The sequence below is a fragment of the Podarcis cretensis genome, assembly GCF_951804945.1.
Source record: "Podarcis cretensis genome assembly, chromosome: 11".
Lineage (NCBI taxonomy): Eukaryota > Metazoa > Chordata > Lepidosauria > Squamata > Lacertidae > Podarcis > Podarcis cretensis.
Genome location: NC_137180.1, coordinates 26,407,743 through 26,696,100, shown reverse-complemented (window position 1 = coordinate 26,696,100; position 288,358 = coordinate 26,407,743). Strand labels below are relative to the sequence as shown.

Genomic DNA, 288,358 nt, shown 5'->3' with positions numbered 1-288,358 from the left:
TGAGCTAAATACAATACAATTAGTCTTGGAAATTAGCTATACATGACACTGGCAAATGTTGTTCAGAAATACCCAGTCATGTTATACTCATTAAACTCACCACTTCTTCAGCTCTTACATTCATTATCTATACTGTAGTTTTCTGTGCAGGTCTGGAAACCTCATGAGACGATGCCCATGAAAAATTTAAGTTCCTCCGATTAGTATCTTAAATTTTAAAATAATTTCTCTCTTTTTATCTCTCATAATGCCTAATGGAATAAACATGATTTTTAAGAAGTGACTTTAATAGGTCTATTGCTTTCATAAAGTGATCATAATACTGCAAAAGAGCAAATAAATTTGAGAAAAATATAAACATTAACATTTCATTTACTAAATTTAAAGTGAATGGCCTAGCATAAATACAGCTAAGGACTGAACTGAACTGAAAATTCATTTAGAGATTCTGTTTATATATTATTTCACTGCTTCAATACCACAAGAAATCTAGGAACCAATTTCTTTACATACATTATTCATTATGTTCGAAGTATGGAATCCTGCCAATAACACTAATAATTATCTCAGGGAAAATGTGTTTTAATGATATTTCAAACATAGCTACTTGAACTTCACATAAATCAGAGCAGTGTTAGGATTTTTGGGGGTTGGGGAGCGGTAGATAAAATGAATAAAATCTTTCAGATGCTATGACTTTAAATTAATTTATGTTGAACACAGTGGGTACCAGATTCAGTTCTGGTTGCCATGGCAACAGACACTGAAAATTTAAACATCCAGGCAGGCTGAATTCTCCACAAAGAGAGTTCTTTCACATTAAAATTATATACTGGTGAGCATTAAACATATCTACATGCAAACTACTTTTTAAAAAGAATGGACTGTTCAATCATTTCTTCTAGAGAGTGAGCGTTCAGATAATGTGCTCATTTGAGCTTTAGTTTCTATTAGATTTAAAGAGCAAAGAAAAACTACCTTATAAAAAGATCAAGCAGCTAATTATCAAAAGGTAATGGAGAAGAGAATCAAAATACATAAAATGACAGCGCGTTTGTAATTGTAGTTTGATCATCAGTCTAGTTTGATGGATGAGAAAGATGCTGAGCTATGAATTATTCCATGCAAAATGAAACCAATACATTTATAGGACGTAGGTTAAATGCACAGTGCTAATCTTCTCTGAATTCTGAAGCCCGATGATGCATACTAATTCCTCAAATGGTTCTTTAACAAGCTATAAAATTACTGGATTTGTGAGTGAGTGTGTTTTGACTCTATCCATGCAATTTTTGTCTCCATGCCTCGTCTGTTTCCTCAGATGCACATCTCCATTTACTCCCAGACTTGGAAATTAGAAGTAATGGATACAAGCCAAATGGTGAAGTAAGTGTGTTAGTAATTGCTATTCAAACAGTTATCAACAGATTTGGGTGCTGGGCCCGTGCTATGCTGTGTTGCGGGAATTTTCTTTGCATGCTCAACACAGGAGATGACTGGGAGGAGGAAAGCTGTTTCAAATGTGGGAGATGGGATTCCGTTAACATTTGGACATGTTAATTTAAGCACTTGCCCAAATGTAAGGAGGGTCGCATTAGCATAAAACAACCTCTTTGTCTGTTTCCTTTGAAAGACCACCTCTCTGACAGCTAAAAAGCAGAGGAAGATTTGATTACGTGGATTCACGGCTGCCATTTCTGCTGCAGAAATTTCTTTTCAGGTAACAGTACCTCGGGTTACATATGCTTCAGGTTATGAGGCATCTAATCATAAGCCTGCATTTTTATTAAAGCTTATATGTTTAATCAGGGCCTGTATCTTAAAAGACCAGTCTTAGAAGACCAGTTGCCTAAAAACCTTGACAAGATATTTTTACTCCTAGACAAGGGGCCCCCCTGATTTATAGCAGAAAACAATTCTCAAAGTCGTAAAAAGGGAATTACAGGCTGACAGCCAAGGTTACACTGACCCTACAAATTAAGGGTGGATAAATAGTAAAATGAGCCATATCTTCTTCCTAAGGTTAAAGAATGTCAAGAGCAGTGAAAAAGCATCTAGCTGGCAGAAACAGAACATTTTCTGGGAAGACTTTTCAAAAGCTGTTTGTTTCTTAAACTAAGATCCTTTTAAGATTTCTTTTCCTTTTAAAAGGTTGTTTATGTATTAAATATATTAGTTTAAATATAATTATGCAAAGGATTTAAGAAATGCTAGATTCTTATTTCATATAGTTGGAAGAGATCACAGGGGCCATCAGGCACCAGCCCCCCCTTGCCAGACAGGAGACGCCATCGAGCACTCCTGATATATGGTTGTCAGGCCTTTTGTTTAGAAACCTTCAAATGAAGGAGATCTCTCAATGTTGATGTGAACTCAATCCTTGACATGCATAAGATAAAAATTCAAGATTAATTATCTGTTTTGGAAGGCAATAGGGCAAGGAGGGCAAGAGGTGAGCTGGTAATTAAGATTCCTTGTTGAGACACATGTAAGATATATTACTACTTATTTGTCATTTATAGATAGAAGAATATATAGCTTTTTATTTTCCATAAAAGGGCAAGAAGGAAATGGGTGTATCTTTTGTGATTGGCTCTAGCAAACAGCCAATAGGAATTTCAACCAGGCTGATTGGACAGAGGCAGCCACAGGAGGAGCAAGGGGGCTGGATTAAGGAAATATAAGTGCTGGCCAGAATGGCAAGAGGCCAGGCCAGAGCTTGGTAACCATATACCACTGTGCCTCATATTTATTTGTCTGACAAATAAATTACTATTTTAATTTCTCTATTGCTGCGTTGAATATTTCATTCCAGCTAAGCGTTAACCACAAGCAGGGTGCTACAGTTACATACACTTCAGGTTACAGACTCCGCTAACCCAGAAATAGTACCTCAAGTTGAGAACTTTGCTTCAGGATGAGAACAGAAATCGTGCTCCGGAGGCGCGGCGGCAGCAGGAGGCCCCATTAGCTAAAGTGGTGCTTCAGGTTAAGAACAGTTTCAGGTTAAGAACGGACCTCCGGAACAAATTAAGTACTTAACCTGAGGTACCACTGTATTTCCATGTATCCTTCTCTATTTGGTCCACTGAGCAGGCTATTTGTGCCAGCAAGCCAAGCAAAGTACACAGCCGCCAAGCACAGGCTTGGTTTCTGATACTTTCCTGAAACAAGCTATGATTTTAAGAGCACTTAAACTATGGTTAGCCAACGTGTCTTATGGGTGCTAGGGAGGATTGGCTGAGGAGTTTTAGCAAAGGAGTCTGAAGGCCTGGCTGTGACAAAATCAGGCCTTCTCTCTTCCTTGTGTCCCTTCTTCCTTATGCAGTAGTCTGAGCCACAAGCCACACAGGACTGGGCAATATCTGGTTTTCAACATCATGATATATCACCAGCTAAACATCATGATATAAAGATATATCACGATGTCTGAGATAAGAATGGAGCTATGTAGAGACACTGGCTGGCTTCACGGTTTCCCCCACATTGTGATTTTTGCATAGCGCGCACGCACACACACACACACACACACACACACACACACCATGATTTGTGATATATTGCCAGGTCAAAATTTATAAAACCAGTATCACGATCTGGACTTCAACCCGGTTTTGGGCGATATAGCTATATACTTCCCAGCCTGACCACTGAGACATGGATTGGGGAGCAGGGGGTGCTACTTTTGTGTGGTAGAGGGCACTAGGCTACCATTATATTGCACTTTGCTTCCTTACTATGATTACTCATATCCCATCTTGAATGGTACAAAATCCTTCCAAGGTGGCATATGTATAAATTAAAAATACTGTAATCAAACCACAGAAAGAAAATACTGAAACGTAACTCATCTAGACACTTCTTACATGGCAGTTGTCAGTCAATGCTGTCAGGGTGGTAAACAGACCAGCTAGACTAGGCGTAAGTGCTTATTAATAGAATATTTTTGCCTGCCTGCCTGCCTGCCTTTCTTGTCTCTACCCACAGGTCAGTTGGTGGCACATGGTCATCCAGAGGGAGGAGGATGGACAATGGAGCTGGAGAAAGCTCTGATGTCTTCTTTACCTGCCTGCCTCACTCTCCCTCCTGTCTATCTAAGACTTCAGTTGTGGACTTACCATGGGGGGAAACCAGGCACTGCTCATTTAAATTGTTAGTGGGTCCCCCCCCCCCCGAATTAGGGGTCAAATCGAACCCAAAGCTGGCTACAAGGGTGCCAGAGCAGAAGCAGGGGGAGGGAAAAATATCCTTCCACTGCACCCAATCCAGAATGGACGTGGTTTACATTGCAATAAGTTGACAGCAGGGTTGGCACAGGAGTAGAGTGTGTGGCAGCCTAGCCCCCAAACCTTACAGTTTTAGGGGTTTTATCTGGCTAACAGAGGCCAACAGAACTAAGTAGGCTTGGCCAGGGGTGTCCAACCTTTCTCCAGTGTGTTGGATCAGGAGTTTGGATCGCTCTGCCCACTGCTGTGGATCGCAAAGAACCAGAAGCCAAGAAACAAACCTTTATGCCACATTGTTCTGTATTTTGAAGTGTTGACTGCTCTTTCACAGAACGCAAAGGTGAAAAAACCCAGAGCAGATGGAGGCTGCTAGAGTAAAGATGGTGGGCATGTGGCTCTCTAGATATTGTTAGACTCCAATCTTCATCAGCCTCAGGCTGCACAGACAGTAGTAGTAGTAGTAGTAGTAATAATAATAATAATAATAATAATATATTATTTATACCCCGCCCATCTGGCTGGGCCTCCCCAGCCACTCTGGGCGGCTTCCATAGAAACCAAAAATACACTAAAATATCACACGTTAAAAACGTCCCTGAACAGGGCTGCCTTAAGATGTCTTCTGAATGTCAGGTAGTTGTTTATCGCTTTGACATCTCGTGGTAGGGCGTTCCACAGGGCGGGCGCCACTACCGAGAAGGCCCTCTGCCTGGTTCCCTGTAGCTTTGCTTCTCGCAATGAGGGAACCGCCAGAAAGCCCTCAGTGCTGGACCTCAGCGTCCGGGCAGAACGATGGGGGTGGAGACGCTCCTTCGGGTATACTGGACTGAGGCCGATTAGGGCTTTAAAGGTCAGCACCAACACTTTGAATTGTGCTCGGAAACGTACTGGGAGCCAGTGTAGGTCTTTTAAGACCGGTGTTATATGTAGTTAGGAATTATGGGAGCTGTGATTATGGGATGTGGGACGTGGGTGGCGCTGTGGGTTAGACCACAGAGCATAGGACTTGCCCATCAGAAGGTCGACGGTTCAAATCCCCACAACAGGGTGAGCTCCCGTTGTTCGGTCCCTGCTCCTGCCAACCTAGCAGTTCAAAAGCATGTCAAAGTGCAAGTAAATAGGTACCACTCCGGTGGGAAGGTAAACGGTTTTTCCATGCACTGCTCTGGTTTGCCAGAAGCAGCTTAGTCATGCTGGCCACATGACCCAGAAGCTGTATGCCAGATCCCTTGGCCAATAAAGCAAGATGAGCGGCGCAAGCCCAAAGTCGGTAACGACTGGACCTAATGGTCACGAGTCCCTTTACCTTTACCTATGGGAGCTGTAGTCCAACAATATTGGGAGGGCCATATCCCTGTGCTAGAGTCAAAGCTGAGGTACAAGATCACAGTGTTTTATTTAAAAAAAAACAAGAGTAGAGGACAAAATGGCCCAGAAATTATGTTTTCCATGGCTTTTCATTTATTGAATATATGTAAATTTGTTTCCCATGACAGTGTGTTCATTTCCCCCAACACACACATGGATGTAATATATATCACCAAAAATCATTGGCGTTCCCTGAAATATATTGCATATGATCAGAATATACACCAATATGAGTTTCACATATTTATCCTCTTGAAGATCTAAATACCATCCATTTTATTCTCATTATTATGCTTGCCAAAAATAAATTGTTGCTTTTCTTTTTAGTTCTACCTGATTTAGTCCCCACAACACCACACTTCTTCACCTCTCTACCTTGCCCCCTTCTCCATTGTAGTATGACAGCTAGCTTAGACCTCTGTTGCCAAATATATATGATTTGTGTTTTTCTTGTAGATAATTTACTGTTTATCTGTCTTTACAACTCATCTCAAAAGGGCCTTTCTGCATCAAGGTAATACACTTCTCAGAATCCAGTCACAATTAAGTCCCCCCAAAAGGATAATTCAGGCTTAACTCATCAAACATGGTTGCCATCTTCACGGCCTCCTGGTTTTTGATTAATTGATCCCAAAGTTCATTTTAAGCAAAATTTCCTTTCCCTTTTCAACAGTCGAATCAGAACTTATAAAGTGCTTACACAAAAGCAGCCCCAACTCTTGCTGAAGATACAAAACCCATAGGTAGGCTTGTGGTGTTTGCAATTGCCCCTGAATAAACAGAATAAACAGTGCTGGATCTGGGTATAGAGTAGATCTACTGAAAGCAATAGGGCTTAAATTAGCCATGACCAATCTAAATTCCACTCATTTCAATGGGCATAACTAAATCTGGCCTGGTACATGTCAGTCCATCTCTAACAGTATCACATAGTAATGAAAAGCTACTGTTTTAAGAGATCATAAAATATAAAATCTAATGCTGAAACCCATTTGGGTAGTTCCAAAAAAAACACTCTCATCTTTGACTTACACATCTTTGTTCAGGTTCTGATGATCAGAGCCAGCATATATTTGGACACAATGGTGATTTTTGGTTTCCACATATTCAGGATTCAGGCATTCTCAGAGGATAGGCAATCACAGGAATACAAGAATCCCATAACCAAGCGTACCAAAGAGGTCAGAAGACTGAGCTGAGCAAGCTTATTATGACAATGGGATGAGGACTCTGAGATAAAACAAGAAGGTCAAAGCTGGTAAATCAATCTGAGAGCATGTCGGAAACAGGGAGCCAGCTAGAAACAGAACCAAGAGTAAAGAAGCATCTCCAGGGACAGGGAAGTCGAGGCAAGAGCGCTCAGGAAACTGAGGCAACCATTATTATTTATTTAATTTAAAATCTATACCTCATGATGTTTCCAAATAGGAACTCAAGGCAGCTAGCAAAAACAAAAGACAACATACAATACAATTTAAATAGCACATACCAGCATTTCTAATAACAACAATTGAACCCATCTGTCCCCCAAATGTTAATGCAGCCATGGTGTGTTGTGTATTCAACATCTGATAATGAGAGTCTTGTATTCATAGGGAGAGAGGCCCAGAAAGAAGGCAATGAGTTGTTTCTGACCTGGCAGACTTTACCCTTTTCTGTAGCTAAGAGAGACAGAGAAAAGAGTGCCTGAACAGCATCAGCACAGGGAATGGGAACAGCCCTTTTAATGGGTGCCCTGTTGAAGTCTGGGGAATTTGTGTAGAAACTCAAAAGCTCCAAGTATGTTTTGTACGGAACAGAGTGGTCAGCAGCTTGTGTGGAAGCCTAAGGCTGGATCTAGAAACACCAAAAAAAGCAGTTCAGGAAACGTGTTGTAAACCTCATAGTGGGAAATCCCATTGGCAAAAGAAGGGACTCCACAGCGCCATCTGGTGTCACAGTGTTATAACACCTATAAAACGCTTTTTCATTACTAGTATAGCTGAGTCCAACTCCCGCCCCTTGGCACCTTAATATACTTTGACATCCAGGGCTTCTGGGGCGGTGTTAAGTTGAGTGATTTGATGAGACCTAATGCAATTAAAGGCCTCTGTTTGCTGCAGAGATGCAAGTTGTTGCAACTGTTGTTTTAACTGGTTGTATTAATTTGTTTTTGCTACAATTGTAACCTCACCTACCTGGGATAGATTTCTTTGAATAGTGAGACGTGGTTAGGACTACAGCCTTGATTATTATTTTGCAACTGTTTATATTTCTGTTTAAATATGAATATTGTAATACATCCTGCACTCCGTATCGATGAAAGGCAGACAAGAAATTTAATAAACAAAAAACAAAAAATGGGATAATTATTTTTAAAAAATAATCATAAAGCGATAACAAATACACAAAAATTAAACACAGAGACATTTCATGACAGAGGAACTGCAGCAACAGAAAAGCTCTTAATTATTTTCCTCCGATAGAATGACATAATTAGATAAATACTAGAGAGATCAGGTACCCCTATGATTTACTGGGCTTTTTAAGCAAATGATTTCATAAGGGACTTGTACAAAGACAGTGATGTGCTACAGGGTGTCAACATACCAGCGTATCATTGTTCAAATCATTATTTTTAAAAGCATAATGCAAAACCTTTTGAATTAGCCTTACATCAGAATGTACTTTCAAAGTGCTGGGATAATTTTTTATAATACCTGTCATTGAAAAACAACAATCCGCATGAGTCATGCAGCCCTCATGACAAAGTGACCATTCTGAGATGAGTGCCAGCCTTGGCATATTTTCATGCTGTTGAAGCAAAGAAATGGTGTACATTTGGAAATGTGCAAAGAAAATCCAGCCATTTCCAACAAATCTTTTATTGCAGAAATTACATCAGACCCTCAAAGCGTCCCTATTTTCCAGGGATGTCCCTGATTTAGAGAAGCCGTCCTGGTTTCTGATTTGATCCCGGAATGTCCACCTTTTCCTTAGGATGTTCCTATTTTCACTGGAGAAATGTTGGAGGGTGTGAAGTTATCCAATCCCCGTGCTGTCTGAAGGCAATCCTGTATAGGGAGGTTTAATGTTTTATTATATTTTTATATATGTTTGAAGCTGCCCAGAGTGGCTGGGGCAACCCAGTAAGATGTGTGGGGTATAAACAGTAAAATTAACATTATGGAATGGGATGTTGGAGGGTATGTTGCAGCTGTATGTAAGGAAGAAGCTGCTGTTTCTACAGTACTTTTGGTGAATGAAGTTTAGTCAAGTCTTGGGCAGCCAATGCACAGTAAGATTATTTTAAGGAGATCATTGATACTAGGAACACAGTGACTCTGTTTTTGATTTTGAAATCTATCACCTATTAACTCTCCTCATCTTTCACGATCCCATTTACCTAATGCAGTTTACATGAGTCACCAACTGACGCTCAATTTCCAAGATTTTGGGCTAGGAGTCATGGTGTGTCAGAGGGATATTGTCCTTCACATCAGTTGTGGAGTGGGGTTACAACAGAGCACACTGCTTCCGTTTGGGTGAAAAACAAAATGCTTTTATTTATTACAAAATAGAAAAGTATTGGCCCAGATCAATTCTCTCCCAGTGATACTGGGCAGAGAAGTTTCTGCTTGCTGTTAATTTCCATGTTTTAAATGTTTTAAAATTAGTTCAAACATGTGCAAGAACTCACAACAGATTCATAAAGTGGAAATTCCAAGCATTACACACGCACTATTATTTTTCGTATGATGAATCAGCAGACTCTATCTATCAGCAAGCTCAATTGATTTCTCCTCTCTATAATGCACTTTTCTATAAGCATTTAATTTTGCCATGGCATGCCAAACAGTTTCTTACCATGCCTCCTTTGATGGACATTTTGTAGATTTTCAATATCTACTGAACATGATCCTAGCTTATATAATGAGATTCACTGTCGATACATGAAGTTGTTTTGAACTCTAGTCCAATATATAATTAAGCAAGTATATGCATGGAGTAAATTCTAACTCACAACATATTGTTTCATATTTTGACATCATTTGTCAGTAGCATAGTACAATTGATGTCCTCTTTCTGTTAATGATTCTAATTATTTCATTAATTCATACACACACACACACACACACACACACAATTTTTATGGATACTCAAAATTTTATCAGGACAGTGTTGTTTACTGTTGTAACAACTGTTTTCTCAAAATTTATCTTATGAACCATGAAAATAAATCAAAACAGTATTATTATTATTATTATTATTATTATTAAAAAAATCTTTTTCCTTCTCTTGAAATCTACCAGTGATCTGAAAAAGCCAATATAGATAAGAAACTTAAAAATAAATAAATGATGGGGTGAATTTATTAACTCATACACCCATACACCCAGATGCACAATTTTTGAGTGGGCACAAATCAAGCGTTCACATGCAGGTGCCCTCAGCACAGCCTAGCCCGGTGATCCTCTCCATCTGCCAAGGGACACATCATCAAGTACACTGCTACATAGGCTAGACAAAAGCTGAACCATCCACAAGACCAGTACATCATCTGCAAATCCACTGAGAAATATATTTTTAAAAAATTATCTTAAGAACTTGACCAAATTCTTCCATATTAAAAGCTGAAAAAGTATCACTAATATGATATCAGGTGCCATGGGTCTTTTGCTGGGATGCCGGCAGGTCACCTAAGGCACCAATTTTCACCAGGGACATTGGTTAGCAGAGAAAACTGTAGGCTAGCAGAACATTGTCCCATGAATTAGGTGGTCCCAGATAACCAATCTCTTGCTACTGCTTGCTATGAAGCTCCTGCATCTGAGGAGCAGCATGATGCTTGAGGAAAGCCAACAGGTTATTTCTCTGTGCCCATCTGTTCTAGGCACCCAGAGCACTTGAACCAGATATCTGACCTTTGGTAATCTCTCATCTCCCAGTCTGCATAGCAACCCTAGCTTAGGTAATGCTTTCCTGTCAGTTTTATTCTAGATAAGGTAAAGGTAAAGGTACCCCTGCCCGTACGGGCCAGTCTTGACAGACTCTGGGGTTGTGCGCCCATCTCACTTAAGAGGCCAGGGGCCAGCGCTGTCTGGAGACACTTCCGGGTCACGTGGCCAGCATGACATCGCTGCTCTGGCCAGAGCCAGAGCCGCACACGGAAACGCCATTTACCTTCCCGCTGGTAAGCGGTCCCTATTTATCTACTTGCACCCGGAGGTGCTTTCGAACTGCTAGGTTGGCAGGCGCTGGGACCGAGCAGCGGGAGCGCACCCCGCCGCGGGGATTCGAACCGCCGACCTTTCGATCGGCAAGCCCTAGGCGCTGAGGCTTTAACCCACAGCGCCACCTGCGTATTCTAGATACATACCACCAATTGAAAAGATATGAGCAAATAAAAATACAGGGGCAAAAATAGCAATGAAGGGCATCTGCATGTGTTGAAATGTAAGTACACATTCAGTTTTGAAGATACATGGAAGAAAATCACTCATTTTTTTTTCCTTTTGCCTCTATCAGTTCTCCCTGCTTTGGCAGCCACAGTATCATCCGACTTCCCCTGCCACATATTTAGAGTATTTTGTATAACTCCCAGGAAGCACAATATCTTAAGCGCATTTAGAATGCATGACACGGCCCTTGTTGAAAAGAAATATGCCTTACTGCTGGCTCCAGAAGCGAGTCTGGGAGCAGAAGGCTTCTGGAATAATTGTCAAGTCTTTTTGACTGTGTCAAATACAAATTTTATCATTTGGCCTTTTTTAATTTCACTTGTCAGAATGAAAGAGAACAGTACCTGAAGTGATCTCCCAGTATGTCAGGAGTAATGGGAAGTTTGGGACCACATGTTAGCTGCTCAAAAGAAAAAAGAAGAAGAAAGCAGAAAGAGAAATTGACGTGGGACGAATGCAAATCTGCCCTCATTTATTCTCTTTCTGCGGCGCAGGAAAGTGCAGGAAAGGCACTTCCAGTTATTTTCGCCGAGGAAAATAAAACATGTATTACAACAGGGAAAGCAGGGAGGTTAAGAAGCTGTAAGAAAAGTCGCTGCCACTGTGTCAACCCCTATCAAAAATCACTTGTGTTAAACAATTGCCTGTGATGGCGTTGGAAGGAATTTTAACTTTAGCACAGGGGAGGGAGACGTCTGCCAGTTAAGTAAAAGGTTTACTTTTTCAGGTTGGCAACTCTATCACTCTGTTCGTACTACCACTCAAAAGGTGATGCCATGTTAGCCTAAGAATCATTCCAACCAAAGATATATGGAAGAGAGGATTCTCGGGCATTCAGCCACCCCATTATCTTCCACTTTGTGATAAAACACAATGGCGGCCAATATTCAGTGCAACTGCTGTATCGAGAACAGGAGTAGTCAACATGGTGCCCTTCAGATGCTATGCACTGCAATTTCCAATATCCCTGGCTGGGGCTGATGGGAGTTGTAGGTCCCTAACGCCTGGTGACCCCTATGTTGACTACACTGTACTCTACTTTGGATTATTATTATCATCGTCATCATTATTACCACATACCACCAGCAAAGGGAACTGCAACAGGAAATGGTGAGTGCCTCTCCCCGCTTCCAAGCAAGACTTGCAAACCATGAACAAGCAAAGGAGTAATCAGAGAATGGGAAATAGAAACATGATAAGAAAACAGCATGTTGACATGGTTAAATATATGATGTGCTATGGAACGAGCAAGGGACGCAGGTGGCACTGTGGGTTAAACTACAGAGCCTAGGACTTGCCAATCAGAAGGTCGGCGGTTCGAATCCCCGCGATGGGGTGAGCTCCCATTGCTCGGTCCCAGCTCCTGCCAACCTAGCAGTTCAAAAGCACGTCAAAGTGCAAGTAGATAAATAGGTACCGCTCCGGCAGGAAGGAAACGGCATTTCCGTGCGCTGCTCTGGTTTGCCAGAAGTGGCTTAGTCATGCTGGCCACATAACCCGGAAGCTGTACGCAGGCTCCCTCAGCCAATAAAGTGAGATGAGCGCCGCAACCCCAGAGTCGGTCACGACTGGACCTAATGGTCAGGAGTCCCTTTACCTTTACTTATGGAATGAGCAAGAACATAGGATAAATATTCTGGGTTACCTGACTGCTTGTAAAGTATTATACAGTGGTGCCTCGCAAGACGAAAAGAATCCGTTCCGCGATTCTCTTCGTCTAGCGGTTTTTTCGTCTTGCGAAGCAAGCCCATTGACGGCTTAGCGGATTAGCACTATTAGCGGCTTAGCGGCTTTTAGCGGCTTTTAGTGGCTTATCAGCTTAGCGGATAAGCAGATAAGCGGCTTAGTGGCTTAGAAAAAGGGGGGAAGGGAAAAAAGTCGGAAAAACTCGCAAGACATTTCGTCTTGCGAAGCAAGCCCATAGGGAAATTCATTTTGTGAAGCGCCTCCAAAACGGAAAACCCTTTCGTCTAGCGGGTTTTTCATCTTGCGAGGCATTCGTCTTGCGGGGCACCACTGTAGTCATAACTGATTAGATTCAAGAGGTTGTAAGAGCAGCTGGGGGCACCATTCACATTCACACAGAGAGCAGTGCAAGCTCCACTTATCCGTAGTGTGATCCCATGTTGTTGCAATATGTGTGTGAATGCCAGAATTTACTGAGTGGGGGAACCTGATGACATATATTTCAGAACCCTCAGTTGCTTAGATCATGGTGACAATAATGCCAAGGTTGCAGGTTCATTCCTGTATGGAACAACTGCATACTCCTGCATTGCAAGGGGTTGGACTAAATGACCCATGGGGCCCCACACAATTCTAGAGAGCCTGGATAGCTCAACTGGTTAGAGCATGGGGCTGATAATGCCAAGGTTGGTGGTTTGTTCCCTGTATGGAACAACTGCATATTCCTGCATTGCAAGGGGTCGGACGAAATGACCCTCGGGGTCCCACACAATTCTAGAGAGCCTGGATAGCTCAACTGGTCGAGCATAGTGCTGAATATGAAGTAGGAAGCATCTTTATATATATTTATATATATATATATATATATATATATAGTAATATATAACACACGCATGTCGCACATACTAATTGGATAAACAATTGAACATTTAACCAAATACTTGGAAAAATCGTTATTTATTATAAGTAAATCAATCGTTAATTAGTAAATTCGTTTCAGAATCTATAACATGTGCCTATAACAACCGCTTATAAACAGTAGCAGGTGTTTGTGGCAGTAACTTTAGCGCGTTTTCCATGGCTCCTAAGAGGAAGTGCTCTGCGGCGGAATCAGCTCACACCTCAGGTTGCATGGGTGCCACATGGACGGGATAATAACCCCAAACCTACGTCACACTACCTGAATGCCTTTAGATCGTTCATTGATGATTATGAGCAGCTTTTTCCCAATCAATCCCCTAACCCCATGCCCTCCGCTGCTACCCCTGATATGATATCAGATACCCAGGTGGTCCCGGAGAGCCTGCCTCTCACCCAGGTTGATGACCTTCCAGGTACCTCTGCCGACCTCTTCAACGATTCTCAGTTCTCAGGTGTAGGCCCAAGCTCTTGGACAGTAACTGCAGCAGTGCAAACTGGGTCTCGGGCTCACTCAGCATCATCTGGTCCTCAGAACTGCATTGGGTCCCCTTGCGAGGAGGCCACCGGCCTGTGTCAATAACCCTGTTGTGTCCAGTTCTTCCAGTCCTTCGCAGAATAAGCAGCCCTGGGTCCAGCTTCCAGAATTGGGCACCTCTTCAGCCAGTGAGGAGGAACAGCAGCTGGAGGGGGAACTTCAGACAGCTGAGGGGGACAAACCGTCAGGCAAAAGACGCACCAAGAAGAAGCACGTGTGTAAGAAGAGCAAGTTGGAAACGGGCAACACGGAAGAAGAGTCAGAACAGCCTATGTGCCTTATGGGGGGCCACCACCGTTAGCTATGATAAAAGTTCTGAAGGAAGGCTTCCAGGATCCCGCTAGCACGCTTGGATCAATTTGAAAAGGGCATCTGGTTGGTGGCGGTCATCCCGTATGTTGAGAAGAACCATTAGATTCTCATCGCATGGGTAAGCCGGACTTAAGAAGGGAGCCAAAGCACAAGGTGTGCTGGAAATTCAATAAGGGGTCATGCCAAGGCAGTCTGGTAAGTATCCGCATGAATGCGAGAGGTGTGCAGGGGTACACCCAGCCGCAGCGTGTTACAAAGAGAAGCAGCCCTTTCGGGGAGGTCGGGGGTTCCACCATTCTAGCTCCAGAGGAGCCCCCGCAGCAGGGAACAGGCGATAGGGACCCTCCGGGTCTAGCATTTTCACTGATCCAGCTCCCTCCTCTCCGCAACTTCTTGTCTAGCTATCCAGACGGAAGCGCAGCATCCTTTTGTTGGAAGGGTTTTGTCAGAGGGTTTCAGAATACCAGTAACTGACTCTTTAATTGCAAAGGATTTCCCCTAACCAGATGTCAGTAAGGGAAAGGCTTGAGGTTGCAGAAAAAGAAAATAACTAAGGAAGTGGCCGCAGGGAGGGTGGCTGGTCCATTCGTACACCCCCCTATCCCAAACCTGCATATCTTGCCCCTTGGTATTGTACCCAAAAAGACCCATGGTGAGTTTAGATGAATCCACAACCTTTCTTACCCTAAGGGTCTCGCTCTCAGATGTCTCGCTTCCGGTTGCTAGCACCTGGAACTCATGGGCTTCAGGTCAGGGATATTGGGGCTTTTGCCTAGCGTGCCACCCACCACAGACGACATTCTGCAATACCTTTTCCATCTTGACGTTTTGGGACGGGACCCCAAAACTTTAAAGATACACATAGTCGCCATCAGCTTCTTTGCTAAAGCCATGTTTTCCTCTGTCCCGTGTAGTGACTTCCTGATCCGCAGAGCTATTGAGGTTTGGGGCAGGCTACAACCCCCCTAGAGCCGTAAGCCAATTTCTTACGGGCTGCTATCTCAGATACGCACAAAGCTTAGGTCAATCTGCTGGGCCAAGTTCGAGGCCCGCCTCTTTTCCGCAGCATATGCGATCGCCTTCTTTGGTGCCTTGAGGGTTGGTGAAGTGGTAGCCGAGGTTAACGCAAGTGGGAGGAAGTGCAGTTGACCGAAGCTAGCATGACTGTGCGCATACGTCAATCCAAAACAGACCAGGCAGGTATGGGTTCCCTCATAAAAACTTACAGCTTCAGTGCAGCGGGGCCCATGCCCGGTCAAAAGACACTAGATGGTACCTTTACCTCAGACTGCCCGGTCCTGGCCCACTCCTGGTTCACGAGGATGGGTCACCTTTGTTGAGACACCAATTCACAAGGGCACTCCGCAAAGTTATTGATGCCTGTGGTTTATCTTCCCAGGATTATGCGGCACACTCATTCAGGATTGGCACCACCACAACAGCTGCACGCTTGGGCCTGCCAGCGGATGAGATTAAGGAAATGGGCCGGTGGAATCCGACGCTTATAAAGGTTACATTCGTTAGAATGCGCCTTGCTCCTTTACCTCTACTTATCCGTAATTTTTTCTTTTCTTTTTCTTCTCTTTTAACCTCGGATTGCCACCTGGAGTGCGAGTTTCCTGGTTTTCGTGACGAGGCATTGCTTATGCCATTGCTGAGAGGGAGAGCTGCCACGTTTGGCCCTCCTGATAGCCACCTGGAGTGCGAGTTTCCTGGTTTTCGTGACGAGGCATTGCTTATGCCATTGCTGAGAGGGAGAGTTGCCACGTTTGGCCCTCCTGACAGCCACCTGGAGTGCGAGTTTCCTGGTTTTCGTGACGAGGCATTGCTTATGCCATTGCTGAGAGGGAGAGTTGCCACGTTTGGCCCTCCTGACATACTTATCCTTCAATTAGGGGGAAATGACCTTGTTAACAGAAGAAGTGTGGACTTGTCGTGGCACATAAAGAGATTTGAATGAGGTGGCTGCCTTGTGTCCCGGAACAATGGTGTTCTGGTCCTCCTTCCTGAAGAGAATTGTGTGGCACGGTGTGCAGAACTGTATGGCCATTGAAAAATCCAGGAAACTCTTAAATCGTGCAATAGCCCGTTGGGTGCACTTTTTGTATGGCCGAGTCATTTATCATGACCGTATCCGGATCGGCGACCAAGCTTTATACCGGAATGACGGTGTCCACTTATCGAATCTGGGGAACGACATTTGGTTAGCTAGTGTCAGCAAAGCATCTGGGATTGGTTACAGCTTTGAGGGTATTGGCGGCGAGCCTTTCGGCTCGGGTGGCGGTTAGTCATTGGAATAATGTGTTGTGGTGTGTCGAAGTGCTAGGTGTGGCCATCGCCTATGCCTTCAATGTTTAGGGGTATTCCGTTAAAGGAATCTGGCGGTCGTGTATTCTGTCCGATGCCTGCTTGGCGGGAGGCCATGGCACGACCCTCGGTGACAGCAGGAGGTGAGCCTATAGTTGGATCAGCATCAACAGGCTCCACCTACTGGTGAATAAACCCACTTGTTTCGATCCAATGCCTAAGCCAATACCTTTTCATTGCTGTAATCAATAAAGTTGTGGCCTTTTCTAGCCCATTAACCTTATATCACGTGTCCTTGTGTCTTCATTTCACTTCACGGGGTCGGGTCCTCGAACCACAACCCCAGAGTCGGTCACGACTGGACCTAATGGTCAGGAGTCCCTTTACCTTTACTTATGGAATGAGCAAGAACATAGGATAAATATTCTGGGTTACCTGACTGCTTGTAAAGTATTATACAGTGGTGCCTCGCAAGACGAAAAGAATCCGTTCCGCGATTCTCTTCGTCTAGCGGTTTTTTCGTCTTGCGAAGCAAGCCCATTGACGGCTTAGCGGATTAGCACTATTAGCACCTTAGCGGCTTTTAGCGGCTTTTAGTGGCTTATCAGCTTAGCGGATAAGCAGATAAGCGGCTTAGCGGCTTAGAAAAAGGGGGGAAGGGAAAAAAGTCGGAAAAACTCGCAAGACATTTCGTCTTGCGAAGCAAGCCCATAGGGAAATTCATTTTGTGAAGCGCCTCCAAAACGGAAAACCCTTTCGTCTAGCGGGTTTTTCATCTTGCGAGGCATTCGTCTTGCGGGGCACCACTGTAGTCATAACTGATTAGATTCAAGAGGTTGTAAGAGCAGCTGGGGGCACCATTCACATTCACACAGAGAGCAGTGCAAGCTCCACTTATCCGTAGTGTGATCCCATGTTGTTGCAATATGTGTGTGAATGCCAGAATTTACTGAGTGGGGGAACCTGATCATTGCTCTCCCCTCCCAGCCATGTGACTGAGTTGAAAGGCACACCTGATTGGCTCTGACCCAGGGGCGGAGGAAGGGGGGTGCGGTGGGGGCGGCACTCACTGTGAGGCCTGCAGCATGCCCAAACCACGCCCAAATAGTCCACCCGCTGCCTCCCCCCGCCCCCGTTGTAGTGTGGCTGAGTGGGAGGAGGCAGGCAGATTCCTCAGAGGCCCCGCGGAGCGTCCTTCCCCAGCTAGCCCCACCCCTGGGTGCAGGGCACGCACGCCGTCCCAGGCGCCCAATCAGCTTGCTCCATTGCTGCTCTGGCCACGTAGCTTTAACATCCAAATTCGTACCACAGCAGCAGAGGGCAGTAGCTTCAAAGCTGCTGTGAGCTGTACATATGGGGCCAGCATCAACCTCTAACTTTTGCAACGGGCCACCTTAGAATGGTTGTAGTACAGATCGTGTCATGTTTCAACAACCCTAATTAGTCTGATTGTAGACATGAATGGATTATTGATGCCACCCACGTCCCAGTGATGTGCTGACCCACAAATGAAATATTTTATTTTTCAGCACTTTTTGCACCACATTTTGTAGGCCATATAAATAGCACATAATTAAATAGCAATTTATGCAGGACTGCCAAGTATAAGGACAGCTGGGATTATTAATAGAATGCTTAGCAAATAACCCAAAACTGAGACACACTACATCTAGCTTTATGTCTACATTCTGACTGCCAGGCTTGCCAAAGCTGATGTCACTTCCAAAATACTGTGATTTATTCCTAAAGCTATATATAGCTTATAATATTTACTGGCAATGCAGCCAGAAATCTGGAGCCAGTTGGATGGGAAACAATAATGATAAATGATTTGAGAGCTGAGAGTTTATGCCAGGCATCCCCAATCTTCGGCCCTCCAGATGTTTTGGACTACAATTCCCATCATCCCTGACCACCGGTCCTGTTAGCTAGGGATCATGGGAGTTGTAGGCCAAAACATCTGGAGGGCCTCAGGTTGGGGATGCCTGGTTTATGCTGATTGCTCCTCCCAGCTCCACCTGCTTGTGATCCAAACCATGCCTAATTTGGATCCAAGTGCTGGAATAGGATGTCCACAAGGTGGCTAACAGTGCAATCATATTAAGTGGTAAGCCCCATTGAGATCAATAAAACTAAGACAAACTCTATACACACTTATCTGAGAGTAGCATTGAATTCAGTGGGGCTTATTTCTAATTAGACACACATAGGAGTGCACTGTAACTCACAAGTAAGTGTGCGATCACTTCCATTCTGGGTGGCAAATAAAGAAACTAATTACTAATGGACTTAAGTGCTCCCTGGAATTTTTCTCGCAGTCTTGGGGTGCTTCTGAATCTCTTACTGTGACTGAAACTCAGACATCAATGGTAGTTATGGGCATTGCTTCCTGCTAACTGATCTAGATGTAGCAATATAAATGGCTGCATGATTTTCATTTTTGAAGCTTGGCCATTGCAATGTATTATATGCAGGCCCAGCATACTGGGGCTGGGGCCAATTCCTCAAGCCCCAGTAGGACTCATCACTCTTTGTCCGGTGCTCCAATGAAGGCCAGGCAGCTGGGTGTGGGAACTACCACCATTTTATTTTCCCACTATGTGCCCAAAGTAGCATCTATCTGGGGCATTTGTGTGGAATTTAAATGACAGCAACCCAGTCACTCAGCACTCATTAGAGTAGAGCGCCCTTCCAACTTACGTGGGGGTTACATTCTGGGCCCCCACAGACATAAGTGAGAATTGCGTAAGTGGGGGGAACCCTCTAAAAAGCCTCTGCACACCCATTTTTTCCTGCTCTCCAGCTATCTCTTTACATAATTCTCTTTTTAACTAGAGTTGAAGTTCTGGTCTGGCTGGATGATGTGTGGGGAAAGTGGCAGTGACAGCAGCTGCACTACAACGCGTGTCAGCTGCTAGGCAGGGAGGCTGAGCAACCTAAATAAAGCCCTGCTGCAAAGACAGGCAGCACGAGGACAATGGATAGGCCTGGTCTGATATATATATATGCTTGAAGCCTAGTCTTCTGATTTTGCTTGGTGAAGCAGGCAGTATCATCTCTGCTTGCTCCTCTTCAGCTCAAATCCCGATTTCAGCTGTAGCAACTGACCTTAGGGAACCTGAACTAAAACAATTAACTCTCTAGATTTAGATTTGGTTACAGCTCCCCACATCCACCATTTGCCCCTGACAATGTACTTGGCACAATACATACTGAAGCTGCCTTTTATTGGTCCATCTAGCTCAGCATCACCAACACTGACTGACAACGTCTCTCCAGGGTTTCAGGAAGAGGTCCCCTACCTGGAGATGTCAGCAGTTGAACCTGAGACCTTCTACAAGTAAAACAAACACTCTGCCACTGAGTCTTTCCCCTATCTGCTGTGGAGGTTTTAAAGGTAAAGGGACCCCTGACCATTAGGTCCAGTTGCGGATGACCCTGGGATTGTGGCGCTCATCTCGCTTTATTGGCTGAGGGAGCTGGCGTTCAGCTTCCGGGTCATGTGGCCAGCATGACTAAGCCGCTTCTGGCAAAGCAGAGCAGCACACGGAAACGCCATTTACCTTCCCATCGGAGCGGTACCGATTTATCTACTTGCACTTTGACATACTTTTGAACTGCTAGGTGGGCAGGAGCTGGGACCAAGCAACGGGAGCTCACCCCACCACGGGGATTTGAACTGCCTACCTTCTGACTGGCAAGCCCTAGGCTCAGTGGTTTAACCCACAGCGCCACCTGCTCCAACGCTAAAACTTCTTACAAAATCAATATAATGCGTTTTTTTAGGCTGCTCTTTAGCCTTGGCTCAATCTAATTGTATAATATCATTTATTTCAAATGTGGTTACCTTTGGGGAAAGAAACGGCTCCAGATCTAAATATAAAAATGAGGATTAGCCAACCTGGTCTTTGAATTTCTGCCAGTATCCAGTATTATTCTGTAGCCTCTCTTTTGTTTAGGAAGAGACACACGCAGAGATCTAAACCACTCCACTAATTTTTTTTTTAAAAAAATGCAATGGGCAAAGATGAAAGGGGGAAAACATTTTTTAAAAGAAGACTAATCATTCCTCTTAAAAGTCTAAAAATAAAATGAAGTACTGTCATAGAATGACAAAATTTGAATAGATGCTATTAAAAATAATAATCATGCTACTTGCACATGGAAAGAAAGTTTAAAAGAAGAATGGGGGCATGGGAGCAAACAGTACTGATTAAGAAGTGGGCCATTTAATTTCTTCAGGAGTATAAAACTCCAGCATGAATTAATTTACTTCACGCAGAGACCTGCTGTTTGCTCTCCTTTCCTCAATCACTGTTTACTTCATAAAATCACCACTCACCTATCTTTTTTGATTATTTAATTTCAGCAGGATTTTCCTACTGCAAGGTTGTTAGTACAGCTAAGCCTTATTCTGCACTTAATATAGAAACACGTTACTTGGGGTTGCTGCGGGAGCACCGGGAATCGTTTCAGTGTGAGACGCTGCTGTTTTAATAGTCTACCTTCTTCTTGAGCAAAGCATTGCCCTGACTTCTAATAAGGGTCTCTGACACCTGATTTCTCTCCCTCATTCTCTCTCATCGAAACCTCCACTGCCTTCTCTTGGATTGCAACAACGTCTTCCTTCCCTCAAGTGCTCTGAATGCCATATCCCCAGCAAAATTCTTCCTAACAGCTGCAGCCTAAGGATGTACAATCTGGCTTCCTTAGCCTTATTCCTCTAAATTGCTAAACCTCGCACAGCTTCTGTGTTTGTCTTTAATTTCAGGTGCACACTGCTGAATCTGCAACTCCTGGACTGTTCATGGGCACTGAGCACAAAATTGAATCTTCTCTGGGTTTTTCCCCCCTTCAGGTTATCAGCCTGGGACAGCAAACTAGTTGTCACTGGAGTCCTCCAACTCAGTCTCCACTGGTCTTCCTTATCCTTATTTTTGACGTCTAAATTAGCTACAGAAGATGTTCGCAAAAGTAGGCTTCATCTGGCAAACCTGAACACAGCAGCCATGCTCCCCATGTAAAAAAGCAGACACAGTATTTTAGAATTTGCTCTTTTTCTGGCCATTGGCTTTGAAGAGCATCATGGGCTAGATCATATTGTGCTCCCTTGTTAATTTATCTTGATTAGGAAAGAACATTTAGGATCTAAATGTCTGCCAAAAACACAAGGAACGGGCTCGGAAGCAGGTGAATGATTTACTATTGTGTTGTGAACTGAACAAGATGGGATCTTTTTATTGCCAACATCTACCTCAGAGCAGAGGATTTATGCATGGAATTGAAGATGAGCTCTGAACAGGTGATTGGGAAATAATATGACTAGGGATGCTTCCAGGTGAGGCATTGATTATGGAATGTAGTGCTCTTTGTTTACTCACTTTTTATGGTACGTGTACACAACACTGAACTTGAGGGTGCTATTGCACCCAGGTCCTGCTGGCAGGTTTCTCATAGAAACTTGGTGGGTTGGCCAATGTGAGAGCAGGATATTGGTCAAGATGGTCCTTTGGCCTGATAACTTATATTAAGAAATTGTGGTTCGAGGACCCGATTCCCCCAAAGTGGAATGAATACACAAGGACACGTGATACAGTGGTGCCCCACAAGACAAACGCCTCACAAGACGGAAAACCCGCTAGACGAAAGGGTTTTCCATTTTGGAGGCGCTTCGCTAAACGAATTTCTCTATGGGGTTGCTTCGCAAGACGAAAAAATCTTGCAAGTTCCCGCGGGTTTTTTTCGCTTCCCCCCCCCTTTCCTAAGCCGCTAAGCCACTTATCAGCTGTTCTGCTGATAAGCCGCCTCTCAGCTGATCGCTAAAAGCCGCTAGACCGCTAATAGCGCTAATCCGCTAACCCGTCAATGGGCTTGCTTCGCAAGACAAAAAAACCGCTAGATGAAGAGAATCGCGGAACGGATTAATTTCGTCTTGCGAGGCACCACTGTATAAGGTTAATGGGCAAGAAAAGGCCACAACTTTATTGATTACAGCAAGTGAAAGGTATTGGCTTAGGCATTGGATTACGTCAGCTGACTGACTCCACCCCCTCAGAGAGGGGTGAGTCAGAAACAAGGGGGGTTTATTCACCAGTAGGTGGAGCCTGTTGATGCTAATCCAACTATAGGCTCTCCCCTGATGTCACCGAGAGTTGTGCCATGGCCTCCCGCCAAGCAAGCATCGGACTGAATACACTACTGCCAGATTTCTTTAACGGAGTACCCCCCAAAAAAATTGAAGGCATAGGCGATGGCCACACCTAGCTCTTCAACACCACAACACATTATTCCAGTGCCTAACCTACCCACCAATACCACGAAAGTTGTGACGATTGCTACGAGGTAGGCGAAAAAACCAAAAGGCTTAATGCCAAATGGAAAAAATTCCTACCAGGCCCCCCGGACAACCAGGGCGACCAACCTAAGGTCCATAGCAAGGCCAAGGAAAACTAAGACCCTGAGCTAAAAGGGAGTGGAGGGTGGGTGACTTGCGACGGGACGACGAAGAGTGAGGCCGAGGAGGGGCTGGCGCCGCAGCATATAGGCTGCTGTACACGCCCCCTCGGAGACACCTGGTTGGGTGCCTGCCGATGGGCGTGGGTGCCAGCCAGGTGAGTGGAAGCTCACTCGCTCGGGTTCCCACCCACAACCACTCCCCTCTCTTCCAGGAGGAGAGTCTTTAGCATCTAATTGTACATGTATTAAAGACAGTCCCTGCCCATAGGCTCACCATCCAATGGAGACAGCAAAAAAAGGAAAACAAGTTTTCGGTCAACTTCACTTTCCTTGGTGGATAGGTACACTACATGTTGAAAATAACTAACTAAATAAATAAACCTGGAGCTGGTTCCATGTGCACATATTGAATTTATCAGAATTCAGTCCTATCCATGCTTTTTCAAAAAAAATACCACTGAATTGAGTGAGGCTTGGGAGTGTTTAGTTTGTCATTTTTTGAGTCTGCATAGAATTATTTCCATCCAGATCCATGACTGTCTCATTGATATCATAAGCCATTTTGGAGGGAGGGACAGGAAAGAGAAAGCTGTCTTCCTTGAGCATAATTGCTGGAACCCACCTAGCATAAGACAGATGTATAAATCAAAAGAAATACAAATATTTAAAGCACTAGGCTGACACATAATGGTAAATTGTTTCCAGAAGCACTCATTACTAATGAGATTTTAGCAGCCTGATATGAGAAATTGTAGATATAGTTATATACTACTGAGATTTTATAGGAGGGTGATGCTTTGGGGGGAGAAAGAAACATTGCTGATGTATTATCTGTCTTTTCTATTGGTAATTCTCAGTGAGAACATTTGTTCTTGAACTTTAGAGATGCTTTTCCAGCAAACAACCAAAGCAATTATGATGGATGCATCTGCTTCTCTCAGAAGATGAGACTTATGAATCAAACGCCCACTTGCAAGTCATGGCATCTATACAGGAGTGTTGCTATTTGCCGGTCACTTTCCTTGGCTTATTTTCAAAAGGGAAAAATGATTTGCATAGATGTTTAAGTGACCTTAACCTCTCGTATGAAGTTACAAAGAATCTATGCAAGGAAAGCCAAACAGGAACAATACAATATATTGAAAGCTTGTTGAAAGCTTGTTCCGAAGACTAGGTAGACATCTTTTTCTTGCCATCTGTTAGCTTCCACAACTCAGGAAGCTCTTGAGGAAGCTGGTATAAAAATGGGGGGGGGGGGCATCCAATGAATAATTATGTGGATTAAAAGGAGCTTATGGAGGGGTTGGGGGAATGAAATATAACTGCTTAAGTTCCATTGTGCTGTTGCTTCAGATATTTCAACCCCTAGGTTGCACTTTCTGTAAAGAATCTTAGGTAACTGTCTCTTTTAGGTAACTTTTGGTTTTTCAGTTTGCTGCAAGATTGCCACAGCACTCACATTTCCTAATGCACACTTTAAGACAGATGGTGAGCTAAAGCAGTTTATTCAAGGGGAAGTGGTGAGGGGAAATGTTACACCCAATATTGCAATCATTTACCTAGTGGAAAGCAAATTAAAATTGGTAGGTACAGTTTCTTACCATGTTGGTTTCTTTCTATATTTTCAGACAAAGGATGCTATTTCTCCACCACTAAATTCACAGAAAACAGTATGTTTATCATAACTATCAAATACTCCTTTATAGGGTTTTGGTTTTTTTGTCAGTGGGAGAAGTGAGAAAGCTCTATGGGAGCTACTGAAAGGAAAGGTATGAAAAAATCCAGACTGAATGCAAACATTCTTCTGAATGGACAGCCCTTCAAACTCCCAGAACTGCAAAATGCAATTGCATCTTGAAAATTACATGAGTGCATGCAATGGCAAAGTGCATCAACATTTTTGAAGGTTTGCAAGGAACACAAGTCTGTCTCTTGGTTGTTCTTATATATTTGCAAGGGGCACAGTCTAACTCTCTATTGAGACCTTTCCCCCCTGCTTTTATCTTCTTGCTGAAGGAGCTGTAGTTGCATACTATGCACAACATCAAAGCCTTTTTGCTTCTTGGCTGCTCCCCATTGGTGGGAGAGGACCCAAAGGGCTGAATAAAATGGGCCTACCATTGGGCTATAGGATTGCAACTTTAAAGAGCTTGGAACAAGGAAGCTTCTCATATGAACATACCTGACCTTTGATATCTTCTTCAGAGGTCCTTCTCAGACCTCACCTTCTGAAGGGTACCAGTGAGGAACACTGCCTTTTTACTGTAGCACCTCACATGAAGAAAACCCCTCCCCTGTCCCTCCATCAATATCCCTCCTTACTGTCTTGTTATAAAAAGAATCTGAAACCTTTTCTGCTACTTTGAACACAGTCTGGTGCTGCTATTAATAGTTGGTTTCTGTTGCCAATTAGTTTCATTTGCTGTTTATGTTCTTAAAATTTTGTTGTGGTTTTCTATTAGCTGCCTCATGAATCCCTATGATTAAGAGGTGGGGAGTAAATAAATTAAAATATTGTGCTCCATTCAATTATAGTGTAATAGGGACACAACGTAATGCAATTAAACTTCCTCTTCCTCTTTTCCTTCTTCCCCATGTTTCTGGACCCTATGCCCCCAATCAGCCTCTCCAAAGTGTGGAGTTCATGAGTGGTGTGAGCCATGCCATGTTGTTGTTGTTGTTGTTGTTGTTGTTGTTGTTGTTTAGTCGTTTAGTCGTGTCCGACTCTTCGTGACCCCATGGACCAGAGCACGCCAGGCACTCCTGTCTTCCACTGCCTCCCACAATTTGGTCAAACTCATGCTGTTAGCACCATCTCATGCTGGTCCAACCATCTGGACACTGTCCAGCCATGCCATAGAAGCCTGCAATTGAAAGGGGGTAATCACCTGGAATTGTGGGGAGCACCAGCACAACTCCACTTGTGCAAGATTTGTGAGCCCAATTTCAAGTGATTGCTCCCTCCCACTGCCTCCCCATGTTTAAAGCATGGGGCTTCCCCCAAAGTATCCTGGGAACTGTAGTTACCCCTCACAAAACTACAATTCCCAGCACCCTTAACAAGCTAGAGTTCCCAGGATTGCTTGGGGGAAGACATGTTATTTAAATATTTGGTGTGGATGTGACCACAGCCCACACTGTTCAGGAACTATCTGCCCTCAAGCCCTCTGGAGAGGCTTTTTTGAGTATGCAGAGGGGGAGGAATAGAAGAGAAAGATCAGTTATGGAAGCTGCCTTCTGTTTGCCAAACCATTGGGTACAACCCAAAGGAAAATATATTGGAGACAGACTTCATTCTTGCAGCGTTTGGTAGTTTTTGCTTTAAAAAAGTGCTAGAGAAAGGCCTGATGTTAATTTAAAGCAACTTAGTTTGTCAGCTAGGGACGCAGGTGGCGCTGTGGGTTAAAGCCTCAGCGCCTAGGGCTTGCCGATTGAAAGGTCAGCCATTCGAATCCCTGCGGCGGGGTGCGCTCCTGCTGCTCGGTCCCAGCGCCTGCCAACCTAGCAGTTCGAAAGCACCTCCGGGTGCAAATAGATAAATAGGGACCGCTTACCAGTGGGAAGGTAAACGGCGTTTCTGTGTGCGGCTCTGGCTCGCCAGAGCAGCGATGTCACGCTGGCCACGTGACCCGGAAGTGTCTTCGGACAGCGCTGGCCCCCGGCCTCTTAAGTGAGATGGGCGCACAACCCCAGAGTCTGTCAAGACTGGCCCGTACAGGCAGGGGTACCTTTACCTTTACCTTTTTAGTTTGTCAGCTAAAAGTACTGTGTATTCCTCCTAGTATGAGTGTGTTCGTGCGCATTCATTTTGCCTGATAGACATCATCTTATGTTTCATTACCATTTACAAACTAAAATGAAACTGATTCTCAAACAGTTCTTGGATTCCCTGCAGCTTTGGTTAGAAGCCAAAGAAACATATTTTTGTTTCCTCTTCCATTTGTCTTTGCCAATTGACTGAATATCTTAAACTAGATTGCTTAGGGTTTCAGGAAAGAGGTTTATAGAAATGCATATGCTGTTTATTTGTTCTGCTTAAACAGATTGTCAGTGGACATTTATCCCCTCGCTGAACAGAGGAAGGAATGTGTTGTCTAAATGTAATTCTCTTGTAATGGAATGGATGCGATTCTGCACATTGCATTTTATTGAAGCATAAATGCACTGGCTTCAATCCAGCATCAGATATATAGCAATGGGTTGCTGCCTACATATTTTCCTGGGCTGGAAAACCCCATCTAAGGCTGTGGACCCGCATCCATTTGCTCTGGCTCCAGGGCCCTCTCGCCACCGGTGTTTGAAGCCATGTACACAGGATGTTAGCCACAATCCATGACTGTGGTGCTGTGATGTTTGAGAGCTGTCAAAACTCTCACATCTATGGAAAAGGTGCAATGTGCACCATGGCATTAAATCCCTAACTGTGGCTCAGCTGAAGATACACTGGTGTAACTCGCTCATCCTGGATAAGCTGAACCTGTGGGTTATACAGCCTCATATACCAACATACTTAGGTCTAATTAATGCATGAAGGGGTTAATACCATAGAATAAGCTGTCCTGCCAGGCTTAACTATGTCCACTTCCCCTCACCTTGGGAGGAACTAGGTAATCAAGCCTTTGTTCTTCCCAGTCTACCTGAGAAGCTCCATGTGTGAAGAGGTTTCAGCTGGTTGCTCCAGCTCAGACCGCATGGCTCTCACAAGCCACTCTTGAGTTCCTATACCAAAAATTTAGGAACTTTCTCCACTTTTTTTACTAAGCCAGGTTTTACTGCCTGTGGAGCTTTCTGAAGCTGACCTTTGGAGAGTTTGTAAGGAAACCATTTTTTAAACTTTTTAACATGTGGTCTTTTCCTATGCTAGGAGAAGAAGGAAACTTTGGAACTCACTTTAAAACACATATTTTAAAGATCTAACAGCCTATATTTTCACACTTTACCTTGCTGCATATTTTATGACTTTAAATCTCTGCTGGGTTTTTCTCACCAAAGAGTACTTGCCCCAAACTTGGATCTTGGCATCCAGGAATTCTCCTTTCTATATTTTCTTTTTTCCCTTGAATGAGCCAAGGCTAGTTCAAGTCATCAAAAAAGGGGTGTGGCAGGGCAGGACCAGAAAGTGGGGCACTTAGGCTGGATCTTAGCCTATTTAGCTTGGTCACATGACCTGGCAAACTGACATAGAACACCATTTCCCCTCTGTCAGGATTAGGCAGAGTACAGCAGCCCTGCTACTGAACAGGGTTTGGATTGTGTATAATTTTACATCGGCTTAATTTACACCAGCATGCTTTCTGCCATGTTCTTGTGCAGAGGATTGCTCCCTCCGATTACAGTGATGCTCCAAGTTGCTAAGCATTAATGCTGGAGATACATGTCTTTGTAATACTGCTGATTTACAAATATACAGGAATAGCATAAGTGGAAGCAAACTGTCTGTGCTCCTACTGCGTAGCAGATTCACTGCTTCACATAGGATCCCCATGTGACACCACCCCCAGCTCCAGCCTTCTGCTCATCTCTCACCCGCCACCATCTGTTCCCAGGCTACCAAGCAACTGTTTCTTTGTACACCCACCTACACAACTGCCCCCTTTCCTTAGCTTGGAAGTCATTTCCCTATCCCCTGGTGGCTCCCCCACTGAAAAACAAGAGATCTCTCTAGATTAATATAAATTAAAAAAAAAATTAATTACTATCTCCTCCTACAAAGAAACATTGGCTGACCATTAAGGCTGATTTAACAAGCAACCTCCCCAATAAAGCAATGGTGTGTAACTAGCTGCACCGTTCATAACATGAAGGTTAAATGTCTAACAAATGCTTTAACTGAACTGTAAAGCCATCTAATGCAATTTCGGGGTCTTCTTTTTCCTTCTCCCCCACCCCCCTCAAAAATGATCAGCAACTCATATTAGTCAGGGCTGTGAGCAAATGTGCTCGGAGACTGTCATGACTGTTTTCAAGGAGTGCCCCATTATGTTCCAGAACACTTGCACGCCCTTAAAAGCCAATGGAGCCGCCTTAATCATTTATTAAGGCAAGGGAAAGGGAATAAACAATAAACAATTTATAAATGAGGTTTGCTGTAATCAGCAAAATTAGCTTTTCTTAAAAGACAACTTGGTGCCTGTCTTACAGAGGAACCTAGGGTAACTTAGGCCTAATCTAACTGGTGAGATCCTGAATTATTGATCGCCAGATGGTTGGAGACTGTGGCTTTTTGATTCTCACTCAGCATATTTAAATACAAGAAAGCTTTGGAGCTGCCTAGCCATAGACCTCCTCCCGTTCAGGTGGCTTTCAGAGCAGCTGTAGGTTAAGATACGGTGTACGTTTTGTGGATAACATGGGAAGAAATGGGGGAGGGAGTCAGTGGATAAGCTGGCAGTCAATACTGTTAGAGGAATTACAGTCGGGTACCAGGCTTCCATTGCCTTCATCTTGTTACATAACCGACTCCCTACGCGGCTGTCCTCTGATACGACTTCCCTTATGCAACCTGACAGCACTGATAGGCTTGGAGTAGTAAATACATGCTGCCGAATGCTTAAGGAAATTTTATTCATATTATCATCATGTTTATTAGACTAAACGTGATGCCAGATACGTTCTCTTTCCCGGGCTGATGGGTATTAGAAGAGCGGCACAAATGTTATTCCTTCTGCCCCAAGGGACTATCCTGCAGCACACATTTGGCATCTCAGAAATTTGTTTCACATGGCTGAATGAATCCAGGCGTATTCTATAATGTGAAGCAGCAACTTGGATAACCGTTTCATTATCACGAGTCACAAACAGAAGTGGTGCTTTTCTGCTGCTCCTCACATATGGAACTGGGAGATAAAAGCAGCATTTTCCTCCATCTCCCTGGTCAAGAAAACGGACTGTTGCAGTTGCTTTGCCTAGACATGATGCCCTCTGCAGTTCAGGAGAGTCCAGGGCCTGTAGTGCCAATGTGTTGCCCTTCAGATGTTCTGGACTTCAATCTCCCATCAGCCCATCCAGGAATTCGGAGTACCAAAACCTCTGGAGGGCATCACATTCACTACCCCTTAACAAGAGCATAATGATTAAGAGCATAGGTTTCATGCTGAAGGTCTCTGTTTGGGCATGAACTGATGGAGAATCCTTTTGACTAAGGATTCTCAGGTCACTTCCAAACATCCTGCTTCTTGAGCATTCATCTTGATTTGTTTTCACAAAGCTTGCAGGGGAATTAGATGCTGTTGGCAATTTGATGAGCAAATTTTGAGGTTTTATATCTTGATTTTGTTCTGTGAACTGCCCTGAGACCTCTGGGTATAGGGCGGTATATAAATTCAGTAAAAAATAAAAAGATAATAATTTTTTTGAGGGGTGGTTATACAACATTACATCAAGTAAGTGTTATACTACACTTTCCAGTGTATGCCCCCCACCACTTTCCAGATTGCAAAAATAAATAAATCATGGGGGGGGGGGGCAGGTTCCTTTCACAAAAGCTCTCTGTCACTATTAATTATGCAACCTGCATAATTCCTGTATGTTACTGAATCTTACCTGAAAATAGCAAAAGTCTGGAAGTGCCCCTTGTCTCACTTCAAAGTCTTTACGAAATACACTCTTTTGGCTTCATTTGTTGGCTGAAAGCTTTCCCCTCCCCAAGCTGTCATTCCTTTCCTGGAGTTGAACACTGAAAGAACTTGGGATACCCCAGCAAACAACAGTCAGTACCTAGAAATACGTTGGCCCTGTTTATGAGATTCCATAAACTTAGATAATAGAATTGTAGAGTCAGAAGGGACCCTGAGGATCATCTAGTCCAACTCCCTGCAATGCAGGAATATACACCTGTCAGGGACTCAGCGGGAGCGCAGGGAGGAGAGGAGATGGAGAGCGAGGGGGAGCAATCCGAGGGCAGCGTAGGAGAAGATGACAGCAGCCCGATAGATTCCATGAGCCTCTCCAGCGAATCGGAAGATTCACAGAAGGGGGCGCCGATGGGCAGGGCAAGGGGCGACCCAAGGGGGACACCCCAGAAGCAAGGGGCCAGCGGGGACTCCCAGAGCAGCAGTTGGAAATCAGGACCAGCTTCCCCACCAGAGCGTAGTGGGGGGGAGGAGTCCCAGGTGTCAGAGCCCACATATGCACCACCAGCGAGAGAAGATGAGTCAGGGTTGACCACGCCTCCATCGGAGAGCGAGTTAACGGTCAAGAGGAAAGTTGCAGGCTGGGCACGCGCGCCAAGTTCAAATGTACAGGCGAGCGGCACAGAAGGTAGCCCGGATAGGGGACCAGGTCCTAAAGCCCGCCGGAAGGAGGGGCAAGAATCATCAGGGTCAGCGTCAGAGGAGTCCAGGAAGGATGAAACCCTAGCGGGCAGGAGGGCCCAGAGGAGAAAGGAACTTAGGAAGAGGTGGAGCAAGGCGAGAGTCTTAAACTGGTGTGGAAGGGGAGGAGACTCAGACGGGACTTCGCCGGTCTAAGGTCGAGACGTAGAGCTGCACGCTGCGGCTTTAAAATGGAAACTGAACCTCAATAAAGACTTTTGTACATAACTACAGCCTAGCGTTGGTCCTCTGTGAGCTGGGACCTGGAGGCAGCTCTGACAACACCTATCCCATAAGGGAATCAAACCTGCAGCCTTGACATTATCAGCACCATGCTCACCAACTGAGATACCCATGCACATCCTAACATCTCAGAATCTGATGGTGAAAGGGAGTTTGGCTGATGGCTGTTGTTCTATGCAGTTCCTCTCTCTCATCCAGTCACTACACCCGTGGAAAGTGGGTTGGTACTTCCTCCGGCTGGGCCAGGGTGCACGTAAACAGGCGTTGCAGAACATGCACCAGTTGCCCACAGCAGACATGTTTCATAAGTGAAACACCAACATAGCTGCAGAAACAATATTCCAGTATAAAATGAGGTGCTGTTCTTAACTCTGGTCTAATCAATTCCAGACAGTCTCTCTGTTACTGGTTTTCTGGTACTAATAAAAGAGGTTCTCCCCCAAGTGATGACGCTTTAGACATCTGCAGGAACTCAAGACTCTTAATGATCTCCACCCTATCAGGTCCTATGCAGGGCTATGTGATACAATTTTGCCTCTTCAACTATGTTGTCCTTGTCCCAGCATCGTTCCTGCCCTCCCAGACCTGGTCCTGAAAAGATTGTGGGCATTTTCAGCACATGAAACTTAAAACATTTAAAGCACTGTATTATGTGACCATAAAACCTAATCACAGAGAAAACACAGGAGAACAATGATCGGGCTGATGCCCCATAAAAAGTGAGTGAGCAAATCCTGGCTACTGCAAAGTAAATGTCTCATGTGGAATCACACCTGCACTGCCCAAATTGTGCACCTTCTGTTTCCTATTCATATTAACAGCCCAGGAGATGCTCAAAGTCCATTTAAAGCTCATTGGTGGGAAAAAAAACCCTTCACACACCTTTAAGCCCTATGAGTTCCTGGCTTTCTCAGACGTTGTTCCTTGCATCGTTGTTGTTACCGTGCTTTCTTCTAGAAGGTCCTAGCACATCAACATCCAGTTTCTACAACTGATTCTTAGGCACACGCTCACATTTTACAACCTTCTGGAAGCTTTACTGTGTCTTTTAACCAGGGGGTGGGGAAGCTGTGACCCTCCAGATGTGGGCATCCAGCTCCTACAATCGTGATAGGAGGTGCAGTTCAACAACATCTGGAGAGCCACAGGTTTCCAAACATGTTCTAACCCTTTCAAGTATGTGTGTAATTACCATAACCACACACACACAACATCTGCTCCCTCCACAACAAACCAATACATCATAAGTATTGGAATAGGTTGACTCGTCAATCAAAATCCTATTGCTTTCTGTGACTTTTCTGCTCTTTGTGTTTGCTATAGTTAGGTAATCCGAGTCCTGTCAGCTGCTGAGATGCTACCCTGCTGAGGGAACAATGCCCTTAGACCTGTTTTTCTGAGTCATGAAGAAGACTGATTGGCTGTTTCTGAACATAAAAGGGCTTTCTGAGCATCTGGAGGCAGCCTTCATATTGATAAACATCCACAGAGTTGGATGGTGAGGCTGGCAGCTGGGATGTGACACAGATTGTTGGGCAGGAAGATGGGAGGACTTTTTATCTGATCCGGAATGAAAAAGGGATGAGATTGGGATGATTTAAAGATCAGGGAGGAAAGAAAAAGAAATGATCTGGAGTTAAGTTTCAATATGAACAAGAATTTGTAAAATAATAATAATGCGGGACTCTGCATTACTGTTGTCTTCCTGAAGATCAAACAGTGTTTGCAAATCCTATTGATTTTGATGGAATATATTTTCACATAATTTATTTTGGATTATGATCTAGGAATAGAAAAACAAAAGTATTGTGAGCTGCATTGTGCTTTCCTTCAAAGCTTTCTTTCAGCTTTAGATTGGCTACTAACAATGAATACAAATTAACAAGTAATCAGCGCAACAGATTTTCTTGGCCATTTCGATGATCAGCCCATACCCAGCTGCAAATAAAGAGAATTTAAAACAAAAAACCTTCAGTTTATTGTACTTTTCCCTTAAACAGGAAAATGCAAAACTATCCAGGAACCTCTTAATGCTTTGCGAAGTGCAAAGCAATATAAATACAAACTGCATTCAGTATTATCTCCTAACTGCTCATAGCAAATGGGCTTTTTTAAAAAATAGATCTGTTACCTATTACACTTGCAAGCAAGTTTGCTTACTCACTATAAAGTCCTATTGAACTCAGGGTGACCTACTTTGGAGCGAACATGCTTAGGCTCAGATTGTAATATGCTCTTAAAAATGAATTAGCTTTCCCTTGCCATTAACTGCTGTGTATCAACTAGAGATTCAGTGCTTGAATTGGTGGAAGCAGCTGGAGTTGCTCAACTTTACAATAAAGAAACCTGGGGCCATCCAATGAAGATGAGTGAAGACTCAGGACAGACAAAAGGAATCAGTTCCTCATGCTGCTCATAGTTAAAACTGCGTGCTTTGCTGCCACAAGTTGTAGTAAAGCTTCTCCTCTTACCTGAGGGAAGGTGTTGTGAGCGGGAGCCGTCCCCACATCCTGTCCAATGCCCTGCTGGTGGCTAAGGCCATGGCATGACCCCCGGTGACAACAGGGGAAGCTTTCAGTTGTATTTACATCAACAAGCTCCTCCCACTGGTTGTTAACCTTCAAATGACTCCCCGCTGTGCAGGGTGGAGTCATCTATACGTTATTTGATCCAGTGCCTAAGCCAATACCACTCACATGCTGTAACCAATAAAGTTGTGGCCGTATTTAGCCCATTAACCTAAATACTTGTGTCCTTGTGTCTTATTTATCCCTAAGCAGGTAGTGTGTCCTCAACTCACAATGGCTGTTAACTTGAATAGCTTTAAAAGCAGATTAGGGACAGATCTATGAAAAATAAGGTTATCAATGGCTACTAGCCATGATGGTTGTGAACCACCTCCATCCAGTACAGGATATATAAAAAAAAATCTCTAAACACCACTGTTTGTTGGGGAACATGAATGGACTATTGTAATCGCATCCTGTTTGCAGGCTTCCCATAAACATGTAGCTTAAAACAGGGTGCTGGAATACATGGCCTGATCCAGTCCATTGCATTCCAGTGTATTGTCTTTCTGTGCCCTAATTTAGAGAGACTCCCCCCCCCCATAAAATACAGTTGTACCCGTCTATCATGTGTAGAAGACTCACAAGGAGCTATTAGGCTTCTCAGGACTCTTGTGCCTTTAATCAGAAGCTTCCTCCTCCAGAAGAAATAGCTTCTTTCTCTAATTGTTGGTAATTAACTGCCGAATTGCCTCTTAATTGTCCTGCAATTAGTCAGTGGTGCTGCACTAAACAGAAAAACGATAACAGGGAAAGAAGCGGCAAGGCAGACAATACTCATTAAAGTTGCAGGTGTCCTTTGGTAAATAGGACGTTATTGTAAGATCTTGGCCAAAAAATTAGCTTTGCCTAATAATATAGCACTGTGTGGAATTCTGCTTTTTTTCCAACTGGGGAAAAGCAATGCTCTGGCAATGCTAAAAAGGCCTCCATTGGAATTTATACCATATACTGGGTCTCTAAACTGAATTAAGGAACAAAACACTATAAACCTCTACTTATTTTCTGAACTGAAATCTTGTGTTTATCATTTTCTACATATATATATTTTTACAAGCACTATTATTATTCTGATAGATCATTGATTTTTATGGTACCAGTTCAAAATAATTCCTTTAACTTCAACAGCCATTTGTGTTCTGTTCAACCACAGGTGCATTTTTATTTTATTTTTTACTGGGCTCTTGCACTTTCTGCAGTTGCCTTGCAGACAGAAATCTCACATCTCCATTGCTTCAGCCTGGGAACAAAGGAGGCTGCTTCATACTGAGTCAAACCATTGCTCTATCAGCCACTGACTGGCAGGAGCTCTCCGGGTTTCCAACTGGAGACATTTGCAGCCTTACCTGGAATTGCCAGGGATTGAACCTGTATTCAAAGCCAATGTTCTGCCACAGAGCTACATCCCTGTGGGAGTCATCATCTAATGACAGCAGGACTCCGTCACATCCCTTCCTCTCCATTCCAGGAAATGCACCAGAAAGCCAACTTCTGGCTGCTAGGTCCAAGGGCTATACCAGAATAATGTTGTCACAGTCCTCCAAGAGAACACTTTTTCTGATTCCTTCCTAGAGCCAGCATGATAGGTTGGCATTTGAGGAGACAATGGAGCAGTGTGCCTTTGGGGGTGAGGTCAAGCTTGTTGGACAGTTGCAAAACAACAAGAAACCTCTGGTTACGTGAAACATATTCAATACACACACAAGGCGTAACCGGCTGCATGTTTGAAAAACTAATATATACTATTCATTGTACTGAATTGTAGATTTCAACAGAAGTAGCTCATAAAGTTCAAAGAAAAAAGTAGAAGACCCAGTGGATCAGTTCATTCTCTAATCAGTTTATGCATAAGGTCCATATATGTGAAAGTGTCTATTCCACCTGTCTGTTCATAGAGTCCAACAATCCACACAAAAGGTTGTTGCAATTCCACAGAATCCTTTCTATGCTATGCTACTACTATGCTATAAGATCCACTGTCCTGTGATATCATATATGTGCTTGTACTACTGATGAAGCCTAGGATGGCGAAACAAGGCTAATATTCTGGAAATCCTTGTCTTAGACTCAGTTGCAGCACCTGCTGTGGCTGTAGAGACCGATGAGAGAGAGACATGTTTTGTTGCAGCTAGGGCAAATGAAGGCATCCAGTTGTGCTGCTGCAGATGCACCATGGCGTGTCTTCTCACTGCATTCCTCCCTGAGGTCATTTCTCTCTGGTCACTGCTATGGATACACAACTTGACTGCCTGTCTCCAGGCACTGTGATCATCTGCAAGGGATTCCCACACGGCAGGGTTGTTGTTGCCAGCCTTCATGTCACATTCACAGACACCTTTGTAACACAGAGTTGCTCTGCCAATGGGCCTGGTGCCAGCTCCCCATAGAGCACATCCTTAGGGATCGCAGCCCACCTGCAGGACTGTTCTGAGGATAAAATGTGAAGGAGCTTATAAGTCACTCTGAGCTCCTTGGAGAAAGTGGGATAGTAATAAATAATTGACTGCATGTCTATTCAGGTTTAAATAAACAGAAACGAACAAGGTAATAGCTGCCGTAAAAGAACATAGCAGCTCTTGGTCATCTACTCCCGTTATTAAAAATGTGACTACATACTGTAGCAGCAAACTATTAGAAAACCAGGCACAGTGTTTGGAACAAAGCATGAAGTGTAATGTGTTGCTGTTAAGCTGAGAGACAGAGAGAACAAAAGCTAGAAAATAATTCAGGCAAAAGAAAAATCCTGAACCTATGCTTTCTTTATGCCCCTTTCACCTCAGCCATCCCCGAAGACCCATTCAAACAGATAAGCTGTGCACCATGCACTGAAGCTCGACTGATTCAGGCTATTTGAGACCAAGGGAGAAAATTAATTCCAGTATTGAGGGCCCTTGAATATCATCCTGCTTTAATTTAACTGTATTCCACAGAAACTAATTACGGTTCCCCAAAACTCTCTGCTGAGGCGAAAGCGTTAGGTCTGGGCGAGCCTTACTATTAAAGCAGTCTATAAGGAAAACCCAGGTAATTTAACCTTTTATGTTCCTACCAGCATCTGACAGCCAATTCCTCAGGTAAGTCATTTGCAGCCTGGTCCTCTGAGCTTCCTGGAACAAGAAAATTTCCGTACCTGCCGCCTTTGGAGCAGGGAGAGCCACAACACAATGCTCTGTCCTTAAGCTACATTGTTACCTAAAGTCTGCGGCACTTACAGGTGGTAAGGACATGCATAGGGTTAGCCCAGCATTTAGGAAGCTGTTTCGGTCTCTCAGCCTAACCCACTTCTCAGGGTTATTGTGAGAGGGATAAAATCATAGAACGGTAGAGTTGGAAGGGACTATGAGGTTCATCTAGTCCAACCCTCTGAAATGCAGGAATATTTTGCCCAACATGGACTCAAACCCACAACTCTTGAGATTAAGAGTCTCAGGGAGGAGAAAAACCATATACTGTATGTCACCTTGAGCTCCTTAGAGGAAAAGTGGGATATAAATGTAATATAATAATAAAATATAATGGTTGTCATCTTCTCTCCCTACCAGCACCCTGTCCTTGTGCCACAGCTGTAGATATTATACGCCATCACAGAATCATAGAGGTGGAAGGGACACCAAGGGTCATCTAGTCCATCCCCCTGCAATGCAGGGCAAGAGGCAGAGAAGAGGCAGTCTGTATGGGAGATGGTTACAGGTATGGGATCTCAGGGCTGCTCTGTGTTAAGGAAGGAGGGGAAACCTAGCTGAAACAGATGGAAATTAAAATTACAGCTCTTTCCCTTTCTTTGCGTCGGTTTGATATATCATCACAGAAACTCTCACTCCTAAACATCCTTCATGGATCAGGATGAAGGTGATTATCCTGTTATTATTTGTCCGGTGCCATTTCATTATATGGCACTGTACAGAAGGTAAATTGAGCAGTGCAAATGATTCCACACTCTTACGAATGCACATTATGATATTATTATTCATGCACACGCCTCTGTGACTGACTCAGATCTCCTGCTGGGAGGCTAAGGCAATAACAGACAATGACCCGCACCTTTTGTTCGTGCACAGTCCATTGTTGATAAATCTATCGCTTGTCACGACTAGGTTCACTCAGACCTGTCTGAGTGAATCAGCTGGCACTGCAGTCTATTGATTTCCATTTGTTCGAAGGCTCCTTGACCCATAATAATCCTGGCGGGGGCCATGGGGTGACGAGAAAGAAGGAGGCAAACTTCTTACATCTGGCCTTGTCTAAAACATGGGAAGTTATTTCGCTGGCATGTCCAATAAGTTTATTTCCTTGGGACATTCTGAATGCAGAATACTATTACTCTGTGAGATTCTTGGGTCCAGGCACTTACCCAGGGTTTGTGTTTCCTTTGGAAAGGAGGCACAGCAGAGACTATGGTGTCTTTAGGATATATGGTTTATTTGCACAAATATACTACCTGAGCCTATGGGATGCAGGTGGCGCTGTGGGTTAAAGCCTCAGCGCCTAGGGCTTGCCGATCGAAAGGTCGGCGGTTCGAATCCCTGCGGCGGGGTGCGCTCCCGCTGCTCGGTCCCAGCGCCTGCCAACCTAGCAGTTTGAAAGCACCTCCGGGTGCAAGTAGGGACCGCTTACCAGCGGGAAGGTAAACGGCGTTTCCGTGTGCGGCTCTGGCTCTGGCTCTGGCCAGAGCAGCGATGTCACGCTGGCCACGTGACCCGGAAGTGTCCCCGGACAGCCTCTTAAGTGAGATGGGCGCACAACCCCAGAGTCTGTCAAGACTGGCCCGCACGGGCAGGGGTACCTTTACCTTTACCTTTACTACCTGAGCCTACGATGGAGGGGCTTCCAGCATTACACTCCAATAGGGTTTCATTTCTCCCTCTGCTTCAAAAATGGTTAGCCCCATTATGCCCTGATCCACCCCCTCTTTAGCTTTCCTCCACTTCCCATCTGCAACTATTCCTCCTGCGGCTTACATCACCCCCAGCTGCAATCCTGAATGTTCCTCCTTCTCAAAAACTCTGGCATTACCTTCTACAAACTACCCAGAGCCCAGGGTAGGTGGGGCTCCACCCATTTGCTGGCTAGCACAGAGTCTCTGCTTGGTTAATTGCCCATCTCACTGCCCCCTTTGTTTGAATCATAGAATTGTAGAGTTGGAAGGGACACAAGGGTCATCTAGTCCACACACACACAATGCAGGAATCTCAGCTAAAGCATCCATGACAGATGACATGGATCATTAAAAACTCTGCCATTATCAGCCTGGCCTGGACACAGGAAGCTGCTATTAAGGGTCTGCCTTCCAGTTTAATTCTCCAAGCATTGATCAAATGCTAGCACTTACTAAATCCAGGCACCCCCAGACTCTGGCACCCCAAAACCCATAACAATACTATTAAATAGCATTTGCCTTCTATGATGATGATGATAATGAACACTGAGTTAACACACATCCACGCCATATGTTTAAAGCATTATAATGCCACATTAACAGTCATGGCTTCCCCCAAAGAATCCTGGGAACTGAAGTTTGTTAAGCGGGCTTAGAGTTGTTAGGAGACCCCTTCTCCCCTCACAGAGCTACAGTTCTCCTAAAGGTTTATAAATCAGTCTCTCTTTTCCCAGGAAACTATAGAGATTGTTAATTGCAATTCCCTTCACAAAGCTACAAACTACAGTTCCCAGAATTCTTTGTAGGAGTCCATGACTGTTAAAGGGGCATAGTAGTGCTTTAAGCACATGGCACAGATGTGGTTTGAGTTCAGAGCAAGTCCAGTAATTCTTAAGATGCACCTTTCTGTGTATCTGTGAGCCTATCACAAAACCATGCCTTGGGCATATAATTTCCAATGGCTAGAAGATAGTTCAATCAGATTTTATCTTCCAACACAAAATTCATCCATCTTTTTTGCTGATTCTCATATATTTTCAAAGGCAGATCCAATGAGAGTTGCTCTTTACAGGCTCCTCTGCTTATGCTCTTAACAGTCGATTGGAAAAGAGACATTAGCTTACCTGCATTCAATGAAATGCTTCACCTGCTGATTTCTATCTGGGTGAGGAATATAAAATCTCCAATTGATGCATAAAAACAGAGGGCATCATAGAAATCCTAGATCCCTTACTACATAGCCATGATCTGCTGAGTGATTTTGGACAAGGTATCCATTCCTTTCCCACTTATTCATACAGCTTAAAGCCAGTCTGTCTACTTGTGCCTTAAATGAAGAGAGAGAGGGAAAGAAAGAGGGGCGGGGGAGGAGATTGTCTGCAAGGTGCAATCCAGTTTGGGACCCTAGTTTGAAGAGATGGGTCTTCAATCCTTTGTCCACCACTATGGTCTTGATGTGGATCAGGGGCTCTGCACCTGCACTGGAGGAGGAAATCTTCCACTGGAATGAATGGGAGTTTTTCACCAGTGCAAACTGCAGGGACAGCAGTCCAATTTGGATAAAGTCCACAGCAAGGGTTAAGAGTCCTGATTCAGATTGGGATCTGGATAGCCCAACAACTGCCACCCCCACCCCCACTGCACTGGCAATATGTGCTTTTAAAAGTTGGCTTCAAAAGAAAAAGAAAACAAAAAAACTGCAGTTAAGGGCACAGATAACATAGCTAGCATAACATGCTGTCTGGCTCTTATTAAATGTGGGGTTGCCTGACAGCCTAGTTTCATTGACAAAGCAATGAAGTAAAGAGGAGTCTTCCTTTTGAATAAGGATACTTTCATGCATAAAAGTAAATGGGTTGAATTTATTGGCAGGAGGACACACCGGCTGTTTATTGCTGGAAGAACACTGGATAGAACCTGAAAGAAAAGTCTGAAGATGGAGCTTGTTCTACTCATAATGGTCAGATTGCTGTACCACTGTGTAGCCACATTTCATTTCATATATGTTCTTAATAAGATCCACATAGGTAAAGGTAAAGGGACCCCTATTCATTAAGTCCAGTTGCGGACGATTCTAGGGTTGCGGCGCTCATCTTGCTTTACTGGCCAAGGGAGCCGGTGTACAGCTTCCGGGTCATGTGTCCAGTATGACTAAGCCACTTTCTGGTGAACCAGAGCAGTGCACGGAAACGCTGTTTACCTTCCCACCGGAGCAGTACCTATTTATCTACTTACACTTTTACATGCTTTTGAACTGCTAGGTTGGCAGGAGCATGGACTGAGCAACAGGAGCTCACCCCGTCGTGGGGATTCGAACCCCCAACCTTCTGATCGGCAAGTCCTAGGCTCTGTGGTTTAGACCACAGTGCCACCAGCGTCCATACTGTGGATCAAAAATCCTGGAATATTCGCGAGAAATCCTCAGGATGTGAATTGTTGCACACACACTTCTTAGTTTATTTTACATGCCATAGAATGCAGCATTATTTTACATGCTGTACAAGCCGTGCTGCAGAAAGCAAGATGGGGATTACAGTGTACACCTTTTGTGTCATTAACAACTGAATTGCTAGAAGTGAGTCTTTTGACTACAAAATCCCTTTTCCAACTTGAAAAGAATCTATTACAGCCTCTTCTCCTTCTTAATCCAAATGTCTTAACAATTTCCTCCTCCCCCCATCCCTTCTCCACCTGGTATCTGATACTGTGCCAGCTATATTGGTTGTGGGTCTGTTTCCAAACCCACTTTGAAGTGCTGGTGTTGACATTTAAAGCAGCGGTGAGGGATCTTTTTCAAGTCAAAGGGCTACATTCCTTAGAGGGCAGCCTTCTGGTGGGTGCCAGAGGCAAAAGTGGGTGGGGCCAGAAGAGGAAAAGGGATGCAACTTACCTTTGTACAATATACCATTTCAACCATGCAAAAGTAAATGTTTCTACACAGACATCTCTATAAGCACCATCCAGGCAAGCAAGTAAGTGGATTTCTCTGCACATTTCAGTCATTCAGAAGCACCTGAGAAGGATGCACATTGAGGGGAGTGGCCTGAGGAGAGGGGGTGTGGCGTGAGGAGCAGGCATGGCTCAGAGAGAGTCCCGATGATGAGATGCAGAGGCCCAGAGGGTTCTCCTCCTAGACCAGTGTGACGATGGATAAGAAGGTGGGGGCTGGTGACAGCTTGGTGGGCCTGATTTGCCCTGTAGACTTCAGATTCATCTTCCTTGGTGTGTATTTTAAGTTAAAGAAATAAAAGGGGGGAGACAGGTGGACATTGTGGGGGTTCTTGGCAGGCCAACATAAGCTGTGACGTGACAAGGATCCCCACACACCAGCTATATATGACAGCTCATCACAGCCTTGATAAACTGGATTTTGGTGGTCCTACAGGGTCACTTGTCAACCCCCTGAAAGGTTACGCTTCCTGGTAAGTGGGCTGTATTCAGCTTGTACCAACCCTGGTATATAAGGTGTCCTTGAGATCTCCCTTTGCCTAAAGAGCAGAAGCCATGCTGCGGAAGGCCCTGTTTGTCTCTGCCACAAAGCAGGTAATATGAGGTAGGTAGTGGGACTTCTTTCCATTGTGACACTTGATGCCACAAAATAAAATCTGGGTTTCTTCCACACTGGACATGTCCTCTAGATTAGCCATGCTTTGTTCGCTCCCTTTGTTTCAGGCCTCTGCATGATGACATGAACAGTTTCCTCCCATGTCTTCCCTGTTCAGCTTCCTTTTTTTGGGGGGGGGGGAGCTCAGAAATTTTGATTTACTTCACACAACGCAACAGCTGCACAATTTCCCCAGGTGCATCTGACAGATCACGCAGCTATTCTGGCCTATACAGACAGTTAATAGTTTATATATAGTGCTCCAGCAATTTCCTTCTCTATGCTCCTTTTCTCCTCTCTAGGAATCAACATCATCCTTTCAAAAATGGCTTTTTTATTCCATTTCTTTTCTTTCTCTCCTTCAGTTGCTGCAGGGAGTGGGGAATCGTGATTGGAAGTGCGGTAGCCTTTCTCAATATGCACCATGGTCCCCATGAAAATTGTGCTACACAATATCTGGTACTAGGGAAAGGGAGGCTGGTCATTTAGCTACAGAATACTATTTGGATTCCAGAAGCCTAGAAGCAGATGTGCTAATCCACTTCCAGTTTAAAGCAGAACAGTAATGATTAGGTGTTGCTAAATCGTCTATGTCTAGAAGCCAGCGGCTATGCAGTGAATATGAACTTGAAAGGTTGCCTAAATGGGGGAAAGGGCTTTCCTCCACTGACTTTTCCTATGTGTCTGCCGCGCTCCTGTGTAGCCTTAAACAAATATCAGTGGAAACTGCAATAGAGACATGCCCTGCCTGTGGGAATCACTTTTTATCTCCTGCTGAGGTAGAAATTAAGTTCAGGGTGGCAAGCCATACTACTGTATATAATCAATGCTAGAACTTCCTTATCTATAATTGCAATGCGATAATAACAATAATAATAAAACCCTCAATTTTATTTTTGCATAGAATATTTCATACCAGCTAAATCCCCAATTGCCTTTACAAAAAATAAAAAATAAAATAAAAATCCCACGTTGCACTCACATATTGGGAGACGCTGAGTAGGTCAAGATGCTACTTTTTATTGGATTAGCTTCCTGGCAGAAATGTGAAAGCAAGCTAATTGGATCACTATCTAAGCATCTCAAACTAACATCCTTTCTATGTCTTTGGCTTTGATATGCTAATGAATTAGCCCTCTAGCACAGTCTAACCCACCTCCCCCTCTTCAGGGTTTTGAATATTAGCATGCAGAGGAATAATAACGAGAACAATAATAATAGTAAGCAGACTCTTGAAATTTCCTCCAAGTTTAGTCAATAATAGCTCAATGTATTTTAAGCATTATTAGGTGGGTGCACGCTATTTGAAATGTGGCTTTCATTCCTACCATACAGATACCTGGCCGGCACTAGCTATTTCTTTGTTTGTAGACCACCCCATGACAAAAAGCTATCTGGTTGGCTCAAAGCATTGAAAGATTATACAACAATACAGTAAGATACAGTGCAGCATCAAAGCAATGCAAGTTTATGAAGGAATCCAAGAAAACAAAATCAGCAAAGGTACAGCATGTTTTAAGCAACCTGGGAAAGTTGGCATCCAGTGAACTAAGGGTCATGATTTTGAGTTAATGCTCATCCTTGGACAGTGCTAGGGTGCAAGAAGGAAAGCTTGAGGTCCTGTTGACCAACAGCACTGTGATTTGTGTCGTCATTACCTTGCCCACACCATACCATCTCTCTCCCACAAAGCAATTCTTTCCACCATTTTTCTCTCAGTGCGGGATGGCTTCCAGTCTTAGGTCCTAATTGGGAGGAGGAAAATTTCAAAGAAAAATGTAGGATGGTTCAGCTTCCCCCTTTAATATTTGGGAAAGAAGCTGACAGGGCTGATGTTGTAATGGGAAATTTGGTCCTCTGTGCTTAGGCACCCTCTGTGGGTGAGGATCAGAGACACCTGTTCTGCACCATCTTTCAGATTCCTGAAGCTGTAACATTGCATGAGCTAGTTTTTCATTTTGCACAGCAAAAACATAAGCAAAGTTTCTTAGACTTATATAATTGTGCACAATTTCATTCGTTACATTTCAATTAACTTCAGAAAATTAAAGACAAACTATATATTTTTATTGTCATTATTTACTTTAAATATAGACAATAGTAGTACACAACACTGGATTGACATGGTAATCATAAAACATTTTCCATTTAAAGAACCTTCAATTGATAAGTAAATAGCAGCCATGGAAGGCTGTTTTTGCATTGAAAGTCAATCTTCCATTCACATCAAGGGGAACTTCATTTAGAGTACAAATAATATAACTCAGTCCCCAGATCTAGACACTTAACAAGGACTGATGGACGGAGCAAACAGTTAAGGACCTCCTTAAATCTATCCTGCTATGGTCCAGACTAGGGTCTTACATAATGGTTTAAGAAAAGCATTCATACAATTGCTTATTGCATGAATAATGTCATGCTAACCCATGGTATCAGTTTTTATCATTTTGTTGGGTCTCCAAATGTTCCCCACCATCAGAGTTTAACAAAACTAGGAAAGGCATTGGACATGCATGACCACATCTTGCATCTGTTTAAGGCATTTTTTTGAAGCCACCTACAGGGTTCTGAATTACATTTGGACCCTGACACTGGGTAAGCAGATTTAACCCTTTCACTCCTGCTCTTTTCCCAATGCAAATGCCTCCTCCAATATGCTACCTGACCCGTGAAAGCCTCTGGGTCTTTTAAAGAAGTATTTTTGTCTCCTGCCTTCAACTTTGAGCCTTCTAAATTCCTGAACCAAGTGAATGCAAAAAAAGAAAGCACACTGTAAAGCTACAGCTTTGCTTCCTTCCCTTATTGTGGCCTGCAGTTCATGGATTCTTTCCACCTTGGCTAGATGCTGCTTTGTCTGTGTTAAGTTGTTTTAAGCTCTTAAGAACCAATTCTTTAATCTTTATGTGGGTTTTTCCACATCTCTGTCAACATTACCAGTAAACTGATTCCCGATTCACATCAGTGTTTATCGTACGACATTGTAACGAGGGACAAAAGGCAACAGTTGAACAGCTCACTGGTGAGATTCTCACTGAAGTATAAGCCATTCCCTTTTGATTCAAATGGTCTAGTGAATTCTTTAATCTTTGATATAAATCCTGGAGGGATGAGATTTCAAAGCAGAAAATGCACCTGCTTGCATTCATCACAAAAACACAAAAGGGGAAATATCCTATTCATTTACAAATGGAGGTGTAAAACATTTCTTGATTTACTTGCTTGATGGATTCTAAATGTACCTAAGTTTGCTGAAAACCTTTTACACACACACACACACACACACACACAACCTTTAAAATGTGATACATTAGGTCAGAGCCGGCCAATACATCTTTCTGCCTGAGGATAAGGGCAACACAGTCTTCCCACATCTGACACAAGCAAGGTGTGACATCAGTTGATGGGTGGGTGTGGTTTGAGCCAAATTGGTCCCCCTTCCGGGCCAAGATTGGCCCACGAATGAGTGCAGGAAATGTGTGTGTGCATGCATACTGAAGTCTAGAAAGTACTGATTCAACTTGACAGTGGGAAAATGTAGTGACATCAGGAGCCCTTTAGTGCCACTGAGGCACTGATTTTCTGCAGTAGACTGGAAGTGGGCCAGCCACTGTGGTTTCACTTGGCACTGTAGAGAGCCTATTTCAATCCCAAAATGCCCATTGCCACAGCCAAGGCAGTACTTTACTGTGCCAGCCATAGCAATCCCCAAGAAAATAATATGAATAGTTTCTCACAGGTTTTTTAAAAATCATCTTTCATTAATACACACATTTTAGAGGGAGGGACATTTTGTATGAATGCACTTGCACTGTAGCACGTGCACACACACACAAAAAAAAACACTGCATGAGACTGTGGGGAATGTCAAGACCAAGGCAACCACAGCAGCTGAAACAGAATGGAAGTTCGAAGCCATGTTGACATATGATGAAGTGTAAGCAGTCAACGCAGATTAAAATACCACCATTCAGTGAGGAGGGGGGTGAGCGAGGCTGAATCTCTTCCACAATTCCCTGAACGGTTGACCTATGGAATTTTTAAAACATTGAAAGGACTCCATTAGTGCAGGGAAGTAATGGTGGCAGTGCAACCAAGAAACACAGGGCAAGAAATGCAGGAAAGCTGAGCCTTCCTCAGCCACATGAGCATCTGCCTCATAGGTCACTATACTGCCTATAGTGCTTTGCCAGTTCTTCTGTGAAAAGCTACCACCAGAAATGGTGTTGGAAGTAAGAGAAAATGCTACCACTAATAGAAAAGTCAGGACAGACAATAACCCTGCTGGATCAGGCCAGCGGTGCATCTGGACCAGAATCCTGTTCTCACAGGGGCCAACCAGATGCCTATGGGAAGACCACAATCCGGACCTGAGCACAACAGCACTTTTTTTCAATGCATCTGTGAGGGGAATAGGGGTATCCTAACAGTACCCTTATCAAACTACAGTTCCCATAATTCTTTGTGGGAAGCCAGGACTGTTTAAATTGCCATCACGGTGCTTTAAATGTGCGGTACGAATGCAGCCCCAAATATTATTTCCTAAGGATTCTTCGGCAGAGGCAGTATTGTATCTGAAAACTGGGCTATGATTCAATCCCTCTGATCAGCGAGGGGGGAAAAAACAGGTTTTAAATGGCTGGGGCGAGTGCTATTCTGCTCTGAAGTGAGTGGATGTTTTATGTACAAAATAAATCAGCTGCTTTACTCTTTCACTCATGAAAGAGTCTATCTGTCACATTGAAGTAAAGCTGCTTCCCTTGATCCAAAGTTTGAGAATACTTTTAAAATCGAGAGGGGGGGGGGCCAAGCCGCATGCATTTAAAGAAAAGCCGTAGAATAAATTGGAAGCGCAATGTTTGCTAAAAGTGCAGAGCAAAGTAGCAAGAGAATGGAGGCAATTAGGAGCAGAAAAGCCAAGGCAGGTGGTATAACCTGCTCCTTGCACAGTATTTGAACACTTTGCCTATAAATTTGGAGCTCAAACCTGGAAGAACAAAAGGGGAAGCTTATAAAGAGAGGCTCCGTGGTTCAGGAAATCCTCAAGCTGGGAGGCCTATACCACACTAGAGCCAGGTGGGATGAGAAGGGAAGAGAAGCACTTTCATCTCTTCCAGCATCCCCTTCCATTCATTCCTCCAGAGTCTGTCATCCCAAGGTAGCAAGGGAGTTGTTGTTGTTGTTGTTGTTGTTGTTGTTGTTGTTGTTGTTTATTGAATTTATATACCACCCTCTATCTGGAGGTCTCAGGGAGGTTCACATAAAAAGATCACGGTATATAAAATAAAAATAAAAGCAATACCCCTCCCTGAAAGAGCCATATTTTATCAAGTCAACCAAAGGCCTGTTTAAAAAGGAACGCTTTTGCCTGGCACCTAAAGGTATATAATGAAGGCGCCAGGCGAACTTCCCTGGGGAGAGCATTCCATAGATGGGGAGCCACTGCAGAGAAGGCCCATTCTCGTGTTGCCACCCTCCTGACTTCTCAGGGAGGAGGCACATGAAGAAGGGCCTCAGAAGACGATCTCAGGTAGGTTCATATGGAAAGAGGCGGTCCTTGAGGTACTGCGGTCCTGAGCCATTTAAGGCTTTGTAGGTCAAAACCAGCACTTTGAATTGGGCCTGGAAACTAATCGGTAGCCAGTGCAGTTGGACCAGGATCGGTGTAATATGCTCAGACCATCTTGCTCCGGTGAGTCATTACATCTCCATTGGTGAAAAATAATACAAAATGCACCCTCCATGAAAAGATTGTTTTAAGTGATGAATTTTAAGTTTCAGTCATTTAACTGTGATCAACTTTCTAGCTGCATTATTAGAATGCATCACATCAACATGAGCTTTTTTTTATGGGGGGGGGGGTGTTCCTCTGGACGTAATGTACTGCTGTGCCATGCTTCTCTTTGAAAAAAGTTTGCCAGAGAGGGTTTTCTTGTTTCTCATTCCATAGCTTGTGCCTGAGTGGATTTCAAAGCCTTTCATGTCATGGGGGAAGGAGTGTCTCTCTGGTCAGAAACACTTGCCACAAGTGCAAACCTTGATCATCCTTGTAAATATCACTGGGGTTTTTCTCGGTTGCCTTGAAAGATTTGTATTAAATCCTGAGCTGATGCCGGTCACATCTTGTGCAAGCTGCTATAGGCAGAATTCAAGAGGATAAGTGAGGTGAGAATTCCTTCCCTTCCTTTGATGATGGGGGAAACATGAGGCCTATTTCTAAATCAGCGACGGTGTGACTCAATATTACGTTAATTAAACACAGAGCGATTTTCTTGAAGATTATAAACGAAATGCTTCAGAAGGGGAAATGGGAATTCACAGAGTTCTAGAAAACTGAGCTCCGAGCGCCTTCTCTCTCTCTCCCTTCCTTAAATCCTCAGATTCCATAAAATTATGCAAGCATGGAAGGGAGCCCCTGACATTATACAATGCTACTTTTTATTCTGAAGTCACTCCAGCTGTGAATAAAGAAGGAAGCCCCGGAGAGGTTTTTCTTTCTCATTTTTAACCTTGGCCTCCTGGTGTGCTGCCTTGAACTTTCCACAGAGTCCCCTGTTTTGTTGGATTTATTTTGTTAGATGGAATTATTTTGCTTATGTTGAAACTCCCAGTCCTTGCAGTAAGGCTTTTTGCCTACCCCCTGGCTAACGGCCAGTTCTGGCATCCTCTTTCTTGCTTACATTATACATTTTCGAAGTGTTCCCCCACGGTGTACACTTGCACAAAATTACATTTGAATGAATTACCAGTGCAGTTTAATCCCATAAGAATCCTGTATGCTTGGATGGTTCCCCTAATTTTCCTGTTGGTTCCTGCTTACAGAATTGCCTGGGGAAACTTCACATCCCTTTTACACTGTCTCTTCCATATGTATATACCCCCTTTGTTGTTGTTGTTGGCATCTGTCTGTATTGAGAGACAATGGGGTGTCTCACGCCTCAGGGGTGAAGTCAAGCTGCTGGAGAATCACAGCACCTGCTGTGGCTGAAGAGACTAGTAGCTCATAACTGCTTCCTCCTGCATTGTTTTTGCTACGTTAGCAGCCTAAGAATTACAATTTTTCCAAGTTGCTGCCACCCCCCTTTTTTCCAACCTAAGGCTGCAATCTTATACACACTTAGAAAGGTAAAGGACCCCTGATAGTTAAGTCAAGTCGCTTTACTGGCCGAGGGAGCAGATGTTTATCCTCAGACAGTTTTTCCAGTTCATGTGGCCAGCATGACTAAGCCGCTTCTAGCGAAACCAGAGCAGCGCACGTAAACACTGTTTACCTTCCTGCTGGAGCAGTACCTATTTATCTACTTGCACTTTGATGTGCTTTCGAACTGCTAGGTTGGCAGGAGCAGGGACCGAGCAACGGGAGCTCACCCCATCACAGGGATTCGAATCACCGACCTTCCAATCGGCAAGCCCTAGGCAAGCCCGCGTCCCTTCACACACACTTACCTGGGAATTAATCTCGGTGGGCCTTAATTCTGTGGGCCTTAATTCTGCTTTGGAATACACAGTTAATTTGGTTGCGGACTAAGCAAGGAACTGTCTTCCTAACACATTAGGAAACCTACAGATTTAACTTCCACCTTCCCTGGCAACTGCTACTGAGCAGGCAAGCTCAACCTTTCAATTTCAGAACACGGGAGAACATACTAAGGGTAATTCAATGTAATTACTGAAGTGGATAGAAAAAGACAGCCAAGCTTGGAAACGATAACTAAACAGCTCTCTTGTGTTTTGTTTGTTTTTGAGAATCCATGCAAGCGATTGATTTTCAAGTACTGGGTGCACATTTTGAGTATTCAGTCATTAACTTTCCAAAGTGTTGCAAATCAGAACGATCAATAACTTCTGTGAGCACTACTGGAAAATTTGATGAGGCAGGATAAGACTTTGTGGAGCACAGACTAAGCTCTGTGACAGATTTTATTGTAACCGTTAATATGAAACTGGACATAGAGGAAATAAGGCATTTTGTTAAATCTGAATGGTTTAATACTACTGGTTTAGAGAGTAGTATGGTTGCATCTGAATGAAAATACACTTACATTGCAATATATGAACATCTCACAGATTTACTAATTTAGGAGATTGGTTCATTTAAGAGATTAGGCAGCAACTCAAGGGTTTTTAGTGAAATACAAAAACTGGTTTTTTATGGTGTTTGTTTTAACAGTCTTTTCTAGAGATGCATAATTTAAATTGGATATAAAAATCGTTTCTGTAAATACTGCAATTTTGTATCAAGTCATTATTATACTCACCATCTCAAGAGCCAGGTCTCTTATACTGCAGTAGCTTCCAGTCTATTCATCTGTTTTCTTTGGATCCAGATCTGATCCGACTTCTCCAGAAATTCTTCAAGCATCTCAGAAATGGAATCAGCTGCCATCAGCTGCTGCCACAACTTTGCTAATAGGAAGCAAGTGAAGCAGACAAATGATAAAAGTCATACTCATGTCATTACTCAATTCAGAGCTGATTTCATAAATGTATGTACATGAGTTGGTTGACTCTCCGCTGAAGGTGTGATCCGCCTTCCGTGGGAAAAAGCATTCTGCCTGAGCATTATGCACCTGATGCAAAACATATTGTGAGCCATGCTTGGTCTGTGATGGCTGTTTCTCACAATCAGGTTGCTACACAATATGGCAGACATCAACTGATTTCTGAGCCCACTTAGCTGACCATTTCACCCCAGTTTTGTTTCATCTGCATTTCCTTCCACTTTGTTTTAAGGGACAATCTAAAGTGCTGATTCTTACCTACAAAAACCTGCATTGTTTGGAAACAGGATATGTTCTTGCCCACCCATTGTACTCAGCATTGGAGACCTTTTGGTATGCCCTACCACTTTCACAGCAATTGTTTGGGATGTGCTATAGGGCCATTTCTGTTTAGGTTATGGAGATTCTGCCCTAGATAAGTTGGTCTGGCTTCCTTTCTTTTCCATGTCAGAACTTTTTGTTTCACCAAGCTTTTAGTGTGCATGAAGGTTTTGTCTCCCCATTTTTAGGCTAACTTCCACATGTTATTCTCAGGAGGGTAGGAATTAGGTTTATTGATTGGGGTTTTTTTGTGTTGTTCTACTGGGAAAGATAGCATTAAGCAAGCTTTTTTTCTGTTTCCCACCAAAGCTACATCATACTCATTGTGTGGATGGAACATAGTGGAATGAACATATGGGAAAAGTGCAATATTCCTGATAGTGTGGATACTCAATTCCGCTTGTGGCTGACAGCAGAAGAGCAATGAGTTATAATCATTTGGGAGTTACCTGTCTGGAAGCAGCCTCAGTGTATGGTGACTTTTAAAGACAAGCATCTGACAAAATACTGGCAGGCAGAGCAAAAAGGCAAGTTCTTTCCATTAAGCTTGCACCGTATTTATGAGCAGATAACATTTCACCCCCAAACCAAATTAAATCATTACATTAACAATAAAATGTTCACCTGCAGGCATTCAAAGCCCATTAAGCAAGACTGAATGGGAAACGGGGCTGCCCTTCAGAGCATTTCAAACACTGTTGATACACCACTCTGCTTGTGTGCAGTATTGATTGCTTGAGTAATGAAGGGTCTTTCCGCCTATGGAAAATTCACTGAGAATCATCCTGGTACTTTGCTCCTAGGGATAATTCTGAGCCATATGCCACTAAAGAACAAAGGAAGTGCATCACATGTGGAACAAGGAGGAGGGAAAATATTAAAAATTAAATTAAGCTTTAAAATAGAAGACTGCTCACATTGCATATGCAAAAGAGATGAGGAGAGGATTTCAAAACACAGTGTTATAAAGAACTGGATATCTTTCTTCAGATATTTGTTCTGTAATCAGGACTGCTCTTGCACACATGTTTCGCACAGTGTTGGCCATTGTAAGCATCAAAATGCCACATCATTTCTCCTTGTCATTTAATACAGGATTTTTCCTTACTGCACAAAAAAAAAGAAAAAGATGCCAGTGACATACATCAAAACACGTTGCAAGTGGTTGTTCATAATCGCAGGGGGGCAGGGAATGTAATTAGAGTACAGTGGTACCTCGGGTTACATACGCTTCAGGTTACATACGCTTCAGGTTACAGACTCTGCTAACCCAGAAATATTACCTCGGGTTAAGAACTTTGCTTCAGGATGAGAAAAGAAATCATGCTCTGGCGGCGTGGCAGCAGCAGGAGGCCCCATTAGCTAAAGTGGTGCTTCAGGTTAAGAACAGTTTCAGGTTAAGAACGGACCTCTGGAATGAATTAAGTACTTAACCTGAGGTACCACTGTACTATGAACATGCATTATTTCCACAACAAAAATGCAACCTTGAAAAATGTTTATAATTTGCTCTCAACTGAGTAACATCTACGAAAAAACATAAGAAGACCCCTGCTGGATCAGGCCAAAGGGTCATCTTCTCCAGCATCCTGTTCTCACAGTGGCCAACAAGATGCCTATCTACAAGTAGGACCTGAGTGCAACTGTGTTCTCCCAGCTTGTGTTTCCCAGCAACTGCTATTCAGAAGCATAGTCTAGCAACAGAAGTAGAGCACAGCCATTGTGATTTGCAGTCACTATCATCTATCAATCTGTGCAACCCTGTCTTAAAGCCATCCAAGTTGATGGCCACTACCACATCTTGCAGGAGCAAAATCCATTATTTATTCCATTGCACTCTGTGCAATGACAGCGCTAGTTGCTGATCCATTTGTGGTATTCACCAGATATGTGCAAACAGGAACATCACCAGTCAAGAATGATCACGCAATCAGTTATTACAGAGGGGGCTCTACACTGTTTTTCACATGATGGCCCCTATTTCTACAACATAGTGGCCTGACCCTTTCAAATTCCCATCATGCAAAACCTTCTTCTCAGCCATCTTCTCATCAATAAGAACAGGAAGGCTATCAAGCAATTACTCTCACGGGAGATATAGGTACACAAGCCAACCCTGAATCAAACATAGTTCTGGCTAGAAAAAAAGCCCTGGAACCTTAGAACCACCCTCACCTTTTTAATTAATCATAATAGTAAAAGAAAACCCTACTACTCTGCAAAATTGAAGTCAATGGAGAATTTCACAGCCCAGTCATAAACTGTAGGAGCAGATACTAATTATGAAGATAGTCAAAAAGAAGTCAAATGGCTTTTAATCCTGGTCCAGATACAGTATGAAGAAATGAGTGGGTGATAAGGACTTTCAATAAGACAACATCTGATTATTTCATTACCATACGTCATTCAAAATGTAGGGGGTTTTTGTCACAACCTTCGGTATATTGTCTTTCTAATAACCTTATGGTGTTGAACTCTGTAATATATTTTGATTAATAAATATTAATAAAAGGATAAATTGGACTATAGGGATTTTTGAATGGCTGTTGTTGTTTTTAATTTGATGTTGTATTTGTATGGCGTTTTTGAATTCAAGGTGGCTCCCAGGAACAACACAGCATTTGAAATATGATCAGGTTAATTTCAAACAATAGCAACAGCAGCAGCAACAAGCCAATCATATACGGAAAACCCTCAATGCCACCCAAAAGCCTGCTGCCATCCAGGAAATCACTTCTTCTAAGCTTTCAACCACATGGCAGGCTGATCAGCCAGCCTCGCTCAACCTTGGATAGAATACATTTTTTCTTCCCCTACAAATCCCATCACTCTTCTCCATTGACCATGGCTTCCAGGGATTGATGGAGAGCTTCAGGTTCCTCACACCTGAACTTCAGGATAACTGTTTTTTCACTCAAGACTGTAGATGAGGAAATATCAGCTGCAGTGAAGAAAAGTCCTAAACTGATAATGTAATAGTCTCAGCGACTATTCGTTCAGTAGGCTGCATGACAGGTATGTAGATTGTGTCTCTTGTCTCTGGTGGGGATGATCATTACTGCAGTGGCCTAAAGGCCCTGACGAAAGAAGCATCTTTTATGTAATGCTGCAAAGCTAGGCACCAATTTTGCCCCAGGCTCATTACTTAACAAATTCAAGGGGCCTGTTAACTGGACGTTCAAATAGTATAGCACGCAATTTTCAGTCGGCTCTACCCAAAGGCAAACACACCAATGCAGGAATATATTTCTCTCTGCTCATCACTACTTGTACGTGTGTGTGTGTGTGTGTGTGTGTGTGACAAAGATTATTTTCAGTTTGGGAGATTGTGCTGGAAACTACAATGCTGCTGGTCGCAATCTGAGTTCCGACAGCCAATTTTATAAATCACTTTAGCACAGAGAACATTATGACATTAAGCTAGAAATGTCACCAATTAAGCTGAGTATATGGAATGGAACTTTTTACAGTGTGATGGGAAGAGAATTGATTCTGCACCACACTAGTGGGCTGAGTATCAAGACATGACTGGTAGAGGCACATGTTGTCCAATTAAATTGAGGCAATTCATTATGCAGTCAATCGTGACCCCCACCCATTTCACGCTGGGATTCCTGTTAAAGTACATTGTCTGCTTTTCATCTTACCTTTTCAGTATCTGAAACTACTACTATCTTAAACTATCTTTTTCAGGATCTAAAAACAGGATGTAAAAACTACTGGAAGCATTTCTAAAGAAGACGGGCATATCTATTTAACAGCAAGTACATGTATTCAACTATAATGTGTAGGCCACTTTAACATGAAGTGTAGCAAAAGCCCTCAGCACTCTTTAACATCTGTGCTATTCACACCGAGGACCCATTCACAAGTTCCATTCCATTAGGCTAACTCTCCTGGTAAGCTGAATACATGTATATTGAATAGTTCACTGAATAGAGCCATGCAGTAGGATTTTTCAGTGTCCTTGATGCAGAGTAAGTAACGTTTTCAATGGGTTGAGTCGTAACCAGTGCCTGCTAGTGGAAGAGAGAGAAGTTCTTTCTGATCCATCCTCTTTCCTGCATCCCCCCCCTTCTCTCCCCCAAAATACATCTCTGCACAATTTAGGGAAGGAGCAGGAGGCAGTGGTGTAGTGTAGGTTGCCAGTGCCCGGGGCAAGGCGGGGGCAGGTGGAAGGGAATGAAACAGAATGCGCATGTTCATTCAACTGCCTAACAGCATCCGTGTCACCCAGGAAATCGCAGTCACAGAGTTAAGATGAGTCGTTCTGTTGTCTGGAAAGGTCACTTCCTGGTTTGCATGGAGAAGACATTTTAAATGGAGTCCAACAACAGGAGTATGCAGCTGTACTGAGGCAGCACTGGGTATTGAACTTTTGTGCCCCTAAGAATTTTGTGCCTGGGGCAACTGTCCCTGTGCCCCCCCCCCACTACACCACTGGCAGGAGGTGATATAGGAGCCTGCAGTATAGCAGGGAAATTGGCAAGTGTCTGCTCTCACCAGGAGTCTCTGATGGATCATTGGCCTTCCATATTCCACAGAATATGTTTCTATGAATGGAAGGGCACCTTGGATCCAACACAATGGGCCCGGGAAAGAGATGTAAAATTACTAAGACATAGAAGTATAGGATCTTTCACTGTGCAGGTATTATATGACTTCTGTCAGGAATTTTTTATATACTCCAGACCTCGACAGAGAGTATAGCAGCTTCAGGCATCCGAGCCAAAAATAATTTTGGCTTATCCCCACCTGATTTAACTGGATGTAGTTCTCCTGGGGGATAGCCAATACAGTACTGTCTGTTTCTGTTCTTAAAATGTATGTGAACAATAAAAGCAAGATATGGCCTCATAAACAATCGACACACATCTACAAAACATTGTTTTGCTTATGTTCCTGTGAAGGTATCCATAAGCCATGTGATATCACTGCAGTAAAATGTGACACATAGAACCTTTCTTAAGTGAAGTTTGCCCATGTTGTAAGAAAATAGGCTTCAGATGGACACTGCTTACAGTAAGCATGGATCTTCAGCTCCTCATTCATAAAGAAAGCACATAATCAAATAGAAAGAGCCTGTACACCGCCATGCATTCATTAAACGTTTGCAAGAGAAATGTATATTGGTTAGCAGAGGTGTTTGAGGAGGGTAAAGGCTGGCAGAAGTACAGAACCACAAATGTCTCCCTGCCACATTGCTAAATGCATTGTATAAAACCTTCATTTTAAACATCTGTAGCAGGTCCAGCAATTTTGTCTTGCACATCAAACCTAGTGAGTTAATCACAGCACATTTCTGTACACACACACACACACACACACACATACATACATACATATATATATGGGACATGGGTGGCGCTGTGGGTTAAACCACAGAGCCTAGGACTTGCCAATAAGAAGGTCGGCGGTTCAAATCCCTGTGATGGGGTGAGCTCCCATTGCTCGGTCCCTGCTCCTGCCAACCTAGCAGTTCGAAAGCACGTCAAAGTGCAAGTAGATAAATAGGTACCACTCCGGTGGGAAGGTAAACGGTGTTTCCATGCGCTGCTCTGGTTCACCAGAAGCAGCTTAGTCATGCTGGCCACATGACCTAGAAGCTGTACACCGGCTCCCACAGCCAATAAAGCGAGATGAGCACCGCAATCCCAGAGTCGGTCACGACCGGACCTAATGGTCAGGGATCCCTTTACATATATATATATATTCTGTGATGGTCTGTTTTAGATATCATAGTTAAGAGATTCAGGCTCCTTATATGTCTAATAGATTTCTTAAAATTTTACTTTACTGCTTGTATGTGAGGGAATTCTCTCCAAATATTTTGCTCTCCTACAGTCCCCACCTGAAAATCCTCTTATTCTTTCAGTTATTACAACACAGCACAAATGAAAGATTCAAACCGTTTTAGAAACACGTCTGGAAGAATTGGGGATTTGGGAAGGAACAGAAAAGGGGTGTTTTAAGACAGGAAGTATGAACGCCTGGAATTTTGTAAATCTCATAGACGGAGCATTGGGATTGGGCTGGGGCTCTGTTTGCTTAATACAGATCCTTTGGTGCCAAGCTCTATCTTAGTACCTTCCTCGGGAACTTTTCCAGATCAAGGTTTGCATTCCCTTCTGGGCAAATTTTCAGAGATCACATGCCAGTGATTGGTGGGGCCAGAAGCAAAAGTGGGCAGAGCAACAAATGTAAATTTCCCCTTTGTAAAACAGGCTTATTTTACATACACTCACATAGCTCTCTATCCTCCATCCAGGCAACCTAAGAATATAAGAAGATCCCAATGGCCCATCTTGTCCAGCGTCCTCTTCTCACTGTGGCCAACCAGATGCCTGTAGGAATCCCACAAGCAGGACCCAAGTCCAAGAAAACTGTTGCCTCCTGCAGTTTCCAGCAACTGATATTCAGAAGGTTACTGTCTCTCACCATGGAGGCAGAGCACAGCCATCATGGCTGGTAGCCAATGTTATATTTTTCTTCTTTGCATTTGTAGAATCCTGTTTTAAAGCAACCCACTACTATGAGTTCCATAGCTTAACTATGCAACCAAGAGAGATTATAAGAACTGAAGAACACATTCCAGCCAGGCAAACGAACCCTGAAGGTGTATGCAAAGTAGAGTCATGGAGGTAGGGAATGAATATAGGGTCCCTTTTGCTAACGTTTTCATATAGCATAATGCTGCAGATGACTTAGCGTGCTTTGTATTCAGAACAATTATAAATTCCTGTTCAAAAAAGGAATGAACACTGCTGTGCTGTGTGCATGTGTAGATAGATGAGCTTTGCCTACTGAAATTTGGAAGGGCACAAACCTGACTTTCAAGGTCATAACTAAGTAAGTTTTGATGGAGGAAAGGTATAATATGTCGACTAATCAACCAATCAAAGAACAAGGGAATTATTTTGGCATAATCATACATTTGATTGAGATATCAATTAGTGAAATCCCTGTGGGTCTTATTACACTCAGAATCAGCTCTGTTGTCAAAAAGTGGATCTTGGCTGGAACTTCTGCGAATGGGGTTCCTAGGAGACTGATTTAGCGGGGAGAATAAAGATGAGTCACAGAACACCCCACACCATCTCTCAGCCAGCCTATGTCTGTGTTGGTTACTGAAAACCATGGGTCTGGTCCAAGGCTAGCCCTGACACTTTGGGTGGTATTTAACTTAGCTTTGCTTAGAGTAGACCCACTGAAATTAATGGACCTAACTTAGTCATGTTCATTAATTTCAATGGGCCTGCTCTGAGTAAAACTTAGTTGAATTTGGATCCACATCTTCCTGCCCATCTCTTAATTTGCATTACCATGGTATGCCCTGCTTCAGAGAGGTGCCAACAGACATTATAGTTAGGGGTGGGAAACACAGCCATCCTTCAAAGTTCGTGCTTCTCTGAATTTTGCAGTATGGTTCGCCAACAAAAAAATGCACATACTAGTGTAAAGTATGCATTTAAATGCATGTGTTAGTGTAAATAATGTACGAAAATACATATATGAGGGGAAATGGCTTGCAGAAATGTGTATAGTGGGAAAAACTACATACAGTACATTATGCATTTTAGGAGAAATTCACTCTAGAGTGCTGATCAGTTTTCATAAGGACTTTAAATAACAACAACAACAATAACAATACTAGATTCAGGTAGGTAGCCGTGTTGGTCTGACGCAGTCGAAATAAATAAATAAAAATTAAAAAGTCCAGGAGCACCTTAGATACCAACTAAGTTTGTTCTGGATGTAAGCTTTCGTGTGCATGCACGAATGCATGTATCTGAAGAAGTGTGCATGCACACGAAAGCTTATACCCAGAACAAACTTAGTTGGTTTCTAAGGTGCTCCTGGACAATTTTTTAATAATAATACTGATCTGGAAATGTGGAGAACTGAACTTAAGATTGGAAAAATAAGAAACTGAGAGAAACTGAAACTGCCAGTTCCCCCATCCTTGCTTATAATACTGATAAGAACTTAACATGGACATATGCATGAAGTAAAACTGGGTCTCTCTTCTTCTCTTCCCTCCCTCCAACAGCCTCTTTTTCATAAGTTTACTGTACTAATTGATTACAATGAATAATACCGTCTATTACAATATCTCCCACTGCCCCTCCCCTGCTGTTAAAATTGAAGCTTTAATGAAAGTTTGCTTTAATTATATTACCCTACCCCTGCTGTTAACCGACTGTATAATATCTTAACTGCAGCCCTCAAAATGCTCTGCATGTGCAACTCCTGGGGAACATTCCAGGGCAGCCATTGGAAATCAACTCCCCTGCATTTAGAGCTGCTGCCAAGGAGTCCTTGTAGCTCCAATGATATGAATGGGAGTTGCATGAACCAATGCACAACTCTGGGGTGATTTGTAAGTTACTGGCTCCCCACTTTCATCCCCAAGATAAATATGTGTTTGAAAACATTCATATGCTGTTAGACACATTGCTTGTCTTATCTAGTGTGGCCTTGTGTCCTGTTTTACGGAGGACAGGTCTCTGTTAGAAGGGCTGTCTGGCCCAAGTCTGGTCTAGAGATAAAGAATACTATGGGATGCCGCATATATGGGCTCCATGATCACTGCAGATGGTGACAGCATTCACGAAATTAAAAGACGCCTGCTCCTTGGGAGAAAGGTGATGGCAAACCTAGAGAGCATCTTAAAAAGCAGAGACATCACCTTGCCAACAAAGGTCCGTATAGTTAAAGCCATGGTTTTCCCAGTAGTGATGTATGGAAGTGAGAGCTGGACCATAAAGAAGGCTGATCGCCGAAGAATTGATGCTTTTGAATTATGGTGCTGGAGGAGACTCTTGAGAGTCCCATGGACTGCAAGAAGATCAAACACATCCATTCTTAAGGAAATTAGCCCTGAGTGCTCACTGGAAGGACAGATTGTGAAGCTGAGGCTCCAATACTTTGGCCATCTCATGAGAAGAGAAGTCTCCCTGGAAAAGACCCTGATGCTGGGAAAGATTGAGGGCACAAGGAGAAGGGGACAACAGAGGACGAGATGGTTGGACAGTGTTCTCGAAGCTACAAACATGAGTCTGACCAAACTGCGGGAGACAGTGGAAGACAGAAGTGCCTGGCGTGCTCTGGTCCATGGGGTCACGAAGAGTCGGACACGACTAAACGACTAAACAACAACAATGGGATGCCCATCTCTCTGGCATATGTAAAGCAACATCTATCACTTGTTTCAGACATCTTGCTAAGACATAGATTTGTTTAGACTTTCCCTGAACCAGAAGATCAGACTCTTGTCTTTATTTGTTTTAATTCCCAGACTTTCTGTTTTTTTATGCTGTTACACTACTGTTGTTATTTTCGTATGGATGATATTGCTTTATTTATTTTTTGTTGCTTGGAGATTTTTAAAAGATACTTAGAAATGCTTTTAAATAAAAGAAATGAAAAAAGAAAGATTGAACAGGCCAAACATATAGGATGGCATCCAACTTCCTCATCCTGTCAACACAAGGATTTCTGCTTGTGCAGTGTGGCTGTTACCCCTCTCCTTTCTGTAGGTTCCCCCAGCCTCCTGGAGTAGATTTGTGGAGGGTAGGAGAGGAGAGGGGTAACAGCCACAAATCTACTCCAGGAGAGGAGATGGGTAACAGCCACAAATCTACCCTCCACAAATCTACTCCAGGAGGCTGGGGGAACCTACAGAATATACTTAGGGGTGGAGGGCTGATGGAGAGTGGGTGAAAGTCCCCTTCTGCAAGGGGAAAACCTTGCACTTATGGGATTAAAAAAGTGTCCAGTAGCACCTTAGAGACCAACTAAGTTCGTTCTTGGTATAAGCTTTCGTGTGCATGCACACTTCTTCAGATACACTGAAACAGAAGTCACCAGACCCTTATATATAGTGGGAGGGTGGGGTGGGGTTTTTCTCAGGAAGGTAGTAGGAGATGGGTGATTGACTCAATGGGTATGGTAAACCTGTTAACGACTGCAATTAGTCCTACAGAAAAAAGCAAGGGATAGTATGCAGATGATTAGCATATGTAATGAGACTGGAATCCAATATCTCTATTAAGACCAGGTCTCTCCATAGTTTTCAGTTTAGTGTTAAGTTGTAATTCAGCAACTTCTCTTTCAAGTCTGCTTCTGAAATTCTGGGATGGTTATTGAGCACTATGTTGGATACAAATCATATGGTGCTTCCACAGGGGAAATTGGGTGTCTGGGACAAGGGGGTAGACTTACTGGATTTTTTTCTGGAAAGGAAAAGTCTAGATTAGATGAGGAAAATTTATGGGCTGTAATTACCAAGAACACTATGTAGACGTTGCAAAAAAGAAAAAGGAAACAAAAAGAAAAAAGGGCTTAATGAGGAGCACCAACCACACAATAACATCCATTTAAAAGCACCCAATGTCTGTTGTTGCAGACCTCTACAACACTGCAAACCTTCTAATGAATTCCACTTGCCTGTACTTAATATTTCACTACCTTGGCTTTGTGTGCATCCAATTATCAGCAACAGTTGATTCATGCATTTTATATAATCACTCTGGAGGCATAACTGGAAAAATACATTACTTCCTAAAACTGGCAGAAAGAGGTAGGATATTTATTTACCTACCTCATAGGGATGTTGTGCTGATTAATTAGTGAATATTTGCTCAGTATTACACATCATTTAAGGGATAAGGCTCCCCCTCCTGTCCGCTAATGTTGTTCCTTGTTCATTTTAATTGCTTTTTAAATCTGTGTGCACAGATTTAATTGTCAGGATCTCATTGCAACTGAGCTACGTTTATTTTATTTTTTAAAAAAAACATGCTTTTAGCACTGGAAAGTGCATCGCTCTGAAAACTGAACAAAAAAAACCTTGCAAAAATGCAAGAAGCAGGTGATGTAACCCATGGAGCTACACAACTGACAAACATGACCACTGAAGTTTGCAGAGTGCATGGGAAGAGAGCAACTGGAATCATCTGTGTTCCTTTCCTGGCAAGTAAGTATAGCACCAAAAAAATGTCAGGTTCTTCTCAAATTTGACACAAGACCGCATCCAAAAACCTGGGAATCTAGCTAACTAGATTCCCAACTTAACTTCCCAGCCAAACCTTAAGTAGCATTAACTTGGGTTGATACAGGTTTACTTGGGTGCAAGTCCCACAGACTCCAATGGGACTTATTCCTGATAAGTATGCTTAGGATTGAAACCATAAAGAGGGGCAAGCTTATTTGCATCAACCTGAGAATCAACCACAACTGTGGATTAACCATATGCTTGACACCTGGAGACATTGGGCCCTTTGTGTCTTTGCTCTCAATTTAAAAGGAATAAAATCAAGAATATGGAGAACCCGGAACGTTTCAGTCTAAAAAACAAAAGGGGAGAAACTGAGACATGAGGGAAGAACTTCCAGATCAAAATGATAATTGCACTGGGACATGTGAGTAATAGAACTGACATTTGATTTTAAGTTTAAGCATTAATTCAATGTTTAATTTATTACTTTGTGCATCTAAGCCAAACAGGTTTGCCAGGTTGTAACTGGAGATTCCCTGTGCACCTTTAAACCGTCTGCTGAATCAAGGTTTGAGGTAGCCCTGGTTTCTCTCTCTTATAGTCCCCCTGCAATTCCATCTCCCACCCCCTGCCTGCTCTGTAGCACACTTGAAACTCTGTAAGAGCAGGATAACAACCAGGAATTGAATCAGACAGGAAATCCTTATCATTCATTCATCAGGAGGTTTAAAGTTGCAGCACCATTCTCCAGGTTGTAACATAGCAGCCCTAAGTAAGGGTCAGATTCTATTTGCATTTAATGCACAATATGGACTGCATTGACTTTTGGTTTGCTTCCAGTACTTTGAGGGTGTCCAGATGTTAAGGGTATATTAATAGCTGTGTAGAAAAGGTGCACCTGCTCAAATGTGCTCTTCTGCACAAAATGGAGGAAACGTCCCTGTTTTGCATTTGGCTCCATAAATTGTTAACAATTTGATAACTTATATGGATTTGCATATCTACAGGTTGAAGCTCGTTGGCTCTCTTAAAAATAGCAAAAATAAAAATAAAAATTGCCTGATAACCGGGGGGTGGAGCTTGGAAACAGCAGTGTACAGTGCTGAAGCCTCAAGAAATTCAGGAGCATCCTCAAAGACTTCCATTCTTTATGCTGCTAGCATGTTCTCCCCCTTTATAGAGTGAAAGTTCTCCATATCTCCCCAGAGTCATCTTATGCAGATAAGATGCTCTATATAAACCGAAGGAAAAGATGAGGTTGGCAGCCTACTTAATCTTGAGAAAAGGCAATAGCTGTCAGAAATCCTATAGCGTAAAAAGTCCCTAATTTCAGATGTGCAAGGAGCCAAGGTCTGATAGCCACGTTGTTATACAGTGCAAAGTAGATAGATGGCTCCTTCCTTATGCTTGATGTGGTCTTGTCATTAATGGAAGACAATGGGCTTCATGTGTAGCTGGCTATTTCAAGAATCTGAAACCTGTATGTACTAGTGGGAGCTGGGTCACCTAACCTTACAGAAAATGTGCAAGAAGAGAGTGGAATTAAAAGGGATGTGATATCTACAAGACTATGCATTTCCTAATAATATGGGTGGAGTAATAGGCAAGTCAACCACAGGCTTGCTTTTGCAACCCTGCAGTAGTTGTTCAATCTGTAAATTTGAATTTATTGTAACCGTCTTTTACAACGCTCTCTCATCCAAAGGAAAACTGATCTGCATCTGTTCTATTCAGGGAAGGGAAAATATAAAATAGTAATTTTTTTTTTAGAATTAGAGATGAAAAGGACACAATGATCACTTGGTCTAATGTTCTACTTTAAGGTATGATGCTGCCTTATACAACAATAAGCCAATTTTCAAATTCAAAGCCCAGCATGAACTGTGGTGCCAACACTGAACGTTCATGTACATGCAGGATTCCATGCTTACTTCAGTGGAAGGCAGATATACCTGCTGTCATCCCTTGTACATGCAGAGCTACTCTCTCTGCTGGAATGAATAAATCTGAATATGCTCATTGCAGCCTCTATGCATTGCATGGTTGGACAATTACACATTAACCTGTATCTACCCAACCGTACTGTGCAACCACAAACATGAATATGTAAAATGACCAGGTGAAGAGGTTTATAACAGGAGTTTGTTCATGTTTCAAGGAACAAGCCAATAATTTACAAGTCTTGCATTGACTTGTAAAGGTTTTCACTTAAAACATAAGGTCTTCTTTCATGGCCAGCCTTTGTATTAAAAGAAGTGTCTCAATTAAAGGTAAAGGTAAAGGTACCCCTGCCCGTACGGGCCAGTCTTGACAGACTCTGGGGTTGTGCGCCCATCTCACTTAAGAGGCCAGGGGCCAGCGCTGTCCGGAGACACTTCCGGGTCACGTGGCCAGCGTGACATCGCTGCTCTGGCCAGAGCCAGAGCCAGAGCCACACACGGAAACGCCGTTTACCTTCCCGCTGGTAAGCGGTCCCTATTTATCTACTTGCACCCGGAGGTGCTTTCGAACTGCTAGGTTGGCAGGCGCTGGGACCGAGCAGCGGGAGCGCACCCCGTCGCAGGGATTCGAACCGCCGACCTTTCGATCGGCAAGCCCTAGGCGCTGAGGCTTTAACCCACAGCGCCACCTGCGTCCCCGCGTGTCTCAATTACGACACTATTATTAACTAATTTCAGAATAGAAACCTGATGCTGTGTGCTGCTCAGTCTGCCTGACCCTCAATTAAACATGCCCTGCACAGGATATTTGGGAAACCTAGATAACAGAATCAACATTGTTATAAAATGTACTTTTCCACTTGCAATGCCAAAAAACTATCCCTTGAGGTAGAAAGTGTGTTTTCTCTTGCCTCGACTGCTCAAGGAAATAGCATGTAAAAGGAACACATGCAATCCAATTCTGTGCACATTTGCTTAGAAGTAGATTCCGCATATTTCAGTGTGGCTTATTCTCAATTTAGTGTCCTTAAAATTTCAGTAGTAGGTTCTAATCCCTTACTTGGAAGTAAACCCCATTGAACTCAATGGGGTGTACTTCTGAATAGACCTAAATAGGATTGCATTGCTATTTTCCAGCTCTAATAGTATCTGTTTTCAGTGTCACCAGGCAAGCAGTTGTGAAATGAATTGAATTAAAATGAAGCCCTAGAGCTTGGAATTATGAAAACACTTAAATAAAAACTACAGTAAAATGTAGTGATTAGCTACCAAAGGCAAAATAATTCCATGTGTGTCATCATAATACTTTTTTAAAAATTTAAAAATTAAAGAGTCTGTTTTGAGAGAACTCCCTTAGATTCATGACTTCTATAGCACTCAACATTTAAAACCATTTTTCTTCTTTTAATGACACTGAGATACTTGAGGTCTAAATATAATTTCTTACACTGACACAGGAACTGTCACAGACCCCAATTATGACAGACAATTGCTTGTATCTCTTGATTCAAAGGTGACTTGTGCTTTGTATTTACATACACATGTTCCACTGTCTACCGCAACCAACCCTTCAAAACTGCACGGCGCAGCAAGCAAGGAGTCGAGAACAAAGCAGAACCACTGTCCTTTGATTGCTGCTCTCCTCCTTCGCCTTCCACTTTGAAATAGAAAAGATTCTGGCAGCAGCCCAGACCCCTGGCTCCTCCTGAGCTCCAGTGGTTTGCTTTGCTGCAGCTGAAGTAGCATCTGCGATGGCAGTACACAGTGCTCATCCACACATACCTTTTGCCCCACACTGTCTAGACACAGGCCCACGCTTTCAAGCTCTGTGTTTGAACGCTTTGCATTTTTTGCCCTGTCACTTTCCCCAGGAAAACCTGCTCTTTATGCTGAATCAGAACAAACAGCAATTTGAGTTTTCCACTGGTGGCAGTGAGTGGCAAATTCAGTGGCAATGAGTGGGTTTTTGCAGAAAAAAACACCGGTACAAAAGGGGGGGGGGTAGTACCCTGACATGGAGCTTTAAAGTTCCTAGAAATGTGGCACAAAAGGAAGTCTGGATGAGTCCTCAGAAACCTCCAGCTTCTATGGGATCCTAACTACAGTGGTACCTCAGGTTACATACGCTTCAGGTTACATACGCTTCAGGTTACAGACTCCGCTAACTCAGAAATGGTGCTTCAGGTTAAGAACTTTGCTTCAGGATGAGAACAGAAATTGGGCTCCGGCGGCGTGGCAGCAGCAGGAGGCCCCATTAGCTAAAGTGGTGCTTCAGGTTAAGAACAGTTTCAGGTTTAGTACGGACCTGCAGAACGAATTAAGTACTTAACCCGAGGTACCACTGTACAGGGAATATATTGACTGAAATTGACAACTCCCTTTCCACCCACTGCAGTGTAGAAAAATTGCTGTACCACATTGAGGGCTGTAAGTAGCTGTCAACAACAGGCCCCATGGCTACCACATCTAGGTCCCAGCACAAGGGCTGCCAGTTGCACCCATTGCAATCAGCGGTAATTGGAGCCCTTAAACCAGATTCTGTGAGCTGTTGTGACTCCACACCAGCCTTTGGCAACCTGCTGCCTTCCAAGTGTTTTGGACTATAACTCCCACAGGTAATAGCTGGGGAGGCAGCAGGTTGCTCTACACACAGTACCTTACATGATTAGGCCTTACATGTTCCATTTCCTAATTTTATAAAATATCAACAGACAATATGGTGACTGGAATGAGAGGGGAAGCCAGTAGCAGCAGCCCAAATTTGAAACCAAGGAAATGGAGCTGTCATGGGAGGAATATGACTGGCTCCAGACTCCAGCTTCAACTGCTTCTTTACTATTTGCATAAAACAACAGCTATATACTCAATTACAAGTGTGGCAAACTTTCTACCTTTGTAGATAGGAAAACCTGATGCCAAGCTGTTGGGAAAGTTGATTCGAAATTTGCAGGTGACATTTATTTTAATTGAAACTAACCTTTATATAGGGATTGATTAGCCAATCATGGCGTCAATGTATTGTTATCAGTTTGTGGGTGCTAGATACCCTAGATTCCTGGATTCAGTAAGTATTAGAATTTAATTGATGTTTGGAGTGTTAAAACTGGATGCCAGACATTGGATTTAGCAATTATTAGAACAGAAGCCAGGCCAGCTTCCTGTGTCAGGAAATCACCTGGGAGACAAGTCATTAAGAAATAATAATAATAAATTTATTATTTATACCCAGCCTATCTGGCTGGGCGGTTGTGGGCGGCTTCCAACAAAATATTAAAATACCGTAATACATCAAACAAAGAAAGACAAAGGGAACGAGTCATTAGGAATGAAAAAGGAAGACTTCCGGAGGCGGCGCGAATGGCAATGGCGGTCCTCTTCCTTTCGTGAGGAGGAAGCTCCGTGGAAACTGGGTCGTCCGCTACGGCGAAGCGGAGACCCACATCGGAAACCCACAGGCAGCAAGAGCCTGTGGTCTTGAGACTCGGCGGGCGCCAGAAGTGGCTCCCGAAACGCTGAAGGAACCCCGTAAGGGGCTCCGGAACGTGGAGGGGGTAGCGGCGCTGTGAGTCGTTTCGCAATCTACGGAGTGAAGCCGCGCTGCTGCTGCCGGTGAGCGCTGACCTCTTTTCCTGGAAACTTTTGATTCGGGAAAGCAACAACCCGTGAGTAAAGAAGGACTTTAAAAAATTTGAGACTAAATTATTGAATTTGGCTGAAAGCAGAGCGACGCAAAACAGGAAGTCCGTCTTCCGCTGTTACTGAACTTCAAAGCAAAGAGCTGGAGGAGTGGAGGCTTAAAAAGAATCTTTAGCCTAACTGATCTGAGCACCCACTGAACTTTCCCTTAAACAAAATAAGGACTTTAAGCATTTGATTCTCTGATTTTTATTTGTACTGTGATACCTTTCTTCTATTGGAACTACAACTTGAATGAGAAACCCAGGTGCTGGAGCTGCCTGAGCAACTTGAGCTGTCAGTTCTGCAGATCTGGCTATTGTGTATTAGAACTTGCAACAATCTGAGGGGGTTTGGACTTGTTACTTTGAAACATCATTTGAAGCACCAGTATGCACTGTCTGAAACAATGTGGCTGTTAATACTAACTCTGCTTAAAACCTGCTATTGAAGGTTCTTGGACATTAAATTTGATTTTAGTAAATTTACTAGAATTGGATTCTTCCCTTAAGACACTTCAAGCTCCCCCTAGAGGATTTGGGATTTACAGCAGTGACATCATTTCACTTTCCTTTTCCCCGACCTCCTGTTTGACTGTTTTCCTCTGGGCCGCTGTTTTCTCATGGGAACAACTCAGCTTGACCTTGACTTTTAGATAACTCTGGAATGAGTGGCGCAAGAAGGAGGGGAAGAACTAGACAAGCAACTTTGACAACTTTAACCTCAGTCTCGCAGACACGTAGATCATCTGTACCTACTTTGCCTTCAGAGGAAGAAGCTGCTTCTCTGCCAAGGACAGGAGAGGGAGAAACTGAACAGTTACAATTGGAAGATATGGCCTCAGGAGCAACTGCTTCTATTCTAGAGAAAATCTATGAAAAATTGGAATCTCTGGACAAGAGAGTGGAATCTCTGGACAAGAAAGCCGATGAACAAACAGCCAAAATTGATCAAAACACAGAATGTCTAAATAGATTAACTGGACAAGTATCACAGAACGCACAGGCAATTGGGCAGTTGACGGAGGCCACAGTAGAAAATCGGAAATTGGCTGAGGACACTAGTCAAAAATTAGAAAATTTAGAACAAGAGGTAAGACCACTCTGCAAACAAGTAGGTGAACATCAGACCTATCTATCTATGATAGAACTGCGGAACCGGGAGAGTAACTTAAGGATAAGGTCGATACCAGAAGTGGAAGAAGGCAACTTAGCTGAGCTTCTGACTAAAGAATTTTCCAAGTTCTGGAATTTAGAGGAAAAGGACTTTAAAATTGTGTCTGCTTTCAGGCTTGGAAGACTTGTAAAGAAAGAAAAGCCCAGAGACTGTTTGATAACATTGAGATCAAAGGAGGAAAGGGATAAGATTTTGGGCTTACATTACGAAAAGTCACTGGACATTCTGGATAGAAGAATTGAAATTTATAAAGATATTCCTAAACAACTGTTGGACCTTAGATCCGCCTATCTTGAATTGGTTAAACTGCTTAGGAGCAATTCAATTATCTTTAGGTGGGAATTTCCCCAAGGACTATCTTTTACCTTCAGAGGGAAGAAGGTTAAGATTAGAACACTGGAAGATAGAGACAAATTTCTGACCACATACGGAGAGGACCTTCAAAAAGGAAGTGAACTACTTTTTGGGCCTGGAGCACCGGCGGTACCGGCACCCTTGGAATCTGAAGACTTAGAGAACAAGATACCACCCCTGGAAAAATAACCAGATTACTTCAGGATGTCTCTGCAACTTCTGAGCTGGAATATAAATGGTTGTAATATTCCGGAAAAAAGGAGGAAAATATTTCATATACTAAAAAAAGAACAATTGGACATTATTTGCCTGCAAGAAACACATGTGACTAGGCTCCACAGAAAAGTGTTAATAAACAAAAGACTGGGCCAGGAATTTATATCTTCGGACAGAGTAAAGAAGAGAGGTGTGGTCATATATGCAAAAGAGAGCCTGTCACCCAAATTCCTATTTAAAGACGAACATGGAAGAATTTTGGCAATTGAGATACAACATCAAGGAGAGAAACTTTTGATATTAGGAATCTATGCGCCAAATGAGGGGAAATCGGAATTTTACAAGAAGTTGCGTGAGCCCATGCTGGATTATCTGGACTACAACAACACCATTTTGATGGGAGATATGAACGGGGTCGTATCAACCAACATGGATAAGTCACAAAGCCAAAATGTTACAAAAGATGGCAGACTACCAAAGACCTTTTTTGAAATGACAGACAATATGGATTTGATTGATATTTGGAGGACAAAGAACCCCTTGGGAAGAGAGGGAACATTTTTCTCTGAAGCCCAACTGACCTGGACAAGAATCGACCAAATATGGATATCTAGAGGTCTGGCACCCAAGGTCAAAAAGGTGGAAATCTGCCCAAAGACCTGCTCCGACCATAATGCAGTAAAGATGGACATGACACTAACACCAACCGGCTCCTTTAGATGGAAGATGAATGACAATTTGTTTAGAGATCAGGAGATTATTAAGAAGGCCCAAAAAGCTCTAAAGGATTATTTTGAGATAAACATGAACACTACGGTGGAAAAAAGAACCATCTGGGACGCAAGCAAGGCAGTGATGAGGGGGTTCTTGATACAACAGAATGCTGTAAAGAAAAGGACACAAAATGAGAGGAAAGATAAAATCTTGGAGAAAATTAAAGAATTAGAAAAGAAGCTAAGATTAAACCTGAAGTCACAGCCGACGCTGAGAGAAATTAAACTTCATCAAGCACAATATTCTAAATTGATAAACCAGGAAATAGAGTGGAAGATTAAATTAATGAAACAAAAAACTTTTGAATCGGCGAATAAATGTGGAAAACTGCTAGCTTGGCAGTTGAAGAGGAGACAAAAACTAAATACAGTTACAAATTTAGAGATTGAAGGAAGAAACATTCAGAACCCTGTGGATATTAGAAAGTGCTTCCAGAGATATTTCAAAAAATTATATACCCAAGGGCCGCAAGATGAGAGTGAGATTAAACAATTTTTGGAAAAAAATGGATTACCAAAATTGTCACAAGAAAATAGATCAATCCTGAACTGTAAAATAACACGACAAGAGATTGAACAAGCCATTCAGAATATGAAATTGGGCAAATCTCCAGGACCAGATGGGCTGACCTCCAAGTATTATAAGACACTAAAAGACTATCTGATACAACCACTGATGGAGGTCAGCAATGAAATTATGGAGGGGAGGAGGGCGCCAGAATCGTGGAAAGAAGCCTTCATCACATTGATACCAAAATCGGAAGCTGAAAAGACACAACTTAAGAACTATCGTCCCATCTCTCTTTTAAACATGGATTACAAAATATTTGCAGATATTCTGGCAAGTAGATTTAAAAAAGTTTTAAACGAGGTAATTCATAAGGACCAGGCGGGCTTTCTCCCAGGTAGACACTTGTTTGCTAACACAAGGAACATTATTGACATTTTGGAACTTTTGCAAACAGACATAAATACAAAAGCAGTGTTAATTTTTATATACGCGGAGAAGGCCTTTGACAATATCTCCTGGAAATTTATGAAGGGAAATTTAAAAGAAATGGGAGTGGGACGGGGTTTTGAGAATGGGATTGATGCAATATATTCAGAACAAAAGGCTAAATTGATAGTTAACAATGTGGTTACAGAAGAGTTTAAAATTGAAAAAGGAACACGACAAGGCTGCCCTATTTCCCCTTTGCTATTTATTTCGGTTCTGGAAGTGCTCCTGAATATGATTAGAGGGGACCGGTTGGTGGAAGGAATTCAGGTCGGAGCGAAACAATATAAACTCAAAGCTTTTGCAGATGACCTAGTTTTGACCCTGCAGGAGCCAGAATCTAGTACGAAAAGAGTACTACAATTGATCCAAGACTTTGGTCGGGTGGCAGGATTTAAACTAAACAAACAGAAAACCAAGGTATTGGGAAAAAATTTGACAGATACAGAGTCAGAACGGTTTCAGAGAAAGACAGAATTAAATGTGGTTAAAAAAGTAAAGTACCTAGGGGTAAATATAACAGCAAAAAATCTGAGTCTATTTAAGGATAATTATGAAAAATGTTGGTCAGAAATTAAGAGAGACTTAGATAGTTGGACAAAATTGAAACTTTCTTTGTTAGGCCGAATTGCTGCTATTAAGATGAATGTATTGCCAAAAATGTTGTTTTTGTTTCAAACACTACAGATTGTGGACAAGACGGAGTGCTTCCGGAAGTGGCAGAGAGATATCTCTAAGTTTGTCTGGCAGGGCAAAAAGCCCAGAATTAAGTTTAAGATATTAACCGACGCGAAAGAGAGAGGGGGCTTTGCCCTGCCAGACTTAAAGTTGTATTATGAGGCCGCAGCTTTCTGCTGGCTAAAAGATTGGCTACTTCTCGAAGACACTGATGTATTGGATTTGGAAGGTTTTAACAATGCTTTTGGTTGGCATGCATACTTATGGTATGATAAGGTTAAAATCAATAAGGCCTTTAAAAACCATATTGTCAGAAAAGCAGTGTTCAATGTCTGGACAAAATATAAAGACTTATTGGAAAACAAAACTCCAAGGTGGCTATCACCTCTGGAAGCTAAGGCCCGAAAAAGACCCACTATGGAGGCCAAATGGCCAAAATATTGGGAAATTTTAGAAAAAGATGGAGACAATTGGAAATTGCAGAGTTTGGAGAAAATGAAGGATAAAGTGCGAGACTGGTTACACTACGCTCAGATTAAAGAAGTTTTCAAAAATGACAAAAAGTTAGGGTTCCAGGTGGAGAAATCGAAATTGGAATCAGAACTGCTAGAACCTAAGACTAAGGTACTTTCAAGAATGTATAACTTGCTGTTAAAATGGAACACACAAGATGAAATGGTTAAATCGGCTATGATAAAGTGGGCACAGGACATTGGGTATAATATCATGTTCGAGGACTGGGAAAGGTTGTGGACCACTGGGTTGAACTTCACTGCATGTAATGCTTTGAAGGAAAATGTAATGAAAATGATATATAGATGGTACATGACCCCAGCTAAACTTGCCAAAATATACCATTTGTCTGATAACAAATGCTGGAAATGTAAAGGGAATGAAGGAACATTCTTTCACCTCTGGTGGACATGCCCTAGAGTGAAGACCTTCTGGGAAATGATATATAATGAGTTGAAAAAGGTATTTAAGTATACTTTCCCCAAGAAACCAGAGGCCTTTCTCCTGGGTATTGTCGGCCAGAGGGTGATAAAGAAGGACAGAACTTTTTTCCTGTATGCAACAACAGCAGCAAGGATACTCATCGCCAAGCACTGGAAAACTCGAGATCTACCCACACTGGAAGAATGGCAGATGCAACTGATAGACTATATGGAATTGGCTGAAATGACCGGCAGAATCCGAGACCTGGGAGAGGAGAGGGTTGAAGAAGACTGGAAGAAATTTAGGATTTATTTACAAAAATACTGTAATTTGGTTGAATGTTAAGAAGGATGCCAGACCATAAATAATTGAGCACCACTAAATTAGACGTAATCTGGATGATAAGTGAGATTGAGGAAAATATAAACCTTTTGGAGAATTATTAAACTAAATTAAATGAACGGGACTTAAGAATGTAAACAAGATGATAAATTGCTGGAAAAAGTTTACAATGATGCAAGTGGGAGCGGGAGACGTGAGGGAGTCCAAAGAAGCTTTGAAAATATGTTATGATACATGTCATATTGTTTATTATTTTTGCACTTTGTATTTTAAAAAATCTCAATAAATATTTATTAAAAAAAAATAGGAAAGAAAAAGGAAAAACTCTGTGCTAGATGGCAAATGGGAGGGGAGAGGCCCCTCCCTCAACTTAGAGTTTAGTTTGGAAAACAAAGTGGAGTTCAAAAGTAGAGTTTTAGAGTTGGTTGTGAGATGACCTGGGGACGGGGGAAATGTTGCAGTTTGTAAAAGTCAGCAAGTTACCAAGAGTCAGAGCCATGGCAGGTGTCTATTTTGAATCCAAGGATGTGTCTATAGAAGAAGCAAGACCCTCTTGGAATATCAGTTCTGTGAGCCCCTCCATCATAGACTCAGGTTGTACATGCATGTGTAAATAATCCACTTACCATAAAGACAAACACAGTCCCTGCTGTGCCTCATTTTCTGAAAGGAAACACATACCTTGGGTAACTGTGCCTGCCGCCTCTAGAATCTTGCACCCCTTGGAGATTGGGGTGGTGTGCAACAGTATATTTGCGTATTTTATTAGGATTCAGCATCCAGTTACAATCTGTTCTTTCGTTTTCCTTGTAGACATAGGTAATAGCCAAGAATGTTTTAAGCTGCAAGACAGTAACAAAAAGATGAAGTCACCCAAATGACAATAAAACAGAAGTGATTTTTGAAATATAAATATGTAAACATATGGAAATATGTATATAGAACACAAAAGACAAGTTATCCTAGTTGGGACCACTGTATAAATAACAATGAAGTTATTCAGATAATACAGATAATGATTGATGAGCTCTGCAGGATTTTATCATACTTCAGAAACAAATCAGAGAATGATTCATAGATGACAGTCATTAATCCCCTTATTACCTCTTTTTTTCTTTTAAGCTTTTTCTTTCTTTCAGGAATATGTTATTATGATTCTGCTTCATGCAACTAGGGATTTGAGTTCTACCAAGATGGTTGTTAATCCAAGAGCTGTGATCCCAAAGTGAGTAGTTTTCAGTTCATAGGCAAGAAGCAAACACATTGAAATGCATGAGCAGCAGCCATACATCTTTTTGTTTACAACTCAAGCATAACATCTAGGAGCAAACCTGATGTTGGTGTTGGGTGATAGTCAACATCAGTCATTTTCAGAATAGACACATTGAAATCAATTGCTCTAAATAGCTCAACCCCATTAATTTCAATGTGCCTATGTTGAATATGAGTTACCATAGTTGGATACACACTGTGTTTAACTGAAGCATCTATGGTCTTTGAACAGAGTTTTTCCTAAAGGAATATTGCTCAAATTAATCTCAAATTTCCTCCAAGGTAACACTCCTAACCAGCACATTCTAAATATTTTTAGACTAAACCTTGCATTGTTATGCAGTGGACGAGCATTCAATCACATTTGAGGAATATATCAAAACATGGTTTTCAAAGCTCACTCACAATGTAATCCGTTTACACTAATGAAAGGATGAATTGCCTCAGCAAGTTACTGAGAGCTGCTGGGTGCTCAGCATTTTTTAAGACTCAGTCCACTTATTTAGAAGCTTAAATGTGGATTTATGAGTTTAGATAGTGATTCATTTTCATTTTTTAAAAAAGTGTCACAGAAACCTAACTTCTGCTGCTCTACTGATACAAGTTTGTATGAACAGAACTATGTGGGTTCCTTGTGTCTAGTAAAGAACAGAACCTATAATAAAATATTTGTATTTAAAATACATAATAATCCACAACATAAACTAAATCTGAAACTCTGGCTTTGGCAGAAATGATTATCTCATGAAATGAATATAATTTCACCCTATGCAATGCATACTTTAAGAGATACTCTGAAAGAATACTGTAGATTGGTTCCATACTATACTTTGGAGACATCACTGCTGTAGGTACACCAGCATTACAATGGAGTTTCCTGCACCAAACATGAAAAGTACGAATGAGATACATTTGTCTTTGAAGAGCTGCATACACAACCCCAAGAAGTCCAACTGGGCTTGGCCTGGGTACAGTGTTTTTAAAAGGATGTTCACACTGCATGCATTTGCTGCAGGCAAGACAAGTGCAGGACTAGCACACCATTACAATTATGCTTGCCTTATTGAGTGTGAAGCCACCTTAATATATGGCAACATACAAATGAAATTAGGTTTTTTGAGCTGTTGTGATACCACTTGTCTTGCTACTGATCTTTGTGAGAGCTTCTGGAAGCCTCTTTAAAATCACGTACAAATTTTGCATTTCCATAATCTGCACCATGAAAAACTCACGATTTCTGACTGATTTAAGCAGAAATTTCTGACTGATTTAAGCACTCTTTGGGATTGGCTAACTTGATAATTATGTGGAGCTGCTTTCCTCGCAAAGCATGAAAAACAGGAAAACCCATTCTTGTCTTCCTGTTGCATGGGAGATTGATGATCTCAGCCCCTGGCATCAGTCGCAGCTGGGGCCTACTGGGACTGGTAGGGTGGAAGACTGAGAGATCAACAATAAGTAAAGCCAAAACTCATGACAGACAAATCCAACTAATTTTAGATTTCTCTCCATCCTCCTGCTGAGTTCTACTGGGGCAAAACTGAGAGATGAGGATAAGGATGACCCTTGGGCGAGTTGTAAGTTTGAAGGCAAAGAGGTGGGGACTGGTGAAGGACAGTGAGGCTGGTGGGTCAGTTCCCCATTTACATTATGGGCTAGTGTCCACTGTGTGGCATCAAAAAAACTAAAAAATTTTTATCCTCTAGTGTGAGTTAGATAGTTACTTATTCAGTAGATTTGTATCCAGCTTTTGAACTGGAGTCCCCGCACAGCTTTCCTAAAATATATTAGATTAATTTAATAACTGTAGACATTAAACAAATGGGAGATGGGAGTAAGCAGCCCAACAAGTGACAGTGTCTTTGCCTACTTCCCTTTCTTTTCTGTTTCATTCTAAGAGGGCTCATATTTGTAACAACACTAGTGTGGTCTACAATATGATCTAGTTGACGTTCTCCCATGAACCTCAATATAGCTCCTTGCGTCTCTCAACAGGGCAGTTGATCTTAGGTCGTCCTTCATGTCCAAATATACTAGAAGCATAATGTGATGAATGTGATAAAAAATGAACTGAACTGTAGCTGTCGAGAAACGTGGCATGTTCCCATTGCCAACTCTGAATAGCCACAGCATGTTCCACGGAAACCACTGAGCATGAAGATACTAGAAGTGCAAATAATAAATTGAATGTGGACGTTACAGTATCTGAAATTGCTTTTGTGGGTCTCCAAAACTAGGAAGATAGAAGAACTACCTCTTGGTACTGAAAAACATGTATTTTTCTTTAAGACAGTGAAGCAGCTCCTAGGGTTTTCCAGGCGTTGTTGGAATATAGCTCGCATCATTTCTTACTGTTGGCCATGCAGACTGGATCTGATGAGAGTTGGTCCAACATCATCTGGAACGCTGCAGATTCTTTAGAAGCTTTGAACATAGGAAAATAATAATGGAGCAGCTTTTTATAAAGTCAGACTGCCTTGGCCAATGCTATCTGTTTGGACTGGTAGCACCTCGCTGGAATCTTGGGTGCGTTTTTAACTCAAGATTCCAATAATTAAACCAACAATTGTATATAACAGCATGCCATGTACCACGAAGTTGTAACCTACCTTAGGGCCAAGCTAGACCTCATAGCAATAGTGTGTGAATTAATTTACTTCTAATTTTTTGTAGATAGAAGCTGGTGGTGGGTGGGGAAGAAAACAAAGTCAGATAATGACCACTGAGCAGATGAACATGAGCTTTCACCTTTCCCTGGTGAAATCACTTCCATGCCAGAGGAAGTAGCCTGAATATTGTCGTCATTTAAGACCTTACCTGAAGACTGTAAGGTCACTGGTTCATGGGTCATGCCACTACCTGTCTACATTTCTCCCTCAAGTTGCAAAGTGAAATAATCACTATCATAATTAAATATCTGTAAAAGTGCCTGAAATAAAAGTGAACAGGCTTGCCTGCAGGCTCACTTTTTTTTTTTAAGGAAGCACAAGGGAAGAGGACTTAGGGGAGGAAAGAAAAACTTTGAACTTGCTTGGTGAAGCTAAAAACAACCTAGAAAGCAATTAGAGTAAAAATAAATCTATAAAATAGGCAAGATGAAGATAAGGGTTAAAAAAAAACAGATAAAGAAAAAAACATCAAGAAGGTAATGCAAAGGGGAGAAATTGGTTTTTTAGTAAGTTCTTAAAAGAGAGAGGCCTGGTAAATATATGTTTTAAAAAGTGTGTGCCACACATAAAGAGCCACACAAGAGAATGCATGAAGATAAGAAATGGCACAACAGAACGGAGATTTAGAAACTAACTTAGTATTTGATAAGTAAATGAACCAATAACATAATAAAAAGGAACAAAGAGGCATAGGTAGATCAGGTATGTAGAACCTGTGGCTTTCCAGAAATTGTTGGACTCCCACTCACGTTAGCACCAGACAGCATGGCCAATGGCCAGGAATTATGGGAGGTGTCGTCCAACAACCTCTGGAGGACCCCAGAGTCACCACCCCCCAGAGTAGAAAGAAACACATGGTCATCAACTCTGCACTAACAATGCAGGAAAAACTGTATCTGCAAAAGCTCTTTCAATCCTGCTCTTAAGGAAATAGATTCTGGTCTATATGCTGCAATCCAAATCAGAGGACACAATTAGAAGGGTATTCAAGTAAATAAGTATTTATTGCCTTGTAGCGCAATCCCAAAAATATTATTGCTTATATCGTCCTGTTTTACCCTATACTTTCCTGTCAGTCTCAATAAAAAACCCTATATTTTACTTGCTCAGAACCTAGAAGTACTGGAAAAGCCTAATAAATTTAGAGCACAATCTCATACAGTGGTACCTCAGGTTACATATGCTTCAGGTTACAGACTCCGCTAAGCCAGAAATAGTGCTTCAGGTTAAGAACTTTGCTTCAGGATGAGAAAAGAAATCATGCTCTGGCGGCGTGGCAGCAGCAGGAGGCCCCATTAGCTAAAGTGGTGCTTCAGGTTAAGAACAGTTTCAGGTTAAGTACGGACCTCCGGAACGAATTAAGTACTTAACCTGAGGTACCACTGTATATGTTTTCTGAGAAGTGAGGCCCGCTGAGTTCTATGGAGCTCAATGTCTGCTTAATGAGTGTAGAACTGCTGCAGCCATACATGAAAAGGGAGCAATTGACACAACAACATAGGACATGAGATGCATGGATAGTAGACTAAGAAACAAATTTGCATCAACTCTGAAGAATGGGTAAGTTAGAATAGGTTTATAACCTGTGGCCAAATGAACAAAATGTAGGATTACTAACATGATGGGGACTATTGAGTGGGAGTGTGTAATCCTACAAAAAAAGGACACTGTTGGTGTATTTCATGTCATTTCATGTCAGTTTGATTTCCTTGTGCAGCATAGATTGCAAGATCCCACTTGCAATATTCTTATTGCTTAAAATATGCTGCAACCTAATGTGTGAAGGTTGCTTGTCAGTATTTTCCCAATTTTGCGGTAAGTCAAACTGACTTCAGCCCTCAATATTTCTCAAAAAACCATAAAGATAACAGACAGCGGGAGGGGCGGGGGAGATATCCCCCATGGGTTTGGTACTGTTGCAGGACACTGGAAGTAGAGTGTTAGAAGTGGGCCATAATTTTTCAGCCACTACCTCCTAAACTGCTTTTCACAGCAAAATTCATTTGTGAACATCACCATTTTCTTTAATGGAAAATGTATACAGAATGAGTGACCCTGGTGGTCTTTTGAATTGTTTTATTTTTAAACCACAGTCTTATAACAAGGAATTAATTAGTATGCATCATTAACTGCTGTGTTGGGTAATGGTTTAATAGCTCAGGCATACTGCTTATAGGAATCTCTGCCTCTCTGCAGCTCAGTTCTTTTAGATTCTATTCTGCAGTGATCCATGTCCTTACAGACTGTACAGGACCACACAAACTGTGACAAGTTAATAGGTCATGGTTCCAAACCAGATCCGTTCAAAAGCCAAGATACAAAAAGCCAAGTTACAATGGTCCCGTCCTTAAGAGCTGCAGCAGATTTATTATACATATACCTTCCAACATAGGATACGTTCATGCTATCTCCACCTCATCAACACTCCACCTGATTAATTATAGTCAGAATCTATAATTCATGACAACTTGATTTCTGTGTCATTGTACATCAAAGCGCTTGTTTATGTTAGCACTCCCGCTGCGTCTTTCATCTTTCTAAATCAGAATGTGGGTTGTTGTTGTTGTTTTAATTAGAAATATGAATTATAACAATTTACACTCTACCAGTGTTAGTCCATGTTGTTCAAAAAAGGAATCTCCTAAAAAGCCAGGAACTTCAATTTAATAACTCCTTAGTGATGTTACTATTTTCACTCTGTAAGCTACTAATAAAGTTACTGTGGCCATCTATTTATCTTTTCCAGTTAATGAAATTACTTGCAGAAATACTGTGCAGAGAAATGGCAGGTGGTACGTGGCAAAATATAAGCAACCTTTCAGCAAGTGTGAAAATTAAAACTGGAAACAGTCAACATGCAACATCTCAATGATAGGGTTAGTCCATAGATTATCAGAGGATCACACCAAGCTTTGCATGTTTCCAGTTAGGGATAGTTTTCAATTAATACTCACTATACAGAGAACAATAAAGTGTGGGGATGCATGCAGGATCATTCTTATACAAATGGATCCTTGTAATCCTGGAAACTAATCCTTAGCCATAGACATTAGATGAGTGCTATGTAAATAGCTGGTTTCCCATTTCAGGACAGAACCACAAAGAAACAGTACCTGATACTTAATCCTACCAGGAGGCAAGTCACAGTAAGATACGTGTATTGATATTCACAGAATCATAGAATCATAGAGTTGGAAGAGACCACAAGGGCCATCGAGTCCAACTCCCTGCCAAGCAGGAAACACAATCAGAGCATTCCTGACATATGGTTGTCAAGCCTCTGCTTAAAGACCTCCAAAGAATGAGACTCCACCACACTCCTTGGCAGCAGCAAATTCCACTGCCGAACAGCTCTTACTGTCAGGAAGTTCTTCCTAATATTTAGGTAGAATCTTCTTTCTTGTAGTTTGGAACCATTGCTCTGTGTCCGCTTCTCTGGAGCAGCAGAAAACAACCTTTCTCCCTCCTCTATGTGACATCCTTTTATATATTTGAACATGGCTATCATATCACCCCTTAACCTCCTCTTCTCCAGGCTAAACATGCCCAGCTCCCTTAGCCGTTCCTCATAAGGCATCGTTTCCAGGCCTTTGACCATTTTGGTTGCCGTCCTCTGGACACGTTCCAGTTTGTCAGTGTCCTTCTTGAACTGTGGTGCCCAGAACTGGACACAGTACTCCAGGTGAGGTCTGACCAGAGCAGAATACAGTGGCACTATTACTTCCCTTGATCTAGATGCTATACTCCTATTGATGCAACCCAGAATTGCATTGGCTTTTTTAGCTGCCGCGTCACACTGATGGCTCATGTCAAGTTTGTGGTCAACCAAGACTCCTAGATCCTTTTCACATGTACTGCTCTCAAGCCAGGTATCACCCATCTTGTATTTGTGCCTCTCATTTTTTTTGCCCAAGTGCAATACTTTACATTTCTCCCTGTTAAAATTCATCTTGTTTGTTTTGGCCCAGTTCTCTAATCTGTCAAGGTCGTTTTGAAGTGTGATCCTGTCCTCTGGGATGTTAGCCACCCCTCCCAGTTTGGTGTCATCACGTATGAGACAAAGCCCAACTAAGGCTACAGATTATCTTTCAGATATGTGAGCTATACAAAACAAGGCGGCTTACCTTGAGCCTTGGCTGCCCCAAGTCAGGGATCAGCCATGAAATCTGCAGAAACAATATCATGTATTTACATAAGGATATCCACAAAGCCTGCTCTAATATTTTCCCCAGACACAGATATTTTTATACTGAAGTCTAGAACCTAACATGATTTACTCTACAAATCAGGCCCTGTAGGGTATTGTAACACTTGCTGAAGATGTAGATCCAGTGTGCAGCAGATGTGAAAAAGATGAATTCCATGCTAGGGATTATTAGGAAAGGAATTGAAAATAAAACTGCCACTGTCATCATGCTATTATTCAAATCTATGGTGCGACTGCATTTGGAATATTGTGTACAGTCCAGGTTGCCTCCATTCAAAAAGGATATTGTAGAGCTGGAAAAGGTTAAGAGAAGGGAAGCTAAAATGATCAGCAACTCCCCTATGAAGAAAGGTCACAATATTGGGGGCTTTTTCGAGAAAGGGAGACTATGAGGGGACATGTTACAAGTCTATAAAATTATGGAGAAAGTGAATTGAAAAAAGTTCTCCCCTCATTCTCGTAGCACTAGAATTTGGAGACATGTAATGCAGCTGAATGTTTAAAGATTTAGGACAGACAAAAGCAAATACTCTTTCATGCAGCTTGCATGGACCTTGGCCTTCAGGAGGCAGTGATGATCATCAACTTGGATGGCTTAAAAAAGGATTCCACAAATTCATGGAGGGTATCAATGGCTACTAGCCATGATGGTTATGCTGTGCTTTCATGGTTATAGACAGTAATGCTTCTGAATACCAGTTGCTGGAAACCACAGGTTGGGGGAGTGCTCTTGTGCTTGGTCCTGCTTTTAGGTTCCCCACAGGTGTCTGGTTGGCCACTGTGAGAATGCGACATTGGGCTAGATGGGCCATTAGCTTGACCCAGAAGCCTCTTCTTATGTTTTTTTATGTATGTTATGCAGCCAAGTAACCCACTGCCTTGCAGGACATCTTCAGGAGGAGAAAAGGCTAAGGAGCAAACCTTCAAAAATCCAAAGTGGAGTCTCTAAGATGGTTGGATGGCATCTTGCATGTCTTCTTTCAGCAACTCCTGCAGCCAAGCTGGTGCCAAATGTATTGCTTTGTTGTCCTTTGGACCACATCAGAAAGGCCGAGAAGGGGCTCGGCTCTTGTTGTCTGGGCAGCCCAGGACTTCCATACACACTGCCCAGCCTTGCACCCCGGAGAGGTCACTTTGGTGCTGCTAACACAGCAAAAACAACGCAGGAGGCAGCAGTTATGAATTACCGGTCTCTGCAGCCACAGCAGGTGCTGTGATTCTACAGCAGTTTGACTTCACACACCCACACCTCGAGGTGCACTCCATTGTTTCTCAAGACAGATAGATGCCAACATGTGGGCAAGTCACTTTCACAGATAAAACTGCAGATAATACCTCAGGATTGGATACTGTGATTCATGTTAGAAACCCCTGCTAGATCCTTAGAGCTTACCATAAATTAGCTAGTACTGTATGCTTCTTTTCTTCACCTGCAGGCAACTGGGTGGAAGTGCAGTTAGGTGCCGCCGATTTTCACGTTTGAGTATTCCTAGTTGCCTCCTGGACTTAGCACATGGGGCTTCTAAATCTCCCTCTGAGAGAGATTAACCACTGGGATTCTAACTGCGTTCGCATGTATTATCAGAGAAAGAGGCTACAGGCTTATTTCTTCTGAAACTGCACCTGTGCAAATGTCAAAAGAACTGGGACTGACAGAATGTTTTCAGGATCCCTGCCCTCACTGCTTCATTACATTGGGTTTAACGTCAGTGAGCAATTGTTCCTATGACATTTCTCAGTGAGTGCTTACCAACGTGCAAGATGGCAATCTAGATGTTATTAATTTTAAATCCATTTTTAAAAAAATCCTCTTGTTAGATGAGATTTTGAATCCAGTTTCTCTGCACTTGAGTAGCATGTCACAGCAACAATAATCTCTTCACTGAGTGGCAGGGTAGTATTCCTTAGCAAGTAGCTTGTCAGTAAGAAGAAAAGCTGTTGTTTCGCCTTGTTAAAATTTAAAAACTTGAAAGAGATTTAAAAAAAAAACACACCGTTAATTTTATTCCAAGGACACAACAACAGAGCTAACATCTAGAGCATCCCGAGCTCCTCTTCCCTTCATGTTGTCACAACAAATCTTCTGCCAGTGATTGATGTTGTTGCCTGCCAAGGAGCTTTTCCACTGAGAGCAATGTTCTCGCCTAGCCTCTGGTGGAGTTCATCCCCCTTCCTGGAGGCTCTCTGCAGTTGCATGGTTCAACAACAAAAAAATCTTGCCTGGAGACGAATACACCAAACTGGGATATGTTTATTTCAAGGCTTTCCCAGTGGAGAATGCCCTGAGCCCCCTAAAATGTTTAGCCTTCAACTTCCAAGTATACTACCCACAATAACTCAGCCATCACCATAATATCCCAAAAGGATATTACATTCATAAAACAAGAGGAGAAACGATTACCCTGAAGTACTAATCTTTTCAATGTATTGCCTACAACACAAAACGACAATACCTTTGAAATTTCATTCAAAAGACAAAACTGCACCCTGTCCCCAATCCTCAAGTTCCTTTGCATGAACACCCAAGAGAGAAACCCAAAAGTCAATTTTCTTCTCGCAGCCCCTCTTTAATCCAATAGATTCACTTTTGTCGTTTTCCTTGCAATACTGAGCACTACTGGCATTATCTGTGACACCTATGGGTTGAATTCTTTTAACCAGTTATTCTTCATTTATTTTCACAAAAGGAGATGAAACAATATACAAGAGTGCACAAACTCCCTTTCTGTCTACTTGCAGGTACATCTGCTCCAGTACAGCAATTAAATATTAATTCCAGAGCAATTCCCAAAAAAGTAATTAACTTTGCTTACGCAAACACTGTTTGCACACACACATATCACCAGTTTTTATAGTGTAGACCCAGAGGGCCTAAACCTTGCTAGATATCTCTAGGTATTGCTTATTTATTTCTTCTTTATTTTATAGCCCCACACACTCTGCCTCACTTTTCAAGCTGTATATAATACTGCAGTTGGCAAGCCAGCCAAAACTTAGAAGTAAAAACATGTACACATTACTGGCTTAAAATGCAGCAAGGCCATTCTTTTCTTTAGTTTGGATGAAAGCTAGCTTGGGGGTAAACAAACACATCAAAACACAGTATTTCATAAGAAACAGCACAGACACTGTATATATATGAACGGCGGCGAACTTGTGTACATCACTTCCCAAACCAGCAGTGGGAGCGCACTGCTGGTTTGGGAAGAGCAGGCATCCCCAAACTTGGCCCTCCAGATGTTTTGGGACTACAGTTCCCATCATCCCTAACCACTGGTCCTGTTAGCTAGGGATGATGGGAGTTGTAGTCCCAAAACACCTGGAGGGCTGAGTTTGGGGATGCCTGATGTAGAGTAACCAAGACCTAGGACAGCTCAGTTGGTAGACAGGGTCCTGGGCTTGGGCGAAAGATTCCTGCATTGCAGGAGGTTGAACCCATGGCTCCTTCCAACTCTACAGTAATATGATTCTATGAATATAAGGAGCATCTTCTGGTAAGACTGAGAGAATGTTGACTGAGATAATGCCCAGCAGTTTTGAGATGCCTTAAGAAAAACCAGGTCATTATCACTGGCATCGGCTACTACAGAGATATTTACGAAATGATGAGGCTGCGGAGGCTCAGCTCACCTTTACACATCTGATAATAATTTGTTGTTGTTGTTGTTTAATCGTTTAGTCGTGTCCGACTCTTCGTGACCCCATGGACCAGAGCACGCCAGGCACTTCTGTCTTCTCTGATAATATTTGGGGCCAACTACATAGGAGCGCAAACACCTCTTAAGAGAGGTCCAGCATGCAGAGGGGCACTCCCACAAGAAAATACTAGCTTCAGAAGAGGGATTTTCATAGAACCATAGAGTTGGAAGCGAGCCTGAGCATCATAACACACCTGTAACACAGGAACGGGCAGCTGTTCATCACGAGGATCGAACCTGCAACCTTGGCGTTGGCGCTGCTCTCTAACCAACCAAGCTCTCCTCCATTTGCACTTTGGGCCAGGTTTACCAATGCCGACATTACATCTGGCGATGTGGCAAAGGGCCAAGGACCACCTGAAACTTGGCAACATTCCTGCAAGGGAAGAATCTACCTGGTAAAAAGGAAGCAGCAATATTAGCACGACCCCAGTCAAGCACACTAGTTGGTTACACAGTGCGATAAGCCACGGTTTGGCACTGCCACACAGTTTTACACGAGGGCACCATGCTATACACCCTCACTTTCTATGTAGGGAATTCTGTCATTGTGTGTGTGGGGGGGGGTGCATTTTTGTCATGGGGCGTGTGTGGCGGATTTGTCGTCACCTTTGAAAAGAGGCCCTAGGCTATACGGAGCAGTTCCTTCTTAATAGTAACAAAGGCCGGTCTTCTTCCCCCTCCTTGTCCTTATCCTTGGGAAGAGCAGGGACACTCAGCGCACGCCGACGCCGCAGCCTTTGCCCTACTGTGTGCACTTATCTCCCTCCACCGCAAAAAAATAAAATAAAAGGAGGGGGGAAAGGCCTCCTCGGAGCTCGCCGCCTTTCTGCCGCCCACGGGGGCTTTTTTCCTGTCAGGCTTCCAAGCCTGGCGCGCCTGAGCAAAACAGAAGCTTCCTCCGCTCGCGGCGGCTGGGCCGCCCCGCGTTTTGGGTGGTTTGTTTTTTTCCTTCGCGAGGCGGAGCTTCGCGCGCGGGCTGTGGGAGGGCGCGAGGGCGGGCCTGGCGGGCTCCGAGGGAGGGACGGGGGCGGGCCGAGGCTCCTCTAGCTCCTCTCGGCGTCAGCAAGGCAGCCGCGGCCGCTTGGGCGAGTCGGTGAGGGGGGGAAAAGAGCCTCAGCCGTGGTCGCCGGACAACACTTGAGGCGAGCGGCCTTCGGAGTGCGGGTGAGTAGCCGGGGTGGAGTGGGGGGAAAGGGCACGGGGGGGAAATGGGGGCTTCGACCTCCCTCGCCGTCGGAGTCGCTGAGGGGAGGAGGAGGAGGAGGAGGAGGAGGAAGGCAAGTTGTTTCCGTCGCCTGGCCAGGGCGGACGGGCGGACGCTCCCGCCGCCCCCGTCGGGGCACATTTCTCCTCAGCGAGGGGTCGCCCCGCGCTGTCCGCTCGCCAGCAACTCCTCCGACTTCGTTTCCCCTCTTCCCTCCTGGACTCCCGCCGGGTGTGTGGGGGTCCCAGCTGGGCACCTGCCTCTGCCCGCCTTCCCTCCGCTTTCGGCGGCGGCGTGCGCGCTGCTGCGTGTGCTTTTCCTCGCCCGCTTTTCCCCGGCAGGGAGGGAGGGATCTCGGCGGTTGCTGCTGCTGCTGCTGCTCCCGCTGCTGTAGCTGCAGCTTCTTCTTGTTTTGCTGTTGAGCAACTTTTTCCCCTTCCTCTCCCCGCCGCTTTCCCGCCCCGCGGTGCCTTCCTTGGACGGTGCCCGTCCGGAGGTGGCAGGCTGGAGCCCAACTTGGGCGCTGCCGCCGTCAGTGGGCACGTCAGGATCAGGTCTGGGCGAAAAGAGGGGCGACCCGCTCGGAGGCCGCCAAAGAGCTGGCAGCTTCCTCGGAGATTCAAGGCGGGTTTATTTGTTTTGCCCATGTTGCTGCTCCATTTCCTCCTCCTGTCCTGTCTGGTGGTTATGGTTGTTTCGGGAGATGCTTTTAAAGATATTGTGTCTGGACCAGGAGGAGAGAGCGTCTGCGGCATCATCGGGCAAAGAAAAGCGGTTTCCCTGGGGAAATAATAATCCTTTTTTTGGTAGCGGCTGGCGAGGGAGTTGAAGATCGTTCAGTAGACAACAACCCCCCTCTTTTTCTTCTTCTTCTTCGTAGGGGTTTATCGCTTGCATACACTCAGCTGTCCCTTTTCTCTATCCTTCCCCTACGCGATCTTCTATGTTTTCTTTATTTTTTTGAAGTTTCTGACTTCACGCATTAAGATTTAATCCGTTATTTCCGACCCACTGAAGAGACAGGAGGACCAGCGTTATTGCTCACAGTATGAGTGTTTCTCTCCTTTCCCCCACAATTTGGTAAGGAAGCCGGGAAGTGAAAGGCTGTGCTTTTCTTTTCAAAGTTTCCCATGCCGCCTCCGATTAATCCTAAAACCGCTGCTGCTGCTCAAAAGACTAAAAGCCTGCTGGACGCTTTGGAGTGTATTTCATTATACACAGGGCATGCTTGTTAGTTTTTGCAAAGAATGCTATAGGAAGAGAGCCTTCAATCTACAAATGCACCATAACAGCTATCTTAACTAAATTGCACAAATATTATCAACTTGTGGGGAAGTAATGCATGTGACTTTCATCATCTACCTCAGTAGTCTTCATAAACTATCACTCCTATTATTTATTGAAGTGCACTATTGTTGTGTATGGTGCTTTATGGCAGGGGCAGATTGCCTCTGGTCCTCCAGTTGTTACAGCTTGCATTATTTCTGACCATTGGCCATGCTGGCTACAGTCATTGTAGTTCAGCAACATTGGGGAGGGCATGGGTCAACCGCTCCTGCTTTACAGGATACAAGAAAACTGCTTTCTGCCCCAAGGAGCTTGCAGTCTAAAAGTCACAACAGCAGAAGCAGGGGAGTGGAAGCAGGGGTGCTGACAGTCTAAAAGTCACAACAGCAGAAGCAGGGGAGTGGAAGCAGGGGTGCTGACAGTAATAATGTGCAGTTATTTCAGTTACATGTATTTAGGCTTAAATACAATAGGGTGTGGTAACTTGAGGGTTAAATCTTTCCAGAGCAGAACAGCAGAAGCAGGGGAGTGGAAGCAGGGGTGCTGGCAGTCTAAAAGTCACAACAGCAGAAGCAGGGGAGTGGAAGCAGGGGTGCTGACAGTAATAATGTGCAGTTATTTCAGTTACATGTATTTAGGCTTAAATACAATAGGGTGTGGTAACTTGAGGGTTAAATCTTTCCAGAGCCAGAACATGATTTTACTCCAGCTTCTAACATGGTACCACTTTGCTTTATTTTTGCTAAGTACATCCCTCCTTTTTCTCTCCATCGCCCTCACCTACTTGTTACTCTGTTCTTGTCACCTCACTTTTCTTAATCTTTCTTTCTCTGTCTCTTAAGTACAGCTGAACTCTAAACAAAATAAATGAGAGTGGGTGCTGCAGACCCACCTTTGTTGGGGGTACAATTGAATTTGGATGCTGACCCCAGTAGTGTCAGACTCAGTGATCTATGATAAAATGCTTCTTAATATGCCACTTTCAATTTATCAGAACTGCAGTGTGTTTGGTTTCAGGCCACGCTGGGGACTACTTTTGCAATTAATGTTCATTGAAACCTTGACAAGTATAAGCTGCTGAGGGGTAGGTGTGTGGGAGGGAGAGAGAGCTTGGCCTCAAGGCAAATATACAAAATCCCTTTAAATCTATTGCCTTCATGTGTATACAAATAACTGTGGTCTTAATTCTGCAAACATGCAGACTCTTTTTCCATTTTTGATCGGTGTGCTACTAACCACATCAAGGTTGAAAAATTGGAAATGAAGAGCAACTGAAACCATGCTAGCACTGAACAATTAGTTTCTAATTTTAAAATGTTTGATCAAGCCAAGCTTTTGTGTTTAAGAGACTCACAGCACAAATCTACCCAAAAGTTAGTCCCATTGAAGTCAAAGAGGCTTACTCATACTGAAGGGTTAGGATTGAGGCCTAAGCAATATTGACTCATATTAATCTCCTGGACTGAACATTACCTACTCCTAGGCTAATTGAACTTAAAAGTGTTTTAGAATTGGAGAATAACAGGAATTTATACTACCTTCAAAATTAGCTTCTTTCTCACACAAGGTGCTAGTCTCTTCTCTCTCTCTCTCTCTCTCTCTCTCTCTCTCTCTCCGCCCCCCCCCCCATTTTAACAGGTTGCAGAAGAGTAGAGAAGTCACAGGCTTGCTAACAGTTACTGATAATAGGGCAAGATTTTACTTATTTTTATCAAAGTTCTATGGAATGTTTTAGAATTCAACTTCACAAATTTCACTGCACTACTGAAATAGTAACTTCTCAATATAAGTTATGGTTTCAGGAAGAATGGTGAATATATGGTTCCTCTTTGATAAGTAGTGCTCATCAATATTAAGCATATATATTAGTGTTTAGTGTTCGTGTTGACCTCTTGGAACACTTAAGATTAGGGTGATTTGTTCTGGTTTTATATGACCCACAGATTTATTTATTTTTAATCTCAGAGATTATAAATCTTTGAGTAAGATTAAATAGGTACCATAAAATAAATCTGGCTAATTAGTGGGAAACTGTAGTAGAATTGGATAGTATCTGGAACTGGAATAAACATGTATTCTCTGTTCACTCGTACTTCCATTTTCCTCTTTACCTGTGTTTTCTCCTGTATTGAATTATACACTGTAAACTCATTGGGCAGGAACCTATTCTCTTACACTTTCCAAAGCACTGTAGAGTACATCACTATAGAATATAGACAGATGAAAATTCTGGTAGTGGTAAAACTTACATTACTTCCAAAATGTCAAAACTTCCCACAAAACCTGAACCATATTCCATATGGGTAGCTGCTTTGTATGAAGCAATTATCAGAATGGTTATGAATGTGATTGATTGCCTTACCACTGATTGGGCTGCTTTGATGTCCAGTTTGCCAGCATTGACTTAGTACTGAGGGGAATGGAAGGAGATTCACAGGAAAGCTGATGATATTTCAGAATTTATTATGAGTCAGGTGTGAACCTATGAGCCTATCAGTTGGGACAGTGGACTGGTAGAGAGTAAGGTACCTGGGAATTATAAGTCTTAAATGTGGAATATTGGAATTGGTCAGCTGGCTGCACTAAAAGGAGTAAAGCAATAGTCTTTTGTGGTTTTTGGATCCTAAATAAGTGTTTGGGGAGAAAGGTATTCAGAAGGCTTGAATAAGGTGCTCAGCACAGCTTTGCTGTGGACTGGGCATTTTCTGTCTTTCTTGAGACATTTCCAAATCCAAGTTGTCTTTATTGTTCATTCATGCTGGGACATTATTTCGCTCAGTTCATGTAGAGCAAAAAAGAGGCAACAGCGCTAGCATACAACAGGAAATAATAATCCAGGATTGCCGAAAATGGCAACATGTTATTCTTAAATCTGTGCACACCTTTTGCAAAAATAAACTCTTTCTCAGGGAGAGTATAACAACAAATCTATCTATTCTCTTTTGCAAACTAAAGCATTTTAACATGAAATTACTGGCCATATAATGCTGCTCCTCCATTAACTATGAATCTGTTTGGCAGACCATGATTCATCTTTCAGATAGCAACTGTATTTGGTGGGCAATTTGCCTAAATAATCTGGGTCTTGTGTGTTTTATGTGCCTGTTTGCCTTCTCCTCTGAACCGTTGCTCTGGCATGAGCAGGAGAAGTACAGTTAGTAAGCTGCAAGGCAGAGGGAGTAATAGACTGCTTGGAAAGCCTGCAGCCTTTCACTGAGAAGAAATGTTATCTGACTCATTAGCTGATTCTGGCAGATCTACTTTTGAATTTACAATGCTTTCCTGAACTCCGGTGGGTGCTGTCCACCAAGAATTGCCATAGCTCAACTTCTCTTCCTTTCTTTGGAAACAGTACATTTGAAGTATTTCAGAGTTCTCCTATTCTGAGTAATGCCATATGTTTCATAAAGGTTTAATTATCTGTATATTAAATTTGTTACTAACCAGCATAAAGTCACGGAGAGTATCTTACCACCCTTGTGTGAGCATTACAAGTAACTGGTCTTTTTGCCAAGTTGGAAGCTGTAGAGGTTGGAGGGGGAGCCTCATCCTCCCAATGTTTGGACATCAGTCCCTGTCTTCTCTCAGCTCCAAGATTGGGAGGAAAACTGAGAGTTCATTATCCAGTATGTCATGCCATAGCTTGGACTAGCAAATGCCCCGCAATGCTTTCCTGTGGGAAAGACTGACTGGGCAATTATTTGGCTACGTGGAGAAGAGGTGGCTAGTGCACTGTACTTCAGAGCAACCAAACTAACTAGAGCATACAGATCTTTTTCTACATCCGTACTAATAGGAAGGTGGGTGGGAGGGTGTTCTTGGCTATTGCATCTGAGCACTCCCTACCTGTTTCTCATAAGGGGTTTCCTGGGATGTGGGGGTAGGAACCCACTGATTGCCCTTCTTGATTTTATTAGAAGCACAGACAACCATTTTGGACCCCTTGATATGTAACTTATTCTCTATGAATACTCTTTCTTTGACAAAGATTTTGTGTCCATTGGTGGTGGTTGGCATAAAATTGCATCAAATTCAATTAGTTTTACTATTGTCTGCTACAGTTTTTCTAATACTTGGGTGTTTTTTGTTTTGGGCTTGGCATTTTAAACTGGAATCCTAGCTTCTTATCTATGACTTTTTTTAAGCTGATAGTTTGCATAATATAATATACACCCTTACCATTGACTTTGGCTAGCATTATTAGCATCCCTGTTAATCAAGATGATGAATTTGACCTATTGGCTAAGCAGGTCATCTTGAGTTTAAGCAGATTCTCTTAGGCCATGCTAGTATTTTCATAAATATGTGCTAATAGGTCTATGAGACTTCTGTTTAGTATTAAACGCTTAGAACTGAGTGCCACAGTGTTATAAAATCTGCATTCCACAACACACACTTTAAAATAGTCTGTGTTAAGGAACTTTAGTTTGAAAGCAAATGTAATATAGATATTACAAAGTTATATACCTTAACTGTGGCCAGTTCTGCAAGACCCCTCTGACATCAGAGCAAAACTAAGAATGAAGTGCCTAATTCTGAGTTCATTAAATCTTCATTTGCTGCACATTTTCTGTCTGGAAGTTTTGGCTCTGAAGGCTTCTGTATTCTGAGCAATTAGTTACTCATTTTTGAAAGGTTTATTTCAGGTATTTGGAACCTGTGGCCTTCCAGATGTTGGACTACAGCTGCATTCATACCTGTTTGGCACAGATGGGATTGGAGTTTTAATAGCATATGGAGGGCTGCAAGTTCCACATGCCTGGTTTAATTATTGTAAAGTAATTTAATCTCAGGATGGCCAAGCATTACTGTGATTGTCTCACAATCCCATTGGGATTTGGTGAGTATAGCCTAAGAGTATTCAGAAAACATTGAGGGAAGTTTTTGGTTGCTAGGCATGTTCAGAAAATCCTCATGGTTTTGTGAGCTTTACCAATTTACTCCACCACCATCCGGGATGCAAAGAGAGACTAACTAGGATAGGGAGAGAGTGCAGCTTCCTTTCCTGCTATCCCCTCCCTCTCTTAAGCCTTAAGAAAGTCAAAATAGGCTCATATTGGGGAGCAGGGGAATATAGCAGCGGGGGGGGGGGGAGGGAAATTGAAACAGCCAAATGCAAGTGACATGAAGAGTATAATTTTCTTTTTCTTTCTAAGGCTTGTGGGTTGGGATACAATCCAGATGGGTCCATTGCAGGAACTGAAGCACATTTGCAGCCATAACATCTGCCAGCTACTTCCAGACTTTAGGGAGGCCTTTTCTGCCTGCTCATCCTCTTTCCCCCTAACTTTGAGTCCTTGAGGAAATGAAGATGCCTTAATAGATTGAGGAGGGTTGAATTGCGAGCCGGTGCAGGGCCAGTCAAGGAGGCCCTACTGTACCCGCCTCAGTTGAGCTCATCCTTTAACAATGAACAGGTGCTTGTATTGTTATGCATCCCTGACTGAATTATTGTGACACCCTAATTTAACCTGCTCTGTTATGTGAACAGTTAGATCTGCTCAGAACAGTATGTAACTAGAAAGGCAGCAATATTTCAAACAACTCATTCCTTAGTCATCAGCTAGTTTTGCTGGAAGGAGACTTTAAGGAGGCACCAGCCTTTCCTCTTAAGATCCTGCCAGAAAGCTCTGTTATAACAGCTGCTTCCTCCATTCCCCTTCTTCCTCAGTACAGTGGTACCTCGGGTTACAAACGCTTGGGGTTACAAACTCTGCTAACCCAGAAATAGTACCTTGGGTTGAGAACTTTGCCCCAGGATGAGAATGGAAATCACGTGGCGATGGTGCGGCAGCAGTGGGAGGCCCCGTTAACGAAAGCACACCTCAGGTTAAGAACAGTTTTGGGTTAAGAACAGACCTCCAGAATGAATTAAGTTCATAACCTGAGGTACCACTGTATTAGCATTTGGGACTAGTTTTGGCCCAAGGCTGTCAGTTGCTGATTGTTAGGCTTTTAGGTCTCATAAAAAGTGTTTTACCATATTTCGCTGTTTCTCATCCTATGGAACAAATGTGACTGCTAAGTGCTTTATGCACAATAAGTATGATTTGGTTTTCTTCAGTTTACTGAATATTTTACTGTCTCTAAAACAAAAGGTAAGGCAATAATTAGAGAGTGGAGTGATCTGTGTAGGTATCCAGCTGTGTAAATCTGTTGCTGGCCTGGCATTGTTGCTAGTCTTTGCTTGCCCTGGGGTAGTGTTCTTGCTTCTGATGTGCAAGGGTGTACAACTTCAGTCAGCTGTCAGCCTTGCAGCATCTGATTATTTCTGCCAATCTGATGTCAGTTTGAGGACGGGGAAAGTACTTACAAGAAGAAATGCTGTGACTTAAATATTACATGCTCCAGACAGGTGGAGAGGCAGTTATCTTTCAACCCCTGGAGCTCTTGTCAGGTTCCATTTTATATGGCTAACGGAGTTGCTCAACATGCATCCAGTACCTTAAAATATGCATGGGATGAATGTGTGTGAAGCTATGTTCTACAAAGGAACTCCCCTCACATGTTATATTGACATACTAGGAGGTCAAGTGGTAACAAAACTAGACTGGTCTCATATTTTAAAAATCTAGTATATTGAACATCTGAATCCTTTGAGAGTTTGAAGTTTGACTTTTTAAAAAACCTCCAAAGTTGCAAGTATTAGTGTTTAATACAGAATATGTGCCGTATGTGGTTCTGTATCAAAATCTCACTTGACTCTGCAATTCTGGTGCTGAGACTATGGAAAGCAGCACCAGATATGGATTTCTCAAAAATCTTACTAGCTTTGTTCTAAAGTGCATCAGACTTCTTTATCCTTTCCCAAATTTTAGATTAGATTTTTAAATCTTCAGCTCACCCTACCTTTTTATCAAACCTTTGTTGCTTGTGTACCAGTCTGCTGTCATGTGGAAGCAAATCCCTGAACCCGTTAGTCGCCCCTCCTCTTTTTAGTCGCCCCTCTCTTTCTTGCAGCTATTACCATGTTAGGCTAATCATTGCTTTGCATGAAATCACAACTTTATGGTAAGAATATCCTTGCTGTTGTTAGGTTTAATGATATGATATATTTATATATTGCTTTTTTAGGCCTCCTAGGCCTCCAAAGCAGTGAGCAGCCTATTGAACAGCATGTTAATACAACATGTTAATACAACGAAAGATGGAATAAAAGTAAAGCAAACCAACCATTGAAACAATATATGGATATTATTATTATTATTATTATTATTATTATAAACTACTTATAATAAAACTTTTTTTACTATAAACTCTTTAGTATAAGATAGATGGCATTTCTTGCTGGAAGCAGTTTCTGTGCATAGTTTGTTTTCCAATACATGTTTAAAACTTTACAGGACTATTTGTAAAAGCAGCTATTGTGTTCTCTTGCCAGTTTACACAACAACTTTATTTGTACTGCTTTTCCTTGAAGAAATTTATAACCCTCTGGATGTTGCTGGACTACGACTCCAGCCATCCCTGACAGGGCGGTTTACAGTATAAAAATACATAACACGATAAACAAAACAATCTCCCCCAACTCCCAGTTTAAAAGGCCATAGGTTGGCTAATTAAACAAAGGCCTGGGAGAAGAGGAATGGTTTTGCCTGGCACCTAAAGCTATGTAACACATCAGACAAGCGTTCCTGGGGAGACCATTTCACAAATGGAGAGCCTACACAGAAAAGGCCAATTCTTGTGTTGCCACGCTTTGAACCTCTTGTGGAAGAGGCACATGAAGAAGGACCTCAAATAATGAGTACAGGGTCCGGGTCAGTTAATATTGGGAGATGTGGTCCTTCAAGGCAGGGGTGCACAGTACAGGCCTGTGGCTTAAGGTTTACTCCTACAAAGGTATAACCCTGTCAGTTGAATATTTCGTGATATCCAGCAAATAAAAAAAATCAAGTAGGGGATCTCCCACATCTCTTGAACCTGTCTTGATATTTGTCTGGATGCTTCAATGGTGGACCATATTGCCTTATGACCAAGTAAATCTGTAATTGTACATTTCTTTTTTCTTAACTATGAATGCTTAGTATTTGTTAGATATTATATCTCAAGTCAGCTTCAAAATGGAAGGCTGGTTCTTGACAAGGAAAAATTACTTGTGTGTTACTGGGACCAGTGTTTACAAGCAATAAAATTCATGTGGGTATTGTGCTATATTCAGGTGCAGACACTAATCTTCAGAATTTTGCTTTAACTGCAGTATTTGTCTATTGAGATTATATATCTCTTCTGCTAATATTGGGATGTGATCATAATGGCTAAGCACATACTTGTTGGCCTTGTAGGATAAGTATTTTGCTGTTTCTCAACTGTTTTTCAACTCTGGCTATCCTTCTAAATTTTCTCTACAGTTTGTGTTTCCCAAACAAATACTAATAACCTGTTTCATGATCCTTGTACACAGTGATGCATATATAGACTGTTGCTGCACTCTGTACTCTGTACTCCCATCAGAATCACTATTGGGTAGGCTGGAGGGATCATGGTTTTACATGGTGGTGCATGTGTATGGCCATTCTCACTGTCAATTCTGGTTAAACCACCTGCATGTGGCCTGCTTCCCACTGATCTCTGCATGTTGCTCTGAGGAAGAAAATGACTGTCTGCATTTGTATTAAATTCTGGAAGTTGCTAAGTATAGAACATGAATGCCCAACCTTTGGTTCCACAGATGTTGTTGGACTTCAGCCCTTGGCATCCCTCACCGTCAGCTGTGCTGGCTGGGTTGGTTGGGAGTTGGAAGTCCAGCAATAACTGCAGCGTCACAGGTGAGAAACCCTAGTCTAGAGTGAGGAGCTTTTTGTTTTCCATTCCAGTTAAGAAACTTTTGGAAAGGTCAGATCCCTTGAGCAGGCTGCTTACGTCATCACCGTTTTGGGTAACGTTTGAAATTTGCCAGGCGCCAGGGGCATTTTGTACCTGGTTATCAGCCACTTGTAACTAAGTGAAGATGCCTGGGTGCCAGGATGACACCTGGCATCTCCACCATCTAGGGGTGCATGCCTGGGGATCCTTGGATCTTGCCTGATTTTGGACACTAGAAACACAGCCTGTAGAACTTTATCTGTTATATTTTATCTGCACAATCAGAATGAATTTCAGGAACCAAAAAGTTGTATTGAAAAATACGACTTTTGAGCTGCCTGGCCCCAAAATGGCAACTAGGCATTTTGTTTTGGCAACTTTAACTCTGGTTGAAGGAGCCATTTGGCACCTAGCTTCTATATCATGAGTTTCTAACAATAGGGGCAGGGTCTTCCAAGCAGTTGCATAAAAAAACCTGACCATCTAGTCATTTGCCATTTTCTGTTAACACGGGGGTGGAATAAATTTTGAAATTCTATTGTGAAAAATGCTAGTTTCCTTTGGTAGAGGGAGCAGACAAAATGGTCTCTACTTTAGGGAAGAACAACAACAACGAAATAATAATGACAGTAGCATAATAAAGCATTTCAGCTGTTAAACCTGTTTGTGGATAATTGAGATTCTCCAACCTAGACAATTGCTGGGCAGGTGGCTGTTCCAGTACTGTTTGATCAGATACGTACGTTATATATTTTGTTCCACCCTTTATTCAAATAACTCAAGAGTAGTGACAGAATTTCCCCCCATTGTATCTTCTATCTTTTTATCTGTACCTGTAGAGAAGTAGTAGCTAACACAGTGTGGGTCAGATCCAGTCCCTACAAACCTTTATTGGGCTCAAGAAGTTTCTGACAAATTTGAATCAATATACAGTGGTGCCACAGGTTACATACCCTTCAGGTTACATACGCTTCAGGTTACGGCCTCAGCTAACCCAGAAATCATGCTTCAGGTTAAGAACTTTGCTTCAGGATGAGAACAGAAATCGTGCTCTGGCGGCGCAGCAGCAGCAGGAGGCCCCATTAGCTAAAGTGGTGCTTCAGGTTAAGAACAGTTTCAAGTTAAGAACGGACCTCCGGAACGAATTAAGTATTTAACCCGAGGTACCACTGTATCTAGGGACGCAGGTGGCGCAGGGACGCAGGTGGCGCTGTGGGTTAAAGCCTCAGCGCCTAGGGCTTGCCGATCGAAAGGTCGCGGTTCGAATCCCTGCGGCGGGGTGCGCTCCCGCTGCTCGGTCCCAGCGCCTGCCAACCTAGCAATTCGAAAGCACCTCCGGGTGCAAGTAGATATATAGGGACCGCTTACCAGCGGGAAGGTAAACGGCGTTTCCGTGTGCGGCTCTGGCTCTGGCTCTGGCTCTGGCTCTGGCTCTGGCTCTGGCTCTGGCCAGAGCAGCGATGTCACGCTGGCCACGTGACCCGGAAGTGTCTCCGGACAGCGCTGGCCCCTGGCCTCTTAAGTGAGATGGGCGCACAACCCCAGAGTCTGTCAAGACTGTCCCGTACGGGCAGGGGTACCTTTACCTTTACCTTTACCACTGTATCTTTAAATTTGCTCATTTTCATGTATAAGGATGAGATTGTGTATATTTCCTAATACATTTTAGTGGAAAGGGACCTTTTTATTTTCACAAACTTTATAAAGAGTCCACTCATTTCTAGTGTGTTATATATTTATTTCAAAATGCCTCAGGCATTATTGAATTGAAGGGCGGTGTATTCTTAGTTGCAATAATCGCATTTCTCATATTAACATAGTTTGTTGTAATATATTGTGCATCAAAAAAATCAAGCAGGGTTACAACAGATTAAAACCACACACTTACCCCCAGGCATTTGTTTAATTGTGATGAGTTATCATCACCCATATATGGCTGATGTTTTGCTGTTGTTGATGCAATTCTTGAGGTTACTGTTTCATTAATGTAGGCTGGGGGTCCATTTTTTGGACCAAATGCTGCATTTCCTAGTGAGCAACCTTCTGGGGACCAAGTGATGAGTGATGTGTACAGTGGGCTGCATCCCACCCCCACAAAAGCCAGAGATTTCTGCAACATTTCCTCACACCTTGCAAAGTAAAAATAAAAATAAAATGAATTACTATGAAAATAAGAAATATATAGGCGGTGTGTGTGAGTGCCAAATATCCTCACTCAGGGTGCCATATTACTAAAATCTGCCCCCGTGGTTATATTCCAACCTGGCAACAGTACTGGAGGATGTTGTAGATTGGGGCCAGCAAGGAACATGATGTGGGGTGCATATGGAGGTCTAGTGTCAGGAAGGCGAACTGGACCTGGCCAGCAGACCTGATCTTTATCTTCTGCATACATGGATCCTCCTTCCCCTCAGGACTGCCCACCTATAACTCACGTAACATGACAATGATGTTGGATTACCCAGTTTTGCCTACATGCTTGGAAGTCAAACTGTGTAGGCAATGGCATCCCATTTTACAAACCGTGATGAGCAGCTGATTGTCAGGGCTTGCAAAGTACTGTGCAAGGGGCTTTGGGGGTGCTTGCAAAACCCCTTTTGGCCTGGCCATGTCTTTATCAGCCTCACACCTGACATCATGCACAGCATCGGTTGAAGGGTTGTTGGGTGTGGTTTGGCCAAAAGGTTCTGGACAGAAGTGTGCTGGCTTAGAGATTCTTCACCTCTGGCCTAATGTGAAGAAGTGCCTGAAAATTGCATTTGAGCAGCCATTTGGGGCTTGCTGACAGTTAGTTGGCTTCAGGAGGAATGTAACTCTTACCTCATGGCTGTAATTAAAAGTAGGGTCGTGATCTTAACATTCATAGTTTGCATTTGATGAATGTTTAAAGAGACCTTTCATGTAAATAGAGTAATTTCTTCCCAGTCCTAAAGTCTGAATAATTTCGCTTGTTTTCTATTCTTAATAACAATGGGCATGTATGGGAGAATGCTGTTTTGAATGCTTACTTCCATACTGGAGTGCCAAATCTGTTAGAGCAACTTCAAAGCTCAGTCCTGGAAACTGCTGGAGATGGAAAGAAAGACAGGGCACATACATTATGCTTGCATTCCTACTGAGTAAAATTGAGAATTGGCACTTTGGCTTAATTTTAACTATGTGCAACAGGGCATAGAATGCCTGCCAGATACAGCATATGCAGATTATACTGACTTTGTGGGTATTAATAGAGAAAAGTTGAGATAAGGTTTTGCCTGAAGCCTTCTTCCTGCTGTTTCTGAAATTCACTCCAAGAAAATTCACTCCAAATGTCAGAAAACACTTCTGGGTTGATACCAATGCTGTGCAGCAATGTTGCTTCTTTATTCAAATATCCTTAGCTGCTTAGAAAATATCTGAGACTAGTTAGTACTGTTGCCTCTGCAGCAGTTTACTTATTTTAGTAAAACTGAAGTGGATATATCTGTGCATTTGTTCTTAGAATCATAAAATCATCAAATGGTAGAATTTAGAGTTGGAAGGGACTCTGAGGCTCATCTGGTCCAAACCCCTGCAATGCAGGAATCTCAACTAGATCATACATGACAGATGGCCATCCAACCTCTGTTTAAAAACTTCTAAGAAAGGAGAGACCACCACCTCTTATGGGAGTCTCTTCCACTGCCAAACAGTTCTTACTGTCAGAAAGGGCTTCCTGATGTTTAGTCGGAATCTCCTTTCTTGTAACTTGAATTCATTGGTTTAAGTCCTAGCCTCCGGAGCAGGAGAAAAAAAGCTTGCTCCATTCTCCATGTGACAGCTCTTAAGATATTTGAAGTTGACTTTCATATCTTCTCTCAGTCCCCTCTGTACTAGGCTAAGCATACCACATTTCCTCAACTGCTCCTCATAAGGCTTGGTTTCTAGACCTTTATCATCTTGGTCTCCTTCCTTTGCACACATTCTAGCATGTCAATATTCTTCTTAGATTGTGGTGCCCAGAACTGGACGTAGTACTCCAGGTGTGGTCTGACCAAAGCCAAATAGAATGGGACTTCCCTGATTTGAACACTGTACTTCTGTTGATGCAACTTAGAATAGCATTAGCTTTTTTGTTGTTGCTGCTGCACCACACTATCACACTCATGTTAAGCTTGTAGTCTACTAAGGCCCCTAGATCCTTTTCACGCCTACGACTGGCAAGCCAGCTGCCCTTCATCTTATATTTGTGCAGCTGGTTCTTCCTGCCTGTCCCTGTTGAAATTCATTTTGTTAGTTTTGGCCAGTTCTGCACCTATACTTGAATAACCTGATTTGCAGTTTCCATTTTAAAAGAAACAGAAATATAAACAGCATCGCAACAAGAGTTGAGAATATGTTCAGATGTCCTTAGAGGTTCTGCCCTAGAATTTATCCCGGGACATTTAAGGAACACGTGGTACAGTCTGCACCTCATCTTCGGTGATAATCTAGTTACAGTTCTATTTCTGGATTGTGTTACGAGCAAGTTGGTACCTCATTAAAGAGGTGTGACTTCCTCACAGTATATTACTTGTGCTGCTTGAACAGACACTTGAGCAGCACTGTCCCCTGCAATCTTGCTATTATCAAACTCTAGTAGGTGCCCTCTAGAGCAAAGTTCTCAGTCTTCAGATATATAACCCTCTTATAAAAATACTCTCCAGCTGTGGCAGGTTTACAGGTGCAACACAGTCCAAATAAACAAAAATAAAGCACAGATAAACATTCTAGGTCCAAAATGTGAGCCATAGACAAGGTCAGGCAACAGAGGTTAGTCAGTGTGACCTAGGAAGTTCTGTTTAGATACTGCACAGCAAGGAGGAGGAGGCCCTAGCATCAGGAGCCAGAAACTGGTATGGTTTCCACCAACTGAAAGTTCAAGAAGGATACCTTATACTCTGGCCTTCTAGACCATCCCTTGACCCAGCTGCTGGGTTTCAGATTCCTTACTCATCAGGTGATCTCTTACTCATGAGCTGTGCAACTACTCTGGATCCATCAATGCATGCTATGTTGTTGCTCTTTAGCATTGACCTTGGGGACAGGGTGGCTCTACCTGCTCCTCTGACAGCTCCAAGGGTTCTTCACCAGACCTCTCCCTAGAGGGCTCTTGAAGGGGATCCTCAGCATGGGTTCCCTGCTTGCTCCTCAAAGTCCTTGACCTCTGCGATAACTGTTTCATCCTCAGAGGACTCCTTGTCTGGTCCCAGGTTAGAGCTAGGCAAGATACCTGCTTGAAATTGCAGATTTGGATAAGTAAATTCTACTTAGTATGATGCTGTTTGGACCTAAGTATATGATTTTTGGGGGGAGGACTTTCATGAATTTTGGATATTGGAGGCTTCTAGAGAACCATGTTGTTGTTCTAGGCTGGTAGTGTTGAGGGGCGAAACTGTCTGCATGCATTTTGAAAGGCTGAAATAAAGCTTGTGAATTACATGTCTTAAAGAGTTTGTAAGTTGTAAAATAAATGGTAACTTTGCCCGCCTTTTAAAGCTCGGGATAAAGACAATGCTGTAAGACTGGTAACATTTTACACAGGTCTATGTTAATGTAAAGGGACGCAGGTGGCGCTGTGGGTAAAAGCCTCAGCGCCTAGGGCTTGCCGATCGAAAGGTCGGCGGTTCGAATCCCTGCGGCGGGGTGTGCTCCCGTCGTTCGGTCCCAGCGCCTGCCAACCTAGCAGTTCGAAAGCACCCCTGGGTGCAAGTAGATAAATAGGGACCGCTTACTAGCGGGAAGGTAAACGGCGTTTCCGTGTGCGGCTCTGGCTCTGGCTCTGGCCAGAGCAGCGATGTCACGCTGGCCACGTGACCCGGAAGTGTCTCCGGACAGCGCTGGCCCCCGGCCTCTTGAGTGAGATGGGCGCACCAACCCCAAAGTCTGGCAAGACTGGCCCGTACGGGCAGGGGTACCTTTACCTTTACCTTTATGTTAATGTAGCTGCCTTGAAAAGCCTATATAGTCTTGAAGGCACTATAGGAAAATAGATGGAATAAATACATGTTTTAAGGGACTTGCATATGATACAGCAGCTTCCTAAACCTTTGGCCAATAGCTTGTTCAGCAAGTACTTTTTGTCACAAGTGTTTTATACTCGTTGGCTTTCTTGGTCTAGTGGTTGTAGCTCTTAGTGTTCTTAGGAATACCTATTTGGCTGCATAGAGGGTAGAAAAATAAAGTCTTGTATACTCTGTTTTGTGTAGCATGCTAATTAATTATATGCAATTTTTAAAAGAGTGAGTCGTAAGTTAATTCATATCTCTGTACCAAACCAATGTACCGTATTTGCTCTTACTTATGAAAAGCATGCATATTCATCTTTCCAGTTGGCTACCAAAACAGGAATATATAATTTTCCCAATTAAAGTTAATTGCACAATACTGAAAACTCATTAATTCCTATCTATGGTAATACGTATTGTTAATTTATATCAGAGAATCATAAAACAAGCTGGGCTGGGGGAAAGTGTGCGCATACACATGCTTGAGCACACAACTCTTTCTTTATTCTGGTTTATGCATTTGGGACTATTAATGCAATAACAATACTGTCACTGCTTGCCAACCTGTCTTCTAATAGCATGTGATTAGCATTTAGTTTTTAGATTAGCTCATACGTAAAGCTAGAACTTTTATTCTTTGTTCTTGCGTCAAAGCATTATCTATGTGCTCCTTGGAAGGTACTGTTCTTTAAGAATGAAACTGCTTTATTTATATCTGAGGACTTAATAAGAACAGCTTGTTACTTTTGAGGACTTAGAATATTCATTTGCAGGGTACCATTTATGGCCACTTCTGGTCTGAAATTCATAATGTTGGAAGAATCCATGCCCATGTTTATGCGCAACTGGGGATGATTTGCATGTTAGCTTTATGAAGCACTGTAATCAACCACCCCTTCCCCTCCACATTCCCCTCTAAAAGAAAGGAGCAAGCACTTTTTGCTGGTGACCTATGACTGGACATCACTTCCAAGTGCAAGTTCTCTCATCTCTCAACTAGATTGGTGTTTGCAAGCAAATTGCCCAGCCACTGCTTCAGTTGCTCTCTCACCCTGCAATGGAACAGTTCATTTTCGATCTGTTGTCTCCAAAGCTGCTTTTGCCCAAGGCAAGTAAGAGGACACCTCTTTGCAGTAGCTTGTGAGAAACTGTCATAATGTGCATCCCAGTCATTTGGATCCGTATCAAAACCTGCAGCGCAATGTTTGAAAGACATTAGTCACCAAATGGCAATAGTCTTAGTAATTCTGACTGGGGTAGTCAATGGGGTGTTTTCTGTTTGTATAATTTTGACCATTGGTATAGTATTAAAGATTACTTCTCTGTGTGGTTTAGTTGCTTTAATGTTTTATAGTTTGGAGGAAATTATAGCCGTTTTTCATTATCAAACAGAAGTTTGATAGGAAGTTAAAGGAAGAGAAGACACACTTTGATCTGTAGCTTTTATCAGTACCAAAGGGTCAACTCAAAACTAACATGAGCATGCAGATGACAGCTAGTTTTCCTATCAGTGCAAAGTATATACGTATATCAGAAGCAACTGTAATGAAAGACACACATTCCAAAAAACACCAATTTCCTTTCTCCCAAATGTTGCCTTATTCTGTTGAAGGTTTAACATTCAAAGTCTAACCAACCAGTTGTCAATAAGCCTGTTCTTGCATATCCCTTAAGGTTCAAAATAATAAAACAATGACAATGACTATTGTAGCACCTTCTGATTTTACACTTCTCCACGAAGAGTTGTTGAGATATATGTTCTAAACACAAGTTTGGGTGACTTATGATTGCTATTGAAATGGATAGATTCTTTAAAAAAATCATTCCCTGCGTTAGTTTGATGTAATCTTTCCACTTAAAATTCTTTTTGGAGAAAGAAAAAGTAGCTAATTATTGGTAATATATATAGAGAGAGCTGCTTATTACAGTAACTATTGTAGTCAATTTATAGAGAGCATAATTGATCCAATTAAACAGCCGTGCTACTGACTTGTGGCTGAAGTTATGGAATGCTGCTGCAGCAGCTATAGAGTTGGATCTAAATAGGTACTTAGAGTCTCTGACTACTACACAATTTTATTTGTATGGCACCTTTCTATAGTTCAAACCATGCTCAAGGCATTTTTCAACATGGAAAAAATACATAATTACAACGTAACAAAAGTAGTCATAATAAATAAAACATCAAAAAGTACACAACAAAATATAAAACTAAAGATCAAAAATAAAGATACAAAAAATAACAACAGCAGCAGCAAATGCGTGCCCCCCACTGCCCCCCCCAATACCCCAGCCCAAGCGTTTGTTCAGCAGCCTCAGCTTTTGTAACTGGAGTCAGGCAGGGACCTGCCCCCTCAGGTGGTGGGAAAAGCCTGCAAGGCAGAGAGCAGGTTTTCCAGGACTCACAGCCCAGATGGTCATCTCTCTATATAAGATTCTATTGTCTAACATCTTGTAAGATGAAAGAAAATGTACTCTTTGCTGGTCATGAAAAAGAATTTGTTTAATAAATAACATATGTGTTTGCATCTGTTGTTTCTTCTGGTTAATGTATAATATATATTTAAGTTTCAAAAGCTTTGATAAATCTGTTGCTTACGTAAAATGACAGCAGTATTTGTATCAATGTAAAATGTTGGTCATGCAATAGTGGACAGTTTTTCTACTCAAGGAAGAAGAATCCTCCATGACCACTGGCTAATTTTAGTGTTTCTAACACAGAACTGATGCGGGTGGCGCTGTGGGTTAAACCACAGAGCCTAGGACTTGCCGATCAGAAGGTCGGCAGTTCGAATCCCCGCAATGGGGTGAGCTCCCGTTGCTCGGTCCCTGCTCCTGTCAACCTAGCAGTTCGAAAGCACGTCAAAGTGCAAGTAGATAAATAGGTACTGCTCTGGCGGGAAGGTAAACGGCGTTTCCGTGTGCTGCTCTGGTTCGCCAGAAGCGGCTTAGTCATGGTGGCCACATGACCCGGAAGCTGTACGCCGGCTCCCTCAGCCAATAAAGCGAGATGAGCGCCGCAACCCCAGAGTCCACCACAACTGGACCTAATGGTCAGGGGTCCCTGTACCTTTACCTAACAAGGAACGAACTTGCTGATTTTGTATTTTAGTTTAACTTTATCAAATCTGAACTGATATATGAAGTCCTGGCATGGTTGCAAATTTTAGGAATCATTATTGATCCAGTAATTGTGTGAGCTAGCAGGGAGAGGAACTATACAAAGACCATTTTCAAAAATCTGTTAGTAGATGGAACTACTTATTCCATCTCTTTAATGATGAATCTGAGGCCCTTTCCTAAACTGGGAATTAAGTCTGGGAACAGATGGACAAGTTCATCCCACTTCTCAACTGTTCATTCAATATCTGACTTTTCATAAGTATGAGAGGCAGAGGAGGTATTATGAACCAGAAGACCAGTTCTGTCAGCTTTTGTGTGTTTCCATTTGTTACACATTTTTAATGAAGACTTATTTGTCTTGCCGGTCCAAAGTCTATAAAGATCTCTCTCTCATATACCCATAATGAACACATCAATCATTCTCTTAGTCTTAACGGAAGATGCTCCATACTTTTGACCATCTTTTCCAAGCTTGCCACACCATATCCTATATCTGTTCCAAAAAGTGTTGCATCTTTACCACTAATGAACTGCATTTCAGATAACCCAGCCTCCAGGTTGTGTTCCTGTTCATATATTCAGCCTTTATCTAATTCTGTCTTGGGTGTGTATGTATTCCTTTTCCAGCCTCTCTCAAACTGCTTGCCAGATGGTTGGTATCCTTAAGCACAGTATCTGAGCAGTCACCAAGAGGTTAAACTGCAGAGCATCTACCGTATATGATAGGTATGCTGTTTGCAGCCAGACTGGGTGGTAAACTTTAGTTACTGTTTGCATGCATTTATACATGAGTAATCATAACACAGAGCAGTTTCGGCACCAGAGGAATGGTTCATAAAATAGTGTTTGGTTTTTTTATGCTCTGAATATGACTTTGATTTGAAATCATGCTCCTGCATGTTAAAAATCAGCTGCAGAATATACCTTTTCCAAAAGAACTGGGCATACCTGTGCATGTTTTCTTAAAGAAGACATGCTGGTATCTCCAGATATAATTCCCGAAATACTCTATGGCTCAAATCTTGGCATAACAAAGGAAGTCTCGACATAAGAAAAATCCTTTGTTGTGGTACATGACTGACAGGAGATCTTGTAGAAATTTTTGCTTCATAAATCTTACTATACAGGTTCCTCTTGATCATGTTACTATGTCATTTCACATTTCTCCCTCATTACCTTGAGCTTTGTCCTTTAAGTGATGTATTGCCATACACACAAGGCAACAGTTAGGTGGAAAGATAAATAATAATGTAGCAAATACAGTCTTTTGCATCCTAATTTACTAACATGTGACCTCTGAATTAATGATAATAAAGCAAATAAATAACATTTTGCAGTCTGCTTTACAACGCACAACCTCTAAATGAGTTTTTCTTTTTCGTGTTGTTCACGAATCAGTGTCCAGTTCATTTTTGTTTTTGAAGCCCTCCACATAGTAACAACTCCCCCTTCCCTTGTTTGCGTGCAAACAACAACACAGATTGGCCTAATAGAAAACGCAATTTAGGAACCCTTACAACATTTCTGCCCCCAACAGTATCATTATTTGGCTTGCATGTTACACAGAACTTGAAGATGTCAGGAGGATATCAGCAATGGATTTGGGCGATGACACTTGTTGTTGTTAAAAGTCACATCTGAATTAATAGATTCAGGATTCATTGAGCTCTCTCAAATTGGTGTCGCATTCACTGCATTTCTGACAACCTTCATTTCCTACTTAGCAAATCGAAACCCAGTAGCCAGAGCCCTGGGAAGTTGTTAAAGCAATTAAAGGCTTCTGTCCCTCAGCACATTGCTTGGTTACCATGGTATCCTCTGCCTCCAAGCCTTTCCTGATGATGTCAGTATGCATAACAGGGGTTATTCACAGCATCTACGTGAAGATGATTCACCCTTTCGGAAAAATCATAAGCCCTTTCCAAAACGCTCTTCTGCTTACTGTTGTGTGAAACGTATAGGTGCAACAGGTAAGTGCTTTACTTCATATCAAATGACTTTAAAATCACAATGTGCTCTGAAGGAAAGGGCTTACCCTATCTTTCAAAAGCCTTGTACAAGCAAATAAAAAATCAGTAGGAGAGTAAGCCTAAAACAAAGGTCTGGGAAGTCCAGTGTGGCTTTTTTCCTTTCGGTAGAAAAATAAATGAGCATTCTCTGTATGAACTATTCACTTTAAGACAGTAGGTGTCGCCTTGAGTAATGTACTGTACTCCCTAAATCAAGGGCTTCATCTTATATGAAAATGAAATATAACATCCCTTTCTATAGAATATATTGTGTATAAATAAAAGTATATTAGTATCCTAACTTCAAATGTACTTTGCTGATATTTACAGATGTGCAGAATTCATTGTGGGAGGGGTGGGAAGCTGATGCAGCACAGCAGCCAAGAGGTATTAATTATGAGCCACAAGTCACTGGTTTAAATCTCAATTCAATTTCAGGGAAAGCTCTCTCGCTCAACCTTCTCTCATTGGCCTACTTTAGATGATGGTCATTTTACTGAAAATTATGTCTAAATTGTTTTTAGAACTTTGGGTGGTGGTGGAGGAATAATGAATGAAGACACACAAATATGACACAGTACTGATGATTATGTAGTGACAGTAAACGGTGGCTTCATATTTGAATCTCAGAAAATTGCAGCAAGAGTTTATGAAGCAGATTCAGTCATATTCATATTGAACTTAGTTGGAACTCTGGGGTTTTTTTTCTCCCATTAAAGGTGCTTACAGTAATTAGTATGTTTTGGCTAGAAAGAGAACATTATCAGAGTGACTGTTGTAGGAGAAGTTGGTTATTATCTTGTAGATGTTTGGGTTCAGGGTAAAAATGTTCCGGGCCTACTAATACTCTTACCATTTCATGGTCGTCTTGATCACATTGTTTACCCTCTGTGTTTTTATATATCTGAAAATAATCCTTGGGGCATCTGAGCAAGTGGGCTCTAGTTTGTGAAAACTTATCCCCCAATAATGTTAAGTTGGACTTAAAGTGTCATAAGACTCTTTGTTTCAAAACTTTATATTTTGCCACAGCTCAAACGATGAAAGAAACTTGCTCAGAAAAAATAATATAATGTGACTAATATAATGCTAAAATCAGACATTTCCCCAGGTATTTTTAATACTGATTACCAAGGTTGTATCAATTAAGTGATAAAGTCAGAAAGGGAAGCCTTTGCAGCTTATGCTTCAAATACTGTGGCTTTAACATTAGCTTCAGCGTTATTCATCTTTCAAAACAAAGCACACAGATGGGTTAGGGTTGCTTTTCATTCTAGAGCTTGTTAGCGTGGACATAGATTAAATCTTCGACTGCCTCATTAAAAATAAAAAAACCTTTCACAGCATCTGTCTTATTTCTAATAGATTTATTACTAAGAGGGAGATGTTTAGTCTTTAAAATCAATTAAGGTTCCTCGCTCATCTGCCTACTGATTCTTTAGCTCTGTGGAAAAAGGTCTTTCTCAAATTATCTTTGAAAGACTTAAGGAACTGATTCTTAACCTACAACAGATTTTAAGCTTTAAATGTCACACAAATGCCAGGAAGTCTACACATACTGTAAGGGAGGTGGTTGCACACCAAATAAGTTGCTACATCAGTTCTTACATATGCATGTATTTAAGGTATTTGTGTAGTGCACTTCATACAAATAAATCTCAGAAAGTTTAAAAAAAATAAAAAAATACTTTTTTTCTTAAACCATTCCCTGCTTGAAGTGTCAGTTTTCATCAGTTCTGCACATTATGTTGACTATGTGTAAGTGTTCATAATGGTGACTGGCAGGGGTAGAGAATTAAATACGTAGGCATCAGAGCTGGCACGTAATACCAGGTGCTATGGGTAAAACTGAAAGAACTTACATTTGTCAGCTTGTACACATATCCAATGTTAGTTATACTTGGAGTAGACCCAATGAAATCAGCGGAGTTAAGTAACTTAAATTCATTCATTTCAATGGCTCTACTCTCTGTGACATGTGAGCAGCGTTCAAAATTCACCAGGTGCCAGGCGCATTCTGCACCTGGCTATTGGCCATTTGTGACCAAGCAAAGATACCTGGGCATCAGGATAGCACCTCCACTATCTGGAGATATTGGAGGTATGTGCTTGGAGATCCTTGGATCTTGACTGTTTTCACACACTAGAAACACATACTGTAGAATTCTGTTATATTTTATCTGCACAGTCAGAATGAATTTCAGGAACCAAAACGTATTGAAAAATACGACTTTTGAGCTGTCTGGCCTCAAAATGGCAACTAGGCATTTTGTTTTGGCAACTGTAACCCTGGTTGAAGGAGCCATTTGGCACCTAGCTTATATATCTGAGTTTCAAACACTACATTTGAGTGACGTTCAGCTAAGTTGTATTTTGCTTGGTATGTGCCAACTTAAAACACTAAGGCTGAAGAACTTTGATGGAGCAGAAGAGCAGGATATTGCTGGTACCTAGAGGCAGGGGAAATTGCAATTATCTCTGCTCCCCCCCCCCCCTTTTATATGGGTTATATCTGTGTGGTCCCCTCCCCTTTTATATAGGTTAATAAATAGATGCTAATACTGTTGAGCAGCTGCTCTTAATTATAATGTGTAGAAATGAATCCAAAGTTTACTCATGACTAAGTTTTTCAAGTTTAACAGGTTTCTATCTTTGGTGAAATATTTTTAGTGAAATTAAATTTTAATGAAATAGAAGCTGAAAGCTGATGTCGGGCATCTTGCAGCATAGCTTGAGACCACCTTAAATTATATATTTTCTTAAAATTTGTGCTTGCTGCCCCTTTTATCTGAAAGGTATTTGGATGTATCTATTTCTCCTGGAACAAATGTTTTTCATTCTCACAAATAGTACATGTATCAGTTTAATAGCACACATTTTACAGGTGATGGGAACCTCTCCAGTTCTTTATGAGAATGTGGAGTAGTGGCAGTTAAAGTGAATGGATTTATTTAAAGTAATTAAAACACAGATGGCGCTCATCCCTTCACCAAGTATTTGATTGGCAGATACACTGTGGTCAGTGTTTACTCTAGCTGAATACATAGGCACCATCTGCCTTCACTCTGCTTCCAGGAGGCGATGTTGGAAGAATCGTTGTGATTATCACATGAGTTAATTTTAACCTCCCATCTGAGCTTACCTCCAGCCAAGCATTCTTGACTAAGACAAAAATAGAGATGTCAAGGTTTCCACTTTAATGAAAGATCTGCGGTTTAAAGGGATGACACCAGCATGAATTCCAGAGGGGTAGCCACGCTGGTATGGAACAACATAAATCGAGTTCTGTGGCACTTTTTAAAGAGTAACAAATATATCATTCTATAAGCTTTCATGGCCCAGTAGTCATCCTTTATAAGATGCATAAGTCATTGCCTAAATAGGTAGGTTTCTATACCCTGAGGACAGAGATCCAAGAGGAAAATATATGAGGCCAAATGCCCAAGCAATGCAAGTGATAAGAATAGGTGTTGCTTCTATCACTACTAGTCAGAGCACAAATGAAGACAAGGCTCAGTCAAGTTAATACAAGCTTCTGTACTAATTTGATTGTACTATGCATAGTAATGCGACAACAGACACTATTATCACAGACATCCTACTTTATCAAGATACAGGTTCTGGCTCAAAATCAGGTTCTCACCTCTCTTGAGAAGAGAACTAGCGAGACCTTGCTTAAAATCATTTCAATGAATATAATTATAAAATTGCTACTTGACTAGATCCTTAGTTGCAGTGGGTGTTTTAACTGTTTTTAGCATTGTCCCAAGTATCAGTGCTCTTCCTGGATGCACCAAGAATGTGTGTGTGCTTGTAAGCTATTAAAAGAAGTATGGTAGTGGGAAGAATGGAATGAGATTCCTCCGAAAAGTTCTATGAATGATGTAATGAGAATCCTGTTTAGCCTTGTCACTCCTATGTGAAATGTGCTTTGTTCTTTATAAGTGAGTGTAAGGTTCGTCTTTCCACTGTTTAGGGGATTCTCATATTTCCATACTAAGAAAAGAAAGAAGTTATTGTCAAATGGTAAGTTGACTCCCTTTGATGGAGATTAAAGTTGAGTTGGCTGCAATTGATATTGATAGTTTGGTGGCATTTTACTGACTGACCCTGGTCCATGGATTAATGGTAGGAAGAACCAGCTGCTTTTGCCTCATTTCCATCCTGGATGGTGAAATCCGTTGAGCAGATATGGATTTTGTATGATGCATTTAAAATACATTGGTGCCAGATGGTCTCAAGGAGTTGTCAGTAACTAAGAAACAATTGGATTAACAATTGTTCTCTGCTTTCTGAAATGTAGCAGTGCTAGTGCATTCAACTAAAATGTATCAACTAACACATTAGAAGTAATAGTACATTGAAAAGCACATTTTCTTCTGAAGATAAAAGCTAGCAGCTGACGTTGTGATATTGCTGATTGGTTGAATTCTCCCTTCCCGTTGTTTAATCCTACGTGTTCCATAGATGTTTGCATAGTTCGGTGCAATAACAATATTTTATTATGTACTTAAAAATGTGAATAACTTAAAAGTAGTAAATAGAACTTTCTTCAAAAGTCCAAGTATGTAGGAAATTCATAATTTTATTTTATATTGAATGCTAATTTATAGCAAAGAGCAGCCCATAAATTAACTTTCAATATAAATTGGCAAAACGGGACACTACCTAATGAATTGTATTTGTGTGTGAAGGTGGCAACAGCAACCTGTCCCTTGCTCCTTATTTTCTGTTTGCTTACATTTCTTCTTTCTTTCGTTCTTGTCTTGATGCCACAGTAGTTGCTTGAGTTGCAGATTAGGGCTTTATAAAATGTATGCCTTAGGAGTAAAGTTTAGGGCTAAATACAGATCACTTGGCAGCAAGCGGGTTGATTTTGGCAGGCATGTGTAGGGAAACTGCTGCTATAGGAAGGAACTTTGCCAGCAGACAGGGTGCACACGCTCCTTAGGCATATAATCCTTTCTCAGTTGTCAAACTGGCATATTTACAGTCAGTGAAAAGAAAACCATCACACCCATACAACACCATGCCCAGCCAGTCCAGAAAGTCATTCGAATGACAGTGTGTTTTGCACACAGCCACCTATTAAATGTTTTATTTCTTAAAGAGATGCTGCAGAGGAGGCTGAGCGATGAGCAGAGCTCAATTCCAGGTGTGGTAGTTATGATTTCTCATCAACTCTGCTCAGGAGAGGCAGGTGGATCTTCCCTGGAGTGTCCCTCTTCTCCAGCAGAAGCTGTGTAAATAATTTACAGCACAGTAAATAGTGATCACTGGAAAATAGGCTGTAGATTTGGATAAGCTGGGTGGGGAGCAGAGCTTGGTTCCTTGACAGATGAAGTGCCAGCTAGAAATGTGGCCCACTGCATTCAGAGATTTATCTGCATAGGGCTTTATATACCACACCATTTGAGTGCCTACACAGTGCCCAGGCTGCCCTCTAACTATTAAAACCAATTATAAAATGCAATTATAACATTCCATAAAAATAACAATGCTAAAAGAGGCAGGTTCAATTGATGAAACAGACATCAGATATAAAACCATCTACCCAGTAACAATAGTCTTTGTTATCTGGTGAAACACAGCGAAGGACAGAGCCAACCAAGACTCAGGGGAGCAAAAGATTTCCATTGTTTGGGTGGAACCACCAAGGAGGCTTTTTCTCTTTTCCTGATCAGCTGAACCTCCACACAGTCTGAACACAGGGAACCAGATCTTACAGCATGCACTATAAAGTTGACAAGTAACATTATTTGTTACTATAGAAAAAGAAGCGGCAAGCCTTTCTTTTTGCTGTTGATTGGGAAGGTGGGTTTCTCAGCATCCTAAAAAGACAAAGGAACATTTGTTTCTATACACAGTCAAAATTCCTCACTTCATATTAAAATGCAGGCAATGTTTATACATTTCTAGCTGAGAGATGTGTTGTGACGGGAAGAACCCATGGGGAGTAGATTTAAATGCAGCAGTTCTGTTTACTCTTTGAAATCTTCTTTCTAAAATGCTCTGTGTTCTGCATTTGGATTGGTGGAGGTGGATGAGGACAGTTTTATCTGAGAACAAAGGGTTGATAGCTGACCTCAGCCAACATCTGAGGGAAGCCTTCTTCTGAATTGCTTCTCTAGGCACCTTGCAATTCTTTTGAGATGAACAAGGGCAGCCCAACTTGCATACCAACATATAAACTATGTGCCGGTTCTGTGCAATGTTAAGGGAGTGAGCAGAATGTCAATAACATTTGTGAGCAAATATATACTTAGTCTCTAGACCAATTGCTCCAAACTTGGTTCTGTCCAAATGTTGTTGGACTACAAATTCTGCAATCCCTGACTATTGGCCATGTTGACAGGGGCTGATGGGAGACGGGACGACATCTAGAGGGCATCAGGTAGCGAAGCCTGATTTGGACTCTCCAGATGGGAGGTTTGATGTCCCTCTCTTACATAGTACGGAAACTCCAGATTCAAATATTCAGCACTTTGCATGGGGCCTGTCTATGAAGACTGTTGAGAAGCTTTATTTGGTTTAAAATGCAGTGACTAGACTTTAGTCTGTTGCACATAGGTCAGAACATAAAATTTTGTGTTTTGTTTTTTGGTAAGCCCCATTGCTTCCCATTTGTGCCTGGGCTCAAGTCAAAGTGCTGGTTCTAGCCTTTAAAACTCTAAATTGTTTAGTTCCTGTTTACATTGAAGATTGCTTGGGAACCGAGATCAACATTGGAGGTCAGTTAACCAAAGAGACTACCTTATCTGTGGCGGTTTTACTGTGTTATAAAACTCTTCCAGTTAAAATTAGTCAGGTTTCCCCCTTGAATTGAATTGAAATTGAAGACTCTCTTATTTGAATTTGAATGTGTGGTGCTTAGTTTTATTGCTGCAAGTTTTAATGTGCAGGGCTTTTTTAGTCTTGCTTATGTAAGGTTGGTTGCACTATGTTCATTGCTGCTTTTAGAAACAGTCTGTTAACCTAGCAGTCCTTTGGCCGCTGAGATGCTCTTGCCCTTCTGGCACCAGTTGATAGGGCCACAAAAAGGGTGTGTGCCAGCGAAAAGGAGTAGGGGGAGTTGTTGGACCCAAAGGATCCAACACCACCAAGTCACCATGCCTCCATACTGGAGATTAAACTGCACCAAGGATCAGTGGGTACCTTCTGTGCCAACTTTTAAATGCCCACTGAAAATGTTTCCATTGTGTAGTCAGGCAATTTAGAACACACTCTCTACTGCTGATTACAGATAGGTAGCCGTGTTGGTCTGCCATAGTCAAAACAAAATAAAAAAATTCCTTCCAGTAGCACCTTAAAGACCAACTAAGTTAGTTCTTGGTATGAGCTTTCGTGTGCATGCACACTTCTTCAGATACACTGAAACAGAAGTCACCAGACCCTTCTATATAGTGAGAAGGTGGGGAGGGGTATTACTCAGAAGGGTGGTGGGATTGGGTGATTGGCAGATAGCTGTGATGAGCCTGTTGACGACTCTTAACGACTGCAATAGGTCTTACAGGAAAAAGCAAGGGGTGAGAAGGTGAAAAATGGCTTTGTCATGTATAATGAGATAAGAATCCAATGTCTTTGTTCAGACCAGGTCTCTCCATGGTTTTAAGTTTGGTGATAAGTTGCAATTCAGCATCTACTGCTGATGTTTGTTTTTAACTTTTTAATTACAGTGGTACCTCAGGTTAAGTACTTAATTCGTTCTGGAGGTCTGTTCTTAATCTGAAACTGTTCTTAACCTGAGGTACCACTTTAGCTAATGGGGCCTCCTGCTGTTGCCACGCCACCGGAGCACAATTTCTTTTCTCATCCTGAAGCAAAGTTCTTAACCCAAGGTACTATTTCTGGGTTAGCAGAGTCTGTAACCTGAAGCATATGTAACGCGAGGTACCACTGCATTTTTTGTTTGATTTTGTTTTTATACCTATTGTAAATCACTGCAGTATATTTTTATATGAAGGAAATACTCATTTGCCCTCATTTTGTCCTGTTGGTGAGAACCCAGCAAAGATTTGGATTCTTCAGCCTCTGTCTCTTCTCCTCCCCCTCCCAAATTTACGATTATTCTGTGCACTCTGCTGGATACAGTTAGTAAAAGATTGTATAGTTACTTATCTCCTTGGCTCAGGGGTCGCATAACTCTATACCCTCCAACATATCTCCGATGAAAATAGGGATGTCCTAAGGAAAAGCGGGACATTCTGGGATCAAATCAGAAACTGGGACAGCTTTTGTAAATCCGGGACCGTCCTTGGAAAATATGGACACTTGGAGGGTCAGTTGTTCATGTGATTTTAAATCCGAGAATGAATACATTACTGTGGAAACATTCAGTGCAAATACTTAGCTAAGTGTGAAGAACTGTCCTACTAACTCGCTATTCCCACAAGCACATAGAGAGACATGCTTTGAAGTAGGGTTGTCAAAGAAGCTCTCTTTTTGGATGGCTTGGTCAGTAGGCTATCTGTGGGTTCTTAAGAAAGGGATATTATCCAGAAATTGTTTATAGCCTGGTGGCTCATTCCTGTTGTTGTGCCCCTTTTTTGCGGTGGGGAGGAATTGCTGTAAAATTTAGCTTTTGCACTTGGATTCAGTTTCATAAAGCTTTAGAGCTTTTGTTCCTTTCTGCAGGAAGCTTGGTAGCTCTTCATTAGCACCAGTGAGAAATGTTTTCATCTTAGATTCAAGTGTTAAATGGTCTGAATGTAAACTGTAAGACAAATGGAGCTCCTACAGCTCCAGCTGTGGTATAAATAGCATTTTTCTCTCTCACTTTCAGTTTTGATTTTTAGGCCTTGTAAGTTCACACAAGCAGTTTTCCGGAGAAATTCTGCCTTTATACATGGTGCTTCAGTGAGGAATAAAATGTTTTGTCCTTGTTCAAAAGGACTACTGTATGTGGTATTTTTTTTCAAATAAAACACATAAGCGTGCCTTTTCTCTTCCTTTTGAGTACAGCTCTTGTGGGAATGAAACAATGTGAGAAAACAAAGCAAAATGTGTAACATGCTTTTTTTTTTTTTAACCAATATGCCTCTACTGAATGGATCCAACCAGGATTTTCTACGTCCAGTACACTGTATGTGTATTAGGCCCTATGATCTACTCAGAAAATAGTACACAGATTTGCATATGTTTTGTCATATGCAAATTTGTGTCCTCATTTGCAGGTGGAGTGGAAGACCCCAAAATAAAAGTGTGCCAAAGGAAGGGGTAAACAGCAATTTAGAACCTTAGGCAGACCTGTTCAGAGCTTGTCTGAGGCCCGGGGCAAGTGTATGCCCCATGGGACTGGTGTCCAAACAACTGTTTGTCAATCACAACTCTTGATTTCGCCTACTGGTTACAAGGTGGGAGCAGCCAGGCCAGTTCATGTCACAGAAATTCCTTAGATGGATACCAACATATTTTGCTTCATAAAGGAATGATCAAGGACTTCTTTTTTATAGGCTGAAAATGGGAAATATTAATTCATGGATGTCTTGTGCCATCATTATATTATTATTAGAGTGTGCTGTTAAGCATTGTGTGCTGCTGAAACACATAATCAAATCAAGCAAACAACATTTAAAGTTAACACATGCACCTTGTGGATGAACTATATAGATTTTGTCTTCCTAAACTGAGTTTTCAAGTTTAAGTTATTGTGAATAAGTTGCTTTTCAAATAGTGAAACGAGACAGATTAGAAAAAACCTAAAAATTTCTAATCATGTTTACAACATACTTGAAATTCTTATAAAGTTTTTTTATATATAGCAAAAATCCCCAAACAATAAACTACCTTATCTGCAGCAAACCTTGTGAGAAATCTTGAGTGCAAACTTTGCACTGGCACTGGATGAAGAGTCTTCTTTTTATAGTAAGAAAATGCTTTGAATCCACCTAGAAGCAGATTTTTAAAAACTTACAATAAATTTTATTGGTGAGAAATTCCAGTGCATGGTGTGATCTGTATCTACATTTTCCAAGGAAAGCAGAAACCTTGGCATTATTGCTTGGGAAGGAACTGTTGCTCTAGCCCAGGCAGCCCCAAACTCGGCCCTCCAGCTGTTTTGGGACTACAACTCCCATCATCCCTAGCTAACAGGACCAGTGGTCAGGGATGATGGGAGTTGTAGTCCCCAAACAGCTGGAGGGCCAAGTTTGGGGATGCCTGCTCTAGCCTGTGTACAGCGGCAACTTGCTGATGTATGAAGGATGGTATTCATTATAGCTCAGTTCTGCTGTATGAACCTGCCTAGAGCAGCTGAGCCACAGCTGAAATCATGTTTAAAGGAAACACTGAGTAGGCTTGAAAATGTGTGTGTGTGTGTGTGTGTGTGTGTATGTATGCATGCCCCTAAACCACAACAATAGCATATCTGAAGGATCTCTTTATTGTGATCGAATATAATACAACTGAAGACAGTAAAAACGTCTGCATTATGTCTGCTTGTTTGCATTATCTTCAAGGACACCTTGTAATCTCAATAAGCTTCCCTTTATTGCATCCACGGATTTATGTTATGGAAGAGCAGAGGTATTGGCCCCATGGTGTAATAAAACTATGCAGTTAATTTAATCAAGGTGCTGAAAAGTCACAGTTCTCAGGATTATATTTTGTTATGTCTTTTTACTATGGAATATTCCATCAAAATCCTGCCATTACGTATCTATAACATCTCTGTATGGCATGGAAGTGATCATCAATAAGTTCCAAGCTTGCAGTCAATGACCTTAAGGCATTGCAATAGCTGTAAGAGAATAAATTATTCCTTAAACGAGAGTAATAAGTGCTAGGTGGTGGTAGAAGATTGCTTTCTGCAAAGGAAATCATGGGCAGAATACAGTAATGTCATCAGCAACCTAAAATGCAGAATGAAACAGCCATGCAAAGGGCTAGGTATGCTGAGCAAGGCAAGTTGTACAGTAAAATGTACAAGAGTATAAACTGCTGAGTAATACACCTAGAAAGTGCAGGTCATCTCTGGCAATCCTGTTCATGTCTACTCAGGAGTAGACATCAAGGGGCCTCTCTCTCTCTCAAGGATGTATGCGTAGGATTGCAGCTGCAGAGGCCACTTTCCATGTTCAAGATTAGGAAATGCAATGCATCTGAAAACATTAGAAAGCCCCCCAATGTAAAATATGGTATTAAGACTTTATGCAGGCACGGCCAAACTTGGCCTTCCAGCTGTTTTGGGACTACAATTCCCATCATCACTGACCTCTGGTCCTGTTAGCTAGGGATGATGAGAATTGTAGTCCCAAAACAGCTGGAGGGCAGGTTTGGCCATGCCTGCTTTATAGTGTTAGAAACTGTTGGAAACAGAATATAACCAAAGTCGTGCTTCTTCCTGGCTCTTGCCTTGCTAGCTCATCCTCTTGTTTTGTCTTTCCTTGTCCTCTCCCTTGTTGCCTCTTGCAAGGATTCTTTAACAGAAACCATGCATACAGACAGGACTGACGATATAAATCTGCTGTATGATCCCTAGTGAAGACAGATGATTTGATGAGGCAAAGTACCACATAAATCATATCTGTCCAACACAAAGCCAACTGTTTTAATTTTAAACTGTGTTATACCTTAGGAATATAGGAAAATTCTTTGTAATGTGGTCAGGCCATTGGTACATCTAGTTCAATACTGTCAACCCAGACTGGCAGACTAGCTTTCCAGGGTTTCATACAGAAGTCTTTCTAGCTCTATCTGGATATGCTGCAAATTAAACCTAGGACCTTCTGAATACAAAGCAAATTGTCTACCCCTGAGCTGCAACCCGTTTCTGTGGTGTGAATAATGTTCTGTAAAATCTAGAGGGCCAGTGTGGTTACAGCAGCCTTTCTCAGCCTTGGGCCCCCAGATGTTGTTGGACTACAACTCCCATCATCCCTAGCTGGCTGGGCCAGTGGTTAGGGATGATGGGAGTTGTATTCCAACAACATTCAGGGACACAAGGTTGAGAAAGGCTGGCTTAGAGTGTGGGACTAGGAGCTGGGAGACCAGGGTTCAAATCCCCACTGGGCCATGAAACTCATTGGGTGACCTTGGGCCGGTTGTTGCCTCTCATCCTAACCTACCATATAGGGTTGTTGTGGGGGTTAAATGAGGAGGGTCAGAACTGTGTACATCACATTGAGCTCCTTGGAGAAAAAAGTGGGATGAAGGTGTAAGTAATAATTAAATAAACTGTATTCTATAGAATGTGAACCAGTTGGAGTAGGGAAACTTTGTTATGCATTACTTACCATGGTAAAATATTATGGAAATATGACAATTTGTAAATGTATCCATGCTACTCTTATAGCTTCATTTCAGGATATGAATTATAAATTTAGGATTATATGGATTTATTTATTTTTAATAAAAACCCTAATCAGGGTTTATTATTAGCAGTATAAAGAATGCATTGAAAGAAGAAGATGAATGGAATTTCTTTGATAATTTCCTTGGAATGTAACGTCTTCTTAACAAGTTTATTTTTGTTGCTTTTGGAAGAGATTTCAGGTTTGAGTAATCACTGTTTACCGATTGGCAGTGCTTGTGCAGACTTTTGACAGCTTTTCGGATAATTTCAATATTGCTGTCATGCTGGAATTCTTTGCCTACACTATGTGAAACATTGCAAATATTAAACAAGATGATCCTAAATATAGACAATGAACAGCATGCCTATAATAAAAAACTGAATATAATAGTTTTACTTGCATAAAAAATTTATATACCTATTAGCAATATTGCCTAATGCAACTGTAGACACAACTAAATATTTCTGTTATGGGATTGTGCTAGTTATTCACAATTTTTAAAATGTACTTGCTTTTTAATTAACTGTGCATGGTTACAAGGTCAGAAATTAAATTCATGAGGATTTAAACACTAAAACTATTTCACTTGGATCCTTAAATAATTCTATTTAAGGAAATTCACAGAAGAAATTTTCCCCATCCTCTATTTCCCCCTGCAACCTTCTACACCACCACCACACTGCAAAAAAATTAAAACCTCTCTCAGAATTGTGAGGGACCCTTCTGAATACTTTGGGATGGGGTAGAGAGGGAGAAAGAGCGAATTGGAACAGTGGTGCAGTTAGGTAATTTTTGACTGGATTTAATTACCCTACAGGTGCACTTTTCAATGAGGTAATGTCCTCCTGCTCATTCCCCTGGAATTCTTCTCCAAAGTACTGTACAGATGGCACCACTGAATGAGAAACATTCCACCCTGAGAAGTTATTGAAGCTTAGGATCTAAGCCATTGAATCCATTGCTCTTTGCAGGCCTATTTTTTTAGATTTTAGATGGAAGAATAGTTCTGTACTGAGACATCAAAATCATGACAAGTGCTCTTAACCTGTGTACCCACTGTCTAGGCAAAGGATAAAGTGAAATTCAGGATTTGTGAGAATTGTGAGTCATTGAGAGATGATGACTTGAGTTGTATAAATATAAAACTAGGTAATCCTGTTGTGGAAGATTACCAGACTAAAGTACTAAAGGTTGCACGATTTTCAGCCTTTGGGGCTTAACCTGGAGAAAATTAGACTTCAGTAAAGTGGTTGTTCATATGCACTTAGAGAATGCTGCTGTAATTTTGTGGTTGTGTTTTCCTTCATATTTTTTTTTGAGTTAAATATCAGCAATGTTGGCATGTGCCACTTAAATGTCATTATCCAGATACATGCATTAAACTATTGTGGTACATTTATGCCTCTTACATTCCAGGTACTGTACTTCATTGTGACCTTTGTTCCTTTGTTGCATCCTGTTCTCTGACTTATTACAGCCAGCTCTTCAGCGAGTATGCTTCTCGGACTTTTGATAGCAGAGGCATGCTCATTTTCTAAATGGAAAATGCTCTTAAAAGGCAAACATTTCGTGTTAACAATATTGTCTCGTTAGTGGAACCCACCTGTGGTGCTATTGAACGTGTTGCAGTTCTGGACATGGCTCCTGGATGGAAAGGGGAACAGCCAAGAACAGCAACTTATGCAAAGGGCAGGTCATTTGAGGACTTTCTCCTTCTGAATAATCCTGTCTGTCCACTAAGGGTGCAGATGTCTTGCTATCATCTTAAATAGATGGGAATACAGGAAAGGGTGTATCTTTTGTTATGGTGTCCAGTGTGTGAAAGTATCTACCTAGCTCTTTTTCTAAAGATTGTCAGTTGATACTTAGAAAAATGAGAGAAAGCTCTCTTCTAGGCTGGGTCTTGTGTATTGCCATTCAGCGGTGTAGCATGGGTTGCCAGTGCCTAGGGCAAGTGTTGCACCCTCCCCTCTCCCCCAGGCAGCTGGGGTGGAGGAACATGTTTTATTTAATGGAATTTGTATACTCCAATATTGGGGGGGGGGGGCAACAACCACTAAGCACTAAAATTTCCATCAACATTATCAATAACTTGTTTTTAACTCTGAGTTTTAACTTTTAAAAAATCAAAATATAAATAAAATCAGCAGTTCAGGATATGCATAATAAGAAAAAAAAATGTATGCTAACCATGCATATCGGGGTAAACACAAAAAATTATTAGTAGCTGCAGCAAAGTTGCCTGCCTAATGTCAATGGGCGGGCAGTTCTAGAGCATAGGTGCTGTTGCACTAAAAGATTGATTCCTTACAAGTGCAGAACGAACACAATGTGGCAACAGAAAATAGGGATGCTAAGCATTATCCTGTATCTTCACCTTAACATATGAAAGTGACCTCCCGCCCCATTGTCAATGCCCTTTCATTCCCTCTAGTGACTGACTGCTTTCCCCTTTCTGTCTGGGTTACCATACCACCTCTTTCAACCTCTTGTTTTGATCGCTGCTAAATTGGTTAATCCTATTTTCCAGACACTTTCATAGTTTAGTCTAAGCAACATGTAATCAGCTTTTCAGAAGCAAACAGCTGGCTGTGTCTCAGGAATAGAAACCAGGGTGCCCTGTTAAAAGTAAGCTGTTTTTCTCTTGTTGCCGATTTAGTTCTACACATTGTGTCTTAGTAGTATGGGGAGTTAATGTATCTTACCGAAGTGTGAGATGCTTATCAAATAACTTTGTTACACTATAAATGTTTTCATACAAAACTTACACAAAAGTAAAAATAAAGCTCTTCCTCTCCTCACAAAAACTACTGTTAAAATTTACTGTGGTGCGTACCTTATGAGTTGTGTAGTATAAAGCCAGTGTTGCTTGAGAAGGTACCGTATTTTTTGCACCATAACACTCACTTTTTTCCTCCTAAAAAGTAAGGGGAAATGTCTGTGCGTGTTATGGAGCGAATGCCTACAGATGGTGGGGGGATCTGCTGCAGTCGTGAGCAGAGGATCCATGGTTCCCCTTCCTTCCCTCCTCCGTGGCTTGCTTTGAAACAGCAAAGCGGGAGAAGAGCCGCTGAGTGGGGAGGAGAGAGGGACAGAGAGCCTGCTTGCTTTAAAGGAGCAAAGCGGGAGAGGAGAGGAGCCTTCTCCTCTTATACCCCTCTTCTGCATTATTAACAGCATCCTTCTCCACCCACCCCATGCATGTTCCTTGTCCCTTGAGTGCTTTTCCTTCCCTCCCCACTTAAAACGTGGTTACAAAGCACGGATCCACATGGATCCTCAGAAATTTTGCCCCGGGGCACCTCAAATTCACCATCAGATCACATAGCATGTCCATGGCTACAGCTTGCACCAAAAAAAATCACACACCCACTGTTGCCTGGGGCCGCAGTGGTGCAAAAATGTGGTTACAAAGCATGGATCCACATGGATCCTCAGGATTTTTGCATTGGGCTACCCCAAACTCACCGTCAGATCACATGTCTGTGGCCACAGCATGAATCACAAAAATCATACACCCGCTGTTTTGTTTAGAATATTTTTTTTCTTCTTTTCCTCCTCTAAAAACTATGTGCGTGTTATGGCCGGGTGCGTGTTATAGAGCAAAAAATACGGGTAATTAATCAAGCTCTTGGTTCTGTAAGGTGAAGCAGATGACATATTTGTACAGGCTTCAGTAAATGAGTTGAAAAGCTCTGAAAAATCAAAAATTATGTGACTCAGTTGCAACATAATATATAATGGAATTATTGCTCTGGCTGCTGAATGTCTCTTACTCTGCCTTCCCTGGGTTTTATTTCATTGATTTTAAATTTTTCTGAAAGTTGTATTTTAAATCTTCTAAGCCACCTGTTTGCATCCCCCATTGACAGTTTTAAACACACTTCTTGTGGGAGGGAGTTCTGCATGCTCACCACTGCCATGTGGTTCGTCTTATATGCCTGCCAATCTGATGTGCTGTACAGTCGTACCTTGGAAGTCGAACGGAATCCGTTCCGGAAGTCCATTTGTCTTCCAAAATGTTTGGAAACCAAAATGTGGCTTCTCATTGGCTGCAGCCAATCGGAAGCCGCTGAAGCCCCGTCGGACGTTCGGGTTCCAAACAATGTTTGCAAACTGGAACACTCACTTCTGGATTTCTGGCGTTCAGGAGCCAAAATGTCTGGGTACCAAGGCGTTCGGGATCCAAGGTACAACTGTGCTCTGATTAGGACCTCCATGGCCAGTCTTAAAGCATGAGTTGGCTCTTATAGGTCTGAGCTGTCTTTCAAATGATCTGCTTGGTCCATTTAGGGTTTTAGATAGAGAGCACTTTAAACTGGCCTTGGAACACACTTTCAGTCAGTGCAGCTGGTACAGAACCAGTGTTTATATGCTCTGATTTCTTGTACACACACCCCTCCAAGCAATTGGGAAGCTTCTTTATGCATTTCCAAGCAGTCTCCAAAGGTCATCTTCAAAGATGAACCTTCTAGAGGAAATGCATAGACCTGCTATTATCTCATTTGTCTGACCACTTCTTTCAAAGCCTTATTATTTTATTTATTATACCACCCTTCATCCAAGGATCACAGGGCGGTTTACAGTATAAAAACACAGCTTAATTTTTTTTAAAAAAGGAAAATGATAGTTTGACTACGCCGGGAAATTTGTTTTGGCTTCTGTTTAAAGAAATGTTTCCAATAGTAGCATCTGACAGTACTGCAGATTAGTAACGAGAAAGTATATGTGGTATTAGCATTCATAGTTGTGCCTTCATGTTCTGTCTTTCCCCTTATCTTAGTCAGGGATCATTGTGTCAGACCAGCGGTTTCTTTCCCATTAGCTTTGCAGTTTGCTTTTGTGTGGCTGGTTTATTCTAATTTCTGGCGCATATTTTTATATAGAGAATTCAAAGAATACAACTTAAGCACAGCCCCTCTGCAAACAAGTGCTGTGAATGTATTTCAGCATGGCAGGAATGATTCTAAAAAAATGTTTGTTCTGTTCTTAACCACTTTTACTCTAGTGAAAATCTTTCCTAGCCCGTGCTTTCATTGTATTATAAATGTTCACATTGGCAGTGCATTTTTATTATTTGAAATTATAGCCTACTTTTCAACAATTGCTCCAAAAGGGCGTTGCATTTAAAGAAAAAATAAAATGGCAATAAAGTTTCAGGAACAGCAGTTGTAGATTAAAAACTGACATTCAGCATTTAAACAATACCCGAATTATTAAAAGCTTGTCTGAAGAGAAAGGCCTTAACAATTCATTTGAAGGAGCCAGTCTCTGGGCAGTTGCATCATAACTATTTTAGAGCTTGGGGGCCACCACAAAAAAGGACTTCTTTTGATCAGTTTTGTAATGCAAATGTAAGTCTTGTATTAAAGAAGTATACATGCATATTTATTTACTGTCAACAGAAGGTTAACCATGAGACAAGCTTAAAAAATACAGGAAAGTAGTTTGATACTAATAATAGATGATTAATCTAAGATTAGTGTTTTGTAAGTATGCTAGCAGTCTTTGCAGTTGTCCATGCTGATAGTAGATGTGCTATTTTAGAAAACTTTAAATATGCAAAGATAAAGCATAGCAGACATCTAGACTGCATTTCTTTTCCTGTGCAAAAGTGTGTGACCCTTTAGAAGCACTTTGCCTGTAGAAAAAGTACATTTCCCTTTATTTTTTTGCTTCCCTTTATTATTCTCTATTTGTGTAATTTCATTGATGGTTTTTTTCTTTTTATTATGGACATCTGGAGGTGTAATATCTCATGGGGATCTTGCTGCCTTGTTAATCATTATTGTGCTCTTTGTTAAATGGAGCATTTCCTGAATATTTCCTGCTGGGAAAATGGAGTAGCTTTAGCATAAGACATGGCAGGATACTTTGACTAGCTGAGCAGTCTACTACATTATCCATAACCATTTAAATGCTTTCTGTGCACTCTGGAATTCTCTGGAGGAAGGAAGTCTACAGATTTACAGCGTTCCAGTAGGTGGGAGGCATGCTTTCAAAAGCAATGTTTGTTTCATCTTCATGAATGAAACATGCATTAAATTTCAGTATGTATGTTTTGAAATGGGTAAGTAGAGATGGAAACTACTGCACACACAAAGACGTACAGTAGTCGTCCTGAAAAGAGCATTATGTGAGAAATGAGAAGACTGGTTAAAAGACTGTTCAGGGGCAATGTCGTATTCCTGTTACATGGATATGCAAAGCTGTTAAAATGTTAAGAGCTGATACAACTTGTTGAAAAGATTGCAGGTGGATGGCATCTGGGATGTTTAATTTCTTTGGGAGGTTAATGAACTTCATGCTTCAGGATGGTAATGGTATAGACATTATAGGTCCAAACTAGTCAAAATTAAGCATTTTATGTCCACACCATTGCTACCTCTGAAGTGTGAAGTTGCTTAACTTCTGGAAGCCCCAGTTTCAGGTGGGGAGTGAAATAATCTAAAATAGAGAATAAAAACAGATGGGACTCTGCTGTTAACCTCTCGTGGGTTATATCCATACAGTGGTGCCCTGCAAGACGAATGCCTCGCAAGACGGAAAACTCGCTAGATGAAAGAGTTTTCCGTTTTGGAGGTGCTTCGCAAAACGAATTTCCTATGGGCTTGCTTCGCAAGACGAAAAAACCGCTAAATGAAGAGACTCGCGGAACGGATTCTTTTCGTCTTGCGAGGCACCACTGTATTTTGTCAAGGTAATCAATTGGGAAAAGTCACTTAATTATTGTAAGTGGTGGGGATGTGTCTATACAGTGGTACCTCAGGTTAAGAACTTAATTCGTTCCAGAGATCCGTTCTTAACCTGAAACCGTTCTTAACCTGAGGTACCACTTTAGCTAATGGGGCCTCCCACTGCCACCGCACGATTTCTGTTCTCATCCTGAAGCAAAGTTCTTAACTCAAGGTACTATTTCTGGGTTAGCGGAGTCTGTAACCTGAAGCATCTGTAACCCGAGGTACCACTTTACTGAAATTCTTCACAGTAAATAAATGAAGGCTTTCTGGTTTAGCTATTCAGTGTTGGATGCTGGGCATGTTTCAAGTGCCAAGAACGGAGTTTAAATTGAGACAATGGATGTTTGTTAAATCATTTGTTGACTTGGTCCAGAAGCACAGAATGAAATCTGTAGTCGTAAACCGATACTGTAATGCTGAGACTATTGTTATAATTGGAATTGAGCATGATGTGCCACTCATATTCCATTGTCTTAATGTTCTACATGCCTTTGGGTGTTGCTGGAGTGCTTAATCCTCAAATAAATTCTCATTTTCATTATGTGTGCATATTGACACAATCTACAAGACAATTCCCTTCTTTAAGACAAAGTACGTATGTATTTTTCAAACAAATGAAAGTCCAAGCAGTTCACCTATTGCCTACAGTTAAGACAGTCACACAAATTCCCCTTTTCTAGAAGAGTCACATATGGTTTTACAAGCTTACCTAAGCAAATTCTGTCCCATGACACAGGGGATACATGCTTCACTAACCCATCATCCTCCTGTTTTAAGCTGTCTTCATGCCAGGTTCAACAAAATATTGATGGGCTTCAGATGTTTAAATAGGTAGAATAGGAAGCACACAGGAGTTCTATGCAATCTGCTTGTGCACTGTATATGTAATATTTAAAAAGTGTTTGTGAATTTTCTATTGGACACATAGGCTGCTTTCCTGTCAATTGTTTAGAATCTAAGGAAATAAGAGGATGACATGTAAAAAAATCTCCCATAGAAGAAACATCTAAAGCCACTTGTTGAGTCAATCCAGTCAAATCCGTAGTGTTTTACCTCGCCTGCTCCTCCACTCATCTGCAGCAAATGTTTAGGTTTTTTGATCAAGCTATCAACCAACAGCTTAAGATGTGGAAAAACACAATTCTGCAAAGTAGGAATAAATTGCAAATTGGTCCAAGCTAAACTTTGACGATGGAAAAGAAATGTGCAGCCGCTATAAAAGTGAGGTTGACTTCCAATAGGTCAAAACATTTCCGCAGCCTTTCTACTTGACCTTTTTTTCTGTCTCCCCTACTTATTTGCTGTCTTCCTGTGGAGCATCTATTCTAACCCAAAGCAAAGCTGCCGTATCAAGATGCACACATAATGAATCTAAGCAACCGTGTAATCTTGTTGTTGTATCCTTTATCCTCACTTGTTCCCATTTTATTCTATTGTTCCTCAGTTTTCATTTCTAGACTGAAAGCTCTCTCTAAACAGTGCTTCCCTTAGTTGTTCAGCATAGTGCCCAAAATACTTGAGGCAATTCATAAATAATAAACAGAAATCTCTTGATGAAACTTGACCTTGCTGAGATCTGGGTGTGTTTTTTTAACACTTCTGCATTTTATGTTTGTCAATATGTTACTTTTAAATTTAGGATATCATCTTAATCACCACACATTCTGCATGTTCACTTTTCCATATTCGCAGTATTAGCTTACAAGACAAATAGTGCTGTGATTCTGATCAGCAGGCATATAATTATCAAATGTAATGTAAAACTATGATGCTATTCATCACAGTCTTAAAAACGTTGAACATTTCTTGGACCACAAAATGGTGGTAGGTAGAGGCAGAGTTTGGCATAACCCGTTGGCAATTACTGACATCATTTTCTATTGAGATCTAATTGGCTCAGCATGTTCCTTGGGGCAAGGTGTTTCATAGCTCAACTTTCTTCAAGCTACCATATTTTTCACCCTATAGGACACATATTTCCCCTCCAAAAATGAAGGAGAAATCTGGGTGCATCCTATGGGGCGAATGCAGGCTTTCGCTGAAGCTTGGAGAGCGAGAGGGGTCGCTGCGCACCGACCCCTCTCGCTTTCCAGGCTTCGGGAACACATCCGCACACATCTAGGCTGCGGATAGCAGCTTGCTTCCCGGAGCGCCGGGCGTGCTGAAAACAGAGCGCCCGGCGCTTTGGGAACACATCCGCAGCCTAGGCAGCCCTGCGGGAGTTCCCGCAGGGCTGTCTAGGCTGCGGATAGCAGCCTGCCACCCGGCGTGAACGGCGCCCTGAAGCAGAGCGCTCCGCCCATCAGACAGACATCCGCAGCATGTTGGAGCCCTGGGGAGTTCCCTGCAGGGCTCCCCACGCTGCGGATAGCAGCCTGCCACCGGACAGACATCGGCCAGCCCCACAAGCTCGGGGGACAGCAAGGAGGCGCAGCGCCGCCATCCTGCTGTTCCTCGACCTGGTTCGGTTTCCCCGACCTGGTTTTGGAGGGAAAATAAAGGGGAAAAAAATTTCCTTTATTTCCCCCCCCAAAAAAACTAGGTGCGTCCTATGGGACGGAGCGTCCTATGGGACGAAAAATACGGTAAATATTAATATTTGCTCTGGAGGCATTGCGATAGCCTACCACACTTCAGGCAGAATATACCTCAGAGGCGTAAGACCTTCCTTCTCCTGCTGAACATCTCTGTCGCCTACCCATGACTTCTCAGCATGTAAGATCCCAGCATGCTGGTGCTGGCAGTGGTCCAACCAAAAGGCTATATGACATGGCTAGAGGATGGGACTGGCAAGTGGGATACCCTGGGCAGACTGTGGTATTGAGGCCCCCTGAAAGTGTCCCATGGTGCACTGGTGGGTCCTAGCATACTGTTTGAGGAACACGGTTCTAGTTCATTGAAATTTGAACTACTATTTATTTATTTATTTATTTAATATTCACATTTATTTATATGCCGTTTGTTCTATAGCTGGAAGGTCAGACACTGTGTGTTTCATATACACAAAGACATTTGAATTTTCTTCTAGCAAACTTTGCACTTGCTCTAAATTTTATGGAAAAAGTGGACTTTACTTAATTCTTGGTAAAAGAATATTGTGTATGATACTCAGCACTGAATACTGCCTTCTCTGAAGTAGAGGAAGAAAAGCTAGGTAATGGCTAAATGCACTTAAGCTTTCTAAGTCCTGTCACTTGAAGGCATTAGGGAGTTTGATAAACTACTTTTGATAGCATCACCTCTAGCATTCACAGTTCATGTTACAAAGAATATGTACCATACTTGTTGCATGGAGTTGTGAGGACGGCGGAGGGGAGAGGGTCAACAAAGTTTACAATACCTTTTCTGAGTTGAGCTAGAGCTTGTGAAACTCCTAATGTGCGAAAAAGCTTTAGCAAGTATTTGCTGAGAACTAATGCTGTAATGTGTTAGTCACCCATTATCTGTTTCTATTTTTGCAGGTCCTGAATGACGAGCGACATGGGCTTCTGCAGTGCCACTTGGAATCTCTTGCACTGTGGAATGGATTGATTTTTTTTCCAAAATGGAGATTTTACAGTAGGCTGGAATAAAGCACCACGGCTGTGAATTCTGCTTCTGCTCTGTCCCTGGACATAGCAAAGGAAAGACTCTCTCCCCTGCCCTCCTCCCTTTCCTACTCCCCCCCCCCCCCCCGCTTCCAATGAAGAAAGCACAGTATCATCTCACCTTACTGATTTAGAGCACACCACCGTCCAGGACAGATGGTCTGTCAAAAGCTGTAGGATGCCTGTGGAGAACATCATAATGAAGTAGCAAACTGATAGCAGTGCTGCTGCCTAATTGTCAGGATCACAGCCGACAGAGCTGCATTGCCCTTTCCCTGCTTCCTTAATCGGGTCAGGAACAGCAGGGTGAACATGGCTGGCCTCGTTAACAACCTGCTAATATTGTTCCTTATTTTTCAAAACAGCTGTTTGGCTTTCAGAAGCCCACTTTCTGTCTTTAAGAGGTGGGTTGTTTATCAGTGTGCGCTGCTTAGTGTTGCCGTCTGCTTTTCCTTGATTTGTGTTGTGGGCTTTAAAAGTGAAGCTTCCAGCAAAGTAAACAAAAACATTCTAAAAATATAACTGGCTTATTTTTTTAAAATGTGATTATAATTGGTTTTGGTTAATACTGAAATATTCAGTATGTTACGTCATCGTTCTTATACTGTTTTGCAATAACTTTTTTATCTAAATTCAATGTGCGCTTGACAGGCTCTGTAGTAAGTAAGTAACTTTTTTATATACAATGTCCTTCCCATTAGTCCTTTGAAATCTCTTTTTAAAGTGCATCAGGTAACTTATCAGTTGTTTGATTAGCCTTCTGGAAGATGTCTCCTTGCATTTATGGATACCTTCTTAAGCGGAAGTCTGCCTTATTTGCTCACAAGACAATATGGTTGTATGTACAGCATAGTCCCCGTAATTGCCACATCAAATATTTATCCATGGATATATTTAGTATTCACATTGCATCAAAGGCTGCTTATATCTAGCTGTCCTGAAACTAGGAGGCATGTCTAGGGTTCCCCCACTATATTTTACAGGAGGGTTTTTTTTTCTGGATTCTCTTCCTATACAAATAATAGGGAACAAAATTTTCCGTGACTTCTTTCGTATCCATACAAAAGATGCAAATACGTGTGATTAGACAATTGTTTTCAATCACAGTTCAAGAAGAGAAATGCAGGAAGTCCCCCCCCCCCCCGGCTTATTCAGCTATGCATTGGTAGTTCTGCTGTATATTTGCATATTAAGGATTTCCCCATCTATTAATTCATTCCATAGTTTGCATGTTGCAGCTAACTGAAGCAATCATGAAGTGTTATCCATGAAGTGACTTCTTGGTAGTCTCATTGTAAAGAGATCTGCATGGGCTTTTTTGTTGTAAATTGGGGGCAGCCCTGCAGATTTCCTTGGATACATGTGTGAATCGGCATGTTAGTTTGGATGCTTAGTTGGCTGAAACATATCAAAGAACTTGTTTCATCAATACAACTTTCCTTCCTATCAGTACACGGTAAACTTGGGACATGTTAGCCACCATTTGACCTGGTGTATGAAATGATTGTTAACATTTTGCCAGTTCTTAATATTTCAAACTGTATTATGTAATCCACACATGGATTTCTCAAATTATTCTAGCTGCAGCGAAAGTTTTTGGAGCACCTGTATGAATTATACAAGTTGTGAAATGCTTTTAAATAAAAGGTACATATTTAATATTTCTTCTTAATTTTAGGTATAAAGATTCTGCCAAGTCACATTCTAATGAATGCCTGGGCAGCAACAGGCAGCTGGTTCCTCTAAGTTTATCAGATTTTGCATTGGACATTCGCATGCCGGGGGTAACTCCTAAGCAGGTGAGAACAGAAGTCTGTATGTAGATCCGCTTATAGCTTTGCTTGTAGCAGTAGGAACAAAGGTAGTCATGTCACTTTATTAACAGGTGGAGATTTACAATCGGTACATCTGTCTTGTGATGACTTCAGAATGACCCTGAGTTAAGAGTCCATGGAGAGCTGGATTGTCCTGCTTGTTCTCGCTGTTACTTAGAATGCTTGATGGCTTCTCAGATGTCCATATGCTAGGCCCCTGTAGAATAAATGCTTTCCTGTGATTCTCACTAACAGAATCTGTAAAGACCCAGTGACTGTTTCGAGGGAATATTAATATGAATTCTCCAGTGAAGACTTGTTAGAATTGGAGCAATGTCAACTTCATGCAGATTCGTTTTTGTGGTATCCTATCCTTAGGTTTTACACAAGTGTAGAACAACCTAAGAATGTTCTAGAAGTCTAGTCAGGGAACTGGCCTAAACTAGCCAGAGGCAATCAGATTAAAATAAGTTGATCTTTTAAAGGTAGATCTGAAATAATTTTAGTTGCATAAACTAAATTAGTTGTGCGGAATTTTTCCTTTTGTTCTTTGTAGAACAGTCTAAAGCTGGAGTGGCTAAACCAGTTACCATGGGTGTCTGTGCACTTGCCAGTATCTCCCATGGTGCTTAAAACATCCATGTACAGGGCTGCCTTCAGATGTCTTTTAAAAATCACATAGCTTTTTATTTGTTTGACATCTGTGAGGGCATTTCACAGGGTAGGTGCTACTACTGAAAACGCCCTCCACCTGGTTCTCTGTAACTTCATCTCTTGCAATGAGGAAACCACCAGAAGGCCCTCGGAGTTAGATCTCAGAGTCTGGGTTGGACGATGTGGTTGGAGCCCCTCCTTCCGGTATACAGGGCCAAAGCTGTTTAGGGCTTTAAAGGTCATATAAGATACGTCCTATAAGATACGTCCTGAAACATTTCTCCACCTGTAAAACAGTCTGTGGGATTTTTGCAATTTGGTGTAAATGCCAGAATATTTATATGGGTAAAACTTTTTAGGATTCTTTAGAAGTCTGTAGGTGAATGTCTTAGTAACATTAGAAACAAACAACTGGGAATCCCTCTGATTAACCATTTTATAAAACTGAACTACTCTCTATTATATTTAAAGTTTTGGGGGAAATTGCACACAGATGACAATAGGATTTTACTGAGGACAAAGATTTGGCCCCCTGTAAGCTAAATAAGGAACTAGAGTTTTTTCTTCTTTTTTAAGACAAAAGATTTAGAGGTAATCCCTTGTTCTTTCCCTATTGCCATGTGTATTAGTGAAATACCTTGATGCCTTACCCTAGATTAATGACACCTGATCATATATAGTCTGCATTTGAGGATAATATTTTAGGGATCTAGTGAAATAGGCTTTGGTAAAGCTCATGCCATAATAAATATGTTGGTCTTTAAGGTACCACAAGGCACTTGGCTGTGTTTTTACTTACCAGGTCAGGCCGTTTAAATAGTTCTCTTCTTTCAGTGATGCAGTTTCAGGTGCTTCTCTACCCTAAACTTATTAGGCACTCTACCCCAAATCCTTGAATCTCTCCTCTACAATGTTGGCAAACATCCAGCAGTCAATCTTGGAGCCTAATAACCATTTAATTGCTAACCCAGAAAGGCCAATATAAGAGTTTGTGTTTTTAAGAAAATTCACTGTGAAGATGATTTAAAAAAAACCAACCACTTAGAAAAGCTAAATTGTGTATACACAATGGCAATTACATGTACATAATTTCTCTTACTTTGCATATGTTTTCCTAGTCATCACGGAGATGGGCAAAAAGCTCTACAGGATTTCAGAGTCCCTGCTAAAAAGAGATTAAATAATGTTTAGATAGAACTGCCAGTCATGAAATTAGTAGCAGCGTTAAGAGCTTCAGAAGCATTACAAGAATAGGATGTTTTGCAGCCGATGAGATGACTCATTGTTGCAGATAGCACTTGCACAAATAGAAGCTGAAACAAGTGATTTAGCTATTGGGGAGCATTTCCTGGAACTTATGATTGGAACCATCTGTTTCAATTTCTTGGCTGTAGAGAAAGAACGCTTTAAGTAGGACTCAAGTAAAAATATTCTGTAAAAAACCTTTTCTGGAAATTAAGCCACACAAATACTTGGAATCTGCAGGTGTAGAAAAATCCATGTGCTGTCCAACTGAAAGTATCTATGGTATAGCAGGTGGGGATCCTAGCCACTAGGCTATAAAGTCAAAAAGTATTGTACCATGGAACAGCAGCTTGGAAAGACTGTGATTTAGCTCTAGTTCGGATGTATGTTCTGCTCTACTGGCATTGATTTGTTTGTGTGTCCATAGTGGCAGCCTCAGAGGGTTAGAATAAATTCCAACGAGACTCTTGTGCTTGTGTAAAAACTGTGTGTGCAGCTCATTTCAATGAGTTTCCATTAATTTCACGTGATATCACCCATCATGGTGATCATCTTGCACAATAAGAGAAGTAAAATAGTTTGCAGCATGCTCACATGCTTGGAGTGGATTGTAATAGCACAGTTCAAATGTCATGTTTCTGATCCTCCAAACCAGCCCTTAGGAACAAATGATTGCTAAATCAAGCCAGCAAACAAAGGAGAATGTGCAAACCCTTAGCTTGTGCTCAGTCCTCCAGACCATGTTTTGGAATGTGATATCTGAACTGGGCCAGTGACTTGAACTGCGGCTTCTGAAAAGTTAAAATAGCAGTAGACTAAAAGCAGATTAAAACCCACATCAACTTTCTTATTGCAGGAGTGGAGAAAAACATTCGCTGAGAAGCATCTGTGGGAAGGCAATAGCTTTAACACTTTCCTCTCACCTGTGCATAGGATGCTCTCCTATTCTTTTGTTCACAGATCAGTATAACCTGATTCCTAACACATGTATGTCCTAAAGTTTGGTATGGTAAACACTTTCTTTCATGCTAGGATTAATGTGCGTGGAAACCTTTGTAGTGTATAGGCATTCTCAGCACCACACGGCTGTCATAGTTTACATGCCCCTTTTTAATAAAAAGAAGCAGCATCCTGTCATGGAGGTTTTTCCCTACCTGCTATCATGTTCAGGCTGTCTTTGGTGATGGCATTTGTTAGGTTAATTATTCTAAAGGAATAAAATAAGACTTCCAGGAATCTACCTTGCATAAATTGTTTGAGAATAGCAGAGCTCTCTATGTGTGGGCAAAAAAATACTTGCACTACAGCGTGAAATAATGTAGCATTCATCTGGAATAATTCTAAGCACTGTTGGCAGGGTTCATTGTAGTATGAATACAGATGGCATATGTGCAAAAATCAGTCCTTGAAAAATTCTTCATCTGGGTTGGCTAATTAGAACAATGGGCTTTTTACATAAAGGCTTGTGATATCATAAAGAACAAGGGCAGCCTTAAGTAATGCTTACTGGTAAGAATGGAAAAAAATATATTCTTGCATCAACCTCCTATCGCTAATTGTGCTTCAGATCTTTGCTGTTCAAAGCTCGGCATTTGCATTTTACATTTTGAATCTTGCTCAAATGTATAATACAGAGGCTATCTTTTACCCTCTGTACAGAGCTACTCAAAGTGATATCAAGGAAATGGGATGGTGAATAACAGAAGAACATGCATCACTGGAAAATGAATCCTTTCATAACTATTTAATTTATATGGAGGCAGTACATGAAAATGGCTGCTGTCATTTAAATTGTTCATAAGCGTGACTTGCTATTCAGGACTTATGAAAAAAAGCAGACTCGACTGGCTGCAGCCTCTAAGTGACAGGATAAATCTGTACAGGATAAATGCTGCCTACTTCTGCTAAGCCACAAAAATCATGCCCAAATTAATCCTCTTTATCCCCAAACCTGTAACCTCTCATTGACCAAAGATCAATATAAAATTGCAAATTTATCAGCTTTCACATGCATAAGCAACCAGAAGACCAGAAGCTTTGAACTTGGAAAGGTTTAATCTTTTTATTAGTTTTAATGCATATAGTATGGGGGGAAATGAATGAACAACACTTTCACACAGAATGCTTGGGAATGAAAGTAGGAGAAAGGCAATTTAAGTAGTTCATTATTTTCTTTCAGTGTTTGGAAAGTATTTAGGAACTCATCAGGCAAGTGTGTTAAAGAATAAGGTGGTTCACTTTGTGTGTTTGCAAGTGCTGCCAAACCATTAATGTCTGAGCTTGCATATGTTTGCTTGCAGACTAATATATGAAATAATGACAGAAGATTGCAGAGCAATTGACATTTTCAGTGCTCGTCTATTTTTGTTTATTAATAGAAGTATAGCCATTAGTGTAGATGACTATCAAACACTGACAGCTTGAAAGATAAAGAGCAATGGGTCTTGTACAGTCATTCAAGTTATTTCTCTGTGTGAATTATTTACTTTGAAGTGATGAAGTCGGCAGAATTAGAGTGCCCTGTATTATTAGGAAATTATCCCATTATTTGGGGATTTGTAACTTGCTTCAGAATCCTCTGCAGATCTAGAGAGTGGAAATTTTAAAATCTTTTGATTAAATGTCTTGTTTTTGAGGGGGAAATAGTGCTACACACCGCCCCAATCTCTGAGCCGTGTGAGATTCCAGGTTTCCTCGCGCTTACTTAGGGTTTGTGTTTCCTTTGGAAATGAGGCACAGTGGAGACCAGCAAGGTGTTCGAGGGCATATATAATATGTTTCATTTTAGTGCTAGTCATTTAAGCAAATCTCAAGTCCACCATAAGTGTATTTTTGTTTAATCAATGATCCAGTTTGAATGTAATGATAAACATTGGGTTATAGATACACGCATGTGCCTAAGGTTTGTGTGTTTTTCCTTCTCCTTGCCTCGTCCAATGCAGTCACAAAGAAGAGATTGGAACTTACCAGTTAATGACTGTCTATTGTTGCATCCCATCCCTGCCTACTCTGCGATTAATCCTAAATATAGATAGAGAAAACAAGGGAACTTCGTAAATTATGGTTTAAAGTTGGCTTATTTCAACAAGCCACAAGACTTATCACTGTCTGTCTGGGTTCAGACATAACATTTCACTGTGGTTAGCTTAAAACAGAAATAGAAGCTTCCAAACTCTTCCTCAGGACTTCAAAACTCTCACTAGAGGGGGAGAGGGCTATAGTTCCTGAGCTCACTGTGATTGGTCTCATAACAATGAACCATGATCTGTCATTGTATCCAGATTGTCTGACACTGGCGTCAAAGAAATTTTAGGAAACTTGTTTAATATGTTAAATTTCTGGGGGGGGGGGATGGCAAGTGTATCTGCTGCTGCTAATAATAATAATAATAATAATAATACTCTTGCACATTTCCCACTTTGTTCAAAACTTTATTAAAGGTAAAGGTAAAGGTACCCCTGCCCGTACGGGCCAGTCTTGACAGACTCTGGGGTTGTGCGCCCATCTCACTTAAGAGGCCAGGGGCCAGCGCTGTCCGGAGACACTTCCGGGTCACGTGGCCAGCGTGACATCGCTGCTCTGGCGAGCCAGAGCCGCACACGGAAACGCCGTTTACCTTCCCGCTGATAAGCGGTCCCTATTTATCTACTTGCACCCAGAGGTGCTTTCGAACTGCTAGGTTGGCAGGCGCTGGGACCGAGCAGCGGGAGTGCACCCCGCCGCAGGGATTCGAACCGCCGACCTTTCGATCGGCAAGTCCTAGGCGCTGAGGCTTTAACCCACAGCGCCACCTGCGTCCCTCAAAACTTTATTAATTCTTTATTAATAACTTTTTTAATTCAACTCCATGGGTAGTTGAAAGGGACTTGACATTATGGTGCAAGGGAAAGAGGCAAGTTGTAACATATGTAGAAGATAAGCTTGCTGTGGTAATAAAGTACCAGAATATAGAACTGAAACCTGCAGAACAAATAAGAACTTCATTTTGGGGAAGCATTGAGATCCTTTGGCCTTCCACATGTTGTTGAGCTACAACTCCCACCAGCCTTAGCAAGCACAGATGAAGGGAATTACAGTTTAGCAACATCTGGAGGGCCAAAGGTTTAAGGGAAAATTTTCTCTGATTTATTCTCTTTCACATATATAGTTCCTCAGTTACAAATGCCTTGTATTGTATATAGGATGACCTACACAAACAGTTGTCTTGCTTCATGTTTAATATTTCTGCAAAAATTTGGAAGGCTAAATACATATGGCTGGAATTCAATTATTTTGTGTCTTCTTAAAAAAAAAGGCATTTGAATTATGGACTTCAGCTCCATTGTCTCTTAAAAAGCTTTGGCTTTTGAAACAGTAGCAACTTGCAGCCACGAAATTAGCACAGGCACTTGTAAAACGTGGGTCATGCTGGCCCTACACATCTTGCATTTCACGGCATTGTGTGACTGCTGGGACTTGTGAAGTAACTGATGTCTGTACAGGGTTGTCATGTTCCAATTTGCGCTGAAGACGATTACAAATGTGTGTCTTAGCCGACTTTCCATTGCTTACTTCTAAGGGAAACATTCTCTTGATTAACTTTCATTAATGTTAATTGAAGTGAGGAGCATACAGACACAGTTATGGATTTCCATTCTTGGTATTCTCAATACCCAGAGTGAACTACTTAATTATGTTTAATATTGTATGAGAACAAGAGTATGGTATGGGGAGGATGTGTGACTTGGGAATATGTCCTCTACCTTGAAGTAATATTGATTTGATTATTCCCCCCGCCCCCCCCCCCCGGTATTATCCAAGTGCATATCTGTAGAGAGGTTTAGCAAGGGCTTAGAAGTGCATTTGGGGCAAAATCCAGAATGGCTTTGTCTTGCTCCCGTTCATTTCCAGGGAAATGCTTACACGAGGAACTTCCTTGTTAATTAGTCACTTTTAATGTACTTCTCTGCTGCCCCCTGTCCCCAGCAGCCCACACAATAATATCAGAATGTGCTGTATAGTATCCTTGATTTGCTTGCCACTAGAGGATACAGTTCCTGTGTTCCATTGCAATAGCCCCAGAGTACAGCTATAGCACAAAATGACTACTGCAGGCTGTACATTTGTCTCTTAGCCTGGAAGCTGTTGTCGAGTGTGTGTATTAATTCCTCAGTAGCTGACTCACCAATGTGCTCCTGGTATCAAAGAACAATATGTAGAAGAGCGTTGAGGACTCAGCTTACCTATTTTAGCTATTTTCTGATTAATATAGTTGGTTTGCTTTGTGTAAATTCTTATCCTAGCCAGAAATGCATACCCTCTAGAAATACTGATTATCTAATATACGATCTAATATAGAAGTAAAAAGTATGTTATAGCTAGTTTATCATTAGTTTATCATATAGGCATACTTCTACTCTAAAAGTTATTTTAGCTGTTTTCAAGGTCACCTGTTGCCAGAAATTTATACATATATGGAAGGTGAACTGTTTGTGAAATTAGCAAATTTTGACTTTTTTTGGGGGAAATATGCCTGATGTCTTTTCCCCTGTTGTGTCATTCCAGTCTGATACCTACCTTTGCATGTCTGTCCGTTTACCAGTGGAGGAGGAAGCCTACGTAGGTGAGTACCACCTGAGTGTCAGAAAATCATGAACAGAATTGGTGAAAGGCTTGTGTTGCTTCCCCTGTAGCTTAATTCCCCCCCCATCAGAATTCCTGTAATACATTCATCATGTCTAATGCAGAAGCAAAACTAGAGGGAACCACTTAAGGTGGGGATAACAAACTGTATCTGGAGAGACTCGTGAGTAATAGTACTTAAGAAGCTTCATGTAGATGCCTCTGGCAGCTGGGCTGTAGCGCTCCCATTTGTAAAGTATTGGCTTTCTGTCTGTGGCTGGATACTTAATTCCACTCCATTGCACAAGCTGTTTATTTACCTGCTGGTACGGGCTGTAAATCTCTTTGCACTTACAATAAGCGCTAGGTACAGTAAGATCTTACCTGTTTGCAAAATATACTTGCTTTATGTTGAGGCGTGGATGAGATGACAGGCAAATGACAGGCCCTACCACAACACTATATCAATGTTTAATTTAAGTAAGTAGGCCACTGAAGTAAGCACCATCTGTTTAGTGTGTTCGCTCCGTAATGTTCATTTTTTATTCCATTCTGCTTGCCAATGGTTACCTTCACTAGTAAGTGTAAATAGTAGAATGGAAATTTACAATGAAAGGGTGGAACCTAGAAAATCGTCACTTGTTTTCAACGAGATTAGTTAGCTCTTAACACATTTTAACTGTGTATATGTATTAGGTAGCTGATGAGTGATAAAGGTTTGGCTTTTTCCATATGTGTTGAAAATTCGATTAGGAAACCACTATCATTGTATCACTGTCGTATTGCCATTGGCTTAAGGCAGCCTTGCCCACCCTGGTGCCCCCTAGAACTTGGGGACTACATCTCCCATGAGCCCCAGCCAGCATGATCATTAGGTAGAGATCATAGTCTTTGTAGTCCCAAAACATCTGGAGGACACCAGGTTGGAAAAGGCTGAGTTAAGGTAAGGAGAGTGCAATTTTCAAAGGACATGACATCTCTACTTTCAGCCGACATGATTTGGGGACATCTTTATTTGGTGTGATATTTAGTAATTATATTACTGTGTTCTGGTTTGGGGGCTCTGAAGAGCGTAATTTAGGTCATAGGCAGCCTTTAGAATTTATGCTTTGTAAATCAAAGGTTCAGTTTGAGTTCCCATAGTAAGACACTGAAGGATTAAAGAAAATTAGAGATGCCAGCAAAATGTAGTGAGCATGCACCTGGAAATTACCTTTGAGGCTCATGAAGCTCACTGCAAGGAATAGGCAGGCTATAAAAGGTCCCGAATTATTTTCTGGCTTTGATTTAAGAATTTCCAGCCCTTCCCTTGTCCAACACTCAAATCCCCTTCCCAAACTTTTCCCTTTTTATTTAAGAGCCTCACCTATATTGGCCAACATGCAGTGCATTGTCTGTGAAATAAGAGGAGAAAATCTGCCTCTTCTTCTTGTCCTTGTCCAAGGTGCTGCTGAACACATCAGTATGGCAAATCCCAGCAGTTCCTTGGAGCTGTAGTTTATGCTAGGGCTACCACCTTTGCAGAATTGATTTTGGGATTATGCTTGTATCCAAAACTACTTCCTTTCGGCTCATGTAAACCCCTGAGGACTTCCCCCCAGGTATAGGGTGGTATAATAATAATAATAATAATAATAATAATAATAGGCAGTTTCTTGTGAGTATAGGTAGTTTTCCTGTGTCTTGTATTAGGGATGATTTAATATTATCCAATCATGATTGATGCAGATATGGGGCAGAATTAGCAATTCTATTTCCAGTTGGAAGGACGGAATTTCAGAGTATTATTTTATTTAGAGATATAGTGAGTAGCAGCTGTGGGTGGCTGCTTTGGGCCCCTGGGAGCCTTTAATGATCTGATTTTAATCATTATTTTCATGACACAGAAGCAGTTCTCTCATAGCACATAATTTGGGACTTCTGCACCAGTTGATTTTTTTTATTATTACTTGGATCTTGTAAGATAATTTATTCCATCCAAGTATTTAAGCAATTGTGTGTTTAGAGTTTCTGTTAATTAAAACACTGCAGCAATTATTCTTTCGGGTATATATTGTGTTTAATTTATGATATGTCTACTGTTCTGTGAACTGCTATTTATAAAGACAAAATCGGCATGAAATACATTGTACAGTATTGTTCTTTGGGGTTATTTATAGGCTGGAAACACTCCTATTAAGATCTAGTTAGGGCTAAGCAAATGGTTCCTTGAGGACAACTACTGTTCTTAACATCTTTTGTAAGCGGTGCACTATCTGAACATTACAAATTAAAATTACTGAAGAATTTAGAGAGAAAAGAAAAATACAAAACGTTCATATCATAGTAAATAGTTACTTGCAAATATATAGAGAATGCTGGCAGTAAGAAATTTCAGATTGTACAATGGTGGGACTCTCTATATTTTTCATGCCACCTGGTCCAAACCAGAAGCTACAGTAGAATAGGCCCTTCGGTGTTGCAGCTCACAATCTCTTCCAAATAACCCTGTGGTTTTTAAGGCATTCATTATTATTTTTAAATGACTAGTTTTAGAATCCAAAGCACACTTAGTAAAAAGTAAGCCTGTTAAAATTAATGGGATTTATTTCTCAGTGAATGTATTTATGATCAGGTTAGATGTATGTTGCTTATTAATATAATTTTAAAATACTGTAGAAGAAACTATTTTAAATGCCTTCATGCTTGTTGAATCATAATGTATAATTGCTTCTGTCCAGAAATGTCTCATCAGAGGTAAACTGAGCTGGACTAAAGTTAAAGTAGTAGACTTTCCTCACATAAGCAGGCATTAAGCTTTGAGCATGTGAATGCAGAAGTCTTTTGAGTGGTGTATAAGATATCAAACTTTCTGGTTAACCTTAGAATATATTACATAACCTTAGAAGGTATTACTTTATTAGTGTGACAAATAGACATGAAAAGTTATCTAAAGAGAAGGTGATTTCCCAGCAAAGCAAAAACTGAAATAAAAGTACACAAAGGATGCACCAGAACGCCAGTATGTGCCATTGAAATTGGGTATCTCCAACATGTTTTGAATCCAGTGTGTAACATCCAATAGTCACATCCTGCCACTGGAAGGAACCTCTGGTCCAACATGGCTCTCTTTTTCTATCTTTCCCTTCGCTCCCCCTATGAAGTGTGTGGGGTTGATGAGGAAGTCCCATTGTACAAGCTGAAGTCCCACTTGTACGACATTGGATTTTGTCTGTACATTTTGCTAACCAGATGCATTTTGTTGGTTGCTACGGGTAGGCTGTAACTTCACATACTTACTAATGAAATAAATGTAGTTGCTAATCGTAACAAGATATGTCTAGCATCTGATTGTCCAGTGTATAGCCTTTCACTTAGAGCCCATTTTATTAGATGTGTAATACTGTCCATTCCAAGCTTGGAAGATAGCCATACATCTAACTAGCAATAGTATGCTCCTTGGTAGGATTTTTTTAAAAAAGCATAATACAGTATTTGACCTTTCCCCTCAAAGTTTTTCTGCTGCACAGTGAGACTGAATATGTGTAAAATATATAGAGGTGAGCAGCGGGGAGATATAAGTGTCGTCCCCCCCTTTTGTGCTTCTGAAAAATTAATATTTTCCCATCTAGTCTTTTAAATGTTTGATTATATGGGCAAATAGCAAAGCAAGAGAAGTATTTGCTGTATTGTGCAGGGTTTGATACAATCTGCTCTTTACTATTGAACTCTGCTGATAGCTAAAGGGTATACTACCGACACTTAGAAGAATTGTGTCTGACAGCAAGCCACTCAGCCAGGAAATTTATCTGTCATTCTCCTTCCCTTATTTTCACGCATATGGCCAACCAGTAAATAAATGTGGTTTCCCCCCCTTACTGACTGATGGTAAGCCACCATTTGTCAAACAGTTTCATACAAACAAGATAGGACCTATTATAATCTGAAAAGAGGATGGAAATAATTTGATGATATATTGCATTTTTATTGCTTTACTTGACTCCATAGCTGCAGGATTGTTACAATAGAAATCTTTATTGCTTGGTGATACTACCTTTTGAGGAAAACCCATCTAAGTTAGTAAGTGTTTATACATTTATGCCTTTGGTGGCTAATGATATATGGTCAATTTTGTAACTTGTGAAAATGATTCAAGTTGCCTGATCTGCAGTGTGTGATTTGCAGAAAAATAGGACTCAAATAAATGAACAATAGTTGGAAAGAATTTGCCTTATCGATGGAAGTAGACAAGCTTTTTTTACTACTCCACTGTGTATCAGAGAGAGAAAGAAAGAAAGAAAGAAAGAGAGAGAGAGTCCCATTTTGTATCCTGTGTACAAATAACTAAACTATTAATGTACTGTGAGCCTTAAGATTTGCCAATCTTAATGGCAAAGCAAAAAAGCATTGTGGCATCAAGTTGCAAGAAAGGAGATTCCATCTAAACATCAGGAAGAACTTTCTGACGGTAAGAGCTGTTCATCTGTGAAATGGACTCCCTTGGAAGGTGGTGGACTCTCCTTCATTGGAAGTTGTTAAGCAGAGTTGGATGGCCATCTGTCATGGATGTTTTAGTAGAGGGTCCTGCACTGCAGGGTGTTGGACTAGATGACCCTTGGGATCGCTTCCAACTCTACAGCTCTACAATTCAATTATTCTGTAAGATATGAAACCAAATTTCCAGCTCCTCCACCCCACCCTTCCACAATTTTTCAATGCTTCCTTTCCTAGTAGCTAGAAAATGCGTATGAAATTTCACCAGTACAGTGGTACCTCGGGTTAAGAACTTAATTCATTCTGGAGGTCTGTTCTTAACCTGAAACTGTTCTTAACCTGAAGCACCACTTTAGCTAATGGGGCCTCCTGCTGCCGCTGCTGCGCCACTGGAGCACGATTTCTGTCCTCATCCTGAAACAAAGTTCTTAACCTGAAGTACTATTTCTGGGTTAGCAGAGTCTGTAACCTGAAGCGTCTGTAACCTGAAGCATATGTAACCCGAGGTACCACTGTATAGTGGTTTCTAGAATAGTGAGTAGGTTTGGGTGTAGTTTAAGAGAAAGAGAGAGAGGGATGAAGGGAGGGTTGTTGTTGTTTTTTTTAAAAAAAACTCTGTAGAAGAGGACACCGAATTAGTCACATTATATTTCACTACATCGGGAGATATGTAGAACACTGATAAATAAATACATATAGGGTGAAATCCAGCGGTATGTGAGAGTTTCACTTGTACCTTGGGACTTTCCTTGCCTATTCCCCCACCCCTGCTGGCAGCCCCCCGGTCACCCCGAAAATCTGACTTGTATTAAAATAATCCATCAAATTATACTGTCTGGAAGATGGTCTTTTAAAAGGCAGTGGGAATACAAATGTATCCCTGTAATGGACTAATCTAAAGTTGAGGGAGCCTATGACAGGAGTGGCTCAACATTGTCCTTGCACATAATGCTAATATATAATTTCTCTTGTGGATGAAATACATTTTAATATTTAACATTCTTTGCCACCCTTTGAAGTCTTTTGGTCTTATAGTGCTGTCAGTAAACATCACAGTTAGTGAGAGCAATTGGAAAATGATTTTGTAGCATCTTCAGTGGATTGTAAAACTCCAGCTGTCATCGTAGAATTGAGTCTACCCTATTAATGTATTCATCTCTTTTCTTCCCCCCACCCCTGGAATATTCCTTTGTTCTGTTAAACTTCAAAATGCAAAACCGGGGGCGCAATTGTAAAGTACCAGATCTCCTGTGGTCCTGCTCCTACTGTGCCATTAGAATTAAAATGATACACCTCAAGAATCTGCCCTGCTGCTTCCTAGTTAAAGAAACTTAAAATGCTCTCTGTCACTGAAGAGTAAAACTATTGATAAAGCTACTCTTGTTTACCACCTTCAAATGTACTCCTCCCCTCTTCTTTCCTCTCTTTTTTTGGGTTGGAGGATCATCTGTGAGACTTGAGTTTCATCTACAGTAGAAACTAAAAACATATTCCTTGGAGTTATGTTGTTTACAGTAGTCATTAAAATGTCTTTGTGTATTTCTTATTCCCCTTTTATATTTAATTATTGGTTAAATGTACACATTAATCTACATTTTTGGACTTCATTGTTTAGTAAGATCCAGAAAATCTTACTAATTCATTGTTTAGTAAGATCCAGAAAATTATTAAACAGTCCCTGGACAGGACCTCACAACTCTCTCTCCTAAATTTCTTTTTATATTAGAATAAAGACGTACCATATTTTTCGCTCTATAAGATGCACCAGGCCACAAGACGCACCTAGTTTTTGGAGGAGGAAAACAAGTAAAAAAATATTCTGAATCTCAGAAGCCAGAACAGCAAGAGGGATCGCTGTGCAGTGAAAGCAGCGATCCCTCTTTCTGTTCTGGCTTCTGGGATAGCTGTGCAGCCTGCATTCGCTCCATAAGACGCACACACATTTCCCCTTACTTTTTAGGAGGGAAAAAGTGAGTCCTATAGAGCAAAAAATATGGTAAGTGGAGACCCCCCAAAAGGCCTTAATTGGACATTTATTAATGGCAGCGTACTTCACAATCCCCAAATAATGGAAGGATATGCATGGTGTTTCAATTACTTTTTCTTATCAAAATGTTTGGTACATAGCTTATAAGGAAATGCTTGCACACAAACTCAGAGCCTTACATGGTGTTTCTAAAATCGATAAGTTCATTAAAATTTTGTTTGCTTTTATAAAACACACACACAGAGAGAAAGAAAATGATGTTAATCTCCTCAATCCCAATATATTTCCATTTAGAATTTGGAATCATTATTAGACTTACTAGCTTCCTTTTTGCCTTTGAAATATTATTTTGATATAATGATCTTTTTGCCTCATTACTGAAAAGTTACTTTTATATGAGAATTGCATATGAGTACTGCCATCTCTTGGAGCAGTGAATGTTTGGAGAGGAGGAACTTGAGTAGGGTATTCTGGTATGTTATCATAGTTGTATATTTTACCTGCAATGAAAAACAGTAATGATTTCTTTAAAATGTACATCTTAATTAGTGTGTAACAAAAGCATAAGAAAAACTTAAACAATTTTTTTTTTAAAGTATCATGGCCAATAAGGCATATTTGCCTGCTTTAGAAGTAAAATTGAGAGAGCTGAAACACAACTTGAGATATTAGCACTTCATCCTTGCTGCGATTTTTGATTTCTATTCCTGCTGTGTCGTTATAATGAGCGCAGCATCCCATAGTGTATCTCCATTTGCTGTTGTATGAGTGAAAGAGAACAAATAAGTGTCCTCGTGCAACTTAATGTAGAACCATAAAATGTACTGAGAAAAAAGACATTCTGGGCTGCATCAATAGGAGTATTGCATCTAGATCAAGGGAAGTAATAGTGCCACTGTATTCTGCTCTGGTCAGACCTCACCTGGAGTACTGTGTCCAGTTCTGGGCACCACAGTTCAAGAAGGACACTGACAAACTGGAACGTGTCCAGAGGAGGGCAACCAAAATGGTCAAAGGCCTGGAAACGATGCCTTATGAAGAACGGCTAAGGGAGCTGGGCATGTTTAGCCTGGAGAAGAGGAGGTTAAGGGGTGATATGATAGCCATGTTCAAATATATAAAAGGATGTCACATAGAGGAGGGAGAAAGGTTGTTTTCTGCTGCTCCAGAGAAGCGGACACGGAGCAATGATTCCAAACTACAAGAAAAAAGATTCCACCTAAACATTAGGAAGAACTTCCTGACAGTAAGAGCTGTTCGGCAGTGGAATTTGCTGCCAAGGAGTGTGGTGGAGTCTCCTCCTTTGGAGGTCTTTAAGCAGAGGCTTGACAACCATATGTCAGGAGTGCTCTGATGGTGTTTCCTGCTTGGCAGGGAGTTGGACTCGATGGCCCTTGTGGTCTCTTCCAACTCTATGATTCTATGATTCTATGACATACGTAAGTATCACTTTTGTCTTTCAGTTGACTTCAAACCTCATGCTAGCATGGACACTGTCCATCATATGCTGCTCTTTGGATGCAACAATCCATCTTCAGATGAAGATTACTGGTAAGGAGCACAGGGTTGTTTTCATGGCATTGGTTTAATTTCCTACCTGTGTCAGGAGGGAAAGACGTGTGGTTGGGAGGGGGTGTAGAAGGCTTGAGGAATGCATGGTGGGTATGGTGTTTTCAAAAACGTTCATTATGTCGTTTCTGCAATTTGGGTTGCAGATTTTAATCAATAGATGTATCAAACCAGGCCTAGTTGATCTGTGACTTCTTTGATAAATTGAAGGAAACATGAAAATGTATAATTAAAAAAGCAAAACTACCAGTCTTTGCTTAGAGGGATGCCCATTTGGTTCCTCCCCACACATATTACTGTAGTACACTAGAGTAAAAACAGCCATAGTAAAGCTGATGTTGATTGCGATTTGTCCTCACACATTTTAAATTTTCCCCTATGGATTCATTCACTAAAACTTAGTTGATTGATTTACTGTTCAAACTGATGAAAGGTTGTAGCCCCCAATAAAAACTGTAACCTCAGTGCTTCATAATGGGAAGCAAGTTGCAAATTTCTACGTCTTCATACTCATCAATAAGATGTTGCTATTAATAAATCAGAAGCAGCTCTGAAATACCTTTTAAATTTTGATTGGGCCATTAATATTTGAAAAGGACAGTCTATAAAACAAGTAACCAGAAATGCTAACTTGGCCCCAAAGAGTTATGAAATTGGAAAGGTGTTCTGTTCATCTATTACTGAAAAATAGTTCATGTTTAATTGAATTTTATACTGGAATCCATGTGCTCATTTAAATATTCTTACACAATCTTACACAATCCTACTATTTTGTAAATAATAATAATAATAATAATAATAATAATAATAATAATAATTTATTATTTGTACCCCGCCCATCTGGCTGGGTTTCCCCAGCCACTCTGGGCGGCTTCCATAGAAACCAAAAATACACTAAAATATCACAGATTAAAAACTTCCCTGAACAGGGCTGCCTTAAGATGTCTTCTGAATGTCAGGTAGTTATTTATCGCTTTGACATCTGATGGGAGGGCGTTCCACAGGGCAGGCGCCACTACCGAGAAGGCCCTCTGCCTGGTTCCCTGTAGCTTTGCTTCTCACAATGAGGGAACCGCCAGAAGACCCTCGGCGCTGGACCTCAGCATCCGGGCAGAACGATGGGGGTGGAGACACTCCTTCAGGTATACTGGACCGAGGCCGTTTAGGGCTTTAAAGGTCAACACCAGCACTTTGAATTGTGCTCGGAAACGTACTGGGATAGGTAAGTTTACCAGTTTACCAGTAAGTTTACGCATAGCCTTGATTTTTGCTTTGTCCGTTTCACAGGTTTATTTCCTCCATATAGGTTTATTTGCAGCATAGAGGTTGTATGATTTGCACATCATGGAAAGCTTGGATTCCTGGCTTATTGTAAGAGAAGAATCCTTGTGTGCACAGCCCATATCTGTGAGCAAGTTATCTAGGAGGGTGGCATATGAACCCAGCATCCTGGTTTGTGCTCTCAAAGCTAACTTCTAACCCTGGCTTATGAACCTGGCTTGCTGGGAGCAACAAACCAGGATGCCAGGTTTGCACATCATGGGAAGCCAAGCTAAATTCAGACATCCTGGTTTGTTTTTACCTGCTTGCAGAAAAGGAGGAGGTGAAGCAGGAGTGAACAGGCTGCATTGTTAATTCACAGTAGAAAACTGTGACATTCATGGGCTTCACAATTACTATTAGTTTTTGCCAGTTGCAATCACCCCACCTCTTTCCCTTCCCTATCTCTTGCCTTCACACTCCATGTGTTTTCTACTACACCAAGGTTATGCCAAGTTTTCCCTTCTCACATAGTGCACTCTTTTGCCCCAGTGGACACCAGACATTTATAGTCATGCTAGCAACTACTGGTAGCACTCTGGAAACCACTATGAAATTACTAAAATTCATTTTGTTCAGTCCCAGAATACAAAGATCGGTCTGCTTCACAGTTTGAAAGCATCTGCTCTAAACAAAAGGGGAGACTTATACAATCCTATCCATATCTACTCAGTAGTAAGCCCTGTTGAAATCAATGAGACTTGCTCCCAGGTAAATTGAATCAGGATTACAGCTTTAATCTCTCTGATTTTAAAGACTAAAGTCTGTTTCATACACTACTGAAGTGTAAAGTTGATTCTTCCACATGGCTGGATCCCCAAACTTTCCAAAAGCATTTGAATGAAAGACTTTATGGTGAACATAACTGTGTCCGTGTCTACTGTACCATGGGACAGTATCTCTGAGATGAGCTTTCCAGCTGATCTATTTATCTAATGTGATTCCTTCACCCAAACATGACTGGAACAGTGTGGGGACGAGGAAATAACTGCATTTTATTAATGAAGAACTCTATTCCTTATTGTAAATGACATTAGGAAAGTAGCATCTTCAACATTTCCTTGACATTGCAGATAGGTTTTCTCCTTCCATTTTATCTGTGGAGGTCTGTTGCTGTTAAATTGAGATCCAAAATGTGCTGCTTCTTTTTTAGTTTGTTGTGAATGTTCCTAAGAAAAAGCGTGAAAAAGGAGCTATAGTAGTTCTGCTAGACATTCTACCTATGTGGAAAAATAAAAACACATTTGATGAATGACTGTGATTACTGAATCTCATTTAAATGCAACTCTACCTAATTCACACTTTCTCATTCATACACACACACACACACACACACACACACAGAGAGAGCGAGAGAGAGAGAGAGAGAGAGAGAGAGAGAGAAACATGATGTGTAAAAATGTGTATGGGGGAAATTGCATACAAATGTCAATGTTGAATAGATTTCTATTAGACACTCTATATCAAAGAAAATTCTACTTCTGCATCTCAGCTGCTTCTGATGGAGGAGTAGTAGCAGGGCAGGACCTATGGGAGGAGATGGCCCTTTTACACAGATCCTAAGGCTTATAGGTCTTCCAATGTCGTTGAAATATTTATTTATTTTCTTGCCTTTATATCACTCCTTTATTTTGACATGAAAACCAAGGCGAGTGGGATATGTTGCAATGGAAAACACTTCAGATTAGGACCAGAAATGCACCAACAGCTATTGAAGCTGAAATAGTAGCGGGGTGATGTGCTCCCCCAAAAAACTCACTCTGTTTAACTAAAGCTCATTAAAGGAAAATCCTACCATTATCTCTCTCTTGGCAGACAGGGCATGGTATAAGTGAGCCCACTGTGACTGGCAGCATTATGTAGGGTTCAAAATACTTCTGATGACAACATGGTTTATCCTATGGGGATTATCCAGTTTGGTTGGTTAACTGTGATTTAGATAATACTAAACCTGATAAACCAATGATTTGACTTGGTATAAAATCGCTTCCTATGTTGCATGTGGATAGGTTTTTTTTTATTTTTAAAATTGAATTGCTAGAACAGAAGTTAATTACTTTCATTATTTGGAGGCATAGCATTGTAACTCATTTTGGAAATTTCTTTCCAAAGAACTTCACTATAAATATATTGGAAGCAGCTACTGACATAGCTGAAAAAGTTAAGTCTCTTTCCCCTACTAACTAAGAATGTATTTATTACTTTCTGAAAAGAGATAAAATCAAGGTTATCATCTGTATGGTCAGCCCAAGGGGAAATGCCAAGCTTTTTCTAGTGGGAAGAAGCAATGTTCAGTCTAATTAACCTTGTGATTCTAAGGGCTAAATTCTTGTGGTGTCAAAAATAGATCTTCAACCATGCTCATTATGCCATGGTATATATGAAGAAGAGAATAGTTGATGCAAATGTCACATGGAATGATAGATATTTCATAGTGTGGGGATTAGTTTAAATATTAAGAATTATACTTGAATACAGGAACATATATCATATTATAATAAATCCTGCATAGTCTTCAAGTCAAAATACAGGGTCTCTAAGGGTTTTTCTTTGTTTCTTTTCTTCTGCGGGTGACTTTTGAAATCTAAATTAAGACACAAGCTCCCAGGACCATTTTCTGTGCAAAAACCACTGTAATGGTTCTCGAGTCCCCGTGGATGGGCACAAAATTTCAGGACGACAAAATTCTAAGCCAGGGAATTTCATGTTTGCAGCAGATTTTAACATTCAGCTACCCGAGAAACTATTCCACCCACAGTAGGTGCTCATTTGTATGGGAGCTCCTGAACAGAGCCCTCAGCATCGTCGTTCGACATGGGGTGGTAGACTAGGACTCAGGAGGAGGACAGGACTGAATGGTGGGAACCTGAGTTGGAGAAGGAGGGATCTCCCCTTCCCACCACAGCTTCAGTCCCTTTGGAAGGGGATCAGGGTTGCTAGCTCTCCCCTCCAACCTTCCTGAAGAGCAAAGAGCCTCAATACAGGTTGGGAAGGGCTTTGATCAGCTGAGGAAGAGGCTGAAACAGAGGCAGCAGCGACTGAACAGAAGAGTGTAGCCTTGTCACCTAGAATTAAATGCCACCTTCACAGGTGGAAGCTCACATACTCATGGAGTGCATGCTTGCAATCTTGGTATTCCTGTAAGGCAAGGGAATATTGTGATTGAGCACTCCATGCCTTGTCTTTAAAAGCTGGTGGGAGGTGCAGGGAAACTTGTTGGTGCATCTTCATTGCTTGAACATCTGAATTGTGACTTCTGAGCACTGTGTCTGCTGCTGACCCTATACTGTTAGTTCCCTGAATAAATAACTTTTCTTTATGTACAAGTATGAGCCTCTGTCTATGCGTGTTGGGCAGGAGCCAGGATAGTGGCTGGTTTAGGGGGACATCTGATATGTGCTGTTACATTCCATTTTTAACACCAGTATTGGACTGTACTGCCTAAGCCCTTAATCAAACAGCAGCAGGTTGCACACACAGAGAGAGCTATGTGTGGAGATTCTGTGTGCTTGCCTGTAAGTTAGCATGGCATAGTGGTTGGAATATCCTGCTAGGGCCAAGGAGATCTAGATTCCAATTCCATAAAGCTCCCTGGATAATATTAGGCTGAATACAAACTCTCAGGCTAACCTACCTTAGATAGTGGTTGTGAAGATAAAATGGAACCATGTACACCGCCTTAATGGATGTAAATGCAATAAGTAAAATATTGACTGCCAAAGAGATGAGTGCTGGTAAAATGCTGGAGGCAGCAGGCTCAAAAAGGTAGTGTAAATTTTAGAAGAGGGAGTTAAAAACACATTGAGAAGCATGATAACAAAGGGCATTCTCAGCCTGAATGTAGTGTTTGTGGAGGAGAATAATGTTAACTGCTTAATGTTCCTAAAATGAAAGAGATGCTCAAGCCAAAATAAAAAAACTTCCCACTGTGTGTTTGTTTCAGGGACTGTGATGGAGGAACATGCACGGACACATCTAATATTTTGTATGCTTGGGCAAGAAATGCACCACCAACAAGACTACCAAAAGGTATGAGATATTTCACACTATGACATTCCAAATGAGCATGTGGTAGTAAGGATGGACATAAAATGTTTTCTTTGTGTGCGTAAATGTGTGTGTGTCTGTGTGTTAACTTGTAGTGACTTAAGTGCAATGCTCTGTATGTCTCTACTCATGGTTATTATTACTTTCCTTGGGAAGAATGGTGTTGTTCCTCTGGGTGAACTACTGCAAAAGGCTGTGCGTGTTTTGGTAGCTTCCCCACCTTTTTAATATGGAACTGAACAAATGTAATTCCACAGCGAACTTGTCTGCTGCCTTCTTATTACGGAGGAAACTTTTATGGTTTGTGAATGATGGATTGTTGGTGAAATCTATTTGGTTTGCAGCAGGATTCTGTCAAGATGATTCTTTTATCTTGTATTACACCAAGTAAAGTTCTGTGTTCCATATTCCCACCAACAGTAAACTAGGCCACTGTTGTAAAAAAAGAAAAAAAGAAAAGGAAAGACATAAAACTTGAGATATCTGGTCTGTCTGCTTCTATTTGCTCTTCTAGCTTTTCATAGCCAGAATGAATGCATAACTCTCAGTTCCAGTGTTATATATCCCTTGAAGGGTACTTGAGGAATGATTCCCCTAGCAGAATACATGTGAGAAACGTTGCTTGTGCTCTCTCTGTTTTAAAGTTATCACGGATAATAACTTGTCAACTTCAGTTCTTAATATGAACATTGTGGGATTTCAATTTAAGTTAAATATTACCCACTGTTATTATTTTACTATACTATTGAAAATACACAAGCATACAATTTATTGAATTTCCACTTGTTGCTTTTTGTTTCATGTTAAGGTGTTGGATTCAAAGTGGGAGGAGAAGAGGGCAGCAAATATTTTGTACTCCAAGTACATTATGGAGATGTTAGTGCATTCAAAGGTATGTATGGTCTTTGGATATGTTAATGAGATTATATGTGTACTAGCTATACTATAATAAGCCTGCAACCTACATGATGTCTATGTTCCGGGGATCACACCTTAAGTCAAAATCATATATAGTCCAAACACATTGGGTGCATTGGGATTGCCAAAGTATTTTTTTCTTGGATGCCCGCCCCTTCCACCCCCTTTTTAATTAGTTTTTTTGCTAAGTGTGTAAAGCTGTGCACAAGTCAAATGCATGTGAGTTGTGGGCTTATGTATATTTATATATTTGCACTGAACGCTGCCATATTCTTGTGGCTGCAGACAGATGGTGCTGCAAACTATAGGATGATGAGAGGCAGCCCAGGTAAGCTATAGAGCGTCATCCAGAACAGACTGCAGCAGCAGCAGGCACCCTGCTCCACTGGCTGCACTGACTACCAGCCTGGGACCCATTGCCCCATGATCCAGATTCTCAGGCTGACCACATTCGCCCCTCCCCACCAGCTTGCCTGGGTATTTGCTGTTGGCCCTGCCAATTAAGATGAAAAGCTGGCCCAGGTGAGGCGTTGGCAGGAGAAGTATTAGCACGAAGTGGAGGAAGGCACTTACTGCCTGGAGATTGTCCGCTGCTGCCAATTAGGATGAAGAGTCAGACTTGGTAAGCAAATGGATTGATCCCTAGGCCAGTTGCCAAATCTGATCACCTTACTCCTCCCAGGCTGAAGGGTCATCCTCTTGGTTGTAACAGTTGCATGGGGTGGAAAGCAGAAGGTCTAAGCAGTTAGAATGAGGCAGGAAGGGGTTGTTGAGCAGCGTGACCCCCCACCCCAGTGAAAAAAATAAAACTAAAGTAAGAAAATGGCTAATTATTGAGACAAGTTACAATAACAGTGGCAGCTTAAGTGTGTTCTAATGCAGACCCTCCTGTATTTTAAATAATTTGGAGGTCATCTGATTTGAAATTGGTGGTATTTCTGACTATGTAATCAGGAAATTCAAATAGTGTAAACATCTTTGTCACTACCTCCTCCTTCTCTGAATTTACTGTTATGGAAGGTAGTATGCATGGTTCCCAGTAGGTCAATGGCAGCATCTCTTTGAGTGTGCAGAAGCTGTTTCTTGAGTTTGGCATATATTGTGCATTAAAATTCCCAGCAGTTTATTAATGTAAAACTCATAGGTGTGACACCATGCCGTTTGTACTCATTTCATTAGCGATTTGTCTTGTGTTCTGACCTTTTAATTTTTAGCAAGTAAAAATAGTTTCCGATTTAAGAATTCCAAGGCCCCCTGTCTGATAATGGCAGCAACCTACCAAACCCTGTTGCTGGCCAGTGGAGGCCCCCATCAAAAGGAAGTTAAATTGCATTGTAATAGAGCTTGGTAGATTTCCCTCTCCCCATCAAGCTTCTGTCTAAAGGCCAAGTTTGCACTGGCATGGCTACAGCATAACCTTTTAACATTTTGTTTCTTGGCCCATTATTCTTTGCTGCAAAGTCTGTGAACCTTGTGCATTACATCCCATTTACAGTACATAAGATTTCTTCCTTCCACCATAATCAACATAATAATTCCAGTTTGGAAGATATACATTGCTTTATTTTTGAACTGCCCCAAGTGCACAAGCAGTGAAGGGAGGGGGGAATATTCTCTGGCAAGTGATTTCAGCAAGCTGTCTTCATGGAATTATCCTTATTGCTCTATTTAGCAATATTCCTACCCAGCATCAATTACACTATTTTCTAGAAATCTGACAAAATTTAAATTCCTGATGCATAACAAATTATTTTGTGTTCATCAGTCTTTTTAATATAACTTACATTGGTTCCAATGGTTTAAAAAAATTAAGCTGCAAAAAAGAATATGTTATTTTGTATAAGGATATCTTTTGACCATATTAAATTGGTAGTTTCTATTTTCTAGTTACATTCATGGCTTTATAGTCATCCTTTTTTCCAAAAAAAGTTAAGATGCTCATCTACACATGGTTTTTGCATAGCATTTCATGTAGTGGAATGCAAAGTTTAAGATTATTTTTTTATCTAGCCAGCTTTCATTTTCATAGTTGTAAAATATACTTAAGAGAATTTATGCAAGTACTTGCACTGCATTTCAATCATAGCAATCATATTCCCTAGTTTCAAAATTATTTGATTATATTTCTTAACGCTGGACAAATTTATAGTAATTTTCATTTGTACTACTTTACAAACTAGGCAAAAGTGGAAACTTTGTGTTTCATGCTTCCATATTTTTGAGCTATACTCCTGGAACAATAAGCCTTATCTTAGGGTATTTCCACTTCGTAAACCTTTTAATGTATCTTCTGAGTGGCAGTTACCATTTATTTTTCTCACTGATCAAAGAATTAGAAGCTGATATGCATATCACAGTGGATTTTGCTATATACACTCTGCAATCCAGAAGTGCTATTAAACCACACTAGTAAGCACAGCTTCTTGTTTGATCTCTGTTGGAAGCTCTGCATAGAAAATCAGCTTTGAAAGAAACCTCCTTCTGAGGTGGGATGAATGCATTTTCCTCTCATTGCTACAGGGCAAATGGAAGCTAATAATTTATTTGTCCTGGAGCAATGTGTACTTGCTCTCTAGCTGAAATGCAAAATCAAAGGAATTATCCTAGGCTGAGTGGCAAATAGGGAAGATGATTTTTAAGATGGGATGTAAGGATTGCATTGTGTCTTTGCAATCTGCTTAGCTGATGCAGCACTTGCCAAAAAAAGCAAATGTTATGATCCCATTTCTTCCAGCTTATCAAACCTGCTGAGTAGAGAGCTCGTTAGACATGACCATTTTGGGAAGTGGGTGTCTAAAGTGATGAAAAGTAGGCCCTTACGTTGGGAGATTCTGCCAGTGTGAAAGGGGGTTCTTGTTGATACATCATAAATATTTAACACAGGGACAACTGTGGTGTTCGCAAAAATGAAAGACATGGCAGTTGATCTCATATGCAAGGCTGAAGCCTAGCCCAGATTTTGCTTTTGCTTTAGCACAGCAAGCAAATTTTCTGAAGTTCACAATGATGTGTGAGTTTAGAGAGAGCACAATTTTCCTTGAATTTTTGCTTGTGATGTCTAGCTTATTCATAGAGTGCTTTTTAGTAACTCCAGATATAAAGGCAGCCATACTAGCCCACTTGCCCTGAATGCTACAGCATAGGAGTCTAATGACTTTGAATAAAGTAGAAACTGCTTGACCCTATTTTGAGCGAAATGAGTCTGCCCCAAATGGGTTGAAACAGTTGTTCAAGCAAATATTTTCTGCATTCAGCTTCAACTTTGCCATATTTGTTAGTTCTCAGTAATTCTGCTATGTATATAAACACAAGTAGCTCTTTGCATTTCATTTAACATAAAAATATGTACAGCACGTCTTCATGATTTTTTCTTTTTTCCTTTGCATGTATACCCATTTTTAGAAAAATCCTCCTGTTTGGTTGGGTGTGGATTTCATAAAAGCCCTAATATCCTAAAGGACACATAAAAAAACAAATAGCTGAAATATACAATAGTGAGTTACAAAAATGTTGAATCTGAGGAAGTGACATTCAAGTCTTCTTCAGTCTAAAGTTTCTTCTCTGACTAGTGACATTTGCTGCTTCTGGTGACCACCATCCATGGTTGATTGGAACTGGAAGTTGTTGTTGTTGCTGCTGCTGCTGCTGCTGCTGCTGCTGCTGCTACTGCTACTGTTGTTGATGATGACTATGCCCCATCTTTTTCCTTGACAGGGACTCAAGGCTGCTTACAAATAAAATAAAATAAAATAGAAACACAGCTAGAATAATAGGGGGGAAACAATCACTTGTTACCTTCCACAGATTGCAAACAGTTGGTGTGACATCTCTGACTGGGTGTAAAATGAAAGCCATCCACAAGATTATTTGAGAAAGAACAAGAGATTGTAAAGTTCTCAACATTGTGTTTTTTTTTTAAGAGCACTGCTTTTCCACATATCTCTGTAGTGAATGAAACTCCTTAGTGATTCATCTTCCCTCCTGATATGTTTCCCTGTACTTTCCCCCAAGTCACCTCACAACTCTCCCAGTGTTGGGTGAAACATCTTTCAGCATTCAATATGAAATGAGAAAGGAAATTTAAAAACAGGGGGTCCACAGTACTTAGCAAACTTGGAACCATTGGGCTAGATGATTTATTTATTTAGCAGAAAACTACTGACCTGTTATACAGTAGTAATGTCCAAAAACAAGAAGTATTGGATGCAAAAGAAAAATGTTCAACATTTGTTGTTGGCTGCTTTGAATGTCTAACATAGACACTATGGGCTGTATCCAGAGTTCTTTGCGTGCCAGTTGCAATGACTTTTGCGCTAGCAGACAGGTGAGTTTTAATGTTGCTTAGCAGAGGAATCCATTGCAACTGTTGTGCTAGCAGAAACCTGTTTGCTCAGCAGATCAAAGTTACCAGCAACCAACTTAAGTGCTCTCTTGCGCAACAGTGTTCCAGCTGATGCAAAACGTTTTTGCCAGCAGAACAAATATACTTTAGCTTAGCACTGCATTGGATATAGGCCTTTGTGGCAATAAAAATATTTTGCACCAGGAAGAAATATGTCTTCTAATGTCTTAGTTTTGCTTCCCTGCTTAAAATTTATTACTTGATTTTCATCACAAAAAATAATAAGCCTATTTGGTTTTCAAAATATAATTACCAACTTTCAAGCTTCTGTAGTACAGTATATAACATGCATTCTTCATTTTATTTCAACACTGAAAGAGAATTTGATGCAAATGTGTCACTGGCACAGCAGAGTGACTTTGTTATGTGTATAGCTTGTCTAATAAGAAAATGTTATGCAGAAAGCATTTAATAATCACACTCATGTATTAACTGGAAAAATGCTAATGCTTCTACTTAACATCCATTTATATGTTTTGTGCAGATAAACACAAAGACTGTTCTGGTGTAACTTTACATCTGACTAATCAAAAGTAAGTATATTTCCAACATCTTTCATGTCAGTTCCCCGCCCCCCTAAAATCTTCTTTTGAAGAGATCAATGTGAACTTTGTCAGAAAATTTATGAGAAGAACAAAACCTTATGTTGACCCTGGTGTATGCTGAAGCATATTGTTTAGGGGTTTGAGTGTGTGTGTGTGTGTGTGTGTGTGTGTGTGTGTGTGTGCGCGCTTAAAGAGACTAATTAACATAATCACATATACTTCAGAATATATTCGATTCTTAAAATTGAGAAAAGGCAAGTTGGACTAAGTGAGATAAACAACTAGTTGACTTTCATGTCTTGGTAAATCAAATGTTTCATATATAATGTGTAGCTGCCCAGAATATTTCCAGAAAGTTTTGTATATCACTCCTTTTTTCCTCTTCATATTTGATTTTTAAATGTTTGGATCTATTCATCTCTGTTTTTCCCTTGACAAACCCAACTTCATACTGGTGTTGTTTATTTCATTCCTCAGATCCCAATTTCTTTGAAGTTGAAAGTTAGCTTGCTTCCCTTTCCTTCCCCCCACTAAATTTCACATCATATGAACCTTTTATGTGCTCATCTCATCTCCTTTGCCCAACTGATTACTTCAACTACTCAAAGGATCACTCTGACCTGAATCATGCATTCAACCAAGGGTGGAACTGCAATAGCTTTGGTGAAGAATCAGCTGAAACCTTTCCCTCTGGTATGCACTGAGCCCTCTCACTAGTGCCTTTTTGAGATCTTTCTCCACCCCCCCCCCCAGAAAAATCTGTGAAGCAGCCCTCCACATACCTGTAGATGGGTACTGAGAAAGAAGCTTGGAGCTAAAACAGATTATAAATGTGTGGTCATATTTAAGATCTTTTTAAAAAGATAAGCTTTTCAATTGTTGGGGATGTGCCCAATCAGCATCAAAAATGTTGCATCTCACCCTTTCAAAGTTTTGGAGATCCACATTTTGCACGCTAAAGGAGAAACAGGAGTGACTATGTCTGTTTTTCTGTGCAACATCTCTTAGTGCAGAGGTTTTCAACCTTTTTGAGTCTACAGCTCCGTTGACCAACTACATTTTTTCTGTGGCTCCCCTGTGGGGTCAGAAGCCTAGTTATGCCACCGCTTGCCTGCAGAGCCAGCAGCCCCTTTTTGAACACCCTCCCTTGTGGAGTATTCCCTCAGTCTCCTTTCCTCACCCCTCCCCGTGGGAGTCCTCCAGGCAGCAGCTGCCGCCACCCCTAGTCTCTGTGCCGCCACCCTGACCTTCCTGGACTCCTACTTGTCCATCCACTCCCAACAGGCTGGTGGGCTGGCTGGCTGGCTGGGCTCCCTCACTTTCTTGCTTACTCCAAGGCCACCACAGCTCCTGGCAACCAGCACCTGCTGGCCAGCCCCAGAGACACCATTCACCTAGGGAGCTTGTAGCCAGGGCTGCTGCAACAAACAGCCACAGAAGTCTTTGGGGGGCAGAGATGTGAGAGGGCATCAGAGGAGGGAGGGATGGAAAGAGGGACAGAGGCCAGTGTTGCCCACAGCGTCCTTAACTATCATTCAAGGCACCCCAGGATGCCATGGCACACTGTATGAAAACCACTGTCTCACTGTAACATTTCTTTTATTTAACATAATTTATATTATGCATGATTGTAAGAAAAGCTCTATATAAGTCTCCATACAATGGATAAATATTTAGTATTCTACTAATCTGCATGGTGGGACGCAGGTGGCGCTGTGGGTTAAAGCCTCAGCGCCTAGGGCTTGCCGATCGAAAGGTCGGCGGTTCGAATCCCTGCGGCGGGGTGCGCTCCCGCTGCTCGGTCCCAGCGCCTGCCAACCTAGCAGTTCGAAAGCACCTCCGGGTGCAAGTAGATAAATAGGGACCGCTTACCAGCGGGAAGGTAAACGGCGTTTCCGTGTGCGGCTCTGGCTCTGGCTCTGGCTCTGGCCAGAGCAGCGATGTCACGCTGGCCACGTGACCCGGAAGTGTCTCCGGACAGCGCTGGCCCCTGGCCTCTTAAGTGAGATGGGCGCACAACCCCAGAGTCTGTCAAGACTGGCCCGTACGGGCAGGGGTACCTTTACCTTTAATCTGCATGGTGTGTGTGTGTGTGTGTGTGTGTGTGTGTATTTGAATTCGAAAAGTGCTGTTTCAGTTCAGCTATTTTATTTTAGAAGGAGCCATATAATAAGTGATTCAATGTATTTGATTTGAATTTCTCTCTCCTTCCCACCCCACTTTCTTTTTTTAAGGCAGCCTATGATTGCTGGCATGTATCTTATGATGTCCATGGATACTGTTATACCACCAGGGGAGAAAGGTGATTACAACAACTCCCTCCTCCCACTAATATGTGCAACACTTTCACTGTAGGATATAATTTCCTAGGAAATGTGTTATAAAACCTTTGATTAATACTGGAAGTAGTAATGTAACTTATATATCCATTTCAATATGTAGCATATTATAAACATATTTTATTATTAGACACACCAGCAGTACAATTTAGAAAAACAGATATCAATTCATTTAGACTAATAAATTTTGAAAGCATTTCTTTTGATTTTTATTAAGCACAAACTCCTTTTAAACCAGTAGTAAGTCTACTTTTTCCAAAGTTTGAAATGAAGTGTGTATAGAGGAACTGCATGTTTCAATATTTAGATAAATATATATTTCTGTTTTTGTTTCTGAATTTAATGTGTCCTGGAATGTATATTGCTGATGGAAGTTTTTGCTTGAATACTTTTTGTATGTGTTGTTTGTGCATGTGATAAAGCTGTTCCAAGATGGCGTAACATGCATCTTTAATTATTACTGAAACATGATCAGCATTTTAATATAGCAAATGAATAACAGCTTGGAACATCTTTTTTTCAACTACTCTTAGATTAGTATCCAAATTCCACTTATACTTGGGAATTTGAAAATTATGCTTTATTGTTTATGTGGATGGGCCTTGGGTAGCATTCTCTCTCTTCCCCCTGCCCCACACCCTTGTAGGTATGAGTAGGAGACTGGAAGCTTTGCTTCTTTTAATGGACCACAGTTCAATGTTATATCTGAACCCAAAACTCTGCTTAGTCTTTGCTGTGTTTTATTATTGAAATGAGCTGGTTCGTAAACCAAGTAATAAAATAAGTTTAAGACTACGCCTTTCTGAATTCTACTGTTAGCTAAAACTAGAAGTGAAAGCTTCTGATTTCATCATGGACACACCTAAGGGGAAGAGAGGTGAACACAAGCCTCAAGTTCATTCATGTAATGTAGCCATTGTGGTCTTTCATGATCCCAGTGTTAGACCGTTAACTAATTAAGAAGTTTCTCATAAAATTGTTGGGGAACACTTGTTTGGTGTTTTCTTATTTGTTTGAAATGATCTGTTGTGCCCCACTCAGATTTCCCTGTATACTCCAGTACACATGGGAATCTGCCACATGTTTCGTATATAAGGAAACGGCTGTACCATGTATGTAATTGATGCACGCACAACATTCTTAAGAGCAATGTGTCAGTGAAAGATATGCCCATACTAATTTTTAGATGAATGAGTAGAGTCAGTAATTTCGCACACTACATTTCACATAGATGTACTTCTAATTAGATGGTTTGAGTTTTTAATTGCAACAATAGTTCCAACTAGCTGCTTCAACTTCAGTATGTGCATGCCCTTTCCCCTGATTTCCTTATTTATCTCTTATGACAGCGGTTAATGCAGATATTGCTTGCAGTTATAAAATGTATCCAATGCACGTGTTTGCCTACAGAGTACACACACATCATTTAGGTAAGCCTTTTCATTTATTGATGATTGTCTTTTCAATCTGGTTTTGCTGTAATCCATATTAACTCATAATGTCTGAATTGAATTATATAGTGTCAAAACTTGTCAATCAATTTAAATCTGAAGAACAATAGAAAAGCCTGGTATAAGCATGTTTTATACATCCAGTTCCAAGCTTATACAACACATAAAGTGGCTAAGGCAAGGTTGGGAAATGTGGCTGTTGAAATGTGTTGTTGCTCTCCAACTGGCATCCAGTCTGTATGCCCAGTGGTCCGGAATGATGAGAGCTGTAGTTCAACAAAAACTGAAAGGTTGTAAATTCCCCATCCCTGGCCTAAAGGCATGTGATTTAAAGGTGATTGGGGGTGGGGGTTGGAGGGGAGGGGGGATAAACTGAGAATTTGGGGCAGAGGAAAACAGCACACTCAAAACAGTTTTTAAGAAACTAATGTCAGCTCACAGCTAGCCATTAAGAATAGTATCAACTGTTTTTGCAAGATTTTGCGCTTCTTTGAGAGAATTGAGTCGGACAGTTGTTGAGCACCTTCTTAAAAACAGTTATAAAGTGAGGCTCATAGAATCATAGAATCATAGAGTTGGAAGAGACACAAGGGCCATCGAGTCCAACCCCCTGCCAAGCAGGAAACACCATCAGAGCACTCCTGACATATGGTTGTCAAGCCTCTGCTTAAAGACCTCCAAAGAAGGAGACTCCACCACACTAAATTTAATCCTTGTCATTCATTCATACACACACACACACACACACACACACACACACACACACCCCTACCTTCATGATGTCCATTTATATATAGACAAAAACAATTTTTTCCAAAGGAAGGAGCATTGTTAACACACATTATGAATAAATGTGTGTCACACCACATCACATGATGTCAGCTATGTTTTCAGCAGTTTGAAAGCTGGGCGTGCTTTGGGGGAAAATGGTTTGGCAGGCTGAACTAAACCCCTTGGTAGAGTTGCCCATGTCTGACATGTGTTTGGGTGATAAATAACAGACAGCACTCAAGCGTCTTAAAGTTTTTAATTGTTTAAAAACACAACCAGCAAACCAACTTTTTATACAATCTTTGAATTTATTTTATGAAATGAAAGTAGCATAACTGTAACAATCTGGAAAAAAATAATTATCTTGCTAAACATATGATACTTATACTCTTATAATTTTATATTTCAGGAAAAGTAGTAAGTGGATACAGAGTTAGAGATGGTCAGTGGACGCTGATTGGCAGGCAGAGTCCTCAGTTGCCACAGGTATGTTGGGCTGATGTTTGGGTGGCTAGGGTTAATATGGAGAAGCTGGAAGGTCTAAATCCCTTTCTTTGTGTTTCTGATACTATGTACTTGAAATTTAAATGGATACCTTGAATTTGCAGGTTAAGCTTGGAAAGACTGAAATTTCACATGTTACATGAATTACTTGGAGTTGAGGAAGCTTTAAGATTTTTTAAATGGACAAAAGCTGTACTTGTGTGGGGCCAGTTCAGCAATCGGTAGCCCATCTAGTTATTGGCCAGAGTCTGGCAGCTGGACTGAGTAGTCAGAACATATCTTTTTGTTTATAATTTTTAGACTGCTTAATATAATCACAATCCAAAATGCGGTTTATGTAAAAAAAGAATAAAAAGAAAGCAACAAAATAGAGATGCATATGATTTACTGCAACAACTTAAGCATTGCAAAACACTCTGCGGCAAAATAAAACTTGTGACCTATTGAAAGTCATAGAATTGAAGAGTTGGAAGGTTATCCAGCTAACCCAACTCCTGCAATGCAGGAATATTTCACCCAACATGGGGCTTGAGCCCACAGCCATGAGATTAACTATACAAGGCATTCAAGTATTTTTATCCAAAAAAGGTGTAGAGGTTATAATTATTAGATTTGTCATCAGATTCCTCTAATACAGGATTATGTTACTTGTAGGTCGAGTTGTTGCAATCAATCATATGCATCTCTAGTGAACGAGATCATGGTTTGCTGTATTGTTTTGGTGCAAACGTATGTCAGATCAGCTACTAAAATTAGCGTGACATGACCATTTTTCATGCTTGCAGTATCCCTTTTCCTTTTGCAATATAGAAAGGAATGTGATGAGAGACCCAAGATTATTCTTAAAATGAAAGCCCATTGTTGAAGGCAGAGAAACTTCAGTCAGTTGCCACAGAATCCAACCCTGACAATAACATTACAGTGTTTCTGTTTATCATAATTTTAATAGTTTGTCATATTGTTATCAAATGCAGATGCGATGAGATGATTTCTTAATCTAGGTTTCTCTTGCAAGATGCCTGGATGCCTGCATGAGTTTCACCCTTGCTTGAAAGAAGAACAGTCTCACCTCTCTGAGCTGCTGTGTGTCTCATAAGGAAGATTTGTGTTTTAAATGTGTTGCATGCTAGGCATTGTAGAACTCTCCTGCATTGTAAAACAATAACCAGTGGCTATTTATCTTGCCAGTAAGTCAGGCTTATGAAGTTCAGCAGACTCCATAGCAACCAAGATGACCACTATGATTCATCGTGTCATCAAATGAAAATCAGTGAATCAGATGAAAATCAGTGGAAATATAGAGAGTGCATCTCTAGGCAAGCTCAAAATACAAAATGGCATCTCTCATTGCTGGAAAGAGCACTGGATATTTTACCCGATTGTAAATGCTTAATGTAGCCACCTTGATTTCATGGCTGCAGTCTGCAGTGAAGTGTGCATATTTTCAGGGGGGTGCACTTTACTATCATTTTTTAATTTCCTATTTGAAGATGTTCTCTCAGAACCCTCCAACTGAACCCTTATTTTAAAAGTAGCATTGCTTAATGAAGCATTTATAAAGGGACATCAAGAAAAATAATTGTGTGTACACAGGAACTCTTGAAAGATCTCTTGAGACACTTAAGTAAGTAAAATTAAATGAGTAAACTGAGTGGTTAAACTGTGACCTCAAGATGTTGTTTGATGATGATGATGATGATGATGATGAAAGTGACACCTCCCTTCATCCCTGACCATTGGCAATGCTGGCTGGGGCTGCTGGGAACCTGAGGTTAGCCACACCTGAAGCAAGCAAGCAAACAGCACACATGCAGCCATGATTCCCAAAAAGATGAATGAGAGGAAACACACTTACTGCTAATCTGAAATACTTGACCTATTTTGTTTTCTTTCTCAGGCATTCTATCCTGTAGAAAACCCTGTTGAAATTAAGTACGGAGATACTCTAGCAGCAAGATGCCTGTTTACTGGGGAAGGCAGATCTTCAAAAACATTCATAGGGTATGTGTGTCTATACTTTAAAGATCTCAGTGTTTTTTTAGTGGCACTCCAGAATGACCTGCGGAGTATATTGTGTTAGTGTGTTCTTCTTATTATAAACTGGAAAGAGAAGGTTGCTCTCTTCCATTTCTAAGGAAAATGGCATGTAATATAATAAAAAGTCCATAAATATCCATAAAGCATAATTTAAAGCATCAATAAAATATCAGTAGATAGTAGCTGGTTAAAAAGAGAAAACTGTATTGTGAAGTCATGCCTAAACAGTACAGTTTTCAGAACACAGCTGAAAGAAGGCAGAGACTGTTCCTGCCAAACCTCTGCTGTCAGGGAATTCCATAGGGCAGGGCCTGCCACACCAAGGGCTTGGTCCCTAGTAAAGGGCAACCAAACATCAGGGGTGACGGGAACCACCAGAAGTGATCCATGAGAGAATCTCAGCGATCAAGGTGGAGCAGATGGCTTTTTAAGGTACTTTGGACCCAAGCCGTGTAAGGCTTTGTGAGTTAAGCCCAGCAGCAAATTGGCAAGTGGTGGAGAGCATTCTGTTAGAAAGACAGCCAGACTGCTGCAGGCAACTAAGCTGCTGCTTGATATCCCCCATTTTTTTTTAAGAGAGAAACCCCTCAGCCACACCTTGTATTTAAAAGACAACCCCTTGGAAACATTATTTCCCCCTTCCCCACATTTCATGTTCCCTTATGGTTTCATGTCTCCTCAAGATTGACTTGATATCCAGGGGCGTTTTCACCCACCCTTACAAAATGCTGAAAAAGCGCTACACTCCTTCCTGAAGTGTAAAACTAGTGTCATAAGAATCATAGAGTTGGAAGGAACCACAATGGTCATCTAATCCAATTCCCTGCAATGCAGGAGTATGCATCTCTCCCATACAGGAATCAAACCTTGGTGTCATCAACACCACGGCCTTATTCATGTCTAAATTGTCTGCTTCATTTTCTGGGTATTCCTGTAGATACAGAGTAAGGAGCTTTCCCTCCCTCCCAGCCCGGGGGGCTGTATTTTCTTCAGGGTCATCCTTCTGTGGGCCAAGGCAAAAAGTGGGTGGAGCAGTCGATGTGACTTTTCCAATCTCATACAATAATCTCCATTCCAGCTATGTAAAAATTGGAGCTTTCTGCATATGCACATCTCGTTCAAGTAAACATTCCAGCTGTGCAAAATCACTCAAAGAGGTCATGGAGCAGGGCCTGGAGAGAGTCATAAGGGCCAGATAGAGAGATGTGGAGGGCCACATCCAGTTCATGGCCCTAAGAGAGCCAGTGTCGACTTGTAATCTGATGAACTGGGTTCGCATCCCTGCTCCTCCACATGCAGCTGCTGGGTGACCTTGGGCTAGTCACGCTTCTTTGAAGTCTCTCAGCCCCACTCACCTCACAGAGTGTTTGTTGTGGGGGAGGAAGGGAAAGGAGAATGTTAGCCCCGTTGAGACTCCTTTGGGTAGTGATAAAGCGGGATATCAAATCCAAACTCTTCTTCTCTTATTCTTCTAAGGTTCCCCCACCCCTGCTAGATTAAACAAGCCATTGTGACCCATTCCTTTCTCACCCAAAGAAAAGGAATTAAATGCTTCTCGGAGGCAGGGGAAAGACTTGTTGCTCCACTAATTCCTGTCATCTTACTAACAACAAAAACAAACTAAACAGATTAATCTTCCAGAGGTGTGCTATGTCAAAAACCTTGACAGTGTTTTGATACTATTGAGATATGTAGATGGGTTAGATCACTCCTCTATTGCACTTGAGTGCTTTGCTTATATACTAAAGAGGTGGGTATCTAAATCACGTGTTGACGGGTTACACTCAATAAAAGAAAAAGAAGCTTTAAGCAATTTTTTTCAAGCAGCTTTCTGTGGTGGGCAAGAGATTCCACATTTTCAAAGGCTGAAATATCCATTCACATTTGGGAAGGTCTGGTCTCTTTCATTCCCTCCCCCCCCCCCCCGGCAACAAACTGATGCCGTTATTGTTGCCATGGTGAATAAATGAATGCTGCATGATGCCATGAAGAAAAGTCATCATTGACGTCTTTGCTGCTTCCACCTAGTCCACCCCCACACCGGCTTGATGGTGAAAGCTAATTAAAAGAGCGGGAGACACCTTATTGCAGGCCACTTGCTGTTTTTTGAGTCTGTCTGTCAGGAGCCTGGCACTGCCCAGTGAATTGATAAGAACTGCTGGAGGATATTGCAATTGTCTCTCAAAATAGAACATATCGACATACCAAATGTTAGAGAACTTTATTGTATTACCTAGATTTTAAATAGGTTACTACTATCGCTTTCAAGTCTATAGATAACTCTTACTTGTTAGGTTTCTGCCTAAAGTAAGTCCGCCCTGACGCTTTTCTGAAAAGCAGCATTTAAGTTATGTCAGTTTGTATGTGTGTGTGTATCTTTTTGTTTTGTATTCTGGGGTCTGCAGCATCTTTTAATCTAAATGGAAGATGCTGCACTTAGTGTCCCATGACATAATGAAGCTAAATTTTTAACTTGGATGTATACTCTGTGGCCTGGCAGGCAGGGAAGAGGGGGGCAATGAGGAGCATTAAATAGAAGAGTCCTAAATTAAAACGCTAAATTATTGATGACTTGTAAATGGAATACATCATCTGGGCAGAGGGTGTGTGTGTGTTTTTGTGTTCGGAATCTTCAGGAAGGAAAGAAATACTTTATTCTGCTGTGTTCCCTGTTAGTGATTCTCTTGCATGCAGTCCACCAAGCACTGCGGGAGTTCATGAAATGCGCTCACAAAAAAAGCCATTGAAGTCAATAAGGTTTTGCAGCAGTGCAGGGGTGGGGGCTTGGGGGTCTGTGTTCACACCTGAGGAGCTGGGAGGTAAACTAGGGAGCTAATAAACCAGCTCATTGCAGGTTCAACATTCTAACTGTTCTTAATTTCTAGCATGGTTGATGAAAACTATGCAGACTGGTGTATATAAATGCTAAGCAATCAGCTGGAGATAATGGCCTTTATGTCAGAGGTCTTAATGCATTTTTTATGTGAAATGTTTAAAGTGTACTGTGGTCTAACCTTTTATCATTTGGGCAGTGGCGGTGGTAATTTTCTGTCTCTCCCATGCGATTTAATACCAGCCTCTACAAGTGTGTTTCATCTTGTGGCTGAAACTACTCGTATGTCTTTCTCCGTTGTATTTTGCTATAGGGGCACAGCTAGTGATGAAATGTGCAATTTCTACATTATGTATTACATGGAAGCCAAACATGCAGTCTCATACAAGACTTGTACAAGGAACATAGACCCAGAGATGTTCAAAAACATACCACAGGAGGCAAACATTCCCATTCCAGTCAAGCCTGATATGACCATGGTCCATGGGCATCATGAAGGTATGTTTTTTGTTTTTTAAAATTAATTGATAATATTAATTGAGAAAGAATGGTACGGTTGAGCGAAAGGGTACTTGCATGGAAACTGACCAAACAAATAGACATAGATTTAAGTATTGCATTCTTGAGAGCCGGATTGGTGAATCTTGTTCAGCCCGAGGGTCACACCCCCTTCTAGGCCATCTTCCAAGGTGAGTGGAGCCTGAGGCCAGAGTGGGTGGAGCAACAGATGCAATTTTTACCTTTGTATAATAGACTAGTTTCTATCCACACACCTCTCTATCCATCCAAACAAGGTGTGAAGCTGACAAGTTAAGGGGTGTGGCCTGGAAAAAATCTCCTAAGGGGGCTGTTTCCTAAGTGGACCTTGATCCCAGCACACATGCCCTGCTTTGCGTTACATTGAATTCCACCCATAGTCCCTTGAGGCATATGCTACCAAAGCAATTTCCATGCTCCTTCTGGGGAACTTTCTCTTAATTTTTTAAGACTAAACTAAACTATGTTTTATTGAAACAGGCCGGTATCAGAAACCATAGCTTGAGCTTGGCTTGTTGCAATAAACTATGATTTAAACTAAACCTGGTGGCCCAGTTCATATAAAGCTGTGGTTCATTTATCCAGGAAATGGATGCTTCCAATGTCCTCCTTGCAGTCATGTCAGAGGGTCAGGGATCAGAAAATAACTAATATCCTGCTCCAGCCTATTGCTGTAAGGAAGATTTTTGCTTGGTGAATCTGGTCGTCTTGCACTTCGTTCCTTTGGCCAGAATTGGGTGTTAAAAGCAACTGCAAAATTTTCACATTAGTTCCCTCAGTTCACTACTGTTGGCTTGTGTGCTCACAAACTTCCCCCTGTGAATCATAAAATACTAAATGATCAAGCAGCCTATGTGCATGTGTAGACTGAACAGTACATAGGAGCAAACACGGTCTAGGGGCCATGGGGGCTTCAGCCACCCATAAAATATTTGAGGGGGCCGGGGGACCCAAGAGTTGATGGGCACTGCCATGTAAATGGTTTGTGCACACATCATGTGATTGGTTATGTGGAGCAGGGCTTACCTGGGCCCCCACAATATTTTATTCAATTTGGAACTGCTGGAGCAGTAGACCATGTTAGATGAAGCTGTGCATTTATATCAGAAAATAAATTGTTGGATTGTTCTGACTCCTTGCAATTAATCTGAGTTACAAAAGCCAGCATGTATATGTGCAGGTATCTGAATTCTATTAACTTCTCTTTTAGCTTTTCGATTTCTTTCTTAGATCATTAGATTTCCTCCTTTCTATTTTTCAGAAGCCAAAAGTGGAGATACAGTTTCTGTTATGCAACAGCCAAAAAGAGATGAGGAGGAGGTTTTAGACCAGGGTACGTATAGTACTGGTTTCATAAAATAGATTTCAAAAATGTTTCAAATAGTAGTGATAATTGCATTCTTTGTATTGAGATTTATCAAAATAGTGGTAGCTGTTCAACAACTAGCATTTAAATCATCCCTACCATTGCATTGCTGCTCCTTGCATAATCATTCAAGAGGAAATAGTCAATTACTGGTCCCTAACCTTGCAGGTAAACTCATTAGTACAGTTTAATCTCATTTGATTTTCTTGTTCACAGATAAATTTGCTTAATACAATTGTCATTTATTTGTGTGCTGTATTGGGCTAGTAGGGTTTAGAAATGCAGATGATTAATTAAATGGTGTATAAATGTCTTCAATAAATAAAGAGTGTTCTTCCTGGAAGAAGAAAAAAAGAGAGGTTTTTAGTTTTAATTCTTGATTATATATGAAAATTATTAAATACTTATTTTGTTGGAGTTTTGTAACATAATGACCATTTTCAGTTTGACCTACTCATGTACAGAAGGAAGCATCTTAATGTGCAAAGAATTATCCCTGTGCTTTAATATTAACATGTAAGGAGATGTGGAATGGATGCTAGTCCTACTTTGTTGCATTTTAATACTGTATATATACAAAATGTGTGTAACTGTATGCATACAGGCCTACAAACACTTTATTATGTCTCACAAGCCCAATGGGATGTTCTTATGGCTGAATCTTTCAGGATAACATTACCTAAGGTTGTATCCAACAAAGTGATCCTGTTAGCACAAATATTTTTGTTTGACTTTTTAAAGGACTCATTCTAAAGCTGCAGTCTCAAGCCTTCTGTTTTACTGTCTTTGCACATGCACCACTTTGTAAGCCAAATAGTGAAGTTAAATAATTGAAAGAGCCTTGCATCTAAATTAGTAGTCTTACCAGCATTGCTGTTAAGCGGGGTGTATTTAATTCATCCAATTTTTGCAGATAGAGAATGACTGCCCTGAGTCTGATTCCATGGTTGAGCTGCATTTTGAATCGCAACATTTCCACATATCCAAATATGTGGAAGAATTGCTAGGTTTAATCTTGCAATTCAAATATTTAATATTGATTTAAATTTTGCACACCTATTCCTCTGAAGCGACTTCTGTGGATTTGAAGAGGATCTTGCATGACAATTGTCAAGCTTAGCGATCCCTGATTAATCTGGATGGTACTCATTCTGGGTTAACTAGTGAGATATGTAATGATTTAACACGGTGGTTCGGAAGCATTTTTTAATCACTGAAACACTTATTCTGCTTTGCCGATTGTAACTTGTCTTGTAAAAACATCCTCCAAACAGAAGGTGCAGTACAGCTTTGTTTAATAACAAATCTCTACTTGGTGTGTATGTGTGAGCGTGTGTGTGTATATATCTCAAACATGTTTCTATGGAAACAGGTTCTTTAGCTTTTGTTGGTCAAGAAAGAAATCAAACCTGTTTAAGAATGAGTGGGAGTTTCTGTAATTTTAACAGGTTCATTTAAATTCTCATACACCATTTTTTTCTTGCTGACTTTAATTGCAGTAGTTCCAGCTAATACAAGTTTTAATTGCTGAAAGAATTAAAACCAATTCTAGGACTGGTTCTGGGTGGTTAATCATTAAGGTGTGCTTTTAAAGTTATTAATGTCTCTGTGTACCAATACATTTTCCTAAATTATGAGTGAAGTGCTGGATAATGGATTGCTTTTATATTTTGTATTGACAATGAATCTCCTTAGTTTCCAGCTTTTATTTCTTCCTCCTTATTGTCCTGTTGGGCTACATTCTTGTATTCATTCTCCTTCAAAAATTGTGTGAGGTAGGTCATTGATGTTCTTCTCCATGATGGGGGACTGAAATGAATCTTTGTTTATAGTCATAAAAGGAGTGTTGTGACTAAGCTGGGAGTCGGAATGAGGTCTAAACTGTTTTGTGCCATGTGGAGCTTGAAAAATGTATTTGTATTAAACAATATAGCTACTTACATATAACTGAAACACTGGTTCTGGAAGACAAATGGCCTTGGACACAATGGTGATGTGAAGTTGTATTCTTTATGAAAACTGAGAAAACATATCCGAACTTAGTTGGATTAAGTGGGAATTGTAGCATTAGTTTGGGGGCTATGGGTTTCTGAAAGCTTGTGTAACCACCTTATTCTGAAAGAAATACTTAAGAAATGGTTATCTTATTAATACAGTGGTACCTCAGGTTAAGTACTTAATTCGTTCCGGAGGTCCGTACTTAACCTGAAACTGTTCTTAACCTGAAGCACCACTTTAGCTAATGGGGCCTCCTGCTGCCACCGCGCCGCTGGAGCATGATTTCTGTTCTCATCCTGAAGCAAAGTTCTTAACTTGAGGTAATATTTCTGGGTTAGCAGAGTCTGTAACCTGAAGCGTATGTAACCTGAAGCGTATGTAACCTGAAGTACCACTGTATGTTAAACACCCCATTTTCCTCTCCTCACTGTACAGCTTTGGTCTGTTTTTTGCATTACTGAAGTAAAGTTGTCTGCATTTAGTGTACAAGCCTTTGAGCTGCTGTTTTATCACCCAGGAATCTACTTCATCATCCCTGGATGAGACTTCATATTCTATCTTTTCAGTGTAGGAGGAGTGGGTTGTATATGTAGTTCTCGATGAGAAGTTGAGATTGCCACAGTGCCAGAGTGCCTAAGGCTTCAAGCAATGCAGAATCAGCTGTTTTAAAGTGCCCATATGAAAAACAGTGTGATATCTAAATAAATGAAATGTTTTCCTCTTGAGATATTTCTGTTCTGCCATTTGGACGAGTTCAGTGACAGAACTGAGAAAATATAGCAATAATATCAGAAAGGTGTTGAAGGATATAAATAAATGAGAGGGTTGTTTAATTCATCTCATTTGGTATTATTTATCATTTAAATTTATTATCAGTCACAAGCCTTCTTTAGGCAGCAAATAATAACATTTTTTTAAAAAACTCTCTGTGGAAAAGTTATAGATAACAGCAGTTGGCAAACCCACTTCAGTAGCAACATCAAATTCCATTAAAAGCTGGGGGGGGGGGTTTGCTGGGAGAGGCATGTTTCGTTGTTTCCTAAAAATCTGAAATGCAGGAATTTTTTACCCAAAGTGGGGCTCGAACCAATGACTCATGTTCTACTGACTGAGTTATCGCTCAGGTAATGGAAGTTCCTGAGATGAAACATCCTGACCAGAACAACCCTGTCTTTTGCTGCTGCCCATTTCACCATTTGGGCTTCAGACTTGGCCTTCTTCAGTGGAAGCTGCATGTCACCCCTATTAGCTGTAGAGTACAATAGCGGATAGCAGTCGCTCATACTTGGTTTATACCCTAAATGAGTGTAAGCCCTCAATATGCCTTCACAGTAGGGAACTTGGCTCTGTTTGGGGATGGATAGGGGCCATTTAAAATTAATAAATTTTGATGTATTTGAACCAGGGGTTAGACAGATTCGTGAAGGATAAAAGTATCCGTGGCTGCTAGTAATGTGAATGCATGTGCATACTAGTTGCTACAAATCAGGAGTGGCACAGAGTTATTGCACTTACATCCTGTTCATGGGCTTACCATAGGCATCATATTATTGCTCTTTGGGAGACAGGAATAATAATAATAATAATAATAATAATAATAATAATAATAATATATTTATTTATTTATAGGCCACCCATCTGGCTGGGTTTCCCCAGCCACTCTGGGCAGTTCCCAACCCTTTATCTCAGAGTCGTGGCTCTCACTTGCACAAAACAGCTTTGAAATAACAGGAATGTGAGGTAGATTATCATTTTTGCTCGCTTTTGCAATAATGATGCCAGAAGGGAAGTTTGCATACATACCACATGATATGTTGACAGCTGTTTGATTTTCTCCCCCCCCCCCATGCTACACCCTTCATACTTGAGCTTTTTTGGGAGGCAATTTCTCATGGATGTTTGATCGGGTACCCAAGTAGAAGATATAGGCACATCACTTACAAAGGGTGTTTAGGCATACAGGAATTGGATTAATCCCTTGTATGAGGAAAGGTATATGTCATAACTGATTTTAAAATGCAGCTGGGACGATGGCGACGGTGGTTGTGCTGTGGTTTTTTGTAACGGTAGAAAGCATCTGATAAGAGTTGGCCATAAATGCAGTAGTATGTGGTTGAAAGAAAGCAACATTAAGGATGTTTTATCAAGCATGTTAGTGGGGATGGCTTAACACATTATGTTCAGCTCCAATTTGCTTTGTTCATTTCACCAAAATTGGCCCTATTAACTCTGATAATTATTTTCTGACAGGGGATTTCACTGGGGACATTCCCCTTCCAAAGGCTGAAATTGGAAATTTAGCTGGAACCGTTGAGCCAGGACTGTTTATAAACATGACAGACTCTCTTAGGGTCATTTTGAAAAGACTTAATTTCCCCCCTTGCTGAGTTCTTAAAATTGCATTTTCGTGAGAGTCCTGAAGCCTTAGCTTACCATTTACGTTTATTATTGCTTTAATGTGAAACTTTTAAGAAGATTTTATGACATGGTTCCATAAAAGTATTTTTAAAAGAAGTCTAAATAATTGAAATCCTTAACCTTTTAATTCATTATCCTCTCAGTCTAATGGAAATACTTGTGAGCCAGCATATTTGCGGAAGTTAATGGTTGTGTCACCAAGGCGGGGATATTTATTTACGGACTGTTTACAGCCACCAATCCAAAACAGAAAGAAAGAAGCATAAAGTGATAAAGGACTAAGCCATTTCCTCCAGTGAAGAGGTTGAATAGATCATTTGAAGTATTTATATTCCGGGAAAGCATTGTATAACGTTTGGACTAGATACAAAGATTTGTTGGAAAGCAAAACCCCTAGGTGGGTGTCACCAATGGAAGCTAGGGAAGTAAAAAAGCTTAATATGGATTCTAAATGGCCAAAATATCATGAGATTATAGAATACGATGGTGAAAGGGTGAAACTTCAGAGTTATGAGAAACTAAAACCTAAGGTTCGAGATTGGTTGCATTACCATCAGATAAATGAGACGTTTAAACAGGACAGGAAAATAGGATTTCAGAAAGAGAAGTCAAAATTAGAAACAGAATTGTTGGAACCCAATACTAAGAATTTATCAAGAATGTATAACTTGCTGTTAAAATGGAATACACAGGATGAAACGGTGAAATCAGCTATGATTAAATGGGCACAAGATATAGGTCATGATATTATGTTTGCTGACTGGGAACAGCTATGGACCACCGGTATTAAATTTACTGCATGCAATGCTTTAAAAGAAAATATTATGAAAATGATCTACCGGTGGTACATGACCCCAGTCAAGCTAGCAAAAATTTATCATTTGCCTAATAATAAGTGTTGGAAATGTAATGAGACTGAAGGCACTTTCTACCACCTTTGGTGGACCTGCCCAAAGGTTAAAGCTTTCTGGGAAATGATCTATAATGAAATTAAGAAGGTCCTTAAGTGGACTTTTCCTAAGAAACCAGAGGCTTTCCTCTTGGGTATGGTGGGCCAAGTGGTGTTAAGGAAGGATAGGACATTCTTTATGTATGCCACTACAGCAGCAAGAATTCTACTGGCAAAGTATTGGAAGACACAAGAACTACCTACTCTGGAAGAATGGCAAACAAAGGTGATTGACTTTATGGGACTGGCTGAGATGACGGGCAGAATCCGGGACCAGGGGAAAGAGACAGTGGAAGAGGACTGGAAGAATTTCAAAATATATCTTAAAAATAATTGTAAAATTGAGGAATGTTAAGATGTCAGGGGGTAAGAAGTAAAGAATTGCAGCAGTAAACAAAAAAACTTAAGAAATATTTACGAAAAGGAACTAAGACAATGGACTTAAGGGTTGCTAAAGAATTTTAAACAAGGATGCAGGGATAGGGAGGTATGGGGAAGTCAAAGAAAAAAGGCTATGAACCGATGAGTATGAAGTTATATTGTGTTACATTGTTCTTTATCTTATGTGTGGAAAATTAATAAAAATTATTATAAAAAAAAAAATGAAGTATTTATATTCCTCCTGCTAACCGAAGAGCTCAAGGCGATTTAGGTTATCTTTAATATACAACAGAACAGAGAAGAGTTGTTAGGAACAGGCACAGATGTGTACAAGTCCCCCTTCTCAACACTGGATATTCCAGCTGCTGCTGCAGCACTGAGCCACAGCAGATCTTCAAGGAAGCAATTGCTTCCTCACCCAGGATGCTTCTTCTGATGTCTCTTGTTGTTTTGGCTCATGGTGGCTGACACCAGAGGCACCGGAGGAAGCAAATGCAAGTCTCCCTTAGTCCTTAGATAAGCCTTTCCCAACTTGATGCCTTCCTGTTTGTTTTGGACTACAGTTCTCATCAGCCCCAGCCAGCATAGCCAGTGGTCAAGAATGATGGGAGTTGTAGTCCAACACAGCTGAAGGGCACCAGATTGGGAAGGTTGCTTTAGTCAGGCTTCCTCAACCTCAGCCCTCCAGATGTTTTTGGCCTACAACTCCCATGATCCCTAGCTAGCAGGACCAGTGGTCAGGGATGATGGGAATTGTAGTCTCAAAACATCTGGATGGCCGAGGTTGAGGAAGCCTGCTTTAGGTGTTCAAGCTGCCACTTGCCTTCTGAGTCTCTGCTCTACAGGGACTCTATAAGAAGAAATTATCTGGTCTGGAAATGGCTGCCAGAGGAGCCAGATATCAGTCCCTTGCAGGGCAGGTCTCCCTCCCTCAGGCCGCCACTGCCTTGCAGTTTTGGCTCTTGGTGGCAAAATGCAAATTACAATAAGATGTAGCACAACTGAACACATGTCCAGCTGCCGACAATTGCTGGCTCTTAACAAAATTGTTGAGTAGAACAATATGTTCTTGATGGCTTGCGCTGACGCTGGCCGCACATAAAACCTGCAGATGGCGAAGAGCTTGTTGCTGCTGCTTTGTAAGCAAGTGCGTTTACATCAGCAACAAATTGGATCCCGTTCAAATCTACCCAGCTAGTTTTAAGTGATGTGTAATGAGTGAATGAATAACTCCCTTTCCTCCTTTCTTTTGAATTTTCTTCTTTCAGGCTTCTACCAGACCTTGCTTTCTTATTTTATTTATGTGTCATATACTCTAGTGTGCTTCAGCAGTTGTAAGCTGCCCTGCTTTGATAACAGCAATCTTCAGATTGCAAGTAGAAGAGTGTGTGGTGCACATCTGGAGTGTTCTAGTGAAGTATTCTACTGCATATTCTTTAGTTACGATTGTACTCAAATGGAATAAAAGGGCCTAGATCTAGCAAACCTTGAGCTTGCATCACAGTAGGTGCATATTAGCTATTTCCCCCTGAATTCTGGATGCACATTCTGAATATGTTTGATATGCTTATCATTTCTGAAATAGTTGAATTAACAAAGTTGTCGATCTTCTGACTTTTTTAATTAAAAAAACACTTGATATTCATATTCAACACACAGGAAACAGACTCAAGTGAAACCAGGCAGCATGGGAAATGGGGGGTGGGGGGAATCCTTCCTGGCAATCTTCATATAAACATGATGCAATTTTCTAGCACAGACAATCTAGCTAACAACACTGGTTGGGGGGAAAGGATATTGGCTAGGTATGGAACTTTAAATAACACAGATAATGTATAAACCAGAATGTTAGGAATCTGATATACCTAAAGATATTTAAAAAGATATGTCAGTTTGATAATCTATCAAACATTTCTGTGGGAGAATTTACCAATCTGTAATTTTTCCTCCATTTCCTGGCTAATGCAGTTCCAAAAAGCATACAGTAGGGGAAAAAACACAACCACAATTGCAACTGGTTCACTTCCAGATTGTATTAACATTCTGTAGAATCTAGTAAAAAATTGAATATATTTCCTTTCAAACTGGTTTCACTTCGGAATTTCTGCTTCCTGTAAATGGAAGGCTATTAGTAGCAAATTTCAGAGGAGGTAAGTACACCACTTTTCCAATGCTAAATAATGCTAAAATAATCCTTCCTAAAGTTATGCTTCCACCCCCCCATGGACAGCCTTCCAGAGGCAAGGGGCCTCATTTGCCTGGGTTCTGAAATGCCTTGTCAAAAAAAGGCATTGTTGTGTAAATTTAAGGACTGCAACAGCCTGTGATTTATGTCAAGAGTTCCTGAGCAGCCAGAAGTTTTGAACCAAGTTGGCTTTTAGGAATAACTTCCTATTTCTGCTCTTTGTCAAGCTCACAACAAAATCTTGCAGTCTGTCTGCCTCCTCTGCCTCTTTCTCTTATCTGTTTTTTTTCTCTCTTTCTCTCTCTTTTTCTCTGTGCAGGTGATTTCTATTCACTCATTTCCAAGCTGCTAGGAGAAAGGGAAGATGTTGTTCATGTGCACAAGTATAACCCTACAGAAAAGGCAGAATCAGATCTTGTAGCAGAGATTGCTAATGTAGTCCAGAAGAAGGATCTTGGTTGGCCTGATGCCAGAGAGTTTTCCAGTAAAGATGAAAGGGCCAATGCCATTCTTGTCAGAGACAGAATCCACAAATTCCACAGATTAGAATCCACCCTGAGGCCACCAGAGAACAGGCACCTTGCTTTGCAGCCACCTAAACCTGGCAGTGGGAACTGGGAAAAAGAACGTACAGGAGGTGGGTTAGGGTTGTGTCTTTTTATTTGAAAATGTTACCATACCCAATACTATAAACTACTCTGTACATTAGCAAAATTGGAAGAGAACATCAAATGATTTTTTTTAAAAAAAAATGAAGTTGTACATCACGTTCCTCTCTTACATCAGCTGTTCCGATGAAAAATTCATTTTGTTCAACATAAGAGTCAGTAATCACTGAAGCAATGCTCACATTATCCTTCCCATTTGTGGCAAAGGTTTAGTAAGTTTTGTTTCATGTGTATGTTAGTTGTCTGCTGTACAGTTTAGTGCTATGTATTATGTGACAGATTTATTTGATACATTATTGTATTTCATACTTTATTTCTAAAAGAAAAGACTACGGTAATTTAGTATCAGAAGTTTTATTTTTGGTATATAAACAGAAAACCTGAGCTGGAATTATTTGTTACATTTTTCTAAACTGAGTAATCCAACTTGAACATGGTAAATTCAATTATTTGACTTTGTTTTTCTTACTGTGCAGCTGGCTTTATTACACACTCTCCTGTGAGGGTAGTTATGCCCTCTGTATTTTTCAGCTTGAATGCCTTGTTGACTAGTAACAATATGTTATGTGCATTTGTATTATATTTTCATTGTACTTCTCTCTTTCTAAATATGAAACATTATAGTTACTTCTTAAGTAATTTTCTAGAAACATAGAGCTGGGATAGGCAATGATGGCATGGAAATAACTACTCATGCGGTAGTTGTATGAGTCATGCAACATCAGTGGAAGGAATTTAATGACATTGCAGCTCTTCTTTCCTAATAATAAGATTTGTACTGATTCTTTCCCTTTCCCCGAATAAGGGACAAAGAGCTGCAATTCATGCAAATACCTTTGTCCAAGGATATGCTGTTTGTATAATTAGACCACCCTTATGAGCAATTATTTGGATAAGTAATTGCAATGGCGCAATTCAGACATCATACCTAATAACAGTTTGTACTAACCATAGCTGAAAACCCAAACCATGGTTCAGAACTGTTTGTCTGCACCAGCTCTGCCATTTTCATACTGCTCACCTTAACACATTCACTCTGTGTTGTAACAGCTTATGAAGGCAGAGAGGTGGATGTAATTGTGGTTTATCGATTCAGACACCATGCCAAGCACACAGCTTGCAAACCATTATGAAACCATGATTTTTTTAGCCAGCAAACCAGAATATGGTTTTCCAATCCATGCATCATGCCAAACTATAGCTTAAGCTTTTTAAACCATGGTTTGGCATAATGTCTTGAGTTGAGCCAATATCTGTGTTGTCTTTTTTAGTTTGAGAGAATTTCAGCCAAGATTCATGGTACAGAACAGTGACACTTGCAAATTTGCAGCTTTAAATGATGAACAATCTTCCTGGTTCTGATTTTCTATTTGAAACATTAGTGTGGAATGCTTCCTGTTAACCTGGTGTTAATGTATGCTGTTTTAAATGACCACCAAGCCTTTGGTACACTGTGGAAGTTTAATAAGGTATCTGTGAAACTGCTTGCCTGTTTTTGCTGCTGTTGACAGAGGAGAAAAGAGGGGCAGTGCTTTCGATTTCAAATTTCTACACACTTATCTGAGAATAAGTCTCATTGAACTCAGTGGGGCTGACCTCTGGGTTAATAGGCATAGGATGGTGCAGACAATTCTTATTTACTATGGGCTGTTTTCTCTGTTCTACCAACAAGCAGCCAACAGAATACTTGATAAATATAATTTGAAACTGAACTCGACTGAATTTAAGTCACAGTGGGTATGTTCCACTTCCACTATCAGAGACAGTATGCCTCTGAATACCAGTTGCTTGGAATTGCAGTTGGCCAGAGTGCTCTTGTGCCCCTGTCCTGCTTGCAAGCTCCCCACAGGTATCTGCTGGCCACCGAGAGAACAGGAAGGTAGACTAGATGGGCCATTGGCCTGATCCAGGAGGCTGTTCTTGTGTTCTTGTGGGAAAAGTGGTTTTCAGATTTAATTATGCTGGTGAATGCTAGTGGAGTGAACAAAATACTGGCTTTTCTGTCGTATTATTGAAGAATGCTGATTACAGTAAGATATCTCCTCTGTGTGTCTGGAGAGGGGAATATTTCATTGGAAGCTATAAAAGCAATATTTGTGCTAGGACTATTAGAGTAATTCCATAATAGATTTTGCTTTTGGTTTGGAATGTTTTTTCCTTACTTATGATTATCATCAATCCACCTATCTATTATTTATACCTTTTGCTGTACAAATCCACAGGGCTGAGCAGTAAAGGGTTTATCAAATAATACAGGACTAGAGTTGTGCAAACCCCCCCAAAAAACCCCTAAGAATTATACAGTATTTAGAAGCTTTATGCAAATTTATATGAAATTATGGCAATTCAAATCAGCCTAATTGTCTAGGTTGATGGACTAGATTCTTTATTAGCCGTTATCACCCCACAAATATAGTGTGAAATGATTTTTTAAAAAAGGTATATATGACAAATGGTGTTAATACTATGAATATGCTGAGGTCTCTTGTGTGTGCTTTTCCCCCACCTCTCAGAGAGAAGATGGCCAGACTAGATACTAAACAGTAAACAATTACAAGGATGATTTATGCTAAATTTGCTTACTTGGCAATAACCCATTCAAATCAGTGGGGCTTACTTCCAAGTAAACATTCATAGATCACGTGTTTGGTCCTTACAGTAATCCTACATTTTATTGGAACTGTATGTCCCAAGAGTAGCAGCTTCAAGCAAGTCAGTAATTTAAAATCTCTTACAGTATCCTAAAATATCCTGCATTAGGCGTTTCATTAAATAAATAAAATGTGACAACGATGACTACTACTACTACTACTACTACTACTACTAATAATAATAATAATTGTGGATAAATATACGTGGGCCACTGCACTCACTTCTGACTACATGCTTGGAATTGGCTTGTAGGTTACATAATATTAATGCATGTAAATATATGTTTTATAAAGCACCTGCTGTTTACCAGGTGTTGTACACAGATTAAAGACAAGACACACTATTACAATCTAAAATAGATTATACAAAAGGGAAAAGGTATGAGGGGGGGAGAGAAAAGCAGAAAACTCAAGCACTAATTATTAAAATTGCAAAGTTCTTATAATGCCCTACATGGATTGAGTTCAGGGGCAGGAGGCGCCAAATGACAGCTGATCATTCAGCCAAGCTCATGAAATTGCCTTTCTTGGTCCACCTCTCACTCTGCTTCAGCCAGGAGTATTATAAATGACAAATTTGAAGGCTGGAAATACTGGTATTCATAGCATAAGCCACAAAACAGGAGCTTCTGTATTGGAAGCTACATGCATATTTACGCTTCTAAAGGGAGAAAGTGTTTCATGGTTCTAGATGCTGCTGCTGATCATAAATATCTTTTTTTCTAAGGCTTCTTTTTCGTACAGTCGTACCTTGGATCCCGAACACCTTGGTACTCAGACGTTTTAGCTCCCAAACGCCGCAAACCCGGAAGTGACTGTTCCAGTTTGCGAACGTTTTTTGGAACCCAAACGTCCAACGTGGCTTCTGCAGCTTCCGATTGGCTGTAGCAGCTTCCTGCAGCCAATCAGAAACCACACTTTGGTTTCCAAATGTTTTGGAAGTTGAACGGACTGTATTGTTATATGAACACATTGTAACTATTATATTGCATGCAAATATGTTGGTTGGAGCTTGTTTGATTCTATCTTTAGCCATTGAATTATTTACTTACCTAATATTTTTATATCTGCGTGTAAACCTTATTCTCCTTTTTCAGATTTAAACATAGAAGAAGTAGTTGATTGGCCTGGAGTAAACCTCAGACTCGGGCAGGTTTCTGGGCTGGCCTTGGATTCTAACAGTAACCTGGTCATCTTCCACAGGGGCGATCATGTATGGGATGCAAAGTAAGCAAGCAAGCACTTGTAAGCCAAAAAGTATATGTTCTTCAGCGGCTCTGTATGTGTCTCTTATCTCCCCGCTCTGTGCTGGCTCCCTTTGTGAGGCAAGCAACATAGCAGTTTTTCCATATAGGCTGGACTATAGTGTCTTGCACATGGGACGCGGATGGCACTGTGGTCTAAACCACTGAGCCACTTGGGCTTGCCGATCAGAAGGTTGGCGGTTCGAATCCCCGCGACGGGGTGAGCTCCCGTTGCTCTGTCCCAGCTCCTGACAACCTAGCAGATCGAAAGCACGCCAGTGCAAGTAGATAAATAGGTATTGTTGAAGCAGGAAGGTAAAGAGTGTTTCCGTGTGCTCTGGTTTCCGTCACAGTGTTCCATTGCACCAGAAGTGGTTTAGTCATGCTGACCACATGACCCGGAAAGCTATATGTGGACAAACGCCGGCTCCTGAAAGTGAAATGAGCACCACAACATCATAGTCACCTTTGACTGGACTTAACCGTCCAGGGGTCCTTTACCTTTACTTTGTGTTTTGCATTTCCTGGTTGATGTTAAATTGTATATCAGTAAACTAATTCCAAATTAAGCTTAATCATTCCTTACAGCATTAATATAATGAAGAATCATGAAAAGTTGCTCCAGGAACCTGTGTGTTTGGTATAAGGGTGATTTGACTCAGGGTTACAAGCCTCCCCTAGCTTCTCGAAGAATGGAGGAGCGGCCATTTATCCTAGATTCTCTAAGCTAGAATCCTAGTGGGTAGTATTCAGCTGTTTTATCCAAAGGAGAACCATTGAAATGAATGGACCTAGCTTAGTCACATTCATTCATTTCAGCGGGTCTATCCTTAGAGATATTTAGTTGAATGCCACTCTACTAGTGTAACTTGGTATTGGTAGCAACTGGATGGGACTTATTTAGCCTGCAGTCTCCCATCTTGAAGCCAATCTCCTGACTACAATATCCCATCTATTTTTGCTCATCCTGTTATTTTCTTCATGTACCATCTTGCCTGATGAAGAGTTCTGAAAGTTGAAAGTTTGCTACAATTTTTATTTCCTTGCTTATAAAACATTTATGCTGCTTTATGTAATAAAACTCTAAACAGTTTACACAGAAAACAATAAAAAGCAACCTCGATATCAGTTCGTATAAAATGACAAACAGTAGCATCCCTAAAAACTAAGGCAAAAACTTTATATCACAGATAAAACTGAGCAGTGTACAAAACAATTTAAAATGGATAGAATTAAAATGAATTACTTGAGGGAATACAATTTGTGGAGATTTGGTTGGTCCTAATAATGGTATAGCTCAATTGTGAATTTTGGAGTTTTCCCCCATTATTAACCCTTATGGGTACCTTTGCTTTATTTTATATTTAAGTTACTGAAGAAAATTTGAATAAGGCATCTGCATACGAGTACACATTACTAATAACAGGAAGCTTTTAGAATCAGGAAAATGTTAATTATTTAAAGGAGCGGATTTCACCAAATATTTCCTTTTATTTTGTGATAATAGGCCTCTATTATCAAGCTTGCCTAAATATATGCACATAACCATAAAATTAATGCAAAGTTATTAATTGGGTGTAATGTTCTTTACCCATCATAAATGTGCTCAATTATCAGCCTTAGGAACTCTCTTCATTCTTTCTGGTTGATTGCTTCCCCATCATACAACAAGGAAAGAGGCAAACAAATTATCAGGGCTTCAGGCACTGCACAGAATGCTAGCAGTGTATTAATAATACATGCACATAAAAGCTGCATATCCCTACAAGCAAATGCAGCAGACTGCTTGGGAACTTTAGGCAGTTTAATCTTGTGCTGTAGAACACTTAAGTGCAAGATCTAGAGATGTGTGTCTGTTTCCTGTACTCCCCCAGCTTTCCCAAATTTGCAGAGAACATGAGGTTTGGCAGAAGGGGTGCTTAAATCACCATCTTAGAGTGTGTATGATTTTTTTGGGATGGTCTCTGCTTGGGTGTGAAGAAGCAGATTCAAGGGAGTTATGCCAAATAACTCTGGCAGGTGTTCAGATGTCTCAAGTCTGATTTTAGTCTGGAAATTACCTTTGCATTTATGTTATCTATCTTGAAAACCATCTGGAAGCTTTGTTCTTGCAAGTTCCAGTGTAAGATTTTCATTTCCCCTTATTGAATACAGTGTCTCTTGAACTTCTCTATGGTTCATTTTGCACATGATGCTAAGCCAAAACATGGCCAAGTGTGAGCTCATGTGTGTGGGTTCTTGGAGCAAAAATTGCAACCACTTGCTGCCCTTCCTGGAGCTAAGACATGGTTTGGCTTAGCATTAAACTGTGAGTCTAGGTTTGGACATATCTCACCCCAAACAAACCACAAGCCGTCAGTCATCCTTTTCTTTCCTCACCCACCCCATTCCAGAGAGGTATCAGCTCTTCAAAATATATGCTAATATTGTTAATCCGTTCACACACAGCTTCAGTAGAGAAGCTGAATTAGATTTAGGATTCTTGAGATTAGTTCCTGTCTTTGCTATGGACTCTTCATTCTTATTCCCAGGCCTCACTCCTTATAGTAAAAATGGGAATGTGGCCTGGCTCCTATGGGAGAGAGAGAAAGAGGAATTGCAAAACCTTCAAAATAAGTAGTAGCTTGATTGTGTGTAAAAACTGCCATAGGTCAGTACTTAAGGACCTTATGGGTTTATATGAATATGATAGTCATCAAAGAAGATGAGTTTATTATCATTTAATTGCCACTGTTACTGCTTGCTCCTGCCTACTGCTTCATTTCTTCATGGAAAATAGCTATATTTTTAAGAGCCTACCATGCTAGGGAAATAAGATTGCAGAGCATAAGCAATAAATATTGCAGCACTTTATAATCTTCTTTAAATCTGCATTGTTAGCTATCCTTTGTTGTGTGTGAATACTCAGGTTTTGGATATTTGAAAGTAATCCTGAAAACTGCTATTAAATCACAGGAGTAGTTCCTAAAGCATATTGTCCAAGAGTAGTCTAACTTTTTAAGATGCACCTGCTACTGTTGCTCACCCTTGTGATCATTCCCCATGCTCATTGCTGGTGGCCTGACCATGAAATCACAAGACTCCAAAACAGGGGTCAGCAAACTTTTTCAGCAGGGGGCCAGTCCACTGTCCCTCAGACCTTGTGGGGGGCCAGACTATATTTTGAAAATAAAAGAAAAATGAATGAATTCCTATGCCCCACAAATAACCCAGAGATGCATTTTAAATGAAAGCACATCTTCTACTCATGTAAAAACACCAGGCAGGCCCTACAAATAACCCAGAGATGCATTTTAAATAAAAGGGCACATGTAAAACCATGCTGATTCCCGAACCATCCGCAGGCTGGATTGAGAAGGCGATTGGGCCGGATCCGAGCCCTGGGCCTTAGTTTGCTACCCATGTGAGTCTAAAACAATCACTTGTTTTTAACTGCATTTCTGTGCAATATTAATAAATGGTAACTGTTCTGGAAAGCCTGAGGTTACAAAAAACCAGATAAAAGGTATTTGCAACAATATTCACTAAGTGCATGATGGATATTTTTAATTAAAAAGTGCTGCAGATTTCATGTGCAAATAATTTTAATAAAGAAATCAATGTATTAATCAATGAAGTACAACCAGTTGAGTGGCCTGCCACTTTTCTTAATTGAAAGCTATAGCATAAATATTTTATGTGGGGCTTATTCTTTTTGTTGTTGCAATGTACAGGGTTAATAATTTGGTTTGCAGACTCATCTAAAGTCATAAAGCAAGCCTCCTGTTTTTAAAAAATCAATCCCTATAAGCACTTAGAAGCCAGTTAAATAAATAAACGAGCAGAAAAAATATATAGCTCCCAGATTTTGGATGAGAATTGAATTACAATTTTACATGTAATTAGATTAAATGCTATTTACTTTCATGGGCATAGTCAGTTAACACTGTTTCAATCAATGCTAAGCACTTATGCTGGAATGCTTATAAAGGCTTCTTGCACTGATGGAGAAGTATAGCTAATAATTTCTCATTGGGATAACAGTATGAGTGCCTTATACTTATGTAAATGGATCACAATGAGCCTACTGTGAATTTCAAAATTATTGATACTTTAATTCTCAGTGTAAAATAGACTGGGGGGGGGGGGCAAAAACTAGAGCTCATTTTGTTGTGTCAACTGTCTGTATAAAATAATCAAGTACAGCAGCAGTGGCAGACCACTCTCCCTTCCCTTGCATTTTTCCTCCTTCCAACATATACACCTGTTTTCGGTGGTGGCATTTGCAGTGGTTTGCTTATTTATTTTAAAGCCAGATATATGTAAGCAGCAGTGCTTAGAGAGATCACTGAGAGTGGGGATATTCTCCCAAGTGCTCAGGAAGCATTACATTTCCTCAGATTTGGTTTTAGGAAACACTGGAGCATGTAGGAAAACTTCCTGTTTCATGAGCACCTTAGATCTGCAGCCTGCTCTGGAGCCACTCAGAGCTCACTATTATCCAATCTTACAACATCTTTCCTGTTCCTACTTGCTATGTTAATGGTGCACTTGAGGCTGCAGCAGTGAGCTCATGTGAGCATACCTCCTGGAAATGAAATGCACAGTCCAGAAGAAGAGGCAGTGTGCAGTAAGATTCTTGCTTCTCTGTTTGGGAAAGGAGGAGAAGGAGGGAAAACCTTTTTTAATGTGCTACACCCTGGGAGAATTGCTGTTTCTTTGTTTTTAGATAGCAAGCTATATTATTAAGACACGCATATGGTATGGCAATGTGTGCGCGCCTGTGTGAGTGGAGAACCCACATTTGTGCCACACCTGTTACTGGCATCCACCCAAAGATTCTGAAACGTCTTTACCTTGTATATTGATCAGTTTTTCTTTTCTCTGTAGTTCATTTGACAGTGGATACATTTATCAACAAAAAGGACTTGGGCCCATTAAAGAGAGCACTATTCTTGTACTAGATCCCAATAGTTCAGCAGTTCTTCATTCCACGGGAAGAAATCTGTAAGTCTTTCTTATTTTTAAAATTCTTATGTTTGCCTTCCTTGTGCTGAATAAGTTCCCCACTTCATAGCATTATATCTATATCTATATCTATATCTAATCTATCTATATCTATATCTATATCTATATCTATATCTATATCATCTATATCTATATCATCTATATCTATATCTATATCTATATCTATATCTATATCTATATCTATATCTATATCTATATCTATATCTATATCTACTGTTTTCAAACATTATTAACTTTTCCAGTGTCTGGAAATAATTTATGTCCCTTCCTATCTGCTCACTGTTTAATGACCCAAATGAACCCAACTCAGATAGAAAGCAAATATTCTGTCCTCAAGAGGCAGAAAGACTAAAAAGGTGTGTTGTGCTTTCCTATTAGAATGGTAGGATAAATGGGAGAAAATAATACCTGCCCCAAGCTGGAAAGTAAGATACTAAACACCTACTCGCTGGTTTGGCTATAAAGTGTTTGTATGGAGAGTTCTGCTTTTATCATGAAATGAAGCGTGGGGTTGAAACCCTCCCAACAATCTGTTGCTTGAAGACCTTTTTCCATAACTGCTTTACTTCTGGTAACATAAAAGCAGTAGAACATGGGGCTCTCGTCAACCCCACCCCATCTCATGGTCTCATTTAGAGATAAAAATTGATGCTGTCCCCACTTTGTAGCCAGACTAGTGAGTACATATTTAGTAGACACTTGATCCAAGTTTTCCTTCCTTGGGCAAATGCAGATACATCTAACTGAGGTTGGTGTCTTCATGATCACTCAAAACTAGCCTTAACTGAATTTTTAGCCATGTTGGCATTACAGCAAAAATAGTGTCATATTTTCCATGGAATAACTGTGGACATGTAGGTGGCATTTATCTTCTGGAGCCGAATAGTCTTGGTGTTTGCCACTTTTGTTTACTCTTTCTAAATGTGTGCTTGCATGTCTGGATTTTGTGTGCTTCTCATCTGCAGAAAAACATTTTTGAAAAGTCTGGAGGAGTGCTGCCTGCTGAGCAACTAATATGAAATGTACTTGGGTGGGAATAATTTGTTGGGATGAGGAGCTTGAGATGTGTCACTAACTTCCTCCTCTGTGTGTCAAAAAGGGTCTCAGAATATCAGATCCTCAGCGTTAAAATCCAAGAAGACTGCTTCATTATTATTATTTTTACTATTTATAAACAAGCATATTATAATAAAGATGGAATTATTGGTATGCAATAGAATGCCAAAGAAAACTGAGCTTTGATCCTACATAGTGCAAACATGGAGATTTTCCTGTCTCCCTTCCTGCTCTTCCCAAAGAAGCCTTTTTGAAGAGTTAACAGCACAGAATACATACAGTGGGAAATGATCCCAAATCTAGCAAAACCACCTTGAGAAAAGGCTACCCTTCACTGACAGCACACTCCATTTTCTGTTCAGTTCTGAGGAGAAGCAAGAAAGTCTAGTGCAGCAGCTATCCCAACAATGCCCCCGACCCCTCATGAGCCACACAAAATGTGCCTGTCTGTATGTTATCTAAGTGTATATGTAGTATCAATTTTCTGCAAAGTTTGGGTAATATGTCTATTAATGTTAATATGCTGTTTACCTTAATTATGAAACTATGATGCTATGCGAAACTGCTTTTCCTTACTAACATTTCAACCTTGATTGTTTTTGAGACCCACGTCTTTCCTCCCAGCAAGGTAACACATAAAATGACCACTAAACCTGAAATAATGCCCAGGCGAGATTATATCACTCATCACAAATTACACAGCACATTTAATCCAGTAGGTGCCCAAGGCGCCCACGCAGCCATGTTTCTCACTGTCGTTAGAATGGCTGTGAATGTACTGAAGTGTTGTGTTTTCCTGAGTGCAGCACTTATGTTTTACTGTTAAAAAATTTGATACCCCCAAACAACAGTGCTACCATGTGGGAAGATGCATGGTATGGAGTACAAATACAAAATCAGCACAAAATAATATCCTTTTAAAAGAACTTATTCTTTCCTTTAAGGACACAACAGTGGCTTTTAAAAATTTGGACCAGGAAACATTGGACAGGGGGATTGAAAGCTGTCTGTCTCTTCCCATGCTCATGTTGAGTGTTCTTCACTCTTCAACAGGAGAAGAGAACAAAATTTAGGGTGTGTACACACAAATAACAACATAGAGTATTTCAAAACTGGCCACTGGGTGAAGGTTAGGATGAAAGTCAATAGTAGCACCAAATTAAACCATTTACTCAGGAATGACAGGATAATGCAGCCCAAAAAATAACAGGCATTCAGGGTTCCAGTAAATTAGGATAAGAAGATTTCCTTTATATAAACATCAATCCAGGTGTTTGTATGGTAACTAAACAGAACAAATTATCCTACCTTGTTTCCCTGTTGCTTAATGTAGTTTTCCTTTATTTTGTTTTCAGGTTTTATTTACCACATGGCTTGAGCATAGATCATAATGGTAACTATTGGGTGACAGATGTAGCTCTTCATCAGGTATGCACAACTAGCTTCCAGAAGTACCGTACTAACTGTGTGACTGAATTTAGCTAGCTTCTCTTGTTAACAACTTGACAGCATGATTCTTCTCAGACTTGGAGGGATATTTGCCAAATGTTCCACTGCTTCATTTAGCACAACGACCATGGATTGACATGCAGAAACGCTACTGAATTAACGTTGTTACATGTCTGATGATGGATTTCTTTATTGGGTTCATGAATATTAATGTATACGCAACTGTTCTCTGGAGAAAGACATTTTCTAGAGGACAGGCCTACGATGTGATCTGCAGCGGGTTGTGCAGGTCTACCTATAATATATGATTAAATGACCTGGAACTTTTTGCCCTTTTATATTGCTAGGTATTCAAACTGGCATCGAATGGTGCGGAATCTCCTCTGTTGTCTTTTGGGAGGGCTTTGCAACCTGGGAGTGACAAAAACCACTTCTGCCAACCCACGGATGTGGCCGTGGATCCAGTTACTGGCAATATTTATGTATCGGATGGCTACTGCAATAGTCGTATCGTCCAGTTCTCTCCAGATGGAATGTTTGTCATGCAGTGGGGAGAAGGTACTGAATAGAAAGCTGTTGATTCAATTAGTAAACCCACCCTTTCCCTAAATAGCTTATGGTGCCCCACAAATAATACTGTCTAGAAGTTTGGGTACACCTTAAGTCTCTATGAAAACAATTAGACTTAAGTGCCTATGAATAGGCCTAATGTTACCGTGTACAGTGGTACCTTGGTTCTCAAAATTAATCTGTTCCGGGAGTCCTTTCGACTCCCAGAACCAAGACACAGCTTCCGATTGGCTGCAAGAGCTTCCTGCACCCAATCAGAAGCTACACTGGACGTTTGGCTTCCAAAAAATGTTCGCAAACCAGAACTCTCACTTCCGGGTTTGCAGCGTTTGGGAGCTGATTTGTTTGGGAGCCAAGACGTTTGACTACCAAGGTACCATTGTACATCTATTTAGCTTCTTGTGGAGAAATTTCAAAGTCCTCCTCTTACCAGGTTTTGTTGCATGAAATTCAGTTATTAACACCTGGCATTGTGGATAGGATGCTTAATGCTTTCAGTGCACAGTTTGAAATCTAATATGTTTGGACCATAAACCATTTCAGTGTACAGTTTCTTGTTAGCTTAAAATATCAGGATTTCTCATTGTAAGTAGTGAGCAGTTGGACTTTAACCGGATGTTTTCTCCTTTCAGAGAGTTCTCTTGGACAAACTAAACCTGGCCAGTTCAGCATCCCCCACAGCTTAACACTGGTGTCTGATTTTGGTCAACTCTGCGTAGCAGACAGAGAAAATGGTCGGATCCAGTGTTTTAAGCCAGAAACAGGAGAATTTATTAAAGAAATCAAGCACCCACTGTTTGGAAGAGAAGTATTTGCAGTTTCATATGCCCCAGGTAATAACTTAAAAAACAACAACACCTAATGTCATGTATGAGAGACCTGCTTTGTTTCCTTAAGTGATTGTAGAAATAGTATTCTTAACATAGCATATTATTAAAATAATAAATGTACTTAATTTGAAGGATTGAAAGTTCCATCAGCTCCTTTTTAAGCCTCTGTGGCAATCTTTTTGTGGTCCCAGGCTGCAGTTTGAAAGCAGCAGTTATCTAACTTAACCACGGTTTTATAAAAACTGGAGCTAGGGTAGGAAACTTGAGCCTTCTCATGTTTAAATTTAAATTAAACTTTTCTCAGGTTTAATTACAGAGATGCCTTAGCCTACTTGTACAATAGAAATCCACTTGCACACCGCAAGTTCCAGTTTCTTTCCCCTCCTTCCTGTCCATGTCTACCCTTAGAGAAGATTTTGGGGGTGTGCAAGAGGGATAATTTTAGAAGTTTTAAAATTATATTGTTTTAAGATCTGTTTTCCACCCTGGGCTCCTTTGAGAGGAAGAGCAGGATATAAATTGAATAAACAGTGGTGCTGGTGGTCATGGTAATTGTTGCATATGCCAACTCGATCTCACTGTTTTTATATGAGATTTTTAAACCTGTTCTCTGTCTCACTATCATAAACAGTAATAGCTGCCAATATCTAAATGTTAAAGGCCTCCTCTGAGACAAATGTTTTTTAAATACATACCACCTTCTTCACTGGCGGCTGCAGATTCAAAAAGCTATTTCAAGTGTCATTAGAGAGAACACAAAAATATTTCTACACCAGTAGAGGAAGAAATTAGAAATTTTAACGTGAGAACAAGAATGCTGGGTAATAAACCTCTTAATTAAAAATTGAAGCATAAAGGAAGAGAGAAAATTAAAAGGGCAAATATTACAATACAAAAGTACAATATTGCCTAGAGAATATTTGGTACTGAAAAGTTTGCAATAATTTAATGAGCAGTGTGAACATAATTGCAGTATTTGAGAAACAGAAATATATACTAAAACTGTTTTTTAGAATCATATTTCAGCTTTGTAAATATGTGCTGAGGTGGTAATTCTGCTGCATCTTGTTCAGCCATATTGCATTGCTTAATTTCCCCAAAAGGAGAAACCTACTAGCAAACCATTCACTGTGGGAAGGGGGTACCCCAAAATTTATTCACAGAGGAAGCTCAGTGTGACTTGGAAATATCACGATTTGCACTCTTGACACCTTTTTCTACTTCAAAATGCATCTATGGGGTAAATAACTGCTTTGAGGTGTGTTTTGGATCAGACCTACTGTGTGGGAACGAAGAATTAGATCCTGTTCCCCCAGAGTATCACCCCTCCTCTAAATGGGTCTCCCGTCCCACAGCTGCTGTTTGTACTAGGAAAGGATGCTGGGAATTCCGTGACAGGTGTAGTTGGTCTCTGTAGTTTGTAACAGAGAAAAGCACGCCTTTCCTGGAGCCAGTTCTCAGCCCAGAAGACTGTAATTACAAGACTGTCATTGCGTACGAAAACAGAATAGAGTCTGCCTAAATATGCCAGTAGTGGCAATGTTTTCTCTTTAGGGAGAACTTTTTCAATTGAGGAAAATATCTCTGTTGGAGAGGCAAGTAGAAATCTAGTAATTAGAAGATAGCTGTAAATGAATGTTCAAAGGTGTGAAAAGGCTAGGAACAAGAGTCACAGCTTCTGGTACATTACACGAAATACATTACAGACAGGTGGGCCCATATAAGTCCTTGTTCACAAATCATGTATAACTAAACCATAGTCTAAAATTGTTATTGTTGCTTTAATTGACTTATTCGTTGCACACTACAAAAAGGTTGAAAGCCAGAAAGGCACAGTATGTAAAACAATACATTTCAGTAAAACCATTCTGATAACAAATTCAGCGGAAAAACAGCAAAAACATCAGCAGAAGGAATATATCATCAAATGCCTAGAAGAATATATGGTTTACAATAGTTTATTGTGCCATATAAACCTAACGATAGAAAACTAAAACAAGAACATTAGCAAGTGAACCTCTTGGTTATTGTAAGATGCACTAGAGAGAAATGATAACTACTGAATGTCTGGAAGAATCTGTAACAAGTCTTTAAATATATGCTATAGTTTTTTTCTGGACTGATCTTTAAAAAATGGCCTATCAATCATTTTACTGGAAAACTGCACTGTGATCATTCTAATCCTCTTAATGTTCAGTGGTGTGTCTTTAATTATTATTGCTCAAACTCAGGTCATGTCTGCATAGGTTCTCTGGTTCCCCGCTTGGAGCAGGAGAAATGGTTTCTTGTGCTCCTATTTTTAGTGCTGAAAACTTTTCAAGGCTGACTGCCCTGAACCAAATACCATGACTATACTAGATATGGATTATGGCCTGGATCCTCAGTAGCATAGAATTGGCAAGAGAACTTTTCCATCCACTTACATAAGGCGCCTCTGATTTTTTGTGTCCCCCCCCCCCCCCGCTCTCAGCAGTTTTCTGCACCCCATCGTTCACACTTATTGTGTGTTCCCCAACCTCATACAGTTGTACCTCAGAAGTCAAACGGAATCAATTCCGGAAGTCTATTCGACTTCCAAAATGTTCGGAAACCAAGGCATGGCTTCCAGTTGGCTGCAGGAAGCTCTCGCAGCCAATCAGAAGCTGTGGAAGCTGTGTTGGACATTTGTGTTCGAAAGAATGTTCGTAAACTGGAACACTCACTTACGTGTTTGTGGTGTTCCGGAGGCAAAACGTTTGACTAGCAAGGAGTTTGGGATTCAAGGTACAACTGTATAGAGCAAACTTCTTCAACCTCGGCCCTCCAGATGTTTTGAGACTACAATTCCCATCATCCCTGACCACTGGTCCTGCTAGCTAGGGATCATGGGAGTTGTAGGCCAAAAACATCTGGAGGGCTGAGGTTAAGGAAGCCTGGTATAGAGAGTATTGAAGGGAGTGCAGAGGGCTGGAGAGGGAAGGAGGAAACAGGAAAGTTGCCTTGTGGAAATTCTCTTCTCATGCTATTTATGACCCGTAGCAAAGTGACTGACGGGTGGGGTATATATTTGAATAATGGTCAATGAAAATATTCCAAGAGTCAGCTTAAAAGACAAGAGAGAGTCTGGAGTGCTAACTTCATTTGATTTCTCATGCATTTATTTCTCATTATATTTCCCTTTTCCCAATTGATTCTAATTCAGAGGACTGCCAGTTGCTTCCTAGCAGTCATGGCTGAAAAGTTGCATCTGTTGTTTTGGGGAAGGTCTTGAGTCCATCCTCACTATTAGAACCACTATTTCCAAAGTCTACACGAGCTGCTGCATGCTTGCAAATAAACCACTAACTGGCTCGTTGAGTCAGCCTTTTCCTAACCTGCATTGTTGTGCTTAAGACTGGGTTGTAATAAAAAGGAAGATTATAAGCCCCAAACAGATCACGGGAGAACAAATGTGTCTTTGCAGGTGGTCTGCTGTTTGCAGTTAATGGAAAGCCGTACCCTGGAGACACGGTGCCCGTGCAAGCATTCGTGATGAACTTTTCAACTGGAGAAATCATTGACACTTTCATTCCACTTAGAAAGGTAACACGTCGTGAAGCATCACTTGGTTTTATTAAAAATGCATGAACACTCGTTTCTTTTTCTTCCCCTTCAACGTCTTCTGCACATTTCAAACTTCAGCATGATTTTTTTTTTTTCAAATTACCTAGCAGGTGAAACAAAATTATTCTTCCTAGTTAAATTTTGGATGTTGTGTTGTAAGGCTGTAGTTAACGATCTGTCCCTTAAAAAAGATAGTTTAGGATCCTGATGCCTGGATCAGAGAAACACCTATTCACTGGTCATTGACAGTGAGTTCAAGGACATCACAGCCTGGTTTGGAAGTGATGCTAAGCTATACTTATTGTGCCACAGGAACAAGCCTCAGACTTGCACTTTTCCTTCCTCCTCCTCCTCCTCCTCCTCCTCCTCCTCCTCCTATGGTGCAGCTACTTGCTGGCTTTGACTCTGAAATAAGATGTGCATATGGGTGAATTAAATACTGACCTTGCCGCGAGTGTTGCCTCTCACCTAAGCTTGTGGCAAGCCGCCTTTTCGTAAAGCTCTGCATGAACTTTCATGCAATCTATCATGCATTGCCTTACTAATTAAAAGAGGAGAAGGAGGGGGATTTTCTAAAGGGCAAGAGGGATGAGGATGAGGACAAAAGCTTATTGGTGACCACAGGAGGGAACGGGAGCCATGTCTGGCTGGCTTGCATTTTGAATATGCAGAGGAAATGTAAATACGGATTGAATTTACTTGCACTCTTCATGATCACCAGCAATATGTTTAATCTATGTGGATCTTGCTTCCTCAGAAAATAGTGGTAGCCAACAATAAAACAGCACTGGGGCAGGGGGGGGGGCGAGGAAGCATGCTAGTATTGTATCTTTTCCCCTTAATCATTATGTTGTAAATGATCAGTTTAACCTAAGCCATTAGTTACCTAAGATGCTTCCTGAAATATGCAGAACTGAATTTGGTCACAGCTGGGATACTGGGCTAATTACAAAATTACACCGAAAGGGCTTCAATTCTAAGTGAGCAATAAAATGAACAAGCCCCAATTGCAAAGCAAGTTGAGAGCATTCTTGGTTGCTGAGTAAGAAGGCTGGTCCTTTTCAGATTTTCTTAGTGATCTCTGTTGCTTTGGAATTTGAAATTTCCATGAAATGAATCTGAAAGAGAGTGAATTTAAGCTGCCTGCTGACAAAGGGCCTACATTAATAGGAACCAGTGTCTGTTGAGGGATCAATAAGCTTCTGTGGTCAGAGAGATGTGAAGGGTTTCTAAAAGGAGAGGGAACTTTAAAGTAAGAGAATGCCCCTCGAGAGAGAGAGAGAGAGAGAGAGAGAGAGAGAGAGAGAGAGAGAAAAGCCATCTGTGTGAGAGTTTCACTCCTGGGTCCCAGTTCTGCTTTGCAAGGCTAGCAGAGCATTCGTAAAAGTATTTGGAAACTTGAGTTTTACATCATGCTGCTGGATCTTGTTTTGTGTTTGAGTTGATCTTATCACTGTGTTGTTGTTGATTTTTAGCTTTTTAGCTTTTTTAATATTGTGTAATGTCACCTCGAGGGTTTAGACTGGGTTGAAAAGCAGTATAAAAACTGATTAATAAGAAGAAGAAGCTGAATTCTGGTTGAAATTGGTTCTCAAGTAGCCCTCCACTAAAGAAGTAAATCTGCAAAATACCACCGTGAACCAAGCTGAAATGATTTCCCCCTCCTTTATTTTCCACAAGGCAAGCTAGCTTTAAATTGTGCCACACATAGTTTCTAACTCAGAAGTTGCTTGGCACACAGCAGCTTATTGCTTCATATGAAAAGTCCTTTTATTTAATTAGGCTAGAGTCAAAAATAGACAGGGTTGAAATTTGATTTGTTAAGCCACATAAAGGAAAGAGATTCCGCTAGACTGGGGCCAAGTCACTGCATTATTATTTGTTTTCCCTTTCCCATTTCATTCCACTTCTAAGTTGTCTGAAACTGCCACCATGCATGTGATGTCAGCATGCCAGTGGATTAAAATTAATTAGTACTCTGGGATAGCTGTCTAATTTGAAAACTTAAATCCAATGTCAGATTGGCTTTGAATAAATTCCCTCCCAACCCCCGCAGCATTTTAATTTCTGGTTATCTAGAATGGGAATCAGTATTGCTTATTAAAAATCTACATTTCATCAGTTTTAAAGTAAGGATGCAGGCTCCAGTATAATCTAAGATACTTCCCAGTGCTGTGTGTCCTTTCTACTAGTGGCTGGTGTTATCCCTGCTAGGCACAGAGAGAGTTGGTGCAGGGAGAGATTTTATTGTTGAGAAATAGGGAACATGAGCTCTCCAGATGTTGTTCAACTCCAATTCCCATCAGTCACTGCTAGATTAGACAGTGGGCAGGGATGATTATTATTTGGAGCCCAGGGACACAGGTGACGCTGTGGGTTAAACCACAGAGCCTAGGACTTGCTGATCAGAAGGTTGGCGGTTCGAATCCCCACGACGGGGTGAGCTCCCGTTGTTCGGTCCCTGCTCCTGCCAACCTAGCAGTTCGAAAGCACATCAGAGTGCAAGTAGATAAATAGGTACTGCTCCGGCGGGAAGGTAAACAGTGTTTCCATGCGCTGCTCTGCTTCGCCAGAAGCGGCTTAGTCATGCTGGCCACATGACCTGGAAGCTGTACACCAGCTCCCTCGGCCAATAAAGCGAGATGAGCGCCGCAACCCCAGAGTCGGTCACAACTGGACCTAATGGTCAGGGGTCCCTTTACCTTTACCTTTAACATCTGGCGAACCACAGGTTCCCCATCACTGGTCTGTATGAACAGGGCCAGCCCACCATGAGGCAAGGTGAGGCAACTGCCTCAGGCAGCAGGGTCCACAGGGGCAGCAGATCCCACTGTCCATCTTTCTTTCCTCATTGTTCCTGTTCTAGATCTTCCCTGACCCTCTTCTTCACTAGGGGGGAAGGGCATGCCATTTGGGGTCCGCCTCTGTGCTGAAATGTCTTGGGCCGGCCCTGTATACTGATTATCATTTTAGCTTTTATGTAGCACTTCTTAAATCCAGTAATCTTAAGCATCATGATTAACTTACCAGAGATTGACATGGCAAGATAATGCAGCAGGGTCATGTTGTTTGAAGCCTGATGGGTTGTCTGTTGCCATGTCGTTCTGTAGTGAAAAGACTTCACCGCAAACCTGCAAATCATATTGCTGTACAATAGGACACCTCTGCTCCATCACTGGACTTTGTGCACCCTTTCACATATTAACAAAGCTTAAAACATTTCCTGAGTTTAATTCTACATCTAATCGTTGAACAAACGGCTCTAAATGAGCTTTTGTGTTGTACTGTGATGATCTCCAATTTTAATTCTTTGGCTCTTTACATTGACAGAATTTTGAGATGCCACATGACATTGTTGCTTCCGACGACAGAACAGTGTATGTTGGTGACGCTCACGCCAACACAGTGTGGAAATTTGCATCCCCAGAAAGTAAGTTGTGTTTGCCTTCAATCATTTCAAGCATTATTTTTAGGCACATACTTAATCAGCAACCCTGCTTTCTTAATCCCTGTTTTAAGAACATTTCTGCAGCAAGATTTCATTAAAAGGGTTGGACATATTTTCCAAATTCCAAAAAAGATACTGGATTTCTGTGTTTCTAGTTTAGCACAAGGAGACAGCCTATTTTGGCTGTACCATGAGCAGTGATGTGTTTTCTAGGAAATTTTGAATCAGAAAATTTCTGATGCTTGAAATTGATTGTGATCTGATTTAGTATGTTTATCTGATTTGTAATAGTGAACAAAATTAAGAGTACTTGTGTTAATTTTATGTGCTGAATATTTGCAGCATTTGTATATTATGAAGATCATCATCAAATTTGTATACCACCCATTCCTTTAACCTAATTTTTTATATTTAATATATTTATTTATTTTACTTATTTTTACTTATTTGTATTTTATTTATTTATTTATATTTATATTATTTTATTTTATTGAATTGAATTTATATTCCGCCCTATACCCCCAGGTCTCAGGGTGGTTCACAGAATAAGGTTTTAAGGGTTTCCCCCAACCTTCCAGAGCAAATTTGGGGAGGGTACAAGTCAGTCATTGGGAGAGGACTGAAGGAGGAAGTTTCATCGTGCAAAGAAAAATCCTTGCTCTAATGAAATTGTTTAGTTGGATATCGCTATTTAGTTGGATTTTTTTTCCTGGGGGTACTCAAGGGTACACAGTACCAGACCTTTCCTCCCACCCCCCACACATTAAAAGTGTTGCACTTACTGTAACAACTTCATGGAGAGTACCGACACCAATTTTTGTTTCATTTTTTTAAAAAAGCACTAAGTAGAACTAAGATTGGCTGCAGCCCACTGATTTTTAAAATTCATTTTTAATTAGTAAGGGGGAGGGATGTAGGACTTGCTTGTCAATTTTTGCCCTTTTAGAGGTTCACCAAGATGGTTTGCAGCATTAAATGCTGTGCTGCCATGCCTGGCATATTATCCTGTTAGAGATCACTTCATCCCCATCTTGTCCCTCAGCATCTGGCATTTAATGTCCATTGACAAGTCAGCTGAGAATGGTAGTCACTCCACTGGCTGAATAACTTAATTTTCACTCTCCTAAGCCACTTTCACATCTTGTTAGCCTAAATATGTTGCTCCCACTGGAACATTTGCTGCCACTTGGTCATTAAACCTTCTTGGCTGACGGTGTCCCCTTCAGTAGCTCTGTTCTTTTTAAAGGTATAAACTCACAAATTGTTCGACAGTTCTGTTGTATACTATTTATTGGGGGCGGGGGTTCCCCCAAGTTTGTTTTACAATCTCGTACCCAAAAAAGCATCTGAGGCAGAATACAACCACAATAAAAACAATAAAACAAAGAATAACACCACCAATCAGAATGAAACAAAGCCAGATGAGATTTATATATTTTAAGTACAAATTGCAGAGTAAACTTGCTTCCCATTTGCAACATTTAGAGCCACAAATGCAACTGCTTGCTATGATATGCATGGTTTATATGCCATTTACAGCGGTACCTCACAAGACGAATGCCTCGAAAGACGAAAAACTCGCAAAACGAAAGAGTTTTTCGTTTTTTGAGTTGCTTTGCAAGATGGATTTCCCTATGGGCTTGCTTCGCAAGATGAAAACGTCTTGCAAGTTTGTTTCCTTTGTCTTGCAAGTTTGTTTCCTTTTTCTTAAAACCGTGCATTCACTTCGAGGAGCAACTCATAGCATGCGGTGTGGTAGCCTTTTTTGAAGACTTCGGTGATTTTTGAAGCTTTTCCAAAGTCCGTGCTTCGCAAGACGAAAAAATCGCAAGACGAAAAAACTCGCGGAACGAATTAATTTCGTCTTGCGAGGCACCACTGTACTTTATTTCTGCTCTTTTGATTCAGAAGGATTCCCAAGCCTGCCTGCATAAAATAATAAGACACAATCACTTTAGGGCCACTACCATTCCATTCCGAAGTGTCATCTATCACCCCAAATACAGAATTGTGTCCCTTCCCATCCCACCTACCTCTGACTGCTGGCGGTTGGTCATTTGCTTGTCTGTGCACTCCTTATTCCCTCCCCTCTTCCTTTTCAAGGGTGGATTCAGTAGCTATGCCTCAGGTGAGTTGCTGAGCAATGGTCACTTGCCTCTGCCATACAGGTGCTCCTGATTGGAGTGTCTGGAAATCTCTGTGGCTGGTTTGGTACCACAGAAAACTGATTATTTCCTCTGCAATGGAATACCCACAACTTCTGCTTTTCCACTAAGACTAAGGTTTTGGAAAACAGCTCTTGGTAGAGGATGGTGTAAAACACGCCGCAATTCCATGAACAATTCTGTTTTGACCTTTGTTTGCAGCAATAAAGCAATAAATTGACTGACTGACATTCAGAAATGAGGGTTGGTCCTGTTGTTCCCAAGAACTGGTCCCATCCCTTAGCTTAGCGGCACATGCAGTTTACAGGTCCCATATTTTCCTCTTTTCACTGTGTGAACACACACAAATGTAAATACGCATAAGATAATTCAGCACTTGTCACATGATTCCATCCCTTTTGACATAGGTGGGGAAGCTCCAACCTGTAAGCCAGTCTTGGCACACCAAGGCTTCCAGTTTAGTCTACAAAGCAATTTTTCCCAAGCCATATCCGCCCATCTGGTGACATCACTGGTGACATCAGGTGATGGACAGGTATGCATCCTGCTTTGGCTGCATGCACCTGTCTCCAGGAGGGGACAGGATTCCAAAGCCAAGGCAGCAGGACTTAGTCAGCTGCTGAACAGGAATAAATTTCTGCTCAGTTCAGGCACCCCAGCAGAGGCTTTCAAACAGTGCTGCTCTGTGCTTTGAAGTCCTAACAATTGGAACTTCAAAGCACGGCATCACCTAACATCATAGAGATGTTAGGTTACTGCCCACCTGTCACATTTTTTTTTCTTTTCGAAGCTGCTCTGGCGAGCCAGCACCAGCGCAGCACACGGAAATGCCGTTTACCTTCCCGCTAGAAAGTGGTACCTATTTATCTACTTGCACTTAGGGGTGCTTTCGAACTGATAGGTGGGCAGGAGCTGGGACCGAAAGACGGGAGCTCACCCTGCCGCGGGGATTCGAACCGCCGACCATACGATTGGCAAGTCCTAGGCGCTGAGGTTTTACCCACAGCGCCACCCGTGTCCCAGCTCCCTGCCCACCTGTCACATTTTGCCCATGGGAGATAAAATAATCTGGCCAAAGAAGTTTCTCTACTCCTGCATTATGACAGTAACTTCTTGTCTGTCTCTTCAGTAATCCCCCTAGATGAGCATCTTTGCCATTCTCATTCAATTCGCTCGGTTTAGTGGCTTTAAAAAGCAAAAGGCTTCTTGTATGATTAAGAGTGTAGTCTTCAGCAACAATGGGAAGAATAAGGATATATGAAGGTAATAAATCTTAATGTCTAAAGGAATGGAGCAGCAACGATGTTATCTGCAGCTTTCCCAAATATATTGATAGCGCCATAATATGTAAGTGTTCTTGCATAGTCTTTTTAGGATCTGATGTTAACTAGAGGTTTTTGAATGCTGGGGTGTTGCCAACCAAAGCCTTGGAATCAAAATGCCACTAGGTCTCAGCTTCAATGGACAGTGTCTGTGCTCTGCAAAGCTGAGTCATTTCTTCCAAGCCATCCACCATGCAAGCCTATGCAAAAGTATTTAACTGGGAATATATTGTGCAAATGAGGGTCAGGTCTTGGTTTCCATGATGTTCATAAATATATCTTGAGCACAGGCTTCCTTGATGCATTCCCCATTTTCCCTCTGAATTCAGCACAATTTAAATCCAGCACTGAATGCAAGCCCTGCTGGAACTGGCTCGTCTTAGGAGCTCCCTAATGGAGCAGATCCCTGCCAAAAGTGGCGTTTTCATTCAGCGCTGATTCTGAAGCTGTGGCTGCAAAGGAAGAATCAGGAGCATACCTAGAGATGAAGCCATCATGACATCTCAGGTGGCCTGTGGTGGGTGGGCCAATTCTGGATCTGCCCCAGTATCCGAATCCAGTTTCACCCCCATTTTAACTGATTGGTTTGGGCGCAAATCATACTTAATCCTGAGGTTATTATACTGGTTACAAAGTCAGAAAACCCTTTGAGTTTTGAGAGAGAGTACTTAGCTACTGTGTCCCATAGATTTTGCATATATTGCCAATTAAGACCAGCCCTGCTAATCTTCTAAGTAGTGCAGGCTTGTAAAGGCAATTGTGTGTCACAAATGGTGGCCATTACAACCTCTATGAATCACACACATCACAAGGGCTTAAAACTGTTTTTTTTTGTGTGTGTGTTGCAGAAATGGAGCATCGGTCTGTCAAGAAGGCTGGGATTGAGGTACAGGAAATAAAAGGTTAGCCTTGTCTCAGTTTGACTGCCTTGGGGGGAAATGTGATGGCCTTGTATTACTATAAACAAGATAAAATATGTTTTGGGGATCTTCCTCAACTTAATAGTCACTATGGTTTCTATGTGCAAATAGCTGTCTGGAAAGCACTTGTGTAAGCAAATTAAAACTTTAATACTTGTCAAGATTTTTCAGTTGTATTTGTTATTCCTAAATACGAAAGCACTAAGAGTTATGGCGAGTCTTCTTATGCTAAGGAAGGTAGAGCTCAGGCAACTGACAGCAATGATCTTCGGAGTTCCTATTTATGGGCTTCTTTAACAAGGCAAGAAAAGAAAGTCTGAATCTCTTTAATGTTTTAAATACTTCCTAAAATATGATTTAAAAAATAGGCCATGTACACAAGGTTGATTCTTGGTAAAATCATGCCAAAATTTGGCCTCATGCCTCCTTCCCGAAGCAAGCACTTACTGGGCTTGGGAAAGGAGGCAGGATGGTGACCTCTTGGTTCAGTGCCCTGAGTGGGGGAACCAGTTGTGCTGCCCTAAATCCACCTCTGAATGTACATACTAGCTAATTAACATAGTTGCAAACAACACACATACATGCAGTTTAAAGCAGAGAAACCAAAATGCCTCCCACCCAAAACAACTTAATGTCTCCTACCTCCCAGTGAGAAGAGTGAGGGCGTGTTCAAAGTACATTTACACTTGCAAACAAGAATTTTGAGTACTGCCAATGTGGGAGAGATGATGCTGGAGGTGCCACCTACCGTTTCTCTAAATCCCCCACAACTTAAAAGTGGTTTGTTTTCTTAACAATACAGTCGTACCTTGGAAGTCGAATGGAATCCTTTCTGGAAGTCCGTTCAACTTCCAAAACGTTCAGAAACCAAAGTGCAGCCTGATGATTGAAGAATGGAGAATGAAGTTAATGCACTATGCAGAACTAGATAAACTAACAGGAAGGATTCGAAACCGGCGGAACCATAAATTCACGGAAGACTGGAGTAAATTTACGGACTATTTGAAAAGTATTTGTGGAGATCAGATGACGTTTGTAGGTTTGCAAGAAGTTTTGTGAGGAGTATTATTGGAAGTATTGCAAAAATGGAGAAGGGGAAGGATGATTTGTTAAGAGATGTAAAGGCAATATAAAGTTAAGAAATGCATAAGAAGTGGTTAAAACGGTGGATCATCAGAGGTGCTGATGGAAGTCTAAAAAAGATTGTATAAGTGTTAAGTTTTGTGGTACATTTTATAATTTATATGTTAAAATCAATAAGAAATTCAACCAAGGGGAAGCGAGGAAGTCACTTAACAATGTTAATAAGTGTAATTTTAATAAGGTTATGATTTATGTTTGTTTGTTTATAATTTTGTGAAAATCAATTAAAAAAAACTTGGAAAAAAAAGAAAGAAACCAAAGTGCAGCTTCTGATTGGCTGCAGGAAGCTCCTGCAGCCAATCAGAAGCCACGGAAGCCCCGCCGGACGTTCGGATTGCAAAGAACATTTGCAAACTGAAACAGTCCGGATTTGCGGCGTTCAGGAGCCAAAACATTAAAAAACTAAGCTGTTCAAAAACCAAGGTACGACTGTACAATCATTTGCGACTTTACGAGGTAGCTTTATAAATGCTCCAATTATATTGAAAAGATTCAGGATAGATTAATGATAGTAAATGAAAAAGAGTCTGAGAATTGGGCCTTGTGGATGAACACTCTTTGCAACCAGTGTTGGCTGTGGTAGTGGTTAGTGGGACAGTTATTGAGACGGAGATAGGCGAGGCAGAGGGAGCTCAGTGTGTTGTGGTTTCAGCAGCGAAGCCAGTCTTATGAGCACACACTGCACCCAGCTCCCTGCTTCTTACTCTCGTCTCTTGGTAACTGGCAGTGATACTGGGCACTGGGAAGCCAGAGCCGAGCAACACCATCCCACGGACTGCTACTGATGAGTTGACTGCATTTGAAAGTTACCAAGCAACATCTTTTTCCAAAGCTTCCCCCCCCCCCCATCAGCCTTGTCAAGAAACTGCATTAGCACACAAGCATGGCAGGGCTGAAATCTCACGAGGGCAGACATCTTGTGAGATTTGGCAGTTCCTGCCTTGCCCAGCTGTGGCAGCCAAAGGCCACCTTCTGGAATTATCATGCCAAGATGAGAGTTGCCAAAGCAGCCCTTTTGCAACAATGAGCTTCGAAATTCCATTTTATCTGTGAACTCACTGGGTAGTTGAAAGCTCACTTATAAAAATTGGGTTGTTGAGGGACCTTAACGTTGCAAAATTGTCGTGAGGATAAATAAGCCATACGATTCTTTTGGCACACAAATAATGGATTTAGACAAATAGCTTTTCCTCCAGGTGTTGAAATTTGGCTTGCTCAATGAGCCTTGACTATGGAGTCCATCATATATCGAACTCCTTCACACAAACCGCATTTGCCCATGCGTAGCAACTGCAAAAGTCAATGACTGCCTGGGAGGAGGGTATGTGTGTGTGTTTGTGTTTGTGTGTGTGTGTGGTCACATCTATTAAAATGTGATCTAGAAGTTGCTAGTCCTATAAGACATGATGCACATGAAAGCACATGCAGTTGATTGCAGCGTGGTCTGTTTTGCTTGTCTTTCATTTGAAAGTTATAATTCCTGTTTCTTTCCTTCTATGGCGACCAATCTTTCAGCATCTTGCACTTGCTGCTAATTATTGTTTTACAGGAGGCTTCCAGGTGGCAGTGACTAGTGGAGATGACAACTTCTGCAGGAGTCAGCGGACAGAGCTCTGAGCTTTGTTGGAAGATCTGCTGCCCCCCTGCCTCCTAGACTGTCTCTGTTTGTGAGCGAATTGGCAGGGGGGCTGTTCAGACTCCTGAAACCTGACCCTTTTATTGGAGCTATTTAATTTTACTTTTACCCTTTATTCTCTTTCCCTCCCTGCTCATCTTAGTTATCCCTTCCCCTCTTAAGGATTAGTTAGGGACTTTCCCAGGGGGCTTCACGTAATTGAGATTAGGACCTTTTGCAGCCTGAAGGTAAAGGGACCCCTAACCATTAGGTCCAGTTGTGACCGACTCTGGGGTTGCAGCGCTCATCTCACTTTACTGGCCGAGGGAGCCGGCATACAGCTTCCGGGTCATGTGGCCATCATGACTAAGCTGCTTCTGGTGAACCAGAGCAGTGCACAGAAACGCCGTTTACCTTCCCGCCAGAGCGGTACCTATTTATCTACTTGCACTTTGATGTGCTTTCGAACTGCTAGGTTGGCAGGAGCAGGGACGAGCAACGGGCGCTCACCCTGTTGTGGGGATTCGAACCACCGACCTTCTGATTGGCAAGTCCTAGGCTCTGTGGTTTAACCCACAGCGCCACCCGCGTCCCATTTTGCGGCCTATTTCCAGCCAAAAAGCCTGAGCAGTTGGTCCAAAGCCACCTGAGGGAAAAACAGAGGTGCTCCTTTGGGCGGTAGTCGTGGCTCAGTCTGCTTTTTACCACCTGGCACAAAAGAAGTTTTTTTTCCTTTGCATCTAAAGACGAGGCTGCAGAGGATATTGCACTGAGTAGGTAGTGGCTGAAGTAAAGCCGTTCTGGTTCACTAGTGGAGCCAGAGCGCAGAGCTTTGCCTGATCTGAGGAGGTACTTTTGTTGCCTACTCTTCCCAGAGGGTGGGCAGACATCGTACCCAAGACCAGGAACTCAGAATGGTGGTCAGCCCCTTCCCTGCCTTTGGAAGACTCTGCTAGTCTGGGCCCTTCCCCACCAGCTGGGAGGCAGAGGCGCCATCTTCAGAAGAACACTGAGGGGGCCCGACACAACGTCCTGAAGTCACACAATGTCCTGACATCGCTGCGCTTGGCTCGGCGTTCAGCCTCAACAATGGGAGCCCCTGGCCCCCTTTAAAAAAGGTTGAGGGGGCTCAAAGAGCCTTGGCTCCCTGGAGCTGGCATGCCTGCTGGGAGGTCAATGTCACAACCCCATCAGGGTGCCTCAAAGCTGTGAGCCCTGCATTTATGCCCTTTGGTATGTTTCCTATGGTAACTGGGAGGGGCCTGGAAAGGTTTGCAGAATGGGTTTGGGGCCTTGTTGAGTCCCAGATGAGGCAGTCCTTGGTCCAGGCCCAGTAGGGTGGTGCCCACAGTTCCTCTGGTTTCCGCTCCACCATGGTAGGGGAAACAAGGGCAAGTGAGAACACAAGTCCCGGAGTAGGTTGTCTATAAGGCAGAGGGTGGCAGCTGCTCCAAAGAAGCTCTGAGCTCTGCCTACTGACTCTTGGCCATTGGTGATCAGTGCCATCCTCCTTAAACAGAAATTCACATTTCTTTTTTTCATTTTTTAATACATGTTATGAAGTGAACTTCCACGTTCCCGTGGAGTCCATATGCACAGCGTGAAAAACCTCATCTTTGTTCAATCTCCTTCTTTTCTTAAAGAAGCAGAGGCTGTCATAGAAGCCAGACTGACAAACAAACCCATGTCAAAGGAATTGTTAAAGAAAGAAGAAAAGCACCCTGTGGTCCAGCAGGCCAGCACCGGAGTTTCTGTTGTCCTTATTACGACGCTTCTAATTATTCCAATCGTCGTCCTTTTGGCAATTGCAGTATTTATCCGGTGGAGAAAGACAAGAATCTATGGAGGTAATTAGCTAACTCTTAAATTGGTAACAACAATCCTTTTTCGTGTCCAAAACCTTCATGGAAACAGCACAATAAAACTGTGTGAGATGCTTATTTCCCCACTACTGTGCAGCAGTCAAATTTGAGCAGACAAAAGTAAGATGTGCCATGATCCCTGTATCTCTGGCTTTCTTGGTTTGGAAAGTGGCTTTTTATGTTCCTTTCTCTGTTTGGCTTAAATTTTCTTGCAGTACTTTAGCAGGGGGCAGTGTTTTTTTTTTTTTTTTTACTTTGTGAGTTCATAAAGATTGGGATGTTAAAAATGGTAGCTGAAGAAAGCACAGCCAATTATGGAGTGGTCTTGCTGTCTTTTGTGCTGGCTCTGAATAAGATCTCTCTCCTTTGGATGTCTCCAACTTACTCTTTAGAATGCATCTGGGCCTCCCTTGATGTGGAATTCCTTCTATATGTGCTAAAACAAATAACCCTTTGCTTCCTTTTCTTAAATTTCTATAATTTAATGCTTGCAAATAGCCCAGAGTAACAGCACCCACTAACTTACCTATCATAGATGTATGTTCAGCAGCAGCAGCATTTTATCGGTTCAGAGTAAAGACCAAGTGTTAAGACCTATCCGTCAGCTAACTCCGAAAACAAAGCCATGCAATAATTGCAAGGAAACCTTCAAGTGGGATTTTGAGTGCAGAAGGGACAGGAAGAAGGCATGCTTAACCCTTCTCCCATCTGCCATTTCTACACTCTGCATCAACTTTCCGTGGCCTTTCCCTTCTCGTTCATAATGAGGAATTGGTTTAGAGTAGAATAGAGGAGGAAGGAGAGGAAAGAGCTTCCTTTAATGGTGTCTGCTCAAAATCTACCACCACCACCACCACTGAAAAGCTGTTTGACTTTACTAAAGACTCGCTGAGGGGCCTTATTACATGCATTTGCTAATAATATGTAAATAATGGAGGGGACGTCTCACATTATCTCAGGTGGAACTTGCACCTGTTCTGCATTTTGGCCCATTCAGGATGAGGGCAGAGTGCATTGCCTTGCTCTTTTTGATATTGTCACTTATCCAAATCTGATCAGCTACACTGTCATGCTATGCTGGCTTCATGGCCCCTGTTACAAAGGTGGCTAACCTGGGGTCCTCCGGATGCTGTTAAAAGTACAGCTCTCATCATCCCTGACTATTGGCTGTGTTGGCTGGGACTGATGGGAGTTGTAGTTCAACAGCATCTTGAAAACTCCAGGTTAGCTACCTCTTCCTTATTAGCTGGAACACATCAGGAAAAATTCTTATTTGTTGTTTAAAAACTGTCAAAGCAGCTGCCAAGAAACAATGAACAGAAATAGTTCAAAATGGTACAAAAATTGCAGTGGGTTTTCTTTGAGGCTTCAGAGACTATTTAGAGTGCTTGTCCCATGTTCATCTGCAATAACTTGGATTTGCCCTAGTTTTTAGCTCCTGTAAGCTTAGGTGGTTTTCACATGGGGAACATTTTATAAATACCAGAAGCAATTCTGCAAGTAGGATATAGCTCAATATATAAACAGTGCAACACACGGTGTTTCCAAACAAGTGCTACTATGTAGTTTTTCCCTATGGATATGACTTTTCACAAGTAAACCTTGTTGGAAATATTTGAATTAATGTTTTGACTTAATGCTTTGAAAGGCTAGCTTGGTTTCACTAAGTTTGTCTAGTTTATTATAGATTTAATGAGGGCTTTTATAGAAAATGTAACTTGAAAAAAGAGACATTGCACATAAACCAACAAATCTTTAATAAACATATGTTTTAAAAAATAAAGAAGTAATTTTAAGGGAAGTCACTTTTAGAACTTAATTCATTTTCTCAGTGGGACAAATCCAGATCCACGTCTTTTACAGTCTCGGGTGATATGTGAAAGTAAAATTCTAATAGTCAGCGGCAGAACAGAATCATTTACAAATAGTGCTGTTACTTTTCAGCTGCAAACACAGCAAAACCACCAAGGCCCAACAGAGACTTTGCCATTTCATTTCCATTTCTCTTCCACATAGCTTGATTTGCACAAATCCTGCTTTATTTTCTGGTGTGTGTTGATAATATAATTCTGCTTGAGGGTGCTTGCTCCTGATGTAGCAATATGTCTCATTTTTATAGCTGATGCCGAACATAAACTTGATTCAAGTTCAGGGGGAATCCTGGGCAAATTTAGAGGTGAGTAAAGGGAAAGCAAAGACCAAGGATGAGGGCAGGAAATAGTCCGGGCACTGTAGCGACACCACATCATTTCCACTCCTCGTACGAGACTTGAACATGATGTCTATTGTGAGAATCTTTCATAAGCTGGTTTTACAGCCAATTGGGACATAGTCCTTCATTTACAATCTGGTGTTACACTCCTAAGAAGTCAGAGACCCATGAAAGAATAAAAATAAATGTTTTTTATTTTTAATAAAAGATCCATGAAAGTATATGCTCTCTGTGTTTATGGGCTCTTGTGTGAGAAATTCCCAGATGTATCTAGCAAGTGAACATTGCATTGATTCTCTTCATTAGATGTTAAATGCCTGCCTGCCTCCTGCCTAGTACAAATTTCTGTCCTCTGCTAATGAATTTGGCAGCTATTCCTTAGGAGAATGCTGTAGTGATAGTGTTGAGTCTTCCCCTTATCTACCATGTAAAGCCTTGGGGAGCGGCTGATTTGGTTTGATGAGGAACACAAGAGTGTTCCTAGAGACACAGAACAATACTAAGAAATTGATCTTCTGCAAATCTTCCCTTTATATAATGAAGAAAAATAATGACTGCAATTATTTCTCTCAGCCGAAGTTCAAAATAATCCCTGAGCTAACTTTAAAGGGGGGGGGTCAGAGAAGAAGATGGAGGCTATTATAGTTAAGAAAGCCAATCCTGTATTGTGACTATGTCACGCCTCTCAAGGGAAGGCATGATGGGGGAAATGTACAGAACTGAAGATATCAGCCGATTCCAACAGTCAGACTAGAGGACTTATTCCGTGAGTCACTTTATACTGACCTCAACAGGTTTTCTAAGAAGTTGCTGTTCTTGAACGAGCACAGCTGCCATCTTAGGAAATCAAAAAGCATTATGATCCAAAGTAGCAACTTGTGAGAATAATGGGCACATTGAACACTTTCTTAAAGTGCATTTCCGCTTTCAGGAAAAGGTGGCGGAGGCCTCAATCTTGGGAACTTCTTTGCAAGCCGCGCAGGCTACAGTCGAAAAGGATTTGACCGACTTAGTACAGAAGGGAGCGACCAAGAAAAAGATGAGGACGATGCCACAGATTCAGAAGAGGAAGATGCTGTTCCTCACCCTCCAGCGATACCTCCATCTTCCTGAAATTGGCCTTTGATTTCTACCTTGTATGACTCTACAAAGATTGCCGGATTTAGCACGTTTTAAGATTTTGTGTATTTAATTGTAAACTGTACTAGTCCTTTGTGCGACTGTACACAATTCGCCCCCTCCCTTTGGCTTCAGTTTGATTTTAGAGTGTGACCATTTCATATCAGTGCCATTGTCTTCTGTGAACCTTTTAATAAAGCAGAACAATCCCATTTTAATTGCAGTAATGATTTTGAAAGTAGTAGTATCTGCTCATTTCAGTTAGGGACCTTCTCTATATTTGTAAATAAGTCCCAGCCTCTGCTTTAAGAAAACATTTTTTCAGTTCCAATTTTTTCTTTTGTGCCTTTTCATGTTCAATGCCCTTAACCTATCACAGAACAGAGAGAATTTAGTGCCACAATGAAACAAAGCTGCTAAAACTCCTATTTTTTAAAGAAAAATCACTAGCATTCTGTTGCTTTGAGGGAAAGATTTTTAAAGCCTCTATTTAAAATGGTTTTTCTTCCTCGAGAATTTGTGTGTTTCCAGGATGTCTTATTTTTAGATGGTTATACTGTTAGAACACTATTTTCAGAAGCTGAATGTAATTTGTGTAATAAAGTGTTCGCAGAGCATTAGCTGTCAGAGTGTACTTTGGAATTTTTGCATTGAGGTGGGAGAGGGGAATGGGTCTTTGTATGCAACTTTTTGTAAGCCAATACCTCAAACCACTGAATACAGTGCAAAGTTTTATCACTGCTTTCTACTAGCAGTGGGGAGGAAAAGGAAACCAAAGTGTTATTTTGTATGAAAGATGGAAGATGTTTTGTTACATGACATTTTTTTTTCTTTTTTAAAAAGCAAAACTTAAAAACCTAAAACTAAATTTGCATTACATGTATAAAAATCAAGCATTGGTTTTTAAAGAAAAATCTGGCCTGTATATCCAAACTTCAGGGTATGTACTCAAATAAAACATTGTCAGAGCTAAGAGGAAACCTGTGTCTCAACTTGCATAGAAATAATTTTATTTTTGCACATTTCCTTCCCCAATCATAAAGTACAGTCCTGGTTACCATAGCATGAACACACAGTCTCCACACTTGGCATTTGTAAAGCCCTTTGGAGTGTTCAAAGTGTTTTATATATATTAAAAGTCTACAACCATTATAGCAAACTTCCGAAGTAGATCATAATTATGCCCATTTTATAGATGGGAGACTGAGGCAGGAGAGGAGTGCTTTGCTATGAGGCCTCCTGTCGAATTCATAGCAGATGGCACAACTTGAAGTTGCAGTGTAATCTTTGCTGAATTCAATTAGACGTGTGCATAGTGGGGATGAGAAGCCCTTGGACTCGCATCTCCCATCAGCCCCTGACAGCATAGCCAATCAGGGATGAGGAAAGTTGCAGCCCCAGCAGCATCTGCTGTGGTAAGACAGCAGTCTCTGTCTCTTAACTGCCGTGCTATATTAGCCATAATATTTTATCCCTAATGAAGATTTACTGCAATGCGTCTGACAGAACATGACAATGATAATTTAGATACATCCACCAAGTTCCATTTGATGAATAAAAACATGGTCCGTACCCCCCGCCCCCGATGCCCATTTAGTAACATTAACATCTTCTGAGAAAAGATGGCTACGTGCAGGAAACTCTACATGGTTCCTTTGAGAGGGACTGCTTCGTCAGTGAGACATTTTCTTGGAGCAAGCAAAAGCAGGCATCGGTGACAAACTGCTCTAGCTATCACAGTATAAACAGGTTTAAGAAAATCTGTTTTTTAAAAAATTGGTGTTCTCTTGATAATTAAATTCATTGAAACAAAAAATAATGCATAACTTATAAATAATAATTATTATTATTTATTTAGTCATTCATTCATTCATTCCCCACCCATCTGGCTGGGTTTCCCCAGCCACTCTGGGCAGCTCCCAACAGAATACAGTGGTACGTCGGGTTAAGAACTTGATTCGTTCTGGAGGTCCGTTCTTAACCTGAAACTGTTCTTAACCTGAAGCACCACTTTAGCTAATGGGGCCTCCCGCTGCCGCCGCTGCGCTATTTCTGTTCTCATCCTGAAGCAAAGTTCTTAACCCGAGGTAATATTTCTGGGTTAGCGGAGTCTGTAACCTGAAGCGTCTATAACCCGAGGTACCACTGTAATAATAATAATAAAACAATACAACATCAAACAAGAAAAACTTCCCTAAACAGTGCTGCCTTCAGATGTCTTCTAAAAGTCAGATAGTTGTTTATTTCCTTGACATCTGATGGGAGGGCGTTCCACAGAGCGGGCGCCATTACCAAGAAGGCCCTCTGCCTGGTTCCCTGCAGCTTCACTTTTCGCAGTGAGGGAACTGCCAGAAGGCCCTCGGAGCTGGACCTCAATATCCAGGCAGAACGATGTGGGTGCAGAAGCTCCTTCAGGTATACTGGGCTGAGGCCATTTAGGGCTTTAAAGGTCAGCACCAACACTTTGAATTGTGCTCAGTAACATTTCTAGCAGACAAGCATTCAAACGCAAAATCTGTAACTTCGCATCTATAACTATTCTAAATGGAACTTGTTAAATTAGCAAATATTAAAACAAGAATGTTACTAAATTCCCCACCCCCCCAGTAACGCGGATCTGTCTATTGAATCCTGCATTCTATTTTTTTAATACATGAAGAGCTTGAGTTTGGACAGCAGTGAGAATGGAAGTGGGTACTTGTTTCCGTGATAGGAACCAAATCCAAGAATATGTGGTTATATAGTGCCCAGACAGGTGTGTAGGATCTGTGTAAGAGGTAGCAAACATGGTGCTCTCCAAATATTGCTGGACGACCATTGGCCATGCTAGCTGAAGCTGATGGAGAGAATTGTGTTTGTTACCCCTATCTACAGGATTCAGACTGAACGAAGCATATTTGTAGCCTGAGATGTGTAACAGAAGGGTACAGAATTAAGCAGGAACCCATGTACTTTTTGAGATCGAACCCAGTGTGAAACCCAAGACGTCTCCAGAGACCTCAGCACCAGGAAGTTACCTGAAGGTGTTCCAGTTGAATTGCCATATTAACTAAGCAGCTGTCCTTACTACCAAGTATCATTAGGTGGAAATTGGTTCTCTGGGAGGCATCTTGATTCAGTAGTGCTTTCCAATTAAGCAATGTACCATGGTAGTTCATCAAAATTTATAGATCAGGGTCAGAAACCTTTTCCAGCTGTGGGCCGATCCACGATCCCTCAGACCATGTGGTGGGCTGGACTATATTTTTTTTTTGGGGGGGGGAATAAACGAATTCCTATGCCCCACAAATAACGCAGAGATGCATTTTAAATAAAAGGACACATTCTACTCATGTAAAAACACGCTGATTCCCAGACCATCTGCGGGCCGGATTGAGAAGACGATTGGGCCGCAGGTGTTCCTTCCAGCTGCCATGACTAGGTCACTCTTCTGACGCAGGTTCTTGAAGCCCAAGATCATGGCTGCAAAGCAGCTAGGCCTGAAAGGTCACAGGAAACAGTAATACAGTGTTGATCTTGTTGCACGAAAGCCTGGTGATATAAACAGACTGTCAAGGCTTCCCACATTTCCTTCTTGCTGCTCTTGGAAGGTTAGCACTGGAGAGGAGTGCAGAACATGGCAAATCTTTAGACCTCTTTTCTTTTTCTTCGGAAGAATAGAAGAACCATCTTAACAGCTACAGCTATTTGGGGATGGAGGGGAAGAGAGAATAATAGAAAAAAATAGAAAATAACTTCTCACCCACTTATACTGGTGAGCACAATACAATGCCAGCTTCTCTAGTGGTGCCCCCCTCCACCTGTTCCTCTGCCTAAATTCTCTGCATCAGAAGATTTATGCCAGAGTTGGGGAACATGTGGATCTCCAGATGTTGGACCACAGTCCCCATCATCCCTGACCAGTGGCCATGCTGATGGGAGCAGCTGTCCAACAACATCTGAAGGGTCTCGGATTTTCCATCCCTGATTTATGCCTGATAATGAGAAGGGCTTTCGGTCTGTGCAGGTGCTTCCTGGGGAATGGGCTGATCCATAATGGGCTGCAAATTTTTTGCCCAAGAAATTGGAAGTAAATATAACCGAAAAGCAGGATAAAAAATGCTTTAAATAAAGAGTAGAATGCATGCTGTCACAAAACCGTACCTCTCTGTATTGCAACTCAAAAATGTATTATTGTATCCAGCTCAGAAACTTGATTAATGCACCAAATTTAAAATGATTACAGGGGAGTGCAACTGTTCCAAACAGCATCTCATTTCTCAGTGTCAAAAGCCATTTATTTCAGCGTGCCTAACTCGCATTGGATAGAATATGTAATAAAACTGTCATTTCCGAGATGGCAAAGCTAATCTCTCCCTCTCCTCCCACCCTCCAACTCTTAAAACTTGCAATCAGGATCACATTTTGTGACACAACCGATTTCGATAAACCATTTCCTTAATTTTGCTATTGAGGCTGGTATTCAACTTAAGTGTTACTCAGAGAAGACCCATTGAAATTAATGAAAATGACTAAATCTGGACCACTAATTTCAACAGGTCTACTGGGTTAAACCACAGAGCCTAAGACTTGCCGATCAGAAGGTCGGTGGTTCGAATCCCCCCGACAGGGTGAGCTCCAATCACTCGGTCCCTGCTCCTGCCAACCTAGCAGTTCGAAAGCACATCAAAGTGCAAGTAGATAAATAGGTACCGCTCCGGTGGGAAGGTAAATGGTGTTTCCCTGCGCTGCTCTGGTTCGCCAGAAGCGGCTTAGTCATGCTCCCTCGGCCAATAAAGCGAGATGAGCGCCGCAACCCCAGAGTCGGTTACAACTGGACCTAATGGTCAGGGGTCCCTTTACCTTTTTACTCTGCTAAGTAAAACTTAGTTGAATACTGCTCTAAAATTTTATTTCCTAAATTCATTTTAGCCTTAACATTAGTAAGCCTGTATTCTGTATATAAAAGTCGTAAAGTGGATATGGGATTACAGCCTTACAGCAAAATCCAAACCTAAGAGTCCCCAGATTTGAGTACGTTTGGAGTAGGTGAATGTGGCAGACCTAGGGTTATGCCAGATTAACTCCCCCATCTCAATTCAGCCAGGGGCACAGCAACTCCTTCAATCAGGCTCCATTGATGGGACTTACGCTAGTGTTAAGTCCCCAAAAAGGGCATTCTGGGGCAAGGAGATACAGCTGCTCCAAACCTCTTTCAACCCAGGTGCCTTGACAACTTGGAACTTACTCTGGCAAAAACAGTGGTGTAAGTCAAACTAGACTTTGGAATAAGGGTAACTTGCAGTCGTTTCCTAGTATACATTCATTTCACAATCAGGAACTGTATCCATATGGGCTCACAGACTGAAAAATGCCCTTGCTGGTGACATTCTTGCTAGTTGATCAGCGCTGCCAACTATTAGCAATCTTTTATAGATTGCTATCAGAGAAACCAGAAAGAACAACCACCAGTTCACTAATTTCCAGTAGCTGATCAGTGGACTTGTAACCTTCCAACCTATTTTATTTTATTCAACTATTGCATTTCACATTGTTAAGAAATCCGTTGCAAAGCATCTTCTATGTGGTCGGTTAATACGGGCACAAAGATTTTTTTTTTAATCTCTCCAAATATATAAAACTACATAAACCTAGCATTTATATTAGGGTTCATATTTTGGCCTTGCATATTTGTGCAGCAAATTGCATAGTGCTTCTGAACATGAGCTTGCTTAACGATGCCCCCCTTCTGTCTTGTTTTTCTCTAGTGTCTCTTTACATCCATCACCACTGCCTGTTGGACTGCAGGGCAGATCCTTTTGACAGCTGCCCACTCTCCTGGTTGTGCAGAACTTCATCAGAAAAAAAAGATGTTAATTATCTCTGGGAATGGCGTAGAACTTACCGTATTTTTCTGTGTATAAGACGAGCTACCGTATTTTTCCGTCTATAAGATGCCCCCATGTATAAGATGCTCCCTATTTTGGGGAAGTCTGATTTAAGAAAATGGGGGGATATATCCATGTATAAGTGCCACCCCAATTTTTGACATTATTTTTTAGGGAAAAAACCTAGTCTTATACACGGAAAAATACGGTATTTTTCTTTTTAGAATATGTTTTAAATTGGGGGTCGTCTTATACACGGTTAGTGCAGAGGGGGAAGAAGCGATTGGTTGCAGGTGCAAGCAGGAGACTGCCTGTGGCTATTTGGCATTTGATTGGTGGCCGTAGCAAGGGCTGTTGTTGATTGGCTTCCCCCGCAGCAATTGGGCAGGTGATTGGCGGCTTTTGCGTCGCTTGCAATTTTAAGCAGTGTTCAGTCGGGTGAGTGACTTTCGGCAATCCCCTCCCCCAAAAAAAGCTCTGTGGGGAAAAAAACAACTGTGGGAAATACCCCCCAAAAGTGCAATAACTCTGGGAAATACTCCCAAAAAAAGCTTAACAACTGTACAACTCTTGACAATTTCCCCCTATTTTCTTAATTTGGAGTCCCCCAAAACAAGGGGCATCTTATACATGGAAAAATATGGTAATCCCTCAATATGTCCTTCCACTCAGAGCTAACAAATTCTCACGCCTATGTTCTTTTCCAAAACATATGGTGTTTCACACCTCACACTCCTTCCTTGCGGTATCTTGTTGTGGGCGATTGGGGCATAGGATTAACTGAAATGTACGCATTCACTTTCATGAACACACAAACATGCTCTTTCTCTGTGCAGCCGGATTTGTTCAACCGAAGTGAGTGAATGACACCTAGTGGTTAAGAATAAAAGTACCCAAGTAGGTTTTTATAGGTTTTAGGGACGCAGGTGGCGCTGTGGGTTAAAGCCTCAGCGCCTAGGACTTGCCGATTGAAAGGTCGGCGGTTCGAATCCCTGTGGCGGGGTGCGCTCCCGCTGCTCGGTCCCAGCGCCTGCCAACCTAGCAGTTCGAAAGCACCTCCGGGTGCAAGTAGATAAATAGGGACCGCTTACCAGCGGGAAGGTAAACGGCGTTTCCGTGTGCGGCTCTGGCTCGCCAGATGCAGCTTTGTCACGCTGGCCACGTGACCCGGAAGTGTCTCCGGACAGCGCTGGCCCCTGGCCTCTTAAGTGAGATGGGCGCACAACCCCAGAGTCTGTCAAGACTGGCCCGTACAGGCAGGGGTACCTTTACCTTTACCTTTAGGTTTTTATATGTACCACTACCATATGCTCTGCATGCAGAAGATTGGGTTTCCCATTTCCCAGCACCTCCTGTGACACGTAAAGTCTGCTGCCAGAAAGTATTGGGCCATATGAATCAAGGGACTGCTTCAGTATAAAGCAGCTTCATATCTTATACAGTGAATATCAAGCAAACTTGGCATGAGTCTCCCTCTGTTCTTCCCCAGTCCTCTGTTTCAGGGCTTGGGTGGGGGTTTAGGTACCGTCCTCACCTTTTGGGGGGCAGCTGAGCAACTGCTGCATCCAGAGCCCCACTGCTCATGCTAGTGGCGTAGCGGTGTTTGCATCAACTCCAGGCTGCTACAGGAAACAGTGCCAGATCAGGCACCTGTGCTGAACTTGCTAATAACTGGACTGGCTTAGGAACAAGTAGATCCTTGCCAGTTCACGTCTGCCCCCCCCCCAGCACACCCCATTTAAGAGGCGTTACACTGGGCATCGTCAGTGCAGGAGGGGGAAATATAATTGGAGTGCCCCGGAGGAAGACACGAGAGGCTAAAGGTTCCATTGCTTTCCATTCATTCTCTCTTCCTCTCCATCTGGGACACTTGTGTTTTCCTCACCCTCTGTTGTCATGATCTGCTCGCTGCACCTTGACATGGTGGGTGCAGAAAAGTGAAAAGGAGGGTGAGAGGGAAAAGGCTGCTGATCAGCTGGTAAACAGGTAAAAGAAGCTAGCTGGAAGAAAAGCAGCCAGGGACAGTAAGAAGAGCAGAAGGTGTGTGAGGCTACCTATGTATCTCTCCCTATGTAATCCTTTCGCTCAGTTTTCCCCCTCTGTCCAGCGAATGCAGTGAAATTGTGCAAAAGAAGACAGAGAAAGAGACACGCACAGATCATTATCCCCAAATTGCAGTCAGAAGGGACTGGGAGAAAGAAGCCTGGAGTAGATCATGCTGAATACTGCAGACCACGGGACACTATCTGACTGTTTTATTACAACTACGCCAAACTGTTGCTCAAAAGTATGATACTCTTACTGCAGACTGGACTGAATCTGAGAAAGTAGATTACCAGAAGCCTGCACTCTTATCCACTGTTGTTTCCCCCTCCCATTGGGGAAGAAAATAAGTTACTGCTATGCCCCTATTGCAAACTAAAAGAGGGAGGCACCACTGAGATCAGCTTCAATCACAATGTTATGCACTATTAATATTGGGGGACAGAGGTGGGGCTGGTACTTGTTTGGACTCTACGCTTCTATGACGCCTGGTCAAACATCCCCCATACATCTTGGGTTGCAACAATGGTCGACCTGCGTGAATTACCCTTCAGTCCACCTCCAAGGTGAATCCTGAATTCAGTTGAATGCAGAATGCAGGTGTGTGTCCTGACTGCGTGTACTTTTAAATGTCTAGCTAAAATACACACATTTCCCCACATGAAGTGACAGCAGAGACTTCTGTCTTTTATATTATCAGAATTGAGCAAAACGCACATATCTAGGACAGACTGCAACATTTTGTGGCAGAGCCCCACTTATTAGAGGTTTGTGAGGTCTTGCCTTTAGTCCAACCCATCTAGCTCTGTTTGCTGAAAAAACTAAATTGCTAGAAGTTTGTCCAGAACTCACGAGATACTGTTATATCTGTTATAATCAAAGTTTACTTTAAGGTAAATTGTGCTTCCAGTATAAACCATGTTAGCTGAAGAAAGGTTATGTTAGCTGTTCTGGCACAAGCTGCTCATCTCTAGCGCTGGTGAAATTACTGGTTGAGAAACAAGACTTCATTGGCTTCCTAGAAATTTTCAAGTTGCTTCTGGTGGGCTTAATTAGACCACATGTCTAATTAATTTTCAAGTTGCTTCTGGTGGGCTTAATTAGACCACGTGTCTAATTACATGTCAAAGCTACTGCAGAAACACTAAAGAACCCCCACTGACAGTATCAAGTGGTACAATCCAGAATAGGGAAAACTAGGCCATTATATGAATGTATGTCTTCCATTTCCTCCCCTGAAGTTATATAAAAACCCACCAGGTGGCACAAGTCAGACAGTAAACAACATTTAGCTAGTGATAAAGCTTACAGAGGTCCTACAATAAAGAAACTGTATTTAAAGAAGATCGTGGAGATTTTCATATTCCAATTAAGTTTTGACGGTGAAAACTTTCAGAAGTCACAGGGCTTGTGTTGTACTTTGAGGTTGAACTATTATTTTTTGACTTACTAGTCGCTTACCGGAAAAAAACCAGCATATAATAATAATAATAACAATCATCATCATCATCATCATCATCATCATCATCACACTTTAATAAAACAGTTACAGTAACCCTTAAGGGAGAGGGTTTTCTCTGTGGCAACCCCTAAATTGTGGCACACATTCTCCACAGAGGTGTGTCTACTATATTCATTGTACAGCTTTTACCATGTGCTAAATATGCACCTCTTTAACCCGGTCTATGACAGTTAAGCATTTCGTTTCGTGTGACCTACCCTCTTCTACTGAATGTTATGCTGCTCTGCATCATTTGGAACAGATTTAATTGTTTCTGTGAGGGTTCTATAACTTTATATTATATTGCTGTAACCCGCCCCGGGATCTCATGGTGAATGACCTCATAAGACATATTATAAATAAATAAAATCCAGCAGAAAAACAACAAAAACTCCAGCAGCAAGAATGTACATCAGATAGGCCATTAAACAGCTTGTCCCACACTCTGTAAAATGTGTGGGAGAAGAGATACATTTTAACCTGGTGCAAAAAGGATGTTCAGATGCTAGGTGGGCGTCACCATGGAGAACATTCTGCAGCTGGGAGCCACAACCCAAAAGGCCCTCTCCCTTGTTGATACACTCAGAAGGGGCACTCAGAGAAGACCCTCAGATAAAGAACAAAGGGTCCAGATAAGTTAATACTAGGAGAGGCGCTAAGGCCCTAGTCATAAAAGGCTTTGCAAGGTAAACATTCAAAACAGTTAAGAATTGATTGACTTGTTGGCTTCAAGGTTCTCAAAATATTGGAAGAAGCTCATCAACAGCTTTGTGTGTTCCATGCAAAGCCCTTCTGTAGCTCCGGTGAACAAGACTGAGGCGGCAAACAGCAAGTCTTGTCAACAAGCCAGAGGTGATCTAAGAGAAAAGCCCCGTCGCAGCTGCAATGGACATAAGCCACACCACTTGGATTGATGGAAGTTCATTACCTAAACATGATCTCCTTGAACACCTATCAGCATCTGCCTTACATCTAATGCAGTGCTGTCAACTCTGTCAGCAGTTGTCCAAGAGGTCAGGCAGAAGTTTTTCCAGCTTCCTAAGACTCCTTATTTTTGGGAGTTCTAGGGCTTGAACCCGGGACCATCTACGTAGAAGCCTGTGTTCTGTGGCTAAGCCACAGTCTGTTCTAGTGTATTTGCATGAAAGGTGTACAGCGGGATGTTGTGATTTTATTTGATAAGACACAATGCTGCTGGCAACTGACCAGAATGGATGCCACTTAAAACTTCCCGCTAATTCTATAGTAAGTTACATTGAAGCATAGCTTCTTTATACTAATGGTATACACAGCACGAACCACTGTAAACTTTTTTTTTAAAAAAATAATTTTTATTAACAGGCCAATCACATCACATTATTCAAATCACATTAGTTCCAGATTATACAGCCAAATTTTAAATTTTGTTAAGGGTACCCATACATCAAGCTCGGCACGAGTCCAAAATTCCGGATAGCTCCAGGCATCACATATTTTACTGCTTTAAATTAGACAGTTCTATCCAGTTCGATCCGGATAGTCCTTTATTACTTTCTTTCTCATCTTGTTGTTATCATATATTCCTTTCTTTGCGATCTCTGATGGTTCTCACAAGCAGACTGGAAACTGGCGTCTCTGTGTGGGTTTTGTACTCTTCGAAAACTATCTCTCTCAGGGACAGCCTCTGTTCGTCTCTTCCATAAACAAAGTTAACCTTTGGTCTGTCCTTTATTTTTCCTCAGGCTAGCCAGATATATCAAACAAATCAGGGGGCTCTGTCAGGTCAAACTTACATTCCAGCACTCCTTCTCTTTCGAATGATCCTGTTTCTCCTCCCCCCTGTCCTTCTTTCTCCGGCAAGCCTGTCTTGGCGAGATGCCATTTTTAAACTGCGTCATAAAAATTTTCCTCTTCCTCACCGTTCACCAGTCTTCTCTTCTGTTGTAATCCATCCCCACACAGTTCTTAAAATCCTGCTTATGATTGATAAAAACGTGACGATCTTATTTCTTTCTGGGGTGAAGGGTTATTAATATCACATCGTGTAAAGAAAAAAAGTTTTTTCCTCCACCCCCCCTTCGTTCCAAACATACAGTCTCCTAGTGGTGATTCATCAGAAGATTTACTTATCCATCCGTCACTCCCGGTCACAGAGATCCATTAATCAACAGCCTTATCTCGAGCTTTACTTGATGTATGTGCTTCAGCTTCCTTTCCAATCGTATATTTCCAATTCTAATTCCGAGCTGAAGCAACCAGCACGCGCTAATTCGGAATCGGCGTCAGGAAGAGCTGACTTCACCGAGGGCTCGTGCCAAGTGTTCGGCACCCCCATCTCTCGGATCAGGGGGTGCATTGTGAACACCGCTGGCAGGACAGGGTCCCCCACATCCTGGGGGGGAAGGGGAGGCTGCATACTTCCCATAGCAGCCCCTTTTACCTCGTATGGGTCAGAGAGATGTTATTGTCGGCCATCTTCCAACGCGCCACCTGGTGGCCCCCACGAACCACTGTAAACTGTGGAGCAATTGCACCACCCTACTGGGCTAGTTCATATATATTGCTAAACAACAGTTTAGTGTCATGTGTGTCAGCTTGCATTTCTTAGTACAGAAAGTACTGATCTGATGTGTAGAGATCTTTCCTATTCTAATTAATTCAAGAGGATTCTAGAAGCTTTTCTGTGTCAAAGAAACAAGCAGAAGGTTCATGATGTTTGGGTTATTCCTTCAGAGAAGCTGAGTACAGCTGGCTTAAACTGGTTCTCTTATCTTTTTCTGTCAAGGTCATTCTAACTATAAAAGTAAGGCCAGAAGGAGCCTGGGTTTCACTTCTCTTTCTATCTCTTTTCCTTCTGGTGTAGTGTTCTGTATATAGTGTTAAGGTTTAGTCTTATTATAAGTTATTGTAAGTTTAAGTTAAGTCTGCTGCAACTGGACTTCTTATGGACAGTGCCAATCCTGAATGTACTGTATTGGATTTGTGACCATTATGCTCATTTGCCTTCAGTAGCAGTAAAGCTCTGCTGGATGAAAGACAATTGTGTCTGGTCTACCTTTTGGGAATCCTCTCACCCTTCTCTTCCTTTGGCATGGCCAGAAAAAGAAGATTTTTAAACGGAAGTAGTTACATTGGTTATGTGGTTCAGTATGTTGAAGACTGCTTGAAGTTGACTTGTTTCCCTTAACCATAGTTAACATTTAACCAGTTTGATATAAAATGAGAAACCATGGTTGGCTGAAAAACAGCTGAAAGTTTCCAGTCTCCTCCTCTATGGCTGCACCAGAGCAGGAAAGGGGACTGCACGAGCCCAAGGCTTGCTGTTTGGGGATATGGTGCTAAGCTATGGTTTCATACAACATACAAACAGAACATTCAGCAGCAGCTGAACCAGTGGTCAATTCTGGACAAAGGAAGAAAAAGTTTGGTATTTACACACCTTTGACAAGCTCTGTACCACTTATTCCAATGGAGTCTTACTGCATTAAGTAGCCTCTGTCTTATTCTGAAGAGTCCAGTAAGCTGCACACCACTGTTTTAGATTCTTCGGCACTGAGTCAGTGAAGTCTGGGTCTATCAATTCTGCCTCTGCGCTACTGTTACATTCTGAGAAGACACGGTCCTTCCCCGACAGGCCATCATCAGCAACGGGAACAGGTGGATCTTTTCCAGAAAAGACATCTTTGGAGCTCTGTCCTGCGGACGTTTCGGATGAACCGACATAATCATGATCAACCATGACAGCACTCTGCCAAATGTAGCTGCTATCTGCAATAGGAAAATACGTTTTGATTAGAAGCCAAGTTTCATTTAGGCTAAGGTTACCAGACATGACCGTTTCCTGCAGAAAGTCCCCGGATTTACAAATCAGTCCCCATACAAAATCCACTGAAGTTGAAAAGTGTCCCCGGATTCATTGAAAAAAATATGGTAACCTTTTAGGCAGACAAGGCCATTAAATGGCCGGGGGGGAGGGGAGTTAATGCAAGCCCATTGCATCATACACTTCTGAATCCAGGGACAGGAGCAGCAATACAGAGGTAGCAGCATGTCATATCTGTACCCCATTTTATGGGGCACAGTTCTTGAGACGTTCTCTTTAAGAGCTGAGATAGACTACAACAATGGATATGCAGGTCTTCTTAGAGTGCCCGAGCTAATAAAGGAAGGGGCTGAAATTGGCCTCCATATTGTAACAGACCAAAGGATTTATTTTACATTATTTTTTTAAAGCATTCTCTCTTTCCTCTTTTTCTGTCACGATACATCAAGATATTTACACATTTGTAAATAGGGATATTTGGAGGTAATATAAATTTTACAGTTAAGGCATCTTGATGTAAAAGCCTTAAATAAATTTTCTAGTAAGAAGCTTCCTTGCTAAACTGGTCAAGAAGCAGTTAACCAATCTGCCCTGTATCCATTCCTCCAGTACCACCACAAAAAATAAAACACCACACACAAAACAAAAGCCCAGTCATTTTTTTGTCTTGCAATTTGGATCTTTGGACTGTGCAGCTTGCAGCTGTTGGCTCCTTTCTAAATATCATGCTTGGTGACTCAGTGTCGGTTTAAAGGAAATGAAATTGCTGAGCCCGTCACAAATAGACTGGAGATGGAAATTAAATATTTCAATTATCTCTTCTGAACTAGCACAGAAAGCCAGAATGCTGACTGACGTCATGAAGACGTTCATTCTCTGCACAAGTAAACAAGATATTTTTGGGAAATTGGTTCAGTACAGGTGCTTTAAACAACATTCAGGGGATTCAACAATTCAATATTTTCACTGGCTAGTTAAAGCAGAACAGTCTAAGTTAATGGGGGGGGGGAGAGAGAGAATACAGGGAGTGCTCTTGACATCTTATTTTGCATTTCAGCAATTCCTTCAATGATTACAGAAGACAGCACACAAACATATTCACCAAAATTTAATAATAAATGCTGCCATCCTTCCGTAACCCACTACACACATGGATAAACTGCAGCAGAAACATATACTTCTACAACCTTATCCTGCTTGGATTTTCAGTTCTCTTCTTAGACATGTCACTATCTGGACTATATGCCCAGAACAGTTCTCACAATTACTGTAATTAGCAGTGGTGCGTTTCCAAGGCTTCCTTAAGCCTCAGCACCACATCCATAATTATTATAGTGCGTGTATTTCAACAGGCAAAAGGCCAACGTAACTGTATAACTGGAGAAAATGCACATACAAAAAAGAAGTTTCGCAGGGCTAGAAAGCCTTAGGCAAGTTTTACAGGGCAAGAAAGCTTCCCCATAAATCTCCATATGTAAAAGAAGAAATGGGAACTATAATAAGATCAAATTGCTTTTAATTGTGGTGGTCTTTTGAGATTTTTCACTTATTAATTGCTCTTATTTGGGAAAAGAAAAAGTCAATGGCATAGTTCAACATCAACTATGGTTTAACCTTATGTGTTAACTATGGTTTAATACATGCTAGCGCACACTAGTCAAAAGTCCCAGCTTCTCTCTTCCCCATTCTGTACCAGGAGCAGCAACCCACGATGGCTGGCTTGTCATTACGTGCAAGTCTGGGCTCAAGGTTTCCTTCCCCTAAACCTTGGCTCCTATTTGTAATCTGGAAGTGAAAACCACAAGTTGGGTTCACACATAACAGGAATAGGCTTGTGGTTTGATGCTCCTGGCACAGAAAGGGATTTTTGATCAGTGTGCACCAGTTTATTTGCTTTACCTATGGTTTAATGCTATGTGACAACCAGATAATTGAGTGTAACTTGACAAAACTTTCACCTTGTTCCTGGGATCCTCTTATATATGGCTTAAGATGAGATATTTTGATGGGCCTTTTCAGCCTTGAGCCAGAGGCATCTCTTAATATTGCACAGCCATTATCAGTAACATAATCTATAATACAGGGGCCAACCCATTCAGACTGGAAGCGACCATCTTTCCACCAGTTCTTCTTTTGTCTGAGAACTTCATGTCCAACTTTAAGGAGAAATTGATTAACTTGCTTTGGTTTCTTCCTGACTTGGCTCATGTTCCCACTCCGCTGTTCCACAGGCATTTTCTTCATATTCTAAACAGAAAATGAACCTATTAGTTAGAACTTTTGTTTTAAGGATGTACAACTCAGACAGATGTGTGTGTTTTCTCAAGTGCATCTGATCTGTGCAAGCCAGACTGAGTCTGCAAGATGTGTGGAAATCAGAAAATGAGCATATGGTTTTCTGTGTGCTCCAGTGTATACACATATCCATATAAACTCATAATGAAGTTTTCTATTAGCCTACCTTATTAGTTTTGTGAAACTGTAGGCTACAAATGTCTGAAAGGTATGGCTGATATTTATTACTTTTCTAAATGATATCTGGGTCTTGCTTTCTTTCTTATATCTAATAAGTTCCTGTCTGTATTTGTCCTTCATAAGAAGGGAATTCAGTGTGATGTCAGACAGCTCCACTCCCTAGACCACAGAGGAATAGGCCTTAACTTAATCTGTACAGTTTGAAGATTTGAATGAGCCTTATTCAGACACATTTGTGCATGATTTAGGGGAGCATTTTTAATCTTTATTTCTAGCTCAAACAGCTGGAAATAATAGTCAATGAAAGGCATTCATTAAATGTGCTGAATTAAAATCATTCACACATTTTCTTTCTCTGAATTACTGTATTCACTGAACGCTGAATATTTTTTCCTGAGAAAGGGAGGAGGCAGATTTACCTGGCAACCTGAAATTGTCCTTTCCTGTACTGCTTTCTCTGCTTGTCTAATAGCAGATAAGATTCTCACAAACATGCAGTCACTCTCCCCTTCTTGAATCACACTGAATGTTGAAGGTATATAAGGATTTCGTTTAAACATTTGGAAATAGGGCGTGTTGTTGCTAGTTTCCTATTTTAAAAAAAAGGAAGGAAGAAAAAGGAAATGTGGTTATATTTGACACTGTGCCACTAAAGAACATTCAGCCCCAGTTCACAAAAGGTACAAATGTTCTCCATACGTACTGAATCAATCAAGTTGAACGCATATGAAATAGCTTGCAAATGGTCATCCCAGTCTTTGGTGTGCTCCATGCAATATTTGAGAAGGAAAGATCTGATTGTCTTGACAGCTTCATTTTCATGATCAGCTTGAGGGTATGGCATTATTAATTCCTTTGTCCCAAAGTGTTCAAACAGCTCCCTGTTGATCTTTAAGAATAAGACAAATCATTTTAAACCTCCACATTGTTTTTATTTCACTTGGTAACTGAAAACTGTGCTTTGAAATAGTGGCACAGTTACACTGTAAAGGTACTGAAATGTTTAAGCTTAATTTCTCTTTGAGATATAAAATTGCAATTTGTTCAAATTTAGACATTTAACATACATGAACCAAAGAATAAGCTCAACTGGAAGTTATCAAGTGCACTTTCCACAGCAAAGTTCGCTCCTCTTACCTGATGAACAAACTCTTCTTCCTGATCTATAGTTATTTTCTGAGGTGGTCCATAACAGAACGATGCGCTGACAACTGCCTTAGCCACTTCAGCTGCTGAAAGGTCATGCAGGGGCAAAACCACAACCCACTTAGTGAAGACATCTGTTAGGAGGATGACATACACATTGTTCCGGCTGGTGGCATCAAAAGGTCCCATTAGCTCTAGAGTAACTACAGTCCACGGCTCTTCTGCCTTAATAGAATGGAATTTAGATGCTACAGCAGCTGTATTCTTTGCTACCTGGCAATGTTCGCAAGCGTACACCTGGGAGAAAAGTAATGAAAATGGGTGTTAATAGTCCATCCATTTGCATTAATAATGTTTTTGTAATAAGTTATTCGAGTATCTCCTATTATTCTAACAATAGGTTTAAGACAGAATAACCATGCTACATTGCCTTGGGTTGAAACTATCACAAAATATGTTTTGATACTTATAACTACAAACACCATAACAGATCCCCATCTACTCAGATACAAAGATAACGCAGGAAAACTCAACTTGCAATTTATTTTGGTGCATTGTTCTATTCACACTGCCAGTTTTGTAGTCTGGGGGCACTTCTGGATCAATTTGTTGCGAAAAGCCTAGGTGACTTCAGTGGCTACTAGTACTTTTACTTGTTTCAGCTGATTAAACAGCTATGGTAGTTTCTGGACCAGTATAGCATGATCAGTGTCGTAATGCACTGAGAATCTCCACATATGATCACTGCAATATGCTCTGTGTGAGACTGTCCCTGAAGCTGGTCCAGAACCTGCAGCTAGTGCAAAACTCAGCAGCTCAACTGCTCACTGGTACAAAGCATCATCATCAGATTACGCTGCTGCTGAAAGAATTGCACTGGCTGCCAATCAGCTAAGTTCAAGATTCTCATCCCTATAAAGCATGAGATTAGAATACCCAAAGATCATCTCGCCCCTTATCACTGTACTCTATAGGATGCAGCCTCCTGCAGAGCCTTTCTCATCAGGAAGTCCATTCTGTATAATGTTGGAATTGGGCCTTTAGAGTGGCAGCACTTACCCTTCGGAACTCACTCCCACAGTCCCTATTATCTTTTGGGGGTGTCCACTGAAGGCGTTCCTTTTCCAAGCAGCTTTTCATAAGTGGAGATTTTAATCCCAGTCTGCAAATGTTTCAGACTTGGATTTGGTTTTAAATATGTGCTTACTGTTAAATCACTTTGAGATTCTTTATGGGAAGCGATTCGTATATGAAACAAATGACAGGGTGCCACATGCTACCAACTTACTTCAGTGTTTGGTGTCGCAGCCAATAGGTATTACATTAATACACATTTAACAGCATTGGCAATATTATCTCAGAATGCAACACAAGCATCTGTTGATTAGATAATAGTCCAAGGGTGGAACTTTCTATTGCTGTTTATATTCTGCTGTCTTATGAAGATTTAGAATAAGTAAAGCCACACAAAATAAATCAAGAATACCCCAGAACCACACATTCCAACCTTTTCTTGCAAATGCACTTTTAGGATCCAGTCTTTCTCTGCATCTTGAACCACCAGTTTTAAGTAGAACAAACTGAGAAAAATGTCCAGTCAAAGGCAATTATGGGGTTGCGGCGCTCATCTTGCTTTCAAGACAAGGGAGCCAGCGTTTGCCAACAGACAGTGTTCCAGGTCATGTGGCCAGCATGACTAAACCACTTCTGCTGCAATGGAACACCATGATGGAAGCCAGAGCGCACGGAAACACCCTTTACCTTCCCGCCGCAGCGGTACCTATTTATCTACTTGCACTGGTGTGCTTTCGAACTGCTAGGTTGGCAGGAACTGTGACAGAGCAACGGGAGCTCACCCTGTCGTGGGGATTCAAACCACCGACCTTCTAATCAACAAGCCCAAGAGGCTCAGTGGTTTAAACCACAGCACCACCCATATCCCATGAGTGCCATATCATGCAAAGAGAACTTTAAAGAATGATCAAGAGTTCATTCACATACGCGCGCGCGCACACACACACACACACAAACACAGTGTGACCCATACCCACTGTTTTACATCACTGGTTACTGATGTCCAATAATATTGGGATTCCACCAGGGTCAGTGTCCTTGATATGCCATGATGTGCACCTGCATGATTTTCATGGCACTTTTCTAACACTTTCCTTTTCTCTTCATCAGAAAGAATCACCAGGCGCATTTGCCTCTTGTCTTTTCCCACATAGAACAGATTGTTATCTAAAAGAAAGCATTCAAATAAATTGTGTAATTTCATACCATTTATTGTATATTGGTTCAAATTTTATTCATAACTACTTCTTAGCACACCTGCTCAAAACAGACAGTTCTATTCTGAAAGAGAGACATAATGTTGGTGGTAATGTTGCCAGCAAGATTATTTTTGAGGGATTTTGCATGGGTAAAATTTTAGAAAATATCAGCTTTTGTTTGCCGAGAATACAAATGTACAGTTAGCATGACAGGGAATTGTATCTCAAAATAGGCAGACACAAGCTAACATTTATTTTATTTGCTAAATTTATATCTCCCACTTTCAACCCTATTGTGTTCCCAGGGAAGCTTAAAAGAAGAATAAAGTACTATCCCATTAATAAAATAAAGAAAAAATAGATGCAGCAATGGCAAATGGAACTGCATCAAATCCAGCAGCAGAAATTGAAAAGGAACACAGCAGAAATAAAAATTGTCCTTGTTAACTTAAAAAATTCAAATGGCTAAGGAAATAAAAAGGCTGTTGCTGAAGTGTCAGCAAAGCAGACACCAAGCACGTTTCCCTGGAGATTTCCAAGATCTTGCCAAAATGGAACACCTTCCATTCCTCAGAAGACACGGGTGGTAAACCTGCGGCCGTCCAGATTTTTTCTTGGTAACACCAGACTCGCCACCCAAAATTTCAAATTATACATGAAGAATGGCATAAATATACATAAATATGTAATATTCCTGATTTATATGCTCCTGTGTACAGTATTTAATTTTTTAGAAGAAAATCATGTTTATTATGTTCTTTTTATGTATGATGGTGCAAATCCCACTTTACATTTGATAAGCAACAACCCAGCCCAATATTGTTTGGTCTCAGGCATGGCACAAAGCACACTGAACTCCCAAGACCATTATATTATATTTACCTCTGAAAACAAACTTTTTAGCTGCTCTTCTTATTCCGCTTCTTTCACTTGCTAATGTTGTGGGATGATATCCACCTGTTCGTTTGTAGTAAGAGATCTGTTTCAGATGGAGTCCACCATTTTTGCCATTACGGACCATTGCTGTTTAAAGTGAAACAAATACAAAAAGTGAATTGCCTGGTCATCTTTGGGGTTTTTTTAAAAAGCCTCTGGCAACTAGAAAGTGAGGGGGGGATTGGGGGTTGAGTGAATAGTTAATTTTATTGTTCTTGGTTGCGTTCCCCACTAATTAAGGTTTCTCTACTTGCAAACCCTTCAACTTCCTGTATACAAATTAACAGGATAGATATAAATAGAATAGATCTTACTCCAATAATTGTAAAGAAGCTTTGACAATTAATAACTTAGGGAGGGGTTCATGACTAAAATGAAGTAAATACATATAATGCAAACTGCAACTATGTTATGTGGCCTAGATTTAATATAAGTGGCTAAGAAGCAGATTTTAAATAGACTCAATTTCCTGTACCTGCCCCATTTCCGATACTTCTTTGGGATTTATTTGAAAGGTGATAATTGGTTAATTTTAATTCAGCTTTTCTCTTATTTTCTGTTTCACAGGTACTATTTTTACAGTAATAGCACTTCACACACTATTAGAAATATCCATACTATAGGCATCACATTTTACATGTAACATATTAAATCTCATTTTATAATCCAGTTTGTTAATTTGTGTTTTAGCTCTTAGCATAACATAGTTTTTTAAAGACAGCAATGAGAGACCAGCTGCAGCACTATTAATAAATAATGGGAGAGAACTTGAGCTTATTTCAATTGGACAGGAAAAGAAAACACTAAATTCAGCAACAGCTGCTTTGTATGGGAAAGCAAATATAATCAAAGCAATCCACCAATAGCACTTCACATAACTGCAGCTTTCAACCTACCCTCCCAAATGGCAGACTTTCAAACTACCCTGTGCATATATATTCCAAAGTTCAATCAGCTGAATTCAAAGGCTTGTTGTATGAGTGGAATTGCAGCTTAAGGCTGCAAACTGGTGTATCTAAAACTCGGACAAATCAGACAGGATCGTGGATATCTGTAACTGAGTAGCCTGTCTTTTAATAGTGGGAGGAAGATACTATCACCTTTGCTTTGGACACGCACTGCTACATACATCAGAAACCTACTTCACCATGTTCTGGATATAAGGTATTCTGAAATACAAATTACTAGTGTGAAAATATTAACTTGTCTTTGAGGTGTGGCTGTATACTGCCAGGATCAGGCTGCTATCAGTCTGGTAGAGATGTCCAAGCACGGTCAATGGTCGGAGACAATGGGAGCTGAAGTTTATTAAGATCTTGAAGGTCACAGGTCCCCCATCCCTGGTCTAAGTAATGAGGTGTCTTTGTAAAGTAGCTGGGACAGGGAAATAGGGATGAAGATTGAACTTTTTCAGGAAAATAATGCTTTATTGATGAAGTAAAATAAGAGGAATTTTGCAAAGATGGGAGGAAGAGTTAGAGAACCATGGTTAGACAAAGAGTGAACCAAGAGCAGCTGCCTGGTAATGGGGGGAAGTGGTAGAAGCTGTGACATTCAGAGAGCTAAGAAAGAGAGGAATGAAGGAAGAGCAAGTTATTGAAATCTTAAACCTATTGGGGGGGGGGTTCTATTTATCTGAAATCTGACACCCAAACCAGGGTTTCCAGGAGCAGACTGAGCAACAGCTGCTTGCCAGACCACCTCCCACCCCACAAATGCACAAAAATACAAAGCTGCAATCTTCAAGGCAGAGAGAAAGTGATATGTGGCCAACAGAATTGTCACAAACAAGCTGTGAAAAAAATAGGGAATTCCATGTTAGGAATTACTAGGAAAAGGGTTTTAAAAAACCTGCCAGTTTTGTAATGCTTTTACACTAATGTAAAGTGTGCAGAAAAGGATACTGTAGTGCTGGGAAAGGTGCAGAAAGAAAGAAAGAAAGAAAGAAAGAAAGAAAGGCAGCAGAAATTATCAAGGGGCTGGAAGAACTTCCCTATGAAGAAAGGTTGCATTTGGAGCTTTTCAGTTTAGGGGGAAAGCTGAAAAATTATGCATGGTGTGGAAATACAGATGTTTTTCTCCCTCTCTCATAATATTAGAACCTGGGATCAATGAAAGTGAATGACAGAAGATTCAATAAAAAGTACTTATTCACGCAACACATTGATAAAACTATTCTCTACCACAAGATGTGGTGATGACCTCCAATTTACACTACTTTAAAAGGGGATTAGTCTTATTCTCCATGAATTGTCTATTAATAGCTACAAGCTGCGATGGCTATGTACTATTTGTAGGCTCAGAGGTAGCATGAGACTGAATATTGGTCAATGGTGAATAAAAGCAGAAAAATATTATTGTGCTTATGTCCTGCTTGAAGGCTTCCTATAAGCATGTTGTTGGCTGCTGTGGGAAGCAGAATACTGGATGAGGTGCACCTTTGGTCTGATTCAGCAAGGTTCGTCATGTTCTCAAGCGTGCATGTAATTTCAACTCAAGTGTGCTGTGATTTATACATACACACACCCCAATATTTCAATTCAACTAAATTTGGCTGTCAGAGGCTTTGCAATACTGATAGAACACATAAAATACAGTGGTACCTCGGGTTAAGTACTTAATTCGTTCCGGAGGTCCGTTCTTAACCTGAAACTGTTCTTAACCTGAAGCACCACTTTAGATAAGTGCACTTCCTGCAGCTGCCGTGCCACCGAAGCACAATTTCTGATCTCATCCTGAAGCAAAGTTCTTAACCTGAAGCACTATTTCTCGGTTAGTGGAGTCTGTGGGTATGTAACCCGAGGTACCACTGTATGGTGTTGGGTTTTTGTTTTTGTTTTTAAGAAAACACGCTAAATGGTTGGCCCATAGGGCTATCATCTGAAAGCACAAGATACAGCCACTCAGTCGAAATTCATTGCCTGGATTGCAGGTGTAATTTTAGAGGATGGTAAGGGAAAGTCCCAAGAGGTAAACAGAAAGGGAGATGTTTTTTTTTTCTTTTTCTGATAAAAAAGGCAGACAAAAAATCCTGAAGTATGATTATGTGGGGAAAGGGGCACAGCAATGGGAAGAAAATATTTCCAACATCAAAAATATTTCCAATTCCAACCTTTGCCCCCAATTCCCGTTAAAATAACTTAGTTTGTCCATCAGCACTATGGAAGAAACTATATTACAGTCCATTTCTCCACCCTGCTACAGCAGGAAAATCCTAAAAACTCAAAATCGACCATGGTGAAAGCAAAATATATTTTTCCATATATTTTCCAACTCCTATCCTAGTTTGCTCTGAGCAGGCTACAACACGATGCAACCGAATTATTATTAAAAGAAAAGAAGAAGAAGAAACAATCCAGGCTGCTATCCTCCCAGATGAGCAGCTATCCCTTTCACTACCCGAATTACAGAGTGTCAGGGCGTTAAGGGGAAAAATACAACCACCAGCAGCAACCAGGAAATCCGGTCCGCGGATAAAAGAAACTGTCAAGGCAGAAGCATTCTGGCCTCTTCCTGCTATTCCTTCGCCAGGGTCCCCTTCTCAGCGCATGCGCACAGCACCTCTCACGGCCTCACCGGTAATACCAAACCACTGTTCGTTGGGAACCAACGCCTCCCCGTCACCACCGCCGCTGCCGCGCCCCCTTCCCCCCCCCCCAGTGAAATTGCTCCCGCCCAACGGGAGGGCTAGAGCTTCTCTCAAATTATTCTTCCCTTTCGCGGCACAAAAGGAGGCACCGGATCACTTAGAGACCTATGTGGCGCTCACGGAAGTGACGACAGAGGAAGGGAGGAAAGCGTGCGGGCGTCATAGAGATAGGAAAAGAAGAGTACTACATCCGCCTAACTTATTCTACTAGGAATGTCTATGTTGATGAGAAAGAGGTGGAGAAGCAGCGCGTTGGTACGAAAATGCAGAACGTCTGCGTCGAGCTGAGCGCTGGGCGGGTTCTGGCGGCGATGTGGGAACTTTAACTAGAAATAAGATTCCTGCAACCTGAGGTGTGTTTTGTATGGAGTTGCTGTTGATATTATTATTATTATTATTATTATTATTATTATTACTTTTCTAGAAATTCAGAATAGCTCCACAACGGACAGTGACGGAGGGTGGGGGGAAGCAAGAGAACAAGTCCACTGCAGCCTTTCAACGAGCTGTTTAGGAGCCCTGGTATACAAAATGTTGGCAACAATATAGGCTTCGAAGGACACATTAAACACTTAGCTGCATTTCAGAGTTGTTACGAAGCGCCCTCTCTCAAGCACCCCTCTCCCATCAATGCTAGACCAACCCTAGGGAACGTTGCAGGTTGCTGCAAACTCATCAGTCATATGGACAACGGAGCACCCTTACAAGGGAGCAAGCTCCGTTGGAAACCCTGGGACTAACTTCCAAGCAAATGTCTATGCTATAGGATTAGCGGGCGAGTCACGTTCGCTTTTTAACTGCGATGTAGAGAGTAATTATAGTGACCTATATAATCCACACTCCTTTCTCAATTGACAGCGCAGTGTAAAGACCTGGCTGGCGACTCTGCTGGGCTTTCGTCAGCAGCTCTCTCCCAGCCACATCCTCTTCAGCTTGCAGCACGGGGATAAAAATGTAAGTTGCATTTGTCATTTGCAACACGTTGCTTTTGTTCACGAGCATTAAGGTGCGTGGTTTAAAGGGGGGGGGCTCCCTCTCTTGCTTCTGCAGGGAAGGGGTGGGCGGGGAGAGAGAGAGACGATGCTCTGCTACCCAATCATAGCCGCGCAGAAAGCCCTGGATGTATCACGTTTGCCCCGCAGCGGAGGTGGGAAAGGAAAATAGCATCAAAGGAAACCCGGAAGTTCTTTCTCCAGGCAATAAAATTCCCCGTCTAGTCCTTTATCTCTCTACGGAGCCTACAATAGGTGTACTGTGAGGCAAAGCAGCGTAGGCGGGGAAGAGGCTTGAGGGGGTCAAGGGTGGCGGAGGGGGCGTGGCCGCGGCTGCAGCGCCCCCTGCTCCTTTCTCAATGGGAAGGAAGTAAAGCAATAACAGCGGCGGAGGAGGCGGAGGCAGCAGAAGCAGCGGCGGCTGGCTCAGGTGAGGACATCGGGATAGCGGCGGGAGGGGTATTCCTAACAACCCCCCCGCCGCACCGCGTCACATCGCACAGCCCCCAAACTGCTAGTCTGTCTCCAAGGCTGCCCCGAAGGGCACCAATGGAAAAAGGGGGGCGGGCCCAGAATGGAAAGAGCGTGTTGCTGAGGGTGGACGGCACGCGGAGGGCCAGTTTCTCTCTCTCTGTGTGTGTTGCGCGCGCGCGTGCCTCCGTTAGTTACCCTCCCCTCCCCCTCCCTCAAGCCCAACTGCCGTTTTTCTCCTCACGCCGCCTTCGCCTTCCCTGAGTTGCCCACGCGGAGGCGCGAGGGGAAGGGGAAGGGAGCCCTGGCGTCCCCCGTACCCCCGCGTCCCGGTTCTGTATGCACGGCTCCCTCAAGTAAATAATAATAAATGCATATAAATAAATAATAAATGCAGGGCTCCCTCAAATAACAATAAATAAAAAAATAAAAAAGGAGCGGGGAAAAAAAAGAGAAGGCGCCTTGTTCTCTCCTCCGGGTTCTTTCGCGTTATTTGCTCAGGTAGAAGAAACTCCGCCTCAGGCCACCTCGACGAACCTATTTTCGCGCGGCTTCACAGACGACGCCTGTCTTCTCTTTAATTCAGCCCGTGTTTTTAAAAAATTAACATGGTCTATCTATCTATCTATCTATCTACGTATGTATGTCTTCTCTTTAATTCATATGTGGACCATGTTTATTTTTTTTTAAACACGGGCTGAGTTAAAGAGAAGACAGGCATATATGTGCGCAGCCGCCCAGAGTGGCTGGAGCAACCCAGTCAGATGCGGGGCGGGGTACAAATAATGAAATAATGGTCGACGTTGTTCTCATTAACATAGAAGCCTGGGGAGGTTTTTTATGCCGCGCATCGCACAAGTCCAGGTGGCTCCTGCTGCAGCGGGCGATGGAACTTTTCCCCTCAGCCCCGCTATGCTACAGCCAGCGCCGACGAGGCTCTGGGAGTCAAGGTCGTCAGGCTCCGCATTTCCCGCCTCCTCCTCCTCCAGTCCTTGGCGGGCGCTTCTTTCTCTTGCCTCTGCAGCAGCGGGGGCGTCGGCACGTGGAGGCGCAGTGCAGCTGACCTTCGCGTTGCTTTTTCTCCTGGCAAAATATGTACCAGGGCAGGACAGTTGGGGGACTTTTCTTCTTTTTTTAATCTGGTGCTGAAGTGACTCCAAAGCAATCCCTTACAATCTATTGCAGCCTAACAGGATGGCCCATCTGGAATTTGTCACAGGGGCACTCAGGCGCGCACAAACACACAAAGTTGTACATCTGCCTGTGCTTGGGTACCCAGAGTTTAAATGCATGCCCTTTCGCGCACCCTTTCAAACGCATGCATTTGGAGAGGACCCCTAACTTGGCAGAGAGGAGCTGGACCTGGAGTACATGACAAGACTGTGTCAATACAGGACATATCATTTGACATTGAAATGCAGGGCAATCCTGTATTAAAAAGGACAGGTGGCAACCCTAGGGTTGTGGGGTGGTGGGGTGTGTCTCTCCGCCACCTGCTACAAGCACATAACTATGTATTTGCAGCATAAATGTTGCCACAATAGCTGGGGCAAGCTGCCTTGGGAGTCTGTCTGTTGCACATACAGACCATTGGCTTGATGTTATCCACTCGATTCTTGCTGCACATTCATTGGTGTCTGATACACAGTGCTATTCTTCTAGGGGTGGGTGGGAAAGGTGTCAGTGCTCAGCAGGAAGTTTTCACAGTAAGCTGCGCATTTTTACAGGCAGCCCTGTATCTAGAGGTGTTTAATGTTTGACATTTTATTATGTTTTTATATCTGCTAGAAGCCACCCGGAGTGGCATGAGGTAACAATAATGAAATTATTATTATTATTATTATTATTATTATTATTATTATTATATTTTACTAGCCCTTTTCATCTAGAAAAAAGTGCCTTTAACTGTGTACCCAGAATAAAATGATACATAGAATTATAAAAGTGTAGAGTTGGAAGGGACCCTGAGGATCACCTAGTCAAACTCCCTCAAATGCAGGAATCTTTTGCCCAATGTGGGGCTCAATTTCACGACTCCGAGATTAAGAGTCTCATGCTCTACCAACTGAAGGGGGTGGGGAATCAACACTGCTGATATGTGTCTTTCTGCAGTCCACTATAAGCTGCTTTCTAACTGTTATGGCAAGGACATTTTAGAGACATCAAGTGACATGGAGAGGGTACCTGGTATACTTGAGCCTGATGCATTAAAGTAAATAAATTTTACTAGAACTCATTAATGGCATTGAAGTGTAATAAGTCTGAGAGAGCCGTTGACTCAGGTATATTTAGGCTGGTTGTTAAGAGATGATGAAGGAAGGCCGTTTGCACAACAAATGGAGATCAAATTAACAGCCTGATAAGTTACAGAGTTAGGTGACCCTAAGCTATTTTAAATAGATGTGAGTTTAAGCACACCTAATTCTGCATTGGATCAAGCTATAAAAGGGAGGTATTGCAGTTTCATCCCTACTATGTTGGCTTAAAAATAAGCCCCGTCTTTTTCAGGATTTACTGGCAAGTTAAAGGTGCAAAACCTAAACCCACTTACCTGGGAGAAAGCCACAAGGAATTCAATAGAATTTGCTTCTGAATGGAGATGATTAGGGTTGTACCATAAATATATTTAGGATTGTAACCATAGGTAGCAGAAATATTAGACCATATGATGACTAGTCTAGAAGCAGAGGATAAACATGAAAGTATGACAGTGACAAAAAGAATGCAATAGATGTGAAACCTTGTTTCTACTTGGATTATGTAGAACTTTCTTTGGGAATAGTGTTACAGAGTTACTTCTCATGCTTCCGAGTTTCAAATAGATTAAGTCCCTGTTGCCATCTGTCTTCTTCTAAAGTCTGTCCAGTGTTAGCCCTACTCAGAGCAGACTCCCTGAAACTCATGGGTGTGACATATTTAGCTCCATAATTTCCATGAGTCCCTTCTGGGTATAATTTAGTTGTATGCAATGTGTGTTTATGTTCCAAGAAAACTCCTTGTGAAACAAACTTACATAGCCATTTTAAAAATTGAAACATGTAGCAAAGAAATAATTACATAAAAACAGGTACAAATAACATATTTAAAAACAATGGGATTAACATATTTTTTAAAAATGAAGATTTCTGCTGCATATCTAGAGTTCAGATAACTATTGCATGTGCTCCTCCTGCAAGCTTCCTTGCTGTAGTTTCCATCAGCACATCTATTTTAAACAGAACCAAATGACCTTGAGCAGGCTGCATTTCAGACTTAAGTTTTTTGTAAAGTGTGCAAACCATGAAAATAGTTTCGATACTTACTAACAATGCCTTTTGAGCTATTAACAAAGCCAGCAGGATTACTCTGCTTCTTCTTTATTATAATAACATTCATTTAGATTTGCTCTTGAAGTAACTAAAGGTTTATGTTCTTTTTATATTAAATTGCCTAATTCTGCAAAAAGGAGAACAAATGTATCCACAGTTGCAGTTTCATTGTGGTGTCAAGGTAATGTGAAACTAGAATGATACAAGTTTGTTTTACAAATAAAGTCATATAGATCACTGCAACATGTTATGCATAGGGCTGCCTCTGAAGACAGTTCAGAAACTTCTGCTGGTGCAGAATTTCAGTGGCTAGGTTGCTCACCACAGCAAGACAATTTGAGCATATTACCCTGATCCTGGCTCGACTGCACTGGCTGCCAATTTAGGTTTCCAGGACCAATTCAAAGTGCTGGTTTTGACCTATAAAGCCTTAAACTGCTCAGGACCGCAATACCTCAAGGACCGCCTCTCTCCATCTGAACCTAACCAGACCTTGCAAACTTCATCTGAATCCCTTCTTCGTGTATCTCCTCCATGAGAAGTCTGGAGGGTGGCAACACAAGAACAGGCCTTTTCTGCAATGGAATGCTCACCCCTGGGAGGCTCACCTGGTACCTTTATTACATATATTTAGGCTCCAGGCAAAAAGGTTTCTCTCTAAGCAGTTCTTTGGCTGATTAGCATTCTGTGGCCTGTCAAATATGTTTGTAGAAGGGGTAAAGGTAAAGGGACCCCTGACCATTAGGTCCAGTTGTGGCCGACTCTGGGGTTGCGGCGCTCATCTCGCTTTATTGGCCGAGGGAACCGGCGTACAGCTTCCGGGTCATGTGGCCAGCATGACTAAGCTGCTTCTGGCGAACCAGAGAAGCGCATGGAAACGCCGTTTACCTTCCCGCCAGAGCAGTTCCTATTTATCTACTTGCACTTTGACGTGCTTTCGAACTGCTAGGTTGGCAGGAGCAGGGACCGAGCAATGAGAGCTCACCCCGTTGCGGGGATTCGAACTGCTGACCTTCTGATTGGCAAGTGCTAGGCTCTGGTTTAACCCACAGCGTGTGTGGTTAACCCACAGTGTAGAAGGGGTACTATTGGTTTATTTTTGTTTTATTGCATACTTTGTGTTCTGTTTTTGTTTTATTATGTATTTTGCATTCTCATTTTGTATTTTTATGTTGTGAACAGTCCTGTGATCTTCGGACGAAGGGTGGTATACAGTATATGCTGCTAATCCAATTAAAGAGGTTTGTTAGGTTTGAGCGAGAGTAGAATAAATAAAACATGGTAATTTCATCAGACCTAATTAATCCAAAATATGTTTAGGATCTCATTAAAGCTAAAAGAGAAAATAATTGAAGGGTGGCAGGCATGTAACAATTTTGCTCCCCAGCACCACCTGCTTTTGTTACCATGTCTAGGACTAGGCGAGTAATAAACAGCAACCACCCAGTGTGGAAGTCCTGGCCTGGCTGGAACTAACATCTAGAGGCTTAAACAGTCAGTTTTAGGCCAGTAGATTCAGCTGCAGAAATACATATTATTATTATTATTTTGGAAAGTTGGAGAACAAGAAGGGGGACTTAAATATACCTTTGTCTTCCTGTGGTGACTATTGTAGCAACGTCTATTTTATTATGTTTTAAATATACTGTAAGCCACCTCAAGAACTTTGGTTAGAATGTTGGGTATAAATACTTCTAAATAATAAATAGTTTGTTTATCTGAAGATGTGAAGGGTTTTTAAATTTTAAAAGAAAACCAAAAAAAAAGTTGAATTTACTATCATGTCAACAAACAGAAAGAAGGGAAATGCAGTTCTCATGGAGCAAGGGCAGATTATTTTTTTAAAAACTGGAGTTGACAAATGGCAATATTATTTACTTTGTGTTTATGTTAGGCTTAACAGCTTTTGTGTTTGGCCGTTCAGGTGCAAATATTTATTATTTAGATATATTCTTAGTTCTGGCATTTTGATATGTGATCTGAGAGTGAGGCGGCAGATATTTGTAAGGAACCATTTCTGGGAAATAATTTTCCAGCATTAACCACATGTATAGCTGAATTGTATGCACTTGACAGTAAATCTCATTCAATTTAGTGGAATTTATCAGAAAACATGCTTCAATTGGGTTGGAGCAGAGCAGTGGAATTTGTGGCAGAAGAATGGAAAAATCCAGAGTGGTGGCTGCAGGACTGGTGTATATTTCCATTGTTGTGGAAATGGACAACTACAGGGCTTGCTTGATTTACCCCCTATTGTGTAAGAGATGGTTTCAGGTGTTCCCGTGGCTGCAATGAAGAGGTCTCCAGGATGGACCTCATTCTCTACCAGCAGAGAGAGGCCACAATATCCTAAGACCCCTTGGATGCCTTAAAAGGTAAAGGTAAAGGTACCCCTGCCCGTACGGGCTAGTCTTGACAGACTCTGGGGTTGTGCGCCCATCTCACTTAAGAGGCCAGGGGCCAGCGCTGTCCGGAGACACTTCCGGGTCACGTGGCCAGCGTGACATCGCGGCTCTGGCAAGCCAGAGCCGCACATGGAAACGCCGTTTACCTTCCCGCCAGTAAGCGGTCCCTATTTATCTACTTGCACCCGGAGGTGCTTTCGAACTGCTAGGTTGGTAGGCGCTGGGATCGAGCAGCGGGAGCGCACCCCGCCGCAGGGATTCGAACCGCCGACCTTTCGATCGGCAAGCCCTAGGCGCTGAGGCTTTTTTAACCCACAGCGCCACCTGCGTCCCTCCTTGGATGCCTTGCAGATACCTTATTTTTATCCTGTTTAAGATAGAATGCATTGAAAAGCAATAAACATACAATGCTTTGTAAGACATGACCTTTAGTTCTGTGCATGTAGTATGTCACTATAAATAATAAATCCCTCTTTGGACGTGTTTATATAGACCTTGAAATTAATATGTTTTCCAGCTTTGATTCATATTCAGTCTCCAGCTTCAGTTTCAAACTCCAATTAATGTTTCTTTCTTACAAGCCAATCACATGTACGATTACTCAGAACAATATTACTAAGGGTACTATCTGAGACTTAGTCCTGAGTAATTGTGTGTAGGATTAAGCTGCTTTTTTAAAAAATCGCTACTGTATCTTACAATATTGTATCTTCCTATAATCTACTTTTGCATATATGTGCTGTCTTGTCCTTGATCACAACAGAAACCTATTCATGTCTGAATCTTTCTTTTATCCTAGGAGGTGAACTGATGATGAGCACTGTCCAGTGCTAGAACTAACTGAAGAGGGAACTCTTTAGCAAATATGCTGTTTTGTGGCTTTTGGTTTCTACATAGTTCAGCTTTCCACTTTAACTCTCGGTAAGAGAATAACATGTTCTGGGCAATTGTATAATATAAATTTCTGAAGTTGTAAAATTTTCTGCATCATTTGTTTTGGTGGGATTATTTAAACGAATATTGTTTTGAAATGTTTGTTAAGTAGTGATCCTTCTAACTAGCAGTGCTTCTCATCTATCAGAACAATAAAGGTCCCTTACATGGACATCTGTGGAGAGGAAGAGCTACAATCTCTTGATTCCCAGCTTTCATTTTTTAAAAAGTAAATTTCTAGCATTTGTGGGACCAAACAAGCAGCCACTATTCTCATTGGTTTTGTGAGAAACAAACCTGCTCCTACCATTCACTGTTTTTAGACGATGAAGTCATAGTCATTACTTACATTTAGGAAAGCATATCTAACTAATAAGGAGAAAAAAGGCTAGAATGAAACACCCATTGTCTAAAATCCAGAAACATAACTCCTTGGTCCATTTTAAAGTCCTTTATGCCTGTCTACTCTTGTGAAGTGTTGCAGCCTCATAGAAAACTAAAATTCAAGGTTTTAATATAGCTGAGATTGAGGATTTGTGGCTTAAAGTCAAAACAATAGATAGTAGCAAAGACAAGCTTTCACTGCTCTTATCTCATACCAAAATGTGATTTTTCAGAGTTTGTAAACATTTTAAAAATAATTAATACCAGTTCAGATAAGTCACATCATTATCGCATTCATTTTGCAGAGGGTAAGAAAACCTTGTGTTACACGAGATCTTCAACGCGGGGTTGATAATACTATTTTTGTTGGGGAGAGGGGGTTAAAGTAGTGTGTGAAAACAGTGAAGCGTCATCCAGTGTTGTTGTTGGGACTTTCTTGTTGTTTTATTTATCACTTTACAGTGAAAAGAGGGCTGTGAAGTTGATTGTAGCAGAAATACAATTATACAATTAAAGTTTGGAGGAGGTGAAGGTAGTCAGGGAAAGAACGGAGATTCAGCACTGCATGTAAAGCCATTGTATGGATGTGGTGTCCAGTCTATCCATAGATGCACAGCAGGTCTTTTCCACTGAAAGGAAGTTCTGATATTTCAAACCTAGATTCTTATGAGGTTGGTTTTAATTATGGTTGGCACCCAGAGAATGATTTGTGTGAACAGAAGGCAGTTCTCCATGAATACAGCTTCCCATCTGATTTCTGCCAATTTTACCCTACTACAACTAACTGTGCCAGATCATTTAATGTTCCAGAATGTCCCCCAAACCTCCGGAGAAACCTTTGTGGGGAGGGGTTACAAGGAGTTGCGAGAGGAAGGTCAAAGCAGTGCAAGTGAAGTTCTACTTGTATATCTCATCACTTTGGTTTAAAAGGAAGAGTTTTCTTTACCATGGTGGACTGAGTGCATTTTAGCTACTCGCCCCATTTTCCTTGTCTCAGAGGTCCTTAGTGGGAGCTGTTGCTGCTAACTAACTACAAGAAAGGAAACGTATGCCTCCATCATCGCCCGATGCCTCAGAGGTCATCAGTTTACTCTGTTGCTTAATAGGTAGAGGCTGAAAGTTGATGCTGGGGCGGGGGGAAGGAAGAGAGGAAGAAATGCCATATGAATAATTCTGATGTCATAGGAACACAATGTTATTTTTATACCTGATCTCAGGCTTGAATGTGATTTTTATTCTGAGAATCTTTTGTTTTCTGGTTTGAGGGCTATAAAGTGGGCTAAAGTACGTTTCCGAGCACAATTCAAAGTGTTGGTGCTGACCTTTAAAGCCCTAAACGGTATACCTGAAGGAGCATCTCCACCCCCATTGTTCTGCCCAGACACTGAGGTCCAGCACCAAGGGCCTTCTGGTGGTTCCTTCGCTGCAAGAAGCCAAGTTACAGGGAACCAGGCAGAGGGCTTTCTCGGTAGTGGCATCCGCCCTGCGGAATGCGCTCCCACCAGATGTCAAAGAGAAAAACAACTACCAAACTTTTAGAAGACATCTGGGGGCAGGCCTGTTTAGGGAAGCTTTTAATGTTTGACGGACTATTGTATTTTAATATTTTGTTGGAAGCCGCCCAGAGTGGCTGGGGAAAGCCATCCAGATGGGTAGGGTATAAATAATATAGTAGTAGTAGAAGTTGTTATTTCAAATCATTGACTGATCTATAATACATTTTTATTAAATAGGATGTTTACTTTAAAAATATTGTAAAAGTGCCAATTTTAGTGAGTTGGTCAGAAAAATACAGATTTTCTCCTCCCAACTCCAGTTCCTTAATTTACATCTCTAGTCACTGATAATGCCTAACACTACTAGTAAGTGTTAAAAGGTAAGAAGAAGAGTTACTACCTTGGGCACTTGCATTAATTGACAGTATTTGGACCCTAGATATTTAATTATTCCTTCCTTCAATCCATATCAATATCAGATTTTATTGTCTGTTTTATTATATTTCTTTTAATTACTCCTACATAAATCCTTTCTTGTAGTGTTTCCCTCTGTTGGTTAGGCATTATCAGTGACCTAATAAATATTGTCCTTGGAGCTTTATTGACCTCATCCTTTATGCTGCTAAACTATGTATCTACACTCAGTAAAATTCCTTGGCACCAGTTGTCCAATGATGGACTTAAAAGGCGGTAGGGGAAAAAAAACATTGTACTGTTGTACTACTAGAAGCAAATAAATATAGTACATAACTTTTGAACTGTACAAGTAGCTGGATTTCAAATACCAAAATAATAGATTCTGATAAATAACACTGAAAGCATTTCTAACCACATGTTTTTGTTTCCTTTGCCATCACGTTTCAGACCAAGCTGTGGATCTGTTATGTATTTGTTGCCCCAATCTATAGATATTTTTCCATGCCATGGAATATTTAGAAATTGGAAAGAAGCATAACATCTTACAGAAATAACTTAGTTCAGATATCATGTTTCTGATCCTACAAGCCATAACTGGAAGATTGGGAGCATCCTGTGGCCCTCCCTCTTCTCTTCTTGCATTCTTCAATTCCTTCATTTCCCCCCTAGTTTGAGTGAGTTTGGCATTATGTTACATATGCATGAGTTCCTTCCCCTATCATTCCGTTGGCTTAGTTTCTGAATATCCCAGAGTATTTTATGAACATTCTTAAGTGCAGAGGAGGAAAAATCAGTTGTGGAATGTTCATGATGTTTTGTGAAAGAGGTGGGAGATAGCTTTGGCTGGAAGAAAAACATTTTTCATGGCTCAACAAGGGCAGTTCTATGGACTGTAAATACAAGATAGAGTTTGAAATCTGTCATATGTCCTTAGGAAAAGGTGAGGAAACTAAAGGGCAGTATGAAGTGTGGGCAGCAAATCCCTTATGTGATCCTGTTGCACACAACTTAAACCTATTTTTCAGTAAATATTCATAATAATTGTAACATGATCATATGTGTGTGTGTGTGTGTTGAAATAGGTGTTCTTCAAATGTTTCCAGAAATTTTGGGTTGGACCATGTTAGCCTGTCAAAATACTACTTTATGCCCTACTGAAACTGGTACAAGATTTGGTTGACATCAGAAACTATACCACTGCTTTCTGTCATGTTAAGAACAAGCAATGAAACCTATGAAGTTCTGGTTTAAAAAACATGCAAGGTTTATGCATGTGAGGAAATGCATGGACATTGGCCCCTAGAAAAAACTTTATCCTCACCAGGCTATAAATAACTCAACAGAAGAGCTGTCAGAGCCAGTTGTTCTGTAGTGATGCATTCATTTATGACTGGGATGTTCTACTTTCTTGGATTATAAAATCCTTTTACCTTTTGAAGGATATTAAATCCCTTCTCATTAAATTCACGTTACACTTTATTGCCTTCTCCCAGCTGCATTGGCCTGAGTCATGCATGGTAAACCATAGGGCTGTTAGTCTCCTCCCTGCTTGAGCTGGAAATTGACTGCAGTTTAGTTTTATTTCCTTTGCTTTTTTCCCTGCACCCCACTTTGAATCATTTTTTATTGCCTTGGATGTTGTAGGTTCCCTAAGTCCTGAGAATTTGTTTAGCAACTTGGTAACATTTTGGAGCATATCTTCAGGCTCCTAGCCACAGTGCATTTTCCTTCAGAGGAACTATGAAGCTACAATCCATATTCCATTTGTTAGATCCCCAGTGGATTAAGGTTGTTGTATCATGTAAGGGATTCAGTTGGTGGATATAGCTATAGCAACATGGGGAGTAGTGAGAGCAGAACTGTGCCTTATCTCAGAGACTACTTCTAGTTAGTCAGCCATGACGCTTCTAGATATACAAATGTTGTGACTTTAAATTTGTTAAACTTTTAGCCCCTAGTTTTGCTGTTGTATAGTGTTTGTATTTGTTGGAGGACAGGGGGGAGAGCCTGGCGCACAAATGACTCAATTTGCAATTTAGGTTTACTCACAAATGCTGTTACCACTTTGTTACTGAACGTGGTAAAATACGACATTGTTTCTGCACTGCTTTTTCTCTTTGCCTACCATTCCCAGATGACTCTTGTTTTTCTACTTCCATAGTTCTCAGGAGCAATAATTGGATATGATTCAGCCTGTTAAATGACACTTCCACTTTGCTTACATGTTTATCTTTCAGTATAAATTTTATTTTTGGTGCTTTGTATTGCTTGGCTATTGTGAATAATAGCTTTAAATTTTGCAGTAAGTTAAGTATTTCTGGGTAGGTTATCTTGAATATCTCTCAGTAACTCATTACAGTAAGGAATATTTTCAATCTTTTTACTTTTCTCTCTTTTACCAGGGTAGAAATTTGGCAAAGTATCTCAGGGAAGCGGTAACCTGCATGCTTCTTCTTCACGAATGTAACAACTCGAAACAATGGACAGATGATATCAATTAAACTGCACTTGGCAGCTGACTTTATCAGAGTAACAAGCAACTGCGTAAGCAGTGCCAGACGGCAAGGATTTTTATTACCCTAGCCACTGGGAATTATGTACAGTGTCTCAGTTCTCAGAGTGACTGCCGTTTCTACGTAGATCTTTTTAGGATTTGTAATCATGTCTGTTACTGCAACAGAAGGCGAAATTCCTAGATTTTTTGTGGGTGGTGAAGATCCAGATGAGTTTTTGAATCCATCCAGGTCTGCAGAATTTGAAGCCTTTTATGATCATGAAGATGAAGACGATGAGTATGATTCTGTATGTACTTTGTTTCATTGTTTGGGGGCAAGTAATTGTTTGAGTTGATAAGATACTAAAGCGTTGTTAACAGAGTAGATAGGAAATGAGCATAAAAAGCAATAAGCACTATGGCCCCATTTCAGCAAAGTGTTTAAATATCTAGTTAGGTATAGTTGTAAGGAAACACATTGACATTTGCTAAATTAAAACCAAATTGATCAAGACCAGTTTCAGCAGTTTATACAATATGTAGAAATCAAAATTGATAGCTTTTAGAAGAGTACCAAAGTTTCATAATTGCAATATTAAGAAACAGGTTCAAACTATTTAGAAGAGCCCCAAAGTTTCATAATTGCAATATTAAGAAACAGTTATGGTTAAACTAACATCTTAGATTCTAAAATTTGGAAAGATCTATGGAACAAACTATTTATTTATTAAAAATAGCTTTTAGTTAAGGTTGTTGAATGGTCATTTTGAAGAAGGACGGTTAAAGTAAAAATCATATAGTACTAATATCCTAGTTTCATTCTAGTTTCACTCTTGTTGACTAAAATTTCATTTGTTGAATTGAAAGTTAAGTCTCTCACCTGTTTAAATAATAAATATAGAATGTATTTATTTCTTTTTCTAGCTGTGAAACGTTTTGTTGCTTCAAGTATCATCATAGTCACGTACTATTGTAGACACATTCCAACACACTGCTGTCATACAGCTTCTTACCACAGCTTCATGGGCATCCTTCACAAGTGACATTGAAATTAATGGGGTTTCTGAAGCTGTTGCTTTGTAAATTTATTCCAGTCAGAAGAATATTTTTAAATGCAAGTGGTACTCTTAGATTTACATGGTTAAGTTTGTTGGAAGGTTGTAGATGGGACATAGCTAATGCCTTTGTGAACAATTTCACATTTAAGAAAACTTTCAGCATGGGCTTACTATGTTTTATGTTTTATATATTATCATTGTTTTTGCAGCCCTGCTTGTCAAGACTGTATTCTTCACAAAGTGTATAAAGGCATATTGTTTCCTTCATAAATATGAAGATTTTTTTTACTGCATATTGCTTAGAGAATGAAACTCTGATATCAGGTTACATTCCCTGCCCCTTAAGCATAATAAATGTTTGTGAAATGAGCCTGTTGTTTAATATTTAGTAAGAATATTTCATGGTCATTGTTCAGTTAGCATATGGTGAAAAGCTTTGAAACCCAAATTTATGTTACTGACCTTTTTAAAATTATTATTACTAGCCACCAGAAAGACAGATCATGGTTGGAATATGTTCTATGGCAAAGAAATCAAAATCAAAACCAATGAATGAAATCCTTGAACGCCTTTCCATGTTTAAATATATCACAGTAGTAATATTTGAAGAAGATGTGATTTTGAATGAACCTGTGGAAAACTGGCCTTTATGTGACTGTCTCATTTCTTTTCATTCTAAAGGTAATTACTCTCTTGTTTATTATTTATTTGTTTGTTTGTTTATTTATTTATTTAATATCCTTCCCTTCCTTCCAAAAGAAGTCAGGGTGGCAAATAGATCAATAATAAAACACATGAATAATCACAATAATGTAAAATGTCTTCATATTGCATGTATTAAGTTTAAATCTTTTTGCCTTTTTGGAAAAAAATGTAATTTTAATATTAGAAAATAAATTGCCTTAAGCAACACTACTTTAAAATGTATATATGTGTGCATATATTAATTCAGTAGTTTGTTGTAATAGAAGAGACATAATGTTTCAATTAACTTGATATTTCACTGTGGTCTAAACCACTGAGTCTCTTGGGCTTGCCGATTGGAAGGTCGGTGGTTCAAATACACACAACCGTGGTGAGCTGCCATTGCTCTGTCCCAGCTTCTGTCAACCTAGCAGTTCAAAAGCATACCAATGCAAGTATATAAATAGGTACAGCTACAGTGTGAAGGTAAACAGTATTTCTGTGTGCTCTGGCACTCGTCATGGTCCTCCGTGTGCCAGTAGCGGTTTAGTCATGCTGGCCACATGACCCAGAAAGCTGTCTGTGGACAAAAGCTGGCTTCCTCAGCCCAAAAAACGAGAGGAGCGCCATACCCCATAATCAACTTTGATTGGACTTAACCGTCCAGGGTCCTTTACCTTTACCTTACCTATATGCTACAAAGCAGTGTCAATCTGTTTCACACTGCAATAAAAAAAAAAACACTTCTTTGTAAGAAAATCCCTTTATTTATATGGAATTTACTTGGGCATTGGCATGTTTAGAATATTACACTCGAGGTAAAGTACATATAATGGAAACCCCTATTTATATTTTAAATGCAATGTCTATTCAGGGGGAGGAGAATTTAGAGCTTTTACCCCCCTTGGGCTTCCCTGCTCAAAACTAGGATTTCCAGCTCTAGTTTGCAAAGGGTTCATTCATGCTTTCTGTGATGGTAACAGAAAGTGGGTGTACTATTTATTTATTTTTTTAAACCAATCGGTCAGCCACTTACTGTTTTGTCAGCAGGCAATAATAACCTTGTGCTAGTACCCTTTTTGGAGCAAGGGCAAAAACTACATACGATATACATCCACATTCCTTAACTCACTTGTTAGTGAGCAAGTCTCACTGAAATAAAAAATATATATTTCTAAGCAAACATGCTGATAATTGTACTGCAATTGGTGCATCAATGCCTTCTTTTAAAAGCAAGGCCACTTTGGGATGGGAGAAGTCCAATGTAGTGAAGTAATGGGAACTTATCCTTTCTTGGGTGCCCTGCTCAGCATAGTTCATAGCTTCTCTGAGTTCTTCAAGCCCCTTCGCCACGAAGAGTCGGACACGACTAAACGACTAAACAACAACAACAACAACATCCTTTCTTAGCTGACTAAAACAAGGAATAAAAACTAAGGAAAATTTCTAAGCCAGTTGGATCAATATGAATATGACTCACTTGAAACCAGATACTATGCACAGTTGAAGGGATTACAGATCATTTACACAGCCTCTTCACATAGATCAATTTGGAAAGTAAGAATTCCAATCCATCACCAAGATTTATACAAATTTATACAAGTTGTGAACTAATATTCTGTAATATTTTTTATTTAGGATTTCCATTAGACAAAGCAGTTGCCTATTCAAAGCTGAGGAATCCTTTTGTTATTAATGACTTGAATATGCAATATCACATACAAGACAGGTAAGTAAATAGCCATAAATAAATATCCCACACTCTAGTTGTTGAAGAACAAGTGCTTAGTACGATATTTAAAAGGCCTCAATGAAATGCTGTCTCATCAGGTTGATTATTATGGAGGTAAAGTAGTTAACATAAAGAAAAGAAAGCTAGTAAAAAGCTGTAATGTAACTAAAATGGAATAATATTCAGCTGAGAAATGTATATAGAGTGTTCACTTTAAAACTGTAAATAATATTAAGTTTATGAAAGGTACAGTAAACAGAACAGGATACAGTTTAGTGTCTGTTCCAATTATGTGTTCCTGCGCAGATTATAATCATAAATTATAGTCATGAAAGCAATAGAATGTAAAAAAGAATATGCCCCATGGGTAAATTGTGCATATTCGTCAAAGCTAGACACTCAACAGATACAAGAAATGCTCTAGGCTATACTTCCATTCCCAATTAATGAATGAATGTGTCCTCCTTATCTTCCTTGAGGAGAGGTAGTGTACACTTCTGTTCTCCTTGTCTGGGCAGATTTAAGCTACTTCCCTGAAGAGTGGTATGTTCACGTGTACCCACTTTATACCAGAACCAGGGTAGTGGAAGTAAAATCCAGATCTTACTACTTTGATACCATCCTTATATTGTAATTATGTAACTTTTTAGAGAAATGTTTTGAATGCATAATTCATTGATAATATTCATTTTGTGAAAAAAATATTCTTTTAGGAGAGAGGTTTATGGCATTCTCGAAGCTGAAGGTATTTTACTCCCTCGTTACGCAGTTCTAATCCGTGATCCAAACAATCCACAAGGTAATGGCTATTATAATGGAATTTTCAAAGGGCTCTGTTCTAAACATCATTTTTTTTCTGATTAGTAATCTTGCTTGCTTGATGCAGTGCTATATTAGAGGTTCAAGCCATTCTCCTCCTCCTCCTCCTCCAGGTTTGATGAAATTTTGATCTTTTAATTGTATCTCCAGCCTAAAGTCTGCACTTCATGTTGTTTTCCAGAATGCAATTTGATTGAAGGCGAAGATCATGTGGAGGTGAATGGAGAAGTTTTCCAAAAACCATTTGTGGAGAAGCCTGTCAGTGCTGAGGACCACAATGTTTATATTTACTATCCAACATCTGCTGGTGGTGGAAGTCAGAGGCTCTTTCGAAAAGTGAGAATATGTTAAAGTGAAGAATAGTAAAAATGGTTTTTTAGCACTGAAATGTATTTATAGGATGGAAAGAACTAGCTTACTCAGTTCTTAGGAGAATGTTGGAAATAGCATTAGCTGGAAGGTTGCAGCTAAATTGTGTACATTGGACTTGACCCATAAGGAAGAGTGAAAAGGGAATGGGGAAGAGAATATCTCCATTAATAGAAATGGTTATCCACTGAATAACATGACAGAGGATGGCTCTGTAATATGGAAATATATAATGAGCAAATGATGTAGTTTTCATTCAGTTAGTCTTTCATTTGTGTGTCACCTTTCCACAAAAAAATTGTGTTCAAAATAGCTTACAACTTGTCTTACACCCAGTTTATCTCCCCATCTCTCATTTGGAGCAATCTCACACACTGTGTATCATCACCACCAGAAGATTTCTGAGAGTTTATTTTGTGTCATTCCATTAGTCCACCTCAATAGCTCTCCAGGGCTTCTAACAAGGCTTTCCCAGCCCTACCAGAAATCCCAGGGATTAAACCATTGGATCTTTAACATGCAAAGTTTATGCGTTACTGAGGCAAGGTTGGACTGAGTGATAGTGTTTTGGAATGGGCAGAGTAGCGTGGGTGTGGAGAATGTTTTCCCCTTTCTATTTCCATGCTCTGTGAACTTAAGAGACCTCAGGTTACCTGCCTAGAGAATCTTCTGGGTCTGCTTATGTCATGGGAGAGTCAGCCTATCTAGGTTTTTCTCTTTCCTCCTTACACATTTCTGCCCTTTTTACACCACACCACACTAAACTTTTATAACATAAGGTTGCTTTTGGTTTTACTTTTGAAGTGCTTGGGGGAAAATAGGCTAGGGAGGGATGATGAAAGAAGTACAGGGTTTTATGGATCTGATAAGGCTTTATCTTTGTATGAAATAATATTGATGGGAAGGTTTGTGTTTCAGATCGGTAGCAGAAGCAGTGTTTATTCCCCTGAAAGCAGTGTGCGGAAAACTGGTTCATATATCTATGAGGAGTTCATGCCTACAGATGGCACTGATGTGAAGGTATGACAACTGCATATTCTGGTTTATATTTAGAACAATCAAGTACTTAACGAACTCAGCAACTTTAGATGTGAGGCATTTATCTCTGCCTGAAGCACTGCTATTATTAAACTTAAAATAGTTTACATATCATGTTTTGTTTTCTCCAAGTAAAAGGAACACTTCATGTTTTAGTTTGTCTCTCTCTCTAGATACTCTTGTGATTACAGTTTACCATTCAAAAAGAATATAAACGTGCTGCCATACTGTTTTCTGAATGTATATTCAGACAAATACACTTGTCCTGAAATGAAATTATTCTAACATTTCAATCCTAAGCATATTTTCTTGAAAATAAAGTACATTGTGTTAGACCAAAATTCCAAGAAAGTGTATAGGAATGGACCTGCATTCCTAAATCATAAAACTATGCTTCAAATACTGAGATGCTTTTGACTGATCTGTACAGTCTGGAAACAGTTGTCTTCAGCAATCATGGAGCATTTCTGTGAGCAGTTGATGTAGCTCTTGGTGGTCTCCAAAGCTGCCTAAACATTCATTATCAGTTAATCATACAGCAGCTGGATTTTCTTGTTTTTTTTATTTGTCAAAATTTTTTGAAAACTAAGACAAAATATTTCTACATAGGAAAATTACAGCTTGTAACTACAGATTGGCATGAGGCTTTTCAAAATTAAGTGTTTGGAAGTTTGATAATTATAGATATAATATAATCCTAACAAATCAATTGTGCCTACTTTAATTCTTTGTTGGTTCATCCTGTACAAAGGGTTGGATTCAGAGAGCTATTTTAGGCAAGACGAGGGAAATCTCTTACTTTATTTGAAGAAACATACCACTGCTTTTGAAACTCCCATAGTACATTATCTGGCTGCCAGGGAGCAGTTTAAAGAAAAACAAATCTAAATCCCTTTAGGTATGCAGAGCTGATTGCACATTCTTTGAATCCTGGCCAAAGATTGTAAGCTATCTGATTAGGAGTCATGTTAAATAAATTGGTAGTAGCAGAAGCTGTAATATGAAACTTTCAGCAAGATTAGGTTGCCAATTGGGACATGGATACAGTATAGCATTGGAACTTGTAGCGCTTTTCAGTTTGTCACTAATCTCCCCATGATATGAAAGTAATGAGTATGACTCTAGAGGCCCAGGAGCTGACTATGAAATAAAAAAGTAATGAACCAAAAAAAGTGTTTTTTATTCTGTTGTAATTTTTTATTTCCAAATAAAGGTATACACAGTAGGACCAGATTATGCACATGCAGAAGCTCGTAAATCCCCTGCACTGGATGGAAAAGTGGAGCGGGACAGTGAAGGGAAAGAAGTACGGTATCCAGTCATCCTTAATGCAAGGGAGAAGCTTATAGCTTGGAAAGTATGCCTAGCTTTTAAGGTAAAATGAATGAAGGCTGGAGAAAGTGGTCTTTGTTTATACCCCAGAGGGCATCTCCTTAGCTTTGAGTTGTTATAGAATTGTTATCTGCAAGCCCAAGCACAGTGAGGCAGTGGTGGAGCACACAAGGATGAAACAGGAGACAGATGTTGGATTCAAGTTAGACCACATCTTTATTGATTATGGATGCAACAGGTTTGGTATAGGCATCAGGCATGGCATTACAAGGCTCCAGCGGCCTGCTTGCTGGTTGATGAAGCATTGGGGTTGACCAAAATTCAGGGAGGGAGGTAGCACAGATGAGGAACCCCCAATGATCAGCAGCAGGGGGTGATTTGGCATCTGGATAAAAAGTGCAGCCCTCCAAAATCCTTTAAGGAGATCCTCCTATGGGACAACTGGAGAGGGGTCTCTCCCTCTGCCCATCCTCAGTTGTGATCCAGCCTAATGGCTTTTCTACCATAAAGTTGTGATGATGGCTCTGAAGTAGGCGAAACCTGCAGACCTGGCCAAACAGTGTGATAAAATGATCCATAGCAAGGTCAAAGTGGGACTGTCACTCTCCAGCAGATAACCCATAAACCAGTGTATTAAAGGGAGGATGGGAGGGCAATCCTGATGCCCACTGTGGTGACTCCACTCTCCACAGCTCACCTTAAGTACTCCCAGAGTGATTCTGGATGAGTGAAGTCTTCACCCAGGTCTGCCCTGGGAGCCCCACTTCCCACTCTCCAGCCACACCAAGGTTGGCAGCCAGCTATGCACTCCCTTGCCACTGTGCCTAGGCAACAAATGCTGTTCCCTGTTAGGCAGCAGAGGGGGAACAAGACCTTCTTTCTCTTCTTCTGACTAGGAGAGAAAGTATGCTAAGACAAATATGTAAATAAAACCTACATTACACAAACTTGGGAGCCCGATAAAATGTGTGTGCTTTTTGCATCATTTGTGACTGACCTATATTTTTGGCTGTTTGAACTGAGTCCTGTGCTAATATTTATGCTACTTTATAAGATTGAAATACATTTACATGGTACTATGTATTGTAAATTATTTTATTAATATATATCACTGCTTGAAGGGATAAGATAAGGGTTAGACTTTGGAAGGGCGTAAAATCCCAAGCTTTTTAAAAATGCAGTAGTGAGACCTTCTGTGAGGAGAAGCTATTCATTAAATACATTTGAAGTTGAACCTGATCCTTGAAGAAGAGATGAGTTTTTGTGCATTTATTTTTTACTGTAGATAATTATCTGAAGTTTTATAAATTTATAAACCTTGTGATTTCTTGTCTTGACAGCAAACAGTTTGTGGCTTTGATCTGTTGCGTGCAAATGGACAATCTTACGTCTGTGATGTCAATGGCTTTAGTTTCGTGAAGAATTCTATGAAATATTATGATGATTGTGCTAAAATCCTTGGGTAAGATTTTATGCTATTTGTCAGACCGTTTCCTTTCCATAATTTATTTAAAGTAAATAGAATGTCCGTGGTGGTATTCAATGCTAGTCCTATTCACAGTAGACCCATTGAAGTTAATGGACCTGACTAATTCAGGTTCATTAATTTTAGAAGGTCTCTTCTGAGTAGGACTTAGCCGAATACTGTCCTCTGTGTGGTTGACCTGTTGGAAACTGTATCTTGCAAAATAGAGCTTTTAGATAACACAATTAATTCAGATAAAATAACAGCTATTTAGGATGCCCATAATGAGCATGCATACCCAGTATAGTTTCTGTGCAACTTTGGGGAAAGGCAAAATGTGCAGTACTTAATAAAACACAAAGAGACAAACCATCCCTGGTTGTTCTCCTCCCCATCCCCAAGCTTACCATGCAGCAGCATGAGTCCTTTCTCCTTTCTCCTTTTAAAAGGGGATTTTTTTTTTCCATGGCTGTTAGGCATGCTGGAAAGCGAAGAATTCCTCAGAGGCATTCTAAGGAAAGGAAGAGGGCAGACAGCTAGAAGCCATGGCTTCACTAGCACAGCTGGCTGCTCAGAGTAAAACACTGGCATACCCACACACAAAGGCAGAGGGCCTCCACTAGCATAAAGGAAGTGTTCAGAGCACTGACATCCACTTTAGGAACTTAAGGATTAGGGAAAAATATTTTAGAAGCAGCATGATTGGTTATTAAAGAATGGCACGTTATTTATGGAACATAACATACGTGGGTATGGTTCATTAAGGGATTAATGCATTTTCAACTTGTTTTTATTGGACAAATTATTGTTATTAATGTAGACTTATTAATTTCAGCAAACACTTATTTCTATTCCATTTAGAAATATCGTAATGCGAGAACTTGCTCCACAGTTTCAGATCCCATGGTCCATACCTTTAGAAGCAGAGGATATTCCTATTGTGCCAACTACATCTGGAACAATGTAAGAGAATGTTTTTTCCCCTCTGTCTAAATTATGCAACCTGACTATGTAACATTTTCTATTTTTCTTATCTCTCAGTATTCGCTCACTTTCAGTTTAGAATAATTCTTTGTTTAGAATAATTCAACCAACTTTTTTGAAATGTTTTGTTAATATTTATATGAGAAATCATATTTACATGTCCTCTTTTTCATATTTTTGTTGTTGTTGTTATTGACAATCAAACTTTGTGCTTTTAAATCTTTGTATGCTTGCAGGATGGAACTTAGATGTGTTATTGCTGTTATACGGCATGGAGATCGAACACCAAAACAAAAAATGAAAATGGAAGTTAAACATCAGAAGTAAGTAATTGGCTGGGGGGATGTAATGAACAAATTTGATATTTTCCCCATTACATGTAGTAAGATAATTGTTTAAACCGAGGGGGGCATAGATGTGCATCTGTGTTGCGTTTATTGACATTTAATTTGATTTTTCATCTGTATTTATGTATTAAGAGGCTGTAGCATCAAATGTTTTGTTTTTTCTGCTTTTAAAGTTTAATTTTACTTCTGTATTTTGTAAACTGCCCTGGAAGTTCCACTGAAGTAATTACAGTATATATAATTTTTTAAACAAATAAAACAGAACTCTTCGGAGCAGTCCTATGGCAAGATTCACTGGTATGAGCCACTTAGGATGCAGTGGATCTCCAGTTCAGCTTGCTGATTTCTGGCTCAGATGGCTCAGCCAAAGATACACTGGTATTATAACTTGCTCAGATGGCTGAGGAGAAGCTGGCTGAGTCAAGGCTGGTGTAAATCCCAGAAAAGGGTTATGGCATCCTAAGACCATTCAGCTTGGTCTTGTAACCTTGCAATCCAGTGCGGAACACTATTTTAAGGGCTTGTTTTCTGCCGCCAAGGCTTAGGCAAAGCAGCAACCCTGGTTGACCTTTACACCAGCTTAACTTTGACTTGCTCGCTTTACATCAGTTTCATTACTTTCTAAGTGCATATTATTAGTTATTTCAAAACTGGCTTGAGAATGGCTTATAAACATAAGCCTTGGTGAATGTTCAGGGAGCAAAAGCCACAGAATGGTGACCTGAGATACTATTCCGTCGAGACTGCATATACAACGTGGTGCAAAGTCTTTTCAAGACCATCAGTTAATATATGGAAAGTTCATAATTGAATACATTGTTTTGTGTTAACAACCACATGCTTCCCAAACAGTTATTTGCTAGATGTGAAGACATGAATAATCTGGTCTGGGGTTGATGATGATGATGATTATTTATATCCCGCCCATCTGGCTGGGCTTCCCCAGCCACTCTGGGTGGCTTCCAACAAAATATTAAAATACAGTAATCCATCAAACATTAAAAGCTTCCCTAAACAATGAGCAATTCTTTTCCCTATTATAAAAATCTAGAACCAGAAAATAATACTAGTTTGGCCTAGTGACTTCTAGCAAAGTAATTCACTGCCTTTCTAATCATTCCATGCTTATTTTAAAGGTTTTTTGATCTTTTTGAAAAATGCAATGGATACAAGTCTGGGAAGCTAAAATTAAAAAAGCCGAAGCAATTGCAGGCAAGTTGGGTTTTAAAAAAAATCTTTTATTTTTTACACTCACACCTGTCTTCATAAACTGCTAATACAATTTGCCACTCTTTTAGGAAGTACTTGACATTGCAAGACACCTCTTAATAGAGCTAGGACAAAATAATGACTCTGAGATTGAAGAAAACAAATCTAAACTTGAACAGCTGAAAACTGTGTTGGAGATGTAAGTATTTAATTTGGAGATCTTACTGCTGACACGGGTATCTTTCTCATGTATTTTTATATATATATAGATTTCTTTAAGGAACAAAGAGAGTTCAACCACATTGTTAATCTGAAATATGGGAACTAATCCGTGTTATTGGTCGGTTTCTGACTCTTTCACACTATTACTGCATCTTCAGAATTTTAGGTAGCATGAAATCTATTTCTAATGAACCACTGAATGCCATTTTGTGCATGTATATTCCTTGCAGAGACATATAAATGATAACTAAGGCCTGCAGGAGAATGGCAGAGGGAATTTTGGGGAGAGTGCCTTTTATCCTGCTTCTGCTGATCTTTTAACTCTGGTTTAAGACAAGAGTTTCCAATGAGCCTTTCCCAGTGTCCATAGGCACTGGCGAAGGAAGAGGGGTGCAGGGGGAGCACACCACCCCTGGCAGCGCAATCCCAGTGGGGTGCCATCGCAGCTGCCCCCCCACCCGTGCTGAGTGCCATGCCCCCGCCTGCTCTCCGCCACTGTCCATAGGGCCATCCTTCCCATTGAATTAGGCTTGAAAAAAGCATTCTACTGCAGCCAATAGAATAGGTTGTAGCATGTGCTTGGTTTAAATGTGTGTGGTATCCATGACAGTTTTTTCTGCTTTGCAAATATGCCCACAGACTGCTGCTTTAAGAGATTGAGAAACCTATAACTATACTTACGTCTACAACCCTGTCAGCACCAGCCAGCATGTTCTAATGGTAATAGTTGATGGGAATTGTAGTCCAAGATATCTGGAGGACACCCAAGTTTGGGAAGACTGGCCTACACTAACTTGCTGTGTGAATTTCTGCTTGTTAAGCTGTTCAAGGGTTACTATCAGAGAATCAAGTGATAGAGCTTTTCCTGTACACTACTTCAGACTGTAGGTGGAAGTTGGGTGCTTGAATTCTCTACTATGAAAACAAACACCCTTTACAGTGAAAATTGCCAGTTAAGTAAGAATGTTAAGTAAATTCATTTTGCCTAACATGCTAACTGTGCATATGTAGGAAGTACTGAAACCTGCAGGATGAAGTGGTACAGTAGAGGAAAGGCATTCTTCATCATGGCAGCAATGCAATAGCTTCACACACACACACACACACACACACACACACACTTACAAGGCTGCATGATATATATCAAGTTCATTTTTAATGTGTGCTCCTTGCCTCCCCCATTCTCCATTTGTTGTTCTTAGGTATGGACATTTTTCTGGCATAAACCGCAAAGTTCAGCTGACGTATCTTCCTCATGGTTGTCCCAAAACATCTAGTGAAGAAGAAGGTATGGATGCTAATTAATTCTAGAAGTTGGTCCCTCTGTTAGCTTAGTGTAACTGAATTTTGCTTTTTAACACTTATTGTCAAAAAAGCTGAAGTTGGAAACATGTAGGGTTTTTTTAAGTTTATTAATTACATTTTGTTCCTCGCTCGCTCTGGTCATCAGCAAAATATCAACTTTTAAGGCTGGTGTGCATCCTAAACACACTTGCTATGCAGTAAGCGGACAGAACACAGTGATACTTATGAATAAACATGAATAGGGTTGTGCTGTAAGTACCATGTTTGACTTCTTAATTGAACATCAAACCCTCTCCTTCCAGTGCTTTATTGCAAGCAGCTTTTGATATTCCCCTGAATTGCAGAAGCAATTTGCCATACAGCATGAGCAGCTGCTGTTTCAGAATCTACAAATCCAATCCGAAACTCATCCCTGGTGCTCTGAATACTATCACTGTTCTTTGGATCCTCACATTTTTATATATTAGAAAAAGTAATATTTCTTTAACTTAGCCAGTCTTGGTCCCTGACAGGAATGTGCTTGATTAGCCCACCATTCATCATATTAAAACGTTTATTCAACTGAATTCTCTCTTCCATTTTTTCAGTGTTGCAAACATACTGTATTTGAATCAGACAAATACTGTTGGAAGTGGGTGAGCAAACTGTGACTTTCTTACCCCTTCATTTCAAGCAGCCTTTCCAAGGGCCCTGGGCTCTGTTGAATGGTGTGGACTGTGGTGTAGGGGGTTGAGAGAGAAGAGGGGATCACCAAAAAATAGGGAGATGTACTTTCCCCCTACCCAGGTGCCATAGCCTACCCCATTCAGCAGGGTTTCCACGCTTTTGGGAGAGGCTGCTGGGATGAGGAGTGGGTAAGAAAGTTATATTCCATCCACTCATTTCTGTTGCTGTTTCTTTAGATCCACCCCTCTGTTTTTCAAGTTACTTCAGCTCAACAGAAATGGAAAATGATCTGCTAAAAAATTGTTCTAGCATATGAAACTTAGATGTACATTAGTTGTTCTTCCTCAGTTTTTATTTACCTATTTTGCATTGTGGTATTTTTGTATGCATTTAGATAGCCACAAACGTGAGCCATCTCTACTCTTAGTTCTAAAATGGGGAGGAGAATTAACACCTGCAGGCAGAGTTCAGGCAGAGGAACTAGGAAGAGCTTTCCGATGCATGTACCCAGGTGGACAAGGTAACTCATTTCATTTATTGGTGGCAAAGGAAACCATTTATTTAGACCGAGAACTTGGGGGGGGGGGGGAAACAGAAGCAAGATTATAAGGTGGTTTTTCTTTTGGTAGGTGACTATGCTGGATTTCCAGGATGTGGTTTACTTAGACTGCATAGTACCTATCGGCATGATCTGAAAATTTATGCTTCGGATGAAGGCAGAGTTCAAATGACTGCGGCAGCTTTTGCAAAGGTACTATGAAAATTATAATTTCAACTGAAAGATGGGAAAGGAATACAGGCTGTTTATAAGAAAATTTCGGAGATTGTACAATGAACTTTTTTTAAAAAATGTTTTAAATATTAAAGACATGCAAAATTAGCTACTTGGCCTACTTTCATATCATACATGCTTTCCTCTCACTTATGATTAGTAGTTCAATGCTCAGGTGCCAGGTATGGCGCGTGCATCCTGCAGCTGGGGCGGGGCACGCTGCGTTGAGCCTCTCCGCTGCCTCCCCCTCAGTTGTAGGGCGGCTGAGGGAGAGGCAGAGGGCAGATGTAAGTCACACGCCGTTTCAGGCAGCGTGGAGCCTGCAGGCACCCAAGCCACCATGTCACTCCCAGGAGTGACAGCCCCCGCAGTGTGGTGCCCAGTGCCAGCTGCATTTGTTGACTGAAATGAAATGTTTCATGAGCACAATTGTTTTATTTTTTATTTTTAAAACTCATATTTCCTCCCCCCTTAAAACTCATATTTTGGTCATTTTGTTACCCCTCTCAGTGATGACGCCCAGGGTGGACCACACCCCTTTCCTCCGCCACTGCTTGGCACATGAGCGCTCATGCGGGGGTGGGGGGTGGCAGTCATCTCAATATTGGGGAGGGCTCAGCCCCCTTCCCACCACTAGTGAGGGAGCCAAAGCCCCTTCTGCCCCCTATAGTTGGGGCCCCTGCACCAGTCATTCTGTGTGTGAAATTTATAAATTGCTTCTTTCTTGATGTGGTAAAACAGGATGGATGGAGACTAGCTTTTCTTTCAATTGAAAGCTCAAAGTCTGGGGCCTCTACTCAGGGGCACCACTGAAAGACTTCATGGGTGCCATGGTACCTGTGGGCACTGGGTTGATGACCCCTGCTCCAAGCCATATGCTCTAATCAAAAGTGGACACCACAATCATAGTTTTTCTTGTATTACCTGCCTGCACGTAGACCATAGTGTAATAAGCACTAAAAAGCAATAACTATTAACAACAGGTAGAAAGTTACTAGCATATATGCATGATAGGTATACATTGCTTAAGCATGAATTGAACTGGTGAGGGGATACACCAGGTGTACCCTCTTGAAAGTTTGACTTCCTGCCAGTGGAGAGGTGAGTGGTGACAACCCACACATGACCCCCTTTCTCCCTACAGAAAAGGAACTTATCCCATTAAGTACCAATGTTCACTTTTGTGCTTTAGACTATTTGCCACATTTCCCCTCATCACTCAGTTATTTTGTTTACCCAGGGACTCCTGGCATTGGAGGGAGAGCTTACTCCTATACTTGTCCAGATGGTCAAAAGTGCTAATATGAATGGGCTACTCGACAGTGACAGTGACTCTCTTAGCAGCTGCCAACATCGTGCGAAGGCACGCCTTAATGAAATACTCCAAAGAGACAGAGACTTTACTGATGAAGACTATGAAAAGGTTAGAAGATAACAAAGTACTATACTGTGCTCTAAATACTGAATGTGGGCAAATGTTGAAAATCAGTGGATTCTCTTCTAGCCATCTTCTGAAACTCTCCTGAATGGAGCACAAGGAGAATTGGGGAAAAACCACACACATTATAACTGGAAAAGTGTTTTGATGATAATTGAAAGATCAATTAAAATAACAAAAGCAGTAATAAACTGACACTTAATATAATTGTTATAATGAATGTGTGCTGAGCGATGATATGGTTATTTTTCTGATATGTTGCTGTCCATGTCAAAGCCCCACTCTTTAAAAGGCAGGAGAGTAGTACTAAAGGCATCTAAAACTGGAAATAGCCCTATGCTTCCTGTCCTTCCTTAAAAGGTTGGTCTTTCAAGACCACAGGGAAAATATGGCATGAGAATGGTTGGATGATGGCATCATGTGGATGCCCTGGAGAAAGTGGGTGAGTGAAGCATGGCAAATCCACACTAAATGTCTAGTGCAGAGGCACCTTGGTTTGAACAGTCTTAGATGTATTAAGTGGTATTCAACTAAGTTTTACTTAAAATAGACCTATTGAAATTAATGGGTGAAACTTAATCATCTTGATTTATTTCAATGGATCAGCTCAGAGTAAAACTTGGTTGAATACCACCCACTGGGTAAAAAGTAATTTTGGTGCGTTAAAGAAGGGTTTACTGGGCTGGGTAATAATCATGAGCTATGACAAAGGCAAGAGAGCAGAACTGCGGAAAATGGAGTGATTCTCCCCAGTTTTTTCTCCAGCCTTGGCGAAAGCAGTTCAGCTTTCCCGGCTCTCTCTATTCCTTGTCAGTTAAGTGTTTTTACTTCTTATTCTTTCACTGTTGTCCTTCTGTTGTCACTGTGTGTTTTTTCCACCACGCTGTGTTTTTTTCACTACGCTGTGTTTTTTCCTCCACTTTCCACAATTCTGCTGTCCTACCTTCATCATAGCTCATGATGATTACCCAACCCAGTGAACGCTTCCTAACCCACCAAATCTGTGCTTCAGATAAGACCAAACATCTTTTTTAGTTCCACAAGCACCATTTACTTCATTGGGACTTAATTTCTTTGTTTTATAACATTTATACACCACTTGATTGTAAAAAACAAACAAAAACCCTGAAAGCGATCATTTATTGAAAATCAAATTATGATTCTTAAGATTACCTGTTTTGAGGTTATAGTATCCTATTATCCTTCAGCCAAAAATAAAAATGAATAGAGCTAATGAATTCCCTTTTTATTTGATATCCAGCTCACACCATCCGGCAGTGTTTCTCTGATAAAATCAATGCAAGTCATTAAAAACCCTGTTAAGACATGTGATAAGGTATATTCCTTGATCCAGAGTTTGACATCTCAGATCAGAAGACGGATGGAAGATCCTAAGTCTGCAGGTAAGCAATTATTTTAAGCAGACTGTAATGTTAATGCTAGCTAGCCATGAAGGCTTAGGCAGTTTTAAGAATTTTGAGTAGACAGTATTTCTGTCAGTGAAATTTAGCTACTAAAATATATACTAATAGTGAGTTATTAGTGAAGAAAAGATAGGGTGCCAAGCGATTTATGGTGACCCAAAAGAAGAGTGGGTGGTGTGGCATGCAGTGGTAAAAAGGGCCAGTTGAGAAATGTGGGTGCAAAGAGAAGAGAGTATGCTATGAGACGAAGACAAAAAAGGAGGGGCAGAGTTAGCTAGATTGGAGAAAACCCATGGTGCAGAGAGAGTTTGCACTGGGGTGCAGGGGGAGGAAATGAATTTAACAAAAATAGTTTTAGAAGAAAACAACTAAAATTGAAAAAAAATGTTCTTTCTGTGGCCAGTGTAACAATCTATCCCTCTTTAGTTAATAAAGCTACCCATCAGAACAATATGAACTGTGCAGTCCTTTACTAGAGCTTGTTTAGGTCATGACTTTTGTCATGTAAGTGGGTTGCATTCTTTAATCTGGAAAAGGATATATTTGATGTGAAAGCAAATATACATGAGATAATTCTAACTAGAATATACTAGATCATAAATTTTCTTAATGTTTCATTTGATTTTACTTCATGTTACCTGATTTGATTATTCTTCACTAATAATTGTCCACCTAGATATTCAGCTTTACCACAGTGAAACGCTGGAGCTAATGTTGCGTAGGTGGTCCAAGCTTGAAAAGGACTTTAAAACAAAGAATGGAAGATATGACATCAGTAAAATTCCAGATATCTATGACTGTATTAAGTATGATGTCCAGCATAATGTCTCTTTAAAACTAGAAAACACAATGGAACTATATAGACTGTCAAAGGCGTTAGCTGACATTGTTATACCACAGGTATGTACTCTACAATAGTATTCTGCAACAACTAGATGTTTCATACTGGTTATGCTTGCTAATCAATATGGCAATCTATAACTATTTCCAAACGATTTGTGGTCCACTAACCAGTTTTTATAAATGGTATATATTGAAAAAAATATTGTTTGTTTCTGTTCCTTATTAAATTAAATAAGGAAAAATCTAGAGGATATGTAATCTAATAATTACATAGATGTATCTTTTCTATATATTGGCTAAATCCAGTGCAATCCTGTACATGTCTACTCACAAGTAAGTGCCATTGAGTACAATGAGACTTACTCCCTGGTTAAGCAGGCAGAAGATTACAGCCTAAGTTACTTTTACTTTGGTCCTAGTAAAATAAATGGGGCAGGTTAGTCATTGCTTAGCTCCTATTGAAATTAGTAGGACCTAATCAGTGACTAACTTACACCATTTATTTTAATGGAGCCAAAGTGCAACTAACTCCCAAGCCATAATAAACGAGTGACAAGTAGGTTCCTGCAACCAATCGATGCAAGACATTAAAAACCTATTGTGACACATGATCTAGATTTTGACATCAGATCATGAGGAATGGAAGTTTGCAAGCAAACAGAGTTGCGACCACTGTATTCCATTCCCCTCCCATCTTGGTTTTACCCCCTCCCTTTCAACAGTCAGTATTGTGTGGGCACTTGATATACTCAGTCCTCCGTGGGTTCTTTTGAGTGTCTCCCCACCCCTTAGGATTTTTCCAAGTGATGTTTTGTGCTTCTGCAAACCTCAGGATTACCCTGACTGCACATGAATGGTGCATATTTAGCTGCATAAGTGATTGCGCTCAGAGAATTGAATCTGAAATAGAAAGAACAAATGGGGTCCTATAGCAAAATATTGTAGCATGCCATGCATATATTCAGTGCACATTGTAGCTTATTTTTAATTATGCTCTTCTCATCCAGGAATATGGTATTACTGCAGCTGAGAAAATAGAAATAGCTAAAGGGTACTGCAATCCACTACTGAGGAAAATCCGGTCCGATCTTCAAAGAACTCAAGATGATGATACAGTTAACAAGCTCCACCCTTTGTAAGTTCCTTTGTGCTTGGAAAACTTGGTAGTGGTACTTTCTTGTTACTTTTATAGTGACATGAATCTAGCCATTTGTTGAGTAAAAGTATGACAACCAAATCCTGCTTGCTGCCTCCTCGCCCCCAAGGCTGCTTGGCTGCCAGGGCAGATCCCCACCAACCGTCCTGTTCTGCTGCTGCTGCTGCTTTCTCATCAGCCTCCAATGCTGCTGAGGCCATAACAGAAGCAGCAGCAGAACAAGACTGCTGCTGGGGAACTGCCCTTTCCCCCATCCTCACTGTTCCTTCATAGCACGTCTTGGCCAGCCACGACCCGTGCTGCTTGCCTGCCTGCCTGCTGTTCTGTCATTAAACTGCAGTAACCACCACCATATTCTTGTAAGATAAAGAGTCTTCATAATACTCCCAGCCACGCCAACTGCAGCATAACTACATTTTGCCTTTAAAAAAGACTATTATAGTAAGAAATACAAGATATATTTTTTCGGGGGGGGGGTGTGATCTTATGAAACAAAAGGGGGAAAATGTGAAATTTGTTCGCCTCATGGTCATTACACAGGTACTCTTTCACGAATTTAAGAGAGTTTGGGAAATTATTCTGGATTTTTTTTGATCTTTAGAAATTTTGATGATGGGGAGATGCACTTTAAGCTCTCTTGCTTTCTCTACAGGTACTCACGAGCCTGTATAATACTTGTTTACTGTCTCAGATTATTTTGCTCTTAGGTATTCCAGTGGGGTTATGTCTCCTGAACGTCATGTCCGAACTAGGCTATACTTCACCAGTGAGAGCCATGTCCATTCCTTACTATCAACGCTTCGCTTCGGTTCTTTATGTGATGTAAGTGATATCCTCTTCTGGTTGTTTTAGTTGAGTTGTGTATCCTCATCACTTTTGGAAATGTGCAGAGTACTTTATTATTATTATTTAGGTAGAAGTATTATGTGGCAACTCAAAATGCCACTCCCATGGGAATAAACTTTGCATTACAGAAAATCTACTGGGAGAGCTCTGGGTGGATTTGGAGAGCCATGTCCTAAAAACATTTTGAATAATGCAAACTTTATACTACTATGTGTAGTTGGGGGTTTTCCCCATAGGCAGAAATAGTTCTGTTACCTTTCATTGACTTTCCTTTGTTCTGAAACGTGTGGAAAAGGCTACTGTGAGTTATTTTATCTGTTCCATGTTTTGAAATATCTGCCACTTGACCTTTTAAAATCTATATGATATTCTCAGACACAGTCTGGCACATTTCTCTGACTGATGTTCTGCAAATTGATCATTATGAAGAGAGGCACAAGCTATTTGTAGAAGGGGTTGCTGCTAAATTGCTACAGAATTTCAGTTGTGGGCATGCTGGTAAACCTATCTCTGTAATCCTTCTTCTTGCCTGTAACCACATGCACAGCATGTGTACTGCACTTTTCCATCATCACCACTTGTTATCTTCCCCTTCCCCAACCCACTGTTATCATTTTTAAATTATATGCTCCTTGAAGTATTTTTGCCTGTACAGTTATGAAAATGCTTTGTATTTCAGTTTTGCTTCGCAAATAATAATAATATTTAAATTATGATAGGTTTTGGGAAGGGATGTAAAAGTGATGTAACATTGGCCTGTATAAGAATGCATTTTATTATAGTGCCATGCAATCCTATGTAGGCTTGCTTAGAAGTAAGTCAGTTGTGCTTAATGTTTTGTCCTTGGTGTTTCAAATTGCAGCCCTTGAGTTAGAAGCTAACAATTAGAAGTTAAGAGAATGTAGAGATTAGAAAGAAATTGTCACCCATATGCTTGCTGTACTAAACCTGTGAATTTCTTTTGATCTAAGCCATCAAAAGACGAACAGTGGAAACGAGCTATGGATTATCTAAATGCTGTCAGTGAACTCAATTACATGACTCAGATTGTGATCATGCTGTATGAGGATCCAAACAAGGTAAGGAAATGCTAAGCACATAGGCAAACCAGTATTATATACTTGGAAACATAGTTTAACTCCTTGTCCATTTTCTTTAGGAGCTTTCATCAGAGGAGCGTTTCCATGTGGAATTGCACTTCAGTCCAGGAGCTAAAGGCTGTGAAGAAGATAAAAATTTACCGTCAGGCTTCGGATACAGACCTGCTTCACGGGAGGTAAACACTCTTTAAAATGTTTCTTACGTACATGAAATTTGAGCAGGACTTTTCACAGTAGCTGAATGCTTAATATTGTATCATGACATAACACAGCTTGTGTTGTTGTACCTTTCCCACTTATTTGTAGAAAATAGCACATTTTGAATTTTGAGGAAAAGCTGTGGCCATCAGTCACAACATGGCTGCCATGGGGATGTGGCATGTCACAAAATTAGAGGGTGTACTGTCATTGCTGCTACCCTGGACAACATTATGTTGTGGAGGTTACACCATGTCACCTGCACAAAACAATGCTGTCGCTGTCTTAACAAGAAGCATTCCCCAGTACCAGGAAAAATGTACAAGGTGGCCATATCACACTCTTTCCCCCCTCTCCCTCACATTGCATATGCCACACACATGCCGACCAAGGACACACTTGTATTTCTCTCGCAGACACGTCACGTGCACACAGTCACACACACAAATGCCTCCATTTAACTCTCACTATCGTGCACGTGTGCGCACACCATACATACCTACATCTTTCTTTCTCTGACCAAGTACATTTCTCTCAATCACACACAGAGCATACTTGAGCACCCCACCTCACACCCAGACCCACACATGTTCAGAAAAGCCCTTACATGGGTGAAGGAAGTGTTGGGAATAAGGTCTTCTTCCACCCAGCCAAGAACAGCTCCACTGGCCTCTGCCTGCGACAGAGCCCCCAGTTTCACCCAACAAAAGGCCTTCCCATCAGCAGTTGTCTGCAAAAAAGCACCAAAACAGGGTGCTGCTTGGAGGGACTTGGCCAGCCTGTGATCTGCTGAATCCCTAGCTGGTTCCACTTGGTGGCATTGGGCTCAATCTGGGTCTGGTCATGATGCCAGCTCCAGACTGAGGTAGGCAAGAGCAGACTTTTGCCTGTCCACTGTCCTCTGCCCCAGATGGTGTGAACAGCTCCCTTGTTGGGGTATGGATTGCCCCGCCAGATACTAAGAAAATTTTGTTTTCTTGAAAGTAACATTCATAATGGACAAATCATTGTCTTCAGAATTGGAGACAGTTGCTAGGGCCTGACCGAATGTCCTTTCGTGTACATTTCCATAGCTCCATAGGAAGTTGCTTTATCCAAACGCATGTGGTACGTGGTTTGTTGCTGTTGGTATCCAAGGGCCATAATCCTTAATATTTGAAGGAATTATGTTTTCCACCTGCCGAATGTTTTGTGTCACATGAAACATCCATTTTCTTCCAGAATGATGGCTCAAGGAAAAACTCCCAGAAAAATGAAAGTGATGAGGAATCACATGCTTGTAGAAGGGATGAAACAGATCGATCTGTAATGATCTTCAAGCCATTGGTGTCAGATCCAATTCATATACACAGAAAGTCGCCTCTTCCAAGACCCAGGAAAATTGGTTCATCAGAAGTAAGTTTGCTGTTCCCATGCTTAACTACTGTAGAAACAGGCTCCTGTTTTAGAGAGATTTTCACATTTCTTTTTCTCTTTTTTAATGCATGGCAAATACATAGCTGTAGTTCTCTTAGGACTTTAACATTGCTTCAGACACTTCCATAAATTAATAACCAAAAGATACCACTATTCAGAGGAGTTTGGATCACTTAACAAGGTCTAAGTTAGTCTTCAGGCTGACTAATCTACATTGCTTGCATATACAATCTTACAAAATGTATTATTCTACAATAAATAAAGACATTTTTTGCCCTTTGCAAGAATGTTATGGTTCATCCCAATATATATATTTCCTAATATAACTGATTGTTGTAGTGTACCCTGAAAGCAAGACATTATCTTATCAATATGAAAGATATGTCTTCTGTCCCAAAATCTTAAATATTCTGAATCAAGGTTGATGCGGAGGTCTGTCATATTTACAAGGGCTACTTCAGAATAGTGAAGTAGGTGAGGAGAGAGTTTCTCTTTTTACCAGTCATTTTTCAGTAACAGAATAAAATTGCAAGAAACAGTATGGCCCAGTTCACACAACACAGTAAACCGTAACTGATGGTTTACCATGAATGCAGAGATCACTCCACTTTTGCTTTTCTTGTACAGCCAGCAGGAGCAATAAACCACAATCCCTGGTTTAGTGTTTAATCTGAACCTAGGAATCATGGTTTGTTCTATTCCAAACAAATCATGACATTAAGCCAAAAACAAACCATATTCCTAGTTTGGATGGAATGCTAAGCCAGGGAGTGTGGTTTGCTGCTCTCACTAGCTAGAGGTAAGGAGCATTCTGCACACTCATGATAAACCATCAATTGCTATATACTGTGATATGTGAATCCTGTATATGTTACAATTTATTTCTGGCATCATGCATGCACTAGTTTGTGTAACAGCCCTTGTCCCTTGACAAGTCAGGAGCAAAGACTTATGAGGCGTGGGTTGTACTATCTCCAGACTTACATGCTACAAAATGAATAATTCCAAATAATTTGGCCATTTGATATTATTGATTGAATTCTATACTATTATTTGGCTGTCTTGAGCTGTGATAAATATGAAGGCTAAAAAAACTCATTTTGTATCCAAGATCTTGTATATATCCTATGGGATTTTTATTTTTATTCTATTTTATTTACCTTTTTCCTCTGAAGCAAAGATCCCATGTTGTATCTCAGTTTTTCAAAAACTCCTCTCCGTTTCATAAGTGCCATGTGTTGTTCAGGACCCAACATCTAAAATTTCAAGTACTAAGCCTCTGTGTGTGTGCAGAATTATTTATGCTGTTATTTGGATCTTAACCTAATTGTACTAAGAGATGCCTTCACAAATTGTGCATCAGCTCACTACCAGTCACTGGCATCATACCTGCACTCTGGTAGGTGGTTGCTCAAGGCTACAGATGATCCTGCCACCTTTTGACCATCCCACTTTTCAGCAGGCAGCCTGGACTCTTCTAACAGCAGGCAGGTCACTTGACTTCTTAGTTCTACCCTTGTGTTTCCAATTCATCAAACCTGTAGTGAATAAAGTTTATAGCCTATTTAAACCAAGTTCTTTTCCCTCCTCACCCCTCCCATCTAGCCCACTCTCTCCCCCAATGTGGGCACATGCGTTTGTTACTGATCATGACAGTCTTTATCAGAGAGAAATTATATTTCTTAGGGATCCAAAAATATTTTAATTATTATGTTGTTCCAGGTTTTTTATGTGATGATACAGGAATATCCCAATAAATGCTGTGGGTTTTTCCAGCAGGCAAACATTAATGTTGAGCAGTATTCTACATATCCTTTGTAATTTTTCACACGTAGTTGTAAATTCTGCTTTTCCCTTTCAATAAACACTGTTTTTATTTTGCTGACTATCCTGAAACTTTAATATAGAAAGATTTGGAAATCATGGCTTCATTTTTACATTATATTTTTCTTTCTTCTTGGGACATTCTGTGTATTCATTGATAGGAACATGGAGAGATTCTTTTTAGCTGAATTTAGAATTCTTTCCCACTTCAATAAAATACCATTTTAAAAAGATTAATTTGTAAATGGTGTGTAAAGCAACGTGAAGCTGATTCTCTTCTATTTGGAGAAAGTGAACAAAAATCAAATAACTTAACCTTGAAGATCAAGGCTCCCTAAATATATATTGAACATAAATGTGTCTGTTATGTTCTTTCAGTGTGGTCCTGACTCTGTTTCTTGTGAATGTCTTGATCGAGACCTAAATTATTGTTGGTGTGCCAGCCTGTCACTGGTGTTTGGTTTAGTTCTTAGAGTTGGTCCTGGAGCTTAGACAGGATGTATAATGCTTATGCAGAGGATAGATGTGGCATGTGGATACAGAATGAAGATTAAATTTTACTGGCGTGTTTTGTTAGGGGGAAAACTGAGACACTAAAATTAAGAAAATGTTGTTAGTGTCATCAGAGGTCAGTTACATGTTTTTGTGAAATATGTGCTTTATTAATAGTGAACGCAGCACAGACAGAGAATTTGCTATGCTTAGCGAGAGGAACACAATTAACGGTGACATTTTAAAAATATGTACATATTCAGTTTCCTTGTCATTAGTACTGTTTAAGTGTCTTTAGTGAAAATAGTAGCTGAGTAATTCCAGTTGTTTGTATTGTGTGATTTTATTATAGGAAACACGGCTCATTACTGTATAATGCTGTTAAAGTTATTTAGAAAAGGGTGCATACAAAACTGTATTTCATTTTCTTATCATTTGGCTATGAATCTAACGTTGCATGCTTTGCTGTTTTTTTGCCCCCTTTCTCACTTCCAGGAAGAGAGCCCCCTGAGTGTGTCTAGCCCAGAGTGTATTGGTACCTGGCTGCATTACACCAGTGGTGTGGGTACTGGGCGTCGAAGACGCAGATCAGGGGAACAAATCACTTCTTCCCCTGTCTCCCCTAAATCATTGGCTTTCACATCCAGTATTTTTGGCTCATGGCAACAGGTTTTTAAACTTTACTTCATTAAACATTACTATGCATTCCAAGCAGAAAACAGCTGTCTTTAAGGACATCTAATCCCTTGTTCTGGATTTTATTCAAAGAAAATTATCTCACCTGTCATTAAAATGTGATTAAAAAAACACTAGTTACTTCCAAGAATGCTCGGGGGGGAAAAAAGCAAGTGCATGTTTTTTTTTTTTCCCTACACAAGTTTCACTGAATGTAGTTGATTGTTTGGTTTTCAGTTGGTTTCTTTTCAGCACTGTAGAGATGGAAATAGTTAGTTCCTCATGAAATAGACATCAGCTTTGGCTTAGTTGTCCTTTAAGACTTTTTTTTTTTTTACTTACAAAGCGAAACAAAAACAGCATTGAGTAATTTGGTGGCAGGTGCATTAAAATGATTAGCTAATAAATGAAACAAAATGTGATTTGAAGTAATTGGATTGGGGTCCAATATTGGTATTCCACAGTTGGGATTAGCATAGATTGTCTTTTCAATGGCCTATTAACTGTTCAAGAAAAAAATTGTTAGTACTAATCATTATTTTCTCTACTTGTGAACTGGAGGTGTCCTTTCTCTCTCTCTTTGTTTTGAGGACAGTTCTTCATCCATTGTAATGTATAACATTGTGAAATTTGACATATTGTGGGAATTAAGTAAAATAGTACATGTACTGAACAGTAAAATAGAATAGTGTACCGCTTTTATCCAACTCTGATATACCCAAAGTAGACCCATTGAAATTAATGAAACCAAATTAGTCATATCTGTTCATTTCAGTGGGTCTGTTCTGAGTAGGACTAATGTTGGATATAAAACAAAATACTTACAAATGGTTGTACTAAACAATGGATGGTGCCCTGTTACCGGAAACCCTCCCCCCCTCAAAAGAATGTTATTTTGATGTCCTATTGAAACTAAAAATTGCTTGGATATAGAAAAAAAGAGTTTTAGGTTAAAGGTTGTGAACATCAGACGTTTACCCTGATAAGAGCCTGTGCATGGATCAGTGACTGTAAGGTGACCTCATCAGCCTGTCTGTGTTTCCTTTTTCCCCCTCCCTCTCCCTTCCAATACAGGCGCAGTTTAGGAGTGTTCATTTGGTAAACTAAAATGACACAGTTGTCTGTGTTTTCATATCTTTCTTGGTGTCTGTCCTGTTTTTGTCATCATGAATGCCTGCTTGCACCACTTCATTGCAAGGATCTCATGAGTGAACTGGATTCCCTTCAGCAATATTGCATGACCTTCCATATTGTTTTGGTATCTCTACTAATGCATCATATGGCTTATTAATACTTGTCTGTCATGAACAGGCTGCTGTTTCAAGCTTAATGGATTCTACAATCCCACTAGTCTGTTTTTGTTCTTACTTATCCATTTCCCATGTCTAGGTCCCAACAGAAACCAACAGTTATTTCCGACCACCAAGAACTATTGTGGAGCAAAAGGCAAGCGGTATAGGTACGTATATATTTCCTAAAGTCCTGCTCCTTTAAAGTAGACCTACTCAGTTTTCAGTATTCAAGTTTGTTGATATTTTAAAAGTTAACTCCGTTGTTTGGATAATGTATCTTGAATATTTTAATACAAATAAGTCATTTGGTCATTGAATATAGAATATCAGTTGTCATTGTTGGCATGAATTTTTCACTTGAACCCGAACCATATTGTTGTTTTGACAAGTTAATAGAGACCATTTTAAGAGGATTCATCTCTAGGCTTTTGAGGGCTTGCTCCTTAGTCAGATGGGAACAGTTGAAGAGATTCTCCTGGTAATCAAAAACCTTTATTTTTCTCATTTTTTGTTTTCCATATACATTTAAGAACAACACAAGAGTAATGTTCTTTGCACTACCCCAAATTCCATCAACTACAGCTTTCAGAATACAGGCTTGGCTATTGTAACTGTTTTATTACAGCAAGCATCAGATTTATATTTCAGCAGCATTTTAGTACTGTAGAATGAATACTATTTTCATTCTGTAGTGTATTATACTACATTTGGTAGTGTATACTACCGGTACTTTTTTGCTCTGCAAATGTTTTAATATTATGGGTAACACTTTCATAGCATGTCAAACAAAACAAACACAGCATTAAATGCAGTCTAAGATAAAAATTTCTCCAGTTGTCTACTTAACTCTATATTCTTTCTATATGCACAATCTTTTTTTGTTTCTTCGTGTTTCAAAATTTTACCTAGCAAAATGCATACATCAGATGCTCTTGATTACTGGAGTTTAATTTTTCTAATGTTCTTCAATCATTGCACAATCCTGTTCTCTGTGATATTCCACATAAATATACTGTGTTGGCCCGAATATAAGCTGCACCCAAATATAAGCAGCACCTTTAAAATTGGAGAGGGAAAAGAGAAAAAAATCTGAATATAAGCTGCTCCATTCCTTGCTGCTCCGTTGCTAGCAACCTTTCCCCTTCCTCGCTCTCTCCCTTCCCAGCCTTGCGGGAGAGGATGGGGGACTATGCATAGGACGGACGCGACTTTGCCACACTTCTGCCTGCATATCATAAGGTCACGAATATGAGCCACACTTTAACTTTTCGTAGTCAGAATTTGGGCAAAAAGTGAGACTTATATTCATGCCAATACAGTACATGTTGATGAAAACTGATCTAAATGCAGGTATTTCTTAAGTTCCAAAGCTTCTCCACAGATTAGACATTTATATTGATATGTTTCATCAGATGTGCTGCTAATGTTTTCCTCACCGTTTGGTTGTCAGTGGTAATAACAGAAATTTTGAATCAGTGGTTCATGATTAGAAAGCAAATAGATCAGGTTTCAAAGGGCAAGGATAGGAGAAACCTCTCCTGAGCAAGTGCCATTGAGATGAATTTTATATTGGTAAGGTATTGTCCAAAATACATTACACCCAAAGTAGCCCTTTTCTTAGGTTTTTAAATGTAAAGTAAAATATTATTATGAGAGGATACCAATTTTGTAGTATGTAGAGAATTATTCTCTATAAACAAGGTTTTTAATATCAGACAGCAAAAGTCAGTACACCAGGGTTTGTTTGTTTTTAGAGCAGCCATTAACTTTTAAAAATACATTGAGAAACTCAACACATTTAATGGGATATGTCTGCACAAGCCACAAGTGGAACGCGTGCAAGAAAACCTGATCACATCCCATGAATTTAAGTGGAATTTCCACATGAAAACATGCTGATCTCTGTCTTTTGCAGAGTTCAGTGCTCATTTTAACAGATTCAGTTATAAACTGCAAATATTCAGTCTTGTGTTTCTTCCTCAACCATCCCTTTTTGTTTTACATTGACCTATCAGGCAGGTCTTTTTTTTCCTTTATCAAGTCTAACAGCAGAAAACAAAGGAAGTTCCCTTCATTAGAGTTCAGCCTTCTCTTTGTATATAATTAGTAAGGGGATTGTGATATATAGAAGCACAGTAATTTGTGGTAGTTACATCCTGAAAGTACCACTGACTTTATAAGCATATTGTGAACCTGTTCAAGGCAATGCCAGAGGCAGCCTCTTGTGTGGTAAGAGCGATATGCTTGCATGCTGCATGCATCCCCGATGTGAACAGAAGAACACCTGGTTGCTGTATGTATTTTCTCTAACTCCCATCAGGGTCTCACTGTGCGAGCCTGTTTAGCACTTCGGTGCTCGGGGGTTCTTCAAGTGCACCTAACCTACAGGATTATGCTCGTATTCATCGTAAAAAGCTGACTTCTTCTGGCTGCATAGATGGTATGTGCACACCTTCGCACATGCACTTACACCCACCCACTCATATGCACACATTAAACCTTGAAAGAAAGTCCTAGGCCTGTTTACAGAGTAGAAGCCTATAATACCGATCACTAATATTAATTTGTAGAGGGTTGTAGTGTCCCTTTATTTCTCAGAGATTGTGTTTAACGGCACACCGATGGAAGGAGGGCTTTTTCCCTTCCATAACAAACCAACTTAAAAAAAAGTTTATGTTCAACCTATGTTTAAAACCATTTAATTTGGTAATTTTTTCCTGAAATGGAACAAAAAGCCATTTATTGAGAACTAGAGAAATCAAAGGAGATTCATTAATATTTGTAAAGTCCTAAAAAGAGGTACGTTTGTTAAATTATTTTTAAAATTAACCTGAAAGTGTTTGGCTTGGGGCTTCAGAGTAACAAGCAGAAAAAAAATGTCAGCACCAGATTTCCACCATTTTACAATGTTTGTTAACTTTCTTGAGGGTAAGAAACATTCAGCTTTCTCCTACTGTCACATCCATGATATTCAATTCTAACCATGTATGTCTGTATGCCAAAATCACAAGCTCACCCGTATTTGTCTTCCATACACTCCATTAAACCTCTAGTAGTAACAACCAGCAAAGTTTTACCTGCTTTTAAACCTGTTTTGGCCTTTGCACCTCTCCCAATCCCTTCTGCATGCCACTCAGTTCTAACCTCCTCTTCATTGTTTTCTCCTCTTCTGTCCTTTCTTGAATTATCCCTCTTTTGGTAGCTGTTTTGAATTTCAGGTACCTGTTTTTCTCTTTCTCAGACACCACACGTGGTTCTGCTGTTAAAAGGTTTTCTATCTCATTTGCTCGACACCCAACCAATGGTATGTTTTGCTTTTATTTAAAAAAAAAGTATTCCCTTGCTTCATCCCTTCCAAACTTTAGGGTGTATAGTACTGTCCACCATCATCCTCCCTGATTCCAGCTGATCACATGGCCATATTGTCAATTATTAGAAATTCTGATAATTTAAATCCCTTTCCCCTTTTTAATTCCATAATCTAGTCTTTTAAAATTCACACATTCAAAATCCTTTTTGGGATGGGGTGGGGAATTAAATGAATTCCATGTCTATTTTTACGCAGTTTTCTTAATGACACAACCAATTAGTACACATAGTGTATGGTTTAAAAGCTTTCTGATCCTAAACAGCTCCTATTCCTTTCCCCTTCATATTCTTTGGCATCCTGCTGTGTTGGATATCTCTGTTCTGAACTTTTGGAACTCAGCATAAGAACTGCCTTACTAAACCAAACCAAAAGGTCCACTTTCTCTAGCCCTCTATTTCCAACAGCAACCACCAGATGGCACTGGGAAACTCATTAAGTTGGGCATGAAAGTGGTGGTCTGTCCTCTATTTGTCCCCCAGTGACTGGGATCCAGAGGTATTCAGCCTTTGAACATGAAGATTCTGATTATCTAGCATAGCTAACAACCACTGCTTAGCCTATTCTCTGTGAACTCAGGATTTCATTATAAATAACAACTGGAACTTGCTATCATCTTCTTGAAATCACATTAGACAAAATAAAAGTTAACTGAAAACAAAGTTCCCTACATTTCTGTCAGTAACCAAATGATTTGCTTCACCTTCCTTTCATACAGACAGCTTAAGTGCTTTCTGTAATGAGTTACTTGCCGCTATGTTTTCCTCCTGAGGTCTAAACGGCCTCGGTCCAGTATACCTGAATGAGCATCTCCACCCCCATCGTTCTTCCCGGACACTGAGGTCCAGTGCTGAGGGCCTTCTGGCCATTCCCTCGCTGTGAAAAGCCAAGTTACAGGGGACAAGGCAGAGGGCCTTCTCGGTAGTGGCACCCGCCCTGTGGAACGCCCTCCCACCAGATGTCAAAGAGAAAAACAACTACCAGACTTTTAGAAGACATCTGAAGTCAGCCCTGCTTAGGGAAGCTTTTAATGTTTAACAGACTATTATAGTTTAATATTTTGTTGGAAGCCGCCCCCATCCTGCCTCAACATATAACACATTTTGCAAAGCTTTGCCACTGAATTGGTCCTTTCATCACAGAAACTGAGCTGGCCACTCCTCCATCATAGATCAAACAGTAGCTCTCAGTTTCTTTATCCTTATTCAAAAGTTTCCAAAGCCGTTTATTAACTGAGTTCAGTGGTAAGGTAATATAATGTCTTCATGAAGCTGTAGATTTGTGTCTATTCCCAAATCATCATAATAAAATGATAGGTTTGCTTCAGTAGCAAATAATCTTTACTAATATTACTACAGTATTTCATACCTACACATGGAATTAGTTGTGAAAATGAAAAAAAAATGTGCACATAGACTCTAAAATTAAGTCATCTAAAGAGAGATATGCTCAACTTAGTATGCAAAACAGCTGAAAGTTGAGGTATGAGAGCTAAAAAATAAATATTTACAAATAAAGGGGGGAAATATATCATGAATAGCTGGCAGAGCACATTTTATCCAAATAGTATGTGCTTAAAATTTGTATATTTTTATCACAGCTGTGTTGATACAGATTGCTGTGATCTGATTAATATGTATCCTCACAACTTTCACAATTTACTGCATGGTTATATGTATTACTCAGAAGCCTAAATGTACTTCCTCAGGTAACTTGGGATCACTCCAGCTGCTTTGAAAATGAGGCGTAGCATACTGTTTGTTCTTAACCTTTCATTGAGGGCCTCCTCTTTTCTTTGACTTCCATAACTTTAAGATAACAATGCAACTTCTAAACCATTTCAGTCTTCCCCTTCCTTTCATCTTGAGTTCAAGATACATGGTGAAACAAGTATCTACTGACAGTGCTTTACTTATTTTCTGGGCCTCTGTGCAGAACATCCAGACCTCTTTAGGTGCTGGTCGGTTTCTTCTGAGGAATTTCTAGGCGCCAGTGGTATGTCTTTATAGCTTTCGAATGTAAGACGGCAGGGTGGCTTTCTAAGTTGCTGCGCTAACCCTTTCATTGTCTTTCATTTTGATGGAAACTGGTATGTTAAGAGGTCAGCTCACGTTGGCAGATCAGACATTTGAAGGCATACTGTCCAATACGTAGGTGTCTTTTTAAAAATAAAAGAACACAAATGAATAGGTTTTTACCATTTTCAATTTCAATCCAGTGGAAATGGCCTCTCGGCACATGTCTCAGGGTATTTCTCCAATGCTTGATAATCCAGTAATGAAGCTGCTAAAAGATGGGTGTGTGCACAAGTGAATAGTTGGTTTTTATTGCCTAGGTAAATAAAGCTAAAAGAAGTATGCAGAAATATAAATGACACTATTGAGCTTCAAGATTTAACTGTTTCAAAGGATATTTATTGGACATGAGGTAATTATAAGCACCAAAATAGACATGAGCACTTAAAGAAAATAGCCTGTCATAGTCCCATGAAATTGTTCCTTACATAGATACTCATACACATTTGTGGATTTTCTCCAGTCAGGGAAAGCTGCAGTTCTCGTGGAATTTACTGTAATGCAAAGAAAGGGTTCGCGCTTGCCTGCATGCGTAGTGTTGTATTCTTAGAAGAATTATTATGCATTAAACACAATTAACTGGAAGCACACACAGAGGCTTAACTGCTACAATTCAATAAGATACCAAAATGTTCATTTGCAAAGTTTCCTTCTCTAGAAATTTAAGGAGAGAAAAGTGATTTCAGATAACAAGAATTTGAATTCTTTAGTTTTGGAGTTCACTATAGTTTCCTTCATATTACATTTAAATGTACCTTGCACTAAAAACATGAATACTTTTTCATTAGCAAACCTATGTCATTGAAAAAAAAGGTCTTGAGAGAAATTTAGCAACTTAAGTAAAATTACAGTTTTTGTTTTCAGAATTATAATAGTGAAACTTTATATGGACAATTTTTTTGTGGGGAGCTGTCTGAATCAGTTCGCAAGTGCTTTTTAAAGCTTATATACGCATATGGAGTTTTAAATTAACGTTAGTTCAGGTATGCATGGTTGATTATGTTTTTACTTATGATGCCTAACCCTGGATTTCAGATTTATTTGTGGCTTGACAGTAACTGTTATAAAAGTAATGAAGCTGGATGTAAATAATATTAAGGAAACTTGTCATAATCCTGGAAGAGGGTTGTCCTTGCTTTCTTCTCAGAAAACAGTACTTTCAGACTTAGATGACCAGGAGTTTTGACTTGAAGAGCCAGCTCTGATGCCTATGGAAGTAACATAGGGACATGCTGAGCCTTTACTTCATTGATTTCTTAAGTCTGTTTTATATAGAAATTTATAAATTGAATGAAAACCTAGATTAGAGTTATTGGAGAGTACAATGGATAAGTAGGTCTACATCTGTGTAAGTGGTGGTTAAATTGCTGCCTCAGACTTATTTAAATAAAAATGTTTTTATATTATGTATTTGCAGAACCATGAGCTTCATATATAAGAAATTCTGACACCCTTTAATCCAGCTCCATATTGTTTCAGTATCTGAAGTCTTACTGTATGATTGCATGTGTTTGGATGGAGCCAGAATCATGTTTGAGGCTTTTTGGTTCCATCTTTCTCACTGCAGGCCTGCATGTGCCATGTGTCTACCTGAGAAAACTCCCTTCAGAAAGTCAAGTGATCATTCTGGAGCTGCTTCTGATGCAGTGCAAAAGGAGCAGAAATCTGGAGAGTTGCACTGGGTTCAGAAGTGCTTTGGTGCACATGGCATGCACGGGTCTCTTTGTATTCTGGCCTGTTAAGCATACTTCTGCAGAACATACCTTTGCCATTATAATTGCTCAGTTGCTTCCTTTTATGTTGGAAATATGTGGTGTGTGTGTGTCTGTGTTTTCTTTTTCAGGCTTTGAATTGTATTCCATGGTGCCTTCAATCTGCCCTCTAGAAACCCTCCATAACTCCTTGTCATTAAAGCAGGTGGATGAATTTCTTGCTTCCATTGCTGCCTCTCCTTTGTACGACAGATTTCAAGCCGCATCCACATTTTCTCTGCGTAATTACCTTTTATGTCTTTTGTTTCGCAAACTGCAAAACGCTGCTGGCCATAGGCAATCCATTGAATACTAGGATTTAGTGTTTCCTGGTGTGGGACTGATAAACTGTTTCAGATTTAATCAAATAAGTATTTCCTCATTTTCCCCATGAATTGGCATATAACCACACCACCCACACTGCAGCTGTCTTCTTGGCTGTCCTTGGAAGTGTAAGAGAATGCAATTTTACTCAAATTAGTCACACAATATGACTATAACACATACCCTGCATGTATGGTGTGCAAAATTTCTGTATAATGACAACACTTATTTGTGCAATTAAAAACTGCTAAGCTCCAAAGAAGTGGGGCTTCCATTCTACCCCTCCACTCCACACATATGTCCCATAGCTAAGCTAGAAACTTTGTTTCAAAAACTTAGGCAACTTCAGATAAGAGTTGCTGAGGTGGGGGAAATGAAGATCCTGCTTGGCACATACAGTGGTACCTCGGGTTACATACGCTTCAAGTTACAGACTCCGCTAACCCAGAAATAGTGCTTCAGGTTAAGAACTTTGCTTCAGGATAAGAACAGAAATTGGGCTCTGGTGGCGCAGCGGCAGCGGGAGGCCCCATTAGCTAAAGTGGTGCTTCAGGTTAAGAACAGTTTCAGGTTAAGTACGGATCTCCGGAACGAATTAAGTACTTAACCCGAGATACCACTGTACCTCTCTGTATACTTGAAGTAGCTTATTGGACCCTGAACACTATGATGCCTATAGCACATTATTCTCTTTCTGCTCGAACACTGCCATGCAGATTTCTTGATATTTCTGTAACTAACTGTAAATGATAAATTCCCAAATTCCATAGTAGGGCAATACCTTTATTAGGGCATCCAAACTTGTACAAAATAGTGAGAAAGCTTTTGAGCTGTCCAGAATTCTTTGTCAGGCTAGGTTTTAAGCAGAGCGAGAAGTGAGGGGATAAAAAAATGGGCCTAGTGTTGAAACCATGAAGTCTGCATTGTGCTTGGTCTCAAGATGGAGCATATATATTTCACATTCCAAGGTGCAATGCAGGTTTCAAGTTACACCTGCTAGGATGAAGGAACACAAAATGTCTGATTTTGTAAATTTAAAATTCTCCAGACCTGCCACTAACTTTAAGCAAAATTCTCAAGTTCCTTGTGGTAGAAAACAGCAGTAAAGAGAAGCATAACAGTTTTTAAATTAGCAAATCTTGGTGCACTAAGTCAAAAAAGTGAGTAGAAGCTGAGTTAGGTATCTTTACCTAGTACTCAGAGATAATATGCTCTGAGGAAAAAGTTATTTATTCAGGTAGTATTAGACCCTCTTACTCTAGTTTATTATCCTACTCTTCAATAGCTAAATTTAGTAGTTTGCAAGCCATACACAAAGAAGAAGTACATAAGAAAGATATCAAAATACATATTTGGCCAGATATCTATTTTCTGTGCATGCATGCCAACTTCAGTTAGTAGACAGCTTTCAGGTTTGTCTAAATAGGTTTCTTGGAAGCAAAAAAGATGACTGTTTAATAGTTTAAACATGACGTTGACAGAAACCTATAGATCCATGTTGATGAAGAGAAATATTGGAGCATAATATGTTCACTGTACTATTCACATAAAAACAATGTACACACTTTTCAGAGGCAATTGTTCAAAGAATAATACAGCCTTTGTTGATACTTTATATAATCTTTTCTTCTTCAGCATTGACAACATCCAGTTACTTGAGAAAGAATAAGATAAAATATCTTTGTAACTTTTATTAACCCTTTTAGCTTCGCCATCATTTCTGGATGCAAGAAAAAACTCTTTAAATACATACACCCCTGCAAAAATCCAACCAACGCCACAAGAAGACCCTTTGAGTCGGCGAGAATGTTCCTCGACTATGTCAAGTGAGTAATACTTGAAAAAAACCTTTTCACATCCATCTTAATTATTAACAAGAACCGTCTGAGATTGTTCAGAATCATTTTGCTTTATACTTTAAGAAATTTGAGAGCATTTTGGTGTGGATTGGTCTTATTTTTCTGTCTCATTATGATGTATTAGACAAGGAGCGGTTTGGGGGCTCCAGCGAGATCTCATGGATCTCTCACAAGATCTCACTGGAACCTGCAACCACATGATTTCAGTAAGTGAGGCTTCGGCAGAGGGGAGGCAGCAACTTCCCATTCACCTCAGACAGTGACCAGGGAAAGGCTGCCCCTGGCTCCCATCCTAATTTTATTTTTGTCAAGTTTCAGAGATATCGTAATATTGGGCATGACATAGCCAAAGTTGTATTGGTTTCAGTGTTTTAAGTTTCTCCTCCTGAAAGCTAACTGACACTAAAATGCTTGTTTGTCTTGATCATGTGTTTATTATTATTATTATTATTCACCATAAGAAACATGATCCTGTTTTGCTTGTGTGCAGGTACCAGTGTTTTTTCGCCTCCTGTTTGATACATCATAAAATGCCAAAAAAGAGTTAAAACAATACTTGTTTAGCACTGGTGGTTAAACTGTCTCAGAAGAAATGAAGCAGTTCGAGGAAAACTGGAAGGTGCTGCCTATGCCATCTTTAGCAGTGTATATTTCTTGTAGACAAATAAGTTAGCTTTAAAAGGCTATTCATTTCTCTCTGTGTATGTGTTTCCCTGTATATAAAATAATTACTGAAGTGCATATATAGTATATATTCAGGAAAGGTGATTTCTTTGTTTCTAAAGTATGAAAAGCAAAGATGTTTACACCATTGTTTTAAGGAAATGGTTATCTTTTAACAGAGAAACTGCACACGACATTTACCATCTTTGTTGTCCTAAATTAACGCACAAACCAAAGCAGCCTAACATACTGATTTGCATTATAAAGGAGCAGCTAATAGGGAGATAGGAGAGGGGTAGAAAAAGCCACCATTTCCTTTTTGCCCTACAGTAGACCTTAAAGCCCGGACATGAAAACTTATTCATCACCAAAGCACATTAATAGGACTCTGCTTAACAGATGCCTTTATGAATGTCTATCTGTGACAGCATCTCAGTGGTTGGTTCTTTCCCCTCTGGTAGAAATGCATAATGGAGCTGGATGATAAATGAAAAGCACTTAAGCCCTCATACTTTGAAGGTACACACACCATTACCTGAAAAATAAAAGGTCAGATTACTTTGAGCCATTTAAGTGCTAATATAATAATTGTAATATTAGAAAGGTTCATTGTTAGAAAGAAAGCTGTGTTATTTTATGAGGAAGAAACAGCTTAAACTCATTTCACAGAGAGTTTTTATTGGAGCCTGGCTCCAGTTTTTGAAAAACAGCAGAAAACTGCAATTTGAAGTGGCTGAACAGCTATACCTTCTTTGGAACTTCTCAAGGCTCCAAGTAACTTAAAGGCAGATGAAATAGTAAACATTAGAACAAAAAACACCTGCAACACGAGAGGCCATTGTTTTATAGGGAAATATTTTGCTTCCAATTCTGAAGGGCCTGGCATATGCCCACTACCAAACTTAAGGAACTCACTGTCAGTGCTGATCTGTGTCACATCTTTTCTCCATCAGCAGCTGTGCTGGGGGGAAAAGACATAGGTCTTTACTCCTCTCCATGGTAGTCCTGCTTAAATGGGCTAAAGTCAGGGATAGTATTTCAATCTTACACCTGAGTGCAAAATATTGTTTTTTGATCCCTCCCCCAGCTTAAATGTGGCTTCTGCAAATATCTCTGCCTTCCTGTTGCTTTCAGCCATATGGAGGTACAGGTTAACAATTCTGGTACTGCTTAGGTGATTAAAGGTCTCTATTGTATTGTATTTGCGAATTAAGAGCTAATTACTAGTATGTTGCCTAAACTGACACCTGGCACACACAGTCTTTACCTGGGAGCATCTCTTTTTTAAATACATTTCCAAAGAGAGCAATTTTTGTTTGGGTATAGGTATGCTGGGTGCAGATGACATGCCCTTTAATTTCCTTGTTCTTTGCATGTTTACACCAGACCCTTGACATTCAAATATACTTTGGTTGTTAGTGTCTGTGCTTTATGAGCTCCTCTCCTAAAAGTAATTTCCTGTTTACACTTTTCCTAAATGCTCTTCTATTTTGTTGCAAAGATGACTTTCTTCAAGAGATTTCTTCAGAATACTGCTTAAAGCATAGTTCACGTGTGGATAACAGGGCTTCATCAAAGCAGAAACAGCTGGTCTGTTAATATTCCATGCTGGGAACTTTCTATATGTGCAGATTATATTGTCAAGTTTTGAAATTAAAAGAAATTGTAGCATTACCAAATCTACATAATTACTGTTTCAGCACTGAACACTTGAACATAAACCAATACAGCTAATGTTCCCATCATTGTCCTTCTCATCTCTGCTGTTAAAGACAGCTGAAGATTTTATTAGTGCTATGAAAATCTTGAGAAATCTTGGTGTTCTTTCAAAACATATTCAGGTTTGTCAATTGTCCTAAGATTTCCTTTGTGACATGATTAATTGAATGCCTTTTATTTTCATTATAAAATATAATGGATTGGGTCCAGGCTTAGTAAGTTTGGACCCACTGAAATCAATGAGGCTTAACTAACTTGTCCTATATCTCTCAGTGAGTGTACTCTAAGTGTTAATTATTCTGAGTCCAACCCAGGGATTAATATTAATGTGATTCTCATCAACAGCAATATTTTCCTGTTAACTACCAGGAGACCTACCTTCAAATATAATTGTTGTTGTTTTCTGTGTTTTTTAAAAAGGCTTTGATTCTCATCCTGGCAATTGTCCATGAAAGTGGATTTGCTAATTATACTTGCCATTGCATTGCTGTGCATATTTCATATGAGGTCATATGATAAATTCTTAAGTATGGTTTAAGATACCAAATATATAATAGATTCGTAACTACTCCTTGCAAACATTTCATTATCTATAATGTAAGTTTATAATATGGACAATGTTTGTCTTGCTCACCTCTGAATGTATAAGTTATGTTTACTGTTTTTCTATAAGAAAATGTTATAATTTAAGTGTGCATATCATTCCAGACAACCAAAGCTTTGGCATATTTTTGATCTGCTCTTAAATAAAAGAGTCAATAGCAACAGATAGTGTCTGTTCTGTGTATTCTATAATAAATTCTTAACTCTCACTTTACTTTTCTGTTCTAATAAACTACAAGTGTTTAAAATAAATTGCGGTAGACATGTACCACTTTATATTGGAAAACACTTAGGCCTGACACATTAATATTTTGCATGAGAAAGGTGAGTTGGAAATATCCTTGTGTTCTGTGCCCCAGTAACCACCTGTTAGATTGCTATGATTGGTTGTATCCAATGGTGTCCATGTGTAAGCAGAATGGATTTCCACATGCACTTTGACTTCATTTTCTTCTCCACACCCCCGCTTTACCCCAACCCTACTCTGTAACCCCAAAAAATCTATTTCAGAGATTTGGAAAACTTGGGAGATTTGAAGGGAGGCATGAAGACTACAGGAGGGAGGTGAGGAAGAAGAACTCCACTTGTACAGTACTGAGTTTCACCCAATAACGTGTTGCACACTGAGCTTTGAAAATGTCCAGAAAAGTACTGAATATGGCAGCAAAGACTACTGACTGTGAATGTTGATGCAAGCATATTATGCCAGTACTCTTATCACCTTCTCTAGCTTCCAGTACATTTCCTAGCCCAATTCAAAGTACTGGCTTTGGCATTTAAAGTCCTTCATGGCTTGGGGCCTCAGTATTTGAAGGATCACTTCTTCTTGTA

The 288,358-nt window shown here is 41.0% G+C and overlaps 3 protein-coding genes and 2 long non-coding RNA genes across 43 annotated transcripts in view; 3 read left to right on the top strand and 2 right to left on the bottom strand.

Annotated features, from left to right (window-relative positions):
• Positions 1-1,679, top strand: part of LOC307226541 — a 3,056-nt gene extending 1,377 nt beyond the window's left edge. The window contains exons 2-3 of the long non-coding RNA XR_013843487.1: positions 1,322-1,386; positions 1,634-1,679. This is a non-coding gene — a long non-coding RNA (uncharacterized lncRNA). The remainder of the gene's footprint in view (positions 1-1,321; positions 1,387-1,633) is intronic.
• A 43,607-nt stretch (positions 1,680-45,286) lies between these two features.
• Positions 45,287-86,555, bottom strand: LOC307226945. 2 transcript variants are annotated; one of them, XR_013843725.1, is made up of 4 exons: positions 86,215-86,555; positions 74,451-74,601; positions 51,110-51,257; positions 45,287-45,952 (listed from the first exon to the last, which is right to left on the bottom strand). It is a non-coding gene; the product is annotated as an uncharacterized lncRNA (long non-coding RNA). The 2 variants fall into 2 exon arrangements; XR_013843726.1 differs by lacking the exon at positions 45,287-45,952 and adding an exon at positions 46,746-46,880.
• Positions 86,556-86,629: 74 nt separating this feature from the next.
• On the top strand, positions 86,630-212,488 carry PAM (peptidylglycine alpha-amidating monooxygenase). 7 transcript variants are annotated; one of them, XM_079995398.1, is made up of 26 exons: positions 86,630-86,772; positions 130,536-131,065; positions 132,340-132,460; positions 139,919-139,976; positions 147,899-147,986; positions 153,268-153,353; positions 154,180-154,263; positions 159,176-159,224; positions 161,471-161,538; positions 162,925-163,005; positions 164,207-164,283; positions 166,199-166,302; positions 169,485-169,669; positions 170,970-171,041; positions 179,325-179,642; positions 183,422-183,551; positions 188,438-188,554; positions 190,987-191,059; positions 191,428-191,638; positions 192,283-192,483; positions 195,923-196,041; positions 199,393-199,492; positions 203,846-203,899; positions 208,322-208,522; positions 210,657-210,713; positions 211,681-212,488. In XM_079995398.1, exons 2-26 carry the CDS (start codon positions 130,974-130,976, stop codon positions 211,860-211,862), a joined length of 2,928 nt encoding a protein of 975 aa, XP_079851524.1. In that variant the 5' UTR covers positions 86,630-86,772; positions 130,536-130,973; the 3' UTR covers positions 211,863-212,488. The 7 variants fall into 7 exon arrangements, with proteins under 7 accessions (XP_079851524.1, XP_079851525.1, XP_079851526.1 ...); XM_079995396.1 differs by having other exon boundaries at positions 86,631-86,772; positions 208,319-208,522; XM_079995397.1 differs by lacking the exon at positions 86,630-86,772 and adding an exon at positions 107,894-108,002 and having other exon boundaries at positions 208,319-208,522.
• GIN1 (gypsy retrotransposon integrase 1) lies at positions 201,382-235,684 on the bottom strand. Of its 9 annotated transcripts, none has more exons than XM_079995603.1 (9): positions 235,666-235,684; positions 231,858-231,998; positions 230,750-230,943; positions 228,694-228,999; positions 228,260-228,445; positions 227,976-228,146; positions 227,040-227,328; positions 224,698-225,026; positions 201,382-201,747 (listed from the first exon to the last, which is right to left on the bottom strand). In XM_079995603.1, exons 2-8 carry the CDS (start codon positions 231,994-231,996, stop codon positions 224,743-224,745), a joined length of 1,569 nt encoding a protein of 522 aa, XP_079851729.1. In that variant the 5' UTR covers positions 231,997-231,998; positions 235,666-235,684; the 3' UTR covers positions 201,382-201,747; positions 224,698-224,742. The 9 variants fall into 9 exon arrangements, with proteins under 9 accessions (XP_079851729.1, XP_079851728.1, XP_079851730.1 ...); XM_079995602.1 differs by lacking the exon at positions 201,382-201,747 and adding an exon at positions 215,262-215,545; XM_079995604.1 differs by lacking the exon at positions 201,382-201,747 and adding an exon at positions 215,263-215,465.
• A 734-nt stretch (positions 235,685-236,418) lies between these two features.
• PPIP5K2 (diphosphoinositol pentakisphosphate kinase 2) lies at positions 236,419-287,691 on the top strand. 24 transcript variants are annotated; one of them, XM_079995323.1, is made up of 34 exons: positions 236,419-236,514; positions 243,536-243,657; positions 248,369-248,768; positions 250,004-250,199; positions 251,841-251,931; positions 252,648-252,733; positions 252,935-253,089; positions 254,041-254,142; positions 255,374-255,535; positions 256,833-256,954; positions 257,819-257,920; positions 258,178-258,264; positions 259,425-259,500; positions 259,587-259,696; positions 260,922-261,007; positions 262,085-262,210; positions 262,320-262,441; positions 263,703-263,885; positions 265,162-265,303; positions 266,001-266,224; positions 267,175-267,302; positions 268,031-268,145; positions 269,141-269,248; positions 269,329-269,445; positions 270,689-270,862; positions 273,695-273,868; positions 274,949-274,972; positions 275,264-275,333; positions 277,487-277,606; positions 278,408-278,470; positions 280,469-280,528; positions 282,452-282,601; positions 284,390-284,509; positions 285,033-287,691. In XM_079995323.1, the coding sequence occupies exons 3-34, from the start codon at positions 248,628-248,630 to the stop codon at positions 285,059-285,061; spliced, it is 3,765 nt and encodes a 1,254-aa protein (XP_079851449.1). In that variant the 5' UTR covers positions 236,419-236,514; positions 243,536-243,657; positions 248,369-248,627; the 3' UTR covers positions 285,062-287,691. The 24 variants fall into 24 exon arrangements, 20 of the variants coding, with proteins under 20 accessions (XP_079851449.1, XP_079851453.1, XP_079851440.1 ...); XR_013843505.1 differs by lacking the exon at positions 236,419-236,514 and adding an exon at positions 236,759-236,982 and having other exon boundaries at positions 282,452-282,525; XM_079995327.1 differs by lacking the exon at positions 236,419-236,514 and adding an exon at positions 236,764-236,982 and having other exon boundaries at positions 259,425-259,504; positions 259,591-259,696.
• The last annotated feature ends 667 nt before the right edge of the window (positions 287,692-288,358 follow it).

What these genes read in the sequence shown, in the direction of transcription:
- PAM (XM_079995396.1), top strand. Translation starts at nt 130,974, where the DNA reads ATGGCTGGCCTCGTTAACAACCTGCTAATATTGTTCCTTATTTTTCAA. An exon ending in TCTTCAAAAACATTCATAGG is followed by an intron (nt 166,303 to 169,484) that starts GTATGTGTGTCT and finishes ATTTTGCTATAG; the next exon opens with GGGCACAGCTAGTGATGAAA. An exon ending in CATTCCACGGGAAGAAATCT is followed by an intron (nt 188,555 to 190,986) that starts GTAAGTCTTTCT and finishes TTTTGTTTTCAG; the next exon opens with GTTTTATTTACCACATGGCT.
- GIN1 (XM_079995603.1), bottom strand. Translation starts at nt 231,996, where the DNA reads ATGGTCCGTAATGGCAAAAATGGTGGACTCCATCTGAAACAGATCTCT. An exon ending in AAGAAGAGTTTGTTCATCAG is followed by an intron (nt 228,446 to 228,693) that starts GTAAGAGGAGCG and finishes TTATTCTTAAAG; the next exon opens with ATCAACAGGGAGCTGTTTGA. An exon ending in GGACAATTTCAGGTTGCCAG is followed by an intron (nt 227,329 to 227,975) that starts GTAAATCTGCCT and finishes TTTTCTGTTTAG; the next exon opens with AATATGAAGAAAATGCCTGT.
- PPIP5K2 (XM_079995323.1), top strand. Translation starts at nt 248,628, where the DNA reads ATGTCTGTTACTGCAACAGAAGGCGAAATTCCTAGATTTTTTGTGGGT. An exon ending in CCAACTACATCTGGAACAAT is followed by an intron (nt 257,921 to 258,177) that starts GTAAGAGAATGT and finishes GTATGCTTGCAG; the next exon opens with GATGGAACTTAGATGTGTTA. An exon ending in TGCTCGACACCCAACCAATG is followed by an intron (nt 278,471 to 280,468) that starts GTATGTTTTGCT and finishes GCCTCTGTGCAG; the next exon opens with AACATCCAGACCTCTTTAGG.